The following is a 280,828-nucleotide window of genomic DNA, read 5'->3' as shown; positions in this document are numbered from 1 at the left end:
CCTGCCATTGCGAATTCGTCTTCTTTTGGTTTTAAACTCACTTCTGCGGACTCAAACGATTCATGTGAAGATGATACACTGGCTGGGTATCTCCCAGCCTTAATTTTCAGTCTGTATATCATGGGAGTTTGCTGATTTATTTGGCAAATGACAAGTCTGTCAGTTCAATGGCTTCCTCGTTGGCCCAAGAATAGAAGCTCTTAATCATATGCGCGTGCAAAAAGAGTACAACAAAAGGCAATTACACGACAGTTCCATCTTCCGCGTGTGGCAGCTACTTGTATGGAAATGGCTAAGAGGTGTTTTGCCTGCCAATAATAAGTACCGGGCCAGGCTTGGAATTCCCTTGAAGTCTGGAGTCCCAAGAACCCACCGGGGATCGGCGTGTTTAGCATTCAGCAGCAGTCGTTTGCTGGCATCGATGCGTGACAGACTCCAGCTCATCGGAGCCAGGAACAATTTGTGCCCCTGATAATGCCTCTCCCTTCAATGATTATATACGATTAGGAGGCTCGATCATCAATGAAATCGAAGCACGAAATGGAGGCTCTCAGGCCATTATGTAAAGTGGCACTAAAAAAAACGAAGCCCATTTAGATCAATTTATAACAATCAACTTACTGAAGATCGGCTTAGAATTCATAGTTCTGTGCAATCAATACTCATATTATTAAATTTGATTTTTCCATTTTCCTCCCTGTGTACTTCCTAGTCTATATCTTTAGATGACCTCACTGTCGTCTCGGTGGGAGTCACTCTGCTCTTTGCCTCTCGCAGCACGCGTTTATTTCAAACTATTCGCCACGACAATTACACATTCTAAAGTTCGCATTTAGCACGGTGAGCAAAGGGCGAATAGGAAAATGTGTCAGTTATGGCAGAGTAGTGCAGTTAATATTATTGATGGATTCTGGTTAAGGGGAATGACGAGTCCGTTGTGCTATACAAATTAGTGCTGCGAAGTGTTTTTTCCGCCCATAACTCAGTATGTTGACAGACCCTAACCAATTCTCACGCTCCACCATTTAGATGGGTGCGTCTCTGAAAAACTCCACCAGATAAGAGTCCCAAAAAATAGTGGACCCGTGCTGGACACATCGCTGCATGCATAAATAGCGCTCTAATAGTTAATTAAATTATCAATAAGCATTCACAAGCACAAACAAACACCTCCATCGGCGGACCGAAATCTTCAAGCCATAAATGTCAAGCACAAATGTGAGGAGCAGAGGAAAAAATGTCGGTTTGTTGTCATTATAAAAAACTACCTGGCCTGACCTTGTCCATTGTTCACTGGCACACACAGCGACGCACCGATTTACGCAACCCGCGAGTGTTGGCTGTTGTCTCTTGGCTTTTGGGCTGTGACTAACTTCGCGCCAACCACAGTACGCAAATCGAAAGACCCAGGCAACGAACTTGAAACACATTTCGTCAACCGGTCGAATGAAATTGCAGCATGGCAGCATTTCTGAATGCGTTTGATATTCAGAATTCGTGCGGCCCAGCCCCAAATGTTGTCAGCGCATTATGCTAATATTTGATAGGCCGCATAATATAGCCACTTAATTTTCCCTGCAAACGGAGCTTTTTGAGGATGTTTGTTCGCCACTCGACCGTTGGGCAACACAATCCCAATTCCAATCCCAACCCATCTCGTGCCATATAATAAATGCAAATATTTGCCGCCGATCCAATATTTATCTTAACGAGAAGTAACGCAATCTATTAGCAAAAACTCGAGACGGCCAAATCGTTTCGTTTTCGAAAGCGACATCGGTGGGAACGAAAAAAGGCAAAATATCGTCAATCGAATGCGCTCAATTAGTGACCTTGAACTAGTTTCCCCCTCCAGCGTGTTATTTATATTTGGGTCTGTTTGTCTCGCTTCTCGTTTTCTGGTATGACTTGCTCGTTTGCCAGCGCTAATGATATGAAAACCCGAAAAAATAATTTATAGCTAGCAGTCAAAATATGTTTAAAAGGTGCGAATGTGATTAATTGCAGGCAATTATGAACTTTCTTTCCCTGACTAACAGTGCAGCTAACCTTGACCCAAAATTGCCGACTCTTTTGGCTGCTTACACGTCTGTGCCGCGTGCAAAAACTGCATGGGAAATTGCATAATTTTCTGCCAATGCAAATGCAAATGGTAACTGCAAACTGCAAAGTGGGCTTGCATATTTGCTCGACGGCTAACCAACTTGGTAGAGGATGGATGGCTGTTGGGCAATCAACCATTGCTGGTCCAAAACCAGATTTGGCCAACGACTTTACCTCACCTCGTGCATGCAATCCGACTTAAGCTTAACGTTAACTTTAACTTCGGCTGGACTCCAGCTTTTCGGCCGACCAAGTGGCCAAAAAGCGCGTTGCTCAAGAGACGAGTGCCCAACTATAAATATTGAAATGAAAAGTGTTGCCAAGCTTGTCCATTGTATTTTTTGCCGTTTCGCTCTGTTTTATGCTTTTTTGCAATGTGTGCCGCTGACATAGTTTCGGTGCCGAGATGCCGAACTATTGAAGCATACCCCACAAAGCCCATAACACACATTCAACGCGAGTTCAAATGCAAAACGTTATGCAAATGAATATATCTGATATGCGACAGCAGGAAGCTGCCAATTATAACACTATTAAATATTCTAGCTAGCGAATGAAACCAGTTTTGTATCGCCAAAACTCTTTACAATGTATGGTTAACACTGATGATTTGCCGTAATGTTCGTACTTAAAAGGTATAGCTCAGAATGGTCTTACAAAACAGAAAGAATGGTCGCCTAACAAAGTTTAGCGACTTGTATGGAAATGGAAACTGAGGTCTTACTTTGTTTACTTTTATTTAATTCATACGAAAGTCTATAAATATATTGGTTATTCCGCGATTGATCTCTAAAGTTAAATAAACCTAATCTTAATTCAATTCAATTCTTTTTCAAGTTCAATAACAAAGTGCATTTAAAATGTAAATTCTCCTACGATTTATGCATTGAAATTGCTGTTTCATTGTTTACTTTTAGACACAGCCATTTGTGTTTTTATTTATTGAAATTATCTTTAGCTCTATTGAATAAGTAACCTTTGGGTTACTCACTCTATTATCATACGATAAGCTACGATTGGGAAATAGGTATCAAATGATTTCAGCTTGGATATGAATATAATGAACTGCTAACTGTGTAGTAATAAACTCTAGAAATAATACTAGTTGTAGTATTTCAACAATTATAATTTAATTACTCTAGGTACTATGATAATAATAATTTTTTTAAACGATTAACCTGAAACCTTGAACTAATTCATATTTCCCGATTTCGTTGCAGCATTTCCACAGACTCCGCAATGGCGGCCACAAACAACGATGGTGGCACACAGCCGAATGCCGTGGCGGCATGGGGTGCTCCGGCCAATGGACCCCGGAACACACAGGCCGCCGTATCCGTGCGGCATGCCTTCAAGGCGTATGGAAAGAAGAAGAACGCCAACCAGGTGCTCAACAACCTGAACATGACCGTGCCCAAGGGAACAATGTGAGTGAGAGCGATTCGAGCGATTCGCGCGATTCTGGGGCGGGAGATCCATCAATAAAAGTGAAATGTTGACAGCTCAATTTAGCGAGTTCATAAAATAGAAACGGCGAAAGTAATTAGCACCTAGTGCAGGCTGAACTCGAATTCGAAATTAGCAGCAATGCTAGTCGATTTCCTTGTGTCTGAGATTTGATTGCACTTGCACCGGTCTCCGATCCGATTTCGTCTACATCAGAGGTCACTTGGTTACGCTTGCGTCTAATTGCGGCTATTATATGGGACTAACCGGTTTAGTTGTTCGACTATCTTGCAATTGAAACGGCATTTTTGCATGATAATTCTAGCGGCTAAGCGAGGGTCGTTAGCAAAGTTCACCTGATCTCGGATCGCAGAGAAGCCCCTGGTGGAGTGATCCCAATTAAGCCGCTTCCCAACTGACGTCAATGACGCGGCTCTATGTCCACACGTCTTGCCAATTAATCCCGAAATCTATTTGTATGCCAGACACCGGGCTTATTTGCGTTATTCTCGAAACAAAACCAATATGCCCGGCTATATTGATCGATTATCGTCTGATAGAATTGCAAATGGTTGAAAAGCAATAATGATGTTTGTTCAGAGACCCCCCAAACTGATCTATTGCCATCTTTGTCGCGGCACATGTGCTTAATGGCGGCGCACGAATTTTTGGCAAACATTTAGGGGCCATAAAAATAAAAAATCGTATATTCATTTTTTTTTCTTCGCTGCCTTTGGCATTGGTTACGGCCCGAGCAGTATTATTAAATTTTGTTTATTTCTTGTTTTTGGCATTCTGAGTGATTAATTCAGCGAATTAATGCTGTGTCGTAACGGATTTTTTATTTTATTCTCCGCCGTCTGTGCAGCAATCTTGACCCAGTTAACAGCCTGGTTCGTTCAGCTTTTTGACCTAGGTCAGGTCGCCGAATTAGTCATATATATCTCTTTCGGCTTTGAGCGAGTCAACGAACTGCTTTTGGGCTCTCAAAGTCAATGCATTAGCGATTGGAGTCGTTTAAAGGCTGGCCAACTTCCAGACAGACACTCCTCCATCCCCAGGGGCTATATTATCAGATTTTGTCTCGTTTAATTCGCTAAATGGCTCAGCACGCTAATTATAATAATAGATTCAATAAGAGGCCAAAACGTGCGACCTACGAGCTGCAATATTTTTTGTCAAAGGCCGAAGACCAAACGAAAACAGACGACAAACTAACAATGCGATAATCACAATAATCACAGCCGCCAAGTTCATCATGATGATGTTGGTGATAATAATAATGGGGGACTAGCCCCTCCCCAAACACACCAAAATGGGGCGGAGTCGCATTTTGTGATAGCTGCGGGCATTTCTTACATTTCAAGGTAAACATTTCGAAATAATTCAACTTGAACTGCTGGAATTAGCATTGACATCGCCGCCGACATGCCACGATCGTATATATACTCGTACATATATACTGGTATATCTATCCAGTTACATATATAGGCTTGTTTACTGTGGCGACAGTTTTCGTGCTGAATTGGCTAAATGTTTTTCCCTCTTTCTGCTTGCTTTTCATTTAATCTCTTTGCCTCTTTGTCATGGTTGGCTTCTTGACCTTTTGTAACCCCGTAAAATGGTCAAAAAACGTATAAAAATGTGACATTTCAGTAAAAATAAAAATGCTAATAAGTAAAGTCTGCTTTCCAATAGTATTTTTAAAAAGATGTAAAAAAAAGCCAATATAATTGTGTATACTCATTTAGTGTTTACAAATAATAAATGAAGGTTTGAATTTAGCATGGTATATGTTAGAATTTTATAACTTCAACATTCCGTCCTCAATAAGCACTTTTTAATCAGTTAATATTACTTTTCTTTTCTTCCCAGCTATGGTCTTCTGGGAGCCTCCGGATGTGGCAAGACCACCCTGCTGTCCTGCATCGTGGGTCGTCGTTACATGGACGCCGGTGAGATCTTTGTGCTGGGCGGCAAGCCCGGCACTAGGGGATCAGGTGTTCCCGGAAAACGTGTGGGCTACATGCCCCAGGAGATCGCCCTGTACGGAGAGTTCTCCATCCAGGAGACCATGATGTACTTTGGCTGGATCTTCGGCATGGAGACCAAGGAGATCCTGGAGCGTCTACAGTTCCTGCTCAACTTCCTGGATCTGCCCTCGGAGAAGCGGCTGGTCAAGAATCTCAGTGGTGGTCAGCAGCGTCGTGTGAGTTTCGCTGTGGCCTTGATGCACGATCCAGAATTGCTGATCCTGGATGAACCCACCGTGGGTGTGGATCCACTGCTGCGTCAGAGCATCTGGAATCACCTGGTGCACATCACCAAGGCGGGCCAAAAGACGGTCATCATCACCACACATTATATTGAAGAGGCACGACAGGCACATACGGTAAGGGATTCAGAGATTACGTGGCTTAATTTATTTAAATTAATAAACTATCTTTAGATCGGTCTGATGCGGTCGGGTCACCTGCTGGCCGAAGAGTCACCAAGTGTCCTGCTCTCCATCTACAAGTGCATCAGCCTGGAGGAGGTGTTCCTTAAGCTGTCCCGCATCCAAAGCCAAAAGGGCGATGTGACCCATGTGAACTTCAGGTAAGGATCTAGACTGGCATGCAACACGTGGCTAACCCGACGACAACCACTCTAATCACCACTTTGAACTCTCCACTATGACTCTCCTCCATCCGACACTCGCATGCTCGCAATCTGTGTTCCACCTCCATCTGTTTGTGGTTTTGAACCGGTTTTTCGGGAGTAGTAACAACATCTCGTTGCACGCCATGGCCTTTGGCAGCAAGATGGACAAGCCGAGTTCCAGCCAGGAGGGCGGCGTGGTGGGCCTCAACTTCCACCAGAGCAAGGAGGTGCTGATCAACGACAGCAATGGCTCCATCTACACGGTTCGTTTTGGAATATCCTTGCGATTGCTAGGGTTAATTTTTAATCTATCGTTTGCGACAGCTCAACCAGGAGCCCTACAGCCCGCCGCCGTCCAGGCGCAACAATAATCCCAATGACGAGGAGAGCTGCCAGGACTGCTATGCCAACCTGTGCAAGATCACCTCCAAGGGCAAGATCCGCGCTCTGCTCACCAAGAACATGCTCCGCATGTGGCGCAACGTGGGCGTCATGCTCTTCATCTTCGCCCTGCCCGTCATGCAGGTGATCCTCTTCTGCCTGGCCATCGGACGAGATCCCCAGGGCCTGAACCTGGCCATAGTCAACGGAGAGATGAACGACACGGTAAGGGTAAGATACACATTATACACACAATATGCGCACATTCAAAGACTTAACTCAGTATTCAAGGTAACATTAACTGAAACTCAAGCTATTAAGAGCTTGTTAGTTTGAATACCGACTGTAATTTATAGATTTTTTGAAGTAATTTGTATATACCACTTTCCATTTCATTAAAAACTACTCAACCATAAAAACCTATTAAAGTTACATAGGGATTTTATTAACATTTGATGCCATACAATATAAAAATCAAGCAGAGCGTTTTATATGAGAAAAATAATAAACTTAATTATCATGCAACTTGAATTAAATACCAGCTCAACTATTTTAATGCTTAAATCGCTTGACCTTTAACCAATTCCAACACATTAATTCTCAGGAAAACTGCTATTGGGAGGACGGATGCCACTTCAAGAACCTGGGATGTCGTTATCTGAGTCATTTGAATACAAGCGTGGTTAAAACATACTATGAGGACCTGGACGATGCCAAAGAAGCAGTGAGAAAGGGCACAGCTTGGGGGGCAGTCTACATCAGCGAGAACTTCACGGACGCTTTTATTGCCCGAGCCAATCTGGGACGTGACTCCGACGACGAGACGATCGACTCCTCCGAGGTCAAGGTCTGGCTGGACATGTCTAACCAGCAGATCGGCGTCATGCTCAATCGGGACATCCAGCTGGCCTTCAGGGACTTTGCCATGGGCCTTCTCGGCCAGTGCGGCAGCAATCCAAAATTGGGCGACGTGCCCATTCAGTTCAGGGACCCCATCTACGGCACCATGAATCCATCGTTCACCGATTTCGTGGCACCTGGCGTGATCTTGACGTAGGTTTCATAGATATACATTTAATGGACGAGTCATTAATGTTTTTTTTTTCCTTTTCTTATATTTAATAGCATTGTATTCTTCTTGGCTGTCGCTTTGACGTCATCGGCTTTAATCATTGAGCGCACTGAGGTAATTCGAGAGAATCTATCTATTTTAGGGAACAATTATAATGAAATTTGCTTACTTCATTTCAGGGCTTGTTGGATCGCTCCTGGGTGGCTGGCGTCTCGCCCTTCGAGATCCTCTTCTCGCACGTGATCACCCAGTTCGTGGTGATGTGCGGACAGACCACTCTGGTGCTGATCTTCATGCTGGTGGTGTTCGGTGTTACCAACAACGGCGATCTCTTCTGGGTGATCGTGCTGACCCTGCTGCAGGGCATGTGTGGAATGTGCTTCGGCTTCCTCATCTCCTCGGTGTGCGAGCTGGAGAGGAATGCCATCCAGCTGGCGCTGGGCTCCTTCTATCCCACCCTGCTGCTGTCTGGAGTGATCTGGCCGATTGAGGGCATGCCCGTAGTGCTGAGGTGAGTTCTTGCGAGGATTAACTTGTTGTGAATGGAAATTAAAGTATTCTTATCACCCAGATACATATCACTGTGCCTGCCACTTACGCTGGCCACGTCTTCGCTGCGCTCCATCCTCACACGTGGCTGGGCGATACTGGAGTCGGATGTGTACATCGGCTATGTGAGCACGCTGTCCTGGATCGTGGGCTTCCTGGTGCTGACGCTCCTAGTGCTGCGGTCCAAGCGCGGCTAGGATCTTCAGATATTACGCTACTTATAGATGCCTACTTTAGAACACGATTAGTCGTCCTTGTCGTCCTAGTTAGTTTACCCCCCACTTTGGGTCTTCTTCTTACTTCCGCTTCCGAGTTTCACTTCCCCTCGTATCTGCCCAAATGTCATAAATTATTTAAGCACATTCGCAGCTTTCCTTAGCTTTCCGCTCGGCACTCGTTTTTCCTTAGGCTAAGTTCCGCACTTTCGTAGTTTAAAGCGTAAGGTTTAGGTACTCCTAAATGCAATGTTGTAAATATTTTGTGTCACGAATTCAGTAATCCGTTGCTCTAGATGTCCATTATTTGCAACCTTCTGTACTAGACCTTTTCTCGATGCCGAAACGGGCACTTTATCACATACAAACACAACTAATTTTATATATTTTCAATGGACTGTGATTGTTTTTTCTACATAATTCACGCGAATACACGTAGGGCAAGCCTAAACAAAAAGAAAACACAATGAAAAACGAACAAAAACAATGGTGGGTTTTGTTATTAACATTAAGTAGCTTAAAGCATTTTTTGTATGGGTTTAAGTTTTTTAAGGTAAAACATAATTAAATACAATAATGTAAACTACCCTAAACGTAAAAACGTACGTAAAAAATATTTCAGGAAATATTATGCGCAGAGCATAAGTATTTCACAACGAACAAGCATAAGAAAATGAACATCGAACAAGTGAAAAACGTTCTTATTTAAGTAAATATTAAAGTGAACGCAGTTATGTATAAATAATATTAAAAAGTGAATAAATAAATAAAATTCAATTTAATTGTTGATTTATTTACATTTTGAAATGAATGTTATCATGTTAACATTGGCGCCAATGAACTGTTACTGGTTTCTACCAGCTCATAACAGTACTGTAAATGCTGTGACTCAGGAAATAACAGTTTATTTCAACCAGTGGGCAGCAATTTATTAAGATTGTATATTCATGTTATTAATTCTGATTTAATATAAACAGAATCATATTCAAGCCTGTTAATTAAAAGTTTAAATATTTAATTTTTAATCTAACTTTGAGACCAGGGCTGGTCGCAATCGTTCTGGTTCAAAGCAGTGGAGCGATCTGGTAACACTGGCCGTACAGCTGATAGAAATCATAACAAAAGAGCAATGTTTTCCTGTGTTTATTTTTAAAAAGCGTTTTTAAGCGTTATTTCGGACGCGAAAATGGACAAATCCAGGTCCAGTGCCTACGATAAGTTCGTTGGCTTCGTGGAACAACTGCGGAATACAGAATGCAGGTGGGACTCAAGGCAAATTTGATTGTTTTCGGTTGCATCGAATGTTTTGGGGTGGAGACCGGCAACAGTTTGTTGCTCATTACGGAACAATATTGATTAAATTGTGGTGCCCAGGTGATTTCAGGAGGGTTTATTGCCCTTAAAATGAACCTACCAACTGGTTTGGCCACCCAAAACATTGGTTCAGCATTGAGCAATAAGTGCATCCGCTATGACGTCATGCCACATACCTGTACTAATACTTAATTAACTCAAATTCCCACAGCCAAAAGCAGAAGATCACCTGCTTCCAGCAGATTGCCGAGTGCATCATGTCGCCCTCGCTGGCGGGGCACATCAACTATGCCGCCCACTGCGGAACGGCCACGAATGTCCTGCTGCTGTTCTGCGAGGATGTGGATTCCGTGGTCCGGATGAGCGCCGAGGAAAACCTCAATAAGATCTTGAGGTCACTGGAGAAAACCCGCGTCAGTCGCATTCTTATGGATCTGTATGGTGAAATTAAGCGGAATGGTAACCAGAGGTAAGGAAACAAATATCCTTAAACTAAAACAATAAACTTATAAAAGGATAACTTTCTGCACAGGTCCTTGAGGATTTGCCTGAACTTGTTCTCTTACTATGCTCCACAAATAAAGGAGAAACACATCAAGTGGTATGCCGTGAGATTGCTCCAATGCATGACCACCATTTCCCAGCGCAAGGAGACGTTGCTCCAGGAGACTCTCTGCGACTTCGTCAAGCACTTTAGCCGACATATACAACAGGGTCTCAGCGACAGCGAATCCTGCAAACTGTTCGAGGTACAACAATATCCCTAAGTAATTTTATTTATATATTAAAATTTATGTTGGCTTTTGCAGACTTTTCTGGACCATATTAGCTCTGATTGTGCTGTCAAGCGTCGTTGTTCTGCCCAGAATTGCATCAGTCTGATTGAGAATGCACGCAATAGGAGCCTCATGGCCAGACATGGAGTCAACAAAGTGATGGGTAAGACAGCTTAAATAGGAAATGAATTGCCCGAGTATCATTACTAGCAACGATAGCCATGAGTAGTTCGTGATGTGTTAAAGAAGGGATTTTGCTTTTGATTAGAAATATTATTTACATACATCAGAATGATACAGTTGTAACAAAACACTGAAACTCTATTGTTATTTCGCAAAGAATAACACCATTAAATTTAACAATAACCTCGCATGTATAACTGCCCTATTGTTTGTCCAGTTTTGGATACACTAATCCACTATTCGGTGTTATCGCTGTTAGTTATTTAACGAACTTTCGCTACGACTCTTTCTGTCCAACAGAACGCTCTTTATATTCACATCAATAATGAAAGAGGTGTTTAAAAAGCGTGTAACGGGCAAATACTAAGCCTCACATAGATCTGCATATATGTAAATATAGTTAGTTCCGTGCTGGCTCTGCAGTTAAAAAATATTTTTAATATTCTAAAAAGCCGCAAATCCATGAAAAATACCTTACCAAAATATATAAAGCCATCGAACTGCGAAGTACGCGAGCGCGGGGATAGATGGTTTTTGGTTTTATTCAAACTCCCATTGTGAATGCAATCACAGCCATGGGTTTGTTTGTCTGTGGCCTGTGGGCGCTGAGGGGGCGTGGCACAATAAAAGTAACTAGACAGTTGATATAAATTATATTTCTACATTCCTGTTGGTTACCACGCGCAATCGATGGACGAGCCATCGAATGCAGAAATATACACACAACTATTTTTTTGAGATTTGTTTTGATTTTAGCCACCGATAGCAAGGCAGTTTTTATTTTAACATTTGCTGACTAGCGGACTGCAGCAATAACTGCAGCGGCAAAAACAAAAGTCATGGCAACGCGAGCCATGCGAAAGTGCTTAAAAATTGCAAACACAAATCATTTTTTATTGAATTTTCATGAAAATATTATTGGCAAACGTTCGACGAAGAGGTAAATGCACCATAGTTACATTCGCCATCGCCTTTTTATGAGTCGCATTGTCCAACAAAAAATTAAGTTTTAAACTCAAAGAAGCACATTGTTTGGCATTTGCAAACAATTGAAGTGATATGCCGGACTGGGAAAACTAATTCATTTGCTAGGACTACCTTTATGAAAGTCAAAATTCTGACCTCGCCCAAGTTCATATAAATTAAGCTTCGACTTGACTCTTACTTTGCTCTTTTCTTGTCCAAATGTTTACCTTCAAATCAACTCCTTCAGCTCCCGCTCCGATTGCTAGCTCTGCTCCTTTCCCAGCCGCCTACCGGTCTTCTAGTCCTGTGTCAACTTTATGCCACTTCTCGGTAAAGGCACAATGCCAGGCAACTCTTCAGCGCATCCTTATACAGTCTGGCGCCTCTTTTTATGGGCACCCATCATAGTACTTGGGCTGCCTGTGTTCTGGCATGCTCCTGGCATGCCCCAACAAACAGACACAAAGTACGGTGCTCAGACCTCAGAACTCAGAGCTCAGAGCCGGGAACCTAGATCCCAAACCCCAGAAGCCAAGCCCCAGACTCCAGACCTCAGAGCCGCCCTCACCCACGCCATCTCCGTTTGTTTGTCTCCGCCCGTAGACGAAATGAAATTTATGCACTTGGACACTTCCATGCAATAATTCATGCGAAATTGAATCAGATATTCATTCCTGTGCAGCTTTAAAGCGGATAATCAACGTTGTAAACAAATGCCAGCCGAACGAGGCCAACAACGCCGGCAACTGCAAAAGGGAGCTGGCAAAATTTATGTTGCCCACTGACTGATGCCGAGCTAAACAAAAAGTGCAAATTATTTTCCATGTCAACTGTGTGGCAGCATAAATGGCACAATGACCAATTCATAATCTGAAACCGCTGCTGATCTCTTTGAAAACGTTGTCCATGGCCCCCAGGTTGTCCATGTTGTAACATGGTCGAAAAAGTCAAAGTAATTATTTTCATTTTGGGCTTTTGCAGGGTCCGACAGTTGCAAATTTAATTATTATTCAGCTGGAACTGAATTCTTATTGGACTATGTGAAATATATATTCAGATAATTATTATTTTATTTATTTGATTTGTAATCAATTTGGTAGCTGCATTTAGTACAATTTTTGTCTTTGGGATTACTTCGGGATAACTTGATTCTAACTCTGCACTTTGCAGTAAGTAGGCCTCAAACTAAACACCTTTATTCGGGTGGCTATTAATTGCAGTCCTCGAACGTGCCCAGCATGAAGTACCCCAATCCTCTGCTCTTTCCGTTTTGGGCTCGCCAATTTTGCAGAAAGTTCTTGCGGCTTCTGCCGCAATTAATTGATACACATGGAAACAGGCCGCAAGTTGTGCTCAGCAAAGTCACTTGGCTGCCATGAGGGCCATGTAAAAAGTTTCTCCAGCGAGAAGTGTTTTCAATTTTGCGCCCCAAAGGAAGAAAATGAAAACTAATTGAGTAACAAACTTCCAACATGGCGTTTTGTGATTGGTGGCGTATACGTAATGAAACGACAAATAAGCGGAGACAACAAGAGCAAGAACTGCGGGAGGTCGAGGACTCAGTCCCAGTAGATGGGTGGTGGGTAGTGGAAAGTCTGTGCATGTGTGCACAGTCTATAAATATCAGATGGAAAGTTTTCAACGAGATAAATTTAATTGGAGGCAATTTGTTGCAAAACATATGAGGGAAAAGTTGCCAAGAACACGAAAGAAGTATGAACTGCAATTGGCCGGCCAAACGCCAAAGAAAGCGGGTAAAGGTATCTCCTATTGGTATTGGTATTGGTATTGCTATCTGTAAATGTATCTGTACCAGAAGCTCGCTTATTGCTTATTGAGCAAATTGGAATTGCCAGCACACGCTGCGCAAAAAGTTTGAAGAGCGTTTTTAATTTGTATCAACAGCAGCCGTAAGTTTCCCTCCATTAACTAACTTATCCCTATTATTTCTTGCAGAGCTCCTGCTGACGGATCAGCAAGCGAACAGTGTGCTGGGAGCCTTGGGGCTGTTGCGCCTCCTGCTGCCACAGCTCATACGCGGCTACCCGGGCGATAGCCACGAGGACTCCGAGTCCTTGGCCGGCCAGAAGCAGCAACAGCAGCAGACAACGACCTCCGACTGTCGGCAAATTATTGAAATTTATGATTATTGTTTGCACCTGCTGAGCACGCAGCACACCGCGAATCACGCTATCATAAATGCCACCCTGGAGGTCATCAATGGCATACTCCAGGCTGTGGACGCCGCATCCGATGGCCAATGTAGCCAGAGTCTGGGGCAAAGTTTGCGCCAACTGTTGTGCAATCAACAACTGCAGCACAATGAGTATTTGCGGCGAAGGAAATCATTAAAGAATCAAATATTCCAATTGAAAAATTACGAAGTGGCGACAAGTCAACAGCAGCTCGAGGATGGGGATGAGGATGTGGATGTGGATAAGCTGGTGGCTGGGGCCACTGCAATGCAAATGAAAAAGAATTCAAATGCAAAACTGCAGCAGGCGAAGTGTCGAGAGCAGCAGCATCAGCAGCAGCGTCAGCAGCAACAGCAACTCGAGGTTGACAACAGCTCGCTGGGAATTAATGCTTGGGAAGATGCCACGACCGAGGCTTCAAGTTCCGTCGCTGATGAAGGTAAGGCAAATAAGGCAGAATGCAAGTCGAGATGGTTTGTGGGCTTGCGTGTGGGAGTGTGGGAGTGTGTGCGCGCAGTCATGTGGAAATGTGACATGCTGACAGAGGATCAGGGGAACTGGGGGACAGGCGGGCGTGGCAGGACAGTGAGGACCGTGGGGGCAGACGTACGGACGGACGGACGGAACCAACAGACAGACCACGCCGAAATCAAGAAAATTGAGCAATTGCACAGGCTGATGGAGACACCCACACACAATGCACATATGAAAATTATTAGTGCATGCTTTTAGGCGGCGGCACATGCAGGAACGAGGTCAGGCGAAATTTGCATTTGCATTTGCCGCCAGCGGAATCCTGCACAAATATTTACACAAATTGTAGGGCTAAGCCATACTCACACTCATGCCCACACTATTTTTGCATTTTCCAGGGGGAGAGCCGGAGTCAACGAAGCAGCGCTGCCACATTAGAAATGCCGCACGCAGCATCAGCGAATGCGTTGCCTCGGATGAGGACAAGCAGGGGCAAGGACACCGCCAGCAGCAGGAGGAGGATGATGATGATGACGACGACGACGACGACATGGAGCTGCTGAGTGCCGAGTGTGATGACTTTACAACCCTGTCGCAACTAAATGAACAACAACAGGCGCTGTCAGCGGCATTGAAATTGCCCGCAACAACAGCAGCAACATCAGAGGACGATATACTGATTGATGTTGATGCCGATGTCGGGGGGCTCCCTAAACCGCAGCATCAGTCATCTCTGCAGAATCTGCTCGCCGGCAGCGATGACAAATCCCAGCATTTGAGTGACATCGACAATGAATCTTTCAACAGCATCGATTTCGAAGCCGAAATCACAATTGCCGGCAGCAAAGAGCAACAGCAGCAGCAGCAGCAACATCCAACGGCGGATGATACGGTGGAATCCGGCGATGCAACAGCAATTGGCACATTCTTCAACAATCTGCTGTCGCATTCCAATGCAGGTGAGACAGCCATAACTATGATACGATATTCCATTTCGTGCAAATATTTCATTAGCAAAGTTCAAAGTTAGCGGAGCAAGTTCAAAACTATTTCCATTTGATGTTATTGCATTTCACGGTCTACCGCAGTCGCCACCAAATCCCATTTTGCTCACATTTTTGATTTTCGCCATTTGTTTTTTTGCGCCAAACAATTGCGCATCTATTTGCAATATTCGGGTGGCATTCGATGGCATTATTTGCATAATTGCGACAGCGCTGCAGACGTGACTCGCAGCCAAGGCAATTGCACTTGCGAATTAATGAAGCGTAATTGTTGCCGAGTTGTCGAGTGAAATTAGGCAATTCGTGCACAAGGATCTCGCCTTCTAAAGAGGAAGGATGTAACTCTAAAAATATCGATTTTATCGAAATAATCTACCATTAAGTTTTTATGAGAAGGTTATCTTCAGTTTGTTTTACTTGAGTTCGAAGAGTTGACCCAGACTAATTGGGTTTTCTATTTTTAGTAGCTCAGCTTAGCTTAGTTTTCAATACTTAATATTATTTAGTTTAAGTTAACTTTTTATTCTTACAATAATTTCTCCCCGTGCACTTAAGATGCATCTTGTTGTCAGAGTCTTCAGTTGACGTGGGCAAACAAAGCTCTGCACCCTTGACTCTAATGCTGTTTGCTGACTTTTCGATCCCAATTGATACTGCAATCAATCGGTGATATAATTTATTTTAATATTTAAATTGCTCGACTCGGAGTAACGAGCACCATAAGTATGCCCCACTTTATCCCTGACCTATAAATGGAAATGAAGGAAGAAGGACGACTGGCAGACATGATGCCAGACCCATGTCCTGTCGTTAGTTAGTGCGCGGGGGTGGAGGCTAGTAATAAACAAAGGAAATGTACTGCACTGAGCCGGAAGTACTAATTAAGCGAATGAGTTGTGGGCGGGGCACAGAGAGTACTGGACTGTGGGAGGGGGGTGAAGGGCATGAAGACAACTGGTTGGGCGAAGGACGAGATGGGGTGCGTATAAAAACCCACATCCACTTGACGTAAATGTTGGGCTTAAATCCGGCATTTCTTGTGTGTGTAAGTCTCTGCGAGGGATGCGGATTAAGCTTGAAACATGGCAATGCATTTGCGCTGTGCGATGGCCCCCAAAAACTACCCGCTCTCCCCCCGCCCGCCAGCACGCCAACCTCATTGCTGGTTTTCTTGTGCCGCCACTGCCACTTGGCCAAAGCATCACACTGCAAGTTGGCAACAAAGTGGTTAAGACAAATGGGTTACGTGATAAAATGCGGTTACTCAAATTGCATGTATGCAAGCTTACATGTTGTGTCACAGTATACGTACACGAATACTTATACATATACGTATGTGTTTTCGGCGCGGGTGTGCATGGTGTGCATGGTGTGTGTTGTGTGTGTGTACGGGTTTATTTAGCATTGCCAGGAACAGTCGGCCAAAACGAGAGGAGCCAGCCATCAGTTGCTGCACTTTGCCTGCGCTGCGCTTGGCTCCTTTTTATTTTCGTCCTGCCCACCGCGTTGTTACTGCCATTGTTGTTGTTGTTGTTATCCTTTCTGGGCCGCATTAGTTGTTTTTGCTATTGTGCACTTATGCGCTATCAGCCTTTTTGCGCTGCTTCCCTCGTCCGTCCGCGGTAGTTATTGCCGCTTGTTTGTTTTTGTTTCTATAAATATGTACACATATATCTAGGGCTATATGTGTGCTCAGATATGTGAAGCCGCAGCCAGATCCGCCCGTCTTTATCTGCACCACAGCCCCGACGATTAGTATACTCTTGGAAGTACTCCAGTGACATAGCCTTGCGATCTGGGCTTTTAATAGAAGCATCCTTGCTTTTAGTTTGAAAGGAATTAAGGTCGGATGTTCGGTAGCTTAGCCAGTAACTTATAGCAATAATGGCAAAATGCATACTATAATAGCAATAAGGTAAATATGTAAATGAATCAGCTTAGTAGCTTTATGAGAAAATAGCGCATCGCGGCTTTCATTTTGTTTAGGCCAGCCCCGTTATCCTATGTATATTCATATACCATTTTTATACTCGTTACTCGTGGATTAAAAGGGTATAGTAGATCCGTTTGAAGGGCATACCTCTAAATGTTTCTGGAGCAATTCTCTAAAAATCTGCATTCAAATGTAAAATTTTATTTTTTTAAATTTTTTTTGTTATTTTTCTGATGTGATGATGTTGTAGAAACTCAAAAATGTCCCAAGACTGAAGTTCTAAAGTCCATAACTCAACTAATCTTAATCGGATTTTGAAGTGGCATACCTTTAAATGTTTCTGGAGCAATTCTCTAAAAAACTGCATTCAAATTTGGAAATTTATTTTTTCAACATTTTTTTGTAATTTTTCTGATGTTATAGTGTTTTGGAAATTCAAAAATGTCCCAAGGCTAAAGTTCTAAAGTCCATAACTCAACTTATCTTAATCGGATTTTGAAGTGGCATACCTCTAAATGTTTCGGAAGCAATTCTCTAAAACTCTGCATTCAAATGTAAAAATTTTTTTTTTTAAATTTTTTTTTTAATTTTTCTGATGTGATGATGTAGAAATTCAAAAATGTGCCAAGACTGAAGTTCTAAAGTCCATAACTCAACTTATCCTAATCGGATTTTGAAGTGGCATACCTCTAAATGTTTCTGGAGCAATTCTCTAAAAATCTGCATTCAAATGTAAAATTTTATTTTTTTTAATTTTTTTTGTAATTTTTCTGATGTGATGATGTTGTAGAAATTCAAAAATATGCCAAGACTGAAGTTTTAAAGTCCATAACTCAACTTATCTTAATCGGATTTTGAAGTGGCATACCTCTAAATGTTTCTGGAGCAATTCTCTAAAAATCTGCATTCAAATGTAAAATTTTATTTTTTTAAATTTTTTTTGTAATTTTTCTGATGTGATGATGTTGTAGAAATTCAAAAATGTGCCAAGACTGAAGTTCTAAAGTCCATAACTCAACTTATCTTAATCGGATTTTGAAGTGGCATACCTCTAAATGTTTCTGGAGCAATTCTCTAAAAATCTGCATTCAAATGTAAAATTTTATTTTTTTAAATTTTTTTTGTTATTTTTCTGATGTGATGATGTTGTAGAAACTCAAAAATGTCCCAAGACTGAAGTTCTAAAGTCCATAACTCAACTAATCTTAATCGGATTTTGAAGTGGCATACCTTTAAATGTTTCTGGAGCAATTCTCTAAAAAACTGCATTCAAATTTGGAAATTTATTTTTTCAACATTTTTTTGTAATTTTTCTGATGTTATAGTGTTTTGGAAATTCAAAAATGTCCCAAGGCTAAAGTTCTAAAGTCCATAACTCAACTTATCTTAATCGGATTTTGAAGTGGCATACCTCTAAATGTTTCTGGAGCAATTCTCTAAAACTCTGCATTCAAATGTAAAAATTTTTTTTTTTAAATTTTTTTTTTTAATTTTTCTGATGTGATGATGTTGTAGAAATTCAAAAATGTGCCAAGACTGAAGTTCTAAAGTCCATAACTCAACTTATCCTAATCGGATTTTGAAGTGGCATACCTCTAAATGTTTCTGGAGCAATTCTCTAAAAATCTGCATTCAAATGTAAAATTTTATTTTTTTTAATTTTTTTTGTAATTTTTCTGATGTGATGATGTTGTAGAAATTCAAAAATATGCCAAGACTGAAGTTTTAAAGTCCATAACTCAACTTATCTTAATCGGATTTTGAAGTGGCATACCTCTAAATGTTTCTGGAGCAATTCTCTAAAAATCTGCATTCAAATGTAAAATTTTATTTTTTTAAATTTTTTTTGTAATTTTTCTGATGTGATGATGTTGTAGAAATTCAAAAATGTGCCAAGACTGAAGTTCTAAAGTCCATAACTCAACTTATCTTAATCGGATTTTGAAGTGGCATACCTCTAAATGTTTCTGGAGCAATTCTCTAAAACTCTGCATTCAAATGTCAAATTTTTTTTTTTTTAATTTTTTTTTTAATTTTTCTGATGTGATGATGTTGTAGAAATTCAAAAATGTGCCAAGACTGAAGTTCTAAAGTCCATAACTCAACTTATCTTAATCGGATTTTGAAGTGGCCTACCTCTAAATGTTTCTGGAGCAATTCTCTAAAAAACTGCATTCAAATTTGGAAACTTATTTTTTCAACATTTTTTTGTAATTTTTCTGATGTTATGATGTAGAAGAAATTCGAAAATGCCCCAAGGCTGAAGTTCTAAAGTCCATATCTCAACTTATCTTAATCGGATTTTGAAGTGGCATACCTCTAAATGTTTCTGGAGCAATTCTCCATAAAACTGCATTTAAATTTGGAAATTTATTTTTTCAACATTTTTTTGTAATTTTCTGATGTTATGATGTTGAAGAAATTCGAAAATGCCCCAAGGCTGAAGTTCTAAAGTCCATATCTCAACTTATCTTAATCGGATTTTGAAGTGGCATACCTCTAAATGTTTCTGGAGCAATTCTCCATAAAACTGCATTCAAATTTGGAAATTTATTTTTTCAACATTTTTTTGTAATTTTCTGATGTTATGATGTTGAAGAAATTCAAAAATGTCCCAAGGCTGAAGTTCTAAAGTCCATATCTCAACTTATCTTAATCGGATTTTGAAGTGGCATACCTTTAAATGTTTCTGGAGCAATTCTCTATAAAACTGCATTCAAATTTGGAAATTTATTTTTTCAACATTTTTTTGTAATTTTTCTGATGTTATGATGTAGAAGAAATTCGAAAATGCCCCAAGGCTGAAGTTCTAAAGTCCATATCTCAACTTATCTTAATCGGATTTTGAAGTGGCATACCTCTAAATGTTTCTGGAGCAATTCTCCATAAAACTGCATTCAAATTTGGAAATTTATTTTTTCAACATTTTTTTGTAATTTTCTGATGTTATGATGTTGAAGAAATTCAAAAATGTCCCAAGGCTGAAGTTCTAAAGTCCATATCTCAACTTATCTTAATCGGATTTTGAAGTGGCATACCTTTAAATGTTTCTGGAGCAATTCTCTATAAAACTGCATTCAAATTTGGAAATTTATTTTTTCAACATTTTTTTGTAATTTTTCTGATGTTATGATGTAGAAGAAATTCGAAAATGCCCCAAGGCTGAAGTTCTAAAGTCCATATCTCAACTTATCTTAATCGGATTTTGAAGGGGCATACCTCTAAATGTTTCTGGAGCAATTCTCCATAAAACTGCATTCAAATTTGGAAATTTATTTTTTCAACATTTTTTTGTAATTTTCTGATGTTGAAGAAATTCGAAAATGCCCCAAGGCTGAAGTTCTAAAGTCCATATCTCAACTTATCTTAATCGGATTTTGAAGTGGCATACCTCTAAATGTTTCTGGAGCAATTCTCCATAAAACTGCATTCAAATTTGGAAATTTATTTTTTCAACATTTTTTTGTAATTTTCTGATGTTATGATGTTGAAGAAATTCAAAAATGTCCCAAGGCTGAAGTTCTAAAGTCCATATCTCAACTTATCTTAATCGGATTTTGAAGTGGCATACCTTTAAATGTTTCTGGAGCAATTCTCTATAAAACTGCATTCAAATTTGGAAATTTATTTTTTCAACATTTTTTTGTAATTTTCTGATGTTATGATGTTGAAGAAATTCGAAAATGCCCCAAGGCTGAAGTTCTAAAGTCCATATCTCAACTTATCTTAATCGGATTTTGAAGTGGCATACCTCTAAATGTTTCTGGAGCAATTCTCCATAAAACTGCATTCAAATTTGGAAATTTATTTTTTCAACATTTTTTTGTAATTTTCTGATGTTATGATGTTGAAGAAATTCAAAAATGTCCCAAGGCTGAAGTTCTAAAGTCCATATCTCAACTTATCTTAATCGGATTTTGAAGTGGCATACCTTTAAATGTTTCTGGAGCAATTCTCTATAAAACTGCATTCAAATTTGGAAATTTATTTTTTCAACATTTTTTTGTAATTTTTCTGATGTTATGATGTAGAAGAAATTCGAAAATGCCCCAAGGCTGAAGTTCTAAAGTCCATATCTCAACTTATCTTAATCGGATTTTGAAGTGGCATACCTCTAAATGTTTCTGGAGCAATTCTCCATAAAACTGCATTCAAATTTGGAAATTTATTTTTTCAACATTTTTTTGTAATTTTCTGATGTTATGATGTTGAAGAAATTCGAAAATGCCCCAAGGCTGAAGTTCTAAAGTCCATATCTCAACTTATCTTAATCGGATTTTGAAGTGGCATACCTCTAAATGTTTCTGGAGCAATTCTCCATAAAACTGCATTCAAATTTGGAAATTTATTTTTTCAACATTTTTTTGTAATTTTCTGATGTTATGATGTTGAAGAAATTCAAAAATGTCCCAAGGCTGAAGTTCTAAAGTCCATATCTCAACTTATCTTAATCGGATTTTGAAGGGGCATACCTCTAAATGTTTCTGGAGCAATTCTCCATAAAACTGCATTCAAATTTGGAAATTTATTTTTTCAACATTTTTTTGTAATTTTCTGATGTTGAAGAAATTCGAAAATGCCCCAAGGCTGAAGTTCTAAAGTCCATATCTCAACTTATCTTAATCGGATTTTGAAGTGGCATACCTCTAAATGTTTCTGGAGCAATTCTCCATAAAACTGCATTCAAATTTGGAAATTTATTTTTTCAACATTTTTTTGTAATTTTCTGATGTTATGATGTTGAAGAAATTCAAAAATGTCCCAAGGCTGAAGTTCTAAAGTCCATATCTCAACTTATCTTAATCGGATTTTGAAGTGGCATACCTTTAAATGTTTCTGGAGCAATTCTCTATAAAACTGCATTCAAATTTGGAAATTTATTTTTTCAACATTTTTTTGTAATTTTCTGATGTTATGATGTTGAAGAAATTCGAAAATGCCCCAAGGCTGAAGTTCTAAAGTCCATATCTCAACTTATCTTAATCGGATTTTGAAGTGGCATACCTCTAAATGTTTCTGGAGCAATTCTCCATAAAACTGCATTCAAATTTGGAAATTTATTTTTTCAACATTTTTTTGTAATTTTTCTGATGTTATGATGTAGAAGAAATTCGAAAATGCCCCAAGGCTGAAGTTCTAAAGTCCATATCTCAACTTATCTTAATCGGATTTTGAAGTGGCATACCTCTAAATGTTTCTGGAGCAATTCTCCATAAAACTGCATTCAAATTTGGAAATTTATTTTTTCAACATTTTTTTGTAATTTTCTGATGTTATGATGTTGAAGAAATTCGAAAATGCCCCAAGGCTGAAGTTCTAAAGTCCATATCTCAACTTATCTTAATCGGATTTTGAAGTGGCATACCTTTAAATGTTTCTGGAGCAATTCTCTATAAAACTGCATTCAAATTTGGAAATTTATTTTTTCAACATTTTTTTGTAATTTTCTGATGTTATGATGTTGAAGAAATTCAAAAATGTCCCAAGGCTGAAGTTCTAAAGTCCATATCTCAACTTATCTTAATCGGATTTTGAAGTGGCATACCTCTAAATGTTTCTGGAGCAATTCTCTAAAAATCTGCATTCAAATGTAAAATTTTATTTTTAAAATTTTTTTTATAATTTTTCTGATGTTATGATGTTGAAGAAATTCAAAAGTGTCCCAAGGTTGAAGTTCTATAGTCCATATCTCAACTTATCTTAATCGGATTTTGAAGTGGCATACCTCTAAATGTTTCTGGAGCAATTCTCTAAAAATCTGCATTCAAATGTAAAATTTTATTTTTTTTAATTTTTTTTGTAATTTTTCTGATGTGATGATGTTGTAGAAATTCAAAAATATGCCAAGACTGAAGTTTTAAAGTCCATAACTCAACTTATCTTAATCGGATTTTGAAGTGGCATACCTCTAAATGTTTCTGGAGCAATTCTCTAAAAATCTGCATTCAAATGTAAAATTTTATTTTTTTAAATTTTTTTTGTAATTTTTCTGATGTGATGATGTTGTAGAAATTCAAAAATGTGCCAAGACTGAAGTTCTAAAGTCCATAACTCAACTTATCTTAATCGGATTTTGAAGTGGCATACCTCTAAATGTTTCTGGAGCAATTCTCTAAAACTCTGCATTCAAATGTCAAATTTTTTTTTTTTTAATTTTTTTTTTAATTTTTCTGATGTGATGATGTTGTAGAAATTCAAAAATGTGCCAAGACTGAAGTTCTAAAGTCCATAACTCAACTTATCTTAATCGGATTTTGAAGTGGCCTACCTCTAAATGTTTCTGGAGCAATTCTCTAAAAAACTGCATTCAAATTTGGAAACTTATTTTTTCAACATTTTTTTGTAATTTTTCTGATGTTATGATGTAGAAGAAATTCGAAAATGCCCCAAGGCTGAAGTTCTAAAGTCCATATCTCAACTTATCTTAATCGGATTTTGAAGTGGCATACCTCTAAATGTTTCTGGAGCAATTCTCCATAAAACTGCATTCAAATTTGGAAATTTATTTTTTCAACATTTTTTTGTAATTTTCTGATGTTATGATGTTGAAGAAATTCGAAAATGCCCCAAGGCTGAAGTTCTAAAGTCCATATCTCAACTTATCTTAATCGGATTTTGAAGTGGCATACCTCTAAATGTTTCTGGAGCAATTCTCCATAAAACTGCATTCAAATTTGGAAATTTATTTTTTCAACATTTTTTTGTAATTTTCTGATGTTATGATGTTGAAGAAATTCAAAAATGTCCCAAGGCTGAAGTTCTAAAGTCCATATCTCAACTTATCTTAATCGGATTTTGAAGTGGCATACCTTTAAATGTTTCTGGAGCAATTCTCTATAAAACTGCATTCAAATTTGGAAATTTATTTTTTCAACATTTTTTTGTAATTTTTCTGATGTTATGATGTAGAAGAAATTCGAAAATGCCCCAAGGCTGAAGTTCTAAAGTCCATATCTCAACTTATCTTAATCGGATTTTGAAGTGGCATACCTCTAAATGTTTCTGGAGCAATTCTCCATAAAACTGCATTCAAATTTGGAAATTTATTTTTTCAACATTTTTTTGTAATTTTCTGATGTTATGATGTTGAAGAAATTCAAAAATGTCCCAAGGCTGAAGTTCTAAAGTCCATATCTCAACTTATCTTAATCGGATTTTGAAGTGGCATACCTTTAAATGTTTCTGGAGCAATTCTCTATAAAACTGCATTCAAATTTGGAAATTTATTTTTTCAACATTTTTTTGTAATTTTTCTGATGTTATGATGTAGAAGAAATTCGAAAATGCCCCAAGGCTGAAGTTCTAAAGTCCATATCTCAACTTATCTTAATCGGATTTTGAAGGGGCATACCTCTAAATGTTTCTGGAGCAATTCTCCATAAAACTGCATTCAAATTTGGAAATTTATTTTTTCAACATTTTTTTGTAATTTTCTGATGTTGAAGAAATTCGAAAATGCCCCAAGGCTGAAGTTCTAAAGTCCATATCTCAACTTATCTTAATCGGATTTTGAAGTGGCATACCTCTAAATGTTTCTGGAGCAATTCTCCATAAAACTGCATTCAAATTTGGAAATTTATTTTTTCAACATTTTTTTGTAATTTTCTGATGTTGAAGAAATTCGAAAATGCCCCAAGGCTGAAGTTCTAAAGTCCATATCTCAACTTATCTTAATCGGATTTTGAAGTGGCATACCTCTAAATGTTTCTGGAGCAATTCTCCATAAAACTGCATTCAAATTTGGAAATTTATTTTTTCAACATTTTTTTGTAATTTTCTGATGTTATGATGTTGAAGAAATTCAAAAATGTCCCAAGGCTGAAGTTCTAAAGTCCATATCTCAACTTATCTTAATCGGATTTTGAAGTGGCATACCTTTAAATGTTTCTGGAGCAATTCTCTATAAAACTGCATTCAAATTTGGAAATTTATTTTTTCAACATTTTTTTGTAATTTTCTGATGTTATGATGTTGAAGAAATTCGAAAATGCCCCAAGGCTGAAGTTCTAAAGTCCATATCTCAACTTATCTTAATCGGATTTTGAAGTGGCATACCTCTAAATGTTTCTGGAGCAATTCTCCATAAAACTGCATTCAAATTTGGAAATTTATTTTTTCAACATTTTTTTGTAATTTTCTGATGTTATGATGTTGAAGAAATTCAAAAATGTCCCAAGGCTGAAGTTCTAAAGTCCATATCTCAACTTATCTTAATCGGATTTTGAAGTGGCATACCTTTAAATGTTTCTGGAGCAATTCTCTATAAAACTGCATTCAAATTTGGAAATTTATTTTTTCAACATTTTTTTGTAATTTTTCTGATGTTATGATGTAGAAGAAATTCGAAAATGCCCCAAGGCTGAAGTTCTAAAGTCCATATCTCAACTTATCTTAATCGGATTTTGAAGTGGCATACCTCTAAATGTTTCTGGAGCAATTCTCCATAAAACTGCATTCAAATTTGGAAATTTATTTTTTCAACATTTTTTTGTAATTTTCTGATGTTATGATGTTGAAGAAATTCGAAAATGCCCCAAGGCTGAAGTTCTAAAGTCCATATCTCAACTTATCTTAATCGGATTTTGAAGTGGCATACCTCTAAATGTTTCTGGAGCAATTCTCCATAAAACTGCATTCAAATTTGGAAATTTATTTTTTCAACATTTTTTTGTAATTTTCTGATGTTATGATGTTGAAGAAATTCAAAAATGTCCCAAGGCTGAAGTTCTAAAGTCCATATCTCAACTTATCTTAATCGGATTTTGAAGGGGCATACCTCTAAATGTTTCTGGAGCAATTCTCCATAAAACTGCATTCAAATTTGGAAATTTATTTTTTCAACATTTTTTTGTAATTTTCTGATGTTATGATGTTGAAGAAATTCGAAAATGCCCCAAGGCTGAAGTTCTAAAGTCCATATCTCAACTTATCTTAATCGGATTTTGAAGTGGCATACCTCTAAATGTTTCTGGAGCAATTCTCCATAAAACTGCATTCAAATTTGGAAATTTATTTTTTCAACATTTTTTTGTAATTTTCTGATGTTATGATGTTGAAGAAATTCAAAAATGTCCCAAGGCTGAAGTTCTAAAGTCCATATCTCAACTTATCTTAATCGGATTTTGAAGGGGCATACCTCTAAATGTTTCTGGAGCAATTCTCCATAAAACTGCATTCAAATTTGGAAATTTATTTTTTCAACATTTTTTTGTAATTTTCTGATGTTGAAGAAATTCGAAAATGCCCCAAGGCTGAAGTTCTAAAGTCCATATCTCAACTTATCTTAATCGGATTTTGAAGTGGCATACCTCTAAATGTTTCTGGAGCAATTCTCCATAAAACTGCATTCAAATTTGGAAATTTATTTTTTCAACATTTTTTTGTAATTTTCTGATGTTATGATGTTGAAGAAATTCGAAAATGCCCCAAGGCTGAAGTTCTAAAGTCCATATCTCAACTTATCTTAATCGGATTTTGAAGTGGCATACCTTTAAATGTTTCTGGAGCAATTCTCTATAAAACTGCATTCAAATTTGGAAATTTATTTTTTCAACATTTTTTTGTAATTTTCTGATGTTATGATGTTGAAGAAATTCGAAAATGCCCCAAGGCTGAAGTTCTAAAGTCCATATCTCAACTTATCTTAATCGGATTTTGAAGTGGCATACCTCTAAATGTTTCTGGAGCAATTCTCCATAAAACTGCATTCAAATTTGGAAATTTATTTTTTCAACATTTTTTTGTAATTTTTCTGATGTTATGATGTAGAAGAAATTCGAAAATGCCCCAAGGCTGAAGTTCTAAAGTCCATATCTCAACTTATCTTAATCGGATTTTGAAGTGGCATACCTCTAAATGTTTCTGGAGCAATTCTCCATAAAACTGCATTCAAATTTGGAAATTTATTTTTTCAACATTTTTTTGTAATTTTCTGATGTTATGATGTTGAAGAAATTCGAAAATGCCCCAAGGCTGAAGTTCTAAAGTCCATATCTCAACTTATCTTAATCGGATTTTGAAGTGGCATACCTTTAAATGTTTCTGGAGCAATTCTCTATAAAACTGCATTCAAATTTGGAAATTTATTTTTTCAACATTTTTTTGTAATTTTCTGATGTTATGATGTTGAAGAAATTCAAAAATGTCCCAAGGCTGAAGTTCTAAAGTCCATATCTCAACTTATCTTAATCGGATTTTGAAGTGGCATACCTCTAAATGTTTCTGGAGCAATTCTCTAAAAATCTGCATTCAAATGTAAAATTTTATTTTTAAAATTTTTTTTATAATTTTTCTGATGTTATGATGTTGAAGAAATTCAAAAGTGTCCCAAGGTTGAAGTTCTATAGTCCATATCTCAACTTATCTTAATCGGATTTTGAAGTGGCATACCTCTAAATGTTTCTGGGGCAATTCTCTAAAAATCTGCATTCAAATGTATAAATTTATTTTTTTAAATTTTTTTTGTAATTTTTCTGATGTAATGATGTTGTAGAAACTCAAAAATGTGCCAAGACTGAAGTTCTAAAGTCCATGCAGTAAATTTTTTTATATTATAAAAATTTTTATTAACTTTTTGAATTTTTTTTTACACAATTTTTACCGATATTACAGAAAATGTGGAAATTTCTCGTTTGCACTTTCACTAGCTGAGTAACGGGTATCTGATAGTCGGGAACTCGAATATAGCATTCTATCTTTTTTTTTTCGTGCTTTGGTCCTTTCCTATACTGCTTTTTTTTATACCCTTTCGCTGCATCCACATATGTAACTTGAGCAGTAAAAAACATTTGCTTGTGTGCTGGTAGGCGGAGAGTTTTGCACGTCCGTGTGGCGGGCATAAAGTAGCAGCCATGGAACCATCACTCCACCGTCCTCCTCGCGTTTTTGCCGACCAGAGCGCGCGTTTCCCACGCGGTTTTCATTGTCGCCTAGTTTGGGGTTTCGCTCCTTTTTTGCTTATACGCTTCAAAGTTGTATTTGCCATTTTTGTGTGCTGCATTTTTGTTTTGCGTTTTCAGCGTGATTTTATAATAAAAGGAAAACACTCGACCGAAGTTGCGGAGCTGCTGCCGTTTTCACTTTTATGGAGGCGAAGCTATTAAAGCATAAAATGCCAGGCAACCCCAAACATAATTACCGGCGAGTGTACGAGCACGAAAGTTGCATAAAACTGCATGCAGAAATCCCTGATTTCTGGCTGCTTTTATGAGCACCCAGCTTTTCCTAATTTGAGGGATAATTCAGATTGCTGGTTTTGGTAAATCAGTTTTTTTTTTTAGAAGTTGGATTACTTGTTTAATGCCAGATGTGCTGCTTAATCTCTGATATGAGCTCTTGTCGATGGGGTTTTAGTATATTGAAAGTGAAAAATGTGAAAAATCGAATATGAAGAACTGCTGTTTTTTTCGTTTTTAGATGTTTCAATTCGTAGCATAGTTTTGGATTCATTGTAACCAATTTGTTGAACTTAGCACTCCCCACTTAAAGGATGTGTTCCTGAAACACTGATCAGGCTTCCTCGGTAGTTGGTTTATCTGCTCCGAACAATACATGCGAGCACTCTGGCCATAAAGTGCTCTGCTGCTTCCGTTGGCCGCAGTCGTGGAATCGTGGTTGCTCTAATTTTTACAGCTCTTGCATGCGGCCGGAACATCCATTAGAACAATAACAAAGAACAACAACTACGACAGGGAAAGCCACAACAAGTGCATCTAAAAGATGCAGCCATTTTTAACCCACTTAAGTGGTCAGTGAGGGAAGCGAGTGGCTGCACTATGCTCGTACTTTCCATGAAATTGAAGTTTTCAATTAATTTTCAATACAAGATGGAGAACCGGGAAGTTTGCCCGCGGCGGCAAGCTAATAGAACAACATAAAAAGTAGCTAGGAAAATAGTTTCAGCGGTTTTGCCCCCCTCACACACAACAATACATACACACATACATCCTAGCCAGATACTTGTGCCCTCATGGCTCACAAAGTTTGCCACGATAGACGAATGTGCCGGGTAATTGGCCGTCTGGAGTGGCCGCAAATTAGCCAACGCCATTGCTGGCATTAGTGTCAAACCAAGTTATCTGCTAGACCTTCGACGGGGCGCTCTAACTCTAGTGGCTTTTGTGCTTCCAGCTTCGGAGTCGGTCAGTAAGCTCTTTCGTCAATCAAGCGGCTCTAAGTCCACGCCCACCAAGTCCGCATCCACTCCCGCTCCCGCCGACAAATCGGATGCAATCTCATCCGCCTCGCTCACGCTCTCGCTCAGCTCCTTGGCCAGCAGCAACCTGGAGCCACCGGAGCGGCAGCCCTCGATTGCGGAGACGCCCACGCCGGTGGAGGACTCCTGCTCGATAACCGCCTCCCACACAGCCTCCACAGCCCTCATGATGGATGCTCCGGCCGTGGAAGTGGCGGCCTCTAAGCCCGAAACACCGCAGCTGCGTGGCACGCCCAACGGTAAGTCGCTGGCTGTCGCACCTAGGAGACACTAATTAGAAGCTTTTTTCTCCGCAGCTAATCCCTTTCTAGTGGAGAACTCGCCGCTCCGGCAGACAGTTGTCGGTCGTGCCCTGATCACCGTAAAAATTGGCAGCATCCTGGAGCAGTCGTTGGTCTACTATACGGCTCGCTTGGTGGCAGCTCGGTTTCTGCTCAGTGGACAGGCGGCGGGGTTGCAGCCCGATAGCATCAGCAGAGTGTCCATCAAGAGCCTCTCCTTAGCCGTGATTGCCCAATGTGTGCGCTTATCGCCGAGGATTCTTCAACTCAGCCTGGAGATTAGCGAGCAGGAACTGCAGCTGCTGGAGGAGGCCACCTCTCGGACTGATAGTGGTGATAGCACTCAAGTTTCGAGCCCTCAAAGCAGCGACAATTCCCAGGTAGGCGGAGAGAAGCCGCCGCTAGATAGTAGTCTGGTTGAGACTAGCCTGGAGGAGAACCTGCTTCTGCTGGACATTAAGGATGATCACTTTGGGCCAAGCACCTGTCCAGCATACTTGCAGTCAGCAACGCCCACCCTAAGTCGCAGTGCAGACGCTGCAGTTCTCCTACTTGAAGGTACTACTTCATCGTCATCTGCCAAGAAATCGGAAGAGAAACTCTCCAAGTCCGAGATCGTTGGAAGCTCGTATAGACCCACTGTGGCAGTTGAGGATGTGCCGCCATTGAGCATGCCTCCACGTCCACCCAAGCGCACAAAGTCAACACGCAGTCGTGCAGGAGTTTTCGGAGCAACTTCTACCACCGAGAGCTCTCCACCTCAAGACCGTCAGAAGCTTTCGGATATCCTGCTCTTTCATGACCACTGCGATCCCATCTTGCGGGGTGGCGTCCAGCAGGTTGTGGGTAACTTCCTGCAATCCAGTGGGGCTGGACTGTTTCTGGATCTGCAACGTGGTCTTGGCCTGCAACACTTGTTGGCCATTTTGCTGAAGGTGAGTGCGTCGATAGTCCCACACACGATATTCACACAAGGTGTTTCATAGCCAGAGGCACTCTGGCGAAAGTTCCTTTAATGGGTTGGTACCCACCTGCCGGTGCCTGGTTAATGGTAAGCTACATTACATGTATGCTAACCCGCTTTGTATATCTGGCGCTATATCTTTGTCATAGCACGCCCACTTGCACTCCTTCCTTCCTCTTTCACTACTTCATTTTCTTCCCTGCGTTTGCATAACGCATACGCCACGTTGTGCGACTATTTGCTTTACCCTGCGTATGGTTTAGAGACTTGGTTAGGGTGTTGGTTTGGGCATTAAACTATAGATAACGCACATTTTTCTTATCAGTGCCTTAATAAACGCAACAAAAAAACTAGTTCGTTCAGAGGAAAAAAATAAGTTAATTCAAGAATTTCACTTACAAATTTCAAATTCTCAGAGCATTCCATCTTCGACTGGCCTGGATTATTATGTGGCAGTAGCGCAGTCCGCCCTCTATTTTCCCCTCTGAGCAAACATTCTATATCTATAAATATGTGCCCCCACCTTTTCGCTGTACTTTTTTCTATGTTAAACCATCAAGCTAACATATTTTAACACATGCAGGCAAACACACACGGACACGGACACGTGTCCATATCAATGGCTGCCTTTTGAATATTTTCCAACTCCGGCCACCAACTCAAGCCAAGCCAGTTGCAGTTGGAGCTTAGCCGGCGGCATTTTGTGTGGTTGGTTGTTTTTCATTTGAAAATAAGAAAGAAAATTCTTATCGCCTTCGCAATGTGCAAGTGCAAATGCCCCTAAAGGGAGCAGCGCGCATCCGTTGCCATCTTACTTTCTCCCATCTTTCCATTCCCATCACCGCACCATCCCACTATCCCACTATTCCACTATGCCACCATCCATTCCCATCTTGCCCAACTTACCCTTCCGGTATGCAGAATGTGCGCATAAGTTGCACATTGATTTCTGTCTGGGGATTGGCCGTGGCAGTAAGTTGGGGCTCCGATGCGGGGATGGTTTCTTATTGAATTCAATAATTTAGTGGCCAGCACCGAACATTTAAATTGCTGCTGGCTGTTGGCCTCCCCCAAAAGTGCAATTTGATTATGCAATGTTGTTGCAGCGAGATGCACGCGCAGATGAGGAGGAAGTAGAATGGGAATGGGAAAGGGACGCAAGACGTGCTAGCTGAAAATCACATTAGATGCCTGCTATATAATGGCTGCAAATCCGTCTCAATGGCACTTGCCAGCATACCAAAATTGGAGCCAAAACGAGATAGAGATTGTTGGGACTGGGATCGGGCTGGGGATGGGGATGGAAAACGGGAAGATCCTCCCTGGAGCTGACCATACCAGGCCATTCCGGGGCCAAAGGCAAAGCAACTTTGATAACAATAGCCCTTTGGCCGGGTCTGCAGCTAGGAAAAGCTTGTTAGGGATTCGTTAAAAATGCACACACTCTCAGATGGATGCCCGGATGGCCGGAGGGAAGGGAAGGGATGCCCGAGAGCTGGCCACTGTGTGATTGTGGAAAAGTTTTTGCTTGTGCAAACAATAAAACACAAATTCGCTTAGCCAACGTCTCGTTTTGGCCGTGGTCGTCTTATGCCTGTTCTTGAGATCCTGTATAAAGAAATTTAGCCGAAAACTTTTTGCTCCTTTCCACTTATTGCAGGGCTTTGAGGACGAGATCCACACAGTGGTTATACAAGCGTTGAATGCATTCGATAAGATATTTCCGCATGTGGTGTCCAAATATTTGACAGAGCCGCCATGTCATTATCATGCTCATCAGCAGCAGCAGCAACAGCAGAAGGAGCAGCAGCAGCAGGAGCAGGACAACCAGAAGCTGGAGCAGGACCTGCAACGACATTCAAGTGGACAACAAAAGCGTTCGGGCCAGGCGCAAACATTTGGCCAACAAACTTTTGCAAAGGACCAGGATAATGCCTTAAGCAGTCAACAGCAGCAACAAAGGCGTCCTAACGATGCCGGGACATGTGCCAACTCCTCGGCCACTGATAATGATGAGCTACTGGCTGCTCTTTTGAATGATTTCCAATTGCAATCGACTGGCATGCGGCAGCAGCAAAAGAATAATAGCACCGGCACTGGGCAGTCGGGTAATGAGCCCGATCTCGAACTCGAACCCAATCCCAATCCTGCATTGGAACCTTTCTGTGTGTTTGCCATCTCACCGAAATTGCTCTTGAGCAAACTCCGGCTCTGCCATCACAATAAATATTGGCTGGTCCAGAATAAATACGCCGAAGTTATTTCGAATTTAAATTACGTGCTGCTGCGGTCGTACTACGCAAATTTTCGTTGTGCCATCGACAACAAAAACAGCGGCGCCACGAAGCATGACTCCAAGTGGCCGACGAGAAATGCCGGCAGTGTCTGCCACACTGGACGGGATGCGGAGGGCGAGGACATTGTCTGCACTTATGAGGTAAGCAGCTAAATCGTCTTATTACAGCCGCTCCCGCTGGCAGTCCAGCATCCACCATCCACCATCCGCCGCTCGCCAGCTTGTTTATTGTGCAGATTATTTTACGAGTGTGTTTTCGCCCAGCACTCTGGAGCAACTGGAGCATCCGAGGCAGTTTGAGTGCCGGGACGGGGCGCTCCTCTGGCAACTCTTATTGAACATTTGTGCACTCAAGTGTGTGGCCGGGCTCTTTGTGCATTCTGCAGGAGACTGTGAGCGCATCCTGCCGAGTGCCGAATACCGAATCCAGAATGACGGGACCACTGACAGCCTGACGGACTGGCTGACAGAGCTTGGGGGTTTTCGTTTTCGTGGCACCAGCTCGCACATATATTTGTTTATTTATTATTTTGACAAAGCTAAGCAATTTACTAAATGGCACTGAGAGGGAAAACGTACATCAACTCGAGAAGAGTCGGCAAACAATTGCGCCGACAGAACGACAGACGGATCAAACTGAATGCCGAGAAAATGTAATAGCATGAAAAGAGCTTAACTGTGTGCCTACAATCACATCTATTGATGGAGCTTTGAATTTCGTATTCCAAACGTAGTTGCAATTATGGTTGACTGTGTTTTCACAGAGTTCAAAACTTGGTAGCCCGCATATTTCGATGGCCGTTCAAAACACTTTACCTAAATAATAAGTTTGCCACAGAAAAACTAAATGTAAATTAAATTATTTCATATAACGTAGTGAGAAGTCAACTAGTTTTTTAAATATCTAATGCATATACAAGTACATAAAATAACGTACGTATTTTCAAATTGATTCCACTCAATGGTGGGCCTTTCATGCTAATGGCCATTTTCTTCAGTGTTCTACCTTGCGGGCCAAATCGACTGGGCAAACCGCATCTGCACGGGCATTCGAAACTGCCAAACTGCATAATGAAAACTTGGCTCACTTTTTGATTTACAACGTGCCGTCAACTGACTCAAAAGCACTTTGCCCCTTGCAGGCGCAGTTTCTGGCTGAACTTTTACATCTGCTCGGCGACGATGATGCGCGGGTGCGGGAACACGCCGCCTGCTGTCTTTGCCGTTTTATAATGCAAACGGCGCGCCAGGATCCATCGCAGGACCAAGGAGCAGGAGGAGTAGACGATATCGAAGGCAATGGCAACGTCAACGTGGAAACTCAACAAACTAATTTCAATTTGCTGTGGGATTTTTTCGACTATCGCATATTTGGCAGCATGTCCGTGACGTTGCGTAATTTATTCCGGGCCAGTTCGACGATTGTGCCGCCTCTGGCTGAGCTGGATGCATTGGCCACCTCCAACTCCGCCTCATCCTACCCTGATACTGGCAGCACGTCCAGCTCCTCCACATCGACATCTGCCTCATCCGGAGGATCCGCAGCGGCAGTCTCCGCGGCGTCGGCCTACTTCGAGGCAAGTTACGGCATCGGCATCGCCGAGGGGCATGTTTTTGCGCTGGCATCCGCGTCGCAACGTCAAATCGCGCAGGAGGAAAAAGTTTTGGCCAAAGTTTTGTATCGCTTGACAAATAAATTGATGACGCTGAATGATAAAAATGTGCAGGTAAATATTTGTGTTTGCCAATCGAACGGAGCCACCAAATCGTGGCGTAGCGTATCGACCCAACCAACCCATCGCATTTTCCCTTCACAGTTTGGCATAATTTACGCGCTGCGCCTCCTGCTGAGGTACTTCAATTTCGTGGACTATCAACAGGCCTGGCTGGAATTCAATTTCGTTGAAATTTGCATTAGCTATGCCTACTACAACAATGCAACAGCTGCGGACCTCGGCTGCCAGACCGATTTGATTGATGTGATTGGCAAATTAATGGCAGGTGAGTGGACTGCCTGCCGATCACAAAAGGGGTTACTCTGCTATTTCCTTGCTGGCCCAATGCCAATCCCAATCCCAATCTCCATATCCCCCAATTTCCCAATTTCCAACCATCTTAACCGACATTCACATTCAAATGCCGCATTAATTCATGACTAGCTGGTTAGTGTGGCTGGTGATTTCTCTGGTACGCCTGACTGCCCTCCCGATATTTCTGATATTTCCGATATTTATTGGATTTATTCGACTGGGCCGTACAGTCGACGCTTTGTGGCTCGTTTGGCTAATTTAATTCGAATGGAATTACAAAAGCAGTAATTTTTAGTCTCAGACTGCATATTTAATTGCATTATGCTGTAATGAATGCTGTGGCAACGTTTGCATAAATCATTTTAATTAATTGTTTGTCATTAAATAGATTTGCATAAATATTTTCATGCTGCGGTGTAAGTGACTGGGCGCAGTCTATTTTTTTAGATGTTATTATTTTTAAATTTAATCAAGAATAACGGGAAATTAGCATAAATGGTTTTAAATTTCCGTTGCACTTAATGCTTATTTCGCTACCAAAAAATAGGCAATTAACTATGGCAAAACCCAATACAACGACTATAAAATACACTTTAGCTATATAAATTATTCAGTTGGTGTGGTTTGCACAGTTGTGCTAAATGCTGGCAAAGAAGTTTTTGAAGTTTTTTTTAGAAGTATTCAATCTAATATTTTTGATAAAAAAGTTACCAATATGTTGCACCTAATAGGCTTACGACCACACTGACTAGCACTTAAAGCTGTAACTGCATTCCGCATTCATTCTCACACTTTTTTGCCATGCAACTAAACGTTTTTAATTTAATAATTCCGAACAGCATTATTAACAAAGTGCATCTAAAAAATACCAGCAACTGTAGCAACATCAACAACAGTTATGCAGATAGTGCAGTAATAAACATTTCAATTCAATTTGCGAAATGTTTATGGGTCGGACTAAAAAAAGTTAACAGAAAACCAAACTTCAACTCAATTTCATTAGGGCATTTCACATCGAACTCAACCTCCAAACTTCATCGCATGCATTAGAATGCCATAAATTTCAGGACATTGTGCTGCAAGGGTTGGGAAATGGCGACAGGCTCTTCATTATTTATCATGCTGGCCGCGTATTTGCTGCGCGCTAATGTAATCCACCATAATCAAAAAGTAATTAAATTATTAATAAACCATTAAATGTTAAACAATTTTTGTGTCAGTGACGCCGGCTGCTACCACAGCCCCATCCCTCTCCTCTAAACTAAAACACTTGCCATGCCCATTTGAATTTGCATCCGCATTTGTGCCGCTTGCATGCAATGTGCATTCAACAATTTAATATTTAAGCCGCGCGTACTTATGTGGCCATGTATCCGTGTATCCGCGTATCCGTGTATCCGTGTGTCCATGTATCCGTGTGCCTCGCATATCTGAACATCGATTTGAAAACAGAATCGCCAAATGTTTTCCGACACTCTCGCGTGCGCTTCATGATAAGTTTTGACAGTTGCCAAAATGTATGCAAATAGTTTCCAATTCATGCCCGGAACCAAAACAAACAGCCAGCGAAATCCTTTAATTGTGGCCCATGTAAATTCACAGTTCGCCGATGGCTTAAAGCCATAGAGCCACCTGCAATTCCATTGGATTTCTCGGTATGTGATTGAAGGTATATAGGTCTCTGCAGTGCAACTGCATCTAAAACCTCTGCAGATGAAGATATAAAGTGTAAACTACTACAATTTGTCTTGATAATTACTCAAAACAGTATTTATTTTGCGATATACATTACTCGATTGCCAATATTAATGATTTCCTCACTTCTGGTTATAAGCAATGTTGCTTGCAGAATAAAGTGCAGCTTGCTTCTCTAATTTTAATGAATTTCGGAGATGATTACGTTAGATTTTAATGAATGACTGTGTAGCCATATTGAAGCTTCCGGTAATAATAAATGAATTTTAAGTGCCCTAGGGAATCATTTATCACAATTGTTCGTGTATAGACTTGTAATATGGTGCAGTTTAATTCATCTACTTACAATCGTGAGCGGAACTCCCTCTACATTTCTGTGGCTTCATAATCGAACGCTGACCTGGCGCCAAACTGGGAAAAATAACTGAAATGTGCGATAAATAAATATAAATTGGTAACGGAAGAATGGCGGCGTCTCATTGCGATTGTGCGAAATTTTCAATTAATTAGTAAATGTAATGCAAACGGCGATGCGGGGCTGCAGGCTATCCACTTGCCCATTGTGGCCCCCGAAGGGGTTCTTTAAATGGCTCCCTTAACACTTAATTTTTATAAATATTTATGCGCATACAGTTTAATTTATTTGCAAATAATAATTTTTTGCATTGCCATTTCCTTTTGCAGCCGCCAAATACAAATATATATTGCTTATTGCCACTGAATACTGTACGTTGCATTGTTGACACATAAATTGAAATGTTGCGTGCCGCGCACACACTCACATTAATTAACGCTGATAAATCATAGCATACTTTGAAGCGTTTTCCGCTTGTTACCTATGCAATTTTTGTTTTAATTTCACATTATTTTGCCGCCTTTGCCGATCCTACATATCCACATAAACGTGTATATTGGCATGCCAATCCCATTGAATCGTGCATTTTTCAATTGCAAATCCATTAATGCGTTTTTCATTTTGTGAGCCGCAATTACGCCGCATTTGTATAATTTTAAGAGCTCGTTTGCATTTTAACACAATTAGCCCAGGTGGGATCACTTAATTTGCCATTAATAAGCCCCGCCACCGCCAACCATCATTGCATCATTGCAGGTGCCATGCTGAGCTCAGGTGAGCCAAACACCGCCCACCTGGACTTTCTGCTGCGTCACAGCGTCAAGATGCTGAACATCTACTATCACCTGGTCACCAATCAGCGCCCACCCACCACTGGATCCCAGTCGGGGAGCAGCAGCTCCAAGCCGCCCAAGAGCGAGCTCTTTGCCCGCGAACAGCCAGCGGCATCACTTCAGGCTCTGGGTTACTTTGCCGGCGATTACGTTTACATGAAACTTTACAACATTTTAAGAGGTGCTAATGACAGCTACAAGGTAAGTCAGACCACGGACTCGCAGATTCCGAGCCAGGGAACCGCCATTAAGTCGCTGGTGGCGCCGAAATGGCAAAAGTTGCGCGGCACGTGCACTGAGATTTCCCAGCATCCAGCATCCCAGAATTCGGTTCCAGATGCAGCTGCTGATGGAGATGGAGCTGGAGCTGGAGCTGCAGCTGGATGCACGTACAGCGCAATGCGCCGTTTTATATGCAACACTTTCTGCCGCTGCCGCAGCAATGGCAATGAGTTGTAAAAATTCAGCCCGCGACGAAATGCAGCCAACGTAGCATCCACACTTGACTTTTGCCACTCGCTGCTCAAACAGAAAACTTCTCCACTCGGAGTGACTTAATGTGCGGGTTGCATTAGGTTGCCACCACACTGCATCCGCCACTTACTCCTCCTCATCCAACTCTTGGATAAGTAAGTCCATTTTTTCCTATTTCTCCTCCCCAGATAACCATAAATCAGGAGGCCGGCAGCTTATTAATTTGTCTCCTGAAAACCTGCCTCAACGCATTGAGCCTCTGCCTGGAGGGCATGGCGAGTGCTTCGCCACCGGACCTGAAATTAATCGAAGAAATACTCCACTATTTGACCAGGCTCATAAATTATGCGCCCGCCGAGTGCGTTGCATGTCTGCGGCAACTGTTGAAATATTTATTCGCCCAAAATTATGCCAGCCAAGTGCGGCTGCAGCCATCGGCCGTCGGTGAAAATGGCGGTGGAATTGGCCACCATACCGCCTTTATACGTCCCTATTTTGCGGCCAAGGGCAGGGGTCACGGCGCCAGCTCCGGCTCCACATTGTTGCCAACAATAAATTCAAAACCAGCGATGGCGGGTTCCCAGCGAGGGGCACCAGGCGACGCTCGCCAGCCAATTGATGCCGGCCCACTCCAGGACATGGGCATGCTCTTTGTGCACGGCCTGCAGCCACCCACTCCGCCGGCGGGCGACTGTGTCCGGCTTATAAAGCTATTCGAGCCGCTGGTCATATACTGTCTGACGGTGAGTACACTTCGAGAAACTTATCGCTCATTTCAGCTTGATTTTAAAGGGATGTTTGAGTAGGTAAACTGCTCTTCGGAAAATGTTATGTATTTGCATTAACTCTGAAGTAGTCATTGGAAGAGTTCTAAAATATTTTGCCCATTTTTCCGACTGCACAAACGCAACGGTAGCCAGCGATGGCTAATTAATTTTAGTTGTAGCCAATTTGTTTGATTAAAAATGCACAGACACGAATACCAACCATCCTGGGCAACAGTCCTTAATCTCTTACGTGTGTGAGTGTGTGTGCAGATGGGTCGGAGTGCAACCATTGATATTTTATTAATGGCAAAAATTTGCCAAGCACTAGTACGCCTGCATGTAACATGTTCTCCAACTCTGTGCTCTATCCTTTCCCAGCTCTTCATGAAATCCAATGCGCTGATACAGGCGCCCATTTTGCGATTACTTTCTCAACTGCTGGACTTGAATGTGACGTACAGCATACTGGACTCCAAGAACGTAATATTCGATCAGGTACTGAGCAATATGGATCTGATTGAAGGTGGAATAGATAGGTGAGTACAGGCTGGAAATAAATCTATTAAAAGTTCCTAATTGTTATAATTTTCCTACTTTTTAACCTGTATCTGTAGGAACGCCTTCATCATGGTGCCACCCATGCTGAGATTCCTGGTTCAGCTGACGCACAAGAGCGACCGGCAGCTGATCACGATACCCAAGATCATCAGCATCACCAACAATCTGCTGGCGAACGGATCGGTGCGCGAGGTGGCTCTGCTGGCCCTGAAGACCCTCAGCTACGAGCTGTTCTTTATGCACAGCCAGCTGGAGGAGGCGCTGGACACCGAGGACCATAACTCAGGGCGAGCCGCGTGCCAGAGTCCATTGAGTGCGGCACCCACGCCGGAAACCAGAGAAGCCTTGCTGGTGCAGCGACGCGAGCTGGACACCCAACGGGAAGTGGTGCTGGGCATGCTGGAGAAGTTCATCGAGGCACGGCCGAGTCAACAGGTCCTCGCCCTCCTCCTGCTGTTCGAGCGGAGTGTGCAGCAACTGGACACGCCGCCGTATCGCAGTGCCCAGGATGCGGACGCCGTGTACGGAACGCTTTGTCGAGGGCTGTGCTCGCGCCAATGGCGTCTCCACAACTTCGGGGATCTGCGGCTCCTGGAGAGTTGTTTCCGCAACAACGGCAACCATGTGCTGGCGGACAGCAAGGGATTCCTGCAGCTGCTGCAGCTTTTCATCGAGCAGGTGGGTTAAATATGCAGTGGCCTAAGCTTGACAGGGCACTCAGCCAATTCACAGCTGCCCATCAAGCCCTCAATTACGGCGTGCATTAAGACTCCGGCAGAGCTGCTGCTTCCGCCCATCTATCCGTCCGTCCGCTCCCGATTGAACTCATAAATATGCGAGAAGCCTGCTTAAATATACATGCCCACACACACTTGGAGGCGTCAAGCAATTTGTAATATTTATGAATGCAGACAGAAACTTAAAATCCAGCCCGACATGCAAATGAACGTAAAGCTGTCTATCAGCCGACGGTTTGGCAGGCTGCCAATGCAAATGACATATGAATGTCCTGAGTAGGTGTCATCGGGCGTGCCTGGCATCCACTTAATAATATAATTGAAGTAATGCCACAAATTACAACACTCTCAGTTTGGCAACGATGGCCGTGCGACTTAACTGGTACTTAGGGCCAACGCCTGCAATTGCATAAATTGAACTCGATGACATTAAACAGCCGACTGGCAGGTGTTCGAGTGCTAAGATGACGGCCCATTGTAACGATGTCTCATCACTTTCCATTCACTCCTGCGCTTGCCATCGAAGATTCAATGCTCACAGGGTTTTGTCTGCTGAGTTTAAAAGCATTTATACCCAATATATACAAAGGCGTTAGCCAAACACCTGTAGGCCCTCCTCGACCCTCGATGCCCGATGCTCATCAACGATTTGTCATTGCCGCCTTTTCGTCCGTCCGTCCGTTCAACCCTTCGCATTTACATACACACGAATGCACTTAGTTGCAGTTACGGGGCAATTTTTTATTTCGCCCTGCTGTTGCCGGTGTTGTTGCTGTTGCCACTGCTGTTGCTGATCCATGTGGCGCTGTAGTTAATGTGCCACATGTCGTATACGTGACATTTTTAATACCTACGCTTCAACGCCGCACATTTTCAACTATTAATGCGCATTTAAGCTACACATGCATTAACTGTCGGGTCTGTCTACCATGCCCGTGCAGTCCGTGCCGTTAGGGCCAGCCACGCCCCCAGGCACCCATGCCATGCCCCCGCCGCCCACCGCCCATTCCGCCCACAGACCACCCCCCATAGACCAGTCAAGCGTTATGCTACAGTTAAAACCAACTTAATTACAGAGTCTCACTAGCGCAGCTGGGCGTGTGTTGGCTCAGCGGGTTCTGGGGATCCAAGTGGAGTACGAGTGCTTGTCGTAGGCAGAGTCAATTGCATGCGAGAGCTACTCCACTCGACTCCCGTGCATCCACGTGTCTAACGGCTTTGGCCGCCGTTGGTCACCCAACTCACATCCCCAATCGGCCGTATTAATGGCGAACTGACACTTTACTGCCGACGGCAATTCAACTTTGCGTAGCTTGTAAGTTATGCGAACAGCTTAAAAACTTTAACTAATTATCGTATATTTAATTTGGACATGCATAAAAAAGATGAGACTCCTAAAGGAAATGTGTAAATTAACAGGGTTTACGCAGTCTTTGCCGCTCAGGTGGCATGAGTAATTAAGTCTGGCCTCCCACTCGTTTTCGCCCCGGTGTTTATGTGGGATGCAGGTGAATAGTTTATGGCAGCAGCATTTTAATTGAAATTGAAATTGCACCGCAACTTAAATAACACGCTGCATGTAAACATTGACTCGAGAAGGCACGCGAGCTGTGGCAATCAGCAAAAAAATATTCTGTTTAAAATGGGTTGCACCAGCCAGTGGGAAGTGCATTCGCCACATGTGCGGAATGGGCAGGATGGGTCTGTGTCCTAATTACTGCCGGAAAATATGTTGATGTTGGCACTGGCAACTTTGTCACACAAATTTATGCAAACTTTCACACTTTACTGCACTGGCGGTCAACAACGAAAGGAGTCATCAGCCAGCGCACTTACGCCTCTTCTCAAACCATCCCTTTTTTTTCCATTTTCGTTGCAGGGCGTTGGTAACTTTGGTGATTTAGCTCTGGCCATGGTTATGCTGTCCAACGTAATCCTTAAAACGGAGGAGATTTATCTAGTGAATCACATTAAACTTTATTTGAAAAATAATCCAACGGCCGAGCGTCGTCTGCAGGCACTGATGCCCAGCTCCCCATCGGCAGCTCCTCATTGGCAGGACGAGGCACCGTCGACGTCTTCGGCGGCGGCTGCTGCCAGAGCGGCCGCCGCCGCCTTCTCCGCCAGCCGCTCCTCCATCAGCGAAATTAACTATTTCGCCAAAGTTCTCAGCGAGAAGCTGCTCGCCTGTTTGGAGGTCCTGCTGGGCTTGGAACCGAGCTCATCCTGCCACGCCTACAGCCAGCTGGCCGGGCGCTTCGTGGATGCCCTGCTCAACGTCTGCTGTCGCTCGCGGCACAAGGATGCACTTCAATCAGTTTTCCGTTTGGTTTTGGCCGAGTCTGAATTTCTCTGCAAATACTATAGCCTGCTGTTGATGAGTGCCGCGGGCCAGGGAGGATCCCACTCACTGGATGCCGTGCTGCTGGCCTGCCTGAGGCTGGTACTCGCCATGCGGCTGGAGGAGCCGGTGGCCCTTTTGGAACAGGCCGCCCAGCTGCCGCTGAAAAGAAACTTGCAACGGGCGTTGCTACGCGAAGTTTGTCATGCAAGTGTGGTAAGTGAACTAAAACAAAAATCAAAGTAATGCTTACATACTAATGAATAAGTAATGGTTAAAAAAACATTTTTAAATATTTTAAAACAGTGTACATGCATTTTTAAAACTGAAAGCATTTTGTTTAATGTGCGAAACCCGAGAATTTGTCTCTCGACTTCTTTGCGGGTCCATTTCTTCCGGTGTAGCTAAGTAAAGAGAGGGCAGCGGAGTAATGGCGAATCAGACACATTAGTTTAATTTGAATTTGGCAGACGACAGCGTTGCCGGGCCGCCAACCCCACCACCCGTCCTCCGGATGCCCCAACCATATACGACAATGCGAATTTTTCCAGCTGACAGTTGTCGCACTCGCAATTTTGCGGTTCACCGCATCGGGTTTTTGGTTTCGGCTTTCAGTTCACCGTCCCGCCGGCGACAGTGAGCCTTTAAACGGTTGGCTTACTTTAAGCACAGTTCATTGGCGGGCATAATTTTAAATGATTGCCACTCGAGCATGCGCCACTTGTTGGATAATGGCACAATCCCAATCCCCATCCCCATTCCCATACCCATATCAATCCGCATTATTTGCCTGTGACCCGAACAAATCACGATTGTCCACTAATTGCAGGGCTGCGATTGGAGTGCGCAACAAGTGCGCCGGCTGTTCGAAGGCAGGTATCTGAATTTCCTAATTGCTGACCACTTGGAATTCATTTGCGTGCTATGCCAAGAGCGTCCCGAGTGCGGCTCATTACTGCAGGTGGCCTTGTTCCGGAATGCCCATCGATTGAGCAGGGTAAGTTGCCAGAGACTTTTGCATAACAAAGCCCAGTTGGCAGCTTTTGTGTTCGTCCTTTCAACTGGTGTCCCCCATTCCCCGCCAGCAATCCATTCGCATCGTCCTTCGGCTATTGGGACGTCTTTGTGAGCCCTCTGAACGGGAAGCCTCCGGAGACGTTGGCAGCGATGCGGATCCCACCCTTCAGGCCCTGCAGCTCCTGAGTCGCCTGCACCAGCTTTACGAAGGAGAACGCTCGCTGCAGTTGCCCATCGAGCGGATGGCCCGGCGGCTGAGCGCCCAGAGTGGCCAGCCCGCCAGGAACGTCATCTACGAGCGTCTGGTGGAGGGAGACCTGGCCGGCGGAGAGGACCAGGACGCACTGCGAACCCTGCTGTAAGTAATTCCCCTCCAATTATTCATCCCGGGCAATGGCAATTTATATTCAGTTCATTACATTGCTGCTCGTTTGGGTGGGTCAGTTTTGTAATATGTGGTTTGTTAGAAAATTATTAAACTATAATATAAATATATATTTTTTATAAAATATGTCAGATCCAGGAGTATCGAAAGACCTACCTATTCTGTCATTATCATTACATTTTTTAATAAAACACTCGATCGACCCTCGCCAAAGTGGTTTCCCTGTCTTAACCAACGAGTACGCACTGAAAGCAAACCGAAGAGTACTCCAAGTTCGGATCAGAAGACTCTCATTATCCTCAATGCTTTTATTTATGTTTCATTGCTTCGCATCGCAGACTGAAGGACTTGGAGTGCCGCCAGGACAATGAGACTGCAACGCCGTCGCGCATAATTGATGAGAGCTGGCTCTTTGCGCAGGTAAATGGGACAAGCACTTGGCCATTATGGCATTGCCACAGCTAATTTGTTGTTATTTTTCCCCCTTCCCCACTCCACGCTCCACTGCTCATCCTCGATTCCTTTCACAACATTTTTCCCCGTCATCCGCCGACAGCTAATCAAATTCGCCACCCAGCATGCCGATGCCCCGCAGCAGCAGAAGCAACTGATGCTGCTGCTCCTGGAGATCCAGTCGGAGCCCAAGCTGCAACGCCTGCTCCGCAGTCTGGGCACCGAGCAGGAGGCGAGGCTACTGCGCCATGCCATCACTGGTTCCCTGGCCGCCATGATGTCTGCCTTCCGGCAGAAGTGCATCCAGCATGCACCGCACATCAACTACATGCAACCACCGCCACTGGCGCGCGTATCCTGCGCCCTGCTCATGTCAAAGGTGGCTTCCACAGAGGCCACAAAATGCCGAAACCCACCCACAGGGGAGCAACTGGATGTGGCGCGGGCGGTGGCCGCCCTGATGGCCTGCATTCGGAATGCGGAGCAAACAGCACTCATCTACATCGATGCCCGGCTGATGGAGAAGTTCGTGGTTGAGCACCTGCTGCGCCGCGAGCATCTGCCGCAATTGCTGGCCTACCTTGGCTGGCTGGCCGGAGCGGCAAAACAGATTTTGGCCATGCCAACACGACAGGAGTCGGAACAAGACGCTCTGGGCGTGCTGTTGGCCACCGTGGATGCACTTTTGCAGCAGCCCCGCGTCTGGCGGGAGCTTAATGCCAGTTTGGATCCCTCACTGCGATGCGAACTGCTCGACCTGCTGGACTCTGTGGCTCGTTGCATTCTCCTGGACACCATTTTCTATCGAAGGCACCGCGGGGACAGAAACAAGGCCAAAGGACCGGCACCGCAAGCGGTTTTCCTAGCCAAATTGATTGAAACCCAAATTGAAATCGAGTCCCTGGACAGCGGCAGGGTCTTGGCAGGCGTCGAGGAAGCCCGACTGCAGTTCGCAGGTCAGGATCTGGCCCGATTCCAAGTGGCATTGGTAAGTGACAATCGGCTAGTCATTTGTCAGTACGACCCAGGAGCACTTTCCATTTTCTTCTCGTCTCCCTTCCCCCCAGCCGCTGTTGGCTTCCATCGGCATCTCGCTGCTGCGAACGCACCAGTTTTATGCCTACGCGGTCACTCCCCACGAGCTCATCCAGCAGCAAGGCGACCAGAAGCAGCAGGAGCAACAGGCCGACGGCAAGCTGCCCTCCATTCCTGTGGACAGCCTGAGCGATGTTGATGTCCTGCGTCAATTTGTCAAGAGGTGAGTGTGAGTCCGGCTGAAATATGAATGGCTCATTTAAGATAAGAGGGCTCTTTTTCAGTTCTAGGCATTAAGTTGTGATTTAAAAGCAGTTCCAAAAGTATAAGTGCAAATAAATAATTGGAATTTAGCCACCAGCTTATGCTGACCACAACTGTATTTATGGTCCCAGCACGCTGCTAATTAAATCCGCTTATCTTTAAGTGCTCACCCTAAACCAGTCAAGTTGACACCTTGCCTGTAGGCACCATTGTCCGCTTCCTTTATCAATCGGCCAGGCTCTGTTGCATTGTCCTGGCTGCTGCCGTTGCTGTTGGTGTCGCTCCTGTCGTTGTCACTGTGTCCGGCAACAACAGCCGGAGAGCGGGAGCAGCAACCAAGTTGCTGACAATGCTCTGACAGCGGTGACGAGCGCATGGCAGCTACATGGAGCGATGATGAGGACGATGGCAGCGGCTAAACCGCAACTGGTAACATCAACATCCTGTTGTTCTATTACAAGCACAAATCCAAACATCCACACATACGTGTATGTGAGAGTGCGGGCCGTAAGACTTCATTGTCATCGTCATTGTCCTTGGCTTGTTTGCCTCGTCCTTGTCACTTGACAGGCTCCCCAAGCCGTTATAGCTATTGCTCCATTGTTTCGATGGCAGTCGTCATCATTACGCTGTCAGCCGAATGGCGAAAGCTGAATCGTCATCAGCCAGGAATTGGGCGGAATAATTGTGCACGGCTAGATGTCTGTGGCAGTGGTTGGCTGGTTGCCTGCTTGTTGGGTTGTTTGGTTGTTTGGCTGTCCGGAGCCTAAAACTTGACTTCCTCCCATAAGTATGCATACTTGCACTCCGCTCGCACTTTGTCGCCCCAGCCGGGCGGCAAAGCCAATCCAGTTCTGGCTTTGCCCGACCGACAAGCGAACAAACATCATAACCACATCAGCAGAGGAGCAGGGGAGCTGGGAAACCGGGCAACCGGGCAACCAGCGGAGCTGCTTCAGCGGTAGCGAGGAAAGCTGCGAGGATGATAACGACAAAATCCCCAAAGGGCTGACGGAGCGGAACATCAACAACTCTATTAGACGAAACTCCGCGCAGGATCAGCATCAGCATCGCCGGCATAGACATGCATTTTGGCCAGAGGAGCACTGGGGTTGGTGCTGTGGGGATGTGAGGATGTAAGGTTGTGGGGCTGTGAGGAGGCAGAGATGTGGGGATAAAAGCTGTCTAAAAGACACAGCGCTGCAGGAAGAGCCGCCGACGAGTCAGCGAGCGATATAAACAAATTATGAGCAGCAAAGTGAGATAAATGCATGTGTGCGTGTTGCAGATGGCTGGCAACAAAAGGCACGTCATGCCAGGATGCGGATGCGGATGCGGACGGCTGCCTCTGCTCCAGAAACATTGTTGCTAATTGCACAGAAACCACCACGATGCACAGCAGCACCCTATCACCCCGGGCTCCACTGGAAGTGTTGGGTGTGATGCCTGATGCCTGATGGATGGTGGATGGTGGATGGAGCTGCCGCTTCACCGACTGCCCAAAGTAATCGAAGACTAATTGACATTTTAGGCCTGCTCACATTTTACTACACATGGCACATACATACATACATGTACATATGTGCCTACGCATATGGTGGCATGTATATTGCATATTTTAAATATTTGAAGAGGCCAGGACTAATTGAATTAAAATTTCAAGCATTGGCTGAAATGCATTTTATGCAGAAATTTGCAATTTTCAATTAATTACTTACACACAGGCATAGCAGCCGACTATCGGTAATCAAATTGACACTCATAGCCACTTTGGTTTCCGGATTTCAGGCTCTCCATCTTCGGATTCACCACCCGGCAGCAGTTCGAGGAGTACTTCATGACCTGCCTGCTGCTGATCAACAAGCTGTACGACGAGCACATGGTCGATCAGCAGGAGCAGTTCCAGATCAAGCTGGTCTGCCTCCAGGCCATCCTCGAACTTTTAATGACGTACAAAACTTTTCCCATTGTGGGCCTGGCCAACGGACAGTTCCATCACACGACTCGCTGGCAGCGCATCACTTGTGACAGCATTAGGTGAGTCCCAGTTCCACTTCCACTTCCACTTCCTCTTCCAGCAGCTCCAGTTCCAGTTTGGGTACGTGTTCGGGTTCTGGTTCTGGTTCGGCTTCGGGATGGAAATTTATGAAAATTAAAATTCACAGAGCAGTGGATAAAGTTTTTAATGTGTAAATGGCAAAAAGTACAAATTAAATGCCAGCAAAGTTGAGTCTGCAAATGAGCGTGTATATCCTGTGATTTTCCTGTGGCACATATTATATCGTCCCCCATTACGAAAAAATCCTTCAACTTTAAATGCACAACTAATTTGTTAACATGGGAGCGGTGCGGCCAAAAACAATTTGGTAAACAAGTTTTCGGATGCTTTTACAATGTCTGCGTTTTTAATTAAAAGCGACAAAAAGTCTTTGTCGCTGGGACCACGGATATTGCATATATGTAGTATAGTATAGTATAGTATAGTTATATCGTGGCGTGACGCGAGCACATGAATTATGAAAATAATTTTAAAAGTTAACAAGTGCCAAACTCTTTTTTCATGTCTCCTGCTCGTCGACGCGATTCAATTGCCTGGAACGGCAAAAACATGAGTGCCAAAGCTGAAATATCAAAAACTCTGTTGACAACCCCTAGGAAATTTTGCGAAATACATATAATATTTTCCGTATTAGCTGGCCAGCAATGGCTTTTAAATGTGTGCTGTTGGCTCTTCTGAGTCTGGGTAACACGAAACTCTGACAAATCCTTGTCGCCCGATGTTGACTTTATAAATTAGTTTTTAATTACAAGCAAATAGTTTTTACTTGCCATTCCATCTGCTCTGTCAACAGGGCGTATGCGTCATTTAGTTGATAGCAGTTTGCAGCAATAGACGTATGTACATGCACATACGCTCTTTATCGCCACCGCCAACCCGAACTTTTCCCACACATCCATCAATATGGAATAATGCATACGTATTGTATATTTCAGCCTGAAGAAACTGCACAAGGTGCAGTTGTTGGTGGATGCGTGCAATGTCTTCTATCAGCCCAATCTGGAGCGGCAGCTGGCCCACGACAATGTGATTGGCACACGCACCTTTGCGCCCAATCAGTACGATCTCAATTTCAGCTGGGCCCAAATGGAGGCCCAGGCGGCGGCGGGTGTGGGAATGGGTGCGGGAGTGGTTGTGGGCCTAGCCGGCGTGGAGCAGTTAAACACGGCGGACATTAAGCAGTCCTGCGATGCGGATGTGCCCGACATGGCAATGCGCAACTATCGCCATTTTACGCAGCTGTCGGGAATTGACTTTCGCAGCAGCACGCAGCTGGTCTTTGACGTACTGCAGCAGATGATCGAGGTAAGTCCTGTCAAACTTTTACGGCAAGTCACGTCCTGTGCATTGCCAGCATTCGATGGGTTTTAATTTGATTATGCCAGCCGCTTCGCGGACATTACGATGCAGCCGGGTACTGTGTTTTTGGGCGATCCTTGGGGCTTTTAGTTGGCAGTGATTGCATTTGCAGCTGCAACTTGCCATAACTCTTTTGCAATTCCCTCCATCCTTTGACAGCTGAATCACATCCTGGTGCTGCCCAATTTGGTAAAGTTTTGCGAGATCTGCGAGAGTCGCGACCACATCAAATGGATTAAGGAACGCTGCCTCAAATTGCAAGAGCAGGTGGCCATGGACGATACCATTTCGCATCAGGTAAGTTTGCTAGGGTTATTCGTATTAGAGTGAAATTCTAAAAAATCTGTGTTTCATTTTATACCCTTACCGAATTCCTCTGTATAAAGTAACTTGTTCTGGTTTTATCTCTTAACTTTGATGTTTCTGTTTCCTGGCACCACTCCGCCGGTCCATTGTTTCTCATGCTAATGTTCTCTGCACTTTGCAGCACATAATCTACTTACTGTGCCGCAGCCAGGCACTTCTGATCCCCAGCCTGGGCGAGCTGCAGGCCCTGTGCTCCTTGATTGGCAACGTCTACTTAAAGAGCACGCACAGCTTCATACGCATCGCCACGTTGCAGGGGCTGCTCTGCCTGCTGGAGTGCTGCAGCAAGACCAACACGACAATGGGACGGCTCAGTGAGGAGCTGGCATTGTTGCGAGCCCTAATTGTGGGCTACATCAATCGTCATGGCATCATTGATGAGAGGTGAGTTCCGACCCTCGGTGCATGTTGGAGAAAGTGGGCAGGTGCTGGGTGGTAATAGGAAGTTCGCATACGAAATGCCAAATCCGGAATCCGTAATCCAGAATCCGGATTCTGCTGTCCATAATTTGCCTCTCTGCGCAATTAACAGCCCCTCATCCAGCCGGTCCGTCGGTATTATCAGCCTGTTTGCAGTAGCCCAATGCAGCCCCGCATTGAATTAGAAGTGTGTCTTACTCGAAAGCCGAAAGTTGGAAGCCATACCCAGTACCATCTTCAATTGAAACTCATCAACTCGACTTGACTGTGCTGCCCATGTCTCAAACTCCTGCAACTGCTGGCATGTCTATATCTGTTCCACAGATCCACTCACTAATGGCAAAAGTTCCCATTTCGCATTAGTTACCTCGGCTCATCGGCATCTGGTCTCTGTGGTCTGATGTTCTGCTGCTGTATCCACCTGGCCGCCACCCCCTTTGTTTTGGGTGTTAAAAAGTTTTCAAGGACTGCGCCGGAAGCAGCCACACCCGCCCTCCTTTCCCCTCCCTGGGTAAGGGATATGCTGGCAGAGGAAGTTGCCATAATTCGACAACGTGCAGAACATCGATGAACCATGGCCATTGAAACTTTGCCGCTGCCTGCGATAGATTTTCCAAAGTCAAAACCAGCCTCCGATCAATGGAGCCATGGTGTTGTTCGTGTTCGTGCTCGTGTTCGTATTCGCGTTGCATTTGCTTGTTTATGCTAGCCAGTAAATTCTAATTATTGGCTGAGCAGCTGCCTCCTCGTTCGCGGCTTTTGGGCAGCAACTTCTTGTGCTGCACCTCGACCGCGCTTGAGTTGCGTTTTGTCCTCTGACTAGGTTGAGGAAAATGCGCCAAAATTTGAGCTTTAACTTGGGCAGAGGAATAGGAATAGGTAATGGTGTAGCTTGTATGCCCCCGTTTGGCGTTGAAGGGCAAACAACTTTTATTGCGCATACGCAGCGTATGCCAAACCAATATGCCAAAACCTCAGCGAAAATTGCAGCTGCAAAAGCGGCAGCGGAACTGGTCATAAAATCAATGGATGAACCTGCGCTTGGGAGGCACCACCATGGCAACTAATCAGCGAGCATGCGGAGCTCACCCGAACTAATTATTTTGTAATTTTACGCGCGAAAACCAATAAGGGCGTGCAATAGAGGGAGGCGGCCATTTTGGCCATTGGCCACGGCATCGGCGGATGCAATTCTGCGGCCGTCAGACTTCTAATTAATTTAGATGGAAACATGCCCAGCACAGCAGCTGCAGCAGCCCCACTTCGATCTATGTACGATGAGTAAACATTTCTGGGTTATCTTTGCAGCCCCCTGCCGTTCAGCGTGGAGCACACGAAGCTGGTCTGGACGCTCAATTACAGCCTGATCGAGTGGACATCGAAATTCGTGCCGCAATGTCATCTGTTGTCAAATACAATAATTGCGGCCAACAATTTCCTAAAGACGACCGCCGACGAGGAGCTCTATCTGTGCGTTCTGCATGTGAGTACAAAATGGAATGGAGATGGGAGGATAGGATAGGAGAGGATAGGACTTAGCATGCCACTTAAATGCTTGTCAGCCTTGTCTAGCCGCCATCAGGCCACTTACTAACTGTCAGCCGACTAGCGGGCCAGCAAATCTGACTGCCATTGACCGGGGCAAACGTTCCCCAGGCTGCGATGGAAACCTCGATCCCTTGACTGGTGTGGCTTAGTCCTGGGTAGCCCACGTTGCGCTTAATTGGTTTTTTGATTGACAATTTTCAAACGGCAACGGAACTGTCAGCCGGACGGGTGAAAAGCCACGCGAAAGGACCGCAGCCAGTGCTGTCATAACTGGCGCAGGAGCAGGAGTAGGAGCAGGAGGAGCAGCCAATGGCAGTAGCCAAATGTTTATTGGCCTTGGTGGTACACTCACACATGGCCCGTTGGTCAATGGGAGACCGTTTGCAAATTGAGCGTAATGAAAAAGTGTAGAGCGTTTTGCATTTTGTTTAAGCGTTGTATACATATACTATACGTCTGCTGTACTCGTATACTGAAATTCCTCAGTTGGCGAACGTAATTTTGCCAGCATTTAATATAGAGTTGAGATTTTAATTGCAGTTTACGAGTACATGGCGAGCGGCAAGTAATTAAAAACTGTTTTTGCACTGCATATTTCCGGGCGTCGTTCGGTCGAAAATTAAATTCGACTTTTTAAGCAATTTATGAAATTTGCACGCAATTCAATTGTCCCATTTTGTTGCTCTTGCTGGCCATGATGTCCTTGTTGTTGCCGCTGCCTTTTGCTTTGATGGCCGCCACTCGGAATCCGAATCGGCATTGGAATCAGCATCATCATCATCATCATCATCATCATCGTCATCATCGCGAGGAGAAAGCGGGAGAAAGCGCAATGGGGCGCACCGACAACAGCGGCCATAACAATAACAATTTGCCACTCAATTAGCGTGGCCATTACTGAAAAACCCACTTAAGTATGCAATGATAAAAATTCAAAAGCGAGTCGAGAGCCGCCGCATTGCTATTTCTATGAGCTGTCCTTGTTCATTGCCTTTATTTTGCTGCTTTTTAAATACGTGTATGTGTATGTTGCTTATTGTATTTATTTATCTCTTTGTCATTGGCAGGGCCTGGAGCGCATGGTGGTCAATAGTGGAGTACCGCCTCCTGGCATTCAGCCTAGTGGAAAGGACTCCGCCGCCGGAGAACCCCCTGCCGGAGTCGGAGCAGCAGGATCCGAGGCGGGAGTCGGCGTCGTGGTCACACCGCAGATGCGACATAAAATTGAAAAACTTGCACTCGAATTGCTGAAAATGGAAAATGAGAAATTTTCGATTCCGGCATTGAAATTGCTTTTGTCCTGCATGTATGTGGGTGAGTATTCCGTTGCTGGCCCGCAATGAAAATAACAAAAGTAATACCAAGATCAAATAGGGTAGCAAAGCGAAGGGAAAACGAACGAGCCGAGGGGGGGCGGAAATATTTTGTAATTTCATTTAATACCGCATGGGCCGCGAACGGGTTGCCACTGTTGTTATAAGAAAATTGAGCAAAGGGCAAGTGCGTTGGGGGATGGAAATTCCCAATTTCGGAATGGAAGCGCGAGCAGCAAACAATTTTAAAGGGAAACATCCTGACAGAGGGTGGCATTAGGCGGCAGGACACTCCGGCCAAATGAACTTAACTCCCTTTACACGCCACATGTCCTTTATTTGGATGCTGCCATGTCCGATTTTAAATGCGCTCGCTATGATGGCCATGGCGCACTTTGTGTGTTTGCGGGTCAACAGTTTGGCTCTGATCATTATGGCCATGAATGCAGTGTGAGTGCAAGTGCGAGTGTGTGTCCTTGCCAGAGAAAGGCTAATTGCTGTCGCCGGCCAACGTCAGGACATTCCGCCGACTGTTGCGTATCTCTGCCGTCCCTGCCGGCCAACAATTATCCCTGTTGCTGTTATTAGCGCAATTCCAGGACAATTATTATCATTTCAACTGTCGTGCACTCATTTCGCCTGTGCTAAAACGTTAGTTCAGTGGTTTTTCGGGGGCACAAGTTCAGTTTTTGGCATTCCATGCTCATAAATAGGTATCGTTTAAGCACAAACTGTGAGGGTCATTTGCATAAAGTTTATCTGAGAGCGTCGTAGCCAATAACGTTGACTATGCAGGAGTCACATTTTACACAATTTTAGATGGCTATTGGTCTTAAATGCATCGGAAAGCTGATCTTGGGTTAACTGGAATCTGTGCTTAATCCCTTAAAGTTCCTATAGAGTTCCAAGGGCCCAGAAAAACTGCAGCCAGCTTACACAGCATGGGTTTTCATTCTCGTTCAGTTCATTAGCTGGTTCTTTAGCTTTAAGGTACATGGCTGCCTATGGAAATCAACTCGATGCGGGTCAATCGTAATCCGCTCAGTCTCGTTTCATTAACGATTCCTAGTCCATCGATTTCTTTGCTCCACCACGTTCCCTTTTCCATTCTCTAACGAGAAAAAATAACAGCCATTTTAAGCATTGCAAAAGAATAAAACATAGACAACTGCCTTCTTTTTTTTCATAGACTGGCTTTCGGATGTGCCCGGCCAACCTGCTGTGCGTGGTAACTTAGCACAGCTTTCGACTGGGCCACTCCTGGCCAGAAATTATGCAACTCGCTCCACAAATATGTCGAAGAATGCCAACGGCGGAGTGGGGTGCATGTGTGCATGTGGGTGAAATTGGAAGCGGAGCGTTGCGTATTTGCCTTGCACTTTGTCGGTGCACGGGATTGCCGACTGCCGACTGCTGAGTCCCTTTTGCCATGGCCACAGCACGCAAATCCTTTGAGAAACGTCAATGTTTGTGAAGCAGGCCATTCGCGATGCTTACTGCTGCCACTAAATGGCAGCAACTGCCTCGATTTTGGGCCCTACTGCCGCACACACCGCACACCACTCACAAATCTCGAATATGGCCAACCGGGCAGGATCCTGGGTTGGGACCCAGAGAACGACCGTACCGAAACGCATCCTGGCGGAAGTTGGCTATTGCTGGGCACGCTTTTTGCTCTTTTTCCGCCTGCTTGCCTTTTTAAAGCGTTGTGGGCTCCACGCGAAAATAAACAAAAGACCGCGTCGCCGAAGACAATACAGGTTGCCCAGCTACCACAAAAAGAATGAAAAAAATTGTAGAGTGAAGGCTTAAACAAAAAAGAAGCGAAACGGCAAAACAGGGAAAGTTGGGACAAAAAAACGTATATACATTTGCCCTCAAAGTTGCAAAACGCAATAATAAATATTTGCGGCAATATTGGTCACCCAGTTGGTGGAAAATGCTTGTGAGCCATTGGACAGCGAACCCTTCCCACAAAGGACACTCTTTAAATAATGGAATTAGGAATGCTTGTTTCTGTTTCGCTCCGTTGGCTTAGTTTGAAATTAAAAAAGAGATCCTTTTAGTATTTATTTACAAGTGTTATAAAATTACGCAAAGTTCCCTTCCATTCGCCTAGCAATGCTGATCATCCTGATCTGGATAGAATCTATAATGCAGACCACCAGTCTTTATAGCAACTACCATTTTTTCGCCTCTTTTCGTCGTGTTTAAACTAATTTTAGAGTTTGTTAGGTTTTTCTTATTTTTCCGTGCATTGCCTGCGGCATTCGTGGCGCGCATAATTGTGGCCAGGCGCCGGGAAGCACCGCCAAACTCCCCACTTTTACAGACCGCCTCCCCGTTCACTTGGCCATACTTCATGCCCGTTCAAAGCCTGCAAGAACAATGCCAAAATTGGCAACAGCCAGCCAAACAAGCTGCCCGCAGGCCAACAGCCCCGACCAACAATGTTAAGCTGCAAAACAAAGGCCAAAGCCAAAGTTGGCGCGGCCAGAAGGCGGCTGAGTTGGGTTACGGCTGGTTACGGGTGGCTTTGGGTTAGGGGGTGGCCAAGCTGGTCAAGCTGGCCAAGCTGGCCAGGTGGATCAGCTACCGCTCCACTCGCATTGTAAATAATTCGATGCCGCTAAGCCACACTAAGCAGCACACGGGCTGTGGCTTTCAGCGGTCTCTGGTATCTGGTATCTGGTTGCTGGCCGCCATCATTTTTCACCTGGCCAAAGGAACGCACATTTATTGTTGGTGACCTTCTCCACCAGTTGCGGGCTTAATCGAACAACTCTAATCTATGCCCTGTGTGTGGGCAACGCTGTTCGACTTCATCTTTTGGTTCCGCCTTTTTGTTTAGTTTTCAATTTGATGCTTGCTTTGGTCATGGGAGAAAGTTTTGGCTAAAAGCATTCGGTGCTGGGAAAAATCCATAAAATTTAAATGCAAATTTATGTACGTGTGTGTCCTGGGGAATCGCTGGGCGGGTGGAGAGGGTAGGGAAAAGGATAAAAAGGAGGGCAGTGACAGCACTGGCGTGTGAAGGACCCCAAGCATGTGAATAATGGCCATCGGCATTTGGCTTGAAGGCTGCTTTGTTAATTAGAAAGTTTCACTTTCTTCCCCTTTTTCTGCATTCTGTGAGTGACTTACATATTTTTCATTCCATTTCCAGGCTCAGCTGCCCAGCTGGAGAATACGGAGCTGTCGAACGGAATTGTCCAGGATGACCCGGAGATAATCGCCCAGCAAAACGATAAAGTCGATATACTTTTGCATTGTATTAAATCATCGACTCGAGATGCCGCCTGGATTTATGGACAAGTGCTGTGCCAAATTATTCGTGATTTAGTGCCACCGAATGAAATATTGACGAAGGTCATAAAGGAGTTTCTCGCCATAAATCACCCGCACTGCGATGTTATTGCCATGATTGTATATCAGGTGAGTGCTGTTGGCCAAAGATCTAGCAATGGTAAAGGTAAAGACGTTGGCCATTCGTGCGTGGTTGCCTCGAACACACACTCGGATTCCCATGCTGGGTTCCATTTTACGAGTCCCGGACCCAGGACCTCGTCCTTGTCTGGAGACCGGAACGGAATGGGGCCAATGCAGCGCTAATGTTTGCCCTGGCCACAAGTCGAAAGGGTAAAACACTCGCCAACTCTCCGCCTACCCACTGCCAACTGCCCACTGTGGGTCCACATGAGTGTGCGTGTGCGACTGTGGAATTTTGGCAGCTTGAAAATTAATGGAATTCATGGCTACAGCCTGGCCTCCGTCCAGGTGCGTGGGTCAATGCGAGGAGCCGGAGCCTTCGACTACTGGCGACCACTGTGGGGCCATAAAAATGTTTCATTAGGTTCAAGGTTAGCCAGTGCCTGGTGGATGCGTGCATGGAAATTAATAAAAACAAGCTCGAAAGTCAACGGGGGATCCCGGGATCCCGGGATCCTGGGATCCCACGGCGGCACAATTTGCACTGTCATTCGCAGGGCCGGATTCCCAGGCTGCGGAATTTCATTAGCCAACTTTCTGCCACAAAGTATGCTGCTGCAGCAGACTTTTGCGGCCCGCCGACGAGGCACCTTTCGAGCAGCACAATAAAATTTAATTTCCGTATTGTCGGCTTGGCTTTTATTTAAGCATTTCATTGGCAGCTCTTAACCCGCTCCCCAATCTGCTTTGCTCCTCTACTCCGCAGGTCTTTCGCTCCGCCATCGACTCGTCGTACCTGCAGATGCTCCAGGACTGGCTGATCTGCACCCTGCCAACGTTCCTGAACCAGCCGGAGCAGCAGGGTGTCTGGGGCCTCAGCGTCATCTTTTTATCCGCCTCCATAAATCTGCATTTGATTAAACTATTTCCGCTGGTGCTCGGCATCGGGGCATCCAACTCGGCGGCAGCGGCAACAACGGCCACCACTGAGGCAGCGGCAGCAGCTCCGGCAATGGCCCGAAAATTGGGTCAACACGAAATTGCATTGTTCGTGACAGCTGCACAAGATTTCCATGCGAAATTGAGTGGCGAGCAGCGGCAGCGTTTCCGCGAGGCCTTCGGCAGCTTCGAGCGGAGTCAAGTCTACGGCCGGATGTTGCAGCGCCTGTGATATGATACGCAGATACCAGACACTAGATACCAGATACTATAGCCCATACCATACGATGCGATACGATGCGATGATAGTCACGGGAGGGAAACCCAACTATTTATCTTGCGTTTAATTCCCAATCGCAGCTAAAAAAGAAAGGAGTCGAGTTTGGCAGGCGGCTAAACTTGCTCCAAAGACAAGCGCAAGCGTGAATAACTAATTGCCCCAAGCTGCGGAGAAAGTTTAAGCGGATGTCCCTCTTCCTTGCGCTTGTACTACTTCATCAACTCGGAGGACCCTTGCTGCGACCCCAGCGAATTGAAAGTTTTTTAATAGTTGGCGAATACAAAATTAATTTATGCTTTACATTATGTGTAACTAATATTTAAATTATTGCAAACGAATGTCCGCCAACCCGGCCCGCACTTCCTAATCTGGTCGAAAGTTTAACGAGGCCAGCAGCGAGCGACCCGCAATTAATTCCTGCGGCTTTCGACAAGGACCCAGAACACGGAAATTATGTTCTTGCCAGTTTTGGCCAGAGTTGATCATTTATTTATTATGACGCTGCTTGCTGGGCAAGAAATAGAATCCCACTCCAAGGTACGCTACTGGGCATTAGTATGCGTCCTAGCCAATTGCCGGCTAATTCCTAATCAAAATTAATTAAAAATTCCATTATGCAAACACAACCCTACTCTTTGTATTCGCACTGTAATCAAAATAATAACCGTATTGTTTAATGAAATAAAAATTGGTATTAAAACGAGTGCGGAACTGTGTCGTCATCTGGGGCGTATGGAAATGGAATGTTTGATTTTTAAAATGCATAAAAGCTGAGCCAAGTACTTTGCCAACTAACCGAGAAATTCGTTTTTTGGATTACCGAGCTGTATGCAAATAGGTTCGAACTTTTGCGCTCTTACCTGCTCTTCTGGCGCATGTAACGTGGATCCGGCTCCTGAGCGTTTTCTACGTTCTACCGTCTTAACAACAAAGCGCATTAAAGTTGACAAAATGTTTCGTCCTCAAACTATCGCTGAAGTGCTGGACTGGAAAAAAAGTTTAACCAACCGGATTTTGCGTGAATATCTGATGCCCTGGAAAGTAGGAAAGCTTATAGTTTGTCATTAGTTTTTATCTCACCCATTTTGCTTAAACTATATTTTCGGTAGATCTTACTAACTGGCTCATTTGTTAGCCTTCCTAATATCCTTATAAAACAAATAGTAATTATGAGGATTACTTCAAACCTACAAAGGGACTGTTCTGATACATTTATAAGTACAAATAATGGATATGAACTATTTCCAGGGTATTATATCTTAGCTGTAGGGTATGCAAATGCTCTAAGTGCGTAACCGCTTTGCCGCCTGCGTTTTATTGTGTTTGTGTACCGAAATTGACAGATAAACTTTAGCTTCCACTGTGTGTGTGTGTATGTGCGTGAGTGTGTGCGTGCGACAAGAACGGAAGATGGCTTTTGTGTGCATGCAAAGCTTGCCGGAAATTTGCCAGTTCAACGCGAAACGACAAAAAGCCGGCAGAGAAAAAATGGAGAAGGGAAGTTGCAGCATACACCGAAATGAACTGCAAAGCTGTTCAAAGTTGTTTTTCTGTTTTGGCGCGACCGCATTATGCAATCGAGCCAAGGTGGGCGTGTGTGTGTGTGTATGTGTCTGTCCCCCCTCTCACTCCCACACTTCCACGCCCTGCCGCTCTCTCGCTCTGGCGCACTGATTCAGTGGGAAGACAATGTGGCTATTGTCGCCATTATGCCGCACGCCAAGAGGCAATTTGGCCAATGCCTTGGCCATAAACTGCAACATTTGGGCTATCAGCATTTGGTTACGCTTCATTTGGCCAAAGAACCGTAGTGCCACTCCCCCTATTGCGCCCCTCCCGTGGGATTAGCAGTGTGAGCATGTGACTGACCGGAAAGCAGGTGGGCAGATTAAGTAGCCGACCCGTTTGCCGCCATGACCTACGCTCAGAAGGCGAGTGGCTCGAATGAATGAAAGTAGACTGCGTGGGTGCTGTGCCATTGCCACTCGTTCCGCTCGCTCTCTGCCGCTGTTAACTGTGAACTCACCACTTTTCGGAGTCCCTCTCTTCGCCGTTGCTCTCTTAAATGAGCATAGCCGAACTGGAATCGGCACTGTTACCGCGTAGACTAGGTCAGTGGAGTAGCAGTTGCGATTCCACAGCGTTCCGCACACACGTAACCGCGAGTCCTTGGCATGCAGGATGTGCTGCGACAGTACAGGATATGGCGCAATTTCTTAATACACCGATGGCTTTAAGCGGGAAAGCACGACGCGCGGGGCGACAACTGTTACACTCACAGTTATGATTATTGTTATTATGATAATGTCAGCAGCATGAGCAGTCCTTGTTGTTGCTATTCTGCTCGGCTTTGGCGTTATTGCTTGGCTATTTGCTCGTTGGGGAAACGACTTATCGTTGGGGCAAGCGGGCAAGTCCCCAAGAAATCACTGTACAAAAGTATCAAATAGGGTGGTTATCAAAATGCGATTAAAATCAGTTTGGGATTACTACGTTTCTTGTTGAAAGTAAATACTGAAAGATATTTTTGCAACGTTTTTTCTCTTACAAGCAGCCATTTGAAATGAGTTTTTTCTGAGTGCACGAGAGGGCAGCAAAACTTTGGCCGGCGTAGCGTACGCGTTTATGGCGTCAATAGTTGCCCAGCTTTATTTTGCCCACTTCCTGGTGCTCGCCCCACAGCTTCGAATCGATCCATTGGTTTTCCCGCCTCATTTGCAAAGACACTTGGAGCTCGGTCGCCACCTGGGCCCGCACTCCTTGATGCTCATTTGAAATTTTGATTACGTTGGCAACGCGCCGAAGAGGAACCTGTCAGCGACTGATACGCATTAATTACGTTACCTGGTGTAAAAGGCAACGCCTTGACTCTAGACAGGCCCGCTTATTAAAATCGAATAAATTATGCAAAAGTGCGAGTGGCCAGGCAACGCGGAAAACGGGAGCCCACACTAGTACACCCACCCCATACATAGCCACATATATACGCCTCGGCCCGATCCGCAAGATGGACGACGCATAATTAATTCCGGTCAGTCGCCAGCGTCAGGCGAAATGCAATCAGCATCTTAAGCTGCCAAAGTCAGGACCTCTTCGACCTCGCAGGACCTTCACGAACAGTACTACTCACGTCATTCACGCGATGACAGCCGGTGGCTCTCGTTGGAAAAAGATCTCTTCAGCTTGGGCAGATATCCTGGCTGAGTAGGTGAGACCCAAGAATAAATGAATGTATGAGTGAGTGAATGCGAGTTCGATTGATTGCGCAAATGCAGCAGTCAATTGAGGGCGATTTCAATGTGGCATCGCGAATATTCGACGAGTATATCATTTTCAAGTTTTACGCGCCACTAAATATCCATTTGCATACTTCAATCCGTATGGCAATAGTTTATGCCATTTCCTCGTGAGCTGCAGGCCAAAATCTGTTAGTTTTGTTAACTCCCATCAGTGCAAATCAAAAGTTCGTTTGTTGTTGTATTATTTAATTCTTTAACGGTTTACGCAACTAACAAACTGTGCTAACTTGGCTTACACCAAGGGAGCATGTAACACATTGCATTCCGATTAGCATTATATATAACATTAAAAATAATTCAGGGAAATCTACTGCCAATCATTATAATTTTTAGTAATCATTGCCGCCTGTATACGCTTCCAATTTGAAAATGTATTATTTGTATTATAATATCATCTAAGAGATGAATAAGCTTAGTAGCCTTAACATACACATACGATATAGACATTCATTTCATTTAATCTAATTTACTATTTACAAAGTCCTCATATCTTATATCTAGTCATTCGAAAAGCAATACTCCAATGCAGCGCTCGCTTGCAGTCCATTGATGGATTGGTCCCGTGTATTTGTCCACTGGTGCCCTCAAAGATTCGCTCCTGGTGACTGCCTCCCAAATCAAAAGTGATCCTTAGAGTCCAGTGGTGGAGGTCCTGGCACAGGACGTCTTGCGCGGCGGCGGCAAGTCAGATGTGTAGTTCTGGTATCGAGATGAGCAGTTAACGGCCTGCAGGAACAGAGGGGAGAGGAAATGAGAAAACTAAGAAAATGTTGGGAAATTGGCAGGACGTAATGCTTTAATATACACAAAGTACTGAAGGCCCGGTGAATTCACAGTTCGGCCACAATATTTGATTAATGACGTGTTTTGATGCAGAGTCACTTTGGTGGCGCTTCGTTGGGGGGAAACTGGGCAGTGAAAGTGGGGAAATGGGAAATGGGGCGAAAGCTATTCCCATGTCAAGGCCCCTGGCTGCGATTGTTGCCGTCGCTTTGCATTTGAATGATTAGATTTGATTCAATATTCAATTATTAAAGTGGTTTGAGGTGTGGAAATGCCGGCAGACAAGCATCGAATTGCCCAGTTGCCAGGCAACTGGAAACTGGCAACTGGCAACTGGGAAGCTGGAATCTGGTATTCGGTATTTGGGATCTGTGAACTGGCATCCCTGCCGATTGAGGAGTGAGAGTTTTGCATATAAATGATTTATGAATTTGCGCTTTGATTGAACTGCCTAAAATTGTTGATTAGTGCCTCGTCACAGAGCCACCAACAACAACAATAACAGCAACAGTAGCACAGGGCTCCGGGGAAATGAATTATGGCCTTTGAACCGCCGGCAGTTGCGGTCCTTGGTTTCCCAGGTGCGCTGTGCATTCGCATTGTCTGCGCCCAGCTCATTATTCGATTACGGCAAATGGATAGCAGCGGAAAGCTTTTAAAGCTGGTATTTGACTACAAATTTGCACCATATTTACTCACAACGAACATTCAAATATGTACCTAGTTATTAGAAAAAAAAATCCATATTCCAATGATTTATCATTCGAATTTAAACAAGTTATGTTTTAGAGGCAACAAAAGCACATGCTAGCAGCAAACAAAATAAAGATTTTAGATACTTAATGATACTACAGAAACAAAAAGATAACTTTAATATCATTGAAAAAATGTAAGGAACAGGCTAACTAATTTTATAATTATTTCAACACGTGCCAGAATTGAATTGTATTTATAAAGAAATATCTAAAACAAATGTACTCCGCCTTACACTTATGTTTAATAGGTAGTTTTCTCAGAACTCACATCCTGATGCGCCGATGTCCTCATACCAAGTCTATTGGATTGCAAGCCCTATTGTGGTGATTTGGTTAAGGCGTGAGATGGATGAAAGACCAATAGAAAAGCCGACAAATTCGGCACATGAATAAATTACTAATCGAAGGCCAGTTGCATGGCCAATTAATCAGATTGACATATTCCCAATCACGTGGTGTCCGGAAATGGCGAAAAAGGAATTCCAAACACGCTCGTGGCGCAAACAGAAACAATTGCGTAAAAAACAATACAAACAGCGGCTCGCAATTTAATTAACGTAATTAATCTAATTTAATGACTTGACAAACACATCAATTAGCGAAAGGCAAACCAAGACAGCATCAGCAGTCCAGGAACACAATTTATATGCAAAGTGGCAAAAGCTTTGCCGAAAATGCGGAAAACACGAGTAGCCCACGCACCGCAGCGGGAAAACAAATTAAAATATTAAAATTAAGCCACAAAATGATTGAAAGGAAATGTTGTGGGGTAAAAGTAGAATTCTCAGATCGATGAGTACAATGTACCATGCTCGTAAACTTCCCTCGGCAGCTCCTGCTGCTTTCCCTCAGCCGTTTGTGTCTGTTTGTCCCTAAAGTAATTAAAAGTAAGTAAAGCAAAGTCACCCCCTCGCCGGTGGGCGTGGCTGTCCAGTGATTTGCCACCCGCAACGTTTCTTTTTTCTGTATTCTGCTTCTTTTTTTGCGTTTATGCAAATGGCCGCTGACCAAAAGAATTAATGCGTCCCGAAAGTGAGTTGAATTGGAATGAGCCGCCATTCTCGAAGTCCAAAAACTGCGGGCAGCCTGTCAGCCGTCTGTTTTCACTTTTTTTTTTTTTGCCTCGTTTTTTTGCGTGCGGGACGGGACATCAACGAATGTCAATGAATTTACAGGGGAATGCTATAAAAAGCCCGGCCAAACAAAAAAATGTAGAGCCCGTAATTCCCCATTGTCTCAGTGCGCTGCTAATTTGGGCATATCTTTAAATAGCCAGCAGAACGGAAAAGAATCATTTGTAATTTAAAGCCCAATTATTGTGCCATTTCACGGAAAACTGTGGCATGCCAGCGAATGAAATGGCTCGCAAGCCGCATCGCTGCACTTCATTAAATTGACGAGACAAAAGATCTCTACACATACAATAATGGAAAATATTTGTTCCACAACAAAAGGGGTTGAGGAGGCATTTCATTTTGCCCACTTTAATGCCCAACAGCTGCAAATCGTCTGCGACGGCCTTATAAATAGAGAAATGAAGATGGACGGTCCGATGATGATCCGCGTGGCTGAAATTATTCTGTAAGTTCTACCTATTTATATCGTAAATATAGATTTGGATGCTGATGCCGATGCCGATGCTGCGAGAGTACAACCAAATTCGGCCCACGCGGCGTATGCGCGTTTTTCGCACTTAACTCATTAAAACGTTTGCCGCTGGCCCATCGAAATTTAATGGGAAAACACGAGCGGTTTTTTTCCTCCTCAATAGACGCTTTTTTGCTTTTGCTCTCCATTATGCTCGTAAATTATTTAATTGCATTTTGGATTTTTGATTTGAAATCAAAACATTCGCTCATTTAAAAACTCATTAGGAACAGCAATGGAAACGCGGCTGAGCGGAAATCATTGTTTATAGATAAAATCAAAAAACAAATATCTGATATATGGAAAAGGGTTTTAATGTTTGTCAGTCAATAAATCAATAAAATGGCCCACTTAAAATTACGCCACACAAAAGATTCCATCAAACGGAATGCAAGCGAAAACAATGCTCCGGAAATATTTCATCGATATATTGACCGAGCACTCAGATGTCGCCACTTAAAGGACCCTTCTCGTCCAGCCTCCGAGTACACCCAACCCACTCACCTTGTAGAAGGCCTTCCGGAAATTCTCGGAGAGGAAGGCGTAGAGCAGCGGATTGATGCACGAGCTGCTGTAGGCCAGAGTCTGAGCGGTGACCTGGATGACGAGCTTGGTGAGGGTGTTCGTCTCGATGACATCGAGTGACTTGAGCAGCAGGATGAGCTGTGCAATCAGGCCAAAGAATATATTTGATTACTTAAAATATAAATGTATTTTGATGTCACCTCGAAGACCTACCTGGACGGGCAACCAGAGCGAGGCGAAGGCGATGACCACCACGACGACGAGGCGGGTGACCCGCTTGCGGCCGCGCTGCGACTCCTTGGACATGCGGACGCCGGTTCCCTGGCGCCAGAGCCGCATGATCATGCGCATGTAGAGCCCGCTGATGATCATCAGGGGCAGCAGGTAGGAGCTGATGAAGAAGGTGACCTGGTAGGTGCGCGGGCTGAGGAATTCGTTGCTGGTGAAGGTGCACATGCCGTAGGTGATGTTCTTCTTTGCATCGTAGTCCACCTGCGGAAATCGATGAGAGGGAGAGAGAGGTGGTGGGAACTATGAGCAAGGGCGTGCGGTGTGGGAATCGAATATTGCGCATACGTCATGTTGCCGTTGACAGTTGCATGGCAGCCAAGCAACGTCAGACGGCCAACAGCCAGACATCGTAAATAAAACTAAACTGTCATACGAATAGTTCGGACGTCGACAACTAACTCGCAATCTCACTTTGTTTCTCTGTCGCTGACATTTGGCTGACAAATTGTTCAGCCGTAGTTTTGGATTTGGATAAAAGCGCAGTGGATATGGGTATGGGTATGGGTATCGGTATGGGGGTTTGGGGCTTGCTGTTTTGGGGTATGGAGAATCTATTGGTCTGTTGGCTAGACGAAACTGGTTTGCTGACGCTTAGGAGGGTCGTAAACTGCCTGGTGAGTCGTAAAAATATTCGCAGCCTTTTGTTTACAATTTGTTTACAATCCCCGCCTACCTTCGCCGCTCTTTCAATCGATGAATGCGTGTGGAAAAGCGCATTTAAAAAATCTTCGCATTAATGCCGGCATGAAATGCTTACAAAAATGTTTGTTTATGGCCCGCCCTTGTTTTCGTTACACTGAGCGAGTGATGTTGCCCCACAAATTGAGTTCGAACCCTGAATCTGCGCAGCGTCAAGTGGCCAAGGCCACAGAAGTAGACAAATCATGGCCAGACCCTTCCGCTGATTTATGGGTTCATTTCGCTGGCATGTTCTCCGCAAAACCCAACGACTTAATAGACTTGACAAGCCATTAATGCCCTTTCCTCGTTTGCGAGAAATCAGCCAACAGCTGTCAATCAATGCCATGACCTGGAGATCGCATATCTAGTTACGCAGTCGGACATATGTGGCTTTATGATTATTATTTGATATCGATTTCTAATAAAAAGATAATGGCACAGGCTCGCACAAACTCATTACATATATACTGTACATGTAGCTGGGCAATGTAATATGGAAATAATTAATAGCAAACTGTTAATTAACATGTTGATCAAACATGACTTAATTATGCCTTTTTATCGCCTCTTTCTTTGTATTTGCACACGCACACACCAGATAACAAAGCAAAGCACACATATGAGCATTCGATGTGGCCTCTATTTTTCCAGCTTAATCCTTAGACAAAGCAAAGCAAACACGTAAACAAACAATAATACCACCCATTGGAACTCTCCACCCAACGCGAAAAAAAACCGAACGAGACAAAAATAACAATATAATGAAGCGTGAAATGCCATTTAATAAAATATTAGGTTACAATAACAACACCAGGAGCAACAGTGGGCCATTGCCAACTCACAGATAAAATAGCTCATCATTCGTGCGACGATGAGATTCGTTTAATTAACCGCGACTGTCGCTTTTGGCCAAGGAAAAGGGGGAACTCAACGGCACAAGCAGAAAGTTGGTCGTGTGTGATGTGGGATTCGCTTTATTGGCACTGGGAAATCAGTGGGAAAAGCCCGCAGGCCAATTGTTAGTATCAACAGAAATTGGACCGTAATTACTTGTAGTTGAAACTCGCAATGGAAAAATATAGTACTCTGTAAACTATGCTATGTTTCAACCATAATTTGACTACTCTGAAAAGCTGAATTTTAGTTAATAACTCTATATATAATATATATATACTGGAGAATAGAAACCTAAGGTTAAAGTCCGAAAATACATTTTACTTGTGTATCGCAAAACACCTGGCAGTCGGGTAAATACCCTTGCACTATTTTGATATCACCCACTGATTTTAAGCAAAACAATTCAGATCGTGGTCGATTATTCCGCAATTAAATTGTTTCTCGCACTTTTCGCATCGATCATAAAAGCTTAATGTCCAAGTGGAGCACTTCAAGGTCGCCACCCGCGAAGACATTTATCATACGCAGTGTGCGCCCGAAGTTCGCAAGTGCAAAGTTTCCATAATGGCCGCTTGTTACGACTTACGACTGCCCATGATTTACGCGCTTTTGGATCAACAGTTGAATTCAGAAATTGTGCAAGCCACACGGAGGATGGGTATCTACCCACCCACCGCCAGTTGGCAAGTGTTTCTCGCTGGCTATCTGGTCTATAATTAAAAATTTATGATTTCAAAATAGCAAATTAGTAACAAAAACAAATGGGGCGCCGCGCATCTAGCGAAATTTTCAATATAAACAAAATAACAGAAAACAAGATAAAAAGGGGAAACTTTAATAGGGGCAAACATTAATAGTAAAAACAAATGAGTTGTATCAGGATCGCTCGATTGGACGATCGCTGGGTTGTGCGGGGTCTTTGCCTTCTGAATTGTTCGATCTCGCAGAAGGCAGACCACCGATCTAGGTATATATATTATGTAGAGCTATATCAAAAGCAGGCACCATTGACGTGCTGCGAGTGGAATCTAACGAGGTGACGATGATGGAAAGCAATAAATTTGCCTGGCCCGTGTTCTTCACAGCAGATTCAGGCACAGCAGGCCCACTACTACCATTGCTCCCACTCTCCACTCTTCCAGTCCCACTTACCACCACGTCGTGGGTGAAGGCTACTGGCACCGAAACCACCAGCACCACGATCCACAGAGTCACGATGGCAATCAGAGTGATGTTCTCCGTCCGCATCATCCGCGAGCGAATGGGATGGACCACCGCCAGGAATCGATCGATGGACATCAGCACCAGCGTGTAGATGGAGGCGAAGGCGGTAACCACAATCAGGTACTGGACACTGCGGCACCAGAACCTTCCGTATGGCCAGTAGTACACCATGTAGTCGGTGGCCGTGAAGGGAATGCAGAGGATTACGAACATCAGATCAGCGGCAGCCAGATTGACAATCATCAGGTTGGTGGTGGAGCGCATGTTGTTGTTGAAGACCACCACCAGGATGACCAGCAGGTTGCCAAAGAATCCCGTGATGGCGATGACGCCAAAGAAGAATCCCACTATCCACGGCAAAGTGCCACTAATGGCCAGCCACTCCTCATCGGTGAAGAATGAAGTGATATTCTCCTCATTTCTGGTTGCATTTAGGCTAATATTAGCCAGCAGTGCGGTGTTCTCCATGTTTTCTCAGCTTTAGTTCACAACTTTCCGGATCACTTTGTACTGGCTATTGGTGATTTCGCTTGATTGTCACGGGACATTTTCAATTTTGGGCTCTTTTCCGCTTACAGTTCATCGAACGCAAATAAGAAATTTCCAATTAGGAGAGTTTCACAAAGCAGCCGCCACAAAAATTCAATTATCATGCGCAATACTACGACCGTTGAGCTCCGGAGACCTCAAAAACGTTCCGCATACGCCGTGTGGTATCGAACCGGACCGGGCTTGTTCGCAACGTGGCGGAGGGTAGCAAAAGCAATTTGGTCCTTGCCCGATAAAGGTAATTGTAGGTGGGTAGCACAGGTAAGACAACAATAAAGGACAGCACACAAGGATCTCGGGGTGGCGTGAAACAAGAGAGAGAGTGAGTTCAAAGGTGAGGGCACGTGCAAATCGGCACCGACACTACCAAACTGTGCCGAGTCACACCCTGACGACAAGGACACCGGGGTGTCCTTAGGTTCGAGGACCACGTTGCTGCACCTACACCATAAATTCAATATGATGTCTTCCTTTCGCTACGCTTCTGTTTACATTTCCCGTTTGCTTTTTTATTGACAAACGAACGGCATAAATTTCGGGGCTATATGGCGGTATGGCCAAAAAAACAACGTTCCTATTGTTGCTACCGATTGTTACGCCGCTGTACGCTATATATTCTCGATTTTATACTGGTGTTTTTGGCCAATTTAAAAGTCCATACTGCTCGCGTCCGTATCCAGCGCCCAACTGATTGCTGGCTGAGCTTGTTGAGGAATACTTCGATGCCTCGGCGGCAACGGCGGCGGCGGCAAAACGCCGACAGCGACGCCAGCCATCCCAGCAAGAATAATGGCAACAATAGCAACAACCAGCGCCGCTGGCTTCTGTGCGTGTGAGCGTGTGATGGTTTTGGGTGGCCGCCGGAGCCACCTCTTCCTCCTCATCCCCATACCCATTCCCATTTCCATCCAAACCCAATCCCCATCAGCTGGCCTGGAATGTTTGCTCTTGTTGCTCCCACAGCTAAACTGCTGAGCTGCTGGCCCAGTTGAACGGGCAATGCGCCACAGCAATTGTCGGGGCAATCACTAGTTGTTCTGGGTCTGCGCCCGCCGTCTTCCATTGTCCTGCACAGCTGGATGTCCTGGCTGATGTCGTCAGCCTCGGCGGCTGCACAGCTGGCGTCGTCGCAGCTCTGCCGCGCTTAGTACATTGCTTAATTTCTCTGATTAACTGCTGGCAGAGGTGGAAAAAAAAACAACAAAAAAGTTGGCACGCGCTCATGTCCACGCCCCCAATTGTACACCGAAAGAAAGGATTTGATTGTGTCATATATTCTATATATTATATAAATATAGGATGTATTCTTCTGACTAGTAATAAATGGCTATTAGTTAATATGAAAAGAATAAATATTTTTAATATATTAAAGTATTTTTTAATACATACAAGCATCCAGACCAGAGGCGGACCTAAGCGCTCTGCTTTTTATCGGTGCAAGTCAGATGGGATTTACTGGTTTAACACCTTTGGTCGCCGGGGATGGCTTGTCACAACATTATATAACCGCAGCCGGCAGATATCCGAGCTCGGTCTTGGCCTAGGTTAAGTCCTCGCCTCATTTACATGCTTTTTATTGCCGCTGCCAACGCAATGCTCACCTGTCACCTGCAGACGTCGACGTCGGCGGCTCAGTCGGCTGCTGCGTCAGCGGCAGCTGTGGCCCCCATCAAACCTGCGGCGGGCTCTCCTGTCGCCCGCCACCGGGCGGGGGGTGTAGGGTGTGGGTTGTGGGGCCATGGCTCAGTGCACCCCTGACGAGGACGTCGCAAGCCTGATGAGATTAAATGCGAATTAAGCACCACGAACAACAAGCAGCGGCTAAAAAAATAAACCAAGAAATCGCCCGGAGACAATGGAAGAGGCAAGCAGCAAAAGGCGGCATTATGTTTATTTAATGTGCAGCACTGCGGACTTAATGAAGTCTTTAATTCTTAATGCAGCTTCATTGCCTATTGAAATGGCAAAGAGTGGCGTTGAATTGCTTGAATTTTCCACTCGAAGACCGATGGCGCCATCTTGCCCACTTTCCACATTTCATTGCATACTTTGCGGCTGTCGAACAAAATTAACCGGAAATAGATCAAGAGTTTTTTTTTTTTTTTTTTTTTTATATTTTTTTTATTATAGTTTATTAAGATATACAGGATAGCTATGAACCCTTTTATTACCTTATTTTAAAGATCATGAGTACCGTTCCATAGTCTACGAGTCTCGTAGCACAAGAGTTGACTTTAATTTTCTTTACCAAAGTCACTTAATATAATCTTTTAATTACAAATCCATTAAATATCTGCTTATACATATTTTTGCAAGCTGAAGCTTACATAAACCAAGCTCCCCCCACCCAACACGAACACTCATCACCTTGAACACAACTTTCGCAGCGTTTTAACTGAAATGGAAAGCATTATTCCAGGCGCACACTTAAATTAGCATCTAAATAAACGACTCCCAGACACGAGAGTTGGGGACCACATCAGATCACATCGCCATCCGGATTCCGGATCCACATCCACATCCGCACACACTCGAAATTTCCACTCTGCATTTTCCCTTTGCCATGGGAGAAGCAACAATTTTTGTGATGTCAGAAAACTTTCGGCGTGATTGAAATGCTTTTTAATTTTTCATCAAAATCATTTCATTGCGTCAAAATTGTTTGGGTGCTCCTGAGCGGCATGATAATCCGTATGGCGTACACACCCACTCACAGGATTGAAGGACCCATCTTGCAGGGACATTGAGCTTAACCTTTTTCGTGTGCTGCGATGGATTGGTTCATTTTTGGCATAATCATGCGATAGGGATTACACGTCTCTGCCAGGGACATGAACTTCTGGTGTCGTCAAGGGAACAACAGTGGGAGAAGGGCTATTTTTAGCGATACGGACATAAACTATAAATTTTTCTTACCATTAATCAATATGTTTAAGAGCTACAGCTCATGAAATTGTATTGTAAAAGCCCTCATATGATAGTAACACCTGAAGGATAGTAACTCCTGAAGGATACCACTGTTCCCTTTGCCGAAGTCAACCTGGGACAAAAATGATGGATTATCGCTTTTTGCGCTAACGTTCACATGTTTTTATTTACTTGTATACAGCCCGCCCCGAAACCTGACCCTTTTTTTGGCATCTGCCAGGGGAATTAATAAATGTAAATCCGCCTGGGAGAATGGCCAAAAAAGAAGGCATCGGGTATGCTTAAGCCACACAAAAGACCACACTAATCGCTTTTTTCTCTGTTTTTGGTCCGGTGGGCGCAACTCTACGGATTTGGATTGGAAATGCCTGGGTTTTTGGGGTCGATGGCAAAAGGCGGTACGGCGACACAACTTTTACACAGCTTTTGCTATTTAATCATTCAAATTGACTTTTTTGCCAGACCGATGGACGTTAATTTTGAAATCCCTTTTTAAACGCTGCCCACCAATGGTTATTCCGCAACTTCTACGCTCCACGCTCGCGGCTTATAAGTTTTTAGCCCTCGCTCATTTCGTTTTAATTTTTTTCGTACTTTCCGCGAATTTTCTATCCCTTTTTGTTTTTCCGCTGGCGCACTTAGAATGCGCTGAGTTTGCATTTGGCTTTCATTTTGCCATTTTACCGACCAACCGACCGACCGCCATTCTTCTAGCTTGCCTACTTCCCTTTTTAGTTTTTTAATCAAGATGTTTTAAATGCGGCCACGCCAGTGAATGATGGATTCCATTTTGTCTTTTTTCGCTCTCGGCCCCCAACAAAGTAAACAGAAAGTTGGTTGCCGGGTTCGGCAAAGATTTATGCAGATAATAAAATGAGTCTTCAAATGAATAATCAAGTTTTGCATGCCTGGCTGAGGGTTCCACCGCTCATAATTAAGGTCCGTCCTTGAGCCCAGTTTACCAGTGCCCAGTGCCCCGTGCCCAGTGCCCAGTTACCAGTTTTCCGTTCCCAGTTGGGTTCATTCGATGTTGGAGCAGCTTTTCGAAAGCATCCAGCTCTCAAAAGGCAATACAAATTTGCCGAATTCAAGTCAAGGACTGCCAAGAGCGAATCATTCTTAAAGTGGAACGGCAATTTAGCAGCGGTGACTTTACCTGGACAAACTTTATAGAAAATTAAATTTTCTAGTGCTTCGCCGTTTTATTACCGCCGCCGCTTTATTGTTAGTTGCATTTCAGGTGCAGGACAATAAAATGTCGCGATGTCGGGCGGTCATAACTTTCCGGAAACCAGGAGAGAGAAGGCCCAAACACGATGCCAAAGCAACTGCAACTTGTTAGACTTCCGCCTTCCGTTTCCCTGGTCACCCAAGGCTTTTTTGTTTTTATTAACTTCCGTGAGAAATGCGATTTTTACGCACAGCTGGCGCTATTGTGAGGGAAATATTGCAGAAGCTGCAGGATCTGCAGAACACACTTGTTGCCATTGTTGAGATACAAAATTAACTTTTACGCTTTATTACCGCAAGAATGGTGAAACAAAACAAATCTTAAGTTGCAACTGCACTTTGGAAATTCTCCAACAGCAGCCGCACCATGGCATGAACTTCTGTTTTCTGCTGGCATTTTCTGCTACTGTTGCTCTAACTGCTCTGTCTCTGTTTTATTTGGACTTGTTTCCGGAGTCGCCGCTTTTTGTCGCCGGCATCCGGAGGCCATCAAAATTGCCGGAAGCGCGAGCCGGGCAGTCAGTGGCATTGTCATCAACTCAATTACATTTGCGACCGACTCCTTGCAGCCGAAGGATGCCACGCTTTTGTTCGCTGACTGATGACAGGACCGCCTAAACAAGCCGCACAATACGCGCGGCGTCGCTGGCTTTTATCTAGCCACGCCCCCACATCTGCCCCCCTCGAAACCATTGTGTCCTGTCTCGTGTGACGGATGCGACAGGAAGCGCTGCGAGTCTTGATAGTCCGACTCCGGCAACAAAGGCTGCGGAGCGGAATAAAAAAAAACGGCTACTGGAGTTGGGTGCAGAAGCACCTTTTCGTATATCCATGGCGCCATAATTTACTGCTTCCCCTCAACCGGAGCCTCCGTAATCTATGGGCATGCCGCTCCGGCAGCGGAAATGTTTCACAGAGATTAGCACAACATGTCAGCGTTTTGATTTACCTGCTTGCCCAGAGATTCGCCCCACAACCTCAGCCACCTGAGCCCCGGTAACTAAGAGGCTCAGGTTCATTGAATCTGTATCCAGTATCTGTGTCGTTATCGGATTCAGTTTCAGTATCATTAGCCAAGTTTATGTGTGCCCCTCCATTTCCAATGCAAATTGAAACGACTGCGATACGGCCTGCGAACGGCAGGTGCTCATCTCCAATCGATCCTTGAGCGGATTATCCAGGCACAGGTGCGTCTCGGCGTGCAGGAGGCGGGTGCCCAGGCGCACCCATCGCTGCGACCTCTTCGCGGTTTCATTTCGGCCGCACGGCTCCAGTGCTATTCGCATCCCGAATCCCACAGCCAGACAGAGTTCCCGATGGGTGCTCAGCTGCCCACTCTGGCGCAGCATGCTCCACTGGGTGATGTCGCTGAGGTAGCAGCTGGCCAGGATCAGCTGGGAGTCCTTGGTCCTGGCGTGCACACACCGGCCCTCATTCCGCAACGTTCCCGTGGCCGACAGCTCGTCAAAGTGCATCCTGCGAGTTGATTGAGTGTTAGTTATTTTTCAATTAACCATAACTCAGATAACTGGCCACACAGCTCAGAAAATCACAACTATTAGCACAAATGTTATAAATATAATAATGAAAACTGCAATCATAACTAGATATAACTACAATAAAGTCATGTTATTCCCATAATATTCAATATACGCATTCCTCATGCACCCAATGTTTTTCCCAGTGCACTGACCTTAGTTCGGGGCAGACATGCCGCAGATACCACTCGAAGGGATGACACCGCCGCTCGGTCCGCATCCGCTGCAGCTCATCATAAGTGTGATCCAGCGGAATTCGCCTGGCCGCCGGCCTCAGTGCGTAGAACATATTTTTATACTCGTCCAGCCATGACTCGGCTATGATTTTTGAGTTGCTGCGGACGGAGAGGGAGGGTAGAGTTCAATCAGCATGTGATTGGAATGTTTATATTAAACGAAGCCGGGCAGCAATGAAATTGAAAAATTCCAGAGGCGGTGCGGCCATTTCACACCTAATCCCCGACCTCGGACTCACTGCAGATAGGTTGCCTGGGCCGGACTCAACTGCCGGTCGGTTTGCGGTGGGAAGTCGAAGGCGTGGCGGCGGCGGAAGATGTGCCCGATTCGACTGCAGGGCACGATCTCAATTTGTCCACCGCAAAGCCACAATTTAATGGCCAGCTCGATGGACTCGCCGCCCCAGATCTGCAAGGGATGAATGTGGACAACTGAGGGTATTCACATAGAACTGTGGCAGAGGGTAGCGGCATTCCCGGCATTTGGCATTAGCAATTAGAGCTCTTGACACCGGCTAATTGGGTTTTCTCACCTTCAGGTGCGGGTTGAAGCTGCCCAGCTCAAGTAACCAGTCGCGTGACATCATCAGGACACCGCCAGCGAAGACAGGACTCTGGTAGGGCGTCTCCAAGCGCTCCTGGCTGGCCAACTGGCGCTTCAGCCAGTGGAAGTGCAGGGACCAGTCAAATCCGCCCTTCAGCAACTCGTTGCCCTTCCGGTAGCTCAGGGTGGTCGGGTCAATGGGGTCAAGTAGCGGACTAACCGCCAGATTGGAATTGCGAGCCAGTCGCTCCAGCAGTGGCTCCAGCCAGCCCTCGTTCACCTCGCAGTGGCTGTCCAGGAAGAGCACATAACGTCCACTGGCCAAGGCGGCGCCCCTGTTGCGCGACCAAATCAGGCCCATGCGCTCCTGGTTCCTGAGAAAGATGAGCCCCAGGCGATGCCTCGACCCGAACACTCCGCCCATCCATCGCTTGAGGTCTTCCAGCAGGGTCACTGTTAATTGAGCGATAAGTGCCACCCTATTGCGTAAGTGGTTCAATGTGGTTCAATGGCCTACCATCCCGCTGGCTGCTGTCGTCCACAAGGACTAGCTCGTGCAGATAGTCCTCCGGTGTGCGAATCAGCAGGGAAACAATGGTGCGCAGCAGCATCGAACGCGCTTCATTGTGGAAACTGATCACCACACTCACATTGGCCTCCAAAGGCGGCGGAAGTGTAGGATTTCTAGTAGCACAACTAAGGAGGGGTAGGAAATATTTTTTAATGATAGTTTATATGTTTCTATTTTCCTTACCTGTAATGCCTTGTTACGGGCAACTTACGTATAAGACCCAAAGTATTACTCAGATGAATGTTGTATTGGTAAAAATCCTCGGATGTTTCCGGTGCATGGGATATGAATACACGCCAATCCAGATAGTTATCCCCACTGTCATTTTTGTAAGCCAGCCGCTAAGAAAACACTCCACTGATATTTCGAATATTTAAAAAGCTGCTTTTCTATAGCTAACTCACTTCACTTGCGTACATATCATCATAGCGATCATTCCGTATAAATATGACTAAGAAAACCAACTGACAGATAAGGAATGCAATGATACAGAAAACGCAACGACGAGGACTGCAATATTTTCCACCCGCGTACATGACGACAATATTGAGCGACTGAGGTGATTCCGATTTGGGTTCCACATGGCGCTCCAAGTGGTCACAAGTCGGGCCGAAAAGCGAAACTAAATCGCCGAGTTAGCGACTTCACGCTGTGCATTATAACTTCTGTTCGGCCGCCTTTCATATTATCACCTCCCAAGAAAAAGCTTGTTTCTATATTTAATTTCCCCAGCTTTTTTACTTAGCTGGCTCCGGTTGTGTTGTTACATGCAGAGTGCCCCATTCGTAGCTACCCCACTGCCATATCATCGGTATATGTCACACTTGTCATTGATAAATGCTCGATAAGTCTGGCAAATATTTGTGTGCAGCTCGCAAGGTGTTAATTGCAGCCAAACGAAACTATCTATTACCCATGAGCTGTCAGTTTTTCGGGAGATTTGGGAGGTTTGGGGGCTTTGGGGGCTATGGGGAATGGACAGGTGAGCAAGAGCATGTTATCGATGATATTTCATTCATGGCCCTTGGCGCAATTCGCTATCAAACATTTACAAGTTTTTATCCAGCGGATTGTGATTGATATACGAGAAATATGTAGCCGTAAAGCAGAAACATCGTTTATTAGATCATTGTAATTCGAGTTTCGCCACGGGTAATGGAATGCACTCTCATTTGTTTAAATTATGTTTGCACTATAATTGCTTTATTTGCTGTGTGTGTGTGTGTGTACTGGGGTGAAAATATTTTGCATTTCATATTTTCACCATCCCAATTAATTGAGTGTAATGATTTGCACAATTTTCCACCCACTCATTTTATACTGATTTGTTTTATTTTTCCGAACGGGAAACATAATTGCTGCTGATTTGCACTCGGTAACATTATAATATGATGGACTTGCAAATATAGACTGCTTCCTATGTCAATCAGTTCATGGCAAATACATCTGCCCCGGAGTGAATTCAATTGGCTACCAAATGGCCAGCGGACTCACTCGCATATTGGCATTCCCTCTTTATGGCCTTTTGTAGCTGCCATAAATATTTCAAAGGCCAGCGTCGCGTCGGTTACGATTCACATCCATGTCTCTGTCCATAGGAGGGAAAAAAAAATGGGGAAACTGGATATACACACACTCACCAGACACCATTGTCCATATTGGTTAGTGTCCGAGTTTGCTGCCGGGATAGACCGGAAGGCCCGCCTTCTCCATCAGTGATGTGATTTTATTTAAAATTGTTAGGCAAAGCGGAAGTAACTCATTCAGTTAGCAACAAAATCAGACGCCATGCCTGGGCCAAATTGGAGTGTGACTTCCGCATTGCATTAGGGATATACTTAGTTGTTAGGTCGGACCTGGGTCCTTCGTCCTTCGTCCTTTGCCCTTTGTCCTTCCTCCTGTGCGGCGGTGGCTGCTGCCCAGTTGCTGATTGACTTACGTGCCTCTCGTTTTCCTCTTCGCTCTCGGTTTGCCGTGCTTTTTTCTGGCTCTTCCCCGGATTTTACGTGCAGCGGAAATGCATTTTTCCAGTCACGTCTCCACAAACCAGACAAGTGTGCAGACAGAGCTGGAGCCGTAGCCGTAGCCGGAGCTCCAATTCCAGCTGGTGCCAGGTAAGACATACGCCCCCACTGAGTGGCAGCGACGTCCGAGGATTCTTTTGTTTTCGGTTGCCGTTGGCGTGGGAATTTATTAAGCCGGGCGTGATCTATGCGCTCAAGCTCGAGCGAATTAAAGTGCTTTGTAATGAATGCACAGGGTAGCCGGGTCGCCAGGTGGCCCCCAGGATACAGCAGGATGCCCCTGCAGCAACCAGGACACCTAATTGTATGCCCGGTCGCGTGTGCAGCTTAGCAATTAGGTGGCGCGGCCAATTCAAGGGCGTCCAAGGAGACCAAATTCGATATTCAATATGTTTTCAATTTGCCGCTTTTTTCTCGCACATCGCAGCTCCTATCAAAGGCAATCGCAAGAGCCGTAAAACAAATAAAAATAAAACGAAATTATGCCAATAAATGAATTATAAGGCGCACGCACAACGCGGCGTATACGCAACGCTAGTCACAAGGAATGGGCGACAATGCCTAAGTGGCATGTAAATGCCTGTCGGTGTGGGTGAGTGGATGTGTGACTGTAAATGTGAGTGTGGGCAATGATTATTATAAGGACCCTCTCACACACACGCACACATGCGCTGGGCTGTGTGTTTGTTATGATAATGTTAATAGCCCAGCACAGGCTTCTAAAATTTTATTAGCAAGCGGCTTATGGAACTTTGAAAATAATAACAAAAAACCAGCAAGCAGTGCCCCTGCCTCCTGTCCCACTCACTCCTTCCAGTCTCTTCATCTCTCTCTCTCTCTCTCGCCTTCTCCTGTTAGCCATAAAGAATATTGAGGAAATTGCTTTCTTTGCACTCGAAATGCTCAGCAGTCCAGGCCGCTTAGCAGGGTGCACTCATTCTGAAATTGTTGCGTATTATCGTAAAATTTTACGCACACACTGACACACACCCGCACAGTTGACGGCCAAGGACGTGCGCACACATACAAATGCGTTTAACTGCAGAAAGAAAAATTGTGGATAGAGTATTTGCTAATGAAGTTTCTTGTCATACATGAAATCAATTTATCATTTTAATTAAAGTATTTATAATGTAAACAGCATAGGCTTTCATTTTATTTGAACGGAAAATATAGTTTCCTTGATTGTTAACCTTCTGGATACCAACATTTTCTTGGAGTGTACGATTTCATTTTTTCGCTTGACATTGTTTGGGCTCTCCCCCGAAGCAGACGACCGCATTTTTCTTGTCAAACATTTCCATATCCAGCTGCAGCCACATATTCGCTTAGAAGTGCGTGTGTGTCAGCTTTAAATATTTGCAAAAACAAAAGATGGCGAGGCGCAAATGTTGTGCTTTGTTTGTTGCGGCCATTTTATGAACTGCGGTCGCGCCCTTGAATTATTTAGTTTAATTTACGAAAGAGCTTTTTCCATAAAGTGATATGCGGCTAATTTGCAAGGACCTCGCTCCTTGGAAGGGGCACAAATCGCAGCGGGAAGATCAAAAGGGAACACCTAAAATGTAAACAGAACACATGGACGAAAATATAATTTCAATGATTTTCCATTTCGATTTCGATATTGGGAGGGAAGGTCCTTGGAGTAAAACCATTTTAATGATGTTTACACAGTTTGTATGCGCCTGTCAACATGACCGAATGTATCTGATTCCCAGTCTCCCCGTCACATTATGTACTTAATGGCGATTGACTAGAACTTTTCACTATGCCCGACGGAGTACTTTAGTTGATGACATTATCGCTGCAGTACAAAAGGTTTTTTGCCACTGCCACTTCATCTCAGTGTTTGTACAGTTTCTTGCCATTCATTCGGCTGGATTTTTCGTCAATGACTCTGAGCCAAAGGACATTTCCGGCAAATATTGCTAAGCGTCTGCGCGTTTCATGATTCTTGTCGTTAGGCAACTTTGATTTGGCAGCGGCGGCGGCGGAGGCAGAAATTTTTCATTAATTTGATTGGACCTCAGTCAGCCGAACGGAAATGAGGCAGAACAATTTAATGTCATATTTACGGCACACGAAAAATGGTTTTCATTTGATCTCCGCAGGTCGGACCTTAGTCGGGAAACGGTTCAATTTAAAAGAAACAAATTGAACAATAAATAAGGCGATTACGATATTATCTTGCCAAAAATAGCATTCACCGCATGGTTCTTTCAATTTTACAGGTTAAACTATTGATGTTTTTATGGAAACGGGTATTTATTTGTATTTTAAATGACTTTTTTCGATGATTATGCTGATTATTCAAAAAAAGGTGGTATTTACAAATATATATTTTAATTGCCTCCTCTTTGGCAGACATTCGTTTACTGGAAACTTGACACTTGTATCCCAAGATGTTTACACCGCAGAAAGTTTTACACAAAACCAGGAAAATGAGGATCCTTGCAGTTCATTAACATATCCATAGTGAAAACTGACTATGGATTACTGAATCAAGTTATTTGTAACGCCTCAGACAATGAAGGGGACCAATTGAAAGATTTATACTTCGCTATTTTGAATTATTTAATATACACAATTCAATTATATTAGGAAAATAACCCAATGGAATCATCCATGCGAACTACCGTAGTGGCTTGGCTTGTACCCGAAGTGTGGACGCCAATCGTCCTTCATATACCTCATCTTGTGGTGTTTTACTCCAGAAGTAGGTACTTTTTCGCCTTTGCAAAAGTGCAGCAAAGCCAAAAGCAATAATACTACAGCTTTCAACATGGCGATGTATTGTAAGAAACTGACTACTTCTATTGCCGTACGTTTCGAAAGGCAATTTACCACACCTGCCGATTGTTAATCCGATTATTAACAATCAATTTGGCATGGGACATATAGTAGTAACTATACTGGATACTATATTTTTGTGCAACTAACTTAAACATTACTAAACAAAATAAAGGAAATATTTTTATTATTATATATTTAACAGTGGGACCCAACCCATTACAAAACGGTATCTTCGATGCGGTAGTCCTTAATCATCTTCAAGCCCATTATCGAGAAGGCGAGAGCATCGTATACCCTGATGTACAGATTCACGCCCGTGAAGGTGGGACAGTTGTGACCAGCCACATTGATGCCGCAGATGCGTTCGTCGTGGACCAGGGGATTCCCGATGGCCATCTGGCACTGGGCCGTATACTTCATGTTCTTCACGCAGATCATGGTGTCGGTGGCAATCACCGCTTCGGGATCCCTCATGCGGAGTCGGCACGCCTGAATCGGTATGGTGTACGTTGTCTGCGAGTGAATACTGTGGCGACTCCTGATCCACAGTGGCAGGTCGATGGGCTCGTATATTTCCAGCTCGGAGTCGCACAGCTTCACAGTGTCGCCAGTCACTTGGGAATTTTTCGGGGAGTTGGTTAGTTGAATAGCAACCAGCATGGGATCCGCTCCTTTCAGGTAGGTCTGGTTGAGAGCCACCTTCTTCCCATCGAGGGCTTCGTCGTCGAACATCTTCATTGTCACCACATCATTATTGTCATCATCAAAACAAGTGGAAGCGGTAATCACTAGCATCTCGGATATCAGTGTGCCCATGCAGATATACTTGTTTTGCTGATAGATCCTAACCATCAGCTCATGCAGCGGCACCTTCCTGTCAGATTTGGTCAAGGTAAGTATGGGCTCTTTGGAATGTCCATACTCTACTGTGTTATTATTGGGAGCGGATGCCGTCGGGTCATCTCTGCTCACAGTACGACGTCGTTTGTAGTCCATTTGGGTCTTTGGATTGTGCTGCGCCTTATAGCTGTCCAGCATATAGCGATGGAGATGAGTGTTCTTAGATTCCGACTCGATCGCCAGAAAAGCAAGTAGCAGGATTTGAATAATGCAGAGTAGTCGCAGCATCGTTACTCAATAAGTCTCTGGTACTAAGCATATCTTTTGACTTGACCATATTGTTTATAAAATCAATTTGTGATGCCTACAACTGATTTGTAATACCTTTGTGACATTTAACTATTTGCAACCTTAACATATAATATTGTTGTACACTAGTTAAAATAGAACGTGTCTTTAATAAACCATAGCATTGCTTCTGAAAGGAACTAATAATAATCAAGCACGGCTGCAATATGTTTCTCTATGGAATTCTCGGGCTCACGATCTATTCCCCCATTAAGAGGATCATCAAAAGCTAATTCCGGTAGAGGGCCGCCAACATAAACATTGGGCGACCTTTTCACCAAGGACTCAAGCAGGGGTGACAATGTGCCTCCGTGCGATTCATTGTATGGACCCGATCCGGTGAATGCTCTCAGTGCATCCGTGGCCGTCTGGATGAAGGGTATGACCGTCCTAATGGGTAGGTATATGTCCATGTTGGTGGAGTCGTCGTCCTCGTCGCAGTGCTCTCCGTATATATTGATGGCCGCCAGTTTGTTGTCAACCAATAAGGGATCCCCGGGCCGAGTGCTGCAGGTGGTCTTCTTTGAGTGCCGCTTGTTCCGCACGCAGATAAAGTCCGGCTCAATGGTGGAAATATGGAATACCTCCTTTAGACTGTAATAGATTCTGCAGCGGTCGTAGCCCAGAACCCGCGTGTTGTACAATCTGATCTGGTACTTGGGTGGACCGTAGTAGGCCATCTGTACGTCATCCCCCTCCTGTGGCCTCTTGCGATGCAGGGGAATGTATCGGTAATGGTCACGGTCGAGCTTATTTGAGAGGGCGAGCAGAGCGACGTGGTTGGTATCCCGTTCCTTCTTATTAACCGGCATGAAAAATCCGATTACTTTATGCGGATCCGGATTTTTGGCGAATTCCATGCCAGTCAGTATGGACAGATGTTGGGCCGTGTACTCATATATGACATCGTATCTCCGCGGCGGGAAGCAGTGCGTTGAGGTCATGACCATCCTGCGGGAGATCAGCGCACCAGCACAGATGACGGATCCCTCGTTCAGCACGTTCACGTAGTAGGACAAGTCCCTCGTCGCATCGAAGGGAAGTCGTTTGTGGACCTCCACCGGTTTCGGTTTGTCCCGTTCCTCGAGAGCTTCGCGATTGTAATCCACGTGGTCCTTGCTTCTGTGGGCCCGATTGTAGTAAGTGGGTCGGTGGTAGTTCTCCGAGTACTTTTTTATCCACATGGATGCGCTGTAGTCCAGCCCAAGGATGGGCAAAATGCATGTGATTAGGAGTCGCATGTCGAATAGGAACTGGCACTTTAATCAGATTCCAGCATGGCAAAAGAGATTCACTTAACTAACTTAATTAGTTTCACTTTAAGCAAAAGAAAATAAAATCACTCAGAAAAACAAGTTTTAAGTCAAATCAAAATGAATATTAGAAACAAACTTAAAATAAATGACAATTTATTGTTGATCTTTGGGTTTATTTAACTTTGCCTTAGAGCAAGTAGTTTTTTCTTAGTGTAAATATTAATTAAAAATTTAGATGAAAGCCAATCGGCAGGCTCATCTGTTACTTCTCTCTCACATTCTCTGTGTAATTCCTGCATGTCCTTTATTTGCCGTGCCTGTCATTGTTTTCGCATTGCCATTTTTTGTAGTCTACTTTTGTGCGCGACGAAAGTGAATGAAGGAATAAAGGATTTTGCTGGAACTTGTGAGAGTATATGTGCTGGACTGCGGCTGCACATTGAATTATAAGCCAGGCATCGATGCCCGGCATTTAACTCTTGCCTTTTGCCGCCACCGAGATCGGAGCAGACAGCTGAGTGGACCCTCCTGTCAACGGCAGACGACATTGTGCCGGACATGAAAGGCTTGAAAGGTATATAAGCTAGATGGCTGAAAAAGTGCGCACAACGAAGGACATAGATAATTAATTTGCTTTGATTACAGTTGTCTGGTGCGGGAAAGTAACCCCTTTTCTAGGGGAAAAACTGAAAAAACTGATTCAGAATCAGTCTTCGACTGGACCTCTGAAGTGGACTGACTGGCAGACGGAAATTGAAGTGCTTGTAATGTATGCACCGCCTGCGGCAAGAAAACGGATGAGCCAAAGGCATTTCCAGCTGGTAACTCCCTGCTCCTCTGCCGTCGACAGCAAAAAGTGACAGCCATGTCGGCAGGCTCGACGGCGACGAGTGCGTCTAATTGATGGGCAGACGAAGGCTTTTCCATGCAAATATATAGTAGGGGTCAGGAACTGGATATCCGCAGGCAGGCTGATGGGCAGCGACGAACAGGAGCAGGAACAGCTGCTGGGTCGGGTTCGCTCATCAATTATTTAAAATATGTTACACTTGGCACATTATCCGACTGACAAACATGTGTTTGCCGTTTGCCATTTGCCGTGCCCGTAAGCCGATCCAACCGGCCATAATAGCTGGTCATTATATTTATGTGTCGACGCGAGGGGACGCAAAGGAGGAACCCACCTGGCATGGGCAGAAATGGCATGAAAAAAAGGATATTCAACGACCTTGTCGAAATTTATGCGTACGTGCCCGGCTGAAAAACGTGGTCGACGACAAGCAACCTCGGGTCATTTATTATTAGCTGTAAAACGCGTGCTGGATCCGGTTCCAGTTTCAGTAGGATTTAAGTGCTCCTAGGAGCTGACTTTCATACAATAAACAATCTTCATTCACAAGTTGCATAGGATACATTAGGATAGGAGAGGATACATCTGATACATTAGGCGAGTTCTGATTTGTTTACGTATGGTGGGAAATTTGCCTTTTTTATTAACTATACGGAGGCTTTGCATTCAAGTGGCACCACGAACCCTTTCCTTTAAAACTGTAGCCCAATTATGTGCTCAGCTTAAAGGATGATTTGCGCCAGGGCGGTAGTTGTGTTTTATCCGAACGCTGTCGTCGGCAAATTAAATGTCACTCACACGCCATGTAAGCCGGCAAAGATTTTGCAGCTCATTATGCAGCATGACGCAATGAAAAACACAGGAGGGGGCCAGCTAGATGACGGGGGTTGAGCTTATTTGAATTTACAAGTTGCCAGCGACCAATGGTAAATTCCATTTCGAGAAGGGAGCTCTTTAAAAGCAATCAAAGACGCTGCTGCCGTCTAGAAGGATCTGCTCCGATGGATCTCTGGCCGGGATTTGGCTGCAGGGTCAGCTGTGCGAGTACATTTGTCTTGTGCAGTTTTCGGAGATGGACACGGCAAAAGGAAGCCATGGATGCAATGGACACGAACCGCCGCTGGCCAAGTTAAAACTGGAGCAGCACCAAGCACCAGCACCAGTACCAGCAACTGAAAGGAGCAAAAGGAGCTGAAGGAGCGATCTCGGCGGTGGCGGCTTTGCCTTTGATTGCACTGGCTCTCTGCCTGTCTTCTACTCAAGCACAGTTCGTTGCACACTTGAACATACCCTCAGCAAATAAATGCAAATTTTTGCCATGGCAAACACTCACACAAACATACACACACACACACGCACACGGGCATACGGACATAGACAAGGACTACTGCTCCTTTTGTTGCCGCCGTTGCACATTTCCCGAACGCCAAAGCGCTGCTCTATTTTTCCCTGCTCTTTCAACATATTTGTATAAATTTTCGATTTTCTGCTTCAATAGTCCGCCGGAGTTGCTGCTCCTCTACACTTTGTTTATGTCTCAAGAATTCAATATTTTTTCAAACTATTCCTGCTGCTTTCCCCGCACTTGCTTTGTTATTCAACTCTGGTTGGTTCTGGTTCGATATGTACAGCGTTACTACCAAAGGATTGGTAATCCCGAGACACCTTTAAGCTCTACCCACATTACTGTTCGATTTGAGCTAGAGAATTTACTTTTCACTCTCACATTTTATATGCTCATTAAATTTTATTGCACCCATATAGTTGCTAGTCCTTCAAAGCACGCAGAACTCGTTTTGTTTTGGAATGTACGTGCTTAAACGCTGCCTTCTGCCGTTTGCTACTTAATGGCTAATTAGTGGTATAATTTACACCTTAATGACTCTACAACAATGCCCAGGCGGAGCAGCCCAAGCTGGAGGGGGATGTTGGATGTGGGATGAAGGAGAGAAGGAGGGAAGCTGCTCCAGCCAAGAAGCCACAACCATGAGGCAAGGGAGCTGCAGAGCTGCTGAGCAGCTATCTAGTTTAATCCCAGCACCTTGTAGGCCACCAGTTCCCTGCTCTGAGTTCCCGGCTCCCCATGCCCATGGCTACATTTTATCGCTCGGCTCATATGTATGTGCGCTGCTTTATGTGCAAATCAGCGTCCATTAATAAAGACAGCTAGCGAAACGTTACGCATACGCCGCGTTGCATTAATCACAGCAAACGATACGTTGTCCTGGGCCGCAGCGTGTTAATTTCATCGCAAATGCCTTTTCCAGTATGAGAATTTATGTATGCCATTTTAGACAGTTTGATTTATGACCTCGGCTCGGAAGTGAATCGAGCTTTGGTGAATTTATTTTACTGCTTTAATCGCGTTGAGGAAATCCCTGAAAATCACACGCTTGCTAAATCAATTTATTAGTGGCTTTACCGAATTCAGCTAACTTTAAGCCCAGAACATTGTATGCATGTGGGAAAAGCGTCGAGTAAAATTACTTTTCAATATTTCTCACCAAACAAATTGATTGACTTGCATGCGAGGCGAGGCAAAAAATGTTGTCACGCACTCTGAAATTATTCAAAATGACACAGCTCACACATCACACAATGTGTGTGCACCTGACAAAGTCAACGCACTGCCAAATCGAAAGGCGAACTCCGCGGGTGGCAATGCAATTTGCAAATTGCCATAAAGCTGCAATTGTGTCAAATATTTTAATGTAATAAGGGTCGCAGCACGATAGCTGTATGCACTCCCATTCGAATTCCCATTCAGCAACCGGTTCAAAGGACACCAACTAATGGCAGTCCCACGCTGCGTATACGCAATGCGTCAGCAATGACATCAGCAGTCGCCATTGTGAGATATGCTCGTACTTAAGGCGAGTTGCTATCGAATGGCTTATCGCCGTGGCAATTTCGTGAACAGATCAATTACGAACGGGCATAAATCCGTTTAGGACCACAAAATCTAAGCGGCACCCCCTAATAAAATTGGCAATCGTTGAAAAAAACTAAGGCTACCCCCTCGAGCTATTCAATTTTTATTATCCTTTTATACCCGTTACTCGTAGAGTAAAAGGGTATACTAGATTCGTTTAAAAGTATGTAACAGGCAGAAGGAAACGTTTCCGACCATATAAAGTTGATATATTCTTGATCAGGATCAATAGCCGAGGTCCATAATTCAACTTATCTTAATCGGAATTTGAAGTTGCATACCTCTAAATTTCTGGAGCAATTCTCTAAAAATCTGCATTCAAATTTGAAAATTTATTTTTTCTAAATTTTTTGGTAATTTTTCCGATGTTATGATGTAGAAACTCAAAAATGTCCCAAGACTGATGTTCTAAAGTCCATAACTCAAATTATCTTAATCGGATTTTGAAGTGGAATACCTCAAAATGTTTCTGGAGCAATTCTCTAAAATCTGCATTCAAATGTAAAATTTTTTTTTCTAATTTTTTTTGTTATTTTTCTGATCCTTTGACGTTGTGGAAATTCAAAAATGTCCCAAGACTGAAGTTCTAAAGTCCATAACTCAACTAATCTTAATCGGATTTTGAAGTGGCATACCTCTAAATGTTTGTAAAGCAATTATCTAAAAATCTGCATTCAAATGTAAAATTTTATTTTTAAAAATTTTTTTTGTAATTTTTCTGATGTGATGATGTAGAAATTCAAAAATGTGCCAAGACTGAAGTTCTAAAGTCCATAACTCAACTTATCCTAATCGGAATTTGAAGTGGCATACCTCTAAATGTTTCTGGCGCAATTCTCTAACAATCTGCATTCAAATTTAGAAATTTTTTTTTTTTTGATTTTTTTGTAATTTTTCTGATGTATTATGTTGTAGAAATTCAAAAATAGCCGAAGGCTGAAGTTCTATACTCCATAACTCAACTGATCTTAATCGGATTTCGAAGTGGCATACCTCTAAATGTTTCTGGAGAAATTCTCTAACAATCTGCATTAAAATTTAGAAATTTATTTTTTTTTGATTTTTTTGTAATTTTTCTGATGTTATGATGTTGTAGAAATTCAAAAATGTGCCAAGACTGAAGTTCTAAACGTCATAACTCAACTTATCTTAATCGGAATTTCAAGTGGCATACCTCTAAATGTTTCTGGAGCAATTCTCTCAAAATCTGCATTCAAATTTGGAAAATTTTTTTTTCTAAATGTTTTTTTGTAATTTTTATGATGTTATGATGTTGTTGAAACTCAAAAATGACTCAAGACTGAAGTTCTAGAGTCCATAACTCAAATTATCTTAATCGGAATTTGAAGTGGCATACCTCTAAATGTTTCTGGAGCAATTCTCTAAAAATCTGCATTCAAATTTAGAAAATTTTTTTTTCTAAATTTTTTTGTAATTTTTCTGATGTTATGATGTTGTAGAAACTTAAAAATGTCTCAAGACTGATGTTCTAAAGTCCATAACTCAACTTATCTTAATCGGAATTTGAAGTGGCATACCTCTAAATGTTTCTGGAGCAAATCTCTAAAAATCTGCATTCAAATTTAGAATTTTATTTTTTCTAAGTTTTTTTGTAATTTTTCTGATGTGATTATGTTGTAGAAACTCAAAAATGTCCCAAGACTGAAGTCAAATTACATTTGAAATTTTATTTTTTTTAAACTAAAAAAAAATTTTTTTTAATTTTTTTCGCCAAGAAACTGTCACGACCAAGCTTTGAACATTTATTTTGAATTTTTTACACAATTTCTACCGTTATTCCAGCAAATATTGAAATTTCGCATTACCACTTTCACTAGCTTAGTAACGGGTATCTGATAGTCGGGGAACTCTACTATAGCATTCTATCTTGTTTTATTAATGGCTCTGGCCGCGGTCCTTAAACCAAAACTCAAAATATATTTTTGCCGGAGGACGACTTAACGGCAATGCAGGACGACAAGGACAATCGGCAGCGAGTTAAAAAACAAGCGAAAATATTACAACATTTTAATAGCGAAAATGAAGATTTATTGCCCACGACGACAACAGCGACGGATGACGATGCCAAAATGCCAGGAAAAAAATAATCGGGAGCTCAACTAAAAAGCGTGTTAAAAAAAAGTAAAACAAAGAGCCACTGACCAGCAAAATCGGAAGCAGTAAATGCTGGAAATCATTCAAGTAATCGACTAGAATGTGCTACATTTATACGACAAACATTTAGTAATAGCTTAAAATATACATAGTTCAAAGTCAACTAGGACTACGGCTAAATATTATAAGATAATGCCGTACATATAACGACTTGCAAGAAATCAAAATTTAAGTTACAACAATATCTTAAAAGGATTAACACGGTTAAACTTAAACCTAAGAACTAATTGGTGAACTGATCTACCCCTCACACTTTAAAATGCCTTGGGTATCGGAATGTGAAAAAAGTGCAAAGTGTAAAAATCGCTGCCGCGTCACGTCACGTCAGCCGCATGATAGACCAGTCAGAACCGCCCCTCCTTGCCCCAGCAGGGGGCGTGTCCAGTCGGGAGTCCTGACTCCCATGCTCTCTACTCCCGTATTCCGATTCTTGACTGCCATATACCGATTCCCTTATCGCAGCCATAGTTGCCGCCATTGTGTTGCCGTTGCTGCTGCTGCTATTGCTGCTGCATGTTGCTGCTGTCTGAGCCTAGCGCACGTCGCAGTTTGTTAGCTGCATGCCACAGCGACCCCACCCGTCCTATCCTAGATGCCTCCCAGAAGCGTCGCCATTGTTTGCTCGCCCACTGTGCACACACAACTGGGCGTGTCCAATCAAAATATGCAAATGTTTTATCCGTAAAACGTCGCTTTGATGGAATTTCGGCACATTTCGCCGCTCAGTTGCTCCAGCTGCTGTTTTTGTTTGCTTTGGTTTGGCTTGGCCGCGTTTGCCTTGTTTTGGTTGTCCCGATTTTTCCTTCTATTTTTTTCAAGTCCTGCTTGAGAGGGGGGGAGGTGGTGGTGGTAGTAGTACGCAGGACCCACCGACAAATTAGCAGTAGTTTGCCCGGCCTGACGAACGACGGGCACACGTCAATCAGCGAACAACGCGCCACGTTGCCTGATTTATATGCATAAATTTTCGCGTGCGGTTTGAGCCAGATTGCTGGCTCTTTAATTTAATGTTGCCAACATTTGCGCGTCATTTTTGGTCAACCGGTTTTCAATAGTCATTCCCGCTAATGGGGGCGTGGCAACTGGCAGGGGGCGGCAGGCTGGCGATGATGAGCTCCATTGCCCACTGCTGAAATGTGGAAGCTCATTACTGCGGCTGGGGGCGTGTGGTTATGAGGCGTGGCCAGTTGCCTTGTGGGTAATGAATTTATGATATTACTGGTCATGCCAATAGTTGGGCAATAACACACAGGACCTACTTTTGAGGGCCCGGGCAAGAATTTGCAGTCTTTGCCCACTGAATTGGTAGTTAAATTTGCGGTTTTCGTGCGAACTGACCAGCATTTGAGCTTATTATGCCGCCTATTCCACTTAACAGTGCTGCCGAATAACTATACCAAAATACTAATGGAATAGGGATAGCGATAGGGAGCCTACTTCATTTTAGTATATATTTAGTATACACGATATTTTACATAACTAGCTACTTAATAAAAGAGAGACAATCAAGTATAGCTTTAGTTCCAATCAGCCATTAAGACTATTATAGTTTCTTACATATTCCGTATAGTGCTTTCCACTTTAAGCTTTAATTTTACCACATAAGAGCGAACTGGCAGCACTCAGATTTCAAATCCCGCAGAGAAGCCCCAGGTCAGGACCAAAAACTATAACAACATCGGTGTGCCATGGCAATGGCTATTGTAATTATGAAGTAACTCAATAAACAGTTGGCATGTTACTGTTCGGAGAAACTGCATGCAAATTGCAATTAGTTTCTGTTTTGCATTTGCCATTATTATTGAATTTGGTCTAATGTGCAAATAGCATTGGCCATGGCAGTCCTCATCGTCAACCTGTAACTCAATCAATGGTCAATGCGGTTAAATTGCGGCGCACAAAGGGGACTTTAAGGGCTCCATTCGATTCGACTCCACTCATTATTGATTCACATTGCACACACACTCTTTTTGTTTTGCCAATTAGGATGGGAGTGAAATTCCAACCGCTCCAACCACCGATATCACCTCATTATTGCTGCTAAATCCATGCGCAGACACAACGACTTCCGTTCTGGCCAGAATGAAATTTATAATGACAGCTACAGCAAACAACAAACAAACAAACAAACAAATCATGCCCCCAAATCCAGTCGCCTCCAAACAATTATGGGTAAAAGTTGAACGATACAACTAAAATGTAATCAGCCAGGACCTCCACAACGTGCATAATACATGTATGAAGAGAAGTAGCGAGCCATGTACTTCTCACCATCATGTGTCCGTTTGTTTGTTTTAATTAAAATTACAGAGCCATGTTTGTGTCTTTGTTCCCGCCTTTGTTGGCCACTCGCTCTTAATGCTTTTTTAGTAAATAATTTATATTCAATTTTCAAATAAATTGCCCAACAAAAATAGTTAGCAAACAAACTGAGGCCACTATGGGATAAAATAGACTGGAGTCTGTAATGCAGGAATAACAAACAAAAGTAAAACAGTTTTGCCATATTTAATTCTATTAATTCGGTATATTCGTAAATGACAGAGGACAACAAGATGGATTTTCTGATTATTTTCAAATTGTTTAATTCGACGGTTGATTTGCAATCATACCATCGTGCTGCTCCAAAACTGTGTGTGTTTTCCATGGACATTGTCTGCGTTTAGTGGCAGCGAGGATTATTATAATTGTGTAAGCTATTTAAGCATGATAAACACACGGTGTCACACTCATTTGCATGTGTGTGCGGGAGGGGTTGGAACAACACACCCACACCTGCAGCGAAAGGACTTTCCGGCCGTGTGCGTGTGAATGTGACGTGTGGTTGGCTTTGATATGGCATTTTCGTGTATGCGGCTGGGGCCAAAAAACCGATACGAGTCTCAACCAAAACTTTCAGCTTTCAACTTTCGAATTCGAGTGTCAAATTAGCTGAGCCAGCCTGACTGAACTCAAGCCCTTAAATATTAACTCTTACTTAAAAATGTACACAGCTCGCCTGGTTACCAATTAAGCTGGAGTGTTGCGCTTTCGCCCACGCCCACCATCTATGCCGCATCCTTAACCATCCAGAGTCCTCGCTCGGCCGCAGCATGCACACAAACTCCAAACTGCAGCTAGATAAACTGTCCGCCCTCACAGGCGCAAATATTGATAGTCTAACACAAAAGTTTTATGCACTAAAAGAGCGCCTAGCGGTGGTTGGGGTACCTCCTCCTGGCTGTCAGGATTCCTGGATCCCTGGATCCCTGTAAAGTCAATTTTCACCCAAGTCGACGTTAGTTGAAAAGTTAGCAACACAAAGTGGGAGCGGGCTGGCTCACCAAACGCAAAAAAAAAAATACAAAAAACTAAAAAAGGAAAAAAAGTAACACAAAAAGAAAATGAAAGCCGAAACGTAAATTTTTATCTCTGCGCGGTGCAGTGCAAAAAGGTTTCGAGTGCAAAATAAAGTTACTTTGGCAATGCGATGCATCAAACCGCAAAACAAGATAATTTCAACGGTAAATAAATCACAGCCACGAGTGCTGGTGCACTGGGTGGTGCGGTGGGTGGTGCCGAGTGGGTGGTGGGTGCCAAGTGGGTGGTGATGAGGGGTCTACCTGCACGGTTCACTGCCTTGCCTCTTTCGAGTGAAATTCAGCTCCCCAAAGTGAAACAACTGAAAAGTTGCAGGTACACGCACAAAAAGAACAAGGCCTAAAACACTCAGAGCTCTTCAAAAACGATTTACTGATGTTGTGAGACTAGACTGAAATACAAATCCCAGCTAAACTCTTCAGCTTAGTTTTAAAGTTTAGAACAACACTTATACACATAACTTTCCTGTTCGATATTCACTAAGTTAGGTTCGCGTTTAAAGAAATCTAAACACTCAGATTGTACTCCTTGAACTTCTTCTTTTTCTGTAGTGTATTGTGGCAGGCAAATCCAGAGCCAAATCACTCCATTACCACCACGGGCAACATTCGCGCGTGTTGTACAAAAAGCTGATTAGTTGCCATTGTGGCGCACACCGAGTCGAGCACCCAGGTGCATTCCCAGCCAGGTGGCAGAGTGCTAGGTGTTGCAAATGCTTTTCCGCCGGCGCCCTGAGGATTAGCCCAATTCATGCGATGCCCAGCTCACTCACATTTCACTCGGTTCCACGGCGAAATTATAGAATCGCTTCATTATTAGCATGTGAGGATCTAATTGGTTTGAATGCACTCGATAAACTTCCAATCCGATTACTCAAACCGAGCCAAGCACCATTGTCATTTATTATAAAGCAAGGCTAGGCGAAAGGATTATTATCTAAGGACTTTGCAACTAAGTAGGGCAGCGTCGGCCATAAAAACCTCCTGATTCAGGACTAAGCACTGGCGTGGAAACGAAAGACCAAGGTAAACTGGGTAGGGTAATAAATAAAGTGGCCTTGTTAACGGGAATGGAAAAAAAGGTGTCACACCCCCACGTGCAAGTGCAGCCTGCATCGAGTGCTTAAGCCAAAGTTGAACTTTAAGTAGTTGCCACCTTAAGTCGACGCCATCTGCAGGCCAAAAAGCGAACCGAACTGTGCCATATTGCTCTATATGGACGAACTTCTCTCTCCATACCCCGAAAAAACTTTTCCATTATTTTTATCTGCTTCACATTTTGAAGTAGCGAAAACTTTGATGCTGTATGCAAAAATAAAAACACCATCCGCAAACAGGGAAAACAAAAGCAAAAATTAAATACGACTTTTTTTCCTTTCCTTTTTCCTTTTTTTCCCCATTTTTTTTTTTTTTTTCCTCACACTCACAAAGTCAAAGCAGATTTTCATATACAGTACGTACATATATTTATATGGAATAAGACCTTCCCCAAACAGTTATTGTGGCTGGCCCGGCCAATTCAAGGCCCCTCGGGGTGGTGTCTTTGGCATTTTATTTAGTTTGTTATTTGTTCATACTTAAGTGTGTCGCCAGCGTCTTGTATTGGTTTTATTCGAAAAACTTGTCGTATGTCGTCCTCGAGTCGATGAGGAAAAAGAAGAAGCCAGTCAGCGATGCCCAAGACAATAACCCACGACCCACTCCCACTCCCAATCCCAATCCCACACCCACTCCCAATCCGACACCCACTCACACACCCATCCCACACCCGCAAGCACTGATTTCAGATCCTTGTTGTATAAGCAAAGTAAGTTGTTGAGTAGATTACGGTTTTTGTTACGTCCGCCTGCCATTGTCTTTAAGTTTTTGCCTTCCTTTATGGGCAACTGGGTTCCGTAGGTCCCCAGTGACCCTGTAAACTTCAAATTGCTACAAGTGACACATCCCATCCCATACCATTCGTTCGATCTTGTGGGTATCCTTGCCAGGACAATGGTCAGGCGGGCAGGTGAGTATGAGTGCGATTGCGATTGCGAATGTGCTTGTCTCGGTGCCAAAGCGCCTTCAATGACACAAAGCTGGCGAAAAAATCCTAAGATAAACAAATTCGAACAATGTCGTGTGTAATTTAAACACTTGTCTCCGGATCTTGATTCTTGTTTCGTTTCTTGGCACTGTTACAGACATCTTGGCTGTGTCCTTTCGAATTTAAAAAAGTGAGCATATATAGATATTACATTTTAAGTTCGATTGTCTTGGGTTTAACAATGCTGTGCTAATGTGGAACTGAAAAAACTTGTACCCTTTTGCATGTTAAATATAAACCTATATTTTTCTTTACTTCCATGGCTATTTTGTATTTATTTCTATTTTTATACTTCAAACGATATACCCAATTTTCGTCTATTACTACTAATTCCCGTTTTTTTGAGCATAGCCCAGTTTTATGTGGGTTTTCCGGTCTGCTGCAATCATTCCAAATAAATATAAAGATGTGTACTTGCCCAAAATTCCGGCGACTCGGAGGCAATTCAATATGAGTGAGATGCGGCGGGTGGGGAGCATGGAAAGATGTAAATCCCTTGGGCCATACACATGACATGCCATGCCTAAACCATATTTTGTGCCACAGTCATGTAAGTACATAATTCAGCAAAATGTTAATTTAATTAAATTATGAATATGAAATTTTCGCTGGCTGCCGTGCCTTGTGTCAGGTGCAGGATGAGAGCGGGCAAATAGGGGCGAGGCCATTCTGAATGGCAGCATAAACTCGACGCGCTTCGACTGAACAAATTCATTTATATTTCGCACACGGGGGCGACACACTCTGTGCCCCAGCATTTTGTGTGGCAGCTCCGAGCGCACAAACACTGGCCAACTGAACGCGGAAAACTGAAAACTGAAAGCTGAATACTGTAAACTGAAAACTGAAAACTGGAAACCAGCTCAATAACGATACAGAATGTGGCCCAAAGCCGCATATACTCGCAGCATACAGCATATATCATGTAGCGTATGGTCCACAAATGCAACGTGGCCGACCAACTGCAGCAGCCATTGCCACATGTTGATTTTGCAAAAACTGAACCGAATTTATATAATGCAATGCCTGATAAACAAGCCGCAGCGCACAGATGACTGCACAAATAAGCCGACATTCGAAGAAAACAACATCATTAAAGTGCTCTCCGGGCACCGAGCACCGAGCACCGAGCACCGCGGCGGCAACATGGGGCAAATGTGTTCCAAGCACAGCCCCCAACAACACCACCGCTCCAAAAACATTTACATATTCGGATGAAAATATAGAAATGCACGTGGGGACCGCCACAGCCCGGCTAATATCAGGCAAATCCAGAATTACTAAAAACCAAATGGGCAGCCGCATTATAAACATGCAGCCAGGCAGTTACGAAAAATAATGAGTCCGCTGACTGAGTGTTTGGTTAGCGGCACCGAATGAGCCATTTGTGAATGGAGTAGCTACACTGGGAGAAAAGCGGAATGGGTCGTACAAGACGTTAACCGATCATATTGCTAGATTTAAACTTTATTGCTGCATATCTTTGAAAGTAATTCGATTTCGTCTGAGCAACAATCAACACACTCTTGGCTTAAACTTAAAATGCACAAGTTTAAGTGCAAGTAGAGCGCTCAAATTAATGAAGTTTTAGATTGAAAAGTGCAAAATTCATTTGAAATTCGCAATTCGCCAGCTCGGTCAGTTGATTTGCGTTAGGGAGCCGAAATGAAATCCGTTGAAAGCTGGTGGCAGCATTACGACGGAATTGAGTTGCTGAGCCAGGCCAAAAGCTATCGGTGCAAAATCTGCGTGGCCAGCAGAATGCGAAAACACCCAAAGTCGCTATCATAAATTCAATTTTTTTCTGTTGCTGCTAAGACAAAATGCCAAGAGTTGACATTAAGCAGCCGGATGACGGGCGGGACAACTCGCAGGACGACTTCTAGGGTTCCCAGGACACCCAGGACGTCTCCTTCCCGACTGCACTGACAGCGATGACGACAAGTGGGAAAGGACATCAAGTGAAATGCAACCGAGGCTCCAGCTCCAGCTCCAGCTTCAGCCTCAGCTCCAGTTCCAGCTTCGGCTTCAGATTCAGATTCAATGCGCGTGACAGAAACCACAGGGCTGTCAGCAGAGCAACCGCCTTGGATGGCCATTACCCCAAGTCGCAGCATCCTTCGTTTGACATGGAACCCTGTCCAGGATGGGATGGGATGGTATGGTATGGGATTGTCAGTTCGGTGGCTTGTAACTGCAACTGTAACTATATATGCCAGCGCTCTTACTGCGGGCCCACTGCCGTTGTGCATTTGTAACAGAGCTTTTCGTAAATTGATCCAATTTATGCTTATTTTATGGCAAATTACGGGCGAAAGACGCAAGTCTGCCAGAGACCTCTGCCACTGACACCACAGGGAGCAGGAGAGCTCCTTGTCCGAGGACCTGATTAAAGGGGCTTTAAATATCCATATCGTCAGCTAAATGATACAAATGCGCAATCAGAAAAGGTTCAATATTAAATACTTTCCATGCCTAAGTTTTAAATCAAATAACGCGAGTTCAAAACCATTTTAGCTTTCTATACTTACCAAAAACCTATGGTAAATTTATTTATGTCAAACCTATCGACATTTCAGCTTAACTTTTGCCCAAAAAGTTTCGATTTTTTCACCGCAAAGTTCAAAAGCTGTCAAAATGGAAAGCATACATCGTGTTTCATTCAAATAATAGTAAATTTATAAGACTCACCGAGCCTCGCAGTTTAATTTTGTGATTCCGGGAAGCCCCACATGTATGCCCAGCTTATATACATATATATAAATTCGATCCTGAATATCCACTCGAGTCGTTGGGCGCCAACTGCTGATTGTTCGCCACTTTCACCCACACAATTTGCCTGCTAACTTGCCTTTATTGGCTTCTAAATGCAGCTCTAAATCCTTTGAGCAAATTGCCATATTGCTGCCAGCTGCCAGCTGCCTCTCGTGCGGAATGTCCTTGCTTGTTGCATTGTTTTCGTATAATAAAATTAAACTTATGCACTCGCTCTCCGGGTTTCTGGGGCGACTTCCCGCCCGGGGCGCCTGGGTGAGCATTTGTTAAGTGGCAAAAGATTGAAATGAAGGCAAACACACAATTGCACACAAGCCGGGACTGACGTGCAGATTATTGGCATGTAAGCGTAAGTGTGCGTGGATGCACTGAGAAAAAAGTCAGGAGATTCAAGCAGCATGTTGATATTAACATAGCATTGTAAAGTGAATGGAACACAATGAATTCGGGATACAGAGGAAGAAATGCCAGCAGCAAAGCGACTGTTTGGAATACATTAATTTCTCATATTTGACACAAGTTCCAACGAGCTAAGTTTTTTGCAGTGCTTGCATGAGGGTGTGTAAATGAAATGAAATGGAACGAATCGGTTGCAACAAAGTGAGGGTTCTGCAAGGGGCTTACCGACTGCCAGATAAAGTTAAAAGGGGCGCCAACGCAATTTGCTCGGGGTCAGTTCTCCAGCAATTTCGTTGATAACTTATGTCATTCAACAAATGAAGTTGACATGCCGAACCCCTTGCTGAACCCTCTCCCTTGAGGTTGCATTTAGTATGCGCATTCAACTTTGCTGGCCCTGTCAAATGGGCCACTTTCACATTACGCACCTGGACGAATGTGGAACCTTAAACATGCCGGAGTCACCGCCTCTCAATTACCTAATTGAAATCCAAGCCAACGAGATGGGCGATGGGCACAAAGTCAAAGCCAGATTCTGATTCTCAATTCGGCATCCGAATCTCTCAAGGCTGTGCGCTGCATATGATTATAAGTTGCAGACTTGTGCCATTTCAATTTGCTCTTTGACATTGCCGCACTGTGTCGAATGCAAATTGAAAAATCATCATCGAATGGCCCAGGCCAACAACATTTTGGCTGCCGGAAGCGTTTTGCTGCCGCCCCAAACTAATATTGAGGCAAGGGCGCTGCAAACTGTTTCCGTTCCACGGCCGGCGGAAAGGAAAACTGGATGGAAATGGAAAGCTGGAGCTGAAACCCATGCCCTGTGACTCTGGCTTGCCTCTTTTTTGGCACGCAAGTGGGTACACGGTTTTGGCACAGCTACTGATCCTGCTGCTCCTGCACCACCCCGGTGGCTGTTGTTGTTGCTGCTGCTGCCAAAAGTCGCTTGTTAAACAGCGGAAACGGAAACGCCAACAGTCGCACAAAGCACAAAGGGAGCCCAAGCACACAGGCGACTTTTGGCAACAAGACGCCCACCGGCATCGGCATCGTCATCGGCAACGGCATTCGCATCCATCCATCCAACGTTTTGGAAAAGTGTAAATCAAACTAATTGAATGTTTTTCGCCGAGCCAACAGGCGGTGCCAAAGATATATAACTGCGACACGCCCCCTTTAACAGGCAAAGATACTGATTCTTTCAACAAAAAAAATATAAAAAAAGTTCGCGCGATGATAAGAAATTCAATTTCGTTCGATGCACACGCTTCTGGTTGAGTGGTGCGCGCTCCTTTGACAATTTGATTTGGCAAATATCGCGCATACGCAGTGTTGCACCGGCCCAACTAATCAAAGGCCCATTGAGCCAAAGCCGGTAGTCACTATTCATTAGCTCCTCGTTGCTAAGAAAGCAAGCTATATTCAAAAAACCATTGAAACCATTGTGCACACTGTTAATTAAGTCTTAAGAATAACCTTTCCCAAAACCGCTACTTAAAACAAAGTTACTTTTTAATTGTACACTTGAATAAGCCCAAGAGATTAAATGCAATTATTACGGCGCTTGAATAAACTTCTTAGCCAGTTTCCCCCCCAAAGCATTCAACTATCTAGTATCGCACATACGCCCCGCAGACAGGGTCAACTAGTGAAAGCCAACCATTAGAGCGAAGTGCCTAGGATCAGTGCTCATTCCGCTAATAGTCGCTATTCATTAACCGGCAAACCCTCGAATCAATTTGCACTGGACCCTTTAAGTGAGCTGCATGTAGCTTGCCCCAGTTTGGCCCACCTCAAACTAACCTGCATTTGTCTGCGGCTGCAAATTGCCGTTAACTTAATGAGCATTTTGGCCATAAAATCACTTGGCGCGGCTCTATTGCCACGACGCTGGCAGCCGGCACAATTTATTTGACTGTTAATTAGAAATTTAAATTATGCGCTTAGCCTTTGCCCGCGAAGGGGCACTGCCTCCTCCTGCTCCCTTTTCCCTCGATATCCGCGCAACTGGAGACCCCACCGATTACTCTCCGTTCGCCATTCAATTGGCGCTGCACAAAATTAATTGCAGGCAACGGCAACGGCGGGCAACCAGCGCCTTGGAGCATCATTTGCGCCCTGGCAAATTCGAAATAATTTATAATTTGGCACAATTACGCTCAGCCACAGGCCCACCGCGTCCTTCGACGGCTGCAGCCTGCCGCAGGACGAGGGCCATGAACTGGCCTGATCCGCTCCCGGGCTTCTAGTTCGGTTAGGATTGGCTTTTTGGGCTGGGGCTCGGGTTTGGGGCGCCGGGGCTATATGGGTCATTTGCCATGCAATTGCATTCTATTGATTTTCCTGGTTTCTCCGGCTGCCCGGCTGCCCGGCTCGCCAACTGGCTGCTGGTGGAGATGTAATAAACTTTCACTTGTTTTGTCGCCGTCGCCTCGAAGCGGGAAAGCGGAAATCAGCGGGCGCCGCGGGGAAGTTGTGGACAGTGGTAAACACATTGCTCATAGCCAAAACATTTGGCACACTGCCCCGGCCAGACAACCGGGATGCACAGTCAGCGAAAATGGGGTATACCAACCAAACGATGAGTACCATTAAATTGGAATTCATTCTAGACAATTAAACCTCAAGTGGCTACCAAAATGTGGTCAATAAAGCCAGGAATGTGGAATTTTTTTATCAGTATATATTGATCAGTATATGTTGAAACAGAAATACAAAATTAAATGCTCTACTGTGTGTAATCGCTTTAGCTATAGCATATTTAAAAGATCTTAATGGCCAAACATAGACCCTTTTACATTAAATGCACTTGCGACTTCCAAGCATTACAGGGTCACCATCTTTGGCCCTAAGCTTAAAATAATAAAGTACCTCATAAATCATTAAATATATTTGACTTCAAGGTATCGAGAAACGGAAATGATTTCAACCATTTTGCCTTTACAGTTCTTCCTTTAAAAACTCTAATGTTTGGACTTTACTAAGCTGAAGCTTAAATGACCATCAACTTTCGGATTGCCGGATTAAAGCAAAATAAATCTTCCATTTTTTTCTCTGTGCAGCACCAGCAGCTCTAGCTAGGATTGTCAAGTGGTTTTTGGCTTGGTCCCGAGATTTGGCTACGCTTTTGTGATTTCTTTTCTGCTGGTCCATTGTTTGCCCAGAAATTGGGTCAATAGCCTTTTGGGGGAGGTGTCCTGCCCGCAGCAACTGATGCTCCCGCTTTTGCTTTTCCTGCTGATGATGATGATAATGATGGGGGGGGATGATGAGGCCGACGGGGATGCTGATGATGATGGCGCTGGAGATGGCTAGCTCGGTGATGAGCAGCGAGCCTGGGCCAGACTTGCAGCCATTGTTTCAACTTCTGTGCATGTAATTTCCTCCTGCAGCATGTGCTGCTTGCAGCAAGTGTGTTGTTGGCTTTTCACTTTTGTTGCTGCCACACTGATTACTGCTGCTTGTTAGTGCGTTTGACTGTGCGGTTTTTATGCTCGTTTACATGCATGTATTTGTATACCAAAGTCCTTGCCAAGCACTAAGCACCCAACGCCCAGAGCCACCACCCACCACCCACCAAACCCCCATTCACTTTTGCCAAAATACACATTTTAGCTTAATTTGCAACTTGTTAGCTGGCTGCAAAACAATCTCCCGTCGGTCTCGCCAAAAACTCATGTGTAAACAAATCAAACTTGAAACTAAAGCTTAGCCCCGAACATTTCGCAATAATGAGCAATGCTCGGGGGCCAAAAGAAAACTTGTTCTTGGTCCCGAGCACCAGGGCAACAAGTGCGACAGAAGATAGAGCCAACTTTGTTAAATCAGCTTTAAGCTGCTGCAGCTATTTGTAGCCCACGCTGTTCGCTGCCAAGCTATGCTGATGTTTGCCAAGTTCCTTTTCGTTGCGAAGAAACAAAGGTCCATTTCATGCCACCCCAACCCATCCGCATGAACCACTTGACTCGATTCCGGATTTAGCAGAAGAGCGTTGTTTAAAATGCGTAACCATATCCCTGCCATGAATTTATGCAGTCAACTGTGTAAAAGGCGTAAAATGTCCAAAGACCATCAGTGACATCGTGGGTTGTGCCTTGGCTTGGCGGGGCATTTTGTTTTGGTTGGAGAAAACCGCCGGAAGGACTACTTCTCCAGTCGCATCCAACCGGCGGCCTCTCATTTATTTCATGCTCCATTGCACTGCGATATGTGTCAGGAACCGTGCAATCAGGCACTCGGAAAAAAAATGATAAGATGTCCAAGACCAACTTAAGTCGCGTAAATAAATAAATAAATGGAATTTGAAAGCCAAGACCATTCAGTGAGGCACGCTGGCTGGAGGCAAAAACTCGTGGTGCTGGGATATCAAAGGGGAAACTATTAATTTTATAAAAAAAACACAGGAATACATTTGTTTCCTGTGCACTAGGAATAACAAGAGTCTGGCATCTACGTAAGCCAGTGTCTTTAAGACAGCGTTTTTCCGAATCCATCCGGGACTTGTTTGGCCAGCTCACTACTCGCACTCGTTGTTTTTATTCAATTACCAATTCGAATTCGAATGCTGTCATAGCCTCACTCCAGTTCATCGCAAGCAGCTGCAGCCGTTTGTCTTGCCAATTGGCCGAAGCCATCAACAAACCGAACCCAAGCGGAGCATTATTGTAATTCAGGCAGCTACCAACCAACCACTCGCGCTCGATTTTAAATTGTTTGGAAGCAATAAAAAGTTTATCAAGTGTAAAGCGAAAAACAGCGCACGAAGCCCTTGACTTTCGGCACTCGGTGTTAATTGTTTGAGCTTTAAGTTGGGGAAACGGTGCCACATTTCAAGGACCCGGCCAAGTAAAGGGCTTTATTCAAGGCAAAAGTAATACAAAACAATGGGCTCGAAAACCAGCCGCACAATCACTAGCACAAAAGCGGAGAGAGAAGGACGCACAGCAAATAAATCAATTGGCTTTGCCTAAAACGTTTGAAATTGATTTCAAGTTCTTTGGCCCATTGTTTTTATATGCAACAAAGGGACAATTTTTCATTTCCAACGACAACAATAAAAGCAACACAAGGTCCTTTTCATGGTGGCACATGGACGTAGACACATACACACACACACTGGGATAGACACACACATGCGGTCGATCCCTGGGCATGTAAATTGGCCGCATTGTTTATGAGCTCTGCTATCCTGCGTGTCCTCCAGCCTCGTCCTTCGAGGGACTATTGATTGTCAATTCAGTTTAAGCGCTGCCCATAAATTCAGTAAATGAGCAACGGTCCAGCCGAAGCTGCTGCCATTTTTCTTAATTTGCTGAAATGCACAAAAACAATTTTCCATTTCCACGAAAGACGCCCACTTCGCGAATTCGAATTCTGATAGTTTGCTATTATCCTTAACTTTTGTTTAGCTTTTTTTCCCTTCTTTTCATTTATCGAACACACTTTAACATTTTCCTTTAGATAGTCTCGAAAATATGGTCACTTGATTTGAAAACATTTTTCAAGCTTAAAGATACGGTACTAGCACTTATCCTTTTTAAGCCCACATTCGGAGAGCCAAAAGGATATCGGGCTGCACTTCAAATGTTTGTGTGCCCTACCTTTGTTTGGTCATTAGACCTGACACATTGTCAACACGCAACAACTGCCAACAACTGACAGCCGTCAACTGTTTATGTTTGCCATTTAGCAGGCAAAACATTTTGATTACGCATACGCCATGTGGATCGAAGCGACGTTTGTTGCTTTGACAGGCGCCTCGAATTCCATTCGCCCATAAATAAAAGTCATCTGCTGGTCATCAGTCGATTGGAGATGCATTCGCTGCTTGTTTGTGTTTCAGCGCTTTGGTTTTGTCAGTTTTGCGAAGCGGCGATTGGAAGTCAACTCTGCAAGGATTGTCGGATGAATGTGATATATCCTGATGGGGGTAAAGGCAACCAGCACTTGTCAGAAAACCGTCAAATAGTTCGAATCATCAACAAATACAAGCGAATCAGAAGACAGGAGCTGGAATATCGAGATGAGATCGGGCTGCGTAGCTTGCAGTCAAAAAAGTTCAACTTTATAGCGAAGGTAAAGGTGGGAAATGCGGTACGATGCAGTGCAGCCTTGGTGGCTCCAAGTTTGGCGATCACCTCCAGTAATTGCTTTATAAATGACTCCTCTAAGCCGCTGCAAATTATCTTCACCGGCGGAAGAAGTTTCGCTGTGGATAATGTAGTGAAACCGGATTTCTGTCCTGAACTTAGCGTGCTCCATTTGACAAGACCCTCTGAAATAAATCCAATTGCCCTTTGCCATTATGACCTACCTTTGGGCACAAAGGTATCAATGATGATGGCCAGTCCGGATCTCATCTATTACGGCCGTCGGAGAACTGAAATAATCTCAAATCGCGCCTGCAAGACAACATTCCTAGAAGAGGATTCCGTTTTCATAACTTCCAGTATGCTGTGTGCAAGAAACTCTAAAAATCCGGAAAAGTGTGCCACTTCTCCTGGTGATGCCTTACTTATAGACCATCAATTATGTGGCTTAAACATTTATGGATTTCGTTGTTTTCAAAATGCAGTCAATGGCGATCTCTACTTAAGCCTAAGCAAACTGCAGCCCATGATCGGCGATTTGATCCGGCAACTTAATGGTTAAAGTGTGGAATTTAAATAAGTTGCGGGGAAAGGAAGCTAATTGTTGTGATGTGGAACTGAATCAGTTGAAAAGTTATTATGCAGCTAAGTCAACTGATTGTAATACTAGCTGTCTCCCATGGATCAGTTTCTGAATTTTCTGAGGTGGCGCCACAGGTTAATCTAGGTGAAATACCGCACAATGGACAGCCCTATCAGATAGTGCGCGTTATTGAGTATATAGTGCCTTACCCCTACCAGAGATTTCCGAAAATATCCGCTAGAACTTCGAGCATGAGAAACAAGGAACCCAATAGCCTGGAAATAATTCCCGCTGAAATCGAGACCATTCTTACCGATGGACAAGCCACAACAGAGGCACCAAAGGCAGTGAAGCATTTCCTTATGCGAATCCTTTATGAAAACAAAGTCATTTGCAGTGGTGCCCTAATTTCCAGTCGTCTGGTCTTAACCTCTGCCCACTGTTTTCCCAGGAATCTCAGTCCACCTCCAGCTCGCTTGTACAAACTGCAGGCCAGTCGGAGTCGGATATATTCGGTGGCCAATCTAATTACCGGCACTATTGAAGACATGGCCCTATTGCTGCTCAACACTCCACTGGAGGATCCCTTCGTCCAACCGATTGATCTCTGTGACTCTCCTCTCCAAAGGAATGACAATGTAACCATGTACATGTCACAGCAACATCTGCGTTTCCTGCGCACCAAACTCATTCCCAATAGGAATTGCAAAAGGAGCTATGCCCAGGACGAGAACGCCTTCATCACGCAGACCATGTTGTGCGCCCTGAATTCGAACCGATTGGTAGATTGCCAGACGACCAAGGGGGATGTCCTCCTCCACCAGGATCGGGTGTGCGGAGTGGACATTTACGGACAGCACTGCTCCGATGGGGGTGTCAATGGAGAGTTGTATGCCGACGTCTTTAAGGCCAGGCCTCAACTGATGCGCTTGATTGGGCGCTATTCGAACTAAATGATTCCACTGGGAAATTTCATAAAATAAAATTTCCTATACATAGTTAGTTTCCAATGTTTTTTGGCTAAAAATGTTTAAATCAAATCCTAAAGTAGAGACTGCACATACATTTGTTGTCGCTGTGCCATGCTCGTGTGCTGCCCAAATCAAATCAATCTCACTAAACAAACACTGAAAACAAAAGGGCGAAAGTGGGGTGGAACGAAAAAAATCGCAAATAAAATCAGGGGATGCCGCCTTCTGTTGGTCGCGGCTAAAATTGAAAGTCGTCACCAACAAAATCAGAGGAACACAAAGAGCACAAGCTGGCGATGTTTTTTTAACATTTTATTTTCTTTCAATTTGCGGCTTAAAAAAGTTAACTGTTCCCATCAAAATGCCCTGAACTGCAATGACTATGATGTATGTAAATTTGAGCGAAAAAACAAATGGCAAAAAAGGGAAAATTGTGAAAAAAGTACACAATAAGAGACACAAGCACCACCCATACCCTCTAAAATCATCATGACAGGAAAAAGGTGTTACACTTGGCTTGAAATTTACACCCTCGGTGGGCGGGGCAACATAGGGGCTTCTGTGGCAAAAAAGGGGACGAGATGGAGTACTGGAAAAAAAAAACCGAAGCTTCGCCGGCGGCTATGGATACGTCGCTAGCTTTTGGCTTTGGCTTTGCGCTAAAATATGCAATTTTGTCATGAAATATGCACATGTCCACCGCGCGGCAAGGACGAACCGCCATGCCACCCACCGCCACCCACATACAGCAGCACTATCAGCGACGGCAACAAAATAAATTTAAAAGGCAACATACATAAATAAATTAAGCATTTAAAAACCCAACGAGAATAATGAAAGCCATAAAAGGCATAGACAGTGCGAATCTGGAAGTGCTCTTCACGAGGATTAAGCTAATTATAAAAAAATCGTAATGTGAGGTGAAAAATGAAGGGCTGCTAAAGAAAAACATTCCAATCCGAATTTTTAGATAATTATTACAGCCCTTTTATTTAAACTAAAATAGTAATGTTATGTATATAACGTAAGATAGTGGCCAATTAAAAACTACCAAATCAGCAAAATTAAAAGCGTATCAAGAGTATCTGTGTGGTCTACAGAAAAGTTGCCCATAACTTTTCCACCAGCCACGCCCACCATTTGACATTTAAATGCAACGAAGCCTGTCGAAAATGTTGCCGCCAACATCATCGCGAACAACTAAATTTATGTACATAGAAATTAATATTAAAGAAAAAACGAACAGCGTGTTTTCATATAAAATACAGGATGCCAGAGTGGGTGATGGTATTAGTGCAACACGGGATAATATTGAAACAGAAAACAACAAATGGCATGAAAAAACTTCAACACTAGTGTGATAATAAAAACAATAAAACAAATATATATTTCATTTGACTAAAAAATTGTTTCCCCATGGCAATTCGCGAGGCTTTGGCAACACCCCAAAACCACTTGAACCACTTTAGCCACTTTGGCCACCCACTTTTCCACCCCCGCTTTTCAGTGACCCGCTGACCTACCGCAAATATTTATTGTTTGACAATTTTTATTGCCTACTTTCAGGCGATTGTCGCTAGCTCAAAAGCGGAAGTGAGCTGAAGGAGGGTGAAACTTTTCTGAAAAAAATTCAAAAGGCGTTAAAATGATTTTCAGAAACTTTTGCCTTACGTGACTTTGTCCCCAGCATCGGTCCAGCCTACATATTGTTCAATTTCCGACCGGGCCGCACTGACTGAATCAAAATAGGTGGCATAAACAGCAGCCACGGCAGCGGCAACAAAAGTGTTCGGAGACCCTGCGCTGGGTATAAAATAAAAGTTTTCCACTTAAGGTTTATGAAAAGTTTAAGCCCGGCCGCCGCCCGAAGGGCCACCATCATCCAGCAAACACATTCACACTTACCTCAGGCCGGCAAATGCGGAAACGGAAACTACGGTCGAAAAATGATGAATACCCAGTGAGAAGGACTCGGTCCCCGTCGAACCCCGGCCAATACAACACAAAAACACACTCCAGAGGGAAGCTGGCAATGACTATAATATCCTTGGACCCGCTCGAAGATTTTTCGCAATAAGGAAGCGGTGCCCAATGGCCTTCCACCTTTTACTTCTCGACCATAACCACTTAGGAGCCTTCGAGTTTTCCCCGAGAAAACTCCCCAAATGCAAATAATAATGTAATTGCCGGCAATCTTTTGCTCAAGTCTGTTTACCTTTCGCTTCGCCGTTGTTAAACTTTTATGAGATTTGAACAGAATTTTAAAGCATTTACACCTGGCCCACGCTTGACAAATGAGCAAATGAATTGAACCCGATTCCTCGGGTCTGAGTGCCAATTTAAAACCCCACCGGCTAATTGCAGGTCGGATCCACTAATTGAGTGCAAGTCAAGCAAATCGCCTAATTAGCGGAGGCCATCTAAGCGGACTACGATTGCCAGCAGAGTGGATGGGGGAGATCTAGAGAGGGCGTAAGTCCTACCGGTGAAAAGGATATGCAATTTGCACGGACAGGACACTTGATCTCAGTCAAAGCGCGGAATTGACAGGCTGGCCGCAGTATTCCGGTTTAATGCGTTATTAATTGGATGGTAAGCCGGAAGCGATGGAATGGGATTTCCCTCAATTTCCCCTCGGGCCTAGCTAAGTGAAAGTACACTGTAAACATGCAACTTTCAAACAGAATATATTTAGATACTGTAGTTCTACCCTAACAAAAAATATTTATTTATGATCTTAAGAGTGCACTTCCCAATTAACAATTCATAGTGTAATATATATAGTAGTTTGTAGTTTGGTAATGCTTTTAGTAGTTTTACAGAAGAGCTTGACTTAAAATGTCGACCACTGATAATAAAACCTTAAAAAATAATTCCAAGTGCACTCTTCTGAGTTGTCGTATATGTAAATGGCCGTGCATATTTTTCCGACTCCACTTACGGTCTAAGTGCTAGGCCGGAGTACATTTCGAGAATGTTTTCGGATGTCGCCGGCAAGACCACGTGCCGAGGTGGAACCACGTGCCTCCGGCTCCAACCACGTCGCCAGTTGACTTTTCATAGATTTAGGACTACATTTTTCTTGAAGCCACAGCGCCACTTTGCCGCTCAGCCGAACGCACCGCCAGGTTTTCAGGTTTTTTCCGGTGGGTGGATACGTGCCTCATCCACGTAGCTCCTCCACATTCACTACCACTGAAAGACAGCGGTCTTTCGTATGCCACATGTGTCGGGGGCATACACATTTACTTGAGCTGCGCATAATGAGCATTATTTATATTTAAGCTGCGGAGCAGACACAAACTGTAAATAAAACGTTTTAATTTATTAGGCATGTGATAATTTCCGAACTGGTTGGCATAGGAAATACCATAAAACAGCAGCGATAATTTCAAAAATGGATTTCCATACTTTGGAAGATGGAATGAGAACAGATTTAACCCCCAGGACAATCAATCAAATTAACCCAATGCCCAAGGCCAAGTGCCAAAATGCCGAAAATTGATTTCTTGGCCTTTAGGCAAGGTCAGCTTTTGACGTAGCCAGGTGATCAAATTGAATCACTCTGTGTGGGCAATGAAATATAATTCAGCTTAGTAAAAAACTAATTGGGCGTGAAGAAGTTTGGTCACCTAAGGCGGTGTATTTTCTACGATTAAATCGTAGAAAATAATATACAAAATATTGTATCATCCGAAATATAACAATTCACAATAAAACTAATAACAAAATTGAATAATTGTAAAGAATATATTCTTTTAAGATTTTATGAAATATTTCTTATTGTAGATCTCAGCACCTGTGGGCCGAAGGAACAATTTAACTTGCCTTAGCTATTGAACTTATTACTGCATCGCCATTAGTTCCAATAAGACCCAGCCAGCTTCTCCGATTGCCCCCAAAGCTTATTATGATAATTGGAAATTATATGTAAAAATGATGACTTAGCGGGCAAGGGCCTCGGGACAATCATCCGAGCCAAACTAGCAGTAATGCCGCATTAATCTGATTATTAATGGCGCATAAAAGAATGATATAGCGATGGCGGGAGACGGCGAACAGAACGTAATTGAATACTAATGCAATCAATTAAAGTTAAACTCCGGGCACACGTGCAAAGGACGGCAGAAGTCGGCAGATAAGTCCTGGAGAGTCTTCGGGAAATGGCGGAAATGGAGATGCGACTGACTGATGTGGAAGTGCAGTGGCGGCTGGTCCGATGATGAAGGTCCCAGATCTGATGAGTTCAATCAAGTTGTAAACATGATTCCACATTCTATTAATGCGCCGCCAGTCTCAGTAACTCAATACACAATCAACGGCGTTTTAGAGTTCATTTGCGTGGTATGAAAAGGGAAATCAAATCATAAAAAAAATAATATGTCGCTTTGTGGAGGCGGGGACGCAACAGGATGTGTGTCTGTGAGAGTCCTTCGAGGAAAAGGAATCAACATCGACAAGTCCTTACCTTTGGCATGCCTGCGTAGACGGTGGAATCCTCCAGCTCCTCTGTTCAACTTCAAATTGATGCAATTTATGAAAACTTTTGTGCGCTCAATTGCAAATACAAGTGTACAAGTGTACAATCTCTGTCATTTTTATGCACTTCCCCTAGTTATGCCAAAGCAATTCCTCTCTTTTGGCAAGTTTGCTTTCGTTTTCGCCCGAGTTCCAATCTTGATTTCCCAGCGTTTTTTCTTTTATACATTTCTGTACTTTTGTGCACTTGGCCCCCCGTCATTTTGTTCCCTTTTTCTGATTTTTTCTGCCATTCGTGCATTGTGCGGCAAATTAAGCCCATTGCAAGTGATTTGATTTGCTTTCATATAGAAAATACTTCAAATTCCCTCTGCCATAGCGGCAATCACTTTAAAGTTGCCAGCCAAGCAACGACTGTGAACGAAAAGTAATTTCCGACTAATGACTGTCATTTGTATCTGGAAACGAAATGAAATGTGCTCCACTCCTGACGGCGTTTATTTATTTTTATGGCAAGGGCACAGCGCGTGTCTGTAATTACCGCCAAACATTCAAAAGTTCCGCCAACGAATTATGGCATTTAATAATTTTGAGTGAGTGCAGCAATGCCGCAGATCCCGATGCTCAAGCAATCCCAGGCGGAAGTAGCCATGCCGAACTGGACCAGGAGAAAACCAATCCCATAAAGTGCCATTAAGAATTATATTGCCCACATCCAAACTTTAACTTCTGAGAACCCATATGCAAGCTTCGAATTTATGCAGTACTTCATTTATTCAATTTTCTTAAATCTGTGAATAAATTTTCAGTCTTGTGACCTTTACAGTATTTTGAAACAAAATGCATTCCACCCTTTATTGTTAAAAGGCCTTGAAACATTCCATCAATGAAATAAACACGGCACAAATTGACAACAGAGCCAAAGGACTCTTAACAGTAGTAAACAGTCAATAGTCTGTAAGCATCTAGCAACAGCAACAGTTAACATTTTAAGGCAACCAAGACTCGCTGTTAGCAGAACAGAAGCATAACATTTCAGTAACAGAAGAGCTACCCCTGCATGTACCCCTCCTATTTCGAAAACTTCCCCGTTAGCAGGGGTGTTTTAAGTCTAGAGAATGCTAACTGTGCTCTGCAATGTAAAGTAGCAGGATATGTGAAAAGGATACCTGTGGCATCAGAAAAAAAAGTGCTGGCTGATGTTAATGTGTCAGACTTCTTTAATGTGATACACTCAAGTAAATAAGAACTTGTCCACTATTTAGATATAGTTAGCGTTTCGAATAAAATATATTTTATGACCAATGAATACAAATAAAAGTACAGATATGACATTGATAGTACAGTAAAATCTATTTAATCATTGCCCACCAGGTTTCTTTCAGTGCGCGATGGTAAGTTCATTTGGCAAATGGAAGCTTCTCATTTAGCTCCCAGCTGATGAGGTGGAGATGTGGGTCTAAACCAGGCCAGTGGCTTTTAGCCCCCTTTAAAATAGTTTTAATTGAATTTATTGATATTTTAGAGGAGGGCAGAGAAGGGCCCTTGCTCTCGCCCTCTCACAAGTCAAATGCAAACCCAACAAAGTAGAGAGAGCTGGGGCTGGAGCTCGGGGCTCGGAGCTCGGAGTTCAGAGCCTTGGGATCTGGGAATTGGAATGTGGGACTGCGAGGCTGCCAAATGTGGCCCAGAAAAACCAAAGTTTAGTTAACTTTTCATCAGGCTAATAAAGCGTACGTCTTTTTGGCAACGAAATGGCGGCGTTGGAGACAACGACACCAAATCAATGCTCAACTAGAGTTTGGGCTCTTAAAATCTGTTCATGTGTGTGTGATTATAGATGCGACTAATGAATAGAAATGTCGTCCTTCAAAACTTTTCGGTTACCAGGCCAAAGAAAATCTGGCTGTTTCCCTCTACCTCTATTTGTGTGGGTTAATGAAAATCCGATTTTTGTTTCACATTCCCACACACACAAACACTTTATACTTTCAAGTTGACTTTGAGTTTTTGGCATTTTGAGAGCTCAAGGAAGCGTGGCAAAAGATTTGCGGTTCACTTGGAATGCAAAACTTAAATGCGTGCCATATGAATCGTTAATTGTGTGGGTGTGGCAGCGGGCGGAAACGGAAGCGGGCTGGAAGAGGAAGAGAGCGCGTTGGGAAGGCGCATAGAAAATCAAGGGAAAGGGTGAATAATAAATGAACCTTCTACGCTCTGGTTTGTAAGAAGGTATTCGAATTTGAGTTTCATAAATTTGATATTACGTTTTGAATATTGAATGAACTCTATTTTCGACAGCTATCAGCCTGACAATATATCTTGAAGGTAATTTAAGAGTGAAATGATGCGTCTATCGAATTTTCATTGCTCCTAGTACATACATTCTTGGTTTAATTTCCTTTGCTGTGCTTAAAAGTCACAATAATTATTTTCACAATCTTAATTTCTGATCCGCTCTTGTTTTCGAGTCATTAATGGGAAGCGCATTCCTTGGCTTTAATATTAAATTAAGCAGCCTTGGCAAATATTTTCATGCTCATTCATAAAATTTGACATTAGCATATTGCATTTCCATTGCGTTAATGTGACAAAATGACAAATGAAGTTGGTTTCGCTCCTCCAGTCGCGTTGCATTGCCAGTCGAGAGCCGTCTGTCTGCCTGTCTGTCGCGTTTCATTTCCTCCGCCTGCCTTCCGGTTCCTCGAATGGTATTTTATGCGTTTCGCGGCAAACTGCACTTGAATTCGCATTTGCATTTTTCCGAGCGTGGCAAAAAGCAAAACACTCTGACAAGCGTTTACAAACTCGCCAGTGCGACAACGCCAGCAACAAGCCAAGTAGCGCGGCAACTTTGAAATTGATAAATTGATTTATGCAAAGAAAACAACAAAAAAGGAAGACAGAAAGAATCTCCAGAGGAGGCAAAACTTATATTTTTGTATATGTATACGCCAGCTTTCTATATCATCCGCACTCTTGAGTCCGTTGAATATGAAAAATAATGATGGTGGGCGAATCAAAAATTTGTAGCATACCCACAGGCTGATGTGCCAGCCGCAGGACATTCAAAAGATATAGTCATTGAACCTGAGGCTCAGACAGAATTTAGGCTTACAACCTCTGACTGCTACACACAAAATCAATTAATAAACAAAATTGCAATTGTTCGTTATGTCTGCTGCAGACTTCCCCCATCCGAAAGCTTCTGTGGCTATTTTTATAAGAGCTTCCTTCTCTTTTTTCCAGGCACCAGTGCCGCTTAAAGTCGCTCCCAGACCCATTGTGCCGGGATTTGACGTCATTATTGTTTCTGTGGTTCCTGCTGATTGACCCACGCCCCCTCACGTACCAATAGCAGCTCCATCGCAATGCCAACCATATTCTCGTATCAGTTTCCATTTTTTGCGAAAACACTTTCTGCTGTTCGTGGTGCCCACATATAAGTCTATTTATACACCTGCGGTCAGACTAGAAGTGTTCTGTGGAATCCATATTATGATATAATAATTTAAAACTGTTTAACTTCCGATTAATATTTCTTTCCTTTCAAGAGGTATCGATTTAGTAATTAAATATTAATCCGTTTTCTATACGTACTGCTTCTGTACTTAAGAAACATGGTTAGACACTGGCCTACAAGAACTGATTTAAGAAAACCATTTTATCAAGTAGACAAATACCAGTGCTATTGCCATAGGCTCATGTGTGTGTACATATATCCTTTTGCATGTGCACTGCGACATTTAAACCGTACAGACAAACAATTCTATATGGTAAACAAGTCACGTGCCACGTGTGTTATTGCTTTTCGTTGCCTTTGATTTTCTGCACTGAGTGGGAGTGGGAGTGTTATGGCAAGATGCTGGCTTAATGGGCGGCACCACGCCCACTTGCTAAAGCAGCTGGCATTATAAACTTAATTAAAATATCGGCAGACAGTGATAAATGACAGCCCCCCGAAAGCAGGCAATGTTTTCTTTTGGAAAGGCAAGCGGCAAATATTTAAACACTCACACATATTGTAAGGACTTTGGCGAAGATTCGCGGGCGTGTGTGTATTTATAGACACACATAGCCGTGAGCACACACACACTTATCCATAGGCACACACTATGGGGCTACAATCACAATCACAGGTAACTGCTACATGTGTAAATATTTACAAAACGCGCCAAGCGTCGACAAACCGACGCCAAGCATCTTCACTTTTGCCGCCAACGAGCGGTGCTTCATTGTTGCTGCAGCGCGCAACTCTTTCGCTTCGTCCAGGAGCGTTTCTTGGGCGCCAACGGGTGCTATTCAGTATGGTCCTTCATGTCGGATACTTAACCGTTTGGGCTTATTACTTCAGAGGTGTGATTTAGCTGAAATTACCCCTCTATAGTTAATGTAATTTTTAAGTTGTAACTTAAAAAGATTATTCAGTTTTTTTTTTTTAACATAAAAAAACTACCTGACCCGATTAGGCGCCGAATGCTCCTGTCTTTTCATTCACCCACGCAGCCAAGCACACAGGTTTATTTATGCCTTTCGATATTTATCGCTGTTGCTCTATTTGCTTTTGTTGCTGCCACTGCTGCTTTTCGAGAATCCCCCCATTTCAAAGTGGGTATATGTGTGTTTTATACCCTTTTATTATTATTATGCTGTCATTCCTGTTGTCGCGACATTGTCAGCAAGCGCTGTGTGGTACTGCGGTACCCTTTTGCGGGTACATGGGATATGGTTATTGTGTAACCGCCTGCGTGTCCATGCTTAGTCCTTTATGTCGACGTTGAAAGGGTTTTAGTTGCCCCATTTCGACAAATCGTTTTATGTCATCATATGTTCAGATACAAGTCAAAACGTTTTACTACTCCAGAAACTGGTCATAACTCGAGACAAAATTCAATGTGTGAACTTCACTTCGAATACCCAAATCAATTTAGTAATTTGCTCCATTTGGCATTTCATTCCATATGCCTCATAATGTCAACGATGCCGATATATCAAATGGTAATAGAAGATGTCTTGGCAGGTTTGAGAGTGCCATAAATTTGGAGTCCACAGGATCTTGAAAGGACAGAGTTTGCACTTCAATGTTTTTGCGTGAAACAGGATATGCATCTGTAGTATACTTCAGCAGATTGGGATCAAAAAATAAGACTAGGTTTCTATCTCACCCTTTTTTAAATGCAGGCATGGAATAAAGTGCAATCCCACCCCTAACTGAAGCCTAAAAGGCAAATCGCTTAAACTCCCTGTTTGGCTGCTGACTTTGATATACAGCCTTTTGAGTGTCGCTCAAAGTAGTAGGAAAAAACTAGAATTGGAGTACGAGTATGTGGAACAACCCTTAGGGCAATGCAAAATGCATTTCATTCGGTCTGACAGTTTTTGCTTTTTCAATTCCTGGAGGACAGTAGCAGAATCAATTTAGGAAATATCTTGAACTAAAATAAAACATTTTGAATTCTTGATATTCCCAGTTCCTGCATTTTATATATCCTCCTTATAATAATCGCTAAAAGTGAATTAAAGTCATAACCTTGTTACCCTACAAAAATATTAAATTGATTGAAATAGTTCGTAAAATAGCTTTTTAAGTAGACAATTAAAAGTAAAGCAGAGTGTGAGATTAGAAAAGTACACACGATAACTGTGTCAGCTGGAGGCTAATTATTATTATTAAAATTCATATAGCGTGATATTAAAAGTATATATGGCAAAGAGCTTTTTAAATAGTTTCAGTTGTGATCGGTTATTATGGATTTGAACATAGTTATACTTGCATTCATCTCCCTTCTTTACAAGGCAAATGGAGCAGTGTACGAACTCTCGGTGGCCGATGAGGAAATATTTAGGAGCTGTCCCAATCCTGAGCCAGGCACCCTTGACATCCATGGATTTTTGGATTTATCGGAATTTTCCACTTCCATGAATGCCAATGGACTGACTGTAAGCGGGAACCAGACTTTGGTGTGGGACATCCAACGCAAGGATCGCATACAGGTGACTACGTCCTCGACACCGGTGATAAAATCTAGAACATCCCAATTATTCCGCAGGTGTCCATTAAACTTCTCTATTTGGAACGGGGCACGTGGACGTCGACTGTTTTCTCATTATTTATGAGGGATTTCTGTAAAACCATGTATGACAAAAATCAGATACTCTATGATTCCTGGACGGGGCATATCGTAAACGGTGATAAGGATAAATGTGTTAATGTTCCAGGAGTAGGTTTGAACTTTCGCCATATACAGAGATTTTCTACGAACTTTATTTCAGACAAAATTTATATTGAAGACCTACGTACTCAGTTTGACCTCCTCAATTTCCGCCCCACTTCGTGAAGGACGCTACAAGGCGAATGTAATGGGTCGAGCGTTTGATTCCACCGGAACCGAGAGACCCACCCGCATTTGCTGTGAAATAGTTGGAGATGTTTTTAAAATTAAGAACTAGGTGTAGCTAGAAGTTTAATTTACTTTTTGCCGAACGCCCAACATGCAAAGCAATCCCCGTACTACGAGCCCACATTTCGAAGATGTACTAATTTTACATTTCAATAAATAATACCTGCGAGCATATGGCTACTTACATATCCTTTCGCCAAAGAGAAATGTTTTAAATATTTTTAATTTATCTGTTTTATGTTGTGTGTAATAAATTTGGAACACTCCAAAAAACCAAAAATATTGTGTTTATTAAAAAATATAAAAAATCAAGAGTATGTATGCGATTTATTGAGAATATCCTCATGCGTAATAATTTTTTTTTCACTTTTTTTTACATACCATTTACATGGTATTTTTTTATTACACCATTCACGAACTCTATCCGAAAAGCTTCATACACACAAAAAAAAACGAGTTATTAATTACATACTTAGACGTTATATAAACTCTGTAAAATTATACCTTGTATAAACTGTATGAACACTAAAAGACTGGGGCAGCTGCAGAGTAATTACTATAATTAGTAACAGCATCCTGTTTCTCTGTACTTATATAGTGTGGCTTCAACAATGGGAGCGCTTCATTTGGTTCTAAATTCACAGAATGGTTCCAAAAGTACTCCTGCTAGCGGTGCTCGCCATCTCAGCAGGTGCAGAGAAGTATGAACTTACGGTGGATGAGGAGGTATTTCTCAGTTGCCCTGATCCTGAGCCCGGCACGCTCGACATACATGGCTTGGCAGATATATCGGAGCTCTCAACTACCATGGATGCTGGTGGGGTAACTCTAAGCGGAAATGCGACTCTTAGGTGGGCCGTTCAACCAGAGGATCGCGTGGAGGTGATTTCATCTTTACAAAGCTGTGGCGACTTATGCATGATGTATGTTTTTTGGCAGATGAGTGGCAAACTTTTATATATGGACAGAGGGACCTGGACGCCAACAGTGTTCTCGCTGACTGCAAAGGACTTCTGCACTGTTATGTTCGACAAAAACCAACTGTGGTACAAATACTGGACTGCGCATATTACCAATGAAGTAAAGAATTGTTTAAATGTTCCCGGTGTGAGTACTAAAATTACTCCTGCATTAAAAATTCGCCCTTTAATTTTCCGCATCACAGACTAAAATTATACATGAGAAATATGTGCTCAGTTTGACCGCTACTGCTGTGGGGCCAGTTACCCCAGGTCGTTACAAAGCCAACCTAATGTTCAGAGCCTACGATTCTTCCGGGGCCGAGAGGCCGACTCGCATTTGCGTAGAAGTACGGGGCGATTTATCTAAAGTCAGACGATCAAAGCCCTTTGCATAAAGGGGGCCCAATAGGCCTTGCAAGAAATGATTAGATGTTTACTAAAATATGTACGAAATTTATTATTGGTGTGAAGCGTACAAATTAAAGATCTATCATTATGTTTCTATATATAATCGTTTATATATACACTCAAATACACTTACGGGCTATGCAGAAATCAGCTTACGTCAATTACTTAAACAAATGTAGCGTCATACTCTTAATTACCTACGGGACACAAATCCGAATTCTCTTAATCGATTGCCATGGGTCCGCGACCGCCCAATTGCGCTGGTGCAACGTAGTCGACACTGCTAACTTAACTAAGACACAGGAGATCGTTGAGGCGTTGATGTTGACAGGCAGCAGATTTCGCTGCCCGATCATGTCAGATGCGGCGTGGCCGCAGTCGCCGATTTCCCCGCAAAGAATCGACTTCCGCCGGTCTGGTTGGTGAAGAGCAGCGTGTCAACTGAGGGCAGCATCTGGTTGGATCGCACCAGCAGGGGCACATTCACCATGGACACAGAGGGTGTCTGAGCCAAGCTCGTGGTCACAGACTGAACACCATTGCCCGTACTGCTAAGCTTGCCGTGTGCATTCAGCGTAAAGGCGGGCAGGTAGTAGTTCCCAGATCTCACTGGTAGTGCATTCGTCGATATGGCGACACTGGATGCGGATGAAACAGCGGTCAGCTCCATTGAGGCCGGCGACGAAAACGGTGAGGACTCCAGTGAGGGGCAAGCTAAGCGGTCGCTGGGCTTACAAGGCACTGTAAGTACAAAATTGTAAACTACAATTAAGTTTTTAAAAACAAAACTAATTATACACTTAACAGCGTAGATCATTCGATAGGACAGGGCATTATCATTCGAAACTTACAGAAGTCATCCTCTGGCAACAGCTCGTCCGGTATTTCATTCTTTATCTGGAAGTGCAGGGCAGCAGCCGAATCTGAAATGGCGTTGTCCGACGTTCCCATTTCTGTGTTCGCATTTGGCGCATCGTACAGACCGCACTCCTCCATCTCCAGGGCCTGCTCCATGATCAGCTCTTCGGCTGACGTCAGACTAAGGCCGTGTAGGTCGAGGAACGGGCCCTGAGTCTGCAGTGGCTCCTTCTTGATTTGCGGCACTGCAGGAATGGGTTCTAAGCTGGACTGCTGAGGCTGGCCCTGCTGTAGAAGCTGCGGTTTTTGCTGCAGTTGCTTGGGTGCAAGCTGCTTTCGTTCTCGCTTGACTTTGGTCTGCTTAGGGGCCGGCGGGGCCAGTGGCACCAGCACAGTGGTTAGTTCCTGTTGATGCCCTTGCCCCTGCGGCACAGGATGCACTTGCTGCAGAGCAGTACCGGCAGGTAGAGTTATTCCCAATGCGGCAAGAGTGGCCTGCTGCGGCTGCTTCTTTTTCCGCGCTTGTTTTGCAGGAGCCGGCGCAGCAGCAGACGTAATATTGGCCTTGGCTTTTAGTTCACCAGAAGCGGAAAGATCGTTGGGATTCACAGCTGCAGTTGCTGCTGCCGCCGCTGCTGCTGCTGCTGCTGCCGCGGCTGCTTTTTGGGCCTTGTTTGTAGTAGACTTCTTTGAGCAGTAGGAGGGAATGTTCTCGAGGTGTTCACCCGTTTTGTGGTCCACCTTGTGCCGACGTCTCGTGTGCTTCAGCCAGTTGGGGAAGTTAGTAAAGTCGCGCGGACAGTAGTTGCATTTGAATGGCCGCATGCCGGTGTGTATGTTGGAGTGCTGCTTCAGCTTTGAATTGCTGATGAAACTCTTGTCGCATACTGTGCACGCGAATGGTCGCTGCTCCAGGTGCACCAAGTTGTGAACTTTGAGGCAGCGCTCCGTTTTGTACATCTTGCCGCACTTTTCGCAACGATAGGAACGCGTTTGCGCATGGTACTTCTGGTGGCGCTGCAGATGTGAGCGCTCCTGGAATCGCTTTTGACACTCGGGACACTCGTAAGGCTTCTCCGATGAGTGAATCCGTGCGTGGTGCGTGAGGTTTATTTTTTGCACAAACTTTTGGCCGCAAATGTCGCACTGGTACTTCTTGTTATCGCTGTGAATCTTTCGATGCATCCACATGCTTCCCAATTTGAGGCTAAAATGAGAGTAAAATGGTCAATAGAAATAACTTTTTTCCGTTTGCATTAACACTTACCACTTTCCGCAGTCGGGACACTTCTTCCAGGTGTCCTTGCGACCCTCGGTGCGGTGCGTCTTTAGGTGCTTCTTCAAACCGGCCAGCACCTCAAATTCCCGCTGGCACTCGCTGCAACGGTAGGTGGGCCTCAGCCGATGGGCGGCCGCCTCGTGCTTGGCCACCTCGTCGGGCGTCTCCAGTAGTAGTCCGTTGCAGTCGAGGCACTTGTGCAGCGGTGCCGGATCTACTTCCAACGGCTTCGTTTCCGAGGCAGCCGGAGGCGGCATGCTAGCCGCATCTGCCGCCGACTCTGCCGTTTTGGCCTGCTGAAAGATGGTAAACGATGGCGGCAGTAGCTCGGACTCGCACACCTCTACTTTGGTGACCACTTGCTCCGGCGGATGCTTCTCCTCGGGCGGCTCCTCCTTAAAGACCTTCAGACGCACCGCCGTCGCCGCCGGCAGCTTGGGCTTGCGTTGCAGTAGCTGTGCCTGGGGCATTTGGAGCTGATGCTGCTGGTGGAGCTGCTCGGGCGATAGCTTTACGGGCGTGGACGTGCCGCTGGAGGAAGTCTTCTTAAACGGGGAGTTAGTGAAAGCATTCGGTGGCTCGGGTCGTAGGAAAGTCACACTAAACTCCGAGCTGGAGTGGTTATCACTGGTCAAGCTGCTGGACACGGTTGAGGAGCTGGTGGCAGCCATATCATCACGGCAGACGTCCGAGGAGAGATTCAGCTCGGTGTTGTTTTGGGCACTCTCGTCCAAAACGCGCCAAAAGTCGGTGGAGGAGAGACTGTTACCATTGACCAGGCTGGCGGAGCTGATGGTCACGCAGGCCGACAGATCGATGTCCAGCGACTCGTCCTTGATGCTCGATATCGAGTCGAAGTTGTTAATCCGCAGGAGCGAGCTGAGTATCTCGTCGTGGGCCGCCTTCGTGGGGGTGCCCGCATCGCCGCTGTATATTTTAGGCGGCAACTTCTTGCTTGGCGCCTCCTCCTTCATTCTCTTGCCCTCGCCCTTGCCGCCCTCCATTCGCCTTGCCTTGCGTACACGTACAGGTTATGCGGTCGGCGTTTTCGCTCGCCGTATTTTGTCTTTGTTCGCCGCGCCGCTGGCGCTTTGCGTTCACTGGTGGTCGTTGCCCGGTCACTGGGTCCCCAATTCACTCATCGCGATCGCTTTCGATGGGTTAAACGCGCCGCAATTGATCGAAAAACATTTAATTATTGTGAAATGCGCCTTGGCTTTGTTGTTTTTGTCACGCTTACAATTCTCGAGTCGCCATTTTGAGAACAGTGTTGGAAGACGCGTACGAGTGGCAGTCCCGCTAAAAGTAATGGTCAACTGGCGGGCTGCTAGCTAAATTTAATTCACGAATGAATCCAGCATTTTAAATATGTTTTCTTGACTCAACAGAAATTGCTGTGCAACAAGGAAATATGTTCTTTACCGACTCAATTTATAAGGTAACATTTTTAATGATTTAATTTGGGATTACGTTGTCAAGGGTCTTCAACGCTGTGGCGCTTTTAAAATTATAAGTATTATATATTGATATAATAAAAATTGAACGTGATAGGCGAAAAGATAGTGTTATTTGTTTATGTTTTTCACGTTTCTGTTTACACGTTTACAAAGTGAAAATACAAGTTTGTACCATGAAACAAGTTTTTATATATATTTTTTTTTTATATTTATATACCCCTTGTATCTATGATTACCTTTAATGTCCTTTTATTACCAAATTTTTATATTATGTTTTTAGCTATACTTGAGAAACATATTAGCACAGGTCATTTCCTTTCTGCTAGAATTTGTATATTGAGATAGGTTCTGCATGCGCACGCCAAGGAATGAACTAGTTCGGCGAACTTGATAAACATTGAACACCTTTGGCTACTTTTGTTGTTAAATTACATTTTATATTTTACATACATTGTAAATATTTTATTTTTATTTCAATGTTTAAAAATGGAAACTAGCAAAATTCGAAAAGGGTCTGACAAATAATCAATATATAGCTATCTGTCGTGGTCAAACAAAGAGCTATCGATATTGGCGGGATATGTATATCGACACCACTTTGTAATATTAATATGGCGTCAGAAGGCGAAAACGTTGTGATGGAAAGTCCAGGTAAAGAGTTCAAAAAATTACAAATATCCGGAACCCAGAGCCCGGAGATTAATTATTGAGTTCTGACTAGTCCCGTCCGGAAGGCGACATTGTCAGTTATTTTGAACAGGCCAGAAACGCATTTCGAAAAAAGCGATCACGAGGCGGCGAACCCATAATACCGCGCGTACAGTTTATGTAAACCGCATGGATTAACCAAGACAGTTAATTGACGTTTTTCAGGTCGCCGCACACGTTCTGGTCGGAAAGCCGCATCTCCGGCTGCAACGCTACCAACGAGAAGCACCCGTCGCACATCCAAGCGGAACGTACAGGTCAGTTCATCCCACGTATGTAGTTGCCGCCTTATCCAGATCATTAGCCCATGATGTAAACGATTGCAATTTCCAGTGCGGATGTGGCGTTGTTCCATTCGCACATGATTCTTCTCCCCGGAGGAGTTAGTGATTACCTGCAAGGGCCAACTGAAGGCACAGCATCCAATAATGCACTGAGAAATGCCAGTATCCTTCATTAACAACCTTTAATCCTTTCAGCTAAGTGACCACGAAGAGGAGGCCGAAGATCAAGTGGCCATGGTTCAGGACGAGGAGGAGCCCTTTGCAGGGACGACCACCGAGGAGGCACCTGCTTTAGAGTCCCAGTTCGAGGAGACACAGCACCAGATAGAGGATGACGTGGAAATGCTAATGCCAGCCGAGACTGCAGGTGTCGATGAAAAGAGCTCTTCCTTTCCATTTGGCACGGTGGCGGAGCAGCATTCAGAGACTAGTGATGATATTAAGGAGACACGCGGACAGGCTGGCGTGGACACCCTACTGGCTTCTATGGCCGGCGATAATGCCAACAGCTTGCCCTCCGTGGGTGGAAATGATGAGAGTGACAATGCCAAGAAGGCGGACTTTGAGTACAATGTAGAGGCCCTGCAGCCGCAAGCAGAGAAACTGAATTCCTCTGAGGACTCCAGCTCACAACATGCTATTGCCGAGGATCTGGCCGATGCGGACACCAGCAATGCCACCATTGTCAACACAGAGATAGTCTCTGAGGATGAACTACCTCTGCCCAGCAAGCCAGAAATAAACGATGCCGAGGAAGTATCCGACGAAGAACTTCCAGCCCCGCAGCGGGCTGAGTTGCCAGCGGATGCTGAAGTAATCTCTGAGGACGAGCTGCCTACCCACAATAACAATAACACCGCCAGTGAGCCCAAGGCAGTGAAGCGCAAGGCGGAAGACGAAATCATTAAGAGCACCGAAGATAAGGAAGCAAGCAGTCTTGAAGCAAGCGCAAAAGATAAGTCCGCAGAGCAATATAATCCGGGCAGTCCAACATCTGAGAGCAACGATGCACAGCCCTCTGAGAAAAAATTCAAAGTGGAAGGTAATTATTAATCGTCTGGTGACTAATAAGTTGGTAGGGCTTGACTCACACTATTTTAACCCATAGAATCGGAACCCAAGGAGAAAAAGAAGGAAAAGGAACGCGATAAAGACAAAGATAAGGAGAAGGATAAGGACAAAGAGAAAGATAAGGAAAAGGAGCGTAAGAAGCTGCCGGACCTAGATAAGTACTGGAGAGCTGTCAAGGATGACTCCACCGACTTCACCGGCTGGACGTACTTGCTGCAATATGTGGACAGTGAGGTGGCTCTTCGTCGAACGCCTATCTCGAACTTTAAATAAGCTTGTTTTTCCTTTTTCAACAGTCCGATGCGGAAGCGGCTCGCGAGGCCTACGATACATTCCTGTCCCACTATCCCTACTGTTACGGATATTGGCGCAAGTACGCCGACTACGAGAAACGCAAGGGCATCAAGGCGAACTGCTACAAGGTGAGTACCCCACTTACATTTGGTCGTGCAAATAAATATCTTTCGCAATTTTTTGTACTACGCTTACAATTACGATTACAATTGATATTCATATATTTGTTGTTAAATGCAATTTATTATGACCTAATAAAAATACTACATTCAATAAATGCTACATTTACCAAAATACACCAAATTGAGAAGACAAAACAAAACTTGCCATGAGACTAGTGTAGCATCCACTTAGGATCGTGTTTTCTCATAGGGCTCGTGTCTGCTAAATACTTTTTACGGGGAATGTATCTGAAAATGGTATGGCTTCGACATCGAATCATATCATCCTTTAGGTGGGAAAGGATTGGTGCTCGGGGCATTTTTTCAAGGGAGGATAAGAAACTAATGCGTATAAAAAAGCCTCAAAATTGATTTACGTTTATTTAAAGTAGCTTCTGTTTTGTAACCTTAGTTACACATAACTCTTGATTTTGAAACCGGACGTCGACCTTTTTTGCCATTCGTACTTCTTACACCTTAGCACTTTTTTTGTGATCTTTGCCCCTGATATATGATTCTTTATCTTCACGACACTAATTTGACGTTTAAGCATAAGTCACTCCTGTGTCGCACAACTCACGCTGTAATTCAGCATAGACTAGCTCAACTCTGTTGACCCCTTAAACCCCAGACCGATCTGAACCCGAAAGCGACTGGTTCGTCCACTCGAAGTACGATCCGTCTACTTTCTGATCTTCGTACGTTTGTATCACCAGTTACTCCTCTTCAGTTACGTTACCTCCATCCTTCTTCAACACGATATAAATAGTGAGATCGCATCTCGTGCAGTCGTAAGTACAAATGGCGTTTAAATGAAATTTTTAAGTCTCTTTGTGAATTTTTTTGTAAATTGAACACTTGAAGTGTGTGCCAAAAAAAAAAAAAGAAAACAACTACAACCTGTGTGTTATGTATTCCGTGTACTTGTAAAGTCGTTAAGTTAGCTTTTAAGACCGAACACCATTCACATCAAAACGATAGCCTTAAGTATCTGAGCATTTAACTCTTCAAAGCTTACTATAAACCACGAATATTTCTATATTTCTCTTCTGCGATCAATCAACAATAAATGAAAAAACCAAAACTTGTACCGAACATACGAAATGACCAAATCCTAGGTGTTTGAGCGTGGACTAGAGGCGATTCCGCTGTCAGTGGATCTGTGGATCCACTACCTGATGCACGTTAAGTCCCATCATGGAGAGGATGAGCAATTTATTCGCTCCCAGTACGAAAGGGCAGTGAAGGCATGCGGCCTGGAGTTCCGCTCGGACAAACTCTGGGACGCCTACATTCGCTGGGAAAACGAGTCAAAGCGGTACCATCGTGTGGTCCAGATCTACGATAGACTTTTGGCCATACCCACACAGGGCTATAATGGCCATTTCGACAAGTGAGTTAAACTCAAATTTACTTTATGAAAGATGTGAATAATTGGGTATACTTTTCAGTTTCCAAGATTTGATCAATCAGCATGCTATAACTAGTACACTTGCAAACGAGGAGCTGGTCCGTCTGCGCAAAGACTTCCACGAGCGTCACCAGAGCAAGTCCTCCAAGTCCTCGTCCAAGCATCGACGGGACAGTAGTAGCAGCTCCAAGGACAAGGACTCAAAAGAGCGAGGCGAACGGGAGAAGGACAAAGACAAGGAGAAGCGAGAATCTGGCGGAGGCGGTGCTGGTAAGTCGCCAAAAGATACTAGTGAAACTCAAGTCGATGAATCAGATAGTACTACCGATCTGACCACTGAAAGCGAGTCATCGCCTGCAGCTTCAAAACCGGCGCTGCAGATCGATTTCAGTGATCTTAGCACGTTGAATGACGAAGAGGTGGCCAGCATTAGGGACAGGGCGATCTCGGCGCGGCGCAAAGTCCACAAGCTGACCGTGAGCGCAGTGACAGCCCGCTGGTCCTTCGAGGAAGGCATCAAGCGGCCTTACTTCCATGTGAAGCCCCTAGAGAGGGCACAGCTCAAGAATTGGAAGGACTACCTGGACTTCGAGATCGAAAAGGGTGATCGCGAGCGCGTCCTGGTTTTGTTCGAAAGGTGCCTAATCGCCTGTGCATTGTATGACGAGTTCTGGCTGAAGATGCTTCGTTATCTAGAGTCTTTGGAGGATCAGAGCGGAGTTGTGGACCTGGTACGCGATGTTTACCGCCGTGCCTGCCGCATCCATCATCCGGACAAACCCAGTCTGCACCTGATGTGGGCCGCCTTCGAGGAATGCCAGATGAACTTTGACGCCGCCGCCGAAATTTTGCAGCGCATCGAGCAGCGTTGCCCCAATCTTCTGCAGCTTTCCTACCGCCGCATCAACGTGGAGAGACGTCGAGGAGCGCTGGACAAGTGTCGCGAACTGTACAAGCACTATATAGAGAGTACAAAGAACAAGGGCATTGCCGGCAGTCTGGCCATCAAGTACGCCCGTTTCCTCAATAAAATCTGTCATGATCTCGACGCGGGCTTGGCCGCCCTGCAACAGGCGCTGGAACGTGATCCGGCCAACACTCGTGTGGCTCTGCAAATGATCGATTTGTGCCTTCAGCGCTCAAAAGTTGATGAGCAGGAGGTAATCCAAATTATGGATAAGTTCATGGGACGCGCGGACATTGAAACCGATCAGAAGGTATTGTTTGCCCAGCGCAAAGTGGAGTTCCTTGAGGATTTCGGCAGCACGGCCAGGGGTCTACAAGATGCACAGCGCGCTCTACAGCAGGCACTCAGTAAAGCTAACGAAGCGCAAAAGAAGAGGTAAGAAATCCATGAAGTCGTTATCCCTCCTCATTCCTTAATCATGCTTATTTCAACAGTGATGGCAGTCCTAGTCGCAAAAACTCATCAAGCAGCAAAGAAGGTCCTGTCCCCTCAGGATCCTCGACGACAGCTTACAACAATGGTGGCCCGGCCGCGGCAGTCGCTGGCTACAATTATGGAGCAGCGAATCCATACTACGGCCAGCAGAATGCCGCTGCAGCCTATCCCCCGCAGGCACCACAACAGACGTCCTATGACTCTTACTACAATCAATGGGGATATGGTTCCGGTGGGGCCAGCGCCAGCAGTGGTGGCGGCTACAACTATAGCCAGTGGAGCGGCTATGGCAACTACTATTGAGCTCGCTGCCTAGATCTAACCCACTCCACCTTTAGCTCTAAGACGCCACAGCTTGTTTAGTTTTGCCTTGCTGCTCTGTTAAGTTATAGACATTTAATTGTAATTTTTTAACAACTCTTATTTGAGCCCACAAAATAGCCCCACCATTGAGTAAAATAAATAATACCTGCTTTATCGGTCCACCATATTTCGAGTGCCTTGTATTTCGCCAAAATATGCTTGAAATAAGTCGAATTACGCCTAAATGGAAAATAAAATATACAGTTTGACAGTGAGCGCTCTTCGCGCGGCTCAACTGAAGTCTACAGATTGGGTCGATACCAGGTCACCTCGCCACCGTTGCATCCGGTTACAAGGAGCGGTTCCCTGGGGCTAAACTTGGCGCACAGAACGACGTCCTGGTGCTCGGTGATCCCGGCTAGCTCAACAAGCTTTCGCGGTTTGCTCTTCACCTCCTCAAACGCCTGACATCTCGGATAGTCGCAGCAGTCATCACTGTAGCCTAGGAGTCTCACTCCATTGCCGTACGGCGAGCAGACTACCCGACCGTCCGCTGAAAATCCCGGTTCCTTGATAAAGCCCGGCTTGGTGTTGGTCTCGGCGGCGTAGTAAAGCAGTTTCTTGGCATTCACCAGTATTGAATGACCGTTCTCCTTGAACGTTGGCGTTGTCACATGACTATTGAAAGGTCGCAGACGCAGCCTATGGCCGATCTCTAAACGGACCGTGGTGTCGCTGATGTTGCTGGAGCTGGAACTGCTGCTGGAACTACTGTTACTGGAGCTACTGCTGCTGGTCTGGTTGCTCTCTGTGGGCGGCGGGGTAGACAGGGGGCGAGGACTGCTGCTGTTGCCCATCAGACGATTTGCCCCCGATTGTCGAAGCGGAAGCACTCCGCTGCTGATGGCGTACACAAAGTTATAGCCGCTGACATGGTTATTGGAGATGCGTGCACGGTTTTGTCGGATGGCCCGCTCCTGGACTGTGACCTCCGCCGCCCAGATGTCCGGTATGAAGGAATCCGAACGAGTCAGGACTGATGCGTTGACAGAGGCCCCACGGCCTGTTCCAGCGTTATCCAACTGGAACACCTGTACAGTGCTGACGCGCATTGGTCTACGTGGCTGTCTGGGAAGCAGCCCATCGGTATCCTGGTCTTGGGCGGGTTCATTCAACGTGCTGCGGCTGGCCAGTGTGGTGGACACTCGCTTTCTCTTGGGCTGTGGCTCCACCTCGTCCTGCTCATCCTCGCTGCGCACCGGCTCCTCGTTGATGTCGTGGATGCAGGTCCACTCGCTCTGCTCGTCGCAGCTGACGTTCCTCGTCAGCATGCAGCAACAATGCGGGTGAATTTGCAAGGCCATGATCATCTCGGCGTCGTTGTTCTCTGGAAAGTCGGTGACCAGCTCCACGCGGTTTTTCTTCTGTCGCTTGGAGAACACATGGTCGTACTTTGCGGCCTGTGGGATGTACTGTTCGCCCAACTGCATCAGTCGGTAGATACCGGGCTGGAAAATCGAACGCGCTTATTAGTTAAGGATCTACATATATAACCATACGATTTCTCCAGTCGAAACCTAAAATTTCTCACCCTAAATCCGCACAGATCTTTGTGCAGCGTTGTTAGGTCGAGATGGTGGATAATCATAATGTATCCACCGCTTGTGCAGAGAACCAGCTTATCGCCCGTGGGCGAAATCCTGCAGCGCATCAATCCACTGGCATGAAATACGCGCTGCGAAATTAGACCCTGTTCCGTCTGCGAATTGATGTCCCAAGTGAAGATGCTGCCATCGAAGCCCGAGCTGACGAGCAGCTTGTCCTTGGAGGAGTACTCGATGTTCTTCACCCAGTTGGAGTGGCCATGGAGGACGCGCAACTTCTGCTTCATGTTCCGCAGATCCCACAGGGCCACCGTAAAGTCGTCGGAGCCGGTGGCGAAGAGGCGCTCGTCAAAGAATCTGGAGCGAGGATTAACAACGGACCTCCTCGAATGAAACTGCTACACTTACTTGATGCAGTTGACACTATCTGTGTGGGCGTCCGGTACCTTGAAGATCTCCTTCTGTGTGATGGCGTCGAAGACTAGGACGCACTTCCTCTCCGTGGCGGCCACGACAACGTTCCCATCGGCATTGAACTCCAGGTTGAAGATGGCCCCTGTGCGCCCCGCCTCCGTGGGCTTGCAGTTGGCGTGGTAGCTATTGAACATGTTCATCGAGCTGTATATCCGCCGCATCAGGGAGTTGTCGTCGCTCCGGTGGATGTGGAAGCCACTTTCGCGGCGGCTCAAGTACCGCTCCATTGTGTGAATTGTGGGATCTTTCGATCGGATCGGAAAACCTGGAGAAATATGTTTTGGTGTGCCTGCTCGCGATTCTTCAGGAACCGCGATTCAATTTCCCCGTGGCCTTTCTTGTGTTTATTCTAAAACGAGGGCTGCAACGCCGTGTTGCTTGTAACCGATTTCTTTTTTACAACTGAACAATAAGGGATTAAGAAAGTTGAACAATGGTAGATTACACTATTTCCTAACGGCAGGGTAATCATCAGGCTTTGAATTACCCTTTATTTGACAGAATAATCTGTGGATGAATGCAATCGATTGTTTTAGCGCCCCTTAACTCGAAGTAGTTCTATTCCAAAGCACTTATTGGAGTTCAATATTTTCTGACATTATGATCATACAATTTTATATTGCAGCCCTGAAAAGTAATGTTTTTTATTTAAGGCAATTTATGATTTTGTATACCCTTAGTAGGCACCCTTAGTAGGTACCCTCAATAGGACATAGAAAACAAACCTATTTTTAATATTTTATTTTCATTTATTCATTGATTTCATATTCATTTATTTTCAATTATTTTCAGTGCAACGTATTTATTCTGCAATTATGTAGTATTTGTTATTAATGATAATTGTTGACAAGTTCCTAATCTACTAATCAACTATCCAATTATATGACATTATTATTTACTTGTCTTAAAAATCAGATATCGTTAAGACTGAAGTTATTATTTTAAAATTATTATTATTAAAAAATCAATTTTACCAATTTTGAGATAAGCAAATCATCGATTCTATCGATAGCACATCGATTTTTTACAACTTTTGTTAACCGCTTACCAACACTAAGCTTATTGGAATAAACAAAATGCGAGTTGAACTGGAGATAAAACCTTTAACCATGCTGAATTACCGTTGATAAAAGCCTTTTGAGATAACTTTTAAGATCCGTCCAAAATGGATCGGTTTGCTTTTAAGATCGACGCGGCCCTCAAGGCGAATCTCTGCAAGATCTGTCGGCTGTGCGGCATCGATAATCCAGGAAAAGTGCAAATACTTTTGCCAAATGAAGAAGTCACCATTGACCTGGACGAGCCCAGTATGTCCCAGAAGATCTACGAGTTGGTGGGCTTCACGGTGGGTAGTTTTTTTTTTTAAGAATTAGTCCTGACCAAGTAAACCAACGCCCTTTGCAGGTGTCCGTGGACGACAAAATGCCGCAGACAATGTGCAGCCAGTGCGTGGATAAAATCAATGATTTTTATGAGTTTCGGGAAATGTGCTATGCGACAAATAAACAGACTCGAAATCTTTTGGGATTAAAGCAAATAGAGCCCGCAAGAGTAAGAAATACATTACAAATACAACTACAATTAATGAATATGCTTACTAATGTCATATTTAGCTAATTGATCTTAAGCCCGTCGTTAAGGAGGAACGGCAAGTTTCTGGGGCAGTTGGAAAACGGGGAAGGAAACGCAAGGGCGATGAATCCTGGCCAAAAAATAACCTTAATGTCAAGCCACAGGTCAAAAAGGAGCCCTTGGTGTGGCACAAGAAGCAAAAACTGCAGCCTTCACAGATTACGTCCTTAGTGTCGAAAAGAGAGCCGCAGATGTAACTATAACATACTTTCATGTTGCTCCTTTTGGTAATCATTCCCTTTTTCATTACCCCAGTAAAGACGAACCCGCTGATCCGGAGAGCAGTCTTAAGGGACCACCGAAAAAGGGCGGTCGCAAGTCTATTTGTAGCGTTTGCGGCGAGAAGTTCCTTAGCAAGGAGCTGGCCGACGATCACAAAAGCCTGGTGCATGTGCCTTCGATACCGCGTTACATGTGTAATGCCTGCAACCAGACGCACCATAACCATAGCGACATACGCGCCCACCAGCTATGGCATAAGCTCTCCAAGACGCCGTACAAGTGTCCCGTGTGTGAGGCCAGCGTGGCCAATGCCTACGCCTTTACGCGCCATTTGCGCGAACACACACCGCCCACTCCCGTTCAACTGCTCGTTCTGGATCGGGAGTGTCCGCTGTGCAAGAAGACTTTCGTCACGAACTTCTTCTACAACACTCACCGCTGTGCCATCCGTAAACGCAAGTGCGGCGGTTGCAGTCGCGCCTTGAACACCGAAGCGGCCTATATGCGTCATGCTCCAACCTGCCCAAAGATTTACCTCAACCACTCGAAGCACATCATGCCCCAGGTGGTGACTAATGAGGCGCACATGCTCATCAAGAACGAAATCGAGGAGGAATTGTTGGGTCTTCCGCCGGCCACAGCTGTGCCTCCGGATTTCGTCATAGACGAGGGTATGCAACCGGTAGTGGTCCTGGAGCGCCTGTCATCGCCTCTACTAAGGGCTTCGTCTGGACCCAATCAACTGGGTGTCTCTAAAGGAAAAAATAGCGATAGAGTTTCTGCCAAGAATTATTTGAAACGAGTGGATCAGCTGCTAAAGAATACGATGAACACTCTGGTCAGCATCAAGCATGAGCCGGAGGTGCACATCAATGACACGGGGCCAGCTGCAGGTCAGGCCGAGAGTGACCCCGAGCCGGAACAGGATGAAGAACATCCAAGTTTTGGGGATGATTTCCAGGCAGCTAACGATGACAGCGAGGAGGAATGTCAACTGGAAACAGGATCCGATAAATTCTCTCCTAATGCCAGTGACAATATTCCCAGTGTATCGGTTAAACAGGAACCCGAGTATGAAGGCTATGAAAAGCAAGCGTGGGTGAAGCAGGAGCCCCTGAAGCTAAAGCTCAAAATAACGAAGAACCATGGGAAGCTGAACTCTTCGCTCATAGACGATATAGATGAAGCGGGACCGGCATTTGGCAGAAGCAGTAAAAAGAAAAAGAAACGAAAGCATAAGGAACGGGAGAAGGAAGCGCCGACCGAGATCGAAAACTGTCGAACAGAATCTCAAAATCAGCCCGCAATTAGAATCAAACAGGAACCCGTTGATTACGCTCCTGAGGCCACTGTCATGACCACTATTCCTATGACGCAGTTTGATAGCAGCTTAAACGAAAACGAACGAAGCGAGGATGTCGATGAGGCCATGGCCCAGAATCAGGAAGATATTAAGCCAAATCGCATGGAGCTTGATCGTCTGATGCAGATCTCCCATGTGGCCAGTGGCGTGGATATGGCAGAAGAAGCAATGTCTTTGGAGAGAGCTGAAGAAGCCTGTCCCAAAGAGCCCCAGACAAGGGATGGGCTTCAAAATCCGACCGAAAAGGTGTCATCTGTAAAGTCCACAGCGCGCAAAAGTACGGGTGGTGCGGAACGCAAGACGTATAGCCCACCGAGAACGACCACTGTGCCGCAGATTGTAGCCGTTGTGAGCGGCGAGTCGGCGTTTAACATGATATCCATAAAGCCGGAACCGCGAAATCGCGGATATGGAGACGAGGAACCAGATGAACAACGGGAAACCACAGAAGAGATTAATCATAATGACAAGATGGAAGAGGAGGATGCCTACATAGGCAGTTTAGATCTATGTAACGTATCAGTGAAACAGGAAAGAGAATTGGACATATGCGAGATAGACGCCTTGCACAGTAACGGATTGGAGAAGAGTGATGAGGACGATGACGATGGAAATGATGACAGTGCATCATCAGCCGATGAAGCAGAGGAAGCCATGGAACAGGACGAGGAAGAGCGCATCTATCGTGAAATTGAGCTGCCACCATTAGAACTTCAAAACGAGTCGGATATGCCATCAACTAGGAAAGATGCGGAATCCGAAAGAATGGATACAGAGGTATCCACTGCGTTGCCTGCCGGAGAAACTCATCCGCAAACTTCTGACGTACTAGGTGTGGAAAAAGCTTCTGCTTTTAGTTTGGTCATAACCAACATATGCAGTCAGGCTGTACCGCAACCATCTGCAACATGCTCGAATGAAACAGAATGTTCGATAGGGCCAAGCTTAAGCCCTGCAGATGAACGGCATTTCCACACATTGGAAAGTGTCCAGCCTTCTAAAAACGACATCCAAACTTCTCAACAACTTACCATCCCACAATCCCAGTCAGATTCTAGCATGGTCTCTCAACCTGCAGCTGCGCCCGAAACCCAATCAGACGTTAAAGATGATACTAAAGATCTCCCTCCCGCAGCTAGACAGATCCAATCCTGTAACACAGGAGACGGATCGCACTCTTTTGCAGCTATGGAAACTGTTCTTGAAATCCCGACAATCACCGCAATTCGACCTCTCGAAAATTTGTCGATTCAAGTCCATGCGGAAAGTGAAGATCATTCAATAGGAAACGGGGCCTCGTATCTGGAATCAAGTGCTCAGGTCGGTAGTCAATCCGCCGGAACAGAAAATACCTCTGTGGCCCTAGATGAGAACGAATCCCTCCCAAATGGAAGCTCGGTTCCGCCTATAGCTAAAACCCTTTCCCCCGCACCAGTTAATTCACCCCCGCACAATGATCAATCAGAATCTCTGGAGAAACCAGACACGGCAGCAGGGAGTGCAGATTCTTTAACAATAGAGCCACTCGATGCTCCCAAGGACACTGAAACGCTGGCTTTGCCACCTTGTGAGACAGCTAACATAGATAGTAACTACGCGTGCGACGAAGAGCAGCAAAATGTGCTGAATCATGAGCTCTCGGAACAACAACTGGCTGCACTGGAAGACAGACAGCTACTAGTTCATGATGAACAGCCGTCTTGGCTGGAGGTAATACCACCGGCCAGGCCGATCGAGGAGACTGAAAACCGCATTAACGAGCAGCAGCAGGATATGGAGCAGGGGGAGGAACGGCCGCCTCGTTTCCAGGCAAACGACGATTCCAATATCAACGAAATCGCCGAGAACAATAACAACGCCAACATTGAGCGCGAATTGCAAGACGATGCGCTCGGGGCTTAGGAAAACGTAAATCCATAGACTTCGGTTAGCTGACTGGCCATACCCAATATACAATAGCATGCTTCACTAATTCTGTTAAAATTTGTATATATGTAGGGAATGATGAATCGTGCTTTTGTAGTTGGATAAAATCGAAGCTACCATGAGTTGCGAATAAACTTTATACGGATAGCATTAGTTTTAAGTTAGATATACACAATTTTATTACATAAATTAATGGCTTATATGTTAGCATATGTAAGTATTATGTATTTAAATACATACATCGCACAAAACTTTAGACATGCGTACACATTAATCCAAAATCTGATCCACATAAATTGCTCGCTCTGACAAGCTTATTGGGTTTATTAGTTTCAAAAATGTCATGAAAACATACATATACGTAATCTTGATTTAAATACAAACACACAGAAGAAAAATGACTACAAGTTTGCATTAAATGCGCTCAAACTAAAAGAAAATACTTATGCGTTACTAGGTCATAAATCAAGTGGGTGTAACTGGATGTAATAGACAGCTTTAGCGGACCCATTGGTGCCCGAGGAAGCCTTGTGGTCAACATAATTTGAATACATGCCTATTGGACTTAGCCACACTTACATTACATTTGTTAATAATTATTTCAACAAGTAGTGAATTATTACTGAGCAAACTTGTAAATTTAGTTTATGGTTAATTGCGGGCAAATCTATTAGTTTAAATATTGTATTTGAATAATTCTCAGCTGTGGCTTTATTAATAGCAGTCACAGATTACTTTTCGTTTGATCCTTTCCTTTTGTTTGTAGATTTATAAAATATATTCACTATAATAAATTTCTATCGCTCAGTTTACAGTTTTTCAGTTCGCTTCAAGGTGAATCTCTAATTTTTCACAAACTCCTTTTACATTTTGGTGTTGTCAAGTTTTTGGCACAGTAGTCTGAACGGGGTTTGCAAATTTCACCCACATATGTGTATTTTTCGTATTTAATTGAGCAGCTTTATGGATATGCAAATGTGATTTGGAACAAACGAAAACGGGCAAATGCTGATAAAATTTCTCAATTTGTGGTTATCCTTTAGTACATTTTGTTTTTGTTAAACTCGTACAATTAAATTAAAGAGGTATGAAAATTCACTAACAGTATTTACAGGGATTTATCTAACGATAAACCAAAATGCCAAAGCACAAATTAAGTTATTGCTTATATTTGGAATAGTGTCTGCCTGCCCCTATCGCGTCGTGTCATCAGTAGTTCCCTTAGTCCCACTCCCCTTCGTTGTCCGAGGACTCGGTTTCGTCCTCGTCCGAGTGGATCGCGTTTCCACGCGCCTCCAGCGCACGACGCAGTGCATCGGCCAAGGCGTCTGTACCTGCTCCGCTGTCGCTGATCCGCTGACTGCCCAGCTCCCGTTCCTTGGCCGGCTTTAGAACCGTGCCCTGACGGATATCCTTCATTAAATCGCTGCGAGAATCGCCACTTCCAGTGCTGAGAGCAGCCGTATCCACTTTCTGTTTGGATTAAGTAAACTAAATGAACAGAAACCTATTAAACTTTCGTTCACTCACCTTCAGCTGGGTTCCCTTGCGTATGGCGTCCATTAGTGCATTGCGTGGATCTGGGGCCGCCGGAGCTGCTGGCCGGGCTGCTTGAGTCGGTGCTTGCGTGGTCGTAATGACGGGAATCTCTCCCACTGGCATGGGCAGGGGTGGTGATGGCGGCACCGCTGCTGGTGGCGGCGGCGGTGGGGGTGGCGGCTGTAATAAAATTCCAATTATTGCTTGTCCATTTTAATCGGGCACAGATGACTTACCGCTACAACGGGCGCACTGACTGGTGGCGGTGGTGGAGCGGTGCTAATGGGTGGTGGTCTGTTGGGTGGTGGAGGAGCTCGTACGGCGCCCGGCACAGTGACGGGCACTGCGGGCGGTGGTTGTCTTGCCGGCGGCAGCGGAGGAGCAGTTCTTTGGTTGCCATTCTGAATTGAGAGATTAGATATGTGGTAAAACATGCAGCATATACATATAAAAGGGCTAAATAAAAACTTACAGAGGGATGTCGTGTTGGCACCGGTGGCGGCATGGGAGGCGTTGTTTCCGTGGGGGATTCCACACTGCATTGCTTCACCGAGGCCAGGACATTGTTGCTCTGTATGAAGTCGTAGATGAAAGCGCGGGTGTCCCGATCCTTTAGCTCCACTTCGGAGACACCTGCCCTGACGAAGAACTCGTTCAGCACCTCATCGTTCTCGTTGCCCGCCAGATCAAATCCCTTCTGCGCATCCCAGCCCACGTGGCTGATGTGCACAAAGTTTGTCGGCTGGCTGATGTCCGCCTTGGTCACCTTGCGCTTCTTGTCCTTCGCCTGGTTGCCGAGCCCAAAGCTGCTGGACAGGAAATTCTTTGACTGCGCTGGCGCTGGCGCAGGCGTCAGGGTCACCGAGTTGATCTTATTGTTTCTCAACTGAACACCGTCCGTGGCGGACATACCGCCTTGCAAGGGTGGTGGCCTTGCCGGCTCTCGTTGTACCTGAGGCAATGGAGCATTGGGCGCCTGCTGGCTTTTCTGCCGGTTGCGCTTCTCTTGTCGCTTGCGGTTACGCGTCTCTATGGTGGCGTCCACAATGCGAAAGAACGAGTCGCACTCCTCCTCGGAGACGAAGTTTAGTCCCACATGACCATCCTGAAAAGATTTACAAATCAATAATATAAGCTTAGATGCCCAAACGGAAGGAGGATCGAAAAGGTTACTTACACTGCCCTCGAAGGTGAGCAGGAAGGGTCTCGACTTGACCACCTCCATGCCATCGTAAATCTCGTGCTCCCAAATCAGTTCGTTCTTGATCAGGCAGTAGGCGCGCATGAAGTAGGACCGAATGGCGCTATCCTTGACAAAGCACACCACTCCAGTGTGCCGCTTCTTCCAGTGGGCATGGGCACTGCCCTCCGTCTTGTAGATCTGCACCACGGCGGTGTTCAGTGTCTGAAAGTGGAGCAAGCAAAGATTGCGTTACATAAAATTATGACCATCGATAGAAAGGTCCGGGGCGATTATCTAATATGGGCGAACAAAAGCCTTCCAACACCTTCAGTTTGCGCCTCATTTGAATGCAACTATCAATCCGACGACCACGAACTCAATGAACTGTCGCGCTCGAGCTGAAAAACTCATCTGACTTTCGGTTTCGCTAGTTTCTGGCCATCGAGTCGATGGCCCCCGAGTGAGTGTTGACTCTTTTGAATACCGATTAGCCTGGCCAGCTCTTGCAGCAACTGCAACTGCGAGTTGGATGGGCAATCCAGCAGCTTGGCATGAGGAGCACGTAGACCCGGTTGATGGAGGGCCTACGTCTAGTCGGTGGTTATTAGTATAGAGGAGAACTCTCCGCGGATAAGTGCGCATTTCTGTCTCATTGCAACGGAAACCCATAGTGTGCACAGACAAAAAGTAACTATCATCCACTGCTTTAAAATGGAAATTGTGTTGCCCTTTAAATAGATGGTATAGACAGTCCCTTCGAGCTAATGAAAATTGTTCTCTGTGTGCTTTCTGTGACGGAGGACATCGTTTATGACCCAGACAGGAAATGGTGGCGACAAACGAAGAAGTGCATCCTGCACTGCCACTGAATTGCCGCATCAGCATAGTTGCCAAAACCATTATGAGCATGAAGCTCTGCCGCCAGAAAAGTCAAGGCAAACGCTTATTTATTTATTGGAAACTTTGTGAGAATTTTCGCAGCAAGGACACAGGAATTACCAGCCTCTCTTAGGCCCTCTAAAAGTGAGTGTGCGACTTGTGGCCCTAACATTTGGCATTTGCCTGAGGCCAGAAAATGACCCTCAACCCGAATCGTGGCTAATTGATTCAACTTGCCGCCCCTGGGCGATGATCCAAAATGTTACGTGCTGGCAATTGAAACACTGCAGCCGAACAGCAATCCAGCATTATCAATTAATGGACACATTAGAGATGGATGGATGGTTGGTGGATGGGCAATGGGCAATGGCCATGCAGAAACGTTTGCAGCTGACCTTTGACTCAAATAAAAGAGAAAGAGGCATTGACGGCCAGTGGATTTTATGTAGCTTCGGATGGATGCTTTCCAGCCCACACAACACAGCACAGCACACAAGTTATATCGCTGGCAAGTGCGAAATTGTGAACACATTTGAATTTTTATTGATGCTTAGCTCTGCCTTTTTTTACTCGTCAACTTTGTGCGGACATAAGTAGCATTGTAAAAATGATGTCTTGCCTTCTACGTACAAGCTGCTGTTTCTTTTGAAAAGCATTAAAATCGATGGAAAACCAGCGACAGCAAAAAGTGGTCATTGCCACCGAGCGTTTGGCTTGCAGGAGCGGGGGAGAGGTGGGGTCTTAGCGGTACTAATCAACCCAAATGGGCCAAGCGGTAAAAATGCTCATACGCCCTGTGGTCACTTTATTATGTCACATTTTATATAGGAATTTATCCAGCTATCTATAGCTATTAATTTTATTCGCAATGTATTTAGCTAATATCATTGCTATTTAAAGATGTTTAAAAATACTAGAAGTGAGTCAGCTACTTCACTTGTTTATTGAAATTCTTTAGAAAGTAATCAAAGCTAGCTAATTATTCAGAGAGCAAACGCTGGGATTTAAAGCGCACAAAAGCCCAACATAAACATCAATTAGAAAGTTCGGCCTGTGCAGAAAAATGCGTCAAATAAGTGTATACAAATAAATGCGAGCAAGAGTTGCGACAAGCGACTGTCAAACCACAATAACAACATCGGGTTTGCTAAGCTGCAGCTTTGAGTGTTATCACACGATGAATGTGACACTATAACGCACAAAGGCAGGCAGCATTCGATACAGTGAAAACAAGATATGGTTTGCTGATTGATTGAATATTTTCCAGGGTGTAACAAAGGCTTGCTCTTGAAAACACCAGGTAATCCCTTTCTTTATCTCAGAGAGCAGGGCATATGAAAAGGTCTGGGATTAATGACATAATTTACAGATCCCTGAACGTTTTCATCGAGTTGCCTAATACTCGTAGCTTCAGTGAATCAAAAGCAGAGCCCATAATTATGAAAAATGGATTGGTTGTGCTTTTTTCTGCGTGAATGAAGAGCGGCCAACTACCTTAAACAGCCCCGTTGGTTGCATTACTTTGGCAGGGTTCAAATGCATTTGAAAATGTTTTGTCAATGGAAAGTTGCGAATTAGGAAAGCGTGAATTGCGAATCAAAATGAACGATTTTCCCATGTTGTGCACACCATAATTATCCGCATAACGGCCGCCGTTAAATGGTCACATTCCAAGTTTCCACTCCAATTTCAGGGCATTCTTATCGCATTTGGCATTGGCCGGTGATTCGCATCGCGCGGACGGATTGATAAGATAAGGTTCGACTGTATTTCCAAATACCCAAAGTCTTATCGCGACCCAATGGAGCCGAGCTAATGGTTTCTCTTTCATTTCGCACCAGAATCGGCATTGGCACTACAATACTATGAAATAAATAATAAACTAATCAAGAAGTGCAAACAACTGCGCTTGTGGGCTATCAATGCCGGCTCAAGCCGTTTGCTGATGGAGTCACTTAGAAATGCTAGGTAAATATTAGTAATGCCAACGAAGTCTCACAAATTGCTCTAGTAACACTAGCCAACACATTCGCAGTCTACTCTACTATTTATTCATCATATACTCATTGTGATTTCTGTCACACCTAATTTTGTAATTAACATTAAATACGAGAATAGTCTCCAATAAATTGTAATCTATGCATAGGCACTATAAAACAGCTGTGTATTAATGATTCATCTGTTATTCTTAAATTTATTGTTCGGCAATGCGAACATTAATCTAAATGGTTATCTGCAGTGACTCAAGTCGACTTTCCAGCTGAATAATGTGGTTTTCAAATAATCGCCATGCTAATAATGTGTATGATATGTTTTTTTATGAACTCCTATGAAAGTTTTATAGTTGACCAACTATTTTGAATTTGACCTGTATAGAACTCTAATGTTTAGCTTCCGTTCCCATCTTCAAATGGGCAAAGAGACCATTTGGCTATGTTGGGCAGTGCAAGTGAAATTTGGTAAATATGCCAGACAGCTGCCTACCGACCGATGATTTTTATGATATAGGGCTACTATGCTTCTGCAAAGCGTCGAGCGAAATTCGCACACGATGGGCGACACTTGAGCCGCAGGAAGTGCTTCATCAAGCTGTGGGATATGCTCGGCGAAAGCGGAGGAGGAGGAACAAAAACCATGTCATTGCCTAATTATTAATCACCCGGTCGGGGCATTATGCATCATCAGTACTCAACTCACCTGGCACTTCTTGCCCAGCAGCTTGAAGACGGCCTCATTCTCCTCCTGGGTGAGCAGCGTGCTGGCGGCATTGACCTTCGCCCGCGGACCGTCCTGCGACCTCATACCGCTGCTCATCTGGCCGGAGTCGTTTTATCTGGGTCTGGAGCTGGATCTGGGGATCTGGGCTGGTTTCCCTGCACGATACGGACACAACACGCATTTTATTGTGTGGCGAAAACAATACGCAAATGAACAAAAGCTAAATGTATTAATTTAATAACACAATACGCAGGGGACCCCGAGAAAATAAAAAGTTCATTACAATACAGGCACTCGGAGCTACAGTTAAACTTTGATATGCTAAACAAGAGTTTGGGATGGTTGGGTTGACGATATATGAGAAGTTTGAGTTCACAAGGTATTATATTAAATTAACGCCTTGGAATATAAAAAAGATATCTACACTGAATAGGTTGTTTAATTTTGGGCAGTGTACAGCTTGTAAAAACTTTGAGTTTGAGCAACGGAGGGCGGCGTGTGTTGCGAATAACCCGAATTGGGATCGAAGAATTATGGTTTTCGGACTGCTGAATCGATGGATAGTATTGTCTTTACGGTTTTGAAAACCTTTTGGCCCGAATTACGGCCAAGAGCGCGAGCGAGAGAGGCCGAGACCTGCGCTGGCTATGACGATGTAGCTGGTTATGGTGTCGGCGGGGCTGCGAGCGGATCGCCTGGTCTGAGTCACGGTGCCCGAGAGTCGGAACTGGGAATCAGTAACAGAAACAGTCAGCCAGCTGCGTTTGAATTTGGGCAAGAGGCAGCCCAGTGGCAAACTCTTCGAAAAGAGCCCTTATCTTTGGCGAAAAGCACTGATTAGGTGTGCGCATGTATCTATGTGTGATACATGCACAGTGGCCTGGGTTACTCAACATTTGGCCCTCGCCACTCGCCACTCCACCCCACTGTGCGCCACTCCGCAGCTCCAAGATTTGTGAGAACACCTGTCCGTCGTCGCGCCAGGTGGGGTGAAAATGCAAATGTAAATAGACAGACGCTGCTGCGGATTGGGAGTTTGTCCATGGCTTGGGTTGGGTTGGATGATGGACTCTCCCCAGCTCAAGGTCTCGGATTTCCCGTGAGGGCTGCTCTGCTGCTGGGGGGGTCGCCCATTGATTTTTTGCGTTTATTTTCGTGCACTGCTCTTCACTCTTTCGTTTTTTTCCCACACACAACACAACACACCACAAAATCTGTGTAGTCTCTGGCCTTGCGGACTCCGGGTTCCTTATCGTGAGGCTCTACTGTGCGCGCGTCCGCGTCATCGAGTGCATGGCGTTGAAAACGAGTGTTCCTCCGGGGTGATAAATCGCCTGTTCGCGGACGCACTGCTAGTTTGTTTATTCATTTATTTTTTTCAATTCAATTCATTTGCTCGCCAGTGTGACCAGCCGAACCAGGCGATAGACCGATAAGCGTATCTATTCGATAATTACCTAAAAAATGCAGCAAGGTCGGTCAAGGCCCTGTTCAGACCATGCTGGAGACCATTCACTTTTGCCCATCACTAGTTCTGCCTTAAAGTGTTTTCAAATTTATTTGTGCACTTTTAGTTTTTTATGCCATAATTTTGAACATATCTGCGCTTTGTATGCAACGGCAAAACCTATTGAGCAATACCACAAGGGAAGGTGGTCGAAGTGCCGTGGGAATAGCACATCTTTGCATTCACGTTAAGTTTTCCGTTAAATTCGAATAATAAATAGCTTTAAGGTTTATTTACTACCACACCTTTTTATACCCCTTAAAAAAGTAAGTCTTGCCTTCAAAATATGTTTTATTTTGTTAAAAATAAGAATCGAGTAAATTTCACATTGGTTTTATTTTTTTGCTGACAAAAAGCATATTTCGATTTATTCATATTAAAAATGATTAATCGCATTGAATCGGTAAAAACTAAGTCGCAAATGATGAGCTTAATGCATAAGCTGTTTCCTAAAATGGTTACCCTTAAGTTGCTAAATTATAAAAAAGAATACTTAAAAAGCAGTGACTACAAAATGTGATTTTTCTTCTCTCTTCAGATATTTGGTGTTTGCATAAGGAAGCCAGGGGCATATTTTAAACTTAGAATATATTCTCAATACAGATGTGCAACTATACGATTGTAATTGATTTCTGTAGCTGCCCAATTGGCGGACCACTCTTCTAACTAAGTGTAAACGTTAAATCAGAACACATATTAGACTTGGTAAACCTTTCCTAATTAATGCGACAAATCGAATATATAGCATTTATATATATGCCAGTATACATTTTGTATATATTGGGGAGTTGTACACATGTTGAAAGGCCTGATCTAGTGTATATATATGCAATACATTTGGCTACACACGATCGGGAGCATAGGGCCTCCTTCTCTGACTGTGATTTGGATTAGTTGAAGTTACTAGGAGTTTGCGCTAACTCTATGCTAGACTGGTTGCTTACAAAGTTTTAGGGTCTACGTACATATATGTATAAAGTAAAAGGAGAGTAGAATATTGATTACATATTGCATATTGACTCCTATCCTAAAAACTCTTTGATTTTAACTCTGACTTTAGCTCTGCTTGTGGATGTGGACCTGTGCGTGTTCCGTTCCTAAAAAATGCTTGACAAATACAGTCCTGTTCCTCTTACAGTCTCCACTTCCGTTTCCGTTTTAACTTGGCTAATTTGTGATCGATGCTATCCTGACAAAAATAACCCTCTATTTCCGCGCGCCCACAACTGGCAGCTTGGACTTGACTCCTCCAGCGGTGCTGGGGGTATTGTCAAACGTAGAGCTGCGCAGGAGAGTCGGCTTCGTTCCATTTCCGTTGAGCATGTTGGAAGATTTGGTTTTCTGCGTCCTCAGGTTGGATGACGATTGCTTGGTTTTGGCCTCGTCCACTTTCTTCCAGATGTTGGCGATTCGGCTTTGGGCTTGGTTGATCTTGGCCGCAGCTGCTGCGGCTGCACTGTTTCCATTCAGGTTGGAATTGCTGCGGGATGGTGGAGTGGTGGACGACACCCGCGCGGAAACCACTCGCGAGGCAGCGGGGGATTTGCCTGCGGCTAATCGCAGACTGGTGTTTGCCCTTTGAGGCGTCATTCGGCGGGCCGGCGCCAAGGGAATCCTCTTGGGAGATCCAGCTTTGGATGGTGAGCCACCGCTGGCCGTGCCTTTCTTTGTGGGCAGCTTTGAGGCGCGGTGAGTGGGACTGGTTTGAGCCGGCTTTGTCTCCACCACGGGCACTTGAACATTAGAGTTCGTTGGCTCGTCCTTCACAAAGGTTCCCTGGCGTTCCAGGCGAGCGGGAGCGGGCTCTGGTGGCGGCGTCGGCTTCTTTTTGGCTGGTAGCCTAACTCCTGACCCACTAGCCACCAGGCTGCGTTTGGCAATTGTTGGAGACAGGGTTTTCTTCTTGGACGGGGCGGCATTGTTACTATTCCGTTGACTTTGCATGCTGTAGGGTGAAACGTAGGCTGGTTTCTTGCGACCTCGCACCAGTTTTACGGCCGTGGCGGGCTCCAAAGTTGTGGGTTTGACGACAGGTGACCTAAGTTCCGGAGGAGGAGGCAGCTGTGCCGGTTCCTGACCTTCGCACGACTCCGTCTCTGAGTTCTGATCGCACTCTGGGGATTCCCCTGCGTCTTCTGGAGGATCAGTATTCTCGCAAGTCTCCTGCCTCTGTCCAATGTTGATGTCCGTGATGAAAGTAAACTGTTGCATCATTGCTCGAATGGAGGAGAGCTCTTCGCTTGGGCAGTCATCGGGTTGGGGGTGTATCAAAGCCAGCGGACACTCAATCAGTTGGGTCTTGTACCGCTCGGCACTGCCCCTTCTCCTACCATTTGCGCGCGGTGAAGGCGTGGCCACAGGAACGGCAGTTTCCACAATTTCTATCTGCAGGGTTTCATTGGGCTCTGGTGCGTCCATCTCGCAGCTGGTGGCTATGGTGTAGGTCTTGTAGCGATCCTTCGTGAGACGTCGCTTGTCTTTCGGGGTGAGGGAACGACGATTGGGTGATGGCGTAGATCCGTGCTTGGGTGTGGACTCGGCCGAGCTGTAGTCATTCATTGTGGCATCCTCATCTTCGTCGAAGCAACTTTGGAGCACGGTCATGGTCTGATCCTCACAGGCAGCCGTCTCATAGTTGGACACTGAAATGGTGGTGGCCATGCTGCAGTCCTGCTCGCCATCGGCCACCTCCGACTGAATGCTGTCCACACTGATCATGGAGTCCAGCAGTTCATCCATCAGCGATGGGGGCTTGATGTTGTCCAGCAGGTTGCAGCTAGAGTTCACGCTCTCCGCACTGCCAGCCAAGTGTCCCAGGGCTCGTCTGGCTACCAAATTGGCTGGAAACATTTTCCGCGCAAACCTGGGGCTCTTGCTGGGCAGCGGCTGGCGCAGGGAACTCGGCTGTGAGTGATCCTGGTAGCAGCTGTTGAGCGATTCCATTCCCGACGGCGGACGAACGTTATCCAGATCCAAACTGTTCAAGCTAAAGGTCATTTCCGTGTTGTCATCGTCAGTGGCAGCGGGCTGGAGTAAATTTTCCGCCAGAGCTCGCGCTTCGAACGCAATCATTGTCGAGTTGGTCATAATGGAGGCACTCGTTCCATTAAATAATAGTCTTTGCGGTTCCAATCTGACGCCAGCATTCTGCACCTGACCACCCAATTGGAAGTTAAGACCTCCTGATGACCCTGAGTAGCTGTCAGCATGTCCATTAACCAGGGTATCTGTTTCACCTTCAAGCGACGCTGGTTGCTGTTCATTCGTGGGTGTAATCTCTATAAACTCATGCAGAGATCTCGCCTCTGTGGCGTCTTCATCCAAGCTTAAGGAGGCCAGAACCGGAGCCGTTTGACTTACGCTGGGAAAACTCACATCATTGGGACAGGTGCTCTCGTTCCAGGTGTTGTTACTACTGGGGTTCTTGTGGCTGTTGCTGCTGCTATGGTTGTGGCTGCTGCTGCGCAACTGCTCCGCAGAGGTAACAAACTCCATGGTCAGTCTCTCCACAGACTTCAGCATCAGGTCGGGATCCTTGTGCTTCTCGCTTGCACCCGATGTGCACGTTTCATTGGGAGCAGTATCCAACCTGACCATGGTCTCCATGATGAAGGACTGATTGGATTCATCGCTGGATCGATCTTCCGAGTCCAAGTCCTTAGACCCAGTAGCGGTCTCGAGACCGTTCTGACTCGCGTTCCCGCTCCCTTGATCTGGAACTGCTGGACTTCTTGCTGTGTCGGTGACGGTGGCGATGGCGTCGATAGGATTCGGGAGGATGGGGCTGCTCGGATGCGTGGACGACTGCTGGAGCGGTTTGCTGGTGGCGTGCGCTTTCTGCTCTACGTCTGGAGCTGCTGTGCTGAGGGCACTTGCTGATGTAGTAGCTGCCATTGGGTGACACGGTTCCAATGCAGCCGCAGACGTAGCCAGGACGTTTTTTGGCACGGCGTTAATCTTCTTCGATATGCCCGTATTGATGCATTCCTGCAGCAGCTTTTCGTCCTTGCGTTCTCGCTCCCGCTCCCTATGATGATGGTGATGATGATGATGACGCTGCCGCTTGACCTGTCCACTAGATGGCAGCTGCACCGGCAGCGAATCGAACTGCTTGAGATTGGGATTCGACTGGGCGGAAGAGGAACCCACTATAGGTTGCTCCTGCATTTGCTGGGCCCGGGCGCCGGGTTCCTTCGACTTGTACATGCCCTTGAGGATGCACAGCTCGAAGAGCGACTTGGACTGGTTGTCGTTAGAGTCGCTAGAGTCCACAGAACTGTACGACTCTTGTTGCTGGCTCTTGCGGACTGTCATCGTTGAATTTAGGGAGCTGGCCGAGGTGGCCGCATTGATGGCTATTGGCTGCGAGGAGCTCAGCGAGCTGGAGCGCTTGCCGTTCGAGCTGAAGCCAAGATTCGATTTCGGTCTATTGCAACCAGCGGCAATAGCCTAAACGGATAAAGAAATGGTTTAATATATGGTTAATTTAATGATTCATTTACCGCTCACCTGACTCAGTAAGTTGGTGTCATCCTCCGAGTCAATGGATAGAGAACTCAGCGAATCATCTTGCCAATGCGGGGGTCTTCGGATCTGCTCCTGTTTACCGGGCTTCGCCTTAATTCCAGGATGATTCTCATCCACATTGGATCTGTTGGGGAATAAATTGATTAAATATAGTTTTTAGTTAACTCAGATAAGCTCTTCTAACTTAAACCACCGATTGTTAGATCGGTTAGAGTGGCCGTGCCCACATTTGGAAACTGCATGCATAATCTCACTATTCTAGCTGTTGTAGTTTTGGAGATCGAGGCCTTCATACGGACAGACGGACGGACATGGCCAGTTTGACTCGACTATTGATCCTGATCAAGAATATATACACTTTATATGATCGGAAACGTTTCCTTTTGCCGGCTGCATACTTTTCAAGGAATCTAGTATACTCTTTTACTCTACGAGTAACGGGTATAACACAACATTATCGTGCAGAAATATCATAGTATCATAGTAATGATATGGATCATTTGATATTGATATCAATTTTAATATTAATTAAATGCTCATAAAGCAAAGCCTGCTTTACCATTTAGTTTAAATGGGATTAATACTCACGGTACAGTCTCCTTGAGTTGAACGGCTGGCCCAACCAGACTGGATCCCACGGTGAGATTGGATAAACCAGAGACCACCGAGAAGTTGCAGGGACTGTCCTCCACCAAAAACTTGTTAACTTCATCGGCGGAGGGCAGGTAGCCAGCCAATTGGTTTCCGCCACGTCGAAGCATAGCTATGGGATCTGGAGTGGGTTCAGCGAGTGGTTTCTTCATGCCATCGCGGATGCACTGCTGTAGCAGGTGACCAGCTGCTCCACCGCAGTCCGATGCGTTCGAAGATACATCGTCGGATAGCTGGTGTGCGTATATCTGTGCCTGACCAGTCGTGGCATCCTTGGGGTCGTTGGAGCTCATGGAGATGGCCGAAAGATTGGTGTTGCTTGCCACTTTGGAGAGCAATGCTGGAGTATCCTCGGTGCAGTAGCTACGAATGGTCTCCTCAGCCACGTCCACTTCCGAGTTCACAACTGTGGGTTTCACAGCCTCAGCTGGCTTCCGCTGCATACCCATGTTGATGCAGTTGGCCAAAAGGAGCTCATCTTCGTTGTCTTCCTCTGCCACACTGGCTGGGGCCTTTTCATCATCCACTATGCTCAGGTTGCTCAAACTGGTAGCCGTGGAGAACTGTGCCGGTGTATGCTCCACGTTGAAGCTGCTCAGGTCGTCCTCGAAAACGCTGCGAAGTGGTTGAAGGCTGGCCGGGATTACAACCGGTGGAGAATCCACATTCTGTCCCGAACCAGCGACACTATGTCGCCGTGGAGATTCAGGCATACTTTGTGTGGGAGAATCTGGGATCTCGGATGGTGATATTACCCCACTGGCCAGGCGACTGAAGTCACTCACCACCGAGCTCTTGTCGTCGCAGTTGGCCACATCAACATCTGCATCGTGGACTAAGGAATCCATGGAGCTGCGTCGCGAGAACATTAATGGGGTTTCCAATGCCGAGTTGGCCTGGGTGGGAGGTTTGGCCAGGACCTGCTCTGCTGGCTGGGATTCCTGTTCCTCCAGCTTCTCTATTTTAGGTTTGATATCCGCATCAGTTCCTACGGTTGCTTGGTTAGCCTTACCGGATTCATCCAAGCTGCTCAGGGAATCGTAGCGACTAAAGTAGCCAGGAGTTCCCTCCTCGCAGTAGTTGATGGGTTTCTCTGGAGTGTACGATCCAGAGCCACATTGGGATAGCTTGGGCAGCTTTTTGGGTGCTCCTTCCTTGGAAGCCACCTCGCGTGCCTCTGGCTTGACTTCCGCTTCTGCATCCGCTTTAGCAGTGACTCGTAAATCTGTGACGGAAGCCGCATTGGATATAACATAAGGGGTATCCTCCGTCTGGTAGCACTTTACACTGTCGTCTAGAATCAGCAGTATTTCCTGGCCTTCAGATTTCACGGGAACTGTTCCAGCAGGAGGAGTGACTGTACTCTTTTGTGCGCCTGCTGGACCTGATATGTCCAGGTCGGATTCAATTTGGTTCTCCGCATAGCGAAGGCTAAAGTCCGTGGGCTGATCCAGGTCCGTTTCCTGATATGTTGAGGTCTTGGTGGCATTTTCGCTGTACTTTACCGAGTAGTCAATGGGTTGTTCTTCGGTTGCCTCCGTGTCCTGCTCCATTTCCAGATCGAAGTCCGTGATCTTGGGCTTCACTTTTCGATGGGCATCTGAAGCAGAGGCGGAGCGAATTAGATGATCGTAAGCGCAATCGGATTTGGCCGAGTAAACCGAATCCCTGCTCTCGCTCTTCGTTAGCATTGCCGAACGGGTTAGGCGTGGCGCAGCAGGATGACGTCTGGATGAACTGGATGCTCGTTCCTTGGCCAATTTTCCGCCCGTGTCCAAGTTGTCGCACGTCTCGGCCGTGTGGCGCTCGCCCAGCTCCAGCTGCAGTGCCTTGGCTTTTCGTGCCTCCAAGGTGGGCAATGCTTTGAGGCCCATGGAACGGGCAATGGGATCCAGCTGGTGATGATTTTGGACAGCAGGTCGGAAGTTCAATAGGTTCTTCAAGGCCGACGAGCTGCCCTCTGAGATCATGGCGTGTTTGGAGTGGATCAACGACCGCAGCATGGGCACCGCTCCATTGTCCCACAGGAACTTCTGATCCTCGGCAGAGCGAGCTGACAGGTTCCATAGAGTTCCGCAGGAATTACTGACCACCGTGAGGCTTTCAGACTTCAGTTGCTGCAGCAGAATGGCCAGACAGTTGTGCTGGCGCAGGATCTGTCGATACGGTTCGCATACAGCAATGTGGCTGGACACGTTCCGCAGGATTCCTCCCGCATTCTCAATGATCTTGAGTGTTTTGCTGGGACCCTCGTAACTCAGCATTCCAACAAGGAATGCCAAGGCTCCATCCACGGCACAGAACTCGGCCTTGTTGGTGCTGCAGTGCGCCGAGAGATTCCACAGGGCCGAGAGTATGGCCTTCAGGGTGTTCTCACTCCTATTACGCATGGCCGCCAGGGCCAAGGCCGTCACCGTTCCAATCTCGTTTAGCACCGCCTTCATGTTGCTGTCCGCTCGCCAGGAGAGATTGCGCAGCACGCTGGCCGTCACCTGGAGCAGATCGTCCGGAGCAGAGTCTAATTGGGCCACCAGGGCCTCCATGAATTGCTTTTGTCCACACAGCAACGCCTTGTTGTTCTCATCCCCAAACGTCAGATTGGTCAGGGCCATCAAGGCGTATCTCCGCAGAGAGTTGCAGCACTGGTCCTCCGGCTTGGGTCCGTGAACGGCGTGATCCAAATGCACCAGGTTTGGGATCGCGTGCAACGCTCCCAGCTCGCACATGGCGTGGCGGTGCTCCTCGTCGAAGCTGACCTTCATCAGCGATGAGATGGCGGCCAGCGGATGGCGGTCTGAGTCATCGGCAATGGCCTCTCCGCCACTCTGGAGCAGCGTCTTCAGGAAGGAGCAGTAGTCGACAATCTGGTCAAGGAGTCGGAGAACCTTGGCTTCCCTCCTGCCAGCCTTCTCGTCCGGATGGCTGTGCACCACATTGTGCAGCGCCTGTCCAGCACACTTCCTCACCTCCTGGTCGTTGTCCGGTGCATGCATCATCTGCACCAGGAGCGGCATGCAACCAGAGCGTCTTAGAGTTGCACAACTTTGAGCATTTCCGGACAGTTCCAAGAACTTTTTCGCCATTTCGAGGGGATCATTTGAGCCCAACATGGAGAGCAATGAGTAAACACACTCCACCTTGGATCCCAATGTGGCTTCCACTGCCGAGGACGTGTACCGCTCATCGAAGCTGGTCGTCCAGGCAGCTCCTTTGGGCAGCCTTGGAGCAGGTGCAGGTGAATCTCCGTCCAGAAAGCGGGAGAGCGTGTAAGATGGTTCCTTGCTGCGGGACGGACGACCTGCGCTGGCTGGGGAGCCGCCTCCATTCCTCGGTGGCAGTTCATCCAGCTGCTGCTGCTGCGCCGACTGCCGCTCAAAGTTTCTGTCCAGGCTGCGATGTTCCCTCATCTCACGCAGCTCCTGGGCCAACATGTAGTCGGGCGGAATGGGGTTCTCGTCCAGAAAATGCTTGGCTGTCGGTTTTTTACCAACGGCTCCGGATCCCAGTCCTACTGCGCTCTGGGTGAAGTGCAGCGTGTTGTCGTCCTGGGTGAACTCCTTCTTCGTATAGCCACTTGCGGCCAGTTCGTAGTCGCTCACTTCGCCATCCCGCTCATACTTCTTGTCCATCTTCAGCTGCTCCCCAGAACTGGCCCCAAATTCTTCTTCATAGTCTGGCGGGGGGACTGCGTCGTAGTCGAGGAAGTGCGGCTTGCGCTCCGGCACCGAGTCCACATCCACATCCTCCAAACTGAGCCCGGCGATGCCCTCCTCCAGATCGGGCGTGAGCGTTGGCTCCAACATGGCCTGGCGGGGATCGGGGACAGGGGATTTGGGATCTCAGTGGTCCGAGTCAATGCTCCATGGCCTGCAAGGGAAGCAGATAGGAAAAACGCAGTGAGTGAAGGCACAATTGAGACTCTAGATTGCTATAAATTTAGTGCCGGACCAGGGCGTGGGCTAATTATAGACGCACCACCACTCTGCCCGCCAATCCCTGTATTAATCCGATGGGCAAAATTCAAACAGAGACGAGTCAGCTAGCTGTATGGATGCATATATCAGGTGTGGGCAGCGCTCAGAAATATAAAAGGTGATCAAGAGAAAAATATAGCAAATTATGTTAAAGGCATATATCGAAATATATATACATCTTATGATGTATTTAACATCGTTGCAACTTAAAGACCAACTTAATTACAGTTCAATTAACTGAAGCAAGCTAAAATAATAAGTTAGCCATGGGAAGCTAATGGCAGTCGTCAGTTTAGCGCCTACACTTAACTCATCATGAGCGTATGACTCGGTTTATGATCGATGGAAACTATGTATGTCAGCTTTATGATATGAAAATCCTGCAAAGATAAATGCTATCTTAAGCAGGTGAAGTCATTGTACAAAATTGAAAGGAATTCTTGTTGTACGACACCATGTAAAACATAAAAACGAAATAAATTACATACATCGAGCAATTGATCTTAATGGGAAACCAATTTAATCGCTGTTCACTTTTTAATTGGCAGACCCCTATCTATAGGGTTACTCGGTAGAATCGACTTTCTAAGCTGATGCATAGATGCTGTAGTCCCCCAAAAGAATTCGCCTATTGTGGCAGGTTCTGTGGATTGTCTGCTCTATCGCTCTGTAACTTAATCATCAGCCAACTTTCAGGTGGCGGCAGCCACAATAGCAAATGAGCAGCTAAGTCATTATCATGATTAGCTGGCGCTGCATCTTTTAGAAAGTTAGCGGCACACGGCGTCGTCTCTGCGGAATTTCCAGTGCATGAAGAAAGATACAGATGCGTTTTCAGCAGATATATTATATTGCCCCGGCTCTTGTTGTTGCTACACACACTCCATAAGCACAAGACATATTTCTCATTTGAGCTACCGTTGAATTATGTGCAAATGCAATTTGGTGCTGCACTTCTTTTTTTCAGTTGTTATTGTAGCGTAAAATTGAGCGTGGACGGACAGATGTGCATAAATATGTATGTACACAGAGAGAAATTAACGCAACTAACTACTAAGTTCTTTGAAACTTTATTCTAAAATCGTTCATTTCACTTTGCAGCAATGTTTTCTTCTTTGATTTACTGCATACCTTTAGACACTTTCAATCCTATATTCAGTCTACTAAGAATCTAAGTGGAGTATAACAAACGATTTGTGAATCTTGTATTTTCAAGCACTTCTTCACTGTGTACCCAATCCAATTCAAGATTTCAAGTGGATTGGGACTGGGATTGGGAATGACCCGGGTCGTGTACCAGTTCTCGCTCCGCACAAGTCAACTTGTTCAAGCTCCAATTGGCAAATTAATCAAATTTTAATTGCGACCAGCGTAAAGAGCGAAAACAGCCAGCGAACGAAAAGTGGTAACCGCAATTTGAGTGGCTGTGAAATGCAAATCGCTTGTGTAACAGCGGAAATGCATCCATCCAAGCCACTCGAATGGAATGCCGCACTGAACTGGACAACAGTGGCCATCGTTCATCATCGCCGATCGATTGTTTGCCCAGGCCTTAGCCCGTAATATATGTATAATATGTATATGTATACACGTATGTGGCCGGCCAGCACTATCAGTGCCTTGATAAGGCAGTTCGGTTCCACCGATTAACATTTAGCAAGAGTCACGATATCTGTGCTCTCGAGGGCAAGAATTCGAAAGACGAGCAGAGCAATTCGATGAATCAACGATCCGCGAATTAGACAAATGAGCCCCACACACAAGTATCTAGCTACGATGTATATAGATACTTTTAGTACCACAAAGAATGCGGGAATATGCGTCACTTGTCTAGCCAAGAGCTCTGTAGCCGGTCCCCCAGAGACGACTCCTCGTGTCATTAACCGGCCAGCGAATGGCACAAGGGAATCAGCCCTGGCACAATGGACACAATTCGACTCAAAACGTTTGGAGTCAACTGTATTTGGAAACTAAATTGATAGTTAGCGAAACCCGAAGCAATCCCACGCTTTGGTCATAATGCAAGTGCCATATTTTAGTGGATAGAAAGTGAATCAGACTGCTAACTTTTAGTCACCTAGTTTATGGCACTCACAGATAAAGGGATTTTAAACAACAAATGTGACTTATTGCTTGAATCATTTAAGTTCGTACTTAATAGGCATTTTTGCTCTTAATTAAACTGATAGGGTTCAACCAATAAAAAAAGGAATTTATTTGATAGATGTATATCCGAATATTTGCATAATTAAATCAATATGAGATTAAACAATTCCATTTTCGGTAATCTGCATATAAATGAAGCAGCTACATATTTACCATTGTGTGGATCAGATTTGGATTTTAAGAGATAGGCTTCATAACCTTATAGAGGTTGAGGTCTTAAAAGTGATTTCAAACCGACATGTGATTACCTTTTTTGGAAAGTGTAATTTGTTGTGATAAAATGCTTACTAGGTTGAAGTATTTAAAAGAGGGTAACATGTTTTTGGGCAGATTTTATATCATTAATGATTTGCAGGGTAGTTTTCGTCACACCCTCCCCTAAAAACTCGTAGAGAAGTACAATTAGGCCATGATAGAATTTGCAGGGAAGCGCAAAAATAAAATATTATTTATATTAATATAGTTAGCCATTTAGCTGATCACCGATTTTGCCACTTAATCTCGCGAACCCACCCACTGTGCGGATTTTTGGCTTGGCACACATTTTGCATACGAAATATTCGCGGCAGAATTATCAAAGAAAGAAGAATTGAAGACTTGCGGGGGAAGGAAAAGGGATGATGATGATGGAACCGAGAGCCATCAAACGCAGGGAAATTTACGCAAAAACATTAAATAATGAAACTACATACTAACTACATACATATATGTATGTATAAAAGTACTTGTGATTTCTGTGTGTGCATTATGAGCTGGTTTAATGGACGCCACTTTTGTTTTCCTGCTCGGTTGTTTTGTGTCTTTGCCGCCGCGAGATGATGATTATGTAAATTGTAGAAAAGTAAAAGGGAAACTAAATACGAGCGCATGCAGTGTGGAATTGTGTTTTCCTTTTCTCCAATGCTTGTGGGCATGTAAGACAATCGAGCGTGCCGATATTACTATTATTGTTTTCCTTAATGCGGTGATTAATTATGCTGAGGTGAAGTGGAATGGAAGTGCTCGAAAATAGTTATCAATTAGGCGTGCCACAATCACTTGCAGCTGTTGGAAACCGAAAAAGAAAACAACAGCGAAACACACTGCATTTTCCAACTGATAAAGGAGCACTCACACACACGCACTCACTCCCACACATGTACGCACTTTGCACACCTACACTAGGGCGCAGTCGCATTCTGATTGGGACCTTTATTGATTTTTCCTGTAAAAGGAATTGGCATGAGAACAGGAAACTATAAAAGAGTATCTCATGCTTTTCACCTCCTAGTGGAGCTAAGCGCATTTGTATTCGCCATCTATATAAGGTGCACATTTATTAGGTAAACATTCTGCGTTTTATTGTCAGGCCCAAAAAGAACAATTCCAATTGGAAGAGTCAGCGACTATACTCCCACACATACACGAACCCAGAGATTCTCCGATTGGCGTACCTTGACTAAACCACACAATTTCTCGGCAGCTTACTCGCCCACCAGATGACACATTTGCCGCTTTATCACTTGTTTGCCCACAGATATTGCCACTATTTGGCTTTTTGGTTCATTTCGCGACAAAACAAATACGAAACGCGCCCGAAATTCCGAGTCCGCTTATCAACAAAAATTGCGACCAACCGCGGCGAGTAGTGTGACTGCAATACCGAAAATTCGAAAAACCAACAAAAAATACCTACTAGGGATGGGAGAAGGTAGCGATATTTATGGCAGGGGTAATAAGTATCGATAATTTAGTATTTATATTGATAATAGTATAAGACAATAATACTCAAATTGCAACAGTATTAAAAAGGTTGGCAGCGCGATTGTTGCAAGTATTTAATAGTTGGCAACGCTATTTTGGTTGTTAACTCGGCTAAGTAAAATAATATTTACTTAATTTATTTAAAAAGAAAAAGTTAAAAAATATGGCAATGTATCAATTCGACGAAACGGGAATTTTATTTGTGTACTATATGGACTACATATTTAAACGACATTATAATTGTTTTATATACAATACAATTGAATAAATTTCACTCTAAAACTGTAACTGCCCGATGGTTCGTGTCTTGGCTAGACCATAGTTACCAGTGTGACCATCATTGATCGAATGAAAATGCCCACCAATGTTTTGGAGTAAGCAAATTGGACGCACAAGAACTGGTCACACTGAACAGTATATAAGCCGATGAATTCCGATTTTTGTTGTTGTTTTACAAACAGCTGAGCGGCGGACGGATATTTGTTGATGCTGCGCCCGGGAAGCTGCGCAGTGAATAACGCGAAAAATAATAAAACGCAAAAAATAGCAAAAATTAAACGCAAGTGCAGCAGCAAAAAAAAATAATATTTCGCGGAGTAATAAGGCAAATTAAATTAAATAAGGCAGTGTTAAAATCCAATCGGAAGGGCGGCTGGGAGTCCCAAATTCTTATTGATTTTCTTGTTTGTGTGTGCGCGGGTCCGTGAAAAAGGCAACAAAAGCAACGCAATCACTTCCAGACTTCCCAAGTAGCCACTTCCTTTTCTTCCACCTAGCGGTAATTATTGCCAATTGGAACCGCGATCGTTGCCTTCCAGTGACAACAACAACAACAGCAATGTAGCAAGTGTATTTGCTGCTTGTAGTTGTAGTTATTAAACAAGCTAAAGTGCCAAGGCGCGACAGAGACGGAGATAGACAACAACAAAAGCGAAAGTTGTATTGAGTGCGTAGATGTGTACGTGTGTGTGTGTTAGTGCAAAAAATTGTTGATAAATATTGTTGTGCGTAATAAATGCGAATTCAAATGCAAATATTCGCCGATGAAAAAGGTGTTTCCGCAAAAATCCGTTGATTAATTATAAATGCAGGGAGTGGCCGGCTAAGTGCGAGTTTTTCGGCCCAACTTGCAGCGGAGAAGCAGCGACAAAATGTGGATACCTTCGAACAACAAATACGGAGTTGGTGAGTAAATAATAAAAGTGGGCGGTCTGCCACCCACTTCTCCAAGCCACCCAACCAATCACCACCCCCCGCTGGGCGTCACGTGCGCGGCCTTTGTTTTTATTGCTGCCTTTTGCGGCGATTCACGCTTTTTTCCGCGAAACGCCGGATGCTATGGCAACCACCCCCGCACTTTTCCGTGCAGGGAGGAAAAGCGATTCTTCTACTTATTTTTGTACAAAAACTGTTTGTAACATCATCATCCCCCAGCTTACCGCACCTTCTTCAACATCCCCCCTCCCCCACCACCCCTCTCTGCCACCCATCGTGTAGTGTATCTCAAAGAGATTTCCGTGTTTGTTGTTGCTGCCGCGCTGCGATTTGATGTGTTTATACACACAGTTTTCCCCGCGCTCAGTTTTTCCGCACAGCGCTCGGCTGTCGCGTTGCCAATTTCCCAGCCCAGGTGTTGCCAATTTAAACGCTTTCGTAATTACGAACACCTAGAAAAATGTTTATTTCGCAGGAAAAATCATTCATTTGATTTTGATTTGAAATGTTTCTATCATATTAAAAATGGGTCATAGAAAATTATTTCGATCTTTGGTATGCTGATTGAGACTTTTAATTTTATTTTATATGTTAAATTATAGTAATAAAACCCACTTGGTAGACGGGAAATAAACATGGCTTCTAACCAAGTCTAACCAAGTAATATTTCTATTTCTTCTGCAATTTCTTCCTAATTGGTCATAGAGCATATGTTATGAAGCTTTTAGCAAAATAAATAGACAGAAAATATATTTTTCTCTGCACAATAGTCGACATTTCAACGGTTACCACTGTGTAACCGGCATGGAAAATCAAGTTGCGTGTTTTGATAACACACATGCGAACAACACAAGTGGATCTTGGATATTCTTTGTGCAGCACATTGTGCTGGTTGGTTTCTCCTCGGCTGAGATGCTCACATTATCTCCGCATTGGACGCACTTCGCGCTTCAATGGCAGTGCTTAACAAATTACTAAGGGGACAGGGCAGGGAAGTGTAGTCAACAAAATAAAATAAAAAAAATAAAATAAAAGACCTAGCGAACGACAACGAATGATTTGCGATGTACTACGGACAGCATCTTCAGTGGCAGACTCTGTGCCAAGTTTTATTCATTGTGCCGCTTCAATGGGTTTTCTTCGCCCAGATAAGCGCCAATATTCATTGTTTATGGGATGCTCTACCCAAGGGAGTATGTCCAGCGATATAACGCCGAAAATGTTCCAACAAAATGGCAAATTATTGGTAAATCTGTTTGGCATTCTAAACGGATTCTACCTTGGCGAAAAAGTTAATTTACTCCACTCAATGGAGTGCCAAGTTAAAGGGTATGCAACATTCGTGAGTGCCGCCCAAATACTCTTCATTACAGCTCCGTTTTTGTGCCCCAGTCGCTCCAGTTCGCCATCAATCGTGGAGACAGCTATTTGCTGCTGTGCGCTGACATTTGCTCCACATTCAACCCAGAGTGCAGAGATTGACATGAGAGCGGTCAGAGTTTACACAAATCAATCAGTCAGTCGTCGGCCAACCGCTGGCTTAGCATCATTAGCGATTCGAGGCGCTGTCAAGCCAACGCCCTAACCTTGCACAATGCCCAGCCCCGCCCCTTGCGCCCACTTCCTTGGGTACCGGCTCACTGTCCTCCTGCCCTTTCATCTGGGAGCGCCACGTGCTGGCCAACTGCAACTGCTGGGCAATGACTTCATTACCAGCGCACTCTTTGTCCGCAGCCCTCGGTCCTTCGCTTCTTCCCCTATAAGTAATTACTGTACCGCTGCTGCTGCTGCTGCTGCTGCTGCCTGTTACAGTCGAACATCAATAACTTGAAACCACCATCTGTCACAGCGAGTGTATGGGGAATTATTTTTCAAATGCATCAGGCTTTTACTCATGTTTACATACAGTTTGTGTATATTGAGTTCGCACATGAATGGCTATAAAGCTGTTCAATGGGCAAACCCATCTCTTACGATCAGTAAACATTTTCCGACTTTGTTAGCTCGCACCGGAATTGGCTGAATGGAAATTTATGGTAGCTCTTATTAAGTTTACCAACTTGAGTTTCAAAAGGTTCAATTTACCGAGGTCGGACCGTAGTTTTGCCCTCAATTGCGCAGTGAGTCGCGTGCACAATGGTGACAATTTTGCGGAGCAACCCTCGTAAATCTGGACCTGGCCATGCGGGTCACTCCGTTTGTGAGTTGGCGAACTTAGATTGGAAGCTGAAAGTTTACGCAACTTTTTGCCAAAAAATCAGAATGAATCCACTGGGATGAAGGGCGGCGGCAGGAAGGAACAGGCCTGCGGCACCGGATGTTGCCGCTCCGACTTTCCGCCTATCTTTCTGCCTTTTCCAGCGAATTCCGCTGTCGCTGCGGCAATTTCAGTTTCAACTTTAATTTAATATTCATTTTATGCATTTGGCCGCACAAATTTGTGCAGCGCTTCCTTCCTTCAGAATAACGCACAACCAACCGCACACAAACACACACACACACGAGTGCGCATAAAATTGATTCATTTCCATTGTTTAATATGCTCGGCGGGCGCGCTTCTTTTTCATTTATTTTCCGATTCGAGTGGTGCGTATGGAACACTCGTCCATTTGAGTTGTACTTCCATAATTCGTCTTTAACGATTTATTTATGAATTGCCATTTGCGGGACACACGGCGTATGATTAACAGCCCGCGCGCACGCACACTCGAAATGTATCAGGAGCCCAAATGTCGCATTTGGGCGCATTATCGGTCACACTGCCTTCCGGATGGATAGCAGGGATGTCGGTGACCCCGTCCGTGGACTGATTTATGTAAATGCTTGTCTAGGAGAGGTACTGCCAGGTAACCCCAAACGGAAGTAGCCGCTGCCATCGATAAGCCAGGTGAGATAGGCAGTTAGTTGGGAGTTAAGTAAATGTACTATACAAATAGCTAACAAGTTCTTCCTGTGGTTGATAAATGGTCATTAACAGTTGGCGTTTATTGATGGCATGAAATATATAGATTTCCCAAAATGAGCAAACAAATTTACAGCGCTAAATGTGCCCCATGTGGAATTAAAGTGCTATAAGTACGTAATCACATGCGAAAACAAAATGCAAACAGTAACAGAAAACAAACGGGTGTGCAAGCACTCAATTGAGTGGCATATATGAAATGCATTTAATTACAGCACGGCCAGCCACATCGGGAGATACAAAATGCATATAATAAGCAAATATTTCAGGCCCCAAACACACGTATGTACATACACATATCTGTGTATCCACATACCCGTTTGTACTCCACAATCGTAATGAAATCCACTTGACAATGGTTGTAAATGCGCTTTGTTTAGCTGGGAGTTCGCTTCACATGCACAGATAGAGCTCCAGCATCCATTCATCCAACTCCATTATTCAGACAATGCCTGTGATAATGACATCTGATGGACATTTGGGTCATGCTTCCTCCTTCGAACAGGTTTCAATCGATTCCGCCAAGCAGAAAGCTCTTAATATGACTTATATTTCAAAGATAAAAAGTTGCTAGATAATATGAAGTCTTTAGAAAATGAGTCACTTGCATAACTTTGAGGTCATTAATATGTATCTTTCTTTATCTTTATATCCTAATTTATTTTGGTAGTCATTTTGTTGAGATTTCACGCCATTATATAACTAGTTTGCTTTTAACGACAACTCTATACCTAAACTGGAATATTTTAAGCAATATTTATCATACAAGCTGGGGTCATGAATGTGTCATAGATATATATAAGGTGTTTTCTATTTGTTTGAGTTTTAAGGCGGAGTTTGAGGGATCTAAGCCTTGCTCTGGAAATAACGGCCTGAAGTAGCAATAACCCTAAACGAGTAGCTAATTTTAGTGGTTTAGGCCAGCCACTTGACCCACATTCCCGTGGTTTCCCTTTCCGCAGCCGGCGAGTTCCACTTTGTCGGCGACCTCATATTGCTGGCTATAACACAATTAATTAATTAAATTCTTAAGCCTCCCCAGTGGCACTTGAGTGCAGGGGCGTCGCTGGGGGGTCAAGTGTGAAGATGGGTCCCCTTAAGCCCAGCTCATTTAATCCACTTGCAGCTGAGCTGCGACTGCGGTTTGAGTCACACGGCGAGTAGTGCAGGCAGTGCTCTTTCATTTAATTTAAAATTATTTTCCGCCTAGGGACTACACTGCCATCCCCTGCCATTCCCGCCATCCCCTCTTCCATTTGCCATGCACTTGCCTTAACGACTTTTTTATTTAAATACGTTTGTTGACATTGCGGACTTGTTGGAGTGAGCATTGTGTCCTCCGTTCCGCTCCTTCCTTCCTCGCCAGCTATCCCAGCTTTTCCCCTTTGTGACCGGGCACACAAAAAGAGTGATGTAAGCCAAGCCTTTTGGGATATTGCATTCATCGTAAAAGTAATTATGCGGCTCGGCCTGTGATGATCCTGCCAATTTCCAGGGGCACTTCAAGTCAACTCTTTGAAATTTAATATTAAATTCCCCTAAGCTGGCTAAACGCTCATTAAAATTATTCATGCACTCGGCGAAAGGGGTAAGTGTATGCATAGGATATGGTACGGAGCATGACAGCGTGCTTATCTACTAATAGATAAGATAACTGGCTCTTAAACATATCCTAGTGGCTAAAGTTTCTCCAGTTGATCTGAAATCAGATGTTGCAGTACGAATGGCTGTTTAGATTCTGCTTCAGCTTCTGAAGTCCTTTTCTGCGAGTGTACTTGTGGCGGGTTTTTCCAGTTGGCTTTGAGTTTGAGCTGCTTGCCAAGCCGACGCCTTCCTAATGTGACTGACCTAAATAGTGCAAGCGCTTGGCTGGCACTTTGCCTACTGCGTTGTGGAATCCGGGATGTGTGAGAACGTACACTCAGCAAAAATCCGGGTTCTGCCCGCAAGCAGCCTTATATCGTTTCAATAAGGAAAACAGACCACTGATTATATTCCTCTCAAACTCTTCACATATAAGGTTATGATTCCCTTACTTGAGGTCATTATTTCCAGCTCGATATTTCCATAAATTTAAAGCACTGCGATGATTTTTATGAGTGCCAAAGTGTGGGTATGTGTGCTCATTTGCTGGAGTGTTTGCCTGCGCCGGCTGGAGTGCCTGGAACGGAGGTCTTCAACTGGCATTTTAAATTATAAAATACTTGCTATTTAGCATCTCCAGAATTCATTTAAATCGGTCTGCCGCATTCGCGACGAGCAGCTCAAATTGAAGCCAGTTAGAGGCGGTTGTCGAATGGTATAGCTCAAATACTGAAAGCTGAGTGAAGTGGAGTGGAGTTGGGGCAGCAGCAGCAGCAGCAGCAGGAGCCATAAAGCAGCAGCGGCAGCAGCATCTACAGTAGCAGCAGCAACAGCCACAGTAGCAACAACAGGAAGCAGTTTGCCCATTTTCATGGCACTGAAGCATTTCATTTTACATCTCCCCGGCCTCCGCCGAATCCCCCACCATCTGTCTATCTGTCTGTCTGGGCGTGCGTTTTATTAGCTCCTTTCGTTGATATGCTCATGCCGTGCTCGCTCGTTTGTCTTTCAACAAGGGAGCCCCGCATCCACAGCCACATATACACATGTACATATACATCCACATGCACATCCACAGCAACAGCCACCCAGTCCCACAGACACCACCACCTCCACCAGAAGCACCACCATCCACATCAGCACCACCCTAGCCGAAGCAAAAAGCAGCAACAGAATCAGAAGGCCGCCTTCCTCGGCTTGCGGCGCCTCCCGGACTACAGAGTGTGCCTTGCATTTGTAATTGATACACGGCGAAAAATCGGACATAGCCTGTTCAGAATACAAATGAAGAACCCTTAGTTCGAAAATGTTAGTGGAGAAATTTCTTGCAAATGCGGGGCTTACGTTGTAATCCTACAAATCATTGAAGCATGAATATTTATGAATCACAGAAATCGGATTTAATCGCCTCACCTGCTAAGAATTCCTGTATTATAAAGGGGTCTTTTTAGGATTACATTTTACTTGACTGTTTTAATAGAGAAGACTGTTTTCATATAACATTCGAAAGAATCCACTCAGCAGAATGTGAGATTGGTCTGGTAAATGCGAAGAATAATTTCAATGTGAATGCCACATGGCTCAGTTCTTTTAATCGAATGGCTGGCAATTTTCATCCATTTCGGTCCGAAACCAAAGTTGGCAGTGTACTCGTTGCCATAGCCACCATATCCAGCATTGCGGATATATCCAGCAGCTCACACAGCCCGGCGATGTGGCTCCAGTTAGAGCTCCGCTTGGCAGAGGCTCCATGGCACTTGGGTTGCTGGATTCATTCAGCAGCCAAAGTGTTCGATTGCCGGCGTGGCCGAGTGCTGCTCATTGTTCCGTGTTCCCGGCAGAGAGAGAATGACACCCCCATATACACACAGAGGCTCCATAAAAATACACACATTCGGATGCATATATTTTCCTTTTGCAGCCATTTGCCTATTTATAGTTGAAGTATTTATTGTTGCCGGGCCACTCGTGGCATGCTCAAGTGGACACTCGTGGGGGCACTTTAATTGCCACGCCGTCCATCCTGGGGCAATGTCATGGCCAAGAAGTGGCAACGCAACTGGTTGTAATCCAGCCGCTTCTTGGACTGTAGCTTTTCCTGCTCTCATTTTCATTTACACATTTTCCCATCTCCCTCCCCCAATAGCCATCCACAACTGGCACGGCAATGTCCGGTTTGGCCTGGCACTGGATGTCGGCGATTCCGTGGACATTGTGGAGGAGTGCAAGCACTGGTACCGCGGCTCCTGCCCCCGAAAGTCCCGGGCAGTGGGTCTCTTCCCCAAGACCTACATACACATCAAGGACCTCTCGAAAATCGATCCTGTGGTCGCCGAATGCACGCAGGTTCTGCGGGAATGGTCGGAGATCTGGAAGCGCCTCTATGTGGTAAGTGCTTATAGTGCCCACGACTTGGTTCATTTGATCAACTATTCCCAATCTTTTTCAGGATCGCGAAGCGTACAAGTTCCAAACCCTGCGCAAGGTTATGTTTTCCATATTGGAAAGTCGGAGGGAACTCCTTAGTGCCACCATGACTCAGGATCAAACTCTGGAGCTACAGATGGTTGTGGTTTCCAAGATAGACTGGGGCAATCGGTAAGTTAAAAGTTAATGGATACTGGAGGCTACTGAAAAAACCCAAAATTTCTTTAAGGCTAAGCTTTCATTGATAGGCGTTCCATGTAACGGAATCTAAAGTAGTTTTTAGGGTTTCCGTTAGAAAATGCGTAGTACTTCAATTGTAATTCACAGCTTTTGCTCAGAACAATGCAAAATGCGACCTTCGTGATTTGGAAATCCACATCCACAATCGTTTCCCACCCACTGATAAGTCCAGAGTTTAGCTGAAATTGTATATAGAATATTTATTACAACTTTGAACTTAGATAGCTTGGGTTCTCTTTTGCTTTATGTAAAATGTGTTCTTTTCTAGCAATAATCACAATAATTTTGTTATAAACAAAATTGCTTAAAATTACGATATATCTGTAGAGTAAATGTTAGGACAAAAATAGCGAGAGCATTGTGTATACTCGTTTAAATATTCATAATCATATTCCTCGTCGTACTCGTACCATTCGATTACTACAATTTTATATAGATCAACGTTTCGTGAGCGTGCATGAGCGGTAAGCAGATATAGCTGCATAGGTATTCTCGATCCGAGCTATCCACTATCCATTATCGAGCTAACTGCTAAACTTAAGTGTATATTTTAAATGGCGCATCATTGTCAACGACCTAACTACGATACAAAGTAGCAAAATCGTTTTATGGGATATCCTCGATCGTCGTTCAATCATCTTCAACCTACAAATTGCACGGTCTGCCTGTGTCCCTCTCTTTTTTATCATATATATATTTTTTTTTTCATTTTTATTTGATTTATTTTGTATCTTCTCACTCTGTGGCTCACCTCGTGTCAATGACGAACTGCACCTGTCTTTCGCTTGCCTAGGACCAAATTCAAAGATTATTTCCTTATAATTTTGCTAAATATATTTCGCACAGAACATTATTGAGTTGGATCTCCGAAAGTGCAATTGCTGATTCGTTCTCTTGCAGTCTTAGTGGTAGAAATGGAAATGCCTAACCTCATGACACACAACTCTCTCTATCTCCCCCCTACAAATATTATTGAGAAATCATTGAAATCATTGTTTTGAAGCCAATCCGTGGCCACGGGCTCATGTCTCCGTCTCCTTGCCGCCGCCGAAGTTCTCCACTGGCGGGTAAATCGGATGGCTGGGGTTCATTTCCAAAGTCGATGGTGCGGATGGGGTTCGGGATGCTCCTAGCAGACCGCAGAGCTGCTGCAGCATGTCGCTGTAGGATCTTGTGCTGAGGTTCTGGCTCAGGAAGTGCAAGATCAGGAAGTCGCCAATCTGTTGTGGAAACAATAAACGGATTAACATACAGCTCAAAGGTGGTATTTCAGTTGTGAACCCACCTCCAAGCGCCTGACCAGTCCGGCGATTTCCTTGCGGTGTCCCGAGCGATAAGAACGCTTGATAATGGTCTCCCGAGTGGTGGGCATCATGATAACCACCAGTGAATAGAGCACAGCCACGCCGGAGATGGTGGCCAAGATTATAAACCAGAACCTACAAAAAGTAATAAAGGTTGAAGATCTCTTCGAAGTGCAGCAGCCCACTCAACTACTCACCATAGGAAGATGTAGATCTTCTCGTTGAGGATATTGAGTGCCAGCACACAGAGGGTGTCGTGCTTCTGGATCGATCCACTGGGACCGAATTTGTGGAACGTGCACTTGGTGAGACGGGGAAAGATCTCGATCATGGGATCGAAGCGCTTGTCCTGATCCATGTTGGAGAACTTGACCACATCCGTGCCGTAGGACATGAAAGCACCGCCCAGAAACTTATCCACCATAAAGATATTCACAATCACGTTGATGAAGTTAAGCAGTTCGCAGAAAAAGTATGCGAACGAGTAGCCGTTGTGGGTGTTCAAACTGTTCATGAAGTACTTGAGGATCCGGTCCTGACGATCCCGCCGATAGTCATCCGGCACACTGACCATGCCACGCAGTCCATCGGTGATCATGCGGATCTTGCCGTCTTCCATGTTCTTCCAAACCCAGTGGGGCACGTAGAACATGAGCCCCTGGAATAATTAACAGATTAGTTTGGTCGGAAGCGGGTATTACAATAAATTGAAGAAACCACATTTGTCACGTTTAAAACGCGCAGCGTGTGATAGGCTACAGACATACTAAGACTTCAATTAAGTTCACTTTATCTACGGACAAGATGGAACTTTTCGTATTGCAAGATTGCTCATCATCATGTAAATTGGGATAGCGTGTGGAATTATTCAATTAGATACTGTTTAGCCTAGCTCGAGCTCATTACAGATTCAAAAACACATATGGATTTCAAAATAAATCTTCAGCGGTATAAACCATTCACTAAATCTTGCCCAAGGGCTTTATATATATATATTTCATTGATCCTCACTCACCTGGAAGAATAGCACGAATGGCACCCATTGATAGTAGCTGTGATAGCGCTTCTCCTGGCCGTACTCATTGCCCAATCCCGGAGCAGCCACGTCCGTTCCGATTTGCCGATGCTGCTGACCAGGTATCGTGTACGTGTAGGTGATCCAGCAGAAGGTGTTGATCACGTGCATCGGAATGGCGCCGTCGTTGATGCAACTTATGGGATCGCCTGCAAGCGCAGAGATAGAGATAATTTGTAGATATGCATTCGACCTCGTCGCAATTCGGATCAAGGGAAACGCAAGCGCATTCCTCGCCAGAAACCTCCTCGCCAGCCGTTCGTCAACGTCAAGTGCCATTAGGGCAATCTCTGGTGGTCTGGTGGAGCTGGTAGAGCTGGCTCCACGGTCCCAATTTGTCGACACTGTGGGTGCGGTAACGACTATGCTACGGTTACATTTATTATGGCTGCAGACGTGCCTAGGTAAACCTGCAACATTCAGCTAAATGGACGGGCGGACAGATAGACAGCCTTTTTTTGGGTGCGCCCCAACTTTATCGTACACTCTGACACCCCCTACTCCTACTCCTACCCCTACCCACTCCTCCCATTTTTGGACAAACAAAGTGGATACAAATGGAGCTGCAGACGAAGGTGGAGCGGGCTGGAAAGGGGAATTCCCAGAACCAACCGTCAATATTTGACTGTGGTTTTGTCGGTTGTTCACTTTTGGAGCACTTCTTTTAATGCACAAATATTTGGATTGAAGCTGGGATGGCTTTGCGATGCCTAGATCGGACTCAAATCTCGAAAAATGGGTATTAAAGTCAGGAAGTTTTCAATAAAATAAAAGGCATTAAAGTAAGAACTATTGCTCGTTCATTTTTGAGCACAATTTTATTGTCGTTTATGTCTTGTTTTTTTTTTTTTAATTATTTGTTATCAATGTGATTTGTCTACTAGTTCGGATTTTTATCAGCACTTTTTTATTCAAGGCCTTTTTCCTATCACCATTTTTCGAATTAAGAGAGTGTAATATACAGCACGCTTAAAAGTGCGTGGGAATGTAAAATCATATTAATAACAAGTACCATTATGTAAGACACAATTCACTGAGCCCAGCTTGAGCCAGATACATTGATTTTCACGCCGATTTCTGGCGAGGCACAGGGCCACCACCCGTGGCGACCGAGGAATGAGTCATTCGAAAAAATGGCTTTAGCTGAAATCCGATGAACGTGTTGCGGTCAATTTGTGAAAGCTCTGCACGCGTTTTTGCCTCCGTTCCGAAGAGCTCGAATTCAAATGGGTCGAATCGTATTTCTTGGAATTTATTGCTGCATTAGCAGCATTGCAGCAATTGCAAAAGCAAACTGGCAGACTGCAAACTGGACTACTCAAGCGCTAAACACTTGCATAGCTGCACTAATTTTTAGAAGGTGCTAACTCACCGATCAGATTGTTTGCGGTGACGATGATGCAACAGGTGAACAGAATGGCCGTCGTGATCCTGTAGTGGCAGCGGAAAACCATGTTGTCGATGACCGCCTTGTCCAGCAGATAGCGTATCTTGATGAAGCCGGACACAGCCGAGACCATGCCAAAGACCGCCATGTTGATGGTTGGTGTGCTGCTGCAACGAAGCTAACTGCAAGTGGACAAGAGAACAATTAATGAAATGAGCGGCGGGACACTGTGAGAAATGGGCATAGAGTTCCTAATTGCGCTCAAGTCTTAACAATGCGTTTATTGATTCCAATCTCTGTTACATTTATTTTGCTTGTGTTAAGATATGAAAGCATGTTGCATTGGGAGCAAGTCATCACTTGCCAAGTGCATTGCAATCTTTTTTATTTCTTTTGCCACACTTGATTGTGTACTGTGTGTTTGCCTTGTGCGTTATCTAGGACAGACATGACATATTCCAAATTATTTCACCACCCTGCCTCACATACCCGAACACACTTCCTCCCCACTCCCAGTTGGAGCTCCACTACTATACCATACCATAGCATACCATCCCATACCATCGGTTGTCTGGGACTCTCGTCGTTATCGTCGACAAGCCGCACTTACAATTAAGTAAGTGCTTGGGCAGTGCCGGAATTGTTTGTCGGGAGCATAGCTAGCTCTCTCTAACTGAATAATGCGAGTATGTTGTGCAATCTAATCTAATCTGCGCTAAGCTCTAGGTCCAGGTTGAATGCCCTGCCCTCGCCTGGTACCCCCAGGCCCCAAAAGTACTAGATAGCCAACAAGTTCATCTCAAGAACTCGGCTCTCAGAACCGGTACAGCTTTTTGTCAACCCACGCATAAATTTCACTTTGTCCCCATGCCCAAAGATACCGCAATCCCAAGGGGTTTTGTTTTCTTTTTCCACTTTTTCCACTCTTTGGACTTATATCGGCGCTTTTTTTGGGTTTCGAGTTGGATTTTTGGGCTTCGGCTCGCAGTGGATCAGGTTCTGGTTTGCTTTCTTCTCGGCTCTTTTGTTTATATGCAAATTTTTTTTTGTGTTTTGGGCTATTGTGTGTTTTATGTGTGTGTTTTGGCTGTATTTCATTTCGGCACGACAGATCGCATCGTATATAACTCCGAATCCGAATCGGAATCCGTAACTCCGAGAGCGAAACGCACACAGCCACACTGCGCCGCACGCAGGGCGCATAGAGTCGTCTCTGTCGCACGCATGCGCGCGGCAATTAAAGTCGCAAAGTATCTGTATCTGCGCAACGGCAGCTACTCCTTTTAAATGCATCAGCTTCTGCACTGAACATTCAATCTTACCACGCACACAGCGGCACGAACAGCACTCACACAGATACGCGGAGAGCACTTCATTTCGGCCCGACTTCAATTCTGGCCTTTTTTCTTTCAATAACTCTTTTTTCCCTCTTTTTTTTCGAAAAAGACAAAAAAAGAAACTGGTTTTAAGGTATTTTCTTTTTGGGAGCGGAGCGGAGCGGTCGCGATCGGATCCGATCGGTTGTTGCCACTGTTCTCTCTCATTTTGTGTCGTTTTCCTTGGCGTGTTGTTTTTTTTTTTTTCTTTTTTTTCTGAAGGTGTTGCTACCAAGATTGGCAACAGCAACCTGCCAGTTGGCCAGAACCGAACTGCGACGACCCCTTCGCACACTTAAGTGATTCTTTTGCTCCTGCTGGACGCGAAGTAGCTCCGCTTTTTTAGAGCTCTCCGTTCGCATTTAAATTTATTGCTGCCACTTTGACACTTTGGAAACGGGTTTTCGCTCCCAGTATTTATAATTTCTGGCTGGTTTTTTGCTTGTTTTTTGTTTGTTTTTAACTTTGTTGCAGATTCGAGATTTCTATTATACACAAGTACAAACACACAGATACACACAGACACAGACAGACTCAGCTGGAATTGCACTCGCAACTGCATTCGGCGGTGGTGGTGTGCGTGCAGCTTGGTGGTTGCTCAGTGGTGCTGAGCTGTGATTTCAGACCACTCAGTGGTGCCCATACCCGTATCCGTATCTCGAAAATGTGCAGCTGCTCTCAGCGGCGTTCAAAAACCTACTGAAAACCAAGTCGCAGAGCTGCAAACTGAACGATCCATTGTATCTGTGCTTCCCGAGCCGCGAGAGAGCCGCTCTTGCGATCTGGGTGGTTTTCCCTCTCCGGCGGAACCAGCGATCCCAGCTGGTTCCCGCTCCCAGTTCCAAATTACGCTCAAGCTGCATTCGCGCATTACCTTTTACCTGAGCCGAGAGACCCGGTGTTGTTACCTGTAGAAGTATTGAGGTGCCGAGATGCAGAGGTGCAGAGGACCCACCCAACCACCTTAGTTCGCTTAGGTAGTTCTCGCCGAGATTCTTCGTTTCCCAGATTTTCCTTCGATCTTGAACCGACTTGAACGAGGCCCAATAACATCTGGATTGAAAATCAGTAAATCCATTGATTAGTTTGTTCTCCGGGTGGAGAGGGAAATTTCCTACAACTTTATCAGCTAGATTTTGATTTCAGATTAAAAAAGGGTAGCTTAAACAGTCGCCGTGAAGTCGGTGTTCGTCAATCGAAGATTTTTGAACACAATGAGCCAGAACTGGAACCCCAATAAAAGACTTTAAGAACAAAAGATATATTTAAAACTTCAGCGTTCAAAAAAACAAAACTGTAGATGTACTAGGAGTGCGCTCAAAGTCTCTGCCTTTATTTTGGCAATAATTTAAAATGTATTGTATTATAAACTCTGTTTATCGAATTTAGTACTATAAGGTTTTTATACTTTACTTGAAGACTTATGTTCGCTCTTTTAACTCTTATGCAATCGCGAGCCCATGCAATTATTTATCCTTTTATTAATCACCTCTCTAAATTAATGGGACCTCAAACTCAAACCCAAGTAAATAAAATTAATGAGGTGGACCACAAGTGCATTCCAATTAATTCCTCGGAACTTGGAGCTGCCTGTTCGTTTAATTTATCGCTGTTTCCACGTCCAGCGAATCCTCTGACAGCGCAGACGCCGCTCTGAAGGGTCCGCCAAATGGGTCTAAGGAACTATTCGTCGTCATATTCCATATATACCATATATACATTGTGGCCGATCGCACACACTCTCAGTGTATAGGGTCCCGAAATGAAGATCCATTTGCATGCTGAGAGCTAGACAAGCAACGCCAAACTTGTTGCCAAGCATTCCTCCCAGCTCCCTGGGAACTTGGTCTCCAAATTCTCCCCCCTTTGAGTTCCAAGTTCCAAGTTCCATGTTCGAAACCTGCAACTCCTTGGCCCGGTGGAATGACTCAGCTCGGTGGCTTTGGCCTGCCGCGTTCTTCGGTCTTGGCCATAATGAAATGGCATTTCGAAATGGCTGCTGCTGCTGGTGGTGGTGGTGCTGCTGTTTCCATGTCCTGAACCACTGCGCTCCACTTCGCCTCCCTGTGCATTGCACTGTTTGTTTATTGAGGGTTCCCGATGCCGGTTACCATGCCTTTATCCCTATGCTCCCTATGGCTGTGAATGTGGCTGTGGCTGTGGCCTGGCCTCTTGCCTGTGGCCTCGCCTCTCGCCAGAAATGTATCTGCCAGCTACACCTTTTATAAAGACATTAAATACGAAATATATGGCATGTGTGATTGTGATATGCCGTGTATCTGGGCCGCTGGTGAGACCAAACCCATAGATACAATGCCATCGAACGCGTTGTTGCTATTGCTTTTGTTTGTGGTTGACAGGCCTGCTTATCGAAGTGTAAATAATTAAATTTTTCTGTATCGCCTGGTTCTCCATCTTGTTGCGTCTTCTCGTTCTCCTCCACCTTTTTTTTTTGGTGTTGTGTCATATCTTCATAGATTTCCAACACTTTAGGCGAGGCTTAATTAAAAAAGAATTTGTTCAGATAAGCAAAGCAGCGGATGGGATTTTTGGGGGAATACATTTGGGAATCCCTTTCCCTTCACCTGTTGAGCTTTGGGTCAGGCACTTAATTAAAAGCGACTTAAAGTGTTCATTACCAGCAGGGCTACCGTTTGTATTTTTGCGGGTCCCAGGCAGCCGCGCACGCGCTCCTCTCATATTTGTATCCATGAGATACATTTTCGAGTCGCAGTGCTTCATTTGGTCACGTCAACTCAGAGCCACGACTCCCGGCGTAACAGTGGTGGCTCAAACCCCACACAAACCTATATATCTCTATATGACCAGAGAGCCAGACATTACCATTCCCCAACAATCGAGACCCATAGATCTTGTTCTCTGTGGTCTCTACCATAGCACCTTTGTTTCTCTACTGGTTCCGGTTCCAAAATGGAGATTCTCTCTGGGGAATCTCTCCGTCTACCACTGTCTCTTTCTCATTTTGAATTTCACCTGAGCCAGAGCGAAGCCGTTTAGGCCTCGTTAACAGCAAAACGGCTTCTTCGGCTTCTTCGGCCTGTTCTGGAGGTTGGATGGTAAAAGATGCCTGGCTCTCTCGCTGCGTAAGCCAGGTAGAAGGCGCAGCGTAGCCGAGGTAGCAGCATCGTCAACATATTGCTGATGACGTTGGACGTTGCCCACAACCTGGCTGTGAACCTGGCCGAAACTCCGCTCCTCCTCTTCACTTCTCTCCCCACCGCTCTTCTTGCTCCTCTCGCATGCGCCACCGGAATGCCGTGAACCCATTAGCTGGTGTAGTTTTTTGTGTACCTCATCTGGCTGGATCGGCGATCGGCTGTAAGCAGCCGAAATTTATGCGTCATGCGGGCCATGCGATGTGTGTCCAAGATCCGTGGCTGATCATCGCCATCATCATCATCATCATGTAAATTCCAATCGGTAGCCGCCGTACGAAACAGCAGGCACGTACTGGCCATAGATAGTGTGAAGTTAATGATCGACCCAATCCATTTAGATACGATCTTTGGCGATAGAACTCTATTGATTCTTGATTTGAGCTACTTTCTGAAAGTTGAGCGGAGTCGTGACAGGTTCTCTGGCTGCCTTGGCACTGATTCATTCGATTTGCATGAGTGCTACGAATTACTCAGACTCCGGGGAACTTGATAGTCTATAGTGGTTGTATAGTACCATTGCATATTAAACAGAACAGCCACTTACTTTTCAGATAAGTTTAATCAGAAACGTTTTATAAAGAAATTAAGTTTAATACAACACAGAACTAGCTTTGACATTTATTCAAAACATATGGAATTATTTATTCCCCCCAGAAGCAATGTTTTATTATGGGATCTCCCTTGCAAAGCTCGATCCCTCTTGAAATTGCCTAAAATAAATCTTCATTCCCTTCGCGGCGCGTTCTATTTTGGGTGATTAATGATGATCACCCATGATGACTGACCAAATTTGTATTTAATTCTTGGCGCTCGGCACGACTCCGTCAAGCGACAATTAATTACGAATGCGTCAATTTCCTTAAAGCTCTAATGGTTTTCCAAACTACCAGCCTGATTGTATTCGAAGGGATCCCCCCAAGCGCCCGCTCCCACGATCCATTAATTGAAATGTGTCTTTTGTAACGGAACGTGACAAAGTGGCAAATTTGTTTTAGCTGGGTGTTTCCTTCCCTGATATCGCTATCAATCAACCGGCAAATGCTTTCCAATCTTTGCAGCAAACTCGGTCTGGACTTGGTGCCCAGAGAGGGACCACTGGCGGTGGATCCACATGGCATTGGCATCGTGAAGCTCTACAATGTCCATGTGAACAGTGCTGATAACGCAAAGGCCTCCTCGGTATAGATAATAATGGAATCCAGCGGGATTGTTCTAATAATTGTTCATTTGATCCACAGAGTCGGGGAACTTTGAGGCGGAAGACGCAGCGCAAGATACTCACCCACCATCTGTACTTTTGCATGCGAGATTTTGGCCATCGGATAGGTGGCGATGATGCGGAGGTCTACTTCTTCCTTTATGATGGCAGTCACATGCGTCCGCTGTCCGAACGGTTTCTGGTCAAGATCTCCAAGGATGGCTTCTCCAACTACATTGAAAGGTTTCACAGCAACTGCACGGTGTTCACTGATCTGGGTAAGGCATTAATCATGTCCATATGTTCCAAAAGCAAATGAAAATCTATATAAATGTCAATATATATATTTATATGTTTATTATAAACCATTTAATATCTTCAGGTGCCGCTGATCTCAATGAGGAACTTCACCTGGTTGCTGTGGTCATGCGCGTGGGCAAGATCATTCAGTCGGACTCCATCAAGAAGATCGAGAAGGGTGGCACGTTGGGCCATGGTCCAACCTTCCGTCGACCATTTGGAGTGGGTGTTCTCTCGCTGGGCGACATTGCGCACTTCGATAGCAGTCTGGAGCAGTCCTCCGATGAGCGAGAGTACAACTTTAAGCTGTTCCAGTGCGAGGAGAAGGACTTTCACCTGCTGCCCGAACTAATTATCAAGAAGTCGAGTGGAAAGTACTCGCCCATCCAAACGAGTCAGGGAACCCAGGGCATTGTTGTATCTCTAAAACTTCTGCATGGTGGTCTCGGTCAGGCTCGGCAGGAGCAACCGCTGCTCTTCCAGGGCTCTACGATAACCAGGAAGATGGGCTTCCCGGATGTCATCATGCCCGGAGATGTCCGTAACGATCTCTTCCTCACTCTGGAGCGCGGTGAGTTCGAGCGCGGTGGAAAGAACACGGGAAAGAATATCCTCGTGACGGTCGTAGTGCTCGATGTGGCGGGTAATGTTCTCACCGACTGCCTTTGGGGTGCTTCCGGCATGGAATCCCAGCCGCAGTACCGGTCCATGATCCTGTATCACCAGAATGCTCCCAGTTGGAATGAGATGTTGCGTCTCAGCGTGCCGATCGACAAGTTTTCCACGGCTCATGTGAGGTTTGAGTTCCGGCACTGCTCGACGAGGGATAAGACGGAACCGAAGCTGTTCGCCTTCAGCTTTGCCAGACTAATGGACACCAGTGGGGCCACTTTGGGCGACGGTCAGCACGAGTTGTATGTGTACAAGTGCGAGGATCCCGCGAAGCTTCAGGCCTCCAACTATCTGCGGTTGCAGTGTAGGCCTCGCGATGCACAGGCCAAAATGGATTGTGGCGGATGCTTCAGTCGCAGCTCCAAGGAAGTGTTCGTCCTGCGCTCCCTGCTCTGCTCCACGAAGTTGACCCAGAACGCTGACCTTCTATCGCTGCTGCAATGGCGCACATATCCCGAAACAATCCAGGACTCGCTGACGGGAGTCCTGCGGCTGAACGATGAAGAGCTGGTCAAGTTCCTGCAGGATGTGCTGGACGCCCTGTTTGCCATGTTCTCCAATGAGGAGGGTAACAGCACCCAACACTCGGGCCTGGTCTTCCATGTCCTCGTGAGCATCTTCAGTCTGTTGCAGAGCAACAAGTTCCAACATTTTCGGCCGGTGATGAACGAGTACATCGAGAATCACTTTGCGGCCGCTTTGGTTTACAAAGGACTCATCACCTCAGTGGAGCACATGGCCGTGTTCATGACCAAGGCAGAGCACCCCGATCCATTCCAGAAGTGTTTCGGTTCCCTGGAGTACATATTCAAGTTGCTAATCCAGTCGAGGAAACTGTTTGCCAGGGCAACAGGTGGGCAGTATGAGGACTCGTTCAAGCGGGACCTCCACTCCCTTTTTACGGCCCTCAATGGAATGCTGGCTGTGCCCTCGTACGATGTCATCATTCCCACCCAAGAGGCCCTGCTCAATTCGACGGGAGTGGTGCTGGAGCAATTGAAGGACACGCTTCCCGCCCCAGAGTTGGGCATGCTGGCGCGGAATATGCTGGACGCTATTCCCCGGGGAGCTCCCATTCGGTTAATTCAGGCGAAATTGCATGCTGTCAAGGATCTGGTATCTGGGGAGTTGTTTCATGAGGATGGTATGTTACATTAGCTGAAAGTAATATCCTTTTTGCCTAATTTACAACTCAATTTCAGATTCCCGCACTGTGGTTCTATCGGTGGCTTGCAAGCACCTGCGCATGCATCTTAGTCGCCGGGATGAGCTGCGTCTGTGTGCTGAGATTCTCTCGGAGATTTTGAGCCAACTGTACGATTTACAGAAGGAGCAGCGCGACAAGGTGACCAACACCCTACAGCACGACCTGGACTCGCTGTGCAAGAATATACTGGGCATACTAATCCGTACCATTAGCATTATAATGGAGGGATCCAATGCTGTGTTGCCGCAGTTGGTTTCCTGTCTTTTGGGCTTGCTGCAGCTGCTCGACGAGACCCACTACAAGCGCTATTGGGACGAGCTGAGTCCCAACAAAGATCCACGGGATCTGAAGGAGTTCCTGAGCAAATCATTGCTGGTGTACGAGGAACTGTTGACCCAGGACTGGCATGTGTTCCCCAATGATTGGCTGGTGATGAAGCTGGCCGCCAACGATGTTCTGCGCATGTCGCTGGAGGAGTTCGCCAAGCCGCTGGTCTACAGATTCTTGGGACTCCAGGCCTTTGATTCGCAGCTCTGGTGGAGCTACTTCAGTCTAGCTGTTGCCTTCTTGACACAGCCCTCCCTGCAGTTGGAGCAGTATAGGGAGCCCAAGAGGCTTAAGATACTCCACTCGCACGGGGACATGCGGGTGCTCATGGGCTTCCAGATACTCAGCATGTGGTCGCAGCTGGGCGAGCAGAAGCTGCACTTTATTCCGTCGATGGTGGGTCCATTCCTGGAGGTCACATTGGTACCAGAGCCTGCTCTGCGGAAGGCCACGCTTTCGGTCTTTTACGACATGATGCAGTGCGAGCAGGTGAGTTGTTGGGCCTTATCGTTTTAACCATGGTTAATCCATGTGAATCTGTTCGAGCAGGCTGCCCGTGGTTCGTTCCGCCTGGTGGAGAGCGAACTGATTGACAAGCTGGACCTGCTCATCAGCGAGAACAAGGGTGACGACGAGTACAGGGAGCTGTTCAGCACCATGTAAGTTGCAAAACATGCTTAACGGCAATATGTTGTACATAAATGTTTGTAAATGTCTGTAAATATACATATATGACTCACTTCACACTCATTGCAATCGCCATCCATAAAAAGGGAACATCTCAGCTTGGTGTAAGTTTAACTCAGTGCAATTTTTTCCTTGCTTTAAATGTAGTTCTTTCCGCTAGTCCATTTGTTGTATATATTTTATTTGTTTGTAGTCCTTACCCTTTGACAGTGCTTAAGGCATTTAGTAATTCGATTTATTATGTGCCATCAGTTTGCTGGAGAAAGTCCAGGTGGAGAACCCCAACTGGAAGGAGGCTGGCATCGCTTTCATAGCCTCAGTAACGAGACTTTTGGAGCGCCTTCTGGACTATCGTAGCGTAATGCAGGGCGAGGAAAATCGGGATAAGCGCATGACCTGCACAGTCAATCTCCTTAATTTTTACAAAAACGAAATCAACCGGAAGGAGATGTATCTGAGGTGAGCCTACGATCAGATAATGTGCGTCTTCCAGTTTCTAATTTCATTTTTAACCAGATACATCTACAAGCTGCACAACCTGCACCTGCAGGCAGAGAATTACACAGAGGCTGGCTTTACTTTGAAACTGTATGCCTCTATGCTGAGTTGGGATAGGGAGACCCAGAGCTTTGCCCCATTCGATAATAGTGGTCAGCCAGAGTGGCAGCGCAAGGAGCGTCTATACCACGAGGTTCACAATGATCCCTACCAGCCATGGATGATAACTTAAGCCTTAATTATGTCTTGCAGATCCTTAAATACTTCGACAAGGGAAAATGCTGGGAAAAGGGTATCCCCTTGTGCAAGGAGCTGGCTCAACTATACGAAACCCGTCGTTTCGACTACAACAAGTTGAGTGAAATACTCATTCAGGAGGCCAAGTTCTTCCAGAATATCCTTACTCAATTACGACCGGAACCGGAATATTTCCGGGTGGGATTCTACGGAATGGGACTGCCACTTTTTGTGCGGGTATGTCAAGTGCTTTAGAAACCATATTAATTTAATCCGCTTATGGTTATACATTGAATATTGTAGAACAAACAATTTGTGTATCGTGGACTGGAGTACGAGAGAATTGGAGCCTTCACACAACGGCTGCAAACGGAGTTTCCTAGTGCTCAGATCCTGAGCAACAACAGTCCGCCGGACAACGCCATTCTGAATGCTCCGGATCAGTACATACAGATCAGCAACGTAAGACCTGTTGGGGATGCACAGGCCTTAAAGACCGCAATGGTTCCAGTGCCGGAGAAAATAGCTCGATTCTACGAGGTTAACGATGTAACCCGATTCATCTATGATCGCCCCATGTACAAGGGAACAGTGGACAAGGATAATGAGTTCAAGTCGTTGTGGATAGAACGCACCATTCTAGAGATTGCTAGTCCACTGCCAGGAATTTTACGCTGGTATGAGGTGAAACAGAAGACGATGCAGGAGTTAACGCCAGTAGAGTACGCTTGCGAGATTATCAGCAATGCTGGCAAGGAGCTGTCCGAGCTGATTGTGCAATATAAACGCGATCCCAAGAGGAATATTAATCCCTTCTCCATGCGTCTGCAGGGCACAATCGATGCCAATGTCATGGGCGGTATAAGCAAGTACCAGGAGGCTTTCTTCTCCGAGCAGTTCCTAAAATCGCCGCAAGGTGCTGGACAGCAAGCAAATGTCCAGCGGCTGAAGGTACTGATCCTGGAACAGATTCAGATTCTGGAGCAGGCCCTGGAGCTGCACGGTCAGCTGGCGCCCAGTGGAGTTCAGCCTCTGCACAATCGCCTTTTGGAACGTTTTTCCCAGCTTAAGCAAAGTTTATCCGGCATGGGCAGGCTGAAACGCCAGCACTCCGAAAGCATTGTAAATACTCCCTTACCACCGTTGCCCACAGAGCAGCGAGTGGCCCAGGCGACAGCTTCCTCAAGCTTGAATGCAAATGCACACACCAACTATGTATATGATCTAGATGAGATGTACACGAGACCGGGAGACACTGTACGACCCGTGGACCCACTCAGTTCCTACCAAACGCTGAGTAAGGAGAGTCTTAGTATTCCTCTGGAAGATGCTGCTGCTCCTCCAGTACCAAATCGTCCACGCTCGCAGAACTTTATAGGAAACGGATCCATGGACAGCCCGGAGGTTCCGCCGAAGCGACAGCCGACGTTGAATTCTCCCAATGCTCCTCCGCTGCCTCCGCGGGGAATTACACCGGACAAGAGGGCGTCAAATCCCTTGATCTTCAATGACTTTGGTTCTGGAGATGCTGTGGGACGTCGCCATTCTCAGCAGCAGCAGCACCATGGCCAGAAGTATTCTGTTGTTGATATTAGCTACGATGATCCAGAGGCAGATCAGCAGCCGCATTCGCTGCCCCCGAACTTTCAGGACGGAAGCGGTGGTACCCTGAGCGTGTGCTTTGCACCAAATGATTTCCGAGACTCCGGCATATCGACGACTAGCTCCAGGGAACTGAACCACATGAATCTTAACAACCTGAGCGAAGACTCTTCGTCGATCTCGACCATTACAGTGCAGCATCGGGAACACTGTCGCATCAGCAGCAATGGCAGTTTGGACTATAATGCCACAGCATCAATGAACATTACACAACGGGAGAGTTCGACTAGTTCGTTCGATGTGGAGGACTTTCCGGTGCCGCCGCCGCCTATTCCACCCAAATCCTTGGCCGTGTCAAGCAATGGGGTCAACATTTCAGTCGATGAGGCACACTCACTGCATCCCAGCACACAAGCGAACACCACACAACTCAATCACAGTCAGAACCCAAATCAGAATCATTCCACAAACAGTCACCATCATCAGCAGCAGCAGAATGGAGATGGCGATGGTTATAGCACGCTGCAGCACCCGGTGAACGGGCTGGGGCTGGCTACCCTTCCACCACCACCTTCTGCTGTTGAAGCGCCACTGCCAGCATCTGCAATAGCCTCATCTTCATCTAGTCATCAGCACGATGGCGGCACTTTTTGAGTTACAATATGTCGCTGCCATCATCCACCCGATCAGCCACATCAGCCACACAAGCCATCCTCATCCACGTCAACCTCGGACAGCACGGCCACGGATTCGGCATCGGAATCAACGGAATCCAGTTCGTCCACCCATTCGATGACGCCGCCACCGCCTCCTCCACCGCCGCCATCGTCCTTCACTCACTTCCACCATCAGATGGCAGCTACAACTCACTACTGCCAGGATTGTATGTCCTCGCCGTCACCACCACCCACAATCATCACGGAGCAGGCACAAGTCCATCCCACACCGGGTTTGACCTCAGCACAGCCCCACATCGAGCACTGCTCGTGTGGACTGAGTTTCTCGGTGGTTGAGGATCAGCAGGAGCAGTTTCCCAGGCTACTCCCCACGAGGTTTTCAACGCTGGAGCGGCAGACCGATGGCTTTCAGGTGGAGCAGGTGTCCGGCTGCCAGCATCATCATCACCAGCACAGTCCCTTGTATCATCTTCCCCAAGGCAGTCAGGATGCACATGCTCAGACGGATTTTACATACGCGCAGCGCTGAAAGATATATCTAAAGAACAAGTTGTGGGACTAGGCGAACCACAGAGAGTGAGATTAAATTTCGCTAAGATATTAGCATTATTGTTTATTTTCGTTTTTAGAAATGCTCTTAATGGAACTCACGTTCTTTTGAACTATGTATTTTTACTCTAATTATTTTTGGTGCCAAATTTTTGCTGCAAGTCCAAAGCGCAATATAAACAAATGTTGTAATGATATAGGTTGCATATACAATTTTATTAATTTTAACATTATTTTATTTTATATATAATTTTTTACGGGGAATTGTCGCTAAAGTTACTAAGAAGAATGTTTAGATAAGAGAATAAAGTTGAAATGATTTTTATAATGAATGAGGATATCAAATACTGAAACCAAAATACAGAACACTATAATCAAAAACGATCAACGCAACATTTATACACTGAAAACAAAGCAGGACACCGACAAAATGTGCAATGCAGTTTTTACTTTAACGAATATAGCCATATACACAAAAATAGACATATACGCCACTACAAGATATTTATATGCGAAAGGCAATTAGGAATTTTAAAGTGCTACTAGCTTCATAACGAATCAGAGAAGTTTTCCATTTTTGTAAATTTTTAAATAAACATCTTTATATAGTCTTCATACATGTATGTATCTGAATATACTATAAAACGCGTATTAATCAAAAGCGTTAAATTCGTATTTAAACAACTAATCATAAACTACAACTAGTCAACCACTCGAATAAACATTGATTATTACGAAAGGAAAGTATAAACATATTGTCTATAAATGCATGGCGCCAATATAAGAATTTACTAAAGAATTTAATAAAGTATAACAAGTAAATTGAAATTTGTAGCATCTTCAAATATTTTGAAATGTGGGCTTTAATTTAGCCAGCGCTGCCAACCTGGGCTACCTGCCGGAGAGGCAACACCACGCCACCTGGCGGTGATGCTTCCAAGGGGACTTACAAATTCATATTAAAAGACGTTGAGAATGCTTTTCATTTGCTCATTAAATACACTTTTAATGTTTATTAACCTCTCAGAAAATCGATTTACATTATTCGTATAATTGTCACTTATGTGTAGCAGCAACTTTAAACTTAAAGCATTGAGTCTGCCTATAATTATTGCTTTGTATGTTTGAATTCGTTTGTTAGCTTACGTTTCACTTGTTAGATTCGCCCTCTTTTTCGCCTTCCTTCGAGTGGGTGGTGTAAATTATTGACACTACTAAAACGCATTACTCATAATTGTTCGCATTGCTAGGATTAAAATAGACCGACGCTCGAAAGGTTGCTATCGTATAGTTAAGTTGGTTGTATACCCGCCCTAATGCTTAGCTCCTAGGGTACACGTACTCATAATAAATATTGCGGTTTCTAATAATATTCAATACTCGGGGAGCTCAATAAATACTTGAGGTTTATATTGCGCACTCAATTGACATAAATGATATAAACCCAATCCAATTCGAATTCTTACTACGTTTTCATGTACGTGATTCGTTGCAGTAGCGATTTGCCAGGAGACTGTATTGATTTTCACACTTGTCCAACTTGAATTCGGGTTTCTAACTACTGGCACCCATCAGCAACTAATGAGTGGTTGAGTTTCGTTCACAACTATGCACAGATTGGAGCTTTAACTAGGCTTACACTACCACTAGCTCGCTAGCTTGCCAAAATTAACAAATTGCATATCTAAAAGTTCAACTAGGAAGAGATTAGCTTATAGGTGTTCTTATTGTAGAATTTTCGACGAGGTACAAAGTTGTACGTACGAGTATTTGAAAATAAGATGTGTTGTCGTAAGCACAATGAGGTACATGTGTATCAACATCATTCAAATCATCATTACAATTAATTACTCATTATTCATGTATCGTTATCAATTACTCGTTATCCATTGCGCAGCCGTATTGCAACTGTATATCCAAGAGATTAGCGTGAAAATCCGAAGACTTGGTTCCGAACCATCCTACCATCCTACCATCCTACCATCCTACCATCCTACCATCCTGTCGTTCGTCTCGTCTCGTCCCAGTAATAATATAACCTTAATGCTTAATACCACAGTCGAAGTAAGTACTATATGTAAATACACACATACAGTTCATATATGTATGGCCTATACCTACACCTAGATATACATATGTATATTGTTACTACATCATCTTCGCTCTCTTATACACGGTATATTCAAGTAGCGTTCGTCCTCGCCCCACTGCATCGATGGATCTCTGTCTGGTCTCATCCGGGGACTTGGGCTCGCCTCCTCCGCCAGGCGATGGGCGCGATGAGGGCACGGATCAAGTGCGTCCGGGCCCGCCGCCTGGCCAGGATTATCCAAGGCAAGGGCAGCAGCACCAGCGGCAGCAGCCAATAAGCGGGTCATAGCTCCACGTGACCCAGAGCCTGCTCCGTGGCATTTGCGGCGGTGTGGCAGGTCTGCGTCGACATCCACTCGAAATCCTTGATGGTGGCCTAAGGACAAATAAATGTTAGTACCCCGCCACACGTTTATGATCTCAACTAGAACACGGCCTTCATCCGTGTTGCACCTAACCCACCTTGTGCATGGAGTAAACTGCAACGACGACCAGCACGTGCATTATGTTGTGGGAGTTCAGATAGAAGTCCACCACTCCGGGGAACCACTTCTCGGGGATTCGCATCGCTCCGATGGCACCGCCCAGTATGGAGACGCCGTCCTGGAACAGAGGGTTAATCAGCAAATTAGCGAACTGGATTCGAAAGTGGATTGGTGTCTTGTGTCCGCCAGGAAAAGTGCTAAGCGGCTCTGTCCATTTACTCGAATGTACATATGTATGAAAATGTGACTTACAACTTCAACCTATGCGCACCGAGAGAGGCCAGCCAAAAACGTACAGTTATAGAAAATAGCAGTTAGTCAATTGGAAAGCCTGGACATACGCACCTGCAGATAGACATGGGAAAGGGCCATGTGACTGCCGCCCACCATTCCACGGATGCGCAGGAAGGTCAGGATGGAGCGCATGGCGAAGGGCAGGGCGAAACACAAGCGACGCTGCCAGGGTGAGCTGGCAGTTAGAGCCTGTTGGGGATTAAGGATCGATTAGAGAGGATTCCGCATCAACTGCATGTGGCACTCACCTTGTAGAGGCCCCACAGCGAGAGCACACAGTAGGAAACAATGATGAGCCACTTGAGCACGGGTGGGAAGCACAGAGTGGTGGCTGTGACCAGGGGCAGGGCACCTGGAAATAGAAACCAGAGAGCGGAAGAGATTGTTAGCACACACAGTCTGCCCGCCGATAAGGCGGTCCAGTGTGAAAACAAAGCTCGACCGTTATGGAACGCCTCCCAGCTTCCGCCTGCCTAATCTTTGTCACCTTGGCCGTCGGTTCATCGGCCATCCAGGGCGGTGTCTTCAAGGAGTTAACGACACCCCTGGGCCAGCAGATCATGCGGATCGCCAAGTCGGCGGAGATGCGCTCCTTTATGGACACCGCTGTGAGTCCCTGTGACGATTTCTACGGCTATGCCTGCGGGAATTATGCGGCAATAAATGCGGCAAACTCAAAGAAAGACACCAATATCCGCCAGCTTATGTTTGAGAACTATCTGCGTCGGGTAGGGCAAGTGCTCAACGAGCCCCGGATAAGTACAGATCGGCCGATGGAGGTACGTGTGAAGTATTTCTACGAGTCCTGTCTGGACACAGCGGCCTTAAGGACGAAACAGCGATCTCATCTGCTCAGTGTTCTAAGGGAGTTCGGTGGAATGCCGGCTGTGGAGGGCAAGTCATGGGACTACGTCGGCTTTGACGCCCTCGAGATAATGGCTCAGTTGCTCCGCCGCTACGGAAAGTCGACTCTACTTGGTGTCTATGTGGTTCCGGATCACTCCAACTCACAAATTAAACGACTTCAGTTGGGCCAAAAGCTTGATCTCGTCGTGAGCGATGAGTTTGCCAATCTGTCAAAGAAGCTCGCGCTGAAGATGCGTCTGCGGAACCTCCTGGGTCTGTCGGAGGAGCTAGCTGGAAAGACTGCTGAGGAGATAATCGAACTGGAGTCAGAACTATCGCGTAGTGCTTTCGACCATAGAATCAACCGCGATCCACGACTGATGCGCCATCTGACCTTGCTGTCTAACATGAGTGATGCTTACGGACCGATCCTTAACGTGACTCGTTTTGTGACCTCCTGGTTGGGTTCCGAATACAATCTTCCGGTTTTCGAGTCGGTGCCCAGCTACCTTTTCCAGGTGAAGAAGATCCTCCTGAGCACTCCCAACCATGTGCTGGCCAACTATATGCTGTCCAGTCTGTTGACCGACTATGAGATCACGGCGAATGAGGAGCAGCAGAAAGTGATCTGTCACGAGCGGATCACTGAGCTGTTTCCCGATGTGGTGGACCATATGGTGTACCACTCACTAGAGCAGCAAAGTCCCCACATAGTCAACGAGATGAGGAGTCTGTGGGCGGAGCTGAAGGCCTCCTTTCAGGAAATGCTTAGTTCTCCGGGCATCGAATGGCTGGAGGAGCAGACACGTGAGGAATTACTGGAAAAACTCAAGAGTATGTCCTTTGAGATAGCCGGCGGTCAGGCGGTCAACTTTGAGGAGCTGTACGGCGATCTGGTGGTCAGCTCCGCCGATTATTACGGCAATGTCCAACGCCTGCTGGAGGTGAAGGCCAGCAATCTCCGTGCGGATCTAATGCGGGAGTCCAGCAGCGTAAACTACTACCACGGCGTAACCGAGACCCCAATCTACGAGACTGAAACCAATCTAGTGGTGCTGCCGGTCAGCTATATGCAGCATCGCTATCTGTGGGACGACATTTATCCGACTGCTCTTAAGTACGGCACTTTAGGTTTTACACTGGCTCACGAGATGGCCCACGGATTTGATGATCTGAACCGTCTCTACGACAGCAAGGGAAACCTCAACGACAACTGGAGCAGCCAGACCAAGGTGGGTTTCGAGCTGATCAAGAATTGCCTAGCGGACCAGTTCAGTGGGATGCGGTACGGCAACTTGCTATTGCGTAGATTGGAGTCGCAAGCAGAGAGTATAGCGGACAATGTGGGTATTCGCATTGCGCAGTCGGCGTACCGGAAATGGTTGGATCAAGTAAAGCTGGAGGAAACGGAAACCCTGCCGCACATGACGCAGTTGCCGGATCAGCTTTTCTTCCTCAGCGCAGCACAGTTCATGTGCTCCGATATCTATCCAGAAAGGCGTGCGAGCTTCGTCCGACACAACTTCCATCCGCCATATGAGGCCAGGGTATTCGCCATGATGATCAACAGCCCAGCCTTCGCCGAGGCATTCCAGTGCAGCAACTCGACCAAAATGAATCCCCCAAACAAGTGCCTGATGTATTGAGATTTCCCATGTCTAGCTGATTACGCGTAGATGTACATATATGTACTGAATAAAATTGTTCCGCTTCCCAAACATTGGGGCACACACTCATTATCATCGCGCTCGTACTCACCAAAGCTCTGGCTCACCCAGATCCCGACCATGTCCAACTTGAGCAGCGTGTAGTAGACGTTCTCGCCCTTCTCGATGTTCATGAACAGGTGGTAGACGAAGCTGCCGCACCAGGGCGCCACCGATCCGAAGACGTGGCAGAAGGACAGGAACTTGTAGCCACTGTCCCAGGGCATCAGTCCGGGCACGATGGCCAGGATGTAGAAGATGGGTATGGCTGAAATGGTAGATGAGCGAGGTTGAACTTCAGGAACCATTTAATGTATAAGACAATGCATATTAGACAAATATGAGGTCACCGTTTTCTATTTATGTATATTCAGTTGTCTTCGATACAAATCCAACGTATGCCTGACTAGATTGAAACGAATTAGTTTGGTGCACGAATAATATAAGAGTGCAGTAGAGATTTTATAAGAGCCGGGAGATAACAAGTTGACCTACCCCAGCACCCTGGACATTGTATAAACAAATCCTGCTGATAAGGTGGCCGCCTCCGATCGGAACCACTTGAAAATTAGTAGAGTTTAATTAGGCGCGTGATGATGACATGTCGGTTGTTGTGGCTGTGCCTTGTGGTGGCAATAGTTCCAGCTATGGCCAAGCCATCGGATGCGGATGATCCCTTTGCCGACGACTTGACTTCGGATTACGCCAAGCAAATCATCGTGCAAGCAAAAATAGCCGAAATCGAGACCATGTTGAAGCCGGAGGTATCGCCCTGCGACGACTTCTATACCCATGCCTGTGGAAACTGGCATCGCCACAATCCCGCCCAGTTGTTCGGCAACGTCATGACCGACAGCTTCCAGTTGATAACCAAGGGATTCGATCGACGTCTCCAGCGGCTGTTGCGTTCCAATGACCTGCAATCCGAGCTGGAGAAGAAGATGCAGCGTTTCTACCTGTCCTGCACCCTGGTCCACCGCGACGATGTCCTCTACAAGCTGGCCCTGCAGAACGTCATAAGGGAGTACGGAGGACTACCGGCCTTGGTTGGGGCCCAGTGGAACTCTTCCGACTTCAGTTGGTGGCGAACGGTGGCCCAGATACAGCACAAGTACGGAAAACAGATCATTCTAGGCCTGGATATCACGCGCGATATCCGGAACACATCGGTGAACCGCGTGTACATAGGACAGCCAGATTTTAAGGTATTTAACACACACCTAATGACTCTTCTGGCGGAGGCCCGCACATCCAGCGATCTGCAACAGTACTTCGGCCTGAGTCCCAGCGTGGCAAAACACACAGCCCAGCAAATCAATGAGTTGGAGAGAACTTTCTCGGCCGGTGTCTCTGGTGCAGCGACTCTGCAGGCAGCACTCTCCCTCTATACGGTGGCCGATCTTCAAGAGAAGTACAGCGACCAGCTGAATTTCACCGAATTCCTGGGCCTGATCCTTGGCGAGGAAAACATTCCTGATTCGGTGTACATCTATGACGAGGGGAGTCTGGATAATGCACTTCTGGCCATGAAAAGCACACCGCTGGCCACACAGGCAAACTATGTTATGTGGACGCTGCTCGAAGACTTTCTGGCGGACGCCAAACCAAGCGACATGGCTAAGTGGTGCACTGAATCGACCAAGAAGTATTTCGGAAAGCTGGCCGAGCACGCGGTGTACGAGCGTTATCGCAGCCCGGTTGTGGAGTCGGAAGTTCACAAGATCTGGTATCAGATCAAAGGCATCTTCCGGCATCAGCTGTTAGGCGACAAACTGGACTGGATATCCAATGCCACTAGGTCGTTGGCCATCGCTAAGTTGGATCGTATGCAGTTGAACATCAACTCCTACGACGAGGAGAACTTCGAGGATGTGTATGGAGAGGTGTCCATAGATCGCCTTAATTACGTTTCGAATGTCCAGCAGGTGCTCATTGCCAAGGGCATCGGTTTCGTGGCAAGGATTAATCAGCCGGCAAACTCAATAGATGCTACAGAGCTTCTCGCGCTTACTCCCGCCTACGACATTCAGGAGAACAACATAACGATCCCGGTGGCTCTGCTGCAGCCACGATATTTCTGGGGTGACCAGTATCCGGAGGCGTTTAAGTACTCCACTCTAGGCTACCTCCTCGCCCACGAGATGTTACATGGCTTCGATGACGATGGAGGGCAGTACGATGCATCTGGCAACTTGGCGCCTTGGTGGGACTCGAAATCCCGCTACGAGTTAGAGGAACGCCGCAAGTGCTTCCAGGCTCAGTATCACGAGTACGTGTACGGCGGATCGCAGCTTCCGGAGAGAAAGGATCAGTCGGAGAACATAGCGGACAATGGAGGCCTTAGGTTGGCCTTCGCCGCCTACGAGTTGTGGCTGGGTCAGCAATCCGAGGAGGTGCTTCATCGGGAAACCTTTGAGGGTCTGCCCTACAACAGTCGCCAGCTTTTCTTTTTGGGATACGCTCAATTGTTCTGCGATGACGTGCAGTCCACCTTCCAGCACTGGATGACTCATTTGGATTCGCATGCACCCAGTAAGTACAGGGTGATCGGACCGCTGTCCAATTTCCAGGAGTTCTCCTGGGTCTTTAACTGCTCTCAATCGGCGCACATGGATCCTGAGTACAAGTGCGCCATCTACGGATAAAACCCTCTAAAATGCATCCAGTTTTTATTTAACTAAGTGAGCTGTGGTTTTATTTAATGTAGTAAGCTCAAATTTCTATTACATTCAGGAATGAAAAATAAACAAACAAATATAATTCTGACACATATGACATTAATTCTGAATGTGTCTAGAAATGTAAGCAAAGCAGCTTTATCAATGAGAGTGCGTATAAATATATAGACGGTCATGGCTATATAGACGCTCTGATAATTGCTGTTGACATATGTGCATTTTAAATCTTCGAGAAGTAATAGAAGACAGTGTCCTAATCTTTAATTGTATATATTTATTATGGGCAGAATTATGTTCAAAGTACTTTAATGAATCTCCTAACTAATCCAGGCTTACGGTAAAAAGCTGACACTTCTGGGAAGAGGTCATCCTGCTTGCGCTCCCGCAGTTAAAGTCCCGTCCAAATGCTCTAAAGTTCGATAGAGCTCCCAGGACGCGGAGGGCATTGGGAGTGCCCAGAAGCAGAGAATGCTTGTCCCTGAACTGCTCATTGGCATCATTGCACCACAACTGGGCGAAGCTGAGGAAGAATAGCCGCCGGGAGCCAAGGTTAAGTAGTGGCAACGATTCCGAGCCCAAGAAGGATGGGTCCAGGTCCGCTAGAAGCCTTCGGTAGGCATGGTAGGCCACTTGAATGGCCAGATTGTCGGCTATGTTCTCCGCCTGCAGATCGCTCTCCGGCCAGTACTGTCCATTGAGCCGCAGTCTAGCGTACTGCTCCTTGAAGCAGGACTTCCTTTTGGAGTACTCAGCAAACGATTTGGCATCCCACTTAGATGCATCTTCCAGGCTGTGGGCCAATTGCTGGGCCAGCAAGGTGCCCAGACTGCCATACCGTACTGCTTTTGGATAGTAGCGGGACCACAGGAAGTTCGGTTGGAGCAGTGCAACTGGAAACAGAACTCTTTTTCCCATAGGATCATAGGTGACTGATGTCTGAGTCTTTACCTTGACCCTCAAACTCTGGTGGTGAAGTATGGTCCTCAGATTGTGAAGATAATCCCTAGGTTTCAGTTGCAGTTTCTCATATCGCTGTGTGAAGTTGACTTCGGCGTATCCATTAATCACCAGACTGGTGGTATTCAGCTGATCCAGCAGTTGTTCTCTTGTCTCCGGAACCAACCAATCCGCTGAAGAGTTTTGTAACACACCTCTAAAGCTGCGCTGTACCTGCTGCCAGACTGAATCTATATCTTTCATGGTACCTTCATCTCCATACTGCTTGAATACCATGTTATCAAGGAGCTCGGCAAAGAGATCCCTGACTCGGCTGACACACTGCTCCACAACGGATTCCGCTCGCTCGTAATAAAAGTGCTTTAGAAGCTCATTGAAGACGTAGTTGGCCAGAACGTGAGGTGGTGTCACCTCCACCAGGTCAAGTAATTTAATTAGATAACCAGGCACGTGCTCGTATAGAGACTCGTTGGCTTTCAACTCCCGGTCAAGGACAGTTTCTACATATTGGGTGAGGTTAGCGACATCACTGTAATCCGTGACATTTTGAGTGTGCAATTTGGACATTACTCCAACTCGACGATCCACCATAATGGCGGCAATCTTGTGCTCAAACTCTGTGATTTCCCTTGCCGTTGTTGCGGCCAATTTGGGATCCACACCCAAGTGATGCTCCAGGTGATTGGCTATGTCTTCAGCTACGGCCTTCCTGTTGGACTTCGGAAGAATCTGCTTCGGCTGACCCGCGTATATGCGATCCGCCGACTGCTGGAAGAGCAGAAGGATATCAAAGCCGTACTGCCGCTTTATTTGCGCCACCGTGTCCTGCCAATCGAACTCTTCCGCTGGCCACTCCTGCCCCGGGAGACTTAGGACGGGCATGCGTCCGAATTCCGCCACAATTTCCTGCAGTTGAAGTCGGTAGGAATCCACCGCCGCCTGTCTAAAGAGCAGGCAACTGGCGTAGAAGTCCTTCACTCGAAGCACGGCCACCTCATCCGTTTCCTCGTTCGCCGGCTGCTCCATCAGCCTCTGCTGCTTATGGCGATAGGTCTTGACCAGAAGCTGCTCGAAATTCGTCTCCCGGGGATAGGCATCGTTGGCCGGATTGATCTGGGGCCAATTTCCACAACTGTACTCGTAGAAGTTGTCGCAGGCATCTGTGTCCTGCTGCATATAGCTGCGCATCTCTGCGGACTTGCACAGACGCATTATTCGCTGGACGTAGACGCTGTCGTTGGTCTGCGAGATCAGCTGCTCCCGCGCCTGGATGCGCAGGTCAATGCCGGGCTGGCCAGATAGCAGGTCACCTCGACCACTTCCCACCAGATGGAGCAACAGTAGCTGGAGCAGGGCATGTGCGATGCCAAAGTTCTCCATGGCGAACACTCCGAGAGCGACTGAACGGGCAGCTCGACGAGACGCACTTCCGCACTCACTCTCTTCTACTGGGACGGAGATTAGGCTGCACTGAGCGAAATCTGAACTTACACGCTGACCCGATTTGTAATTGCGATCGTGTATCTTTACTTATTTTGTTAACCGTTTCAATATTTTACTATGATATATTGTATATTTTTAGGGTTCCGCAGCCTTGCCAATAGGTTAATTTGCCATATATGTACATATGTAATATTATATTATTAAAATTATTTTCAGTGCTGCACGGGGTGGAAGCGCTGTCCAAGCCCGCTCGGTCGTAGGTCCCATGCGCCTATCCCAAGCTAGAGGGGAGTACGTGATTGGAATACAGCTCACGTCATAGTGTTATAACTAGGTGGAATGCTAAGGGCACTTAATGCCGTCAGTAACTAGTATTGCCGGTTAATTGCTTTGCTTTTCATTTTATTACGGTCGATAGCATTACGTTATATACTACAGAATAGAGCGCTAAGTAAACGATTTACACGAACTTCTAAGCGGCCTTCCCATGTTTAAGTCTATGCTAATCCCCAAAGATTTAGTTACCACCACTAGAAAGAACACGATTAGCTAAGGCTCGCCATTTCTTTTTTCGGCACCAGATTAACCACATGGTTTATTCAAATTTTTCGTTTAAAAGAGAAGCATAAAACTATGAAAGTGCTCTACATTTTGATTGCTGGCCACGTTCTAAGTGCGCTGGTCCTAGCGGCCCCCACAGACCATGATGCACTCAACCAGGACACGCCCTACATCACGGAGCTACTGCGTCAGGCCAAGACTGCTGAAATCGAGAGCTTTATGGACCAGAAGGCGGATCCATGCAACGATTTCTACGCATTCTCCTGTGGCAACTATGATCGCATCAACTCGGCTTCGAGCATGCAAGTGGTCACTACTGGAGTATTCGAGACTTTGACCAAAGGTCTCAACCGAAAGATCCTGAAGATGCTCAACACACCCCACGATTCCCGCGACACTCCGGAGGACATTCAAGTGAAGCACTTCTACGAGTCCTGTCTCCGGATCAAGGAGCTCAAGTCGACCTACAGCGAAAAGCTGAAGCGGCTCATTGCCGAATTTGGAACGATGCCGGTGCTCGAGGGATCCTCCTGGCAGGAGGACGACTTCGACTGGCTGGGGACTATTGCTCGCATGGCCTACCGATACGATATCAATCCCATTCTCGGCATTGGGGTAAACAAGGATCTCGAAAGCAACACCCGGAACCGGATATACCTGGGTCAGCAAAACTTCCCGCTGGAGGCACGGTCCATGTACGTCGACGAAGCAACGGAAGTGTATCGTCAGAAATACCGTAATAATATCCAGCGCACCTTGCAGCATTTTCTGGGTGTGAAGATGGATCTGGCCAAAAAAACGGCAAGGGAACTGTTGGATTTTGAGGTGGACTTGGCTCAAGGACTGGTGGACGAGAGCAAAGGACAAGAAGTGCAAGATTTGATCCAGTTAGTCACAGTGGACGACATCCAAAAGAGGTACTCCCCCACCTTGGACATCAAGCGATTTCTTTTTGTGGCCATGGGAGAGCGCATTTCCGATCAGATCTACGAATACAACACGCGTTATCAGCAAAATTTGGTCGAAGTCATCAAGCGAACGCCCAAGCGCATTGTGGCCAACTATATATTCTTCCACTTCATCTGGGAGTTTGTGGAGATACCATCCGAGAATCCGGAGAAGCAGAAGCAGGCCTGTGTGGACTTTACCAAGAATCATTTCACCAAGAATCTGGACAACATGTTCTACCGTCGCTACAACAACGCGAAATCCTCTAGAGAAATCGAAAGCATGTGGCGTCAACTGAAGTCTACCTTTAACGAGACTCTACATTCCAGTCCCGTTTTGGATTGGATCGAGCGACCCACCCGGAATCTTGCTATTGCGAAGTTACAGGCAATGACGCTGGAGGTCAACAATTACTCCGAGGATAACTTCACCGAGGAGTTTGCGGAACTCAATCTGCAAAGTGACGACTACGTGGAGAATTTGCGATACACAAGCATACTCAGTGCCAAAAAGATGCGAAAGATGCTCCACCAGCCTCCCAAGCCGTTTGAAGAGGGCTCCGAACTCAGTTACACCCCGTCCTACATCGTTATAGAGAACCTCATCAAGGTTCCGGTTGCCCTGCTACAGCCTTTCTACTTTTGGTCTGATCGCTACCCCAATGCTGTTAAGTTCGGAACCCTGGCCTCGCTAATTGGACACGAGTTAATCCACGGATTCGATATACGCGGACGGAAGTTTGATGAAAAGGGAAACGCAAAGGATTGGTGGGATGAGAAGTCCAGCAGCAACTTCCTGAAACGAAGGGAATGCTTCACCAAGCAGTATGGTCAGTATGTGTACGATGGAATCCAGCTGAAGGAGTCAGCCGCGCAGTCGGAGAACATTGCGGACAATGGGGGAACAAGGCTGGCCTACGCAGCCTACCGGAAATGGTTCGAGTCCCAAATGACAAATGGAACGAGTGGCAGTCAGGCACTGGCCAAGGAGACCCTGCCCGGCCTGCAATACTCCGCCAACCAGCTGTTCTTCATCAGCTATGCGCAGATCTGGTGCAACGATGCACATCCCGATATAAAGGCTGTTCAGGTATCAACCGACAAGCACATGCCAGGAAAGCTCCGCGTTATTGGAACCTTATCGAACTTCGAGGAGTTCTCCAAAGAGTTCAACTGCCCAGTCGGATCCGCAATGAATCCTAGTGAGAAATGCATGCTTTACTAAGGAATGTAATAGTAACAGTTATGTTGTGAAACTTTTAAATCAGGTTGTTTCAGTTTTATTTGTAACTACATATTTACTTTGTAAATTATGGGCACTTGAGTAATGGGTATCTAATCTTATCCCTTACCCTAACATTAATTTATATTGTAATGGTGAACAAATTAAATTTACAATGTCATATTAACTAGATAAAAATTCATATTTATGTATAAACTGGAATTAAGCAAAATGTGGAGAATCTGCTTTCGTCACAAATCGAAAACGTGCTCGCTAGGCTTATATTGTTTGAGTATTACAATAGGTACACATAAACTGGACGTCATGGCAGAGTAATCAACTACCTTGACATCAATGATTCAATTGAATTCACGTGAGTAGAACAATATGCAAAAGCCTTAGACAGCTTTTATATATTTAAAATATTTTATATTTTATATTCAATGACTTATTTCTGAGGTTATTTTCCGGCTTTCTAAAGAGTCAGTCAATAGAATCACAGATCCGAATGTAATTATATACCAATGGTTTTTGCCTGTATCACACAACCAAACCATTTGTACAGAAAAATATCGTAGGCAAGTTAAGTTCAGCTCTAACATAACAGCTATAGTGTATGATAATGCTTCCAAGAAATAATGATCTGATAAAAATTGGCGAGCTACTTACAATCAGTGAACCTCAGTGTTTGAGCTCAACACTGTCTAGAGAGCACCCGATAATCCCAGGGTCACCTTTTGCTTCCATAGAACAAAGGAGCGGCTTGGCTTTAATGGAAATGACGATTAACTCATCAGAGCAACTGAGGCACGCCAGTCAATCATCTGAATTAAAGCGATGCACAACGCGATGCAGTTGCTCTACATATGCATTGCTGGTTACGTCCTAAGTGCGCTGGTACAAGCTGCCCCCACCAGCGAGGAAGATCTCCAACAGGACACGCCCTACATGAAGGAATTACTGCGTCAGGCCAAGACTGCTGAAATCGAGAGCTTTATGGACCAGAAGGCGGATCCATGCAACGATTTCTACGCATTCTCCTGTGGCAACTATGATCGCATCAACTCGGCTTCGAGCATGCAGGTGGTCACTACTGGAGTATTCGAGACTTTGACCAAAGGTCTCAACCGAAAGATCCTGAAGATGCTCAACACACCCCACGATTCCCGCGACACTCCGGAGGACATTCAAGTGAAGCACTTCTACGAGTCCTGTCTCCGGATCAAGGAGCTCAAGTCGACCTACAGCGAAAAGCTGAAGCGGCTCATTGCCGAATTTGGAACGATGCCGGTGCTCGAGGGATCCTCCTGGCAGGAGGACGACTTCGACTGGCTGGGGACTAGTGCTCGCATGTCCTACCAATACGGCGTCACTCCCATTTTCGGCATTGAGGTAAACAAGGATTTCGCCAGCAATACCCGGAACCGGATATACCTGGGTCAGCAAAACTTCCCGCTGGAGGCACGGTCCATGTACGTCGACGAAGCAACGGAAGTGTATCGTCAGAAATACCGTAATAATATCCAGCGCACCTTGCAGCGTTTTCTGGGTGTGAAGATGGATCTGGCCAAAAAAACGGCAAGGGAACTGTTGGATTTTGAGGTGGACTTGGCTCAAGGACTGGTGGACGAGAGCGAAGGACAAGATTTGAGTGATGTGGCCCATTTAGTCACAGTGGACGACATCCAAAAGAGGTACTCCCCCACCTTGGACATCAAGCGATTTCTTTTTGTGGCCATGGGAGAGCGCATTTCCGATCAGATCTACGAATACAACACGCGTTATCAGCAAAATTTGGTCGAAGTCATCAAGCGAACGCCCAAGCGCATTGTGGCCAACTATATATTCTTCCACTTCATCTGGGAGTTTGTGGAGATACCATCCGAGAATCCGGAGAAGCAGAAGCAGGCCTGTGTGGATCTTACCAAGAAGTACTTCGCCAAGAATCTGGACAACATGTTCTACCGTCGCTACAACAACGCGAAATCCTCCAAAGAAATCGAAAGCATGTGGCGTCAACTGAAGTCTACCTTTAACGAGACCCTACATTCCAGTCCCGCTTTGGATTGGATCGAGCGACCCACCCGAAATCTTGCTATTGCGAAGTTACAGGCAATGACGCTGGAGGTCAACAATTACTCCGAGGATAACTTCACCGAGGAGTTTGCGGAACTCAATCTGCAAAGTGATGACTACGTGGAGAACGTGCGATATACAAGCATACTCAGTGCCAAACAGATGCGGGAGATGCTTCACCAGCCTGCCAAACCGTTTGAGGCGGGCTCCCAACTAAGTTACACCCCGGCCAACGTCCTGATAGAGAACACCATCAAGGTTCCAGTTGCCCTGCTACAGCCCTTCTACCTTTGGTCCGATGTCTACCCCAATGCGGTTATGTTCGGAACCCTGGCCTCGCTAATTGGACACGAGTTAATCCACGGATTCGATGACAGCGGACGAAAGTTTGATGAAAAGGGAAACGCAAAGGATTGGTGGGATGAGAAGTCCAGCAGCAACTTCCTGAAACGAAGGGAATGCTTCACCAAGCAGTATGGTCAGTATGTGTACGATGGAATCCAGCTGAAGGAGTCAACCGCGCAGTCGGAGAACATTGCGGATAATGGGGGAACAAGGCTGGCCTACGCAGCCTACCGGAAATGGTTCGAGTCCCAAATGACAAATGGAACGAGTGGCAGTCAGGCACTGGCCGAGGAGACCCTGCCCAGTTTGCGATTCTCCGCCAACCAGCTGTTCTTCATCAGCTATGCGCAGATCTGGTGCAACGATGCACATCCCAGTGTGAAGGCCCTTCAGGTATCAACGGACCAGCACATGCCAGGAAAGTTCCGCGTTATTGGATCCTTATCGAACTTCGAGGAGTTCTCCAAAGAGTTCAACTGCCCAGCCGGGTCCGCCATGAATCCTAGTGAGAAATGCATATTGTACTAGTTAGATGGTTCCAGAATGGCATTCCTAAACTTGATCAATATTAAGGAACTTAAGGAACAAAACAATTTAAATATTTAATGCCAATGAATTTGCATCCCATTTAGATTTGCTATGCTTTAAGCAGTAAAAAAAACTTAATTCTGAGGGTATTTAAATTATAGTTTGAAGTAAACGCAAATAGATTTTGTTGACTTGGTCAAGACATAAATAACATAAAATCTGTGAAACAGATCAAATATAGTATTTATAATTATAGTAATAAGTTACTAATGGAACCGATCATAAATACCCATTTTCTGCTGTGGGTGAATGCTATCTTTAGTTGCCCACTTTCTTATGCAGGCCCAGGCCAACCTCAGTCAAGGTTCATTACAAATTCCGGCCTAATCTATTTACGTGCCTCCACTTGGCTTTGACCGTGATTGTTACGAGCAGTTAGACGCGACGGATCGATAATTAAGGCAGTGGTGACAGGTGGGCGGAAAAGAAGCCGGAGGAGGTTTGCAGGGCAAACGGAACTCACCATGTGTCAGTATGTTGATGGTCTCGTTGTGCCAGTAGAACAGGCTGAGAAGGCATCCCTTGAAGGTCTGCAGTGGTCTGTAACCCCGGAGCACGTAGGGATTGAACTGTAGATACGTGGGCATGTCCTGCCAGGGCAGCAGCTGGACCACATTCTCGTCGGATCCGGAGCTGCTGCTGTTGCTGGCGCTGCTGCCACTGCTGCTACTGGGCACAGATGGGCCTGCAGCTGGTGGATGCTCTGCTGCGGGGACTACCGACCCTGTGAGTGATCCCGATACCAGCAAGGCAGACGTTGGCGTTGTGGAAGCTTTGGGGGAAGACGTTGATGATGTGGTGGTCGTATCCGGCTGAGTGGGTTCAGTCGATGCAGTTGCTGTTTCGGGCGCCTCTTTGCTTTTTACTCCGTTCAGGGAGTGGATTTCAACGGGAGCACTTGGGATGCATGGAGCCCCACATGCTTCCACATGGCCATCAGTGGCGCGTGTAGGCGGCGTGGGTGGGGGAGTTAGCGACATGGTCTCCACGGTGCTGCCCAGGCAGTCGCATCCAGTGGTTCCTCCTCCAATCCTGGCCTTTGTGGAGCTGCCCAGGAGCTGCTGATCGGGTTTCAGGTCAACGACGACTGCAGCGGCGGCGGCGGCAGCGGTGTCCATGCCGTCCAAATCCCTTCGATCGTTTACAAAATCGGTAGCGGTAACGGTTACGGTTACGGTTTCGGGCTCACTTCCAGTTCTAGTTACTGTTCCAGTTCCGGTTCCGGTTGCGTGGCCGTTTCCGTTTCCGATTCCCTAGCTGGCCAGCTGAAAGCGAAAGCCAACGTCATGAATTATGGATCGCCTATATGCGGCGGGCCAAGATGCGATGTGTTACGTATGTGTTGGCCAAAAAAAGCACGTGCGAAAGCGAAAAGGAAAATGAAAACGAGACCAGGACAATGTCAACACACACACACTCGCACAGCAGCCTCGTGACCCAAAAAGGCCTGCGCCATTTGTACTCCTCAGTGTGTGTGTGTGTAATTGAATATTCCATGCGAATCACGCGAGTTTCGGATTAGGCCACAAATACCAGCTCCCGGGCCCGGGAAAAAATCAATAAAAATACTCACTTCTGCCATGGGACGCGCACACGTTTTTGATACCAAATCCTCCTTGCAAATGTAGAAGGATTACGTTTTTTCGGAGGCTAGAATCCTGGACCGATGCTACGATGAGCAGGTTTCTCCACTCGACTTGCAGATGTTACGTTGGCGGGACATACTATATCGTCTATCAGTATTCAAGCCATTCGATCGGCTTCCATGGACTATTGGCGGACAAAGTGAAGTATATCCCAGATAGATGGACTCTTTCCCAGAGCGACAAAACGCGGGAAGCAGAGTTCGGGGAAATGAATCCGCGCACACGACCGTTGGAACAGGAACGTCAGTATTTGACTGAGCGTGGGCACACGATAACGATACCGTTATTTTTCCTTGCGTATTGTTATGCAATTGAATGAATCGGAACCCGTATTTTTATTGGGCGCCAAAGCAGCGCAGGCGCAGTCCCGAACACGAGGCAGCCAGCTGCTACTCACGCAATTAATCTTTAATTTTAAAAAGGAAAATATACAACAATTTAAGTGTTAACGTATGTGTTGTTTAACGTTTTTGTATTAGTTTTCTCTTGCTTAATTTTAATTTAAATATTTCCCGCCTGAATCTCAACTATATGGCAACTTTAATTACTGCAAGCTCTTGCCAACACTATGCTATGACGACAGTTATCGTTTGCATCGCTCAACATCGATACCACCAAACATCGATAGGAATCGCCCAAACACATGTTTTTCACATCACTAACCAAGTGCAATTCAATTTAATCCGTTGCAAATTCCCGCGTATTAATTATATTTGTTGCACTGCAGGCAGCAGAAAAACGCAGCACAGTAAAACGGGCAACGCCATGCGGTGATTTAATCGCAGACGAGCTGCTATAGGCGGACTGCGCACAGTAAGCGAAAAAGGGCGCCAAAAGGTGAATATACCCATGCAACCACTCGCGTTTAAGACTAAACAACAGGACAAAACCCATGCAACTATATTCGCCGAAGGACAAACTCATGCCCAACAGCAGCGTGAAGCAAGCGAAAGCGAATTTCTCCTGGCAATCGCTAACGCAACTCTTGAGCGGCCTGTGGCAGCGCCTCTATTTGCCGCGTTCGCCGTTTTTGGCCCTGCCAGCGCCGCCCCTGGCCACGCCCCCAGCTAATACTACGCAGCGCAGCGCGAACGAAGAGGTAAGACGGCTGAAAAGCCCCAAACAAGATATGAAAATGCTCGGCAAAACAGATAGCTCGAAAAAATACAAAAAAAACAAGATATCCAACAAAACTGCTACCTGTCCATGGGATTTGAGGCACCCATACAGACGCAGAGGCGGGCGTGCGTGTGAACAGCTGATTACGCAGCACGCCGCGTCGCCAGGGCTGACAAATCGCAAACGAGCGAAAAAGTACAAAGCATTTGTCGGATTTTACGGAAATAAACTATTTAGCCAGCAGTACATCTATTCCCACACCTTCCTGGAAATAATCACTAATTTTGTTGAACAACTGTTGCGATTTATATCAAAGCAGAACAGTTATTTTCCAATTCTCACTCCTAAAAGCAAGGTTTTGTGGCATTGTATTCTTTTTTATTGGTTGTAAGCCATTATTATTTCACTATTTTAGTTTTTTATGCGTTTTGTTCGGTACTGTTGTTGCGCACCCGGCAACCCTCTTACGCCAGCGTTTTGCAACACTATTAGTAGTACACTAGCAGTAGTGTACAACACTGTCTCCCAGACGTGGTGAATAAAATACCAAGTGACGTGAATTGAAGGGAAAAAAACACGATTTTCAACGCAAACGCACATTATTATTCAGTGTGTGCCAAAAGCCCAAAAAGCGTTTACAAATACAAGCTGAATTCTGGATTTGCAGGACAACAATTGTGGATATAGCGGCAGCAGCAGCTGCACAAAAGGCAAACAACAACGGCAGCGACAGCGACGCTTTGGCCAAGCAACAACAAGAGTAGCAAAGCAAAGCCAGCGGAGCGCATACAACAAAAATCAATTTTCGCGCTCGTGAAAAAAATCGGCAGCAAATTGCAAGGTAGATGCGCTAATGGTTAGCTAATTAAAATGCGAAAGTTTGTGGGCTTTTTCGTTGGTTTTATTTGTGGTCCGTTTTTCCAATGCACCCATACAGAGGCACAATATTGCAATTTCGTTGAACGCCCGCGTGTGCGAGTGTGGGTATGTGTGTTCGTGTGCGTGTGCGTGCCAGCTGTATTCCGTACTGTACTCACCTCTTTGGTGGGAACAGCTAAAAGGGGGTGGTGGGCGATACGGTGCTGTTCCCAGTGCTCACACCACCCGATGACTTACAGTTCATAAGTACATATATGCGTACATAAGCAGCAGCAGTATAATGCCTATAGTTAAATCTGACACCTGTCCAATAGGTACCACAGACCCACTGACAGTGTGTGTATACCACTTTTTCAGATGCCCAGAACACGGAGACTCCACCACTCAAGGGATCGCTCCTCGGCAGGCACACGAGACAAGCGCCGACGACACGATACTGCCGATCATTCGCCACCCCTAGCTGAGGCCCCATCGCCGTAAGTTCGCCACCATGTGTGCATTCTCCGATATTCCCAAATTCTCGGTATTCTCTGCGAGCTATGTGAGGAACTACTCACCTACCCATTGTACTCATGATCTCCATTATTTCACTGCAGGCCGCGCATCACCAACACACATCACACCCGATCGGCGGCCAAGCGAAGGCGACACGAGCTCGATGCCAAGAAGGCCCAGATATCCAAGGAGCCCACGTAAGTAACTCGCATGATTTGTCATTTGGCAGACCCTATTCAATTAGAGGGTCTAAAATAGATTCCTTCGCGGTGGAATTACATATTTTTCCCTCCCGTAAACTCTATCGGGCGAATGTCTTGTGGAATCCATAAACTGTTATAAAAATAACTGCTTTGAATGCCAAAAAGTTATTGTCGTCAAAAATTCATCAGAATCGATACCCTGTGTATTTGTTACAAAAATCGATTTCGAAATTCCCATCGCACACCGAAAATATTTTAAGCTGTCAATAGATTTGCTTTGCCTTTGTGTAAGCTTTTTCAAAGGAGTACGAATTTTTCTATATTGTGCAAAATGTTATAGGATCGAAATTTGGCAGTGCAATCGATTCCACAAGGAGTACATAATACTGAAGTGTCTTTCATCGCAATGCTTTTTGCTAAAAATATTAGTTATACTCATTTAATTGTATTATTAAATAATGAATTAAACATTTATTTAATATGTACCAATTAATGTTTCTGTCAGAGGTCTTAAATTGCACTGAAAACTGAAATTCAACTGAAAAACCTACAAACGGCCTTGGAAGAGAAGAAAGTTTGCAAAGTCTGAATCTACTTATCTATTTTCCTTTTAACTTGCATTTAGGAAGTGTGACTTGCCTGAGTGTTGAAGAGTCGAAGGAGCATGACTTCACATCTGCCTCCACAACATCGAGTGAATGAACAAACTTCCCCGGTGTGAAACCTTTCTTGTCCACGTAAACTGGCTCTGCCTACTGCAGCACGGGTATTTCCCCCAGCTGTCGGAGATGTGGCAACAAGAGTGTCCTGCCCACGCAGCGCTCTGCGCTCCTTGGGACGCGCTTTCTTTGAATGGCTTGTAAACGGTCGTGTCTTTAATGGTGCATGGCTCCATAAAGAAGTGCCGCTCGAGCAGCAGGAGCAGCCAGAGAGACAAATTAACATTTGGCCATATATGGCAAGTGAAATCTGCGCTGGTTCCTGCCAGCTAAGAGTCATCCTCTTCACTCGGCTTACTGTAAATTAATGCGGACTCAGCGATTTCTTTGTGCTGACCCCCTTCGGGAGGCCGGTGGACGTGGGCGTTGGCGTTGGGTCTCGACCAGATCTGGCGAATCCTGGCGCGTTGTTCGCTGCATTTCCTCGCCTTAATTTATGCGCCTGCGTATTTAAAACGTATTTGCATATTACTCAAAACAACGGATAACTTGAGGCGCGACGTTGTCGCATTTATTATTGTTTAATACACTTGGCGTGGCCTTTTTAGGTAGTTGCAGCAAGAGCATCTTGGGGAGTTGGCTTAATCAGAGTCGGATTTTGTAATTTATACGCCACTAGCAGCGACCGCTTTCTTTGTCGATAAAGTGACGTTTTCATGCCTGCCAGGGTGCTGCTGTTGCTGTCATTGTTTATTAACCTTATGCATTTGCCATAAAACACGCTGGCTAAGTGTTCATGAACCACAGCAGCGGTAGATTAATCGACCTGTCCCGGCACATTACTCAAAAGTTGGTGACATCTTGCAACGCGGAAGTGGCCGAAAAACGCAGCCCAAATATGAAAATCAAACGCAACGATAAGGAATAGTATTCTCAAATGTGTATTGCCCGCATTTCCGCCATGCTCTTGTTTTATTGTCGATCATTTTCGATTTCAATCATTTTTTATTTAAATTACAAGCCATCAATTGGGTGCACGCATGGTGCGGCGAATTCGCCGCTGCCTCGACTGCGTCTCGATCGTCTGTTTGTAAGCTGGTAAACTGGAAATGCGAGCAGCGAAGTCGAGCGGTAGAGGCGACAGCGCCGGAGGCAGCGGCGGTACAACCGACACTTGTTCGCTACCAACTTGTCGCTCGGTTGCTCAGTCGCAACGACAACTCGAAAGCGAATGGAGGTGCTGGCTTCTTCGCTCGTCGCCGTCGCCGCCGTGCAACCGCCACCAAGTGTTTTTTGAGAGAAATGTATAAGCAGCTCTTAATTGTTTATAATTTTTAACAAAGTGCAGTGTGTGCTTTTGAGCACTGAGCTCTCCAGTGTGATTTGTGTGTTTTTCGCGACTTGTTTATGCATCCTGGCCAAAAATAATAATTCGCGCGCCTACGGAATTTTAAATCAGCTCGGAAACACCCCCTCAATTATTCCAAGAAGTTTCAGTGCTGTGCATACAGAGCTTTTAGAGGACAGAAGAAAATCAGAGACCAATGGGAACAAACCTTAGCCAACACGGGTTAACTAAACCTAGATAAGATAGCTACGACTGCGACGATGACGCCTACGACTTATCAAAGACGGTCTGCACTGAACGGATGACTTGGAGGAACCGGACGTGCCGATAGTGCTTTTATTGGCCAAGGGATTTCGCATTTATTTCCGATTCCATTACTCATAGCGTCACAACCAGTTGCCGTTCGTCGGCTGCTGCCTGCTGTTGACCCGCTTGGCTGTTTTGCTGTTCGACTGTTTGGTTGTTTGGGGGCCCAAGACTTGCGTTTCCTTTTGCGAATCAGGTTAAAAAAGTAAAAATTGTGAAAACTGGTCGGCGGAGGACCTGTTCGCAGCCGGGTCTTTGAGCTCGGCGCATGCGCAGACACTTTCTACCAACTACGAACGCGTATTTGGTTCGCTCAGCAAATTGCATAAAGCCTTAACTGGTTGGGATTTGTGGGTCTTATCAATGAACTTGCCAGTGGCCGGTGGCCTGTGTCTGGTAGCTAGCAGCTGGGGACCAATTGGATTTGCCACTGGCTAAATCGCAGTCAAGGTTCAGGGTTATTTTAGTGGCTAATTCAATTGTGGCCCTCGCCGTGCTGACAGGCCAAAAGTGGCTAAAACAAAAACGAAATGCGGCCAGCAAGAAGTCGCACAAATGCAGGGGGTTTTCTGGGTGATGGATACTGGCATTGGGGGTAGCTCACTCATAAGCCATCGAGAACGTGTTAATTACACGCGTTTCAACCAGACAAATCAGCAGCAGAAGCAGCAACAGCAGCCATTGCCAGTAGACAAGAGAAAAGTGTTCGATAAATTATTGAAACTAAAGGCTGGGCCAAGGTGTTCCATGGAATCTGGCTGACTGGTAGCTTTAGCTTACGTAGTAGTCCGTTCGCGGCAAGCCAAGTGTGTGCATAGCATTGGAAATTAATGCTATAAAATTCTCAAATTCAAATTCTCAAAAACAGCCAGCGATATACAAATGATAACGATAAAGCTTAAGATAAGCGATCTTCCAAGTGCACGCGTTTAAAGTAAACGTTCAGCGGTTTAAATTTCAACGCCAATTCAAAATAAGATCACTAGCAACAACAAGGAAACAACATCATTGCCCCGCAGCAACATCAGCAATTACGAATAATTAACCAACGAGCGAGTCTATTTAACAACGAAATAAAAATCATAAAAAGCTAACAAAATGCCAGTCGTTGGTCAACAATATGGAAATGGCTTTCGGCCATACAGCTCCTTTCGAGTGCCGCGCGGCAGTTGTGGCTACGGCAACAACACCAGCGGTAGCAGCAGCAACAACAACACCAGCAGCAACATGAGCAACAGTGTCCAAATGGGAGCAGCAAATGCCCAACCCCTGAGCAGCAACGGAGCCAACAGATCGATGGTGAAATCGATGCCGGGCAGAAACAACAATCCGGCAGCTGGGTCCTCATCCACATCTACAGCCTCGTCGACTTCCTCGATCCATCAGCAGGGTGTTGTAACGGGTGGCAATTTTGTACGCCAGCAGCCCTGGCGGAGCAGTTACTGCACCAGCAACCGCCACAAGCTGCAGCCCGAACTGCATACCCACAATCAGCAGCAAAGACTGGTGAGCGGTGGCAGCGTGAAGCCACTGACGCCCAAGCTGATCCGTCGCATCGAGAGCACCTGCTCCACCACAGCGCCCACACGCCACTGCAAGGCGAGGGCACCACTACCGCCCACTCAGGCTGCCCGCCCGGTGACCACGCCCAGCACTGCCAGGAAACAGTATCAGACAGCAGGCTCAGTATCAGTATCATCACAGCAACCGATGGGAACCCCCACCAGCCAGAAGCGCACCTACCAGGCGGGACGAATGGCCGCCAAGGAGAACTGTCCTGCCCGCTTGGGTCAGCGCTCCACCAAGAACTATCCGGCACCGCAGCCACCGCTGCCACCGCGCAGGCAGGCTGCCACCAATGATCTCACCAATGGAGGAGGAGCCGGAAAGGCCACTCCTCTGGCCCAGCGTCGCCAGCTCCCGGCCACGCCCAAGCTGAGCCTCAAGCAGCGCAGCAACGTGTGCACCCACAACGGAGAGGGAGCTGGTTCCTCGACGGGCTCCAGTGACTCGCACGACTCTCCGCGCCTTAAGAAGGCCTTCTCGAATAAGTTCCCCCAGGGATTGCCCTTCGAGGAGGAGTTTTACGGACGCAATCGCTCCTATTCGCAGTCGTCCAGCAACTACAGTTTCTACAGTTCCGTGGGTGCGCCCACAACGCCTCATGATGAAGATGATGATGGAGTTGTGGATGAAAAAGTCCATCGTGTTCGCTGTGACGATGATGATGAATTCCAGCGCAAACCGTCCACCGATGAGTCTCTCTATGTGGACTTCTCGAAACTGGTGCAGACCCACCAGCAACGGCAGTACGTGCCCGCCAGCTCCTGGATAAGGGCTTCCCCAGATGAATGCGAACTGCTCCGCGAACGAAGCAATAAAACTAGTCAGCTAACACCTGCCCAGCAGAGGAGAAAGAACAGCAAGTACGCACGCTCAATGCACGAGTATCTGTACAGCGAAGAGACTGGACAGGCCAGGACCAAGCATCGGTTGTCCGTGGTCGATGAGCCGGAGGATGGATACTACAGCTATGCGGCTGGGACACCGGATCCGCTACCCTCGCCGCCGCCCACGCCCCGTACGGACATCTATGTGGCCGCTGCTTCGTGGGCACCCAAGCCGCTCTACCCCGACCGCGTGCTGTTGCCACCAGCGGATGGCAACAACAATCACCAGAAGCAACAGCCGCGTCGACGGTCCGAGCACTTGGGGTCCACGACGTGTGAGTATAAGTGAGTGTCTCTTCAGCATGCGGAAACTTGTATCTGAAAACTGGAGCTAGCCTTGAGTGGCGGCACAGCTTGCTGACTAAGCGTTCTGTCCGCACTTCATTTAAAGCCACCGAGCACCTACTCCTCGCACTCCCCATTGTTTCATCTCCAACTTGAGCTCAACCCAACTCAATCTCGTTCTCGATGATGTTTGTTTTCTGTTTCTGTTTTTATTTTGATTTTTTATTCTCTATATACTTATATGTTTGTTATTGGTTGCCGTTGTGCCGCTACGATTCGGTTCAAGATCTCTCCGCCAAATTTGGGCAAGCACACCGCCCCTACTTATGAGCTGAGCCGCCAGTTGCGGTGTCCAAATGGCAAGCTCCGTCCGGCTCATTAGGCAACCTAAGCGCCGGGCCGGGCGAAATGCAAAGCTTTTAGCGTTCTACCCTCAAGTATGGGACACACTTCATTTGGTTGAGCGCCTTACTCTCAACCCCTTTTCCGTCGCTTTGTTGACTTATGGGGCCCAAGAGTTTCGACCTGGTTGTTGGATTTTTTTCCTTGTTATATGATTTCGTTGTGCACATTCAAAAGAGCACCTGATACCCAGATTCCAATGAAATACGAGCTCTCATCAATTAGCACATTTGAGAAAACTAATCTAATATGAATCTATGACGTTTCAAATGTCTTATTGTCATTCATTTTAGCAGATCGAATTTCGTTTAAACTTATTCAAACGCATTTAATAGGTTTTTATTTAGCTAACAATTAGCAAAACAAATTATTTTATACTGCTACCCAAACTATATATTTTTTTTGAGTAAAGTAGCTTACCGTGGGTAAACTATGCTTTAACAATTGGCCTTTTGAAGTGTTCTTCTTTTTTAATTCCTGATGAGTTAATTGCCGCAAATAGCTCTTCCTGCTGAAATATTTTTAGGCAATTATGTCAGCAGCTGGGCAAATGGAATCCTCACTTTGTCAATGTAGGTATCCGCACCTTGGGACTCTTGCTTCAAAAGGGAGGGGCCCCAAGCTCTTGGCAAAACCTTTTTAATTTGGCTTTTTGTTTTGTGTTTGCTGGGCTTCTGTTTCTTGCTCGGGTTCATTTATCTGACGTTTATCACGATCGGAACAAACCGGACCTGTCTCCGCGGACCCATATACGATCACAATCGATGCGGCTACCGCCGGCGGCTGGGGTAGCCAACCAAAGCTGACAACAAAGCTTAGATCTTGAGCTTACTGTTCTCGATCGATTTCCGACAGCGCAAGGCAGGCCTAATCAAAAAAAAAAACGCCAACGATCTGAAAACAAAAGTGAATAATGGATGCAACTCTCAGCGCCGATTGAAATGTTTGTTTTGTATTTTTAATGTTTTTATTGACTTCCTATAAAGAGTCAGCCGAAAGGTGATTGACTACGCACCGCAAAAACAAATACAAATAAAAAACTCGCACCCAAACTCAGATAAATCTCGGAGTAAATAAAACAATGCAGTATGGGGAGATCTTCTAGACTCGATTTAAATTGCACACAAATTTCCATCGCTTCCTTTTTCGCACCGAGTGTGTGTGTAAGTTGACGGGCGGGCCGAAAGCAGGGGGACATTTGGCATATTTAATTTGGCTTGTTGCTGAATTCGCTTAACTGTTGTTTGTTTTTGTTAACAGTAATGGCCGGCTCGGCCCGTTCGAGATTGATGGATGGGGTTACTCTGTGGGGAAGGCGGCGGCAATCTCAGTGCAAAATTTCATTACGTTCATTGAACCGGGCGATCTCTCTCCCTCTTTGCCAACAGACTGACTCAGACTCAGACCCAGACCCCGACACTTGCTGCCTGCTTGAACCCGCCCGATATGGCACTTCCTCCTCCAGTGAAGCCAGCAGCTCCTCCTCTTTAACTGACGCACAAAGGCCTTTCCATTCCATGCAGTGCCCATCTCACTTACTGCCCGAAGTGCCAATTGATGTCCGCTGTTTGCGCAGACGCAACCAGTGACCTTGCAATTGGCCAACGTCACCTCGTCACCTGGCCCTCGGCCTGCCAGCTCCTCCATGCCCTCGATCCGAGATCTGCCACCCTAATGGATTTGCATAATCCCGCAGCTGTGTTTGGGCTGCTAACAAACTTGGCCCCTTACTCATTCTTTGTTCATATCAATATTTCTGCTTTTCATCAGAATATACTCGGCCATACTCGTAACGGCACTTCTTTTGTCATTTAAGGCTCGCGACAGTCATTTGTATTTCACTCAGTGGTCGGAACCCCCTACTTTTGCCCTCTTGGTAACTTTTAGACTATGGGGACAGCCCGAGTATTCCGGTTTCTCATTATGTTTCATTTGAGGACAGAGATACATGTGTATAGTACTGGCTTCTGCTTTGATCAATGAGCAGCCAACGAAATCAGAGATACGCCATACATATATTTAATCATATTCAAGTTCTGCTGACCAGGGATGGAGTTAAAATGTGTCACGTCGATATATAGGAAGAAAAGATAGATGGGTATTTAAACATGCCAAATTAATGAATTTAAAATCACAATTATTCCATATAGGGGAGTCGACTTTAAGTGATGGGTAAATTGTGTTTTAATATGGGAGTTTTCTGCTTGCGGAAGTGTCGACGGAAAATTTTATACGTAGGTATAAAACATGAAAGATTTGAGCTGTGTAACCTTAAAGTCATCAATACCAAACATTAAATAGTTCATGATCCGAGAAAGTTCACCTTGGTCTATTGACATAAACATGTGCCATAAGTCTTCGGTTTATTGATCCGAGTTGTTAAAATTGTTTTGGAAATGTTTTGATTTTATCTCATCTGATGAACTGTCTATCACAAAGTTGAATACTTATTGAGCTGGACTGCCATAAATAGTTCACCAGCCATGATGGCGAACCTTGAACCATCCCTAGCATTTCTTGGGCTACTGCGACTGCTTTCGGGTATTTTGCGTGTGTAAGCGCATAAAGCCAAAATGACGCATAACTTCTGCAGCAGTTCAGTGGAAGCGAGTATTGGAATCCAATTGTTAGCGCTTTTTATTATATTTATATTTGTATAATATTTGTTTGAGCGCAGAAGGAGGGGGTAGGTGGGGGCAGATCGCATATGTGCGCTACGTTTTGCTTAATGTATTTATGGCACTTTCAGGGTCAGCACAAAAAATAAGTTAAATACAACAAAACGAAGAAAAATCTCTCGAGCCGCAACAAATGTTTGTCGGCGGTTGGCGGTGCAGGCAGATCTGGTTGGTGGGTTTAAAGTGTCTCAGCTGCTCTATGTAAATCATGACAAAAAAACTGGTTTTCGAATGATTAATTTCATAATTCAATAACACACGGCTTATAAGAAACTATTTTCATGAGGTTTTTATTCTCGTTCTCGGAATGGCAAGCGAATTGCAGACATCCACTCGCAGTGGGTTATTGTTCTTAGCGGATTTCGTTTCGGCTAATCTTGCTGACTGAATCTTAATGCTAATTGTTGTCGCAGATTCTTTATCATCTTAGAAGTGGAAAGGAAGGTGTACATGATTCGTACAAATTGCTGACCATTAAGGAAGTTGGCCAAGACAATGGTGTTTAATCGTAGTCAATTGCGGTATTTATTGCGTGAATGGGTGGTTTTCTTACATGCAAACATGCATACAAATCAAGTTGGCAGAAAGAATCGGTCAAGGTCGTCACAATCACTCTAGCAACTGGTGTCCACATGTCGGAAATGATAAGGCCAGATATGGGATTGGTCTGGTCATAAAACTGTTGCCTCATCTGTGTGCCTGCGAAAAGTCGAGGCCAACAGAGAAAAATAACAATATAGAACCCCCGATGCGTCTGAGCTGGCAAAATCTTCAAGGGCAGACCTCTGAATGAGGAACTCTTTAAATATGGGCGCGATTGTTCAATTACCTCACATATAGCGGCTTAGAATAACGATTTCTCCATCCTTGAAATAATCAGCAATTCGCGCTGAAGTTCTTTAAAGTTTAAATAGCCTTTTGTAACCCCTTCAGGCCAATTAACATTGTTTCTGTTCCCCTAATCATATCTAATCGCGATTCCCACAGGCTGTCATAACTTATAAGCACGCCGGTCGAATTCCTGCTTTTACCCGCAGATCAACCTAAGGGTAATAGGTTTCAAAGCTTGGCTACCACAGTGCCACATTTTAAATAGTTATTGTGGCCGTCCATATCAGAGCTTTCCTTGTTTGACAACCACCAAACCCTTTGTTTACCTAACTTAAGCATGTTTACGGCAGTCCCGTTGAACCCATTACTCGTGTTCTTTTAGGTCAGAGATAATATTTTATAAGGCTTTTTTTATTAGTGAAGCTTTCGACCTGTTCGACTGCCTTGAGTGAAATATTAAGCCAATTACCTTACACAACGCCGATCTGAAATGCTCCAGTCCAAATTGGGAATCTATTATGAACTTGCTTTGCCATTCGCTTCCTACCCTCCCACCCCTCCTACTCTTTTGTTTCTCGAACTCGAAATCGGATTCTGGATCTGAATCGGAATCGGAATCAACGAATCATTAATATCCAATTACAGTTGGCCATAAAAGCTGGTCTAATTTGCACGCAGCGCGTCATTAATCATAAATCAAAATGCCGAAAGAGCTCGGCTACCATGGAGCTATATTCCTTTTATTAACTGCCGCGAGGCCGTAAGCGGCTTTTCCTCGACAGACGCCAGTCAGAAATCACAGATCTCAGATAGGTTCAATTCAGTTCGTTTCTTGCCCAAGAGTCTTTCCAGCCTACGGAGATATCCATCCCATCTGTACAGAGCGTGTGCGCTCAAGTAGTTTTCTTGGCTGTTGCGCAGGCGTTGAGCTTTTGTCATATACAATACCACACTATGCTGTATACTACATATAGATGCAGGTCGGAAATAACGAACGAACGAATCGTACTTGTAGCAGCCAAAGTCACTTTCAGCTTCAGTTCGGTTCTGTGCTTTTCATAATTTGTGCCCAAATTTAGATGCTTTTTGGGGGCCACGTGGGCGAGGAGCAGTGAGCGCGCCACTGACAAAAATTTTCGTAATCGCTCAATGAGAGCTGGTTTTGCCTTATTAGCATATGTGGCTGGTTGACTTCTTGGATCTTGGATTTGGTAGTAGCTTGATAGGTCAGTTATCTCTCGGCAATCAGCTGATTCATGCCAAGATCGCTGCCCACCCGCACTTGTGCAGCGCGTCGTCTGGGCCTCTTGGCTTCTTGTCTTCTTGGGGTGGGTGTGGTGAGTGGATGTAACATGAGCATGAACATGAGCCCTGCCCGCCGAGCTACCAATGTTATTGACACAGTTTCCGTCCTCGATCGGAGTCTAGGGTGCTGTGCCGCTGGGTTCACTTCGAAACTGGCGACCGCCTCGTATTGTGTCATTCCTCGAACCATGAAGTACTCTCAAAGGCATTTGGCCGGCAGTAGAGGTGGGCCGCTGCCAGCCAGATAGCCAACAGTAACAGTCCCAGTTGAGGTAGCCATCCGGCCGAGTTGATTAACTTGATTGGTAACGCAAAACCGATTCGCCAACACACGTCTCGCACTGGCTTGCCGGCTGCCTGGCCTAAGAATCCGGCGGCAAGGCAAGCGTGGAGCGGCTTACCCGCTAAGTAGCTGAGTATCCGAGTATCTGAGTGGCTGGCTGGGTAGCTAAGTAGCTTTCCATGTTGTCCACGCTGCTGGGCGTTGCTCCAAGGACGGCCATTCATCCGCTGTCGCCGGGTGGTTAGGTAATAACTCACGAGATCGAACTAACCGGACACCTTTCTTTTTGCAGTTTCGATGACAGCATTTCATCCCGCCGACGCAAGGAGCGTTCGAAGCGCTCGCACCGCAAGTCGCCCGCCGCCAGTCGTCGGCAGCACAAGTACCGCTACAGGGACGAGACCTCCCACTCGAGCTCCCGCCGCCGACACCGTGATCGGGCCAAGGATGAGCGCGACAGCGGACGCAACAACCGCCAGTCGCAGGCTAAGGTAAAAACTTTTCATTTTATACACACCACACGTAGCAAACAAGTGAAAATTGTAGGCAGGGCAACGAAAAAAATGGAAAACCCAAAGAAAAATCACAAACTGAAAACGAAAGCTAAAAGCAAAACAAAATGGTAAAAGAACAAAGTAGGCGGACAGATTATACGAACACATCGGACCGATTTCATTTAACCACCACCGCCACCTGCGTTTCTCAATCCTTGTGCATTGCCAAAAGCTGTGCCGTCCGCCTGATCAGTGCTAGAAGATCGCTTCTATCGACTCCCCCATCATGCTGTTCTTCAAGCGGTATCTTGAGAAGTCCCAGCAGGTGGCCAATCAATTCGAGAGCTCCCAGATTCCGTGCTACATCAAGATGCGTGATCTGCCGGCGCCACCGGTCGTAGATCACTGTCGCGATCTGATCCTGTCCAGCTGTCCACTGCGTTTTATGCCGTACACGGACGATTGGATAGTCGTTGAGTACTTTGCCGATCACGACAGCGATTATCTAGTAAGCTAGTGTGTTGTGCTATCAATCGAACCCACCCTTATCCTCCTCCTCCTGACTAACCTAACACTTCTTGGTTTTGTGTGAGTGAAGTGATCAGCTATCTTCATCGTTTGCCGCTGCACTCGATCGCTCTCTACTTTCTTATCTATGCGGCGTTGAGCTAAATTTGTCATTAGATGTGTCACATTGCTATGGTTTTTGGTCTTCTGGTACAGTGATTACATGAGAAGTTCACTGTAATCAGTGCTCCGGACTGAGACTGCAATTCAATATGGAAATTAATTTTTTAGGGCTTCAAGAGGCCGAGCACTTGAGAACTCGGTGAGCAGCAAGAGTTGATAAGATAGTACTTGGTTGGGCAAGGCCTTTAAACTGTGTCGAAATTCAGAAACTTAGAGTATGAGGAAATGTAAACTCTATTGGATTTGTTACTTAATTGTAGTTAAAACAGTAGTGATATATATATATTTTTTTAGCATGTGGAAACTTGGTTTAAACAATATTCGACCGCAATAAAGTGGTACTTAAATAGAGCAGTTAAGCGAAACCTTGGCAATGTTCATGTGGAAATGAAGCAATTTATATGCGATCTTCATAAAATCTCGCAGTATGAAAAACAGCTCTTAATTAAACGAGAACTTTATAGTTCCCATTCACTGTTGGTGGTTCTTTATAGCTTCCTCTCTGCCCAACTCTCCCCGCTGTTCTAGTTATTTTCGTTCAATTGATCATTTGACATTAACTCGTTGACGGCGGCCAGAGTTTTCTTTGCTGCTCTGAGATGTGATGAGATACTGCTACTGACACTGCTGCTGCGGATGATGCGGACTGTTCCTCGCCAGCTTTGCCAGTTGCCCATCTCGCCGCCAATTAAGTGGGCTGAGTAACTCGCATAGAATTCCCTCCGCGTCATCGTTCAGTCGCCAAGCCGCCAAGATTCAGTATTTTAGGCAGTTGGAGCAACAGCTCATCATCCGCAACGGGGCGAATGGCTGTGGCCTGGAAACGTATCTGGAGGAGGATGCTTTGCCCGGTGACGAAGAGAGCGTGGCCATTACCCGCTGCCTGCTGCTGAAGCGGCAGCGTAACCACTTTGATCTGGTGGCCCTCTGCGATATGCCAGTGGACAAGTACGCCGGCGACAGTTGGATCGTCGAGGAGTACTTTGTGGACCACAACGACGACTATCTAGTGAGTCACTCCAATTCGGAATCACAGACTGTCTTTCGTTTTCTCGTGTTGCATGGTCGGCCCGCTAGTCCATCTATTCATCTACTATTTTTTCCAAAGAAGTAGCACTGCTCTAGATTTCATGATGCAATATATAAGCATATGTACAGTAATTGTAATCCTATCAAATACCCTTCGATGTGTTAAACTAAAATTGCTAGCTAGAATCTGTATCTGTGTTATGTGTACACACATGTGTCGAATCAAGTCAAATGGTCGTCCGTATATCGTCCGAATTTCTGCGAACAAAAAAGTTAAATCTTCTGGAAATTTTGGCATGATTTATTGGCAATGCTACTGCTTTGACCGCCGCTATATACACCGATTTTACACGGTGCGTACTCACTCTCCCTGTCTATATCCCCCCAAATACACACATGTTTATCGGCTCCTGAGAGCGACGCCTTGGGGATTCCTCTCCGCACTATGCGCATGTTCCCCCAAACCAGCTGATGGTTCTTGCTCTAGCTCGGAGATGCGCGCGCAGCTTCATCCGGCGGAAAAGCATCTACTTGCCATTTGCGCTGTGGCCATTGGAAAATTATAAATACACGCGCCAACGAAAGTCTGCGCTCTTCTCGGCTGCGGCCAGTTTTCGGCTGAGAATTTTCAAATTCGAGGAAACCGAAACAGATTGAAATCTACGTTTGTTGGCTCTGTGTCGCCGCCACTGCTGCCATATAAACCATATAAACTACATATTGTCGTCGCTCCGTCTTCGTCGTGTAACGGTACGGTACGGGTACCACGGGGATCCCCCGCACACTCGCTGTCTCTCTCTATCCGGCCAGATCCCCCCCGATCTCTATATCGATCGTCTCCTTTCGCGCACTTTGTTTATCGATATATATATATGTGTGTGTGTGCGTTTCTTGTGTTTTTGAATCTTCTTTTTCTTTTTTGTATTTTGCTGAGAAACACCAAATAATCGAATAGAACAATAATTAGAGGTACATACGGGGCGTATATAGAAACGCATATCGGAACGATAGAAAGGTAAAACAAATGCTGGGCACCGTGACATAATCAAGCGAGGGAACAAAAACCAACCCAAAAACTTAGAACATTTAAGTGTTTTAAAAATAAACCAGTAGCAGAGCGGCAAGAACAAAATTGTCGAAAGCGAAAAAACATCAAACAAAACACAGAGTGTTAAAAAAAGTGCGCGACTGAATTTGTTTAAACAATACCGCGATGCAAGATACCAGAGCCAAACTGTTTTATTGACCCCCCGCCAACGGTGGCGAGTGTATAATTCGGAATAATATCAAGTGGGATACCATCCAGCCAGATGAGATGAGCAGCTGTGAAACGTCCAAAACGCTGATAGTGAACTTTGCACTTTTCCATCGAGTTTGCAATTAGCGAGGCGAAAGATACTTTTAATAGAAATAGCGGATGGATGGAGGAGACTAATGCACCATTCACTCAATCGAATACACAGATAGAAATGAAGACTTTTTAAGATCATTTTGGAACTAAGGAATGAACCTTATTATTTTGTAAACTATGTTTCCATATGAAGGGTCAACAAGTGAATGCAGTTTACTTACCATAGTGCTTAGATACTATAGTGAATATTTTTTCTGTGTACTCGGAGATGAAGGCGAGGAAGACAACGCAGCGGCCAAGCAAATCAAAACAAAAACTCAAAACTAACAAATGGAGCACACACGTGTGTGTCCGTTAGTGTGTGTGCCACATAGATACAAACTGTATATCTATATGTGCGCCACAGATCGGCGGGGATTATTCATCAGGCTGCCACATCATCATCATGTTGATCTCCGCCGCTCCGGCGTCTCCTTCTGCTGCCCTCCATCCTCCACTTTCCGCTTAGCTGGCGTTTTGTATAATTTTCGAAAGCTATTTTCGTAAGGCTTGCATTTATATTTAGTTGCCACAACAAACTTATAGCGAAAATCCAAGACACAAACTTGTACATTATACAATTTTGGCCATATGATGATGCCAACCAAAATAAAAGTCAACTGGGGTGGAAAACTTTTCCCCTTAAATTTTCCAACTCGCATGTGTGCTTTCGGTACAGTGAAAGCTAAGCCAGAGCTCAGCAAAGATCAGAAAATTAATGGAAAACCAAAGCGAATTAAAAATCCAATCAGTCGAATGTAATTAACAGAGATCAGACATGCATCTCCCAAATGAATGCTGTCAGTTAAATTTGCATGGCTGACCGAGGTTTCACTGTACTGGCACTATCGTCACACGTACTATGTACTAGGTATAACGTCGTCCATTTGTTAAAAATAAAAACAGATTTCGAACTGAATACAGAATGGCAGGGAATGATGCCCAATGAACCCCACCGAGATATCACACATAGGCCAAAACGATCTCTCCAGGGATATTCACACATATTCCTCACATCGCAATAGATCTAGGGCAAGGTGCAGGTCTTTTGGCTAGAATCGCAAAGGGGTAGGGGGTTTGCTTTTTGATGAGGCGGCGCCGCGATCAATGAGCTCATTGCTGTTTACGATTTGTAATTTGTATATGCCTCTGCTCTATATACCAAAACAAATTGGGGGTGCTATACATGCTTGTACCCACATATATGTCGGATGTATATGGGCGCCAAAAGGAACAGTCTTTTGTCGAACGGCGACCATTGATACAATTAGTAAGTCAAGTCGTCGGGCATTTGCCAAAATGCCAATGAGACATTGACATTGAGCGTGCGATCGATTGTTCCGATCCGATCTGATCCGAATAGAACCAATACGAACTAATCCGATGTTGCGCAGGTTTCCTTTGGGGCCAACATTGGCAGCCTCGCGAGTCTTGCCCAGCTAGTCGAACCCAACGCAATTCGAGGGAACCGCCAGTGCAATATTAGATAATCGAGTACTTTTTCCCCTTGGGATCCAGAAAGAAAACTGACAATCAACCGGAGAGATCACCACACCCATTGGAATGTCCAACGAATTTAGCGAACTGATCGCCCTTGGGTGTCCAGACCTCGCGGCGCAAAAGCCGCAAGGCGGCAGCACCCAGGTGGAGTTGATCCTCAACACTGAGCGCCGCCTGAGCATAAAGCAGATGACGGCTACCGATTTGGCCACCCTAAGGGCAACAGCAGCCGCGGAAGCGGAGGCCAGATCGCGATCACAGGCGGAGGCGGAAGCTCGGGCAATTGCCCAGGAACAATTGCGTCAGGCCCGCGAGGCCGAGTCCAAGGCCAGAGCACGTGCTGCCCTCGAGGTGCAGGCCCAACTGCAGCGAGTGATGGAGAGCGAGAAGCGCAGGCAACAGGAAGAAAAGGAGCGGCGCAGCAGGCAACAGGCGGAGGCGGAGGAGCAGGAGCAGGAGCAGGAAGTTGATGAAGACGAGGAAGAGGAGGAAGAGGAACTGGCCAAGGGTTCCCTTCCAACCAATTCAGGACCAAGAGAACGCATTGCCTCGCTACCCAGCAACATAGATGATGCCATGGAGATGCACCTTCTTAGCGTTTCGCACCCCAAGGCCTCTTCCAAGGATGATTCACCGCCTAAGAGCAGCTCTCACATAGCGGACTCCATTGAGCTGCTGAGAATGCAGCGAGCTGCTCGCGATGCACGATCCCACAATCGCAGTCGAGAGCGGTCCATTTCGCCAGAACGTAACCACGAACGGAGCGCTGCACCAGATCGCCTCCAGAGTTCCGTTAGCATGAGCAGTTTGGACTCGGCCAGCGTCAGTGCATCGGCATCCAGACAACCCAGCAAGGCAGACAGTCGACGTGGAAGCACTACGAGTGCCACAGGTGTGGAACCACCACTTATGGCACCACCTTCCCAGTCTACCAAATTTCCACTCACTAAGACAGTGTCAGCGCCCAATATGAACCGCCGGCGGAGCAGTCTGACATCGCTCTTTCCTGGCCCATCTCCTTTAGTAGCACCCGAACCATCTCTGCACACTAATCCCGATCCAAGGGTTCAAGAGCAGATAGAAGAGGATCGTCGTCGCCGTCGAATGGACGATGGTTACCGTGAGATACCCAGTGGAAAAATGGTGCATCGAACGAAGACACCGCCGCCAGTGGGCACAAACCTCGGAGTGAGTCTCAAGCGGGTGACAGCGCCCAGTGGATCGATAACCATCAAGCCCAAGGAGTCGCCCATGCTGGGAGTCGTCCTGCGTAGAGTGGAGAAGAAAACTGTACCGCAAAAGAGCATTCTGGATGACGACAAACCACTGTACCACTTCTCTATTGTGCGCAGCGACCACAAGGAACACGTGCCTGCTCAAAAACCAAAACCCAAGCCTGCTCCTCCAGCTGCTAAGCCAAGTCCCGGTGGCATCCTCACTGGACCCCAAGTAATTCGAACCGCTCCCAAGCAACCTGTGCCCGCCAAGCCACAGCGTCCTATGCCCGGCGTTCCCATCACAATTACCAAGATTGAAGGCGACAAGATCATCATCATCAAGAAGATCATTGTGCCGAAGAACAGTAAGATACCGGAGCAGTATCTGCAGGTTGGTCGTCGTCGTGTTGGTGATCGCCTTGTGGTGTCTGTAGTTCGCCTGGTGTTCGGTGTCTCCTTCCTCCTGTGTTTTGTTCGAAATCTGTTTTATAGAATTTACCTCGATGGTAGGAACACGTTGATACACTTGGGAATAGTTATGGGTTAAAAATAAGGAAGTGCAATGGTTTAATTGCGTAAGATATAATGAAATCATAAATAAACGCACACACACATAACACACAAAACCGCGATAAAGGCTGAATGAACGGGTTTTGATTGAAAACTGATTGCAAAACAAGCTGAATCAACGGATTCACTTGAAATCGGATCTTTAATTCATAGAACCCAAAACGGTTCGCAGTGCGCGATTGTTTCCTATAGATGAGTGAAGATGCCGGCAAGCCAGCAAATACAGTGCCATCAGCAGTTTCCTCCTCCGCCGCCCCATCGCCAAGCCTAAAAACAAAAGAGGAATCCCAGCCAGCGATGCAAAAACCTACGCCGCCGCCGGCCAGTGGCCAGCAGTTCTTCCAGGTGGTCTCCCCACAGTTTGCCTCGGTGCTATCGTCCAGCATCCCGGAGAGTAAGTGCGCGGTACGTTCTCCGATATCCTCGCCATTAGCAATCCGGAAGAGTCGTCCGCCTCTGCTGCCGGCGAGTCCAAAGTCCACGCCTCCACTACCGAGGAAACATCATCCTCTTGCCTACAATGCGGCAACGGGAACAATCAGCAGTGCCTCTGGAGCAGCGTTGCCCTCCCGGCTAATGACCACAATTGCCTCTAGTCCGGCTTCTAGTATTTCGCTGTCCTCCTGTAGTTCTCCTTCATCATCTCCACCTCCGCCAGTACCATGTCGTGCTCCTAAGAACGCCAGTAAATCCGTTGCTGCTGCTGCTCCACCTCTGTCCACCTCAAACGAAATCAGTTTGGACAAGTTGCTGCAACAGCAGCAGGAGCTGGAGGAGAAATCCGCGGCAGCGACAAACAGCGCTAAAATGGATGCGAACTTCTACGATGCCGAGATCGAGATGATGAACAAGTATCTCAAAAGCCTGCCTGACTACAGCGAACTGGACAGGAAGCTGCACCAGGAGTTCCAGGAGTGCGAAGATCTCTATGACAAGATCAAGCGTCAACAGCAACCGCTGGCAAAGTCTAATTCGCAGCAGTCGGTGACGAAGGCAGTAGGACCAGGAGTCCCGGCCATCTCCTCCGGCTTGTCCAAGTCGTCATCAATTAACTTTGCCCAGAATCCCAGCAGTCGTGGAGCTGCACCGCGTTTGGCATATCCCTCGATATTTTCACAGGCTGGAGGCGAGCCCAAGCTGCAACGCAGCATTTCAAGTTCTAATATGCCTTTAAGTGCGCCTACTCCAATGCGTCCGCTGCCCACCAAGAATGGCCTACAAAGTGGCTCCAATCTGTCCCTTAACAAACAGTTGATGAACGAATTCTGGAGCGAGAATCTGACCAGTTCGCAAAAGAGGCAAACGCCTAAGCGAACCTTTTGGAACTACGAGAAGATCTGCGGTGCCCAGTTGGGCGATGCAGGGCAACCCTTTAAGGTGGACGCTAAGACTGCCAAGAAATTGGCTATTTTTGATCCCACAGTTGCCGAGGCCGCCCAAAAGGAACTGCAGAGACCTCAGCAGTCACAGGTTCCACAAAACCATCCCCACAAATTACAAAAGAATGCGTCGTTGTCGCACCTGGATCTAAAGGTGCGTCAGGCGGTCACCAAGGACGATCTCTACAAACTGATCTGCAACGAGCAGTCGCCGCTGGCTGGATCGAATTTTGTGAGTAGAGTACCGGTGAAGCAGCAAACCTCAGCACAGCAGCAGCAGGTGCTTCCAAAGAGCATGTCCATGACGCATGTGCCGGGTGGTGGTCAACCCATGGGAGCTCCATTGCTGCGAACTTCTAGTCGCACTCATATACCCTGCTATATGAAGAATCTACCCTCATTGAGCAGGAGCACATCGAACTCTGCAATACTCATGACCCAACCGCGCAAGGAACCTCCACCAAAGGAACCACTGAAAGCTCCAGCACCACTTCCTGCCTTAGCTGCTGCTCCACCGGCTGTAAGCAAACCGAGTGGTGTCTTGAAAAGCTCCAGCAGTTCCTGTGTCCCTTCACCCCGTTGTGCCGCTGCCTTCTTTCGCCGACCCCAGGAATCTAACAATGCTCAGCAGCAACATCATCAGCCACTGCAAAAGCCGCAACAAGTGGCGCCCATCGAGGAATCCGGACCGGGGGATTCCGCGTCTCTCGAACGCAAGTCAGAGAAGAGCAACAGCACGATAAGCACAAGCAGCTTTACGGTGACCAACTGTTGCACCACCCACCTGCCGCAGCTCTCCAAGTTCACCTCATCGTTCCATATTGCCCCCACCACAGCAACAACCACAGCCGCAACAGCCACACCGACCCCAACAGTAGCAGCAACAACAAGCGATCAGCACCACCAGCAGCAGCAACAAAGTGGCCCAGCAGCTGCGATGGCATCTGCCAACTTGGAGGTGCCAACATCGTCATCGTCGTCAGCGGCCACAAAGCGCCAGAAAGATGTTGACAACAAGCTAGAAAAATGCTTGAACGACATGCTAAAGTTGAAGACCAACAGCAGCAGCAACAGCAACAGCACTACTAACAGCAATAATAATGCAATCATGTCGCAGTCGCTGACGGGCGAGCACAAAGACCCGAAGTCTGCACTCGAAGGCCCCACGAACAGCAGCAGCAGCAAGTACGTAGGTGAATCTCAGATCCCCGTGCCAGTTCAGCTCTACGATCCGCAGAAGCCGTTGCTGCAACAACAGCAGCAGCAACAAAGGATCTGCTATCCCATAGGCAAATCTAACTCTACCTCTCAGCTGCCCATGGGCGGCTACCAGAGATTGCTGCAACAGCAGCAGCAGCAGCAGCAACATCACCAACAGCAACAGCAGCAACATCAGGAACAGCAGCAGTATCCGCAGCACAAGCGACCCTTCCTCAACTGGAATAGCTTTGCATGTTCCGCCATGAACGGAGCGAGTGATCCCTTCATGCAGCAGCAACACATGCCTGCCCACCAGCAACAGCAACATCTGCCACACAAGCTGCAGCAGTCCTACTCCTCTTCGCATTTGCCCAAGCAGGCGCCCAAATCTGGACTTGCCATGTTTCTGCAGAAGAACACCAACAAGGAGAACAAGTTTGGCCAGCCGATGCAGCAGCAGCCACTCGGCATGATGCCCCAGATGTACGGCTACCAGGCGCCCCAGCAGCAATCCAAGATGGGCTATCCCCGCACCGGTGCCCCACTGACGCACTCGGCCTCCTTCAGCTCCGCCCAAAGGCCGACGGCCCTGCAGTTTCACCAGCAACATCAGCAGCAGCAGCTGCAGCAGCAGCAGCAACACCCCCAGCAGCAACAACAGCAGCATTCCAGCTTTGGGCTGGGCATGATGAGTAGGAATTACTATAATGTGCCCAAGCAGCCAGAGCGCAAGCCGCTCCAGACCTTCGATCCGTATGCCTATCCCAAGCCAAATCAGATGCAGCCGGTCAAGTACCAGCAGCAGCAGCAGCAACAACATCAGCAGCAGCAACCGCATCCGCATACGCAGTTTCTGAATGCTTCCGCTGGAGGAGGAGGTGGCGGTGCCGCTGGGCTTCAATACGATCCAAATACAAATACGCAATTGTTTTACGCGTCGCCGGCGTCATCGTCATCGACCAAGCAACCACATCAACCGCAACAGCAACAGCAGCAGCAGTCGCAGCTACAACAAAGCAATTCTGTCATATTCAATCACTCGGGCCAGCAACACCAACCACACCAACAGCAGCAGAATGAAATGTCCAAGTCCGCGTTGGGACTGCACTTCATCGAGGTAGATTCTATTCCGCCAATTTATTTCTGTCTTGTGTTCGTGCTGCACATGTGTTTGAACAAAAAATGCCCACTAACAACATGCTACCGCTTCCAAAGAAAGTTTGCCCCAAAAATAGCCGACTGACTCATCGCTGGGCTCCAAAAGGCCGCCGACGATGTGTGTTCCCCCCCGGTTTCTGTACTTTCCCTCGCTTTGCTAATTTCAGTTGGCCCCCAAGTTTGTACTTCCTGTACTCTTGGTGGCGTTTCAAGTGTGAAGCGTTCCCAAGAGCAGAGGCACTTATTGCTTACCTCCAACATTAGAATATCGGTCCCCTTGGCGTCTACACCGATCTCTTGGCCTCTTGGCAGGCTCTTGCACTTGTCGACATCGACAACATTGCACAATCGAGCAAAGACTGCGGGAAAATTCAATGTCAATTTTCATCAGCTCTCTAAAAATAGTGGCTGCTTAATTTATGTTTGTTTACTTGATTTTTGCGATAAAAAAATCTTTGCATATTTGCTAACTGCCTACATGAATTTTATGCGTTAAACTTTAACTAATTTATGACCGAATTGCGATCCCGATGTAATTGTTTTAATAATTAAAAAACACTAAACAACACGGAGCGCGTTCAGCAGAATAGAATTTCTAAAAATATGTAATACTCACGACCTGCTCTCGCGCTCTCCGACAGAAATGACTGATCGACCCGAGGACTGACTCGACTACAAGATACCCCTTTCCAACAAAAACTGCTTGATCATCCAATCCCTACCTACAATCAAACCTCTTACATTAATGGAACATTTTCCGCATCTCTAAACCCTTTGCTACAATAGTTACAATAGTTTTCGGTGCTATCTGAAAATGGTATAGGGTATATATTCGTAACTGATCTGCAGACTCCTTAGCTTCCTTAGTTGTAGGTTTCTTTCGGCCGCAGCAAACAATAATAGCAACGGGAAGAGGCGCTCACTCAGCTCAGCAGCTCTCCCGCGGATCTTACGGATGGTGCTCCGTGCTCGGTGTTCTCGACATCGCCGATATTTTCAATCTTTATAATTAGTATTTGTGGCGTGCGCTTTCGTTCATGTTGCGCTGATTTCGGTTTGTTTGTTTCGACCAATGCGCAGGCAATCGGCGGTCAGTGAAGGAAACGCGCTGTGAAAACTGCCTGGGAAATCGGAAGCGAAGCTCGTATCCAGAACTGGATGGCTCTAAGTGCGTGAAGTGAATGAAAATGGGCGCATCTAAAGTGCTTTTTTGATGGAACCTCGAGTCCAAGTCGAAATTGTCGCATTGGCGGGGGCGACTAGCGACTCTTGTCTCTGTTTTGTGTGTCTATTTCCGTCGAAGCTGCCGAATCTCTTACAATTTCAATTATTTTTACACATAAATACGCTCTGTCTATACTAGATCTCTACGTACATAGATACTGTCTGCCACTCCGAGAACGTACAATACTTTTCTATTTTATTCGTCTACAACAAAATCATGCTCCCAACAAATACCAGAAATCAGTACAATTAATGAAATAGACCAAGTCGGAGGAGCACGATCCGTATCGGCCAAAAATTCAAACAGCCAGACGATATACCAAACACCCACCCACCCAGCGTCCACAACCAGCCCCTAAGAGGCGTTAAGTATTATCCGATTGTCGTCATCGTCATCGCGGACCAGACCCACGCGAAATCTGCCGCAGCGAAGAGGATTTCCGACATCCGAAAAAGCCAAGGAATGGCCACATTTCTGAATCGTTTTCATCGCGAAAAAAGCGAAAAGATATTGCCAGCGACGGCGGTTGCCGAAAACGGGAAAACAGCTGACGCGGAGGCGGAGGCGGTACCGCAGCAGCGTCCACAGCGGCGGTACATGCGAAGCGCCACCGCCGCCAGCGTCACGCAGCTGCTCTCCGAGAGCTGCAACAGTCTGCTGCAGCGGTTTCGACGCAATCCAAGCGAACGACCTGATAACAAACAGCAGCAGCAGCAGCAACAGCAGCAGCAGCAGCAACGCAATCGGTAATCGATGCAAAGGAAATGAAGCAAAAGATTTATAATTTATTTTTAATTTTGCGTGCCTTTTTTTTTCTTCACTTTCGTCGCCTTTCGTCAAGCGAAAAACTCGGTCAAAACGCAGTGCTCATTGCTTTTCCTTTCCCTCTATTTTCACCGCGAGTGAAATGAAAATGTACGAGTATTCTCTGTGCCTCTGGCCTGGCGCTGATTTAAGCAGAGTGGTCAGCGCGTAATTGCGAGTTTAGTTGCAGCGCGTCACTCCGCGGTCGAAAGTATCTCGCGATCGGATCATTTTATTCGAATCGCATCGCATCGGATCGTTTTGTATATTGCATTTCCCACCGCCTTTTGGCCATCGCCAAGAAGGCCAATTATGTAAACGGGCTCGAGTGCGAGTGCGTTTTTGATCGCTTTGAACTCGCAGCTGAACTTCCAGTGGTGCGTCGATCTCGAAAAGTGTGAAAATCTTGCAGCCATAAATCGTGAATAATTGCCAGGGAAAAGATACAACTCGAATTTTGATTTATCACGTCTTATTGCCAGTCATAAATCAAACAGTGCTTAACGGAGCTCCTACATCAGTATGATATGCACTGGATACCCCTAAATGTCAGTCTAATGAGCTAATAAATGCTGGTTCATCAATAACTTGAAAGTGAAATGGAAGAGAGTGGGCCAAGATTTGGCTGCGAGTGGATATCTGATTATCGATGTCTTCCAGCATGCCTTCCGCAAAAGCCTCGAAATGTTAGCCAGAAGATTTACGTAGTCCATAAGGCTAACGAAAGTTCAATATTTTCGCCAAAAACTTTTGGTTGCACAAAAAAGCTTGAGTTTCCCACGAGCTTTCACAGCTGTCTGAATTCTGCGAGTGAAGAATCCGCGTGATTCTCTTCAGCAGATTCTGAAATTCCTCAAATCTCTCTTCAGCTGTCTTCGGGGAATACCAAATAAATTCTCTAGTCCAACTGGATGTCTGGCAAATTCTTCCTCATTACGCATGATTATAGAGTATGAAGCGAATCTCTCTTTTTCGCTGCTCTTTGTTTAACTGCAATTGCCCCTTTATTATTTATATGTGCGGGCATGTTTAAAATAAAACGTAAATGCTTCGCTTTGTTCTTTTTCTTTCTTTCCGCGCTCGACCAGCAGCAATTTTATTGTTCTTCTTGTTGACTGGTTGTGTTTTGTCGGCGAGAGTTCAAGGCTTTTTCTGCGAAGACTTTCGATCATTTCCCATGTTGGGCTGCTAAACTGACGGAAATGTAATTACACCGCTACGGTTTACAAAGCGAAATGCATTTCGATGAAGCGTGCCCAGCTGGCGAACAAAAGAAGCATTCCCATTCGATGCGGATCGCATCCAATCTACTATCCAATCCACCCACTCGTCTACATATGTTATCTGGGTGTTCACCCCCTCTCGTTCGCACGCGGTAGCAACCCTCTCGCTCTGGCAAGTGCGCAATATTTTCACACTTTTCACAAAAATAAGAACGATTCCTCAATATTTTCTGGCTACCGCCACCACCGCCGCCACCGTCGCCGCCGCAGCAGCATCATTATTTCCTTCATCTAGTTCGTTCTTCGCATCTGCCGCCTCTTTCTTTCGTCGTCGCACGAATTTTCCGAAAAATTTTCCCCAGTTTCCTCAGTTAAATTTTGGTCCGTGTCGTGGCAGCGCGTCCCGTCCGTCGTTCGTCGCGAACCGCGTGGATCAACGCATCCAGACCGACAAATAAAAACCGAATAGATCCTCACCAGAACTCATTGTTTTGTTGGGCTTCTCTTTTAAGTGCGACTGCAATAGTCGAGGATCCCAAAGACTCGACTCCAACGACGAATGACAGCAATAATAACAATAACAAGGGAAAAGGTGGATCCAGTAACCAGGCCCAGAAGCTAAGCAAACGTCGCCGCAGCTCGGACAAATCCTCGACCAGCCGGAGACATCCGGACGGGGATAGGGAACGGGAACGAGAACGAGATAGGGAACGAGATCGGGATAGGCAACAGGACAAGGAACGCGAGATGGCCGATCGCCACAGACGCTACTATGCGGCCGGAGGACTCGGCAGCACCACAGGATTGGGCTACCATCCCAGCAGCAGCGGAAGCACCAGCACCGCTGCCCTGATGGGTCGCTACCAGAAGAGCTCCACCACAGCCAACGCCCTGGACAGACTGCGCACCCACCTGAGTCCCGTAGGCGGTTACTATAAGCCACTGATCCGAGGATTGGGAGGCGGCAGGCGGGACCTAGACGATGTTAGTATCTTCGAAACCCAAAACTGAACCAAAAGCGAGCCGTGTGGAAACCAACGGAGGAGACCAATTTTCAAGACCCAGACCCAGATCGAGATCCCAAAAGTGATCCCATGACTCACAGTCGGGGTATTTAATTTTGGAAAAAACTAAAGAAATCATCTCACCTGTCGCCCGTGAGTCAGCAAGTCACTTGCCCTAAATATGTGACAAGTCTGACGGTCGAATGGGGAAATATGCGCAATTAAAGCGTTATAGGGTATAGGGCATATATGTGCGTTTGGTCAAACAGCATTGCACTAACTATTGCTACCCCGATTGCCACATAGACGGCTATAGAAAGTTTCTTCCTACACAGAAGATATATGTGCAGATATTATATTAGGGGCCCACACGGACGCGTTTTATAGCGCTTCTATATGCTCATTCTATATCATCAGCTTCATTCTTGCCGTGTGCGTTTACGTTGTCGAATTTATTTTCGATACCAACATCTCGGCGCTTTTCTCTATTCCGCTATATTTGTATTTGTATCTCTCTGTACGCCGCAGATGTGTATAAAGCTATTCACGATTTTCACGATTTTCTGCCGCTTTATATATAAACTTTGAAGGTCGTCGCGCCGTGGACTTTTTTGTTTAGATTTTGCTAGGCATTCTAAATAAAAATAAAGGGTATCCCCGCAGCCCACCTCTCTGAAAATCCGAAAATACATGGAGAAAGCCAAATCCGGATAGAGTGGCTCTAATGGTAGTGAAATTGTGCGAAATGAAAAGGCCCAAGCACCCTATAATTAGTCATTGCCGAAAAGGCCATTTAAATGGGTCTAAGTCTGGGTCTGGGTTTGGGTTTCGGTTTCTGGGCCTTCTTCTTTCGTGGAGCGTAAAGAGTAAAGAGTTTTACGCCCGTCACCGTTGGTTTCACACGAGCGCTGCTCTTGAGCACTTTCCTTCTCCATTAAACCTGTGAATCCGAATCCGAAACTGAATCTTAATCTCAATCCCCCGAATCGTCTGGTTCCTCAGCGAAGAGATCTGCTCTTGGACAAAGACAGAACGCCAACCACCTCAGCAATTTCCACAGGAGGCAAGCAGTCGGCAATTTCCCGGCTGGAGAACAAATACTCAGATATCTTGGAACGAGCAGCCGGAAGGCGGCGCCATGAAGAGGATCGCGACAAGACCCTGGAGCCGGATGACTACGGTGCCAGTGGTAGTGGCGGACTGCTCCGCTCGGCCACTTCCCACCAGCTGGCCAAGTCTAAGTTGTCTTCCAGCTCCTTTAATGCTTCCGATCGCAAGGAGCGCACTCCATACCGAACTCGAGCTCAGAGGCAAAGGTATATGGCCGAGTCCAATGACAGCGGCTATCTGACCAGCGGGAATCGGCTGCTGGACGAGAACTACCCAGTGGATTATGGCCAGCGTTACGACTATCACGACGCCCTACGCCTAGGAGGAGCATCAGGTTATCCCTCCAGTCGCTACGGCCGGCGAGCTGGCGAAGAAGAAGCCCTCTCGCCTCGCTCCACAAGGGCGTATGGTAGAACCAAAACCGTGGAAAGTCTACTGGCTGCTGAAATCCAAGACAGCGGTCGAAATGCAGCTGGACACGCCGAGGATCGACCATTGAACTCAAGGAACCGCTTTGCTCATCGACGTAAGGAGCAGCCACCACCAGAACTGACCGCTGAAGAGCGCGAAATTCTTGCCGACGATCGGTCTTCGGAGGACAATGCAGCCATTCTGATGCTGCTCCGAGAAGACAACCAGTTCCTGGAGGCGAAAAAGTTCGAGGAGCGCATGCGCAAACGCCGTGAGCTTAGGGATCGCGTCAAGCGCATGGAAGAAGCGGCCGAGGAGGCCAAGAAGACTGAAGCAGCAGTAGCGGCCGCAGAAGCAGAGGCAGCTGCTCTCGAGCAGGAGGCCAAAAAGGCCAAGGAGGCAGCCGCAGCAGCAGCGAATGCGGCAGCAACTGCTGCAGCTGCCGCAACATCATCAGCACCAGCAGCCACACTTGCACCGCCGCAGGAGGCGCCCAAGAAGAAGTCGCGCAGCAAAAAAGTAACTAGAGACGGTAGCGATTGCAGTGGCTCCTCCGAGAGCACCTCGGGCAGTAGCTCATCCGATGAGGCGGAAACAGAAACCGAAACGGATTCGGCTGCGCCCGGTGTGCAACTAACCCACACAGCAGACACAACCCCACAGACACAGATCCCGTCTGTAAATGGCAACACCACCAGCTCCTCCATCTCCACCACCACCAACCCCTCCAATACAGCCACCAACTCATCCACTAGCACTTCTGCTCTTTCTAACCACACAACGGCAGCAGCGACGGCACTCTCCTCCGGCACCACCAACAAGAGCCGCTTTCTGCCCCACTCAGATCGCAACAACAATGACCTCGCCAAGTACAAGCCCAGCAGCCAGCTGATGCACTCCTCCAGCTCCGGGGCACTGGCCTTCGGTGGCATTGGGGCGCGCCTCGCGGCTGCAGATGCTCGACGTCAGCAGCAGCGGTATCAGGGCGCCAGCTCACGTACCGCCGCCGTGCTGAACGAGTTCGATCGCTACAAGCCGCCGGGATCTGGAACGGGCTCCGGATCGAGCTACCTCCACGACTCGTACAGCGGGAGTAGTAGGCGATCCAATGCCCTGGGAGGAGGCAGCTCGTTGTATCCCCAGCGATCCCAACTGGATGCCTACCAGCAGCAGTACCAGCAGTCGTCCTCCTACCTGCAGCACGATCACTACCAGCTGGCCAAGAGCGCCACCTCGTCGGCCCTGTTCAACAGGTCTCGCATTCCAAAGACACTCTCGACCTTTGTAAGCAATGAGCCATTACGACCATCCTGGCGGATGGGTGATTCCTTAGCAGCTTGAGCTTTGTTGCCGCCGCCTCTTCTAACTGCAACTGCAATTGTCCATTGACCCTGCTCCTCCAATCCGATCCCATCCCATGTCTCAAGGCCTCATATCCAAATCTTTCCACTAGACAATCGACCTACTACAGAAAAAGCTAACAGCATTGCGGATTGTATTCCGTGTTGTCCTACTTATACAATGTTGATCCTGCCTGCTCATTTTGCATGCGATTTTGACACTAAAACTGCGACAAAAAATGTAAGAATCCCCTCACCTCGACTTTTACAACGAAAAACTACCTTATTTGTTCTTTTACCATTATGCATTTACACTTTATTGCCAAAAAGCTATTAATGTTATTACTGAGCAAAAACAATTAAATGGTTTGTTGTTTTTTCATTGCCCAAGAAACAAGAGCACAGCTATTGGTGCATTTCCTATTTATCTATATATAATACGTTATATATACCATTTTCGATATATACCTATTTGCCATTATATGATATTGTTTGTACATGCTTTGATATTAACCATTTTTGTAAACACAAATCTCAAAAATTTGTCCGAACTAATTTTCTTATCGAACAAACGAAACGTATTTTTCTCGTGTTTTTTCTGAATATGATGATGAAAATCACAATGATGATGATGATGGGTTGATGATGATGATGTACATACACAACTTGATGGGGATGATGAAATGATGATGATGATGTTGGTTGGTTTACGGGCTATCTGCGGCTGTCTTTGATACGGAATGCGATTGCTTTGGTGCCAACGTGGGATCGGGATCGTTCGTCGTTTGGATGGTGCGCTTTTGATTGACTTGACCTGATGACTCTCCACCCGATGGAACACCCGATCGAACCCCTGGATATATATATATTTTTTTTTCTTTTTTCTCTTTCTTTTTTGTTTCTTTTTCTCTCTTTCAAATTACATACTTTACCACACACGCACACACGCACCTTATGTGTACGTCTGTAAACTGCCATCGACAACCACCCAACGCCCCCAACTTCTCGCTCGCAAATTCTCCGCTCGCCGTTTCGCTCGCCTGCAAACCACCTTCTTTCAACGGATCGAATGCACCACCCGCAACGCAACGCAATCGCAATCGTCGCCACCCACCGCAAACACCACCACCCCCCAACCCCTGCGACTTCGGCAACGCCAACGGCAACCACTGCAACCACCCAACGTCGTCGCTCCGCTCCGCTCCAATCCGATTCGATCGAACCGAACAGACAGCAAAGCCCGTCATTCAAGATGATGCTGATGGTCACTTAATTTACCACACCGGAGACATTCTCCATCACAGATGTTCGTGACAATTTTTGGTTTTTTATTTTTCCATACTTATGTTTAGACAACAATCAGACAACTTAAAAGAAAAAACACTTAAATACTTGAAAAAGAAGAAAAAATAATGATAGCCAAAAGCCACCAGTCACACCTCTCTCTCCTCTTCTTGTAACTCTCTTTTAGTTTAAAATATTTCCAAGTTTTCATTATTATTTCTTAATTATCTCACAACAAGACCAATCCGCGTCGCGTGCAATCGGAAAATTAAGACAATTTTGAACGAGAAAAGAGAAGGACAAAGCAACAATTGAAAATTTTCACACAATTTTCGTCACTTTCGCGAAAATCTTTTGAACTTCCGAATTTGTCTTTGATGGCACTAAGTTTAACTTTTACCGGCAACAAAATTCAACTGGGAAGTTTTCACACAAACCGAACACGAACTTTGTCGCATAATTAAAGAATAATATTGAAACTACAAACCCTTTCCGTACACACTCAGCTTAGAGTTCAAATTAGTATTTTGCCCAGCCCTCATCAAATACTTAGCTACAGCTACAGGTTTAGCTTTAGAACAAGAAAATCAACCAGACAGCTAACGTTTAACACTCTTTATGGACTTGTCTGAAACCCTACTACAACTCGCTATCCTTTTCCCGAATTTCAGATAAGATCATGGCCACACTGGGCGAAGGAACTTTTGGACGTGTGGTCAAGGTCAAAGATATGGAGCGGTAAGAACTACCATCTAAGTAATATAATGTAATATAATCTAACGCCCTTTTCATCGTTTCAGTGATTACTGCATGGCCTTAAAGATTATTAAGAACGTGGAAAAGTACCGCGAAGCTGCCAAGCTGGAGATAAATGCTTTGGAAAAGATTGCCCAAAAGGATCCGCATTGCGATCAGTAAGATTCTAGATTCACCACTTCCTCCAGAATCCAATCTAATTTAAATTACTTTTACCGCTTCTGCAGTTTGTGCGTGAAAATGATTGACTGGTTTGATTATCATGGACACATGTGTATAGTTTTTGAAATGTTGGGGCTCAGTGTTTTCGATTTTTTGGTGAGTTACAAGCTAGCTTACACAAACAAAAATTGACGATTAATACTTGAAACGTTTATTTACAGCGAGAGAACAACTACGAGCCATACCCGCTGGACCAAGTGCGCCACATGGCCTATCAACTATGCTATTCTGTGAAATTTCTACATGACAATCGTTTAACGCACACCGATCTCAAGCCGGAGAATATACTCTTCGTCGACTCGGATTATACTTCTCACTATAATCATAAGATTGTAAGTGGAGGCAAGCAGCAAACAATATGAAAAGATCCTTATACTATCATACTTCACAGAACCGGGAGGTGCGCCGCGTCAAGAACACGGACGTTCGCCTGATCGACTTTGGGTCGGCCACCTTCGACCATGAGCACCACAGCACAATTGTCTCGACGCGACATTACCGCGCGCCAGAGGTCATACTGGAGCTGGGGTGGTCACAGCCGTGTGACGTTTGGTCCATTGGGTAAGAATCGTATTGGCATTGCAAATATGCGCATATTAAATAACCGCCGAAATTTCGCTTGCAGGTGCATCTTGTTCGAACTGTATCTGGGAATCACGCTCTTCCAAACGCACGACAATCGCGAGCACCTGGCCATGATGGAGCGAATCTTGGGACAAATACCATATCGCATGGCACGGTAATACAATGCAGCTCACGCTTTTATTTCCCAAGGCGCAGTTCCCTTCACCGAAATCGTTTAACGTGTAGCAATCATACTCTTTATAGCAAAACCAAAACAAAGTACTTCTATCATGGTAAGTTGGATTGGGATGAGAAGTCCAGTGCGGGTCGCTACGTCCGTGATCACTGCAAGCCGTTGTTCCTGTGCCAGCTGAGCGACAGCGAGGACCACTGTGAGCTCTTCAGTCTGATCAAGAAGATGCTGGAGTATGAGCCCTCGTCACGCATTACGTTAGGTAAGGTGGCGCCGACTTTTTAATTGATTGCCTTGCTAATTGATCTCTTTGATTTGCTTCAGGCGAAGCCCTGCATCATCCTTTTTTCGACAGGCTGCCACCGCACCATCGAGTGGGTGAGGTCAGCAATAAGCAGCCCCTTTCGTCGGGCAGCAGCAGCCGCGAAAGGTCGCACAGCCTCTCCAGATGAGAATTACAGCGATTTGGTTATTGTTGACAGACAGCGCTAATTAAGCACTCACTCATGCAAACATACACTCAAGGCAGTCGTCCAGCAACGTCTTGCACCCGCCTCGTAGAGTAGACCAGCGACTTTACGACGAACCCTATTTTAAGTGCTAAAGTCTTTTATTCTAAATTTTTTGAACTTGACTTGTATAGATGTTTATTATACAAAAATCCATTGATCCTTATTGATCCATTGTTTCCAAATATTTCGTGCACATGTTGCTGTGCATTATATTTAGAGCTGTGTAGCGCCATGTTGCGCTTGTGCATTGTACCATACCCGCCAAGTGTTTTGTTCTGTAATGATAACCAAATCGTGTATAATATTAATAGTGCGGTGCGTCTTCCCGACACCAGAACCTAATTGTAAATGTCTTGCATTGTGCACACCCCTAGGTGGAGGAGACTAATTGAACCGACTGCAAACCGATTATTGGAATATACAAATGTAGTTGTAAAATAAGAAAGTCGCTTAAGCGCTAGTTGAAATGCATCCCCATATGTACACCTGTCACTGAAACGGGAGCCGACTAATTTGTAATTAATGCACTATTTCGAGAGCGTGAACTGTAAGCTAATGCAAGCCATTATGTACACCGCCTGCGAATGTACGGACACTTGTAAATGTAAAAGAGCAATTGTTATGCCACCCTGTGTACACTTCAGCAATCGCAGCGCATTTTGCGTATCCCCAGAGTCATCTCTCACTTAGAATACGTTTTTCAAATGTGTAGAACTGTCGCCGGCCTGTTTTGTTCGTTTTCGTTTACAACCGAATATCGAAAGATCAACCCATTTACACATTGCTACACACACACATCGGATGAGCCCTAGAGTATATTTGAATATACTATACATACTTAATTCAAATGATTGTGAGTTAGTTTAATATTACATAAATATTAATTATAAATTACATTATTTGCAATTTAACCCAATCAACCAGCTATAAGATAAAAGAAAACAATATTGTCAAGTTATTAAAAATTGAAATAAATCTTAAATAAAAAAGAACTTACTGCGTTTTTAATAAGGAAAATTATGGATAACTTCTTGGCAACCATTCCAAAGCTTTTCAGCCCACTTTAAATGTATCTTATATGGCCCTGTATGTCAGAATGGGTTGTATACTTTTAGGCCTTTATTGGAGCTCAAAAGGGACAGTCAAAGTCAAAGCTCATCCCATATGTATATTACCTGAACAAATTACAACTTCATGGCTTTTAATAAGCACAATACAGCGCTCAGAGGTTTTCACATTCACTTATCATCATGAACCTATGCTGGTCGATTTTCCTCCTCGGAGTCGCGACTGCAATCGAGACACAATACTATGCCACATCAACCCGCGAAATGGCATCTCTGCTGCAAATGGAGGACGAACTAATTGGATTTATGCGTCAGTATGCGAGCGAATTGCAATACAAAGTAAACACGATGAAGACGTAGGTGATTTGTTTGCCTTATTAGCAACCATTGTAATTATCGATGTAATAGTTTCCAGCAGGAGTGGATGACCAGGAGGGAGCTAGAGCCCGCTGATCCTACGCCCTATGTGGCCAATCCGTTGATAAGTTTTCCGCTCATGCGACGTATGTATACGGATGTTCCCAAGTTGCTGGACTTAGCTCGTGAGGAGGTCACACAGGGTAAGTAGTAGCTATATATCCACTTTATTTAAACTAGGAATAACATTGGATTATGCACAGGACCGCTTCAAAATTTGATTGATTTTGATTTGAGCCGTTTTTCTGAGCTAGAGCTTGAATCGGCTGCATTTGGTATGTTGCGGTTTCAGGGCGTTTACGGTCTGGATGAAAGCGAAATGGCCAATGGAAAACTATTTGGAAAACAGTACAAGTGGGTTTCTATACAACCATTGCCGGTAGGGTACTTAATTTAAATACCTCAAAAGTTCCAGAATGAGTGCTGCAGATTGCCTTGCTTTGGCCACTCATTTAGAGAATCTGGAGAAGGGCAAGCTGGCCTGCAAGTGGTTCAAAGTCGCGCTTGATCAGTATGAAGATAACCTGGATCCTGTAAATAGATTACTTCAAACAGGACGCTCTCAAATCTACGAGAAATTAGGTCTAACATTGCTCGCTATGCGTAAGTAAAATAAAAGTAACCATATATTTGACCATTATACTTGCCATTACTTTTTCTAGATGATTTACCAGCGAGTCAGGCTGCTTTTAAGGAGTCTATAGGATGGGCCTCCGATGGTGATAATACCGATCTGGCCAAACACTTCATAGATAACTTAGCCCACAAGTCTGTGCATGTGGATAACTGCCGAGGTAAAAACCTTCCTCCGAGCAAATCCTCCTTGCGTTGTAGATACTTTAGAGAAGGTTCACCATTTCTTCGATTGGCTGCTTTGAAACTTGAGCAGCTCAACATTGAACCCTTCGTGGGTCTCTTTCATGATGCTATCTTACAAGCTGAACAAGAGGATTTGTTACGTCTCACGGAATCAAGGTTAGAGCACAAGAAAATAGAAAGTTCTAGGGTAGAAGCCAAAGTGGATACAAATGCGTCTGATCATGTGAGGCGAATTCACCAAAGGATTGAGGACATTACAGGATTCGATTTGGAAGGAAGTGAGCCACTTACAGTCTCTAACCATGGGATTGGAGGGCAGGAGGCCATCCACTTGGACTGCGGGCAGCCCAAAGTGAGTTTCGTATCTAATATATCCCTTATGGTTTACAATTCTCTTATGATTTTGTTCTCTAAAAGTTTAAAGGGCACTTCACAAAAGAATACCGCTCGACATCTGTGCTGCTTTATGTAAGTTTTTATCTTTAAATTTTAAACTAAAGTTTTCTAGAGCAGGGTCTGTGTGCAGATTATAAAATGGAGGTGTTTGCAAAATAACCAAAGCTAATGCTTTAATCCAAAAAAGTATAAAACTGAACGTTCACCGAAAGCCAATGTTTATGAGCCCCAGGAAAGGAAAATTCAATTTAAATTTAAACAGCACACATTTCTATTTCCCAGCTCAATGATGTTCAAATGGGTGGCTACGCCTCTTTTCCGGATCTGGGCTTTGGCTTTAAGCCCGTTCGGGGATCGGCCTTGGTTTGGCATAATACTGACAACTGCGGCAATTGTGATATTCGAGGCTTGCAGGCCACCTGCCCGGTGCTGCTTGGAAATCAGTGGGGTAAGTGGTTAAAGGTGTCCATCGATTCTTTTCTCCTCTACTTACGTTTTGCCATCTGGAAAACAGTGGCCAGAAAATGGATCAGTGGGTCAGGCCAGTGGCCCAGGAAGTTGTGTCGGAAGTAAAGAAAATGCAGTTTTCCATTCGGTTTTTATCCACTTTTGCGATAATTTATTCAATAATTTTGTCGTTATTTATATTATGATAATAAATTTTATGCACTATTTTATAGTATTCATATTTAATTTATATGCAATGTAACATTATTTGGGGCTGGGGAGAAATGGTAGGGCTTGGCATCCAATTGTCCACTTTTGATATCCTCCTTACTTTCATTAGGGATCAGGGGGTGGGAGCTAGCAAGGGACTTATGGGTTTTCGAGCGGGTGGGAACAACGCGTTTCCTGATACGTATGCAAATGATATCTGAGGCAGCGGGAGGCGCCTCCGGCAATATGTATGCGTGCGTGGGCGGCAGGGGTCCAATACATTGGAGATGGGGCCACAGAACCGGAAACGGAAACGAACAACAAGAACGCAGGCAAGAGAGAAAGAGATGTCGATGTCGGTGTCCGAGGGAATCTGTAGGAATACTTGATTGCCGGCTCTTCTTCTCTCAATTTTGATATCACGCTCCCCCGGCTCCCAGATTCCGCCGCATCCACAGCAGCATCAGCATGGCGAGCAGGGGCTGCCACGTCGTCTGGTTGCTCCTGGCCGCATTCCGAGCAGCCTCCTCGAGACCTGTGGCACAAGAAACATGCAAATGGTTCAAATTATTCAGAAAAGAGTTAAAAATCGATTGCTTTTGTATTTTTTTAATATTTTAATTTTAAATAACTCCGCACGACAGATTTATTCCTATATACATGTAACTCACCTCCGATGTAATTCAGATGATCATCGTTGCTGGCGGAGGCGCCCGGATGAAGCTTGATTTCTGCAACGCAGAACCACAGGCACCGAGAAAAATACAACAACAGGGACAAACAAAACAAATTAAACCCTGTGATGGCGGGAGATGGTGGAGTAGAGATTGCGTATACGCACCGTATAACCGCAATGTGCCCTCGGCACGGCCCAGCGAGTTTGTGCTGACGCAGTGATAGGTGCCCACATCGGAGGGCGAGAAGGAACGCACCACCAGCAGCATGACGCCCCGATAGCCATCGCGCCGCTCAGTTATCCCGTACTTGGGCCTGCATTGGATATGGGTCGGCATGGACAGATAGCAAAGGAATGGAATGGTTTTCGAGATGGATATGTATCACCGATGTCCGCCGTCCGGAATTCCCTCAACTTACCCGTCGAGCAGCATTTCGGGTCCCGGCGAGCCGGACTCCAGGCTGGCCGTGGAAACGCTGGCGAATCCGTTGGACGTCCGCGCCCCCTTCAGCCAGTAGGAGACGGGCGACGGCGAGGCCTCCACCTGGCATTCCAGCTGCACATCGGATCCCAGGGGTGTGCCCAGCAGCTGGCTGGGGGCCCTCACCATGGGAGCAACTGTGGAGTGGAGTGGTGAGTGGGTGGTTCGTTTCGGATTTCATCGATTTCAGAATATCGCACAGATAAATACATTTATTGTTCTTATTCTCACGAAATTGTGCAATTGTTCAGCACACTGACTTTTAAATTGGCTACTTTAATTGCTGAAACTTTGAGGACGAAATTTGGTAAATCAGAAATAGGATTGGAGGATACTGATTTTTTAGTCGGCTGTCTATGTGTAATTGGAAATGAGAAGTCCTTATTTTCGGTAAAGGCATAGGTAAATCCCTGCACTTGAAGTATAATATTCTATTCATGGTGTAAATATTTGATAACTCACATTGCACACTCAGCGAGACTCGTTTGCTGACAGCAGGTGGAACGTCGTTGGATGCTATACACAAGTAGGCGCCCATCTGACGCCTCTCCAGGCGGAGCAGCCTGAGCGAGGATCCATTATAGGATTCCACTGAAAGAGGGTAATGAATTAGATATCAAAGGCTTTCAGGCCATGTTTGTACCTTTCATGAGCTCCCTACTGCCTGGCTTGCGAATGAGAATCATTTCGCCGTCTTCCCTGCGCCAGATGACTCTGGGCTGGGGATTCCCCGTGGCCTTGCAGGTGAGCGTGGCATCCTCGCCCTCCTGAACGGCCAGATCGGCGGAGGACTCTTCGTTGATGATGTCCGGTGGGACTAAGGACATGTGACTATTAGGAGCTTATGTTCTATATAGGAATATGCGGCCGAAAGACATACCCTGCACATCGATGCAGCCCACTTGTTTCTTCATGGGACTCGTGTTTATTTGGCACATATAGCAGCCGCGATCACTTTCCCGCAGCTTGCTGATTTTCAGTTTCCATCTTTAAGGAGGGGAAGTTGTATTTAAGTTATATTGCCGCTATAAAGGAGGTCAGTGAGCTTACGTGTGCATATCCTGATGCATGACGCTGATTCGCGCATTATGGGTGACCACGCGACCTTGTAGAGCCAAAACGGTCTGATCGGAGGCCCTCAGCCAACCCACCTAATATCATATTATATATTAGATGTGTTACATGTAAAGAAATTCTAGGCAAGTCGTGCTTGATACCTATAACAATACTCAGTTAGCTCACCTTGTTCTTGCCCAGGTTGCGCACCGAGCAGGCCAGGATGGCCTCGCGTCCTGCCGGATATGTGACGTTGTTGATGAACCCTATGAACTCCGGATCGGGATCCAGCTGGGAATTGCTCTCTGCGAAGGGAGTTGGAAATGGATGTAGTGAGGCACCCGCTCGCAATTAAATGCCTCCCCTGGCATGCCCCATTCCATGTCCACTTACCGTGATGCTGGTTCTGGGTAGAGCCACTGCCGCATTTTGTGGCCATTATCAGGATGACAAACAGCGTCGATTGCAGCAGCTTCTCCATATTGTTGTTGATGTCGTTGTTGGTGGAGTTGTTATGGCCGTTGTTGCTGCTGTTGCAGTTGCTGTTGCGGTTCTTTTATTTGCAGCAGCAGCTGCTTCTGCTGGCACTCTTTGTTTTCCTATTATTTTATGGGTATTTTAGTTGCTGTTATTTTTTGTGTGTGTATGCGTGTGAGTGTTTTTTTTTCTGTGGGGGTCTCGCGGCAATTTCTATTTCTATTTGCATTCGAATTTGAATGCGAATTCCTATTCCAATTCCGATTCCGATTGCGAATTCTATTTACCGCGTGTTTGTGCCAATTGGGCTTTGATTTTCAGCTGGTTCGACTCGCCGCCCCACTGCCACGCCCATTGACATCTGCAAGTAAACAAGAAATGCGAGCAAAACATCAGAGCCAGAAACAGAATCAGAATCAAATGCGGATTCAGAATCAGAATCACAATCCCCGTCCGAAGCGGAATCATCCGTTTAAATTTATATCGCGATAAAGCGAAAAAAGCGAGGAATCGAGCACAAAAGGCTGTTCAATTTGAGTGCACTAAAAGGGGGGCTGGTCTGCAGAGGAGGGGTGAAAAGGGCAAAAAGGGGGCTGAATTTGATGGCAGCAGCGCCCATCGCTAACTTGATTATCAAGCGTTGCAACAAATTTGACGTTGCCTGCTTTTAGGGGCATCCAATATGGCTGCCGGGCAAGCTCAATCTCACCAACACAGCCATGTAATGCACTGAGGGAAATCGGATTATTAGACCAAATAAAAAAGTTGCACAAATATTTACTAAATAATCTGCAATATATTTGACTGGTAAATGTTAGAAATCTGTTTATCAATGAAACATTAGATAACCTTGGATTCTTGGCTACACATTTTCTCGCAGTGCACCACCCCGTGTTGCCACCAATTTGGGATCCCTGGCTCAGCCAGCCCGACACAAAGTAAAAGGCAAATGCAATTTTCAACACAAACAAAAATTTATGGCTCGGCAGCAGCAGTATCCTTGGTCCGTCCAGCGGCCAGGATGCTGCAGTCAGGATGCAGAAGTTGCAATAAAAGAAGGGCTCGCGATTTTGGGAGGGCGTGAAAAAGCGGTTAAAAAGGCGAAAGGTGCAAAATATGAATGTAAATATTAAAAAAGTTTCGAGGCGCACAAACTAACGAGGTGTTCGCTCATTTGCCGTGCCTCTGAAACGCGCCACAAACTCTGATCTCCCGCTGCTGCGCCACGCCCCCCTTGCAGGCGACCGCCCACCTGCCGCATCGCCATGCGCTGTAATTTAATTCCAGTGTGAAATTGAGCGCTCTCCTAATAGTGAATTTGCACTAAACCAGTTAGCAAGTCGCCGGAGCGATGTCTTGCGAACTTTTGACGAGGTGTCAATGCGATGCCCCAGGAGCTGGTGACTGTGGAGCCGGGAAAACCGAGTGTTTGGGGCTCGCAGTTCCGGGTGCCGCCCTGCAACTCCCTTCGGAGTCCTGGGTGGTGACATTCAAAAGGCGGAAATGTGATTTACTTATTAAATTAGAGTTTCAGAATGTTGCAGGGGCGAGAAGTTTACTCGGCGTGGGAAGCACTCGAGCTTGCAGCATGCGAAACTTGCCACGGAGTCGGGTTTTAGTACGGGATGAGAATGATGCAGAGGGGAATCAATCTGCTTTCTTGCTAAGTGGATTAACTTACGGTTATTAAATTTAATTGTTTTCCCAGCCCATTGTATTAATGGCCTTGCGTTGGCACACAGTTTTTGAGTTGGCTGGAAGATTGTGTAGTTTTTATTCGGCTTATCCACAATCGGCATCTAAATTGAATTTCTAACTATTGTGTATCGGAACTGAAATCTGGTTTTATTGACTTCCTTTTCTGCTTAATTTTATTGTATTTTCAATAAATAACACCACATGTCAGCATTTCCATTTGCATCTGTACACTTCCTTTCTGACAATTTTTTTGCTGTATTTAAAGCCAAACAAACGGTTGAAAAGAAATACAAACAAACCATAATTTGCATGCTGGCTAACACACATTCATAAATTGGATATACTAGTAAACAAATTTAGAGATTTATTTTCTTGGACTTTAAATGTAGAGCTTCAGAGCATTTCATTCATCGACTTTTCTTTCGTTTGGGTAATTAAAATGCCCATTAACTTCTTTCTCGCATATGCTTTCGTATTCTTACTTTGCATTTAGTTTACACTTAATTAGAGGTGTTCAAAGACACCATTTCCGATTGAATGGCTCCTTTTGCGACTGCCTCACACTCATCACATATTTACCTTGATTCACGGCGAATTCCCAGTTAATCATCGGGCGTTATTTCGAGTGATTTCCGCTTCCTTTGGCCAAAAGCACCCACGCCTTTTAGCCATTCCGCTGATTGTCCGCCCGCCAGACAACATTTGCATTAGCACTCAAAAGACGGAATATTTAAGAGCGTCCCACAGTGCGAAAATAAATAAATTTGCTGTGTAAACAGAAGCGGCGCCAAAGAGAGCAAGCCCGGAAAAACTCGAAAAACTGGAAAAACTGAGCAAAGAAGAATGAATGGGCTAGAAAAAACATGACAAAAACTGCGCCCATCAAATGAAAGCAAGAAACTGCAAATCAGCGCAGTTGCACCAAAGGTAAACTTCAGGCCTGGCCAAAAAGGAGTCGGGTTTTCCGCGGAGCGGGCGGGGGTGGATGGAAAGAGAAACTCGACAAGTGGCAGCGCGAGGTCGGCGGAGCAAGTGAAAGGAGCAAAAGGCGACAGCAAAGCGAACTAACACAGCGGAAAAGCCTTTTGAAGTTCCTTCACGAGCACAACAACAACTGCAACAGCTAAAGCAGCTGCAGCGTGAATAACAAAAACAAGAGCCATTGCAACAACAGGAGCAGCTAAAAAGGATGTTTTAGATTCAAAATATTAAATACTCTAGATTCGGTTTTATAAATAATATAATTATTTATTTAGATAATAAATTGCCAGAACAGAAAATTATTATAAATTTTAATTTCAATTTCGATATTGTGATTACAGTTACTTATAAAAAATATATTTATAATTAGTTACTCACAACCAACAAAAAACTAAACAAAATAGTTACGTATAATTAGAGGATTTGTTTTGTTTGCCACCGTCGATAATTATTTTTCTAAAAAAATGTAAAAATATCAAAGCAAATTGTATAATTAGCGTAAATTTTAAATTAGTCGGTTTTTTATTTGTCGTGCCTCAAGCGAAACACAAAAGTTTTTCATACTGTTTTGTTCTAGCTAGTTCAATACATGAGCCACTTTTAACCAAATGGTAAGTTGTGCCCCAAAAGTATTTATGAAATAAAACAAATTAATTCTATTAGCTCCCTTAGCTTCGGATAATCACGCCAAACTGCTGGCCAAATTGAGTCGACCCAGTGGAAAAACAGAAGCCAGTGCAACAAGAACAACGCCAAACTCTTGAGTTGGAGAGCGCTGACGACGTCAGCAACGCGTCGCGAAAGCGTTGGAAAAGCGGAAAAGCCGGGGGAAAATCGTTGAAGGAGGAAGGAGGCGGGACACAAGGGAGGGTCCGCGGGAGGGTCAGTCTTGCAGCGAAATGGCAGAATGTTCGGCAAAGCAATTTGACTTAAAAATGCTTAGCACTTGCATATCCTGGCAAACCCCCGTCCATCGTCCAACGTCCATCGTCCAACGTTCGTTGCCAGCTCAGCTAAATAAGGACAACAAAAGAGGCGGCGGAGACAAGGACAGTGACTGCGATTCCGACAAGGACAAATAAAATAAGGAGCCGGCGTAGAGCCTTAAAGGATCACAAGCTGTGAGTGCGCTTAAGCTCATTTATTTAAATTAAAACAAACACTGCAGGCGCACAGGCAGCGCAGGACATTCGGGAGTGGGCAGGGTTCTCGGGCTAAGCCGCCAAAGCTTCGCCTCAATGCATACATTGTGCATATCCTGCGCCCTTTTGACTCTCTTCCTGTGTGTATGTGTGTGCATGTATGTGTGTTTTGGCCTTTGGGGCACATGAGTGTGTGTTGGTTGCAGAACTTTGGCAACATTTCCGATTGCCTGCACCAGAGCGCCTGGAAAATATTTTGTGCCATTTGTCCTTTTTGTCATTTGTCCGGTGGCACAAACGGGGCAAATTGTTTGCAATAATGCGCGTGGCACTCTCCATTTTGCAGGTGCGACTGCCAGGTGAGCAGCGTTGCGGGGGGCCCAATGAATTTCACTCGCATTTGTAAGTGCCATCGAATAACAATAACAATGGGGCTCACCCGGCTACAAAAACAAGAACAATGGAGCCGCGGATCGGCTAGCCAGTTTTTCCACTTTTAGCAGCTTTCCCAGCTTCGCAGGATTGCACGCTCATGCAGAGTATAATTAACAGGTGCAAAAAGTGGCGCAGCAATATTGTAAAGCAGCCAATTGTGACCAAATTTTATAAAAAGGCTTTCAATACGTTTAAGGTAGCAATTGATACTGGGGCTATGTGGCATTTAAGAGCATATAAACTATCATGTTGTTACCAGGGATTTGCTGCGTTGCCTGAAAGTATGCAACAAATTATGTTGAGCTCAGTATTTTTGAGATACACCATGATTTACATGCCACATTCTTAATCAATTGGATTTAAATAAAGCTGCTTTTATTTTTATTCAAGCGCTGGCGTAATTAATCCTCCTTGAGATGGCAATGATCCTGTTTTGGCGAGCGGCATGCAATTAAATTACAATTAGCATTCAGGGCGCACTCATTTGGCCGCAAACAAACATCTATTATGCACTTTCAAGCCATTTGTATTGGCGCTTACTGCGGCAGCAGCCACAACAGCAACAAAGATGACAAAATGCAATAATTTGTGTTGCAAAGTTGAAGCGGAAAATCGCAAAATGAAAATGTTAATTGATTCTGTTTTTATGCCACCTCCCCACTTTATTTTTTCACTCCATGCAGTGGATGGTTGCTCTTGTTTCTTTGCAGCTGCTGTATTTGTTGTAGTTGGCAGAAAAGTTTTGTCAATGGGATTTTTTATTGCAGTCAGTAAAAGTTTTTATGTGCCACCATTAGTAGCCAATTATTGGCGACTTCTAAGGGGATTCAGGGAGGGCATTGCAAATTTATATTCCATGTCAGCGGCTTTCGACTGCAGCTGGGCAAAAAAATAAAAAAAAAAATACTGGAATCGAGAAAAAGTGCTAGACAAGCGAGAATGGCCGATAATGAGCATCTAATAACTCAATTTGGGCCAAGTCAAGGATAAGTAGAATGGTGGGGGCTCATTTTTTCCAAGGGGTCGCGACACTAATTAAAACCACTGCAAATGGGAAATGGCTGCAGTTGTCGGCGCTTCTTTTAGCTTAATTAAACATTGCCGCTTGACTTTTAATTGATTGTGAACAAACTGAAAAGCTTGCAGCAGACAAATAAACAATTTAACTAAATGCGCCGCAAAGTAGGCAACAGCGGGTTTTTATGGCCTGCGAGGGGGATGGATAGGCATCAAATGGTTGGCTCTCTAAGCCAGTACGACTACCGACTGCCAAGTGGCAAGTGGGAAGTGGCAAGTGGCAGGGAAATGGAAATGGAAATGATGCCTGCCGTCGCCGGCTGGCTGCTGGCTGCTGGCTGCTGGCTGCTGGCTGCTGCCTTCTGCCTTCCACCAGGCTAAAAACAGTGTAAATGTAAACACAGCTCAGCAACAAAAGCCAGCAAGGCGTCAGAGCAGGAACAATGCGTAAGTCGAATGAATGGGGCCCACCCGATGGCCCCTGGTATCCTGCGCCACCCAGGACATTCCCCACCCACAGCCGGAATGAATGAACAAATGCTGATGGCTTAGGCTGCTCCGACTTGGCCTCGTCTCTCTGTTCCTCTGCCTTTCTACGTTTTGAGTGAGTGAATGAGTGCTGGGGACAATTGCGATAATTGCCGTTGTCTCACACCTACAGCTGCAAAATCTGGCTAAAGGGTGAAGGCACAGGGGTAGGGGCAATGAAAATGTGCGGCTGCAGAGTCGTGAAATGATGACAAGAAAAAGCTTTTCCGCCGGCAGTTTGCCCGGCCCCCATCCTCAAACACCCCTCGCCCCGTCATCCCGCCTTCGTGAACCCTATTTATTCAACAATTTTCTACAATTTTATTGTTTACATTTATGTTGAAACTCACACATGAGTAGCATGTACCCCATCTATGGGCAAAAGTTTTTCTTGGCCTGGTCTTTCGTTATTTCCAACTCTAAACTCGGGCTTTTGCCAGCTCATGTTCGCCGCACTTTTCCCCCATTTTTATACACATTTTTGGACGCCTTTTTTCGCGCACAATTTGCATGCGAATTTGCCGCTGTCTGCGGACCGCCCCACTTCCCCAATCGCCTCCAGTTTTCCCCATCTTGGCTGCGCGTGCCTTTTCCTTTTTCCCGCACGACTGCAGGCTGCCACTTGGCCCTCCATCTTCCCACTTTGGCCATCTTCCCGCGCTCCTGCCACTCATCCTCCCATCGGTTTGCACGTTTTTTTTGTTTTTTTTTGTCTTGCCCGCCGCCTTCTTGTTCATTTTTTATGCCCCGTTAACAACTTTTGCTCGGTTTACTTTTCCCGTGTCGGGCGGCGGCAGCGACGTCTTTGAAAGTTTAATTGTTGTTGCATGTCTTTTTGCGACGCCTCCTCCGCCCTTGTCCTGCCACCCCCGATCCTCCATGTCCTGCTCCTCCTGCTCCTTCTGCTGCTCGCTTCGTTGTGTAAATTGTACGCCGCACGTTTTTACGCCTGCAGCGGCTGAAGAACGGAGCAGGTGGAGGAGCAGAAGGATGGAGCTCGGGCGAGGAGCAAATGAAGGACCGGGAGGAGCAAAGCTGACGAGTCGGGGACTCCGCTGTCTTACCCATATGCATATCTGTCTGTCTCAGCCCGCACAGCTATGGCCATTGTTATAGCTCTACCCTAAAAAGAATCTGTTGGCTAGAACAATGAATGTATAACTAAGTATATTAGTCCTAATTACTTAACATTGGCCGCTTTTCAATGAGAATATATTTAATACTTTCTTATATCTGATTTTTAAGTTACAGCCCAACTTTTTAGCTTCGCACCTCAAACGTAAATGCTCCATTTTCCATTTGAGGTTTCTCTGTGTTCTTAAAGTCACATCGCCTTGTTGAATATTAGCCAAAGGAAGCGAATTTGCCTGGCTGTGATATTTTTTGTGGCAGGCGCTGTGCGATTGTGAGTGGTTGGGTGTCCTGGGGTCCTCCCGCTCGTCGGAAGTGTGAAACTGAAATTGAGCAACTAAAGGACTAAAAGGCTGTTGCCTACTTCCTGTCGCTGCTGCGTTCATTGCCAACGTCTGTTACTGTTAAATGTGTGTGCGTGCGGGCATGTGTGTGGTTGTGTATAAGTGGGTGTGGGGCTGTGCGTGCCTTCGACTTTATTTGGTTTACGTAGCGCTTGGCATTTATTTGCCCACAGTGAGACACTCGCAGCCAAACTGGGAAAACTTCGTTACCCCTAGAAGAAGAAATGGGAAAAAAATAAGGGAAAAACTCGCGTCTACATATATTTTGGGAATTGCTCGGGGGGAGTTTGTAAAGCGCACTCTGCTCGGCGATAACTCCATTGAACTGGGCACAAGTGTTGTTCCATTTACCCCCTCATTGCCCCATTTTTGCCCTTTTTCCTTTCTTTTTTCTTTTTTTTTTGCATGTGTCCAGAGTTGGTAGCTCGAAGCTGAAAAGCGGAAGCGGAAGCGATAAGATAACACATACACATGCATGCATATGATTTTTACTCGTTCGCTCATCCTGGTCCAAAAGGTTCTCTGCGTCCTGTGGTTTTGTTTTCCCTTTTGCTGGCTGCCCGTGCTTACACTCTGCTGTGTGTTATCTGTTATCTAATAGTCGTGATTGCTCAATCATTTGACAAATTTGATTGTAATTGAAAAGCAGAGCTACGGGATTGACACGACGGATAGGTTACGACCGCATCGAAAGGCAAATGGCGAATTTTTTCATAAGAAGAGGTTTATTTTGCGGGACACTGAGTTTAGTTTTATGTGCACTGAATATGAAATGCTTCCAAAGACCTAACTCATATGTCAGCTTGTAATAAATACCACATAATTCTATTTTTATTATTGCCAAATTTTACAAACACAAGCTTGCGAGTCCACAAGTGGTTTTAAAGTTCAGCCAAGCTCTCCTAAATTTTCTTTTTAAAGGTAAACTGTAGGTTAAACTTCTCCGAAATCTTATGTATAATTGGCTGGGCTCTAAAGCCGAGGCTGAGCATCTTTAGAAAAATTGCTAGAATTGCTGAAGAAGCGGAAGGGGACACATAATCGGCGCTGCTAGCCGCATTTGTTGCCATAATTGCTGTTGGCTTAATTTCAACAGGCAACTTCCGTGACGGCAACTTGAATTGCTTCTCCGTCTGCTTATTGCGTTCCTGCCACTTCTGCTGCAACTCCTTCGCCGGCGACAATGACAACATGGAAATCCATTTGAGTCCACAATCTTGCTATGTTGCAGCACACACATCTACACTTGTGCGTGTGTGGTGTGTGCATTGTTACACTCGGAAAAAAGTTTGGCTTACTTGTCTCAGTTAAGTTTGAGATGCATTCTAAAATAATAAGTATTAAAATAGCTTACAATTCTTATTAAGTATGACTATCTTTGCAAACAAAAAGTAATGTTTGCTGTTTACAGCAATTTAAAATGTCTTAGATATTATTACAAACTATTATTAAAATGACGAGTGCAGTTTTGAGCATTTTCTCAGCTAAGAGAACGATTTATTTTGCAGATTGCTTGCACTTTGGCTTTGAATTCCCATGGGTCCTTTTTCGTAGTGCATAAGCTGCTGCTCATTTGGGTTTGGCTTTCTATCCGTCTGCAGCTCACTTTCCCCCCTCTTCCTGCCCCAACCTCTATTCCTGCCCCTCTCCCCCCGCTCTACGCTTTTCCGGTCGCTTTGTTATTTTTATTGCAGTGGCTCTTGCTTCGCCTCCTCGTCGTTTTCCTTTTGCTGTTTGCTTGGCTCCCGAGCTCGTTTCCATGGGTCGTGTGAGTGTGTGTGTGTGTGTGTGTGTGAGTGTGTGCGTGGCAGTGTGTGAGTGCAGGAGTGTGTCCTGTGTCTTGGAATCGTTTGTCCGGCACCGAGCCCCTCCTGGCGTCTGCTCATCAACGCCACATTTGTGTGCTCCTGCCTGTTTGGGTTCCTTTTACTGGTCCTGCTACCGAGCCTGCTCCTGTTCCTGCTCCTGTTCCTTTCTTCACTCCTTTCTCTGCATTCTGGAGCTCCTTACACTCCTCTCACTCCTTTCGCTGCCTTCTCCATATGCAAGCCATGTCCTTCCGTGTGTGTCCGTTTCAACTGCGCATTTGTCTGGTCGCTTGAGCAGCCTTTCAGCTGTGATCACCCGCTTTTCACCGCCCTCTTCGGATTTTCCATTTTCCCACCACAGCCCCCTCTGCACCCCTTGTGGCTGTCTCTGTTTGCATAAATGACTGCGCCTGTGTATTTGGCATGACTCTTGAATTAATTTTGCAACATTTTAAATTGAGCGCAATTAATTGCAAAAATGTTTTATTTTTCCACTTGCACTCGTTTTTCACACTGCACATACACACATGCAACTGCATACGTTCGTATGTGCGTGTATGTGTGTGTTTGTGCATTTGGTTGCCATTTTATTTTTTGTTCGCTCGCCAGCAAGTGCGAACACGCGCATTCAAGCATATGCACGTCGCCAGAGCGCCTTCTATACACTCACACCAACACACACTGCCCCATATATGCATGCATTTACCCACACACCCGTGGGCCAGCCCATCTATATGCAACGTTTTTGTTGCTCGCCCATCGTTTGGACGTGCTGCCTCTTTTGCCACTCATTTCATAGTTGCCATTTCTTTTTTGCACCCATTATTCGGCGGGTGAATGGGTATATTAAGCTGGTCCTATGGCCTCCGCTAGGTCGTTACATTACAATAATATCAGTCTAATTAATTGATTATGTCACAAGAAATTGAATTTTTTAATGGATTTCTAAAACTTTTTCAATAAGTTAGCAGTGGATACTAACGGCATGCACACTTAATTATTTATAATCAAATATTTGGGCAATCCAAACATTCTTTGCCCGGTTGAAGTGGGTGTAAATATGCAAATGGCTTGCATATGTGAGCTACGGCAACAGTGCGTATGAGTGATATATTTAATAAGCATCTCGCAGGCATCCGAGTCATTTCATATTTAACTTTTTTCTTCAGGAATGAATTATGCATTTGCATCACAGGCCACTTAAAATGACCAGCAATCGGGAGCACAGCTGAGCGCCACTTTAATGGAAACCTAATTACTCTTGGGAATTTAATACAGTGCCACTTGCTACCTTGGCCAGGATAGCATGTTATTTTGCTTACAAGTGTGTGATATTTGTGTTGTGATATTTAAAACCGCAGAGCGTGTATGAATGAAAAACCAGGTATTTAAAATTCCAATATTTCCACTGTCCTATGCTTGCTTTTGTTGTTTCCGTTGTCCCATCGTTCCTGTTTCACCCAATTTTCTTCGCTCGCTCGCTTTGCCTGTGTGTGTGTGCATGTTGTTCTGTATTTTTTTCGTTTGTGTGTTTTATGCATTGCTTTTATCGCGTTTCTAGGCTCGCACACACACACACAGGCAGACACGCAGACACAAACACATTGAGGCCGCGGGCGTCGCATAACACGCATCGCCTAAAAGTATGCAACGTGCATTGAAAGGCTTTTACATGACACTCCACTCTCTTTTGCACCCACTTTCCACTTTCCACTTTCCCACCCCCCGCATTCTCCGCTTTCTCCGCACTCTCCGCTTTCTGTTTCATTTTGGCCATTGTCCTTCACTGCTGTTGCTGTTAATTTTTCGGCCCTGCTGCTGCATTTTTGTCAGCTTCACTTTACGGCCCCTCCTCGTATGTGTGTGTGCCTGAGTGTATGTGTGTGTGAGAGCGCAACACTATGTCGCTTATTTATATCCAATTGTTCATTTGTCTTTGGTTTATGTTGCGCATACGTCATTTCGGGCCATATTTTATCCCCTCCCCCCGGCACACACACACATCAAAGTGATTGGAGGACTGGTGCACCACAATGTGAAATATTTTTCATTATATTTATGCGTACTTGCATTACCTTTTTGTTCTGCCACTTGAAACTACCACACAAAACTCAGGTTGTAGCCTACGATGATTTGTCAGTCGCGCCAGGAAAGTGATCAATATGCGGTGAAGGATATAAATAATAATCATAAATTATAGATTTACCGATCGGCATATCGGACTTGGGCAAACAATTTTTATGGCCTCTGTTGTGAAAGGAAACTTTCAGTCGAGATAATTTATCTATGTAAATATGGGATTATATGTATTCCGTTGTGCTGTTGCGAGAACCTCAAATGGAATATTCGTTTCACTCTCGATATTGATTGTTTTTTATTTTTCTGGTTCAAGTTTAACGAGAATTTTAGCATTCAGTGAACTGAGAGTGAAGTATTTCATAAATGTGTGGAACGTGTTTGTGTCACAGAGAAAAGGATTTCGGTGAAATGCTTTTATTTTTGCTGAACTGATTTCAAAAATGTAAGCGCAAAAAAATAGTGTAGAGGTAGAACATTGATTGCTATACTTTGAAGCCGCAATGGCTTGGTCAGAATATCACCAAAAAAATGATTCCAAAACAATTTCTCTTAAGCTGCAAAACTTGAGGAATGAAATCATCAAATTCTTCGCCACTTAAGACTTTGATAGATTGGAGTTTCAGTTCCTGTTCGCAAAATTTCCGTTCCCAGAAAAGAGCCGAAACTTGTCCACAAATCGCACTCAAATCAGTCTGTAGTAGTGCTCGATGATGTCCTGGCTGCCAAAGGATATCCGCTTTAACTTTTGCCGCAATTGAACAGAGAATTCGCAATGTGAAATTCGCTAGTATGTCTGCGCATATCTGTGTGTGTTTCTGTGTGATTTGTATGGCATTTGTGTCTGTGTGTGTGTGCCTCACTCAGTATTTCATGAGAAGAAAGCGATTTTTCTTATTTATTTCTTTATTTTTCCTGCAAATTGTATCAGAATTTTTTCATCGTTTTCTTGCCTGCAATTGGTTTTTCCTCTCTTTTTTTGTGTTGCCACTTTTCTGGTTTTGTTGTTGCTCATTGCTCAAATGTATTTTGCATTTTTTATGGAACTTGCAATACAACAACAAGAAAAATGGCAAATTTGTCTGTGTGTGAGAGAGAGTGGGACGGAGAAAGAGGAAAAGTTTTATTTCACTCTCCTTTGGCTGTCACATTTTCTTATTGTACTTGATAAACTTGCCGTTCGTGCTCGGGCCATGTCCAAGTGTCTATGACTGTTTATGGCCCAGTCAGTCAGTCGTCCTGCCCCCCGAATCCTTCGACCCCCACCTCCTGTCTGCCTTACAAGCATGGGAGTGAGTGAGTGTGTGTGTGTTTATGTGTTAGCCTTCCTGTCAGTCAGTGTGTGCATGTTTTGGTTGGTTTTTTATTATTCAGTAAATCAAATCAGTTGCCTAACAACTCAATCCAAACACTTGCAGCACGCGCCACGGAGAAGGACATGGACATGGCCCAGAGCAGGTCCACTTTGCCACCCACCGATCACCGCCCAGTCTCTGCCACACACTCCCACACACTCCTGCCCACTCACACACACTCACAACTCATCTTTTTCATCTTGCTCATCTGTCTGCTGTGTGTCCAGGACTCCGTCTTGCTGTTATTTTTACAGTTAAGTCAATATGCAGCCGTCAAAAACAACACTTGATACTTTTGTGAGTTGCCGTAGCTGCTACTGCTGCAGACTTTTGGCCATATCCCTTGGCCCTCTGCCCCGCCGTCACCCTCACCCCCCCTGCTTACCATCCCTTCGTATCTGTCATCTGGCCATTGTGAGTTTTCCCTTGGAAAGTTTTGCACAAAAATAAACAACACACACAGAAGTTGGCAATGAAGCAGCGCTACAAATTTATGGTCATATCAACAACAGGAGCACCCTCACTGAGATGCGACTTCACACACACACACGCAGAGAGAGATAGACACAGTTAGAATTGGTTTGTTTCACTGTTAACAATGCATACATATGCATGAGCTGAGGGCGACCATAAGCGACTTACGTGCATAAGCCGTAGCAAAAAGCTTGAGCTATCATCCTAACAAGCGAGCGGACTGCAGTCCGTCATTCTGTCAGTCTGTCAATTCAGCAATCAACCAGTCGCTCAGTCCATCATCGCACACATAGATACCTGCACACACACACACACTGCCATCCAAAAAGGATCCAAATCAGTCAGTGGATGGAAGGTGGGCGGCAGGTGGGCGGCGGAGCTCGGATTCCAAATCGTGTGAAAGCGGATTGTTATCAATTCAGATGTCGATTCGCCTTCATGCTACGTCGGTGAAATCCGGACAGGTCTAATGGTTCAGATGCGATAATCCCCCAGATATCCTACCTGCATAAGGACCTGCAGTTCCCTTGATAACCATTGAGCTTTTACATAAAGTGGCGTCGATTCCAGTTATTTGGTGTTAACTGAAGGAGTTACTTCAGCTAGTATATGATAATAGCAGTATTATCGTTTAATTGAAATAGGATTTAATCCAAAATTAATTCAAAGTTATATATTTCTTTAATATGCCAGTCTCTTTATTAAGGTACAGAAAGTCAAGCAAATCCCTTAGTAAGACCTAAAGTCATGAATAGGCTTCATTTACATACGCAAAATGAAACGATTTAAAACGGATTGGAGCTAAATATATATTTTTAATCTTCTTATACCCCCTGAACCTCATTTCGAACCTAACGATTTCATTTTCCCATTCCGCTGAGAAATCCAAACTCGGCCAAGACATTTTCGAATCATTCATCACTCGTAAACATTTTCGGCCATCAATGCCTGATCGTTTCAATCGCTTTGAGGGGCATTTTCATAATCCAAACACTACGACGCCCACGTCGAGGAAAACTTATTTTGGGGAAATCACATAGACACGTATGCCCAAGTTGTGTGCCGTTGGCCATTACCAATTCGCAGCGAACCTTTTTTTACGATTTACGTGCCACATCCCCTGGGATCCGTAGAACAGGCACCAGACCCATTGTGCCACCTCCTCCTCCAAGTCCAATGCCACCCACTTACATGGTCCGTGCTCCGTGCTCCGTGCTCCGTGCTCCATGCTCCATGCTCCATGCTCGTCGGCAGCACATAGACACCTCCACTTCCACCTGGCACTCTGGTCATCCACACGGTTCGGGCTTTTAATATTTCTCATATTTTTATGACGCTTACTGCAAAGTGGAGTGGTTCGAAATGGGCGGATATGGGGGCTCGGGCTCCAAGGGTCATCATATTTTGTGTGATTTTTATTTTTTTTCCCGCTCTGGCACGGCAACTTTTGCCACTGAAATTAACAAGTCTCCACCACCAGAAACAAACCACCCACCACCCACCACCCACCACCCACACATATTCACACGTGCAGATATGGAATGTTTCCGCGAGGGTTTGTGTATGCTTTGGGCAAACATTTGGTGTTTGTTCATTTGTAATTTCGTTGTCGTCATTTGCATTCAGACTCGCTTTAGCCAAATTGGAATTGAATCAAACGATTGCCGCGGGACATTTGCCGTTAATAAAGCCATTCAATTTTAATCATTGCCATTCAATGCAGCGCCTTTTTGCCAGCCAACAAACAACAATGAAGAGCCGGCAGAAAAACGCCAAACAGGCTGGCAAACAAACAAACAAACAATATGGCCAAGTATTTGCCCTGAGCAAATTTGCCGCAATCCGTCGCATTGTTGACACATTTTGTTTGGCGGGCTTTGGTAACTCAATTCGATATTTGATTAAACTAAAACCTGGGAGCAGTCCTCCACCTGCCGGGCTCATTTGCTCGGCTCCTGCATATTTAATGCCACATTTTTATTATCCTGGCAAAAAGCGAAATAACAAAAGTAAGAAAAGGGAGCGTAGCCAAAGTTGGGAGCAAAGTTTCCAAGTCAAGGCAGCAACTTCAGCTTCAACTTCAACTCATCTCGTCTGAACGCAGCTCATCTCAGTTCGGCTCAGTTCAGTTCAGTTCAGTTCAGTTCGGTTCGGTTAAGCTCGGTTCGGATGTCAGCCCCGTCAGGACATCAGGAGCACTCAGCTGGGGAGTTGTCAGTGTCCTGGCCTCCGCATCCGCCTCCGCCTCCGCATCCTCATCCCCGTTCTGATCCCGATTCCCGACTGCCGATTCGACCCTGTCTCCTGCACATCCTGTGGCCCACTTTCGGTGCTCACTGTGGCAACTGAGGCGTCATCATCGAGCTGGGTCCATTGTTGCTGCCCGAGCAGGACATCAAGGGATTGGCGAAGGGACTTTCGGTGGGGTTCCCTCCCACGTCTGTGTTTTTTTTTATTTTTTGGTAAAATGAAGTTTTTTCCCATTCTTTCGTCATGAATTGATAATGTACACATGCTCATAAGGGGGTGCGTGTGACAGGGAAGGGGAGAGTGGGTCCTTTGGGGGGGATTGTTGCTATTTGCATACGCATGTGGATGCTTATCTGCTCTGTGGCTGTATCTATAATACTGCTGAATGCACATCAGCTTCTGTATGTATGAATTTGCAGATTATTTAGCCAAAAGTTGAAAGGTATTTCGAACAAACTAAAAACAAAAAACACATTTCACTCGCACACACACATGCACAGGCACACAGATGAGATGAGCGAAAGAAAAACAAGGGAAAAACCCCCAAAACTTTTATTAAGTTGGAAGATATTTTGTTGAAATTTATACACATTTGCTTTCTTCTCCGAACGGCTTTGCCCCACCATTTTCCACCACCCCTTCGGCTTAGAGCTCACTTTTGTTTCGTGTGTTGGTTGTTTTATTTCGATGCTTTTTCTGTATGTTTTTTTAGCCCATTTTTGCCCCATTTTTTTTTCGCCTGGCCGTTAAAAAACTACAAGCAAATGGTTCGGCACAAAATTCGGCATTTGTTCTGCCTCTATTTCCTTGTCTTTGTCTTCCTGGTCCTCGTTTTTTATCTTCAACTGCGTCTTCGCATTCCGCTTCATGGGGATTTATATTTTTTAATGGAAAGTTAAGCTCATAATAAACTGTAAAGAAAATGGAGCGTCTTAGTTTCGTTGCTCGTTAGTTTTTCGAAAGTAAACAAAACTCTGCTGACTGTCCTGTCCTTCTCTCTTTTCCCTTATCTGTATGTGTTAGTGTCTGTTTGTTTGTTTGTGTGTGTCTATGTGTGTGTGTGTGTTGAAGGGTTTGCCGCACAACTTTGAGGGATTTGGAATACCTTAGATGGGTTAATACGCGTACCTGTGGTCAGAACAGTGGCCCTTTTTCAATGGATGCAAAGGCATTGGTTTGTTTTCCGGATTAAACGAAAATTCCTAATCTCTAAGGGTTTCACTTCTGTTTGACCTAAAAACAATCAAAAGCGGTTGTGTGGACTTTGCATTAATTAAAATAGTGCTCCTATTTATTTAATTGTTGCAGGGCCATAATGAATGCAACACGAAAAGAAATTTGTTTCAGCTTGCAAAATATCAATTGCAGTCAATTGATGCTCTCAAAACGATTGACATTTACTCGTAGAGTAAAATGAAAAATTTTTTTTTTTAATTTTGTTGTATTTTTTCTGATGTATGATATTGTAGAAATTCAAAAAAATTGAAAAATGTCCCAAGACTGAATTTCTAAACTCCATAACTCAACTTATCTTGATCGGATTTTGAAGTGGCATACCTCTAAATGTTTGTGGCGCAATTCTCTAAAAATCTGCATTCAAATTTAGAAATTTATTTTTTTTTGATTTTTTTGTAATTTTTCTGATGTATGATGTTGTAGAAATTTAAAAAAATTGAAAAATGTCCCAAGGCTGAAGTTCTAAACTCCATAACTCAACTTATCTTGATCGGATTTTAAAGTGCCATACCTCTAAATGATTGTGGCGAAATTCTCTAAAAATCTGCATTTAAATTTAGAAATTTATTTTTTTAAATTTTTTTGTCATTTTTTTGATGTATGATGTCGTAGAAATTAAAAAATGTCCGTATAAACGCCTCGATTTTTTCCCAATTCCTACCGATATTCCACAAAATATTGCATTTCCACTAGCTGAGAACCGGGTATGAGAGAGTCGGGGAACTAGACCATAGCATATTATTTTGTTTGGCATTAGGTATATTTAAGGTTGAAATTTGAAACAATCTGTTATTTCTCGTCGTGCATCAATTAATAGCTTTGTTGTCAGCCAACCATTCGCCCTTTTTGGCTGTCAAAAGCTAGGATTAACCAGACCAAAGTCACCGCGAACAATGTCCATACATAAAACTAAACATCTAAATTGGGGCCTACAGCCATTCATCAGGAACGCAATTTGCATGATTATCGCGAGAAAAAGTGGGTGGCTTTGGCAATCGATAATAAAAGCCTGGCGCCGAATTGGGCGAATGATTGTGGATGGGTGGTACTTATGTCATTCGGCTAACATATTTATAAATAATTTCCATACTAATATGCATTTTATGTAATTAGCGGTTAAAATAATAAATACACTACATAATTATCGCTCATTGGCTTACCGCACAGAGGCAGCGACAGAAATGAACTAGCCGAGTGGAAGAGTGGGTTTACATTACGGCACCATGTCTGCCGGATGTTCCATATACACGTATGTATGTGTGTAGTTATAGTTGGTCACTTATCGCTGCTTTTGCAGGTATCTGTATGTGTGTGTGCGGCGGGTGGGGGCGTGGCATTAAGGCATTAGCACCGCAAAAACATCAACTAATTGTGCATTTTGGCGATAATAAACACGACCATCAGCTGGCTAAGAGTTTATTATTTCAGGCACAGACCACGCGACATAATGGTGAAAAAATAAAAAGGTATGATTGCAGTGGGAGGAGGAGCTGATAACATGAGTTACCAAATCCCAGCCCACATACATATGTGACAAAAAGTTTGACATACCCAGCGGGCGACGGTGCCCTTTGCGGCCCGGAGAAATTAATAAGCGTCGCATTTATTAGCAGTCAAATAAAGTGATCAAAATGTCACTCATACGCAACGTATGCCGCCAGCTGATGCTGTGGCAACAGTAAAATATTTCCACTGCGAACGCGTGTGTGTGTGTGTGTGTGTGCGGGTGCGGGTGCGTGTGTGTGTGTGCAACAGTCAAGCCAACAAACAAAGCCACACTGCCACGCCTCCACAACGTTAAATATTTCAAATAGTTAAGCGCATTAGCGGCACTTTCAGTTTGGGTTCGGTTCGCTGGTTGGCTGTTGGCCTGAAGTGGGCTGTTGGGTTGTTGGGCTGCTTTCGGGCTGCTCGGCTGCTCGGGCTGTTTGGGCTGGAAAGCAGACAGCTGCCACTTTGCGAGCACTGCGAGTGGCAGGGCCATCCCCTGGACTCCCATTCTCCTCGCGCCGTGCAACAAATCCTTTTGCATATGCCGAGAGCTATCGCATATCAAGCATACGCAGCGTGCGCCGCAGCCAATTAAAGTTTTTAATTCCCTCGCACCGCACCATCACCAGCACCTCGTTTTCCCAGCAGACAAGAGCTGGCAAACAGAGGCGGATTGCAGGAGCAGAGGAGCGGAGGAGCGGAGGAGTACTTATCCATTATCCATGACAATTGTTAAATGAACTTTACGCTCTAATGAGCTCATGGTACATGAATTAAAAATTCGCCAACTTTGGCCACATCCACCGCTGACTTTTATTTAAGTTTCAAGCTGCAAGAAGAGTGGAGCGGAGTTTAAAACTGCACAAATGTGTCACATCAGGCGAAGTATACATATTTGCATAAATTGAATCAATTAATGAATCGCATTATGTTTTAGTAATGAGCCCAGCAGATGCCAAAGCAATCACCCCGCGTCCCCCGGGATCGCAAGCCGACTGACTCGAAAAACTTGGCTTCAAATATTAATGTCATGTCAAACAGCAATTATGCCATGTAACAACAACAACGAGAACAGCAAGGATAACAACAATAGCGATAAATCCAGGCTCTCCATTCTTTGCATACGCACACAGACACACATCCACATGTACATCCATACGCACGCACACAGATTTCATGCGAATCTATATGTGCATATTTATACACATTTGTACACTTGAGCAATTTGGCAAATAAATCATTATTATTTCATCAAATTTGTCATTGATAATGTTACGAGAATGTTGCCAGCCATTTATGTGTGGCCATGCCTCTGTTCCGTTTGTGTGTGTGCGTGTCAACTGCGTATGAGTGTGTGTGTGCGAGAATGTCCTTGTTGAATTGCAGGAGGATTCCAAGCCCAGCCAAAGACAAAACACACTACTGATCCAAGAACAAACGGCCCGGGTACAACGAATCTGTTTGCCCCAGAAAGTTTATGGCAGGAAACTGCAACATAAATTCAGCCGAAACTTAAATTCATAGGCGACAATCTGATGCTGTCGGTCATTTGTCTGAAATGATTTGCAAAAAAATTTAAGAAATATACGAGAGCATATGCCAGTGTTAAACTAAGTAAAGCAAGCCAAAGCCTGGGAGCGGAGAAAAAGTTTGACTAATAGAATGCAATATACATGGTAGTGAAAGTAATATGGAAAATATGCAACCAAAAGTTTATTTTCGTGAGTTACAAAAAAACCTTTTTAAGTTTTAAAAGTTATATGAAAGTAGTCATTTCTTGTTTATTGTATAAATTAAGTACAATAAATTACATATGATTTCAATTATTATGAGAGATAAAATAGCACCTACATGGTGCGAAAATCGAAAAAATTCAAATAAATCTCTCTTTAAATTAACATAAAGAAGACTTTTGTGCACATTTAATCTGATTTGTGGATGTACAAGAGGGATACTGAGCCTCAAAAGACTACTGACTGAGAATATTCAATCATTCCAAGGAGCTTTCATTCCGTAGGCATAATTAATATTTCAATTTGCCAGCCATCTCCTGTTTTCCCCTGACTTTCCCTCCATAAGCTGGCACATCCACTTGACAACAACTTAATAGTCCCAATTCTCAGTAAGCACAAGTCAATCAACTTTTGGCCAGTGTATTGGGGCATATAATCACCGAACTAAAGGATAATTTAAGCTGGAAGATGTAGCTGGGAGTTCTGTGTATTTAATGCATTTTGTAATATCAGAAAAGGTCTTCTTTTGCCGCCCACAAATGTTGAGATTCCCAACGTAGATAGATGGCGAGGATAAAGGGGAATGATAGATGGCTGACTCGTTTGGGTAACTTTAACACACAATCGAGCATCATTATCAATCATAAATTTTGTTAAATTGCACATAGAGTGTATATGTTGGCTAGCATAAATTGTGAATTGCATTAGTTCGACATACAGGACATTCAGGACATTCAGGATATACAGGCGAAAATGCACAGATAGCAGTGTGCAATCAACGGCAAATGGTTATTAAATTTACATTCCACCAGAGACAAAATGCACAGGGCGACTGGGACGGAGATATGGCTTTCAGATGACTTTCATTAGTTGATTTCATTCGGTTAATTCGCCAGAATATTTTGCCTTCATTACTCGACCATTTGACAAGCTGGTTGAGTGCATAAGTACCACCTTCGCACAGTTTCCTGTATTCTGCTATATTCTGATGTATTATGCTGTATTTTGCCAGCAGCAGTAAGAAGATTAAATGCATTTTAGCTTAAATGAATTAAAAACCTGCATGGATTCCCCGCTCGGCCGTTGAATATTAAATTGAATTTATGTCGTCCAAAAAGGTTGCCAAACTAATTGAGGTGCCTAAGCTGATTTATATGAATTAAGTGCATTTTAACCAGCAAAGGAGTGGAACTATAAATCTGGAAAAGTCCTCTGATTAAATAAGTGACTTCGTTCGTTCTGGTTGGCTTTGGTTTTGCTCTCGGATTCGGATTCGGTTTCAGAATGGATTGGATTGGCTGGGTTTGGTTTGGTTTTGGTTTCGGTTTCTGTTTAATGCAAAAAGGAAACGCACACGTCCGTGATTTATTAGTTATTCAAGCAGTTATCGTGATTTATGATATATTGATTTATACGCTTCTTGTTTATATACAATTTTTTGTTTGTTTGTGCGTTTAATAAAGCTTTCAGAAAAGTTTTCCGGATTCCCGTGATTTGCATTATTCAATAATTACGAGTGCGGGCACAGCGAACAATGGCGAGCGGAAGGGAATCTTCACTCCGATGGATTTCCCTCGGCGCCGGTCTTGAGAATTAATAACAATTTGTATTCATTTGTGAATATTACAAAAGGATTATTCAAAATTAATTAAAATTTGCAGTACCAAATTGGTTTTTGGTGCACCAGGGAGGGGTAGCCGCGATTGGTGCCAGCTAAATCGAGTTTAAGCACATTGATGAGCATCAATTAATCATGCCGCAAATGACACTCGCCCCAGTTGGCCTAAGCCGACGAAAGCCCCCAAATTACGCATACGACACGTACTCCTCAAAGCGCCCTCCAAAGCCCAAAGCCCCAAGCCCCAGGCGCAAAACCCAATTGCCAATTAAAAATTGAGCCCGCCGAAGAGTTGCCAATTACAGCGGTTGGTGGCTGGAAACCGAAGACATTGACACTGATGCCGTTTGCCTAAAGCACTCAATAAACGGAATCGTTTCGGACTGGTTAATGCGCGACTTAAAGAAGGCTCAAGTACACACCCACCCACCAGGACGCACTCACACACACACACCTGTCGGGCAAGATGGCACACAAACAAACATGTCATTATCATAATGCCAAAAGGAGTCCTCGCTGTTGCGTCTCAGGACATTGTGTCACACACAGCCGCAGCAGGAGCAGCAGGACGATCTGGCATTCGTGGGGTGGTGAAATGAATAGTGGGTTGGATAGAATGAGACATTCCCATTCTGCTCCAGTGAAGCATGCGAAATGGCGACAGTTTGTGTGCGCATAACTGAGCATAATCGACGCCTTTTGGTTATAATTAACTCATTAAAGTGAAACGGCAGCCGCAGGATGTGCTCGCTAAATGCGCTGCTCAGCCATCAAAGTGCACACATGTTCTCTCCCGTGTAATCCGAACCACTCAGAACACACACACACACTCGTGCACACTCGTATGTCCCAGGAATCAACCGCTAACCCCAACAGAGCCAAACCAAACCAGCCAAACCCAAACCAACCAAACAAAAGCACGGCAAACAAGCTGCTCTCCTAACGCCCCTGCCCACTGCCCACTGCCCCGCCCACTCCTGTTGGCCCGTCTAACCGCAGGCTCGTAAATAAGAAATGAAATCAAAGTTAACATTTTATAAATCTGATTTTTATAACTTTTCTTGCACCACACCACGCCACACAAACACGCGCGCCGACTGTTGGCCAATTCCCATGTGAAATTGCAATTAAATTAATGTCACGCATACGCCGCGTTTGGCAAACACACACACACACACTCCCGCTTCCTGCCTTCTATTCAGCGCAAAGCGATGGCTGGTGTGCGAGGGGGGAGGGGAAAGGACGAACGGGAGCGGAACAGGAACAACGGGCCACATAGCTCAGGTTTTATTGCTCGGCCGCAAACAATAACAGCACAGCCATTGCGACAGCGGCAGGAACCGAGGAACAGCAGGAACAGGAGCAGCAACAGAAACAGGACATCAGGACATCAGGACTGCGGGGCAACAGCAATAGCAACAGCGGCGACAACAACGACAGCGCTCACAATTAGTCCGTGTTGGGACTGCGAGAACAAGGAACCGGCTCCCCGGATACCCTGCATTTCACTTAATTCATTTCATCTCTAATTGGGTTGTTAGGAATTCGGATGCAGTATCCATGCATCGTCTAAGAAAATGTATTCGAGCACTTTTTTCGAAAAGGCTTTAAGAAATATTTTAGAGTTATTGTTGTTTATAGAGTTTATTGTTTAGTATTCAAAATAATTTTACTATAAGGGAAATCTTTCTGAATTTCAGAAAGCCACAAAAAATTGGGTACCTAAAAGCTTGGAGACAATTAAATCTTTCTTTTTACTTAAAACTAAACAAATGAGTTTCTTGATTAACGTTCATTATTAATTATTAGTTTAATACATGTTCATCTAACTCGAAAGCCTTGTAAATGGGTTTAAGTCCTCGTTGGCATTACATATTCGTAAGACCGCTGGTGCCGTATGACCTTTGACCCAGCTGCTACCGCGCTGACCAGAAACAGCGACAGTAGCCAAATCGGCAGCTGCTGCTTGGCGGTCAAAGTTGCGGATGAGGGCTGGACATTTGTGCTCTGCATATAAATCGATGCTGATGTTGATGCTGTGAAAATTTGCTAAAATAACTACAGACACAACCACGCACGCGAATCGACACATACTTGGGCAAAAGCAATTAAACTGCTAAAACCACATTTTGTGCGAGAAATAATTGCGAAAATGCCAAAACATAAAGCCGAACAACAAACATAACCGAGTGCCGCCAAAATCGAAAAACCGGGAAAAAAGCACCAAATTTGTTCGGCCTAAAGCAGCCCCAATATGTAGGAACAACAGAGCATCAATTACAATCGCAGGGGGCGGGGTGGTGAAATGGGAATTTTGGAGGGCCAAATCAGGCGGCCAAGCAGCCCCAAGAGGCATGACAAGGACGCAGGATACCGGTGATCGAAGCCCGACTGGCAAAAAGTCAAACCCAAAACGGCAAGGACCGAAAAAAGTGGCAAAATGGCAACAACAAATCAAATATATTATAACGCACAAAAACAAACCAAACTCAAATGCCAGCTTCAATAACAATAACACAGTTGGGCGGAGGAGTGGGCGGGCACGGTGGGTGGTGGGTTGTGCTGTTGGCGCTTGAGTGCTGGAGCAGGGGTCGAAGGTTACAGAGGCGGCGCTGAGGGGGGAGGAACAGTAACGAGCACTGACAGAATTCGGTTGCGGCGGTTTTGTGTTTACACTTTACAATAGGATTGCCGAGGCTTTGGCGGAATTTCACATTTTTGCCAGGGGCTTTCTAATGAAATCTCCAAAGGCAACAAATTAGTTTTCGCTGTCCCCAAAATGGCTCCACTGTAACGGAGCTGGCTGGTTTATCTGGAAGTTTCTAATGGTGATATTGAATAAATATTGGCGCAAGCCAAGGGGCTTTCGGGTTGCAGAACGCTGTGCTGATGAAGGCACTAGCTGTGATGTTTAAATTTATAATGAGGCCAAGGGAATATATGTATAATTATTATATTTAATTAAAATAATAGAAATTGACTGCATCTAGTTGTCAGTACATGAATCACACTACATATGCGAGTCAGTATATTTGTATCATCTGTTTTAAAATATCTCCGTAATATATTCACACCCTTAACCAAGCAACCTCAGCTTTCAATTATCAAAACTTTGCTGCGCCTCGAAGACGATCGGTTTCAAAACAAATCACAGGCCCAACGCCAAACTTTCGCCCAAAATTGATGCCTTATGAATCGAGCGCGCCTAAACCCGCGAAGGACCAACTTTTCCCAGCATTGGGCCGTTGCAAACTTTGTTCATACAGTCCGATCATAAACACATCCCGCCACGAGCCCTCGAAAGTAGGCAACAGATGCGAATGCCGCGGGGTTAGCGCCGCATTGTGAAATGCAAAAGGCGAAGTGCGTAAACAGCCAGGATAACAAAAACAAACAGCGGCCAGGACAAACAAAATGAATGGCGTTCGCGGTTGAGCGAAAAGACAAATTAAGATTATAAAAAAGGAAAATAAATATAATAATAAAAGTAACACATAGGCCAGCGAAGGGCAAAGCGGGGAAACAAAAAACGCGAATTGATTGATTGATTTATCAAATGTCTGCCATGGCAATGGTGAGGTGTGCATGGGCGGGGGCCTGGCGCTCTCCAAAAAGGGGGGTGTGGCAGTGGGTGGCTGGTGGCTGGCGGCAGCTGCGGCATGGCCCTGTCCATATCTCTGTCTGCGACTGTGGCGCGTTTGTGATTTGACAGACAAACTGACAGCAAGACGTGCACAGCGACAGTCGGTCGGGTTTTTTGGGTGGGGCAGGTATAGGGATTTTGGGGTCAGGCATTCCTGCTAGCTCCGCCAACTGCCTGTCGGCGTTTATGTATGCGCGTAATTCCGGAGGCCAGTTCGCCGGAACGGGAAAGATGGAGTGAACTGAGCTGAATTGGAGCGAAGTGAAGTGGAGCACGAGATGGAAGGCGGAGGCGGTGCGTAGGTGTGCCTATATCCTGTCGCTGGCTCTCTGCGTTTGTTTGTGTGCCTCTGTGTGTGTGTGTGTGTGTGAGTGCCTGCGACACGTAGCACATTTTATTTTCCAAGTAATAAATCAATTTTCCGCACCACTAAAAATGAAAACGAAAAACGAACGAGCGGAGCTGAAGTTGACGCTTCTATCGAGAGGGGGTTTCCAGAACTGCTTTTGGCTAGTAAAAGTCGCAGCTGGGGAGCTGGAAGGTTGGGTCTGTGATCTGGGAGTGGGGGGTGGGGGTTGGGGGCAGAAGGCAACAGTTGGCGCACCTGGGCGGAGCGTAAATTAAAGTCACTAAATCAAAAAATTCCCAAAAACACAAAGGACGAGGAGTGAAGTGAGCAAGAGTGAAGCGAAGCAAACGGAAAAGTTAACATTTGTTTACGTGGTTGGTCGATTGTGGACGTCTTGGACGTGGATGGTGAGACTCGAGCTGGAGCTGTACCTATCCGGCGGTATGTCTACCTGGGAGCCCGGCAAGTTTCCCAGTCATTTATTGGCCAGAAACGGAAAAGTTCGCCCCGAAATGGAGCGGAGTGGGATTGCGACTAGGAATGGGTCGAAATGAGCAGCAGCAGCAAATGAGCAACTTGACGCAAAACAAAAAGTAAGTAAAACAATTTGTTGTTTTTACACTTGCCATCCATTAACCCTAGGGGTATATTCGGCTGCGTTTGGACTCTGGGCGGGCCAAAAGGGGTAAATTTGGAGAAAGTTGGCAGACGTCCTTGAATTTGCATGGAAATTCCTGCACTCCTTCTTTTCCATTTGGCTGAGATTCAAGTTGTAATTACGCTGACATGGAGGGCTCCCATTTTTCTAATTAAATAATGAAATGGTGTAAGACTTATTATTATTAGTGAATGAGGGCAAATATTTCAGGTATCTCTTTTGCAGGTAAATTCCACAGATTTTTACACCTGCCGCCGGGCTTGAAATATTTTCATAAATATTGGTACGTCATGTTTATATTTGTGGAATAAAAATAGGTCCTTTAACCGATCTGAATCTTTAAAGGCAGAGTTTCGGCATATTTTTCATGAAATACGACAACGATTCTTTGCGAATGCTCATTTCAGCTAGCTAAATGGCATCGCTTAGTCGAATCACTTTCATTTGGAGCACACGGACTTGATTTTTGTTTTTCCCGGCCAGTGCGGCAATTTGTTTTGAGTGGGGTCGATGGGGCCAGGGGAGCAATGGCCAGGGGGATGGGTTTCCTAGCTGCGGGGCCGGTGGGGCAGCGTCAAAGGCAGCAAAAACAAATCAAGTCAACAATCAACGGAACGCACAAGCACACAGAATCACTGGCCAGCTAGCAAACAGTTGGCCAAAACAGGGGAGAAATGGGGGCCGTGGGGTCCAGAGACATTGGGGCAGACACCCTGTAAAAGTTAATGTAACGGCGCATTTAATTGCACGCACGGAATGAATTCCACTCCGGCACTCGGCCGCATGCCACGCCCACATGCTCCCCAGAGACTTTTTTCGCCTGCCAACAAACGGACAAGCGAACGGACATACAAACTTGGCTTTTTGGCCTCACGCCGGTGTTTTCGGGCCAGGTGAGAAGCGGCAGTGAAGTAAGTAAAAATGGCTATTAGCCAAAGCATTTTATGTGGCTCCTTTTACATGGGACACGCCCGCTTGGCCCGTTTGGGCTGCTTGGCCTGCATGCTCTGCAGGATCCCTGGGATCCTGCTGCTCCTTCGGCTCCATCGTCTCCATCGTCTCCTTGTGCACCCTTAACCCTTACCATGTCTGCCATCCTTTTGTTGCCTAATGCGCTTTGCTATTTTTTAATTATAACGCAAGTTACCTGCAAATGAAAAGTAAAAGGGCTGCCAAGACGACGACGACGAGGACGTCCGCATCCTGTCTCAGGAAGTGGCTGCGGCCAAGACACGAACAGCCAGGACGAAGGGCGAAGGACGAGGGACGAAGGACGAAGCGGGCGATGACGTAGAGGAGGAAAAAGCCGGCTTGGCACGACTGAAGCCTCCCATTTTTATTTTCCTCCTTCAGCCTTTCTATTTTTTTGTGCTAGCTGCAACGATGCTGGAAAATTCGCTGGCAACAATTTTAATTGCGTAAACTGTGCAGTTTCTTGCCCCGTCCTTTTCGCACACTCTAGCTCCCTCTCTGTCTATCTATCACTATCCATCTCTTTCGCCTGCTGGCTGTTGCAATCTCTAGCTTTCTCTGGTATTCCTGACCGGTTGTACCAGCAAAGGCCAAGCTGTGGCAAAATTAAATTACTCATACGCTCAGTTGGCCAGGGCTCCATATATATGCGTCTATATAGTATATATCTCGTTCTCTCTCTTTCTCGTTCTCGCTGGCCGTCTCGACTGCGACGGATTTATTGTTAATTGGAAATGAGGCATGCCCCGACTGTTTGATGCGAACGGAACAAGATTTCCACTACTCAGCCATGGAGAAACCAGAAACCGAGTAGATTCGCCTGAGCAACAAAGGCGCAAAAACACCGAAAAAACGCTGACAAATAGCACGCGTAATTAGAAATTAAGTTCCTCTCACTGTGGAAGAAGTGGAGAGCCGGAGCACCCCTCGAAATTCCCTCGGCCAGGAGTGATTAGTGCAATGACAATCTGAATGGGCCAACTGGAAACCGCTCGAGACTCCGCCGCAGAAGATCTGGAAACGGCGAGCTGGCAATGACAGAAACTGCTTCCGTACCGAGCTAATTTATTACAAATGCTCGCCGGCAGCTTCTGGAGCTTCTGGTGGCCCTCCTGCTCCTCCGCCGTCTGGTTTGCTTTAATGAAGGTCTTTCAATTATTTTCTAGTTATGCACTTACCCACGAAGACGTCACGGAATGAGCTCCAAACTAAATTTAGTCATTTGTGAGGAAATTTCGCAGCACGTATAACTTGATCAATCAGTGGGTGGGAAATGTCTGTAGTTTTCCCAATTATCAAATAAAATGAATACTATTATTTAGAAAGGTTGAATAAAATAGCTTTAAATGACCACTAATTTGAAACTAGCAAACATTAAATGTATTAGGAAAAGCAAGCGATATAGTTATTAACGTGACGTTGCTTTCCAATTAAATATACAACCCAATTAAACTCAATTTGCATGGATAAATTTCAAATTGAAAAGCATGAAAGGAAATCGGCTCTTTGTTGATTCTGAAAATGATTAAAAATATAAGCTTCTCAATTATTGAGCATCTCAGAAGCACTTAAACAAAAGTATTGAACTGAAAATAAATAGCTTAAGTTCCCAATTGAAATCGCTCTGAAAGCGGTATTTGAGTGACGCCTAGCACTTTAAATATCATAAGCTCACCAGAGTGAAGCTTAAATAATGCCAAAAACCTAAACAGTCATCCTGACCATCCTGGCCCGAACCAAACCCAGCCAAACCACACTCATATTGGTCCTCGCCTAAGCCATCTGCAGCAAGAAACCAATTTGGAAGCGCATAACTGACTTCAGGGGTTAGCTGCCGAGTCTGAAGTCTCCATCCTTCGAGCCGTTTACTCCCTCAATTACCCCGAACACGGAGATACATACACACGCACACACGCACGCACACACACATACACACGGCCAGACTCGTGCATCCATACATATGTATAAAGCATCAAATTAGAATGGCTAATTGCAAAGTCCTCACATCAGGACCACATTTTCTTTTGTTAACTTGCCCAAAAACTTGCCTCCAGCAATCATCACAACTGCCAGCAAAGTGGGTGGAACTTTTTGAGGCAACTCCCCCCATTTCCCCACTTCGTATGCTGATAGTGGGATGCTTCGATGGTGTTGGTGAGCTGCTGAGGAGTGGCAACTATTGCATGCTGTCCATGCCGGTCGGTCGGTCGGTCTTTCGGTCGGTAGTGTCTGCTGGCAAGCAGTTAAATTACTTCTCGTTTATTTTAAATTGTGAAAAATATGTGCAAATGCTCGGCAGCCAGCAGACATTACACAATGATACCTAACAAGACCGAACACGAAGGAGCAACCCTTCCTTTCCTATCTCCACTCCAATCCCCGTCCTCCTTCGTTGCCGTTGCCGATGCAAGGGAGGAAAAAAGGCAAAACACCCGCACAGCCACCCAGGAAAGACGATGCCAGTTGGATCTGGGCAGGATTGGGGCCAGGACAAAATGGGACAGGGGGTGGAGGGTGCGAGGATTTCGGGTGGATTCGGGTGGCAAGCCAATGCAAAAACATGGGGCAAAACTCTTCTGCAATTTGCAGTGAAAATCGCATCGCACGCGCTGTATTTTCAAATAATGCGAAAAGTTTTCCGCCTATGTTTTCCCGCAGAAGAACACGAGTGAGCAGATGAGTTGGGTCGCGACTGCCGTGGAATCGCCCATCCACCCAACCCAACTGAACTGCACCAAACCAAACCGAAGCGAACCGAACCGAAGAGAACTGAACTGAACTGAACTGAGCTACGCTACCATCTAGAACCAGAACCAGAATCAGAATCCGAATCCGACAAAAGCAGCAAAAGCAGCAGCAGCAACTCCAATATACTTTTGTTTCTTTGCCTCTATTGTGCTGCCGTCTCTTTCTGCCGCAGTGCAGCCGTCTCTTTCGCTCCAACGGCTGACTGCCTGCTGGCTGCGTGAAATGCAATTTCTCATATTTGCATAACTGCAGACAGCAGATAGCTCAAAATAAAGTTGAAATTTTCGCTGCGGTGGCGGCAACAACAAAGCGGCAGCAACAGCAACAACTTTAATATTGCCTGGCCGTGCTGCGTAATTGCCCCCCTTCCCCCAAAAGACCCACAACTTTAGTCCCGATCAGCCACAAGTGCACTGCGCGAAACGAATGTGCCACATTTATTATAATATATATTGAAAATAATTATTTAAGCAAGCATGATATCTACAAGATTTTCGACTATTTTAATTGCAACTACTAATTGTTAAATAATCAACTTAAATAGACCAATAATTTCTCACAATAAGAATTACGTATCTACTTCAGATTCTGTGCTGTTTCTAGGTAGCTTACTTCTGGCACCACTTTGATAAGATTATCGTACCAAGTGATATTCCAGAACTGTGAGAACCAAGTCCACTTGCGTCAAATTGGCACTTTTGTGCAAGTGTACTAGATTATGAAATACCATATAAGCTTATGTGAGGAAACTATGTTTATGCTGTCTGGAAAAAAAGTTATTCTTGTTAAGTCTCTCAAGCGCAGCTTATTCGCAGACACATTAAGTCATATATAAGACAGTGAATTAGAAATAATGGAAGCCATGAATGAAATAACTAATACAAGGTCTGTGCAATAAAATAATACTAGTTAAGCAATCAAACAGCTAACGATAACTAATAAAGAAGTGGCTCGCCCCTATCATCCACTCTTCTCAACTCGCAGCGGGGCAACAGGTCTGCTTTAGTTATTTCGCCACCGAAAAGCCCTCAAATTTCGCGGAGTGCATCTGCAACAGCGGAATCCCTTCCGCCTGGCGCCACTACATAGTCCGTGGGTTTCCGCCAACTGTGCGCTCGATTTTACAAAACAATACGGCAATGGAATGCGACGGGGCACGGCGGCAGCAGTGGCAGCCAAATCAACGGAGTTACGCGCACAACAGCCGCACTCCCACGCACACACAGCTGCAGGGGGCGTGGTCGTTGGATGGGGCGGGTTGCAGGAACGGGCACAATGCAATACACCCGTACATGCATAAGACAAAGCATACTTTGGGGCGCAAATAACCGGAGCTGCGAACGGAAACCAAAATTGAGCGTCCTTCGCAACGCAGCGCGCCAGGACCAAAAAGGAAGCGGAGCGAGAGCTGGTTCCATTCTATTAGGATAAACACAAATCACAGCTGAAGCGGAGCGGAGCGGAGCGGTGGGGCTGGTCCACTGGCCCACTGAACGCAGCAATTTTACGCACAAACAAAGCAAACAATGTCGGTGGCCAAAAGCAAACATAATTGATATCGTAATCAATTCAAAAATCTGGGAAAACTAAAAACAGCAAATGCTATGAAAACAGCGCTGTGGACACGGGACAAGTGCGGTCCCAGCCGCAGGCGGGCCAAGCTATGCACACAAGGAGCCATGAGCCACTAAACCACCCTGCCACCCAACCACCCAATCACCCACTGCCACCCATCCATGCTGCCCAAAACCACTTTCCCATCAGACATATGTGCTTGCCAGTGCGTGCCACTCAATCAACTCTGAAAAAGTCTACAAATATTAGCCCCTAATACCATCGAGACTCGCATGAAGGACGATCTCGAGGGGGGACGGAGAGGAGGGACGAACTGCACCCACGTCCACGCCCATAAAAAAGTGGAATTGTGTATAAAAATGAAGCAGCAGCAGCAGCAGCACAGCAGCAGCAGTAGCAGCAGCCGAGAGGCAACAAAAAGTGGCAGCTTCAAATAAAATTGTTGCGACAAAGGCGAAGGAGCAGCTGAAGGAGCAGTCCTGCCACAACGATAACATTAAGACGGAGTATCGAAAAAATGTGTAGTTCCGCACACACACAGCCACACACACACACCGTCTGAGGCGACACAAAAGCTGAATAACAACACAATCAAGCGAGGAGCTTGGCGGCTTTGTGGGTGGTCGCAGGGAGGCATTTTCGCTTGGCGAAGGAGGGGCGCCCCAAGGACATGGGTGTGGGCAAGGGAAGAGGGGGCGCGAGCGTGTCTGGGCATAGGCAGCAGTACAGTATAAGTTGCCAGCGCCCGGCGCAGGCGGCACGTAATAACATTTTTCTAAAGAAAGCGGCGGCGGCAGCAGCAAGAGCAGCAAATGCACCAAGGGAAATAATCTATTCACTTACATCAGTGATGAATGACACGTATGTAAAATGTAAGTATTTACCAGGCACGAGTTTAGCTACTAATCAAAAGCAATTACTTACTTTATTACTTTTGTACTCCACTTCATATATCGTGAGCCAAGAATTTTCTCTCGGTGCACCGCGAGGACAACAAAATACCGTCACACAGCGAGGCAAACGAAGATGTCAAGCGAAGGAGCCGAAGGAGTCGAAGTTGGGCCACCGAAAAGCAGCGAAAAATGCGAAAAGCGAAACAGGAGCAGGCAGAAAGGAGGAGGAAATGTGGAAATGTGGAAATGTGCGTGGCGTGTCCTGGCTCTGGTGGAATGCTGTCAGGAGACAAGTTATTGTTTTTGATTTCATTTTTCTTGCGTTTCTGCGCTTACCCAGCCGCCACTCCACTTTACGAGCTGAATGTGGCTGGAGTTCGGGGACTCCAGTTCATACATATGTGCGATTCGGGGGACTTATTTCCATATGGGGAGGTGCGGGACTAACCCCCAAATTGGTTAGTTCGGCTAATCGAGGTATTTGGTATTTTGGGCCGGGCCAGGAATCCGGCAGGATTTGACTCGCTTCGTTTGGCTTTTTTACGAGACCCAAGCAGATTGGCGCTGGCTGCCTTATTATTATTATTATTACGATTATAAAAAGTTGCCCTAATCCGAGTGGGTAATTCATTTCTGAGAGCTAGACGAGCTTGATGGGGGGCGCCGCCTGCAAATCTCCGGACTCCGGAAAATGCCGGGAAACTATGACGGAAATCTTAACACTAAAGAACCCTTATGGGAATTTCAAATGTGCACGAAGTGAACGTGCTTTTCTTCTCAGCAGAACTAGTTTTTGGGGCACTACCCAGTTTAATGTGGCAATATGTGTGTATATTTACAGTCGAGACGGTTTATGCACTCTTGTACTTGCTTTAAATTAAATTGTAAATTTGTGCTGACAGTTTTCACTGTTTAATTAAGGTTAACTCACTATTGTCACTGCATTTGTTAGATGTTTTCGTTTATGAAATCCTGATAGGAACAAGTGCGATTTAAGGGAAAAGCTGTCAGCTCAGGCTTGTCAGGCAAATAAGCTCATACTTTTAAAGTTAGCATAAGAGGCTTATTTAAAAAAGACTTGCAAGATAAGCCAGCTGTCAGATTGAATGTACTTCAAAAATGTTTTCTCCACAAATGATAGAATAATTAGGTAGCAATCTAGTGGATTGTAAAGCTTAATGTTGAGCTGATTATCACTGGCTACTTTGGATTTCTTTGCATATTGTTTTCGCTCTAATAGTTCTTTGATAAACCAAGAGTCCTTGCAGTCCCAGATATGAGCTGGTAACTTTGTAAATAATTGATACCCAGCAGAGGTTGAAGTTTATAGCATTTGCAAACTCCGATCATTAGGTGAAGTTTTCTTATCAAGTCTTATCCACACCGCACGGGGTGCAGCTGGAGAATCATCAAGTGGTACAGCAGCGGGTGCAAAAACAAATAGAATAAAAATAGAACTGAGCGTACAAAAAATGCAAACGATGTGAAAATGTGAATAAACCGAGAATGACAATCAATCATTCAGTTAGTTGCAGCAGCAAACTTCAGCAATTTGGGGATCCCCCCTCAAAAACACCGCCCATTTCGGGTGAGGGGGTCATTAGGCCCCCGCCCTCGAGCATTTTGCCAGCCGCAATTCTGGTCTGTTTCACTCGCAAACTAACTTTCGGGTAAACTTTCTAATAAAATAGCCCTCTATGCGCCCCAAGGTCCAGGGATCCTGGCAAGTTACTGTTCCCATTCGGTGGTTATCCTGCCACGCCACCGCTCGCAAAGAGAGAGTCCAAGGAGCAGAAGCAACCAGAGGCAACCAGAACCGCAACAGGGGCAACTGCAGCCGCCGAGAGTCGAGGATTCAATTCACTTTAGCTGTTGTTGCAGGCACAATGCAGTTGCCAGAGTTACGAGAGAAAGCTTTTCCCAACTTTCTCTCTCTTGGCTGCCCGTTTCCATTTTGTTCCGCCCATGTGTGTGTTGGTAAGTTTGACTGTGTCTGTGTGTACATGGCCGCAACATCCGTTACAATTTTTTACGACTGCGGCGCTGACGTTGATGTTACTGCCTTGTGTGCTGGTGTGTGTGTGTGTGAGCGTGAGTTAGGAGGGGGCATGCCACATTTAAGGATTGAGGAAATTTTTGTGGCCTCCTCCAGTAATGATATGGAATGTGTTGGAATTTCAAGAAGTTACTCCAGATTTCTTTATTTATTTAAATGAGCAGCCAGCGCGAATGCCACAAAGTCAGGCCCGTAGTAATGTCTGTCTGTGTTTCTGTCTGCCCCGGCGGCTGTGTCTGTGTTGGTGCCCCTGCAACCAAGCTGGTGTGGTGGTGGCCAGCCAACCAGCATCTTCAATTGACTGACTGAATGACTAACTGACTGACTGACTAACTGACTGACTCACTGACTGAGTGAGCATACAACTAAATGAGCGTTGTTATCGGTCTCTGCCGCTCCCTCGACGACTGTCTGTCTGCCTCTGAATCGCTCTACACGGCGCAAAATCAAGTGGACATGCTAATGAACCCCAATCAGTTATAATCGCACAACGCCGACTGATTCCTGCTCAAAGGAGCAGCTTAAGTTCTCAGACACCGGTCTAGCCAATGGTAGCCGTGGCACGAGCAGAAGAAGCTCTGCTCCAAGCTATTTATAAAGTTCTAAAATTAAAAAATAGGTATCGCAAGAATACGCCTATGGGCTTATATTCAGTAATTAGGATATTCTTCAATTTGATTTTAAACATTCAAAAACTCAAGCTGCAGAACATGAGTTGATACAAAATCTTTGAGTAAGCTGGTTCCAAAAGTGCAATTATACTTTATTAAACTTAAATCCCTTTCCTGCTTGTCATTCATCCGACATATTTTGAACTCAGAAAAAGTTCGAATTTATTTCAATTAAAGCAGACCTTGAAAACGCCTAACTATTTCTCCCAGTGCACCGCCGTCTGACTGGGTGTGTGACTGTGCGTATAATTGTGAAGGCAACCTGCTGGTGGCGGCAGCTGGGTGGAGGTGAAGGTTCAGGGGACTGGAACAGGGAACAGGGAACAGGGAGCATCAGCCAAGGAGCAAAGAGCAGCCACGAGCGCTGAGCCAGCAGCAGCAGCAAAGTCACAGGATGAGGACGAAGGACGAAGGACTTGGGATGATGGAGAGCAGAGAAGAGGGAACGGAGAAGATTCAACTACCCGCAATCCACAAGCAAGCAGCAACGTCATTGAAATTTATGCACGTTGTACTTTCGTGTAGTGATATTTGTATTGGGAATTAAAACTATGCCCCCGGGATTATATCCTAATTTTTGGCGCTGTTCTGCTTTGCTTGTTTCGCAACCATCTCATTCTCATACTCTCGATGATGCCTTATTTACCCAGCCACCCAGCTCATTTCCCTGGGCTGTCTGTCTTGGCATTGCCATTTCTACTTCTCGTTGCTTTTGTTTGCCGTGTAATTAAAATAAAGGCGTGGAGTAATTGCCGAGGTCAGTGGGCAGCGGCACACAGCGTTGTGGATTGCTGCACTTGGCCAACGGTACGTATACGTAATGTTAACTAAGCGCACCGAGCAGTGCTGAAATTAACACTTTTTTCGTTACTTTATTTTTTTGGCTAGTTCAGGTCGACGTTGGTGGGTTTTCTGTGTGGGCGGCTATTCCTTGGAGCCTGAGCTGTGAATTACCGAACAGCAGATAAAATTCTCAGTTTAACACTTTGTTAAAATGCTACCCATACGGCTACGCTTACGTTCGTTTACGCTTACGTATACGCCATGTGGCGCGTCCGCCCATAAAGTGTGCCAACACTTGGCACCCCGTGCCCCTTCTCCGCAACACCATCCCCAATCCAAATTCCATGCCCGGGTCCGAGTCCGAGTCCGAGCCCGAGCCCAATCCCGATCCCAACCCACTTAACTGGACTTTGGTCACGTTGCTGTGCTGCTGGTTGCCTTTCTCGGTGGTCGATGGGCAATGGCTGTTGGGTGCCTGCGGTAAATTTCATTTTGCAGGGCATCATTAGACTGAGACCCAGAGACCTAGATTTCCATGCTAATTGGATTCGCAATAAAGGCGGCCATCGCACGGCGCCCGAGATCGAAGAATTCCAGCCGTCTTGGCAGCCAGAGAATTTGAAGAAAAATTAAATTCCCCAGTCAACATGAATGTTTCATTTGGCACATTTTTGCAAATGAGTTATGACCGCAAAGGAATTTCGCCAGCCACAAGAAAGAAGTGAATCAGATAAATTATTAAGAGCAAATTTGATGAATGGAGTTGACTGACAGTATGTGGGATTTCCTGTCAGCAAAAAAAGCAGGATAACCCGAAAGGCAAATCCAATACACAAAATGTTTGAGGGGCGGTTAACCTTCATTGGGCTTTGGAAAATACTTCAAATAAACCGAGGAAAGTTTTGGCAACTCCACTGAACTAAGTGCAGGAAAACCCTACGAATTCCGTGGCCAAGCGCATTTCACTCGCCTCCATGTGACTTTAATCAGCGCTTAATTATGCATGATTGCCGGGCCAAAAGTCCCCCATTAATCAGCATCATTTATTGCCGAGCAAGCTGCTCGAATTCAAACCCGAATTGAAATTCAAGCTGGCAGCCAAAAAAGCCATGCTCGGCACGATGGCCCCAAATGGCCAAAAGAAGCCAGGAGCAGGACAACAAGGCGACTGCCAGCTAAGCCAAATTGTACGCTCAAGTGCCATAAAGCAATCAAAGTTGATATCAAAGTACCACACTGCTAACTTATGCTCTCATGTATTCAATTAGGACAGCTTTTCGAATGCCCTGCTCCTTGGAGCAGCCCCCAGCCCCTTGCCCCTTTCCTCTTTCATTTAAAAGAATTAAGCACTTTTCTGCATCGCAACCACAGCAGTGGAGATGAAGAAACTGCTGCAGCTCCTGGCTGCCGGTTCCGTTTGGTCCTGTTCCTTTCCGGGAGCTGCTCCTTCAGGAACTTTCAACAACTTCCTATGCCCAAAGTTTCCACAAATTAGTTATGCAAATTATGTGAGTCGCCTTTACCTCACCAGGACTCCATCTTCCACGGCTCGAAGCCAACCATCCGAGCATCCGAGCATCCAAGCAGCCAAGCAGCCAAGCATCCCCCACCAAATAGCACCCCCACTGTGATCCGGCATTTAAAACAATGGCTGGCGACCCTTGGCTGGCAAAACGCTCCCAAAAGTGAGACCTCCAAGCAGAAGACCAGCCCGATTAGGACGCATAACAAAGCAGAATTTGTGTAAGTTCGTATTTAACATGCTTTATGCATTCCTCAATTATAAATAGATTAAAGTCCCGAATAGACTAAAGTTAAATGTTAACTTTCCGGCCAAGGCGGACACCATTCACAAAGCAATTAACGCAACAGCTCCCCTGCTCCTCCCCCTGATCCTCATGCTCCTTTAGGCCGAAAAGGAAAGGCAGGAACCCAATTTAACTGACTGCCAACTTTCCACAATCACTGCCCATCATCAATTTCAGATTTTGTTGTATGTTTTATGAAGCAGTCAAGGCACAGGACAGCCGCCCGTCAACCAGACACTTGGACAGACAAACAGACAGGCTCAGAGACAGTCTGGGATTGGGTGCGGTGAGAAGGCCGAAGGTGGGCTGTGGGCGGTGGGTGGTTGGGTGGTTGGGTGGTTGGGTGGAGCTGGGTGCCTGGGTGGCTGGGTGTCGCAGTGGTGTACGGTGGAAAGTGAAAACAATGCCTGGCCGCAAACGGCTGAGCAATGGCTGTCCAGGGAGGCGACCGCCTGCCGAGTGTGTGCGGATGCTTCTTGCTGAGTGTTTACTTAACCGTAAGCCTGACCCACCGACCCAACCATTCCAGCCAGTGCCACCCCCCGCCCCCCCCGGCGGTGAGCTGAACTTGAACCACATTGAAACAACAAAAGCGAGCAGATAAAGCAGCGATGGGTAAAAAAAGGGTTGGACGGGCATCTTAAAGGATTGCTCAAGTTGGCCAAAACCAATATGTAAATGTGCGTGTTGTGATTAAGCACAAAAGCAGAGTAAGCCAGATACAAAGACGGCCAATTGGACGGTGGACGGTGGACTGCGGACTGCGGACGGACGGAGTTTTCTTGTCCGATGCCAAAGTCCCGAAAGCCAAAATCTCCAACCGCACCGCACACACATAATGTGGGCCAAAAACGAAGCCAAGCAAAAACGCAGCCTTGGCTAACTTTACACACCTCAAGTGTTTGTTTAGGTTGCTTTGCTTTGCCTTGCCTTGCTTGGGGTTTTGGTTTTTGTTTGAGCGATGGACCTGGCCGAGGAGTTATGGGGTCGGGGAAAACACTTAGGAAAAATTACCAAAAAAGAGGATTAGTGCAACTCGTTCAACTTGGGAGCAAAACCAATGCGCAGTGGTCAAAAGTAGTTTTGCAATCCCCCTCAAAAACTTATCAAAGCATTTGCAGAAGCCCGCAAAAGTCCACAATCCGTCTTAAATATGCATTCGACACTTAGAGTATTATTAGGCGGGTTAAACAACCAAAATTGTATAATACATTTTGTAGAGATATGTTTCGAGTGTGCGTTAATATTATTTTAGGGAACTGAAGTGCAAGTAAATGCACTACGAATGTAAATTTTATGTTACTAATTGATTGTTTCTTGCTCTATCTATGTATTCAATGTAATATTATTGAAATATAACATTGTCCACGCAAACTACTTATGTGAACTGGAAAAAAAAGGGTGTCTTGCATTAAGAAGATTATTTTATTGTAGTGTAAGGGGAGCAGTTTCTGTGGCCATTTGACGCCTTCGTTGTTTTTGGCCAGCGGTATTATAAATCTTGCCCGCAATGCAGAAAGCGATCAGATCCCTTCTCCTGCTCCTTTTCCCGACCCAGCCACCCACTCCTCCTAGGATCCAAAAACAATGGCCTGGAACCCTATTAGCGTAGAGCAATCCTCCTTGGCAGGCAATTCTCCGCAGGAGTGTGTGGAGTTTTAAGGGGTCCGGCCATAAATTGCAACCGCCAGGTGAGCGGTAAGTGGGTGCGGTTTCAGGTGGTGCGAGGGGGCTAATGGGTCACTACTTGATGTATCACACAAACAGACACAAATGATATTTATGCTGCCGCAGTTGCTCCTTTGCCAGCTCCTTGCCTTCTTCATTTTCTCCAGCAGCTTCTCCAGCTCCTTGGGCTTCGGCGGAGGAGCCCGTGAGGCTTCTCACGGCCAGAAGCCGCGCTCAGCTTGGTGTAATAAAAACTAAAATCCGCACAACAATATGTGCGAGGATAATGCCATTTCCGTTTTATGGGATATCCTGTTAGTCCTCCCCCCACCCCCCAGTGTGTGTGTGTGTGAGCGTCCGCATATGCGGAGCTTCCTCAAGGAGCCCCAAATCTGAGCGAACGAGTTACGACTACACCGGGCCAAAAAGAACGAGCCCGGACTGGAGGAGCTATTGCGGTCGCCATTTCAGTGATGGGCTGCGATAGGATTCGCAGGACGTAAAGGCCACGGTGGCATGCGTGCGAGTCGGGAATGAATGGATCAGGGATCAAATTTTATGGATTGCCGGGGCGCATACTACATATATGTACATATGTATGGTTACACTCACATGATAATGAAGTCAGAACTAAGGAATAAATTCCACAAATTTTCATTAGCCTGAAAAGTCAGAGTGCGGGAATTCGATAACAAAGGATTGGGGGTTGGGGAAATTATTGGAATTCGAATTCTGGCAAGGTTAAGTGAAAGATTTTCTTCCCAGCCTTGAACAAAATTAATTTATTAAGTCGACGATAAATCGTTGATAAATGGCAGCCCAAAGGCGTTTTAAGGCTCACCTCCACAAATGGTATTGTGCAAGTGCAATCAACTTAAAGCTCAAGGGATTTTAATTTAAATAAATATTTTAGAGGTGAAATACAAATCAATTGAAATAACTGATCAAAACTGAAGCGAGTAAAGAACCCCCTTAACTTTCCCCATCGCAGACTTACAATCAGCTAATCTGTCCTACATATTTGCATATCGCCTCGGCTTCAGCTTGGATTACGATGGTTATTCATTAGCCGCATTCCTGGACGCCCTTGGCCAGCAACTGGGACGCTTGCTGCGGTTAGCCGCAGGACTTTCGTCCTTCTTGTTGCCCCTGCCCCGAGCGACGCCACTATTACCATCTCTTTCTGAGCCATAACCGGGCAAACCTTTTTTGTTCAGTGTGTGTGCGCAACGGCAGAGGAAAAACAAACGTCCGACTGCCGGGAAAATCTGTATAAGTGTGTGTATGTGTGTGAAGTAAAAAGCGCAACCGGAGAGGAGACGGATGGACAGCGGGACGGAGGGGGAGGGAGGGTGGCAGCGGAAAGCCGGAGAGTAAGGAAAACCATAACTAAATCCATTGCCATAGGAAAATCCAAAGCAAAGTCTGCGATGCAAATAGTAGAGATTATGGGACTGCAGATGTATGAAGAACGAGATGGAGCTGGATGTGAAACCCAAGGCGCGACTGTGAAGGACCCAAAAGGGATCCAGGGCGGACGAAGGACCCCGGCAGAAGGTGTTATGTGTACGTGTGTACGAGTGTATGAGGCACAATAAATCTTGCAAGGGTGCCGAATGGCCGGGCAAGGGGCCGGAGGCCTCAGGTCCTGAGTCCTGAGTCCGGAATCCTGGATCCTGGGCATTGGCATGGATCTGAGACGGGACTTATGCCCCATCCTCCACTTCCTCTGCTCCTCCAGGGCGAACCTTCTGCCACCCAATGCGCGCACGCCCCGTCAGTGAAAACCAAAACCAAATAAAACTGACATTATGCGAAAAGCGAAAGCCATAACTAAAAGTTGGATAACGTGGCCATGATGAAGCCGAAGTGGAGTGGGCAAGAAATCCGGAGCTGAAGCAGCCGTAAAGTTGATACTAAACCAAAGAGCAGAGCTGGCAAAGCTAAAACAAATCGGAGATGCTATTGTCAGGAGCTCTGGACGAGCAGGTGCCCCACAGACTCGATTAAGTGATAGTGTGGAAAATGGATAATAGAAAATTATTTCAAAAAAATATTTCTCAGCTATTGAGTTACGAACTAGTAAAGCTTCTTCTTGCTAAGAATAAAAACCTTTGTTTGCATTTTACATCGAAATGCTAACGAGACTTTCTGGAAATGACTGGTAGTTTCAGTTGACAGTATCATGAAACCGAGTTTTTCAGCTGATATAGTGTCCCTCTATTCCATTTTTATTTTCATTTAATTAAACTTGATGACGCCTTCTAATCTCTTAATATTTAATACAGGGATTGCTTAAAAAGTTGTGTAAAGAAATTCCGGCCATTCGAAATGTCATTTGGATATGATTCTAATTGCTGCCCCGGAAAAAACTTGATTCACTCCAACAGGTTTCAATTTGAACATCCTAGAAGCTCCTTATTGGATCATTAAATCAAGAGGGACTGAGCTGACCTAAAAAACTGAGAGTGCTTAAATGCTGCTAAGCGAACTGAGTTTGTTCCTTAATCGCCTTCAGGACCAGCCAGCACCTCCCAGGACCTCCCAGCACCACCCGGTACGACCCAAAAGGTAAATCCACGGCCCTGAGCCGCGAATCCAAGCCACCTCGGAGTGCACCACAATGGATTTGCCACAGCCAACTCCACGGCACGAGCTGAATATTCTCCGTTTTTACCCTTTCTGGGTGCTGGGCGCAAAATGTTTGGAGGGGGTGGGGATACAGATATCGGGTATGAAAAACAGAAACAGGAAAATAGAAATGATAGCAAAGTTGCAAAGGGATGCGGTGCGGGCGGGCCGAAGGGGTTGCTGAAACGGAAATCGACTTTGGTAAGGAGTTTCTCTCGTACCTGTGAATCGGAATCTGAACGCTGGAGCTGCACCGAAGTTATGCAAATGTAAAGTTGTTCGTGCCTGCTCCTGGCTGCTGAATCCTGCGGCAGGATCTGCTCCTCCTCCTGCTCCTGCTAGTGCTCCTTCTCCCGCTCCTACGCCCGCTGTCAATCGAAGGCGATGTCGCGAGTGCTAATGACGTTTGCTTTGATTGCGCCCCGCATGCGAATCCAAATCTGAGCCACAACTCACAACTGTCATTTTCGCAAGGATATATGTACGAGTATGTATGTCTGTGCGATGGGTATGCAGGATAGAATGGGTTCTTGAGTGTCTATCTCAGCTGGTACAACCAGCTCAGCTCCTCACCGGAACTCTATTTATTTAATTTGCATGCAATTTTCAATTTTTATGCGGAATACTTGGCATTGACAGCAAACGATGCGCACATTTCGCATCGGCAATGCACAATAGAAATTGAATTGCAAAAATTTGTTTGCCCGTCCAGGGCAGCAGGCAAATGGATTGCGAACACAGTGGAATAGCGGATTTTGAGGGCTCTTCACGTCTTCACGCCAATGTCACAAGGAGCCGCATCCAAGGAGCCAGCGAGCTGAACGAGTTGAAGGAATCGCACAATTTGGCGGCGAAGCTGTCAAGTATACGCCGCGTTGCCAGCGCCACACTGACTGCAATTACAATGGTGGCCAACAACAAAGACGGTATGCCGGTATGCCACACACACAGACGCACCACTGGCACACACACGACACACGGCGTTGAAGCCACAAATACGTACGCTCCGCAGGATCCGGAGGAGAAGTCTGAGGCGAAGACAGGCGACAGATCCTGGGGTTGCCCCGTCGCCAGTGTGCGAAACAAATGCACGCGCACAAACACGCTCACGAAAAAATCGCGCGAAATTTGGCGAGGAAAACCAAAACAAAACAACAACTTCGTGCGCTTGGGATCACGATGAATGTTCGATGCGAAATGCAGCTGCTCTCCACCACCGAACCCTCCGAAACTGAATTCGCAACTGAGCCAGGGACGAACACGGATGCTGCCATCTGGAGCCGAGGCAACTGCACGCACGAAGGCTGCCGACGAGCGGCACGATGAGGCGGATGCTTCGGATGCTGGCTGGCAGAGCTTTTTCGGCGAGAGAGAGAGAGAGAGAGGAACTGGCATTGGCGACGTGTGACTTCGTTAAATTTCTGCGGCGACAGCACACAAAACGGATTCGGAAGCGGAAGTAGCAAGTAAG

General features: G+C 45.4%; 27 protein-coding genes across 49 annotated transcripts in view; 15 read left to right on the top strand and 12 right to left on the bottom strand.

Moving 5' to 3' along the window:
• The window catches only part of LOC6555426 (ABC transporter G family member 20), a 20,980-nt gene extending 11,791 nt beyond the window's left edge, over window positions 1-9,189 (top strand). For 3 of the 9 annotated variants that reach the window (XM_001981405.3, XM_015153551.2, XM_015153547.2), the window contains 9 exons: window positions 3,324-3,530; window positions 5,425-5,941; window positions 5,999-6,147; window positions 6,314-6,455; window positions 6,517-6,804; window positions 7,178-7,626; window positions 7,699-7,759; window positions 7,825-8,156; window positions 8,217-9,189. In XM_001981405.3, the coding sequence (XP_001981441.1) occupies window positions 3,324-3,530; window positions 5,425-5,941; window positions 5,999-6,147; window positions 6,314-6,455; window positions 6,517-6,804; window positions 7,178-7,626; window positions 7,699-7,759; window positions 7,825-8,156; window positions 8,217-8,391 (2,320 nt within the window). In that variant the 3' untranslated portion in view covers window positions 8,392-9,189. The remainder of the gene's footprint in view (window positions 1-3,323; window positions 3,531-5,424; window positions 5,942-5,998; window positions 6,148-6,313; window positions 6,456-6,516; window positions 6,805-7,177; window positions 7,627-7,698; window positions 7,760-7,824; window positions 8,157-8,216) is intronic. The other 6 variants (XM_015153550.2, XM_015153549.2, XM_015153548.2 and 3 more) reach the window with 5 other exon arrangements.
• Window positions 9,190-9,481: 292 nt separating this feature from the next.
• On the top strand, window positions 9,482-58,327 carry LOC6555425. Its single transcript, XM_001981404.3, has 29 exons — window positions 9,482-9,669; window positions 9,935-10,192; window positions 10,256-10,472; window positions 10,533-10,662; window positions 13,605-14,282; window positions 14,716-15,276; window positions 29,384-29,707; window positions 29,765-30,684; window positions 32,374-33,150; window positions 34,152-34,736; window positions 34,827-35,010; window positions 37,846-38,123; window positions 38,585-39,139; window positions 39,542-39,699; window positions 39,778-40,399; window positions 42,338-43,015; window positions 43,629-43,796; window positions 43,885-44,174; window positions 44,540-44,621; window positions 44,758-45,642; window positions 45,722-45,912; window positions 47,742-47,990; window positions 48,948-49,317; window positions 49,531-49,668; window positions 49,859-50,121; window positions 51,466-51,640; window positions 52,773-53,019; window positions 56,185-56,453; window positions 57,214-58,327. The coding sequence occupies exons 1-29, from the start codon at window positions 9,596-9,598 to the stop codon at window positions 57,616-57,618; spliced, it is 10,731 nt and encodes a 3,576-aa protein (XP_001981440.1). The 5' UTR covers window positions 9,482-9,595; the 3' UTR covers window positions 57,619-58,327.
• Window positions 58,328-61,398: 3,071 nt separating this feature from the next.
• Window positions 61,399-69,029, bottom strand: LOC6555360 (allatostatin-A receptor). Of its 2 annotated transcripts, none has more exons than XM_001981403.3 (4): window positions 67,697-69,029; window positions 64,889-65,167; window positions 64,655-64,813; window positions 61,399-61,691 (listed from the first exon to the last, which is right to left on the bottom strand). In XM_001981403.3, exons 1-4 carry the CDS (start codon window positions 68,234-68,236, stop codon window positions 61,596-61,598), a joined length of 1,074 nt encoding a protein of 357 aa, XP_001981439.1. In that variant the 5' UTR covers window positions 68,237-69,029; the 3' UTR covers window positions 61,399-61,595. The 2 variants fall into 2 exon arrangements, with proteins under 2 accessions (XP_001981439.1, XP_015009205.1); XM_015153719.2 differs by lacking the exon at window positions 61,399-61,691 and adding an exon at window positions 62,745-62,819.
• Window positions 69,030-72,735: 3,706 nt separating this feature from the next.
• On the bottom strand, window positions 72,736-75,996 carry LOC6555359 (putative polypeptide N-acetylgalactosaminyltransferase 13). Its single transcript, XM_001981402.3, has 7 exons — window positions 75,769-75,996; window positions 75,548-75,705; window positions 75,311-75,489; window positions 74,783-75,246; window positions 74,489-74,658; window positions 74,169-74,348; window positions 72,736-73,951 (listed from the first exon to the last, which is right to left on the bottom strand). The coding sequence occupies exons 1-7, from the start codon at window positions 75,898-75,900 to the stop codon at window positions 73,555-73,557; spliced, it is 1,680 nt and encodes a 559-aa protein (XP_001981438.1). The 5' UTR covers window positions 75,901-75,996; the 3' UTR covers window positions 72,736-73,554.
• Window positions 75,997-80,357: 4,361 nt separating this feature from the next.
• Window positions 80,358-81,410, bottom strand: LOC6555358 (seminase). Its single transcript, XM_001981401.3, has one exon. The coding sequence runs from the start codon at window positions 81,307-81,309 to the stop codon at window positions 80,398-80,400; it is 912 nt and encodes a 303-aa protein (XP_001981437.1). The 5' UTR covers window positions 81,310-81,410; the 3' UTR covers window positions 80,358-80,397.
• A 49-nt stretch (window positions 81,411-81,459) lies between these two features.
• Window positions 81,460-82,637, bottom strand: LOC6555357. The gene has a single exon (XM_001981400.2). It carries the CDS (start codon window positions 82,608-82,610, stop codon window positions 81,510-81,512), a length of 1,101 nt encoding a protein of 366 aa, XP_001981436.1. The 5' UTR covers window positions 82,611-82,637; the 3' UTR covers window positions 81,460-81,509.
• A 20,381-nt stretch (window positions 82,638-103,018) lies between these two features.
• LOC26526379 lies at window positions 103,019-103,855 on the top strand. Its single transcript, XM_015153891.2, has one exon. The coding sequence runs from the start codon at window positions 103,019-103,021 to the stop codon at window positions 103,853-103,855; it is 837 nt and encodes a 278-aa protein (XP_015009377.2).
• Window positions 103,856-103,932: 77 nt separating this feature from the next.
• On the top strand, window positions 103,933-104,856 carry LOC6555356 (seminase). Its single transcript, XM_001981399.2, has one exon. The coding sequence runs from the start codon at window positions 103,933-103,935 to the stop codon at window positions 104,827-104,829; it is 897 nt and encodes a 298-aa protein (XP_001981435.1). The 3' UTR covers window positions 104,830-104,856.
• A 10,209-nt stretch (window positions 104,857-115,065) lies between these two features.
• LOC6555355 lies at window positions 115,066-115,927 on the top strand. The gene is made up of 3 exons (XM_001981398.2): window positions 115,066-115,320; window positions 115,377-115,547; window positions 115,600-115,927. Exons 1-3 carry the CDS (start codon window positions 115,075-115,077, stop codon window positions 115,774-115,776), a joined length of 594 nt encoding a protein of 197 aa, XP_001981434.1. The 5' UTR covers window positions 115,066-115,074; the 3' UTR covers window positions 115,777-115,927.
• A 592-nt stretch (window positions 115,928-116,519) lies between these two features.
• LOC6555354 lies at window positions 116,520-117,095 on the top strand. Its single transcript, XM_026983885.1, has 2 exons — window positions 116,520-116,834; window positions 116,893-117,095. The coding sequence occupies exons 1-2, from the start codon at window positions 116,535-116,537 to the stop codon at window positions 117,082-117,084; spliced, it is 492 nt and encodes a 163-aa protein (XP_026839686.1). The 5' UTR covers window positions 116,520-116,534; the 3' UTR covers window positions 117,085-117,095.
• A 36-nt stretch (window positions 117,096-117,131) lies between these two features.
• Window positions 117,132-120,526, bottom strand: LOC6555353 (serendipity locus protein H-1). The gene is made up of 3 exons (XM_001981396.3): window positions 119,223-120,526; window positions 117,949-119,162; window positions 117,132-117,838 (listed from the first exon to the last, which is right to left on the bottom strand). Exons 1-3 carry the CDS (start codon window positions 120,236-120,238, stop codon window positions 117,450-117,452), a joined length of 2,619 nt encoding a protein of 872 aa, XP_001981432.1. The 5' UTR covers window positions 120,239-120,526; the 3' UTR covers window positions 117,132-117,449.
• Window positions 120,527-121,241: 715 nt separating this feature from the next.
• LOC6555351 (pre-mRNA-processing factor 39) lies at window positions 121,242-126,512 on the top strand. Of its 3 annotated transcripts, none has more exons than XM_001981395.3 (8): window positions 121,242-121,342; window positions 121,565-121,656; window positions 121,879-122,725; window positions 122,792-122,988; window positions 123,051-123,176; window positions 124,328-124,602; window positions 124,661-125,962; window positions 126,022-126,512. In XM_001981395.3, exons 1-8 carry the CDS (start codon window positions 121,303-121,305, stop codon window positions 126,323-126,325), a joined length of 3,183 nt encoding a protein of 1,060 aa, XP_001981431.2. In that variant the 5' UTR covers window positions 121,242-121,302; the 3' UTR covers window positions 126,326-126,512. The 3 variants fall into 3 exon arrangements, with proteins under 3 accessions (XP_001981431.2, XP_026831601.1, XP_026831602.1); XM_026975800.1 differs by lacking the exon at window positions 126,022-126,512 and having other exon boundaries at window positions 124,661-125,257; window positions 125,317-125,536; XM_026975801.1 differs by lacking the exon at window positions 126,022-126,512 and having other exon boundaries at window positions 124,661-124,890; window positions 124,964-125,104.
• On the bottom strand, window positions 126,492-129,038 carry LOC6555103 (DDB1- and CUL4-associated factor 10 homolog). The gene is made up of 3 exons (XM_001981394.3): window positions 128,338-129,038; window positions 127,917-128,286; window positions 126,492-127,833 (listed from the first exon to the last, which is right to left on the bottom strand). The coding sequence occupies exons 1-3, from the start codon at window positions 128,628-128,630 to the stop codon at window positions 126,628-126,630; spliced, it is 1,869 nt and encodes a 622-aa protein (XP_001981430.1). The 5' UTR covers window positions 128,631-129,038; the 3' UTR covers window positions 126,492-126,627.
• Window positions 129,039-129,427: 389 nt separating this feature from the next.
• On the top strand, window positions 129,428-133,942 carry LOC6555102 (PHD finger protein rhinoceros). The gene is made up of 4 exons (XM_026975796.1): window positions 129,428-129,748; window positions 129,808-129,954; window positions 130,017-130,228; window positions 130,291-133,942. The coding sequence occupies exons 1-4, from the start codon at window positions 129,569-129,571 to the stop codon at window positions 133,520-133,522; spliced, it is 3,771 nt and encodes a 1,256-aa protein (XP_026831597.1). The 5' UTR covers window positions 129,428-129,568; the 3' UTR covers window positions 133,523-133,942.
• Window positions 133,839-141,320, bottom strand: LOC6555101 (neural Wiskott-Aldrich syndrome protein). Of its 4 annotated transcripts, none has more exons than XM_026975797.1 (7): window positions 140,502-141,320; window positions 139,845-140,020; window positions 136,263-136,490; window positions 135,558-136,190; window positions 135,322-135,486; window positions 135,077-135,265; window positions 133,839-135,019 (listed from the first exon to the last, which is right to left on the bottom strand). In XM_026975797.1, the coding sequence occupies exons 2-7, from the start codon at window positions 139,959-139,961 to the stop codon at window positions 134,768-134,770; spliced, it is 1,584 nt and encodes a 527-aa protein (XP_026831598.1). In that variant the 5' UTR covers window positions 139,962-140,020; window positions 140,502-141,320; the 3' UTR covers window positions 133,839-134,767. The 4 variants fall into 4 exon arrangements, with proteins under 4 accessions (XP_026831598.1, XP_015009204.1, XP_026831599.1 ...); XM_015153718.2 differs by having other exon boundaries at window positions 141,072-141,320; XM_026975798.1 differs by lacking the exon at window positions 140,502-141,320 and adding an exon at window positions 140,290-140,427.
• Window positions 141,321-141,700: 380 nt separating this feature from the next.
• Window positions 141,701-154,356, bottom strand: LOC6555100 (adenomatous polyposis coli protein). Its single transcript, XM_001981391.3, has 4 exons — window positions 154,124-154,356; window positions 146,488-150,417; window positions 145,882-146,023; window positions 141,701-145,821 (listed from the first exon to the last, which is right to left on the bottom strand). Exons 2-4 carry the CDS (start codon window positions 150,351-150,353, stop codon window positions 142,579-142,581), a joined length of 7,251 nt encoding a protein of 2,416 aa, XP_001981427.1. The 5' UTR covers window positions 150,354-150,417; window positions 154,124-154,356; the 3' UTR covers window positions 141,701-142,578.
• Window positions 154,357-154,826: 470 nt separating this feature from the next.
• On the top strand, window positions 154,827-179,517 carry LOC6555098 (dedicator of cytokinesis protein 3). 2 transcript variants are annotated; one of them, XM_015153553.2, is made up of 13 exons: window positions 154,827-155,618; window positions 162,341-162,582; window positions 162,644-162,792; window positions 172,241-172,361; window positions 172,421-172,658; window positions 172,763-174,496; window positions 174,555-175,375; window positions 175,436-175,545; window positions 175,660-175,677; window positions 175,826-176,032; window positions 176,090-176,264; window positions 176,324-176,545; window positions 176,612-179,517. In XM_015153553.2, exons 1-13 carry the CDS (start codon window positions 155,585-155,587, stop codon window positions 178,562-178,564), a joined length of 6,024 nt encoding a protein of 2,007 aa, XP_015009039.1. In that variant the 5' UTR covers window positions 154,827-155,584; the 3' UTR covers window positions 178,565-179,517. The 2 variants fall into 2 exon arrangements, with proteins under 2 accessions (XP_015009039.1, XP_001981425.2); XM_001981389.3 differs by lacking the exon at window positions 175,660-175,677.
• On the bottom strand, window positions 163,044-168,751 carry LOC6555099 (innexin inx3). Its single transcript, XM_001981390.3, has 6 exons — window positions 168,649-168,751; window positions 166,613-166,809; window positions 165,181-165,389; window positions 164,363-164,823; window positions 164,147-164,300; window positions 163,044-164,081 (listed from the first exon to the last, which is right to left on the bottom strand). Exons 2-6 carry the CDS (start codon window positions 166,773-166,775, stop codon window positions 163,884-163,886), a joined length of 1,185 nt encoding a protein of 394 aa, XP_001981426.1. The 5' UTR covers window positions 166,776-166,809; window positions 168,649-168,751; the 3' UTR covers window positions 163,044-163,883.
• Window positions 179,518-180,113: 596 nt separating the features above from the next.
• LOC6555164 (progestin and adipoQ receptor family member 4) lies at window positions 180,114-197,322 on the bottom strand. Of its 2 annotated transcripts, XM_001981384.3 has the most exons (8): window positions 196,949-197,322; window positions 195,839-196,640; window positions 184,611-184,826; window positions 182,255-182,358; window positions 182,058-182,195; window positions 181,965-181,973; window positions 181,690-181,830; window positions 180,114-181,603 (listed from the first exon to the last, which is right to left on the bottom strand). In XM_001981384.3, the coding sequence occupies exons 2-8, from the start codon at window positions 196,491-196,493 to the stop codon at window positions 181,511-181,513; spliced, it is 1,356 nt and encodes a 451-aa protein (XP_001981420.3). In that variant the 5' UTR covers window positions 196,494-196,640; window positions 196,949-197,322; the 3' UTR covers window positions 180,114-181,510. The 2 variants fall into 2 exon arrangements, with proteins under 2 accessions (XP_001981420.3, XP_026833437.1); XM_026977636.1 differs by lacking the exon at window positions 181,965-181,973 and having other exon boundaries at window positions 180,120-181,603.
• Window positions 182,424-184,588, top strand: LOC6555097 (neprilysin-1). Its single transcript, XM_001981388.3, has one exon. The coding sequence runs from the start codon at window positions 182,453-182,455 to the stop codon at window positions 184,496-184,498; it is 2,046 nt and encodes a 681-aa protein (XP_001981424.1). The 5' UTR covers window positions 182,424-182,452; the 3' UTR covers window positions 184,499-184,588.
• Window positions 185,133-187,500, top strand: LOC6555096 (neprilysin-1). Its single transcript, XM_001981387.3, has one exon. The coding sequence runs from the start codon at window positions 185,152-185,154 to the stop codon at window positions 187,201-187,203; it is 2,052 nt and encodes a 683-aa protein (XP_001981423.1). The 5' UTR covers window positions 185,133-185,151; the 3' UTR covers window positions 187,204-187,500.
• LOC26526789 (neprilysin-4) lies at window positions 187,491-189,635 on the bottom strand. Its single transcript, XM_015153921.2, has one exon. The coding sequence runs from the start codon at window positions 189,571-189,573 to the stop codon at window positions 187,558-187,560; it is 2,016 nt and encodes a 671-aa protein (XP_015009407.1). The 5' UTR covers window positions 189,574-189,635; the 3' UTR covers window positions 187,491-187,557.
• Window positions 190,169-192,483, top strand: LOC6555095 (neprilysin-4). Its single transcript, XM_026977614.1, has one exon. It carries the CDS (start codon window positions 190,270-190,272, stop codon window positions 192,367-192,369), a length of 2,100 nt encoding a protein of 699 aa, XP_026833415.1. The 5' UTR covers window positions 190,169-190,269; the 3' UTR covers window positions 192,370-192,483.
• On the top strand, window positions 193,088-195,630 carry LOC6555165 (neprilysin-1). Its single transcript, XM_001981385.3, has one exon. It carries the CDS (start codon window positions 193,204-193,206, stop codon window positions 195,313-195,315), a length of 2,112 nt encoding a protein of 703 aa, XP_001981421.2. The 5' UTR covers window positions 193,088-193,203; the 3' UTR covers window positions 195,316-195,630.
• A 306-nt stretch (window positions 197,323-197,628) lies between the features above and the next one.
• LOC6555161 (serine/threonine-protein kinase Doa) lies at window positions 197,629-232,522 on the top strand. Of its 6 annotated transcripts, none has more exons than XM_015153554.2 (13): window positions 197,629-198,120; window positions 199,377-199,495; window positions 199,616-199,711; window positions 210,557-210,755; window positions 229,239-229,314; window positions 229,964-230,030; window positions 230,093-230,206; window positions 230,276-230,366; window positions 230,432-230,602; window positions 230,662-230,831; window positions 230,896-231,009; window positions 231,099-231,289; window positions 231,352-232,522. In XM_015153554.2, exons 1-13 carry the CDS (start codon window positions 197,914-197,916, stop codon window positions 231,477-231,479), a joined length of 1,743 nt encoding a protein of 580 aa, XP_015009040.1. In that variant the 5' UTR covers window positions 197,629-197,913; the 3' UTR covers window positions 231,480-232,522. The 6 variants fall into 6 exon arrangements, with proteins under 6 accessions (XP_015009040.1, XP_015009044.1, XP_015009041.1 ...); XM_015153558.2 differs by lacking the exon at window positions 197,629-198,120 and adding an exon at window positions 198,616-198,981; XM_015153555.2 differs by lacking the exons at window positions 197,629-198,120; window positions 199,377-199,495; window positions 199,616-199,711 and adding exons at window positions 201,553-201,680; window positions 202,899-204,765.
• Window positions 232,523-232,821: 299 nt separating this feature from the next.
• LOC6555160 (prolyl 4-hydroxylase subunit alpha-2) lies at window positions 232,822-234,856 on the top strand. Of its 2 annotated transcripts, none has more exons than XM_001981380.3 (8): window positions 232,822-232,962; window positions 233,015-233,166; window positions 233,227-233,377; window positions 233,433-233,626; window positions 233,686-234,194; window positions 234,260-234,310; window positions 234,521-234,686; window positions 234,753-234,856. In XM_001981380.3, exons 1-8 carry the CDS (start codon window positions 232,871-232,873, stop codon window positions 234,809-234,811), a joined length of 1,374 nt encoding a protein of 457 aa, XP_001981416.2. In that variant the 5' UTR covers window positions 232,822-232,870; the 3' UTR covers window positions 234,812-234,856. The 2 variants fall into 2 exon arrangements, with proteins under 2 accessions (XP_001981416.2, XP_026831553.1); XM_026975752.1 differs by having other exon boundaries at window positions 232,836-232,962; window positions 233,439-233,626.
• Window positions 234,832-280,601, bottom strand: LOC6555159 (lachesin). The gene is made up of 11 exons (XM_001981379.3): window positions 279,579-280,601; window positions 237,502-237,946; window positions 237,295-237,413; window positions 237,103-237,203; window positions 236,933-237,039; window positions 236,696-236,869; window positions 236,515-236,643; window positions 235,991-236,189; window positions 235,737-235,885; window positions 235,567-235,626; window positions 234,832-235,430 (listed from the first exon to the last, which is right to left on the bottom strand). Exons 2-11 carry the CDS (start codon window positions 237,587-237,589, stop codon window positions 235,315-235,317), a joined length of 1,242 nt encoding a protein of 413 aa, XP_001981415.1. The 5' UTR covers window positions 237,590-237,946; window positions 279,579-280,601; the 3' UTR covers window positions 234,832-235,314.
• Between the last annotated feature and the right edge of the window lie 227 nt (window positions 280,602-280,828).

The sequence above is a fragment of the Drosophila erecta genome, unplaced genomic scaffold, assembly GCF_003286155.1.
Source record: "Drosophila erecta strain 14021-0224.00,06,07 unplaced genomic scaffold, DereRS2 tig00000000-arrow-pilon, whole genome shotgun sequence".
Lineage (NCBI taxonomy): Eukaryota > Metazoa > Arthropoda > Insecta > Diptera > Drosophilidae > Drosophila > Drosophila erecta.
The sequence above is the reverse complement of the archived record's forward strand: the minus strand, read 5'-3'. Positions and strand labels throughout refer to the sequence as shown.

Bases quoted from the DNA above. Each gene is read 5' to 3' on its own strand.
- LOC6555425 (XM_001981404.3), top strand. From the start codon at position 9,596: ATGGACAAATCCAGGTCCAGTGCCTACGATAAGTTCGTTGGCTTCGTG. The intron at 9,670-9,934 runs GTGGGACTCAAG...AAATTCCCACAG, and splicing joins CTGCGGAATACAGAATGCAG to CCAAAAGCAGAAGATCACCT. The intron at 29,708-29,764 runs GTAAGTCGCTGG...TTTTCTCCGCAG, and splicing joins GCTGCGTGGCACGCCCAACG to CTAATCCCTTTCTAGTGGAG.
- LOC6555360 (XM_001981403.3), bottom strand. From the start codon at position 68,236: ATGGAGAACACCGCACTGCTGGCTAATATTAGCCTAAATGCAACCAGA. The intron at 65,168-67,696 runs GTAAGTGGGACT...CGATTTCCGCAG, and splicing joins CCTTCACCCACGACGTGGTG to GTGGACTACGATGCAAAGAA. The intron at 64,814-64,888 runs GTAGGTCTTCGA...CTGATTGCACAG, and splicing joins CGCTCTGGTTGCCCGTCCAG to CTCATCCTGCTGCTCAAGTC.
- LOC6555359 (XM_001981402.3), bottom strand. From the start codon at position 75,900: ATGTACGCGGGTGGAAAATATTGCAGTCCTCGTCGTTGCGTTTTCTGT. The intron at 75,490-75,547 runs GTAAGGAAAATA...ACCCCTCCTTAG, and splicing joins CCCGTAACAAGGCATTACAG to TTGTGCTACTAGAAATCCTA. The intron at 74,349-74,488 runs GTGAGTCCGAGG...CTCCGTCCGCAG, and splicing joins GCCCAGGCAACCTATCTGCA to CAACTCAAAAATCATAGCCG.
- LOC6555358 (XM_001981401.3), bottom strand. From the start codon at position 81,309: ATGCTGCGACTACTCTGCATTATTCAAATCCTGCTACTTGCTTTTCTG.
- LOC6555357 (XM_001981400.2), bottom strand. From the start codon at position 82,610: ATGCGACTCCTAATCACATGCATTTTGCCCATCCTTGGGCTGGACTAC.
- LOC26526379 (XM_015153891.2), top strand. From the start codon at position 103,019: ATGCATTCGCTGCTTGTTTGTGTTTCAGCGCTTTGGTTTTGTCAGTTT.
- LOC6555356 (XM_001981399.2), top strand. From the start codon at position 103,933: ATGCAGCTAAGTCAACTGATTGTAATACTAGCTGTCTCCCATGGATCA.
- LOC6555355 (XM_001981398.2), top strand. From the start codon at position 115,075: ATGGATTTGAACATAGTTATACTTGCATTCATCTCCCTTCTTTACAAG. The intron at 115,321-115,376 runs GTGACTACGTCC...ATTATTCCGCAG, and splicing joins AACGCAAGGATCGCATACAG to GTGTCCATTAAACTTCTCTA. The intron at 115,548-115,599 runs GTAGGTTTGAAC...ACTTTATTTCAG, and splicing joins AATGTGTTAATGTTCCAGGA to ACAAAATTTATATTGAAGAC.
- LOC6555354 (XM_026983885.1), top strand. From the start codon at position 116,535: ATGGATGCTGGTGGGGTAACTCTAAGCGGAAATGCGACTCTTAGGTGG. The intron at 116,835-116,892 runs GTGAGTACTAAA...TCCGCATCACAG, and splicing joins ATTGTTTAAATGTTCCCGGT to ACTAAAATTATACATGAGAA.
- LOC6555353 (XM_001981396.3), bottom strand. From the start codon at position 120,238: ATGGAGGGCGGCAAGGGCGAGGGCAAGAGAATGAAGGAGGAGGCGCCA. The intron at 119,163-119,222 runs GTAAGTGTTAAT...CTCTCATTTTAG, and splicing joins TGTCCCGACTGCGGAAAGTG to CCTCAAATTGGGAAGCATGT. The intron at 117,839-117,948 runs GTAAGTTTCGAA...TTGTACTTACAG, and splicing joins GTTGCCAGAGGATGACTTCT to TGCCTTGTAAGCCCAGCGAC.
- LOC6555351 (XM_001981395.3), top strand. From the start codon at position 121,303: ATGGCGTCAGAAGGCGAAAACGTTGTGATGGAAAGTCCAG. The intron at 121,657-121,878 runs GTCAGTTCATCC...TAATCCTTTCAG, and splicing joins CATCCAAGCGGAACGTACAG to CTAAGTGACCACGAAGAGGA. The intron at 125,963-126,021 runs GTAAGAAATCCA...TTATTTCAACAG, and splicing joins AACGAAGCGCAAAAGAAGAG to TGATGGCAGTCCTAGTCGCA.
- LOC6555103 (XM_001981394.3), bottom strand. From the start codon at position 128,630: ATGGAGCGGTACTTGAGCCGCCGCGAAAGTGGCTTCCACATCCACCGG. The intron at 128,287-128,337 runs GTAAGTGTAGCA...TCCTCGCTCCAG, and splicing joins GATAGTGTCAACTGCATCAA to ATTCTTTGACGAGCGCCTCT. The intron at 127,834-127,916 runs GTGAGAAATTTT...TCGATTTTCCAG, and splicing joins AAGATCTGTGCGGATTTAGG to CCCGGTATCTACCGACTGAT.
- LOC6555102 (XM_026975796.1), top strand. From the start codon at position 129,569: ATGGATCGGTTTGCTTTTAAGATCGACGCGGCCCTCAAGGCGAATCTC. The intron at 129,955-130,016 runs GTAAGAAATACA...TGTCATATTTAG, and splicing joins AGCAAATAGAGCCCGCAAGA to CTAATTGATCTTAAGCCCGT. The intron at 130,229-130,290 runs GTAACTATAACA...TCATTACCCCAG, and splicing joins TCGAAAAGAGAGCCGCAGAT to TAAAGACGAACCCGCTGATC.
- LOC6555101 (XM_026975797.1), bottom strand. From the start codon at position 139,961: ATGAGCAGCGGTATGAGGTCGCAGGACGGTCCGCGGGCGAAGGTCAAT. The intron at 136,191-136,262 runs GTAAGTAACCTT...AAATCTTTTCAG, and splicing joins TGCTCACCTTCGAGGGCAGT to GATGGTCATGTGGGACTAAA. The intron at 135,266-135,321 runs GTAAGTCATCTG...ATTTTATTACAG, and splicing joins TCAGTGCGCCCGTTGTAGCG to CCGCCACCCCCACCGCCGCC.
- LOC6555100 (XM_001981391.3), bottom strand. From the start codon at position 150,353: ATGTTGGAGCCAACGCTCACGCCCGATCTGGAGGAGGGCATCGCCGGG. The intron at 146,024-146,487 runs GTGAGTATTAAT...ATTCCCCAACAG, and splicing joins CAACTCAAGGAGACTGTACC to ATCCAATGTGGATGAGAATC. The intron at 145,822-145,881 runs GTGAGCGGTAAA...TTATCCGTTTAG, and splicing joins ACACCAACTTACTGAGTCAG to GCTATTGCCGCTGGTTGCAA.
- LOC6555098 (XM_015153553.2), top strand. From the start codon at position 155,585: ATGTGGATACCTTCGAACAACAAATACGGAGTTG. The intron at 162,583-162,643 runs GTAAGTGCTTAT...AATCTTTTTCAG, and splicing joins TCTGGAAGCGCCTCTATGTG to GATCGCGAAGCGTACAAGTT. The intron at 175,376-175,435 runs GTGAGTTGTTGG...CTGTTCGAGCAG, and splicing joins ACATGATGCAGTGCGAGCAG to GCTGCCCGTGGTTCGTTCCG.
- LOC6555099 (XM_001981390.3), bottom strand. From the start codon at position 166,775: ATGGCGGTCTTTGGCATGGTCTCGGCTGTGTCCGGCTTCATCAAGATA. The intron at 164,824-165,180 runs GTGAGTGAGGAT...TAATTATTCCAG, and splicing joins CATTCGTGCTATTCTTCCAG to GGGCTCATGTTCTACGTGCC. The intron at 164,082-164,146 runs GTGGGTTCACAA...TTTCCACAACAG, and splicing joins GACTGGTCAGGCGCTTGGAG to ATTGGCGACTTCCTGATCTT.
- LOC6555097 (XM_001981388.3), top strand. From the start codon at position 182,453: ATGGAACGCCTCCCAGCTTCCGCCTGCCTAATCTTTGTCACCTTGGCC.
- LOC6555096 (XM_001981387.3), top strand. From the start codon at position 185,152: ATGATGACATGTCGGTTGTTGTGGCTGTGCCTTGTGGTGGCAATAGTT.
- LOC26526789 (XM_015153921.2), bottom strand. From the start codon at position 189,573: ATGGAGAACTTTGGCATCGCACATGCCCTGCTCCAGCTACTGTTGCTC.
- LOC6555095 (XM_026977614.1), top strand. From the start codon at position 190,270: ATGAAAGTGCTCTACATTTTGATTGCTGGCCACGTTCTAAGTGCGCTG.
- LOC6555165 (XM_001981385.3), top strand. From the start codon at position 193,204: ATGCACAACGCGATGCAGTTGCTCTACATATGCATTGCTGGTTACGTC.
- LOC6555164 (XM_001981384.3), bottom strand. From the start codon at position 196,493: ATGGACACCGCTGCCGCCGCCGCCGCTGCAGTCGTCGTTGACCTGAAA. The intron at 184,827-195,838 runs GTGAGTTCCGTT...CTACCATTTCAG, and splicing joins CATCAACATACTGACACATG to CCATACCCATCTTCTACATC. The intron at 182,359-184,610 runs GTGAGTACGAGC...TTCTATTTCCAG, and splicing joins CTGGGTGAGCCAGAGCTTTG to GTGCCCTGCCCCTGGTCACA.
- LOC6555161 (XM_001981381.3), top strand. From the start codon at position 215,431: ATGTCCAACGAATTTAGCGAACTGATCGCCCTTGGGTGTCCAGACCTC. The intron at 229,315-229,963 runs GTTCGTGACAAT...CCCGAATTTCAG, and splicing joins AGACATTCTCCATCACAGAT to ATAAGATCATGGCCACACTG. The intron at 230,367-230,431 runs GTGAGTTACAAG...GTTTATTTACAG, and splicing joins TCAGTGTTTTCGATTTTTTG to CGAGAGAACAACTACGAGCC.
- LOC6555160 (XM_001981380.3), top strand. From the start codon at position 232,871: ATGGCATCTCTGCTGCAAATGGAGGACGAACTAATTGGATTTATGCGT. The intron at 232,963-233,014 runs GTAGGTGATTTG...TCGATGTAATAG, and splicing joins AAAGTAAACACGATGAAGAC to TTTCCAGCAGGAGTGGATGA. The intron at 233,627-233,685 runs GTAAGTAAAATA...TACTTTTTCTAG, and splicing joins TCTAACATTGCTCGCTATGC to ATGATTTACCAGCGAGTCAG.
- LOC6555159 (XM_001981379.3), bottom strand. From the start codon at position 237,589: ATGGAGAAGCTGCTGCAATCGACGCTGTTTGTCATCCTGATAATGGCC. The intron at 237,414-237,501 runs GTAAGTGGACAT...CTCCCTTCGCAG, and splicing joins TACCCAGAACCAGCATCACG to AGAGCAATTCCCAGCTGGAT. The intron at 237,204-237,294 runs GTGAGCTAACTG...ATATGATATTAG, and splicing joins GCAACCTGGGCAAGAACAAG to GTGGGTTGGCTGAGGGCCTC.